The sequence below is a fragment of the Hemicordylus capensis genome, chromosome 3, assembly GCF_027244095.1.
Source record: "Hemicordylus capensis ecotype Gifberg chromosome 3, rHemCap1.1.pri, whole genome shotgun sequence".
Classification (NCBI taxonomy): Eukaryota; Metazoa; Chordata; class Lepidosauria; order Squamata; family Cordylidae; genus Hemicordylus; species Hemicordylus capensis.
The window spans coordinates 66,109,379-66,397,736 of record NC_069659.1 but is presented as its reverse complement, the minus strand read 5'-3'; the positions used below and the strand labels follow the sequence as shown (position 1 = coordinate 66,397,736).

At 43.5% G+C, this 288,358-nt stretch overlaps 2 protein-coding genes across 6 annotated transcripts; both read right to left on the bottom strand.

Annotated features, from left to right (window-relative positions):
* Nucleotides 1-72,470: 72,470 nt before the first annotated feature.
* CD101 (CD101 molecule) lies at nucleotides 72,471-103,779 on the bottom strand. Its single transcript, XM_053308912.1, has 9 exons — nucleotides 103,734-103,779; nucleotides 101,850-102,227; nucleotides 100,324-100,740; nucleotides 89,620-90,009; nucleotides 85,761-86,141; nucleotides 83,696-84,112; nucleotides 78,616-79,029; nucleotides 75,126-75,521; nucleotides 72,471-72,958 (listed from the first exon to the last, which is right to left on the bottom strand). Exons 1-9 carry the CDS (start codon nucleotides 103,777-103,779, stop codon nucleotides 72,729-72,731), a joined length of 3,069 nt encoding a protein of 1,022 aa, XP_053164887.1. The 3' UTR covers nucleotides 72,471-72,728.
* A 33,155-nt stretch (nucleotides 103,780-136,934) lies between these two features.
* On the bottom strand, nucleotides 136,935-278,498 carry PTGFRN (prostaglandin F2 receptor inhibitor). Of its 5 annotated transcripts, XM_053312432.1 has the most exons (10): nucleotides 277,953-278,496; nucleotides 224,033-224,410; nucleotides 222,317-222,736; nucleotides 219,093-219,476; nucleotides 212,230-212,655; nucleotides 174,846-175,265; nucleotides 155,471-155,578; nucleotides 140,947-141,252; nucleotides 140,103-140,273; nucleotides 136,935-138,894 (listed from the first exon to the last, which is right to left on the bottom strand). In XM_053312432.1, exons 1-9 carry the CDS (start codon nucleotides 278,002-278,004, stop codon nucleotides 140,107-140,109), a joined length of 2,661 nt encoding a protein of 886 aa, XP_053168407.1. In that variant the 5' UTR covers nucleotides 278,005-278,496; the 3' UTR covers nucleotides 136,935-138,894; nucleotides 140,103-140,106. The 5 variants fall into 5 exon arrangements, with proteins under 5 accessions (XP_053168407.1, XP_053168406.1, XP_053168410.1 ...); XM_053312431.1 differs by having other exon boundaries at nucleotides 136,935-140,273; XM_053312435.1 differs by lacking the exon at nucleotides 277,953-278,496 and adding an exon at nucleotides 227,181-227,490 and having other exon boundaries at nucleotides 136,935-140,273.
* Between the last annotated feature and the right edge of the window lie 9,860 nt (nucleotides 278,499-288,358).

Sequence of the window (288,358 nt, the reverse complement as noted above, 5' to 3'; positions counted from 1 at the left end):
CCATATGCCATAGCCTGGCCATGTGTGTGGATGCAGGTGTGTGTGTGGGGGGGGGGCGGGACTGGAATGGACCTTTAAACCCTGAACCCCTGGATCCAGTCCACTGTTGCACCATATGAGGATAAGCAGACATGGGGAATCACAGGAGAGGGGAGCAGTATTCTCTTTTTTTTTTTCATCTGTGTGCAGAACAATTTTTGTTTTGGGTGGCAGTATCAAGGCCGTGTGCGCACATGTGCATTCAGAGTGGGACTTCCTGATCAACTTGAGCGGGATCTAAAATTAACTGAGCAGACATCAAAAAATGTGTGAGCGCACGCACACATGTGCATGCCTTAGAAGGAACACTTGAGGGAACCCCCCTCTCTCCACCCACCCCAGGACAGTGGGGTGGCTGTTCTAGGGTGCTGGCAAGGGTGCGCACATGTCCACATGGGTGGAAGGGCTGGCAGGTTGCATGTTTCTGTGGCAACTTGGCCTCAGTCCCCAAGATGAGGAGCACACTCCATGGGGTACCCCCTCCCCATGGCTTCCTTCTACAGAGCATCCTGGATCTGTTTAGAACTCACATGGCCTGAGCCAGGGGTGTAACAAGGCTGGAGTGGGCCCAGAGACAAAATTTTAAAACGGGCCTCACACACACACACACACACACACACACACACACACACACACACACACTCTTACTTCACATGGGACTTGCCTCTGGGTGCCCCTTGAGGCATGGGGGCCCCCAGGCAGCCGCCTCCCTTTGCCTAATAGTAGTTACGCCCCTGGCCTGAGCCTAACACTCTCATGAGTGAGGTGTAAGTGAGAGAAGGAGATATTTTGCCATCTGGCATCAACTGTGATTTATCCCAGCAATTCTCTCCCCTCCCCTCTGATCGTCCTTCTCATGAATTGTGTGGGGGTGTCCCCGTGGCCTTTTGTCCTCATGATTGAGCAATGCGCCCCAGGTCGGGTGGCTGTATCTTTAAAGAAGGAGTTTGGCTTCCTACTACTGACCCTGGTGACTGGCCTTGATCACGAGTATGCCTGGGGAGCAAGAACTGGGCCCCCCTTCCCCAACCTTTCTGTGAAAAGAATAGAACTTGGCTGCTTGGGAATCCCTGCTGTGGGCTGCCTTTTAAACCCTTCCCAGAGCACCCCCCCCCCACCGAACAACACATTTGCATAGACAGGGGAGACACTGGGTTCAGGCACCAACCTTTAAACCCGTTCCAAGTTACCAGGTCCGGTTCAGTGTGGTGCCATATGCAGATCTCCTGGCGTGGGGATTCCCAGGAGAGGGGAGCCCCAGTCTCCAGCATCCAGAGTCCAATGTAATGCTTTGGAGGCCAAACCTCAGGTCTCAGTGGTGAACCTTGGAGATAACTGAAGGTTCAATTTGGAGTTTGTGGAGGCAAACCGGAGATCGCTTTTGGCCTGTAACCATGGTTTCACACGTTCGGGTGTACTGGAGTTCTAACCTTGGCCACGTTTAACTTTGGTTTGGCATTATGTGTAAACCCAGCCAATAAAAGAAGTCTTATCTTCCAATGGCTACCTTCCTCTGAACTCCCATGACAAAGCTTTCCCTTTGCCTGCACCTGCACAGAGTCTCAGTTTCCTCTCACTATTTAGGAGGAGTCTAGAAAAGAGTTTGTACAAACATTCGCATTGCTAATATAAGGTACTGCAGTTGCAGAACTGCTAGGATTGTCTTCCTGCAGCATGTCTGACATTAAAGAGCACAAAATCCTATGCAAAGGATTAATTTCTATTAACATTAAGCTCCTGATGGGTAACTAAGAAAAAGTCAGGACTGTGCAGATCTTGGAAGTCAGCAGCCTCCGTCCCTGCTCTCCCACTATTCTCTTGAGTGCATTACCTAATCTCTCTGAATAAGTTTCCACTGACAGTGCCTCAACGCCCTCTCTTGGTAGTTTAATTTGCATTTATGCAGTATTGCACTACATATGGGATGGAGAGGAATGCACAGTACCGCTGCCCGAGACTGAATGACTGCAGGTGAACTAGAAGGGGGAGAGGTGGGTTTGATGTGCTATGCTGTGAAGAGAAGCAGGAAAGCTTCATGGTGCAAAAACTGTAAAGCAAAACGGTGTGTGTGTGTGTGCATGCCAGACTTTGCATTTCTTCTGATAAAGCAAGGATTGCTGAAGCATTGCAGAGTCAATTATCTAAAGCTACAGAGAAAGAGAAATATCTGTATATTCAAGCATTTGCAATAAGTGTCTTTTCAATGCTTTTTTATTATATGCATCATTAGAAGCAATAATAGTAGTATTTATGTGGTACTTCTTCTGAGTGCTCAAACCACTTCACGTACATTATCCCAATAATTATGTACAAGTGTGCCACGTAGACCAGTATTATTCCTATAGTACAGGTGGGAGGATCATACCATTACACTATACCAAGTCTGACCTGCTAGTTTCCTACAGAGTATTTCTATAGTTTCTGGGATCTCTGCTGCTGCCAGTCATTCACCAAACTGCACTGCACTCATGTGTGGCTCACTGTTTTCTCTCACTGGCCCCATACAGCAGGTGCAGGGTATCCAGGCGGATTCCAGGCATAACCTGGGCATATTGTGAAAATACAATGAGAATGGTGTACTGTTTCATTCTTCAGGAACTGCTCATCTGGCCAGGTTCCAATATAATGAGTTCTGAAGACTCGAAGAAACTTGGTGGTAGCTAATGGTAAAATATAGAGGACGACGCCATAACAATTTCCTAGCAATGCATTTCAGGTTAACATGACGCTGCTTTCTTCCCATTAGACAAAAGTTAGGTAGAACTACTCACCATCTCAGCAAACACATTCATGCATGACAGTTCTATCTCATCCTTCCTTCAAGGCGCTCAGGGCAGCATATCCCCCCATTTAATCCTACCCTGTGAGGTAGACTAGGCTGCAAGAGAATGATTGGCACAAAGTCACCTAGTGCAATTCATGGCTGAGTGGGTACAGAATCTGGATCTTCTTGTTCCTAGTCTGACCCTGGGCTGGTTTGGCCAATACATCTGAGTTCACCCTGCCTGCCTGCAATTAGGAATGTATACGAGCCCATCCTGCTCTCTCACCCAGCACATTGTTCCCTCTTTCCTAATGCTGGGGAGGGTTCCGTCTGACCTCCCCCACATACAGTCTGAACACTAGCAGTTCATTGAAACACATATTCACTCTGAGCTGATTTGGGCAATACTTTGTCTGCCAGCCCTACCTCACATGATAAATAAGGGGGCACTCTGTGGGTGCCTATGACCCTTCTCCCTTTCAGTGCACCAGGATGCCTTTCCCCATCTGCATGGGGATGGGTGGGGTTCTGAACCCTCCATTTACATGTGCTACAAATACTAGTTGAAACTAGTATGTGTAGTGTATACAGAAAAGCAATTCAGTGTGTACAGAAAACCACTCCATGATTCGGGAAAGATGCACTGGCACATCTGGAAGGGGTAGCCTGTGTGTGCTCCTGTATCCTTCTTGCATGTGTTAGGACTGGCAGACAAAATATTGTCCAAACCAGGTGCTGTATTCAGAAATCTTTGCATGCATGCTGAGATGTATACAAATTGATGCATGTATACAAACTGATGCAACCAGGACTTTGTGCAAATGAGGACTCGAGATTCAAGAGGACAATGTCCTCCATCCCAGAACAAATGATTGATGCATATTAGGATCTGGACCATTACACATCCTAGAGTGAATGGGCTATAGCCACAATGCACTGTTGCCATTTACAAGTCTCCACATATTCAGGCAGTAGATAGTTAACAGGAACTACTCTACATCTCACCACAGATTGTTTATGAGATACTGTGGGATGCGATAACCAACAGTATCAGCTCCATGGCATTTTCCAGATTACACGCTGCAACGTGCTCACAACGTATCCACTAAGTGCCCCTTCATATTGCCCGTGTTCCCACATTGGCGTCGCTGCGTTGTCACCAGGGTGCCATTCATATTTCCCATGCCTTGATTCAGATTTTTACGGTGTGTTTTTGCCCTACACTGTTGTAAATGTATTTCAGGAAAGTAGCTGTATTTTTCTGTTGTAGGGAGTCTTGCCCCACATTTAATGCATTGTAGCATGTTGCAGTATGGACAGTTCTTTGCCTCCCCCCCCCCGTGCTTGCTTCCTCTGCCCCATCACCACAGGGAGAGAAATCTTGGCTTTTCCCTCCTTTTCTCCCCACAGGTCCCAAACCCCACACCTCCCACCTCTTCCGCTTGCTTCCAAAATAACTTGACCTTGTCAACACAGAAGGGAGGGGAGTGCAGCTGAGCAGATTTCTGAATCCAACCCTTTCTCATGTGCTTTTTACTGAAGAGGAAGCCCATTGAACTAAATCATTTACTTTTGTGCAATCCCACTTGCTTATTACAAGGCAACAGGCAAGGAGAGAGAGAACAGTCACTTACTAAAAGGAAGCCCATTGAACTGAATCATGATTCATTTACTTCTGTGCAGTCCCACAGTCCTGACTGGAGTAGCACTCCGCTCTGCCTCTTCCTTCCTAATTTATCTGGAGGCATTCCGGTCTTTCCCTCTTCCTGGCTCACCACAGGTTTCCCTTTTGCTCCCCCTCCCTAAGCAGTTCCATTGTTTTGTCACTCCAAAGAATCTTCTCATGCTCCCCACTCACCCCCCCCCCCGGGCCCGGTTTTTCTTGCACAAAACTGGAATGATGCAAGACAAAGTTAGATTTTTGTTTTGGAATGGCACTTCCCCCTGCTGACAGATTTGTGCAAGGCAGCCAAGAAGTTACCAAAAAATAAAATAAAATAAAATTCACATCTCCCCTTCCCCCCACAACTCCATTGGCCCAAATGGAGCAAGAGGAGGGGCAGATAAATGCATTTCAAGGAGAATATGGACAGTCCTGCCTTGAAAACACATTGCAATGGACATAAAATATGAATGGCCACCAGCCTACAATGAAGCTTTGAATAATGCTTTACTCTCAGTTTTAAACCACTGCACTATTCCGTCACACTTTGCAATGTGTTACCCACTGCAAATCTCATAATCCGGAAAACACCCAGGAGGCATGACAGACTGCACGCCATAACCCGAAGGCAGCATTGTTAGGTGACATGATATGCATGTGCTTTCCTTCTCTCACAGAGGTACTTTGTGGCTTAATTAATTAATGACTGAAGTTGCTTGTGAACCTCAGAGAAAAGGTGTTACCGAAGCCCAGAGTGTTGTTATGAAGACATTATCGATGTTGCAGACACTGCCAAGTGAAACATGAGCTGCTACATCCCTCCACGGTGGCCACCAGAGAGAACAAGAACAGTCAATGATTTTAGATGAAAGCCACAGAAGTGAGTTGAGCTCTGTAAAGTTGTCTTAAGAGCTACCACTTCCGCACAAAGGCTCTATTGAGCCTGGGGAGCAGGGCTGCTGAGCCTGCTACAAATGAGGAGGAGGAAAAGGTTTGGGGGGGGGGCATGTGAAGCCAGAGTGTGCCTCAGAGCCCCTGCACTATCAGGCCATGTGGTGCCAGCCAGCCAGATCCAAATTGGTGTGTGAGTTCCACATGCTAATTTCTTTCTGTCCTGGGGGCACTGAACAAATAGAGCATGCATCTCACAGTCCTCTGTGCCTACCTATTGTTGGCTCCATATCCCCACACTTTGCTTTCGGCCTCGTAAAATGGGCTTGCTCATATCCATCCATTGGCTGATCTGGTTTGGTGCACTCATTCAGAGCTTTCAAGACCTGCATACCACGTAGTACCTATGCATCATACTTACGTTGACTTCACTGATGCAGGGAACCCAAGGATACGGGTGTGGCCCTTCCACAAAGTGAGGTTACTAGCGGAGGGAGGCCAGCGGTGGCCCATGTCCAACCACTGCGGCGGCCCCCTCACCCCGCCCCCTAGGTCTTATGTCAGATGCAGGCAGTAAGCCACACCCCCTGCATCTGATGTTAGATGCAGGGCATGGTCTAGCAGCCCCATTCAGGAGTTAGATTGAGGCCAGTGCTGCCTTAAAGGCAGGGAGAGCCGCTCCTGGCCATGCTGCAAATGCAGCGCTGGCCATTTAACTCCCGAATGGGGCTGCACGACCCCATTCGGGAGATAAACCACACACCCCAACATTTGACGTCAAATGCGGGGGGCAAATCAGGGCCGTGAGGTGTGGCCCCTGAGGGGCCCAGGCTCTTTGAATCCTGTCGCCCAATAGTGGCTACACCCCTGGAGCTTACCTCAGGGTAATGATAAAAGATTATTAGTGTGCCAGTGAGACAGCAGTGAGGCATTTCACCTGAATGGGAAAATAGGGACATGTTGGCAGTTCTGCAATGTCCTGTCCTGTCCCCCTGCTTTAAAAACACGTGGGGAAAGAGGGGGAGGAGGATGTTTACAGAGGGGGAGAGCATTTGGTGCTGTGCCTCAGGTTCACAGCGTTCTTGAGTCACCCCTGCAAGGCCAGGTGCAGATACCTCAGTAACATACATTGGGAGGTTCATGACTGGTGTCGGGGGTGGGGGGAGGGAGAGGGGAGAAACTGGTTGTGCCTTTCTGCCCCTGGATAGCTTCACTGCACTTTCAGATATACACTAGAACTTGGACCAGGGCTGTTTAGAAGCTCATATGTAGATTAGGGTTCCCAACCCTCCATGATTGGCCTGGGGTCTTTAGTAATTGGCATCAATCTCCATGTGACCATCGAAAACAATCCTTTTAATTGCTGGTTATTCTAAAAAATAATTGGATGGGGGGGAAGTTTGTGGGGGAAATGATCTTCAGTCAGTGTTGATAATTTTAATTTGGATGTATCCCTTCAGTTCCTTTAGGATGACAGTGAAGTTCTGAAAATGACATTCCTCTTAATCAGTAGCAAATGTGATCTAGCTGCTCATTTACCCTACTGTCAGTGTGACTGACCAAGCTTGTCACTCAGTGGCAACAGAACCCTTAAGCCATTTTTCACCCCTTCCTCTTGCAGTCTGTAATGAGGAGAGGCAGTATCACATCTAAAACAGCACTTTATGGTATGAATGTTATTTAGCCAATACCATTCATTCACAGCATCAGGTTGAGTTGAGTTCAAAGCCTGGTTTGGGGACTAAGACTGCCTTAGGTGAATAGCCTTCACTGAGAGAAAGAGGCGGGATGTGTGACCCTGTTGATTCTTCTGGACCTCTCAGTGGCTTTCATGTTATTGTCCATGGTGTCCTTCCAGATCACCTTGCAATTGGAGGCACTGTTCTGGTTCTGATTCTTCCTGGAAGATGGCGCCAGGAGACTGTTATTCTCTTCCATTGTATTGGTGCTGCGGGGTTCTGTGGGGTTCAGTCTGTTTTCCATGCTAGTCAATGTCTACATGAAACCACAGGGGAAAAGTTGTCAGCATTTGGTGTCATCTGTATGACGATGACACTTAGCTTTGTTTTGCCTTTTCATCAGGTGAGGTAGTTTGAACTTGTGCCTGTGATAGACTGGATGATGGGAGTTGTAGAAGCTATTCTCATGACCAGGAGAAATCGGACTAAGGGAGCCTAGCCCAATTTCTCCTGGTTGTCTGCTGCCATGAGAGCCGCACGGCTCCTGGCAGCAAACTATCAAAAGTACCCCTCCCCTTAAATGAGGTTAGTGGAGTGCTCGCTCCACTAGTCCTATTTGGTTGGTCTTGTACTGCTGTGGTGCGGCTCTGGGCCGTGGCAACACATGAGGAGACCCCTGCTGGGAGGCCAAAACAAGCCTCCCAGCCTTGGGGGTCTCTCTAGAATGCCCCCTGTGCTCGAATGGGGCATCCTAGAACTTCTGGGGGCCAGCTGGTCCCAGATCCCTGCCACCCCTGCTGGCTCCGTGATGGAGCTGGCAGTTGTGTGGGCGGCTGATACGGACACCCAGGGACGGCCCCCTGCCCGTGTATGGGGAGAGCGGGCTAAGCCTACTCTCCTTCACTAACCCTAATGACAACGACCATCATCATTGCACTGGTTTTCAGTTTATTGCTGGCTTTATAATTCCATTTGTTCTTAATTTTCTGTATTGATTTGCTGTGTTTTTTATTTTGATGATTATTTTTATTTGGTTTTTAGTTGCAAACCACTGTGTAATCATTTGATGATCAGGTGTGTGTGTGTGTGTGTGTGTGTGTGTGTGTGTATGAAATTAAAAATAAACAACTCTCCTGGTGTAATAGTAGAGCACCTCCCCTTTCTGCACATAGGAAAATTGAGTCAGATGAAACTTCAGTGCAGCCTTCCAAGGCCATAAATGAGACCACAGAAACAGACGAAGCATCTTGTTCCATTTCCTGTGGCGACATCATTGTGCCTCACTGGCTTTACGTTAATTCTCTTTGCTTGTATTAAAGTGTTTTCCAAATAGGATCTATACAGAAGATTCTATCTGAAAAATAGTTTAATTGATAACAACAACTCTAATTGCTCCCTATAGGGCAATTTTCATTCTTTTGAATGAAAATGGGATATTAGTGATTTGGAACTGCTTGTAAGATGGATCCTGTTGGCAATATAGTAATGTTTAAACAGGGTAGTTGCTGTGTAAACAAGGCTATAACTTGCTCTGCTAGCAAGACAAAAGCTTCAGTACGTCAGTTCTAGAAGTCTTTAAAGCTGCTTCAAGAACACTTGAGATCCCAGTGGGGATCCTGTAGAGGGTGTTGGGGGTGGAGTCAGAAAGGAAAAGGGGAAGGAAAGGAGAAGGAGAAAGTGGAGTTGTTTCTGAATAAAACAGTTAAATCTACAAAAATTTACGTTGTGTTTATGATGGAAGCAGCTATAAAACATTGGGCAATGAGACTTTGAGCCAGCTAAGCATGTGAGCCTGCAAAGCTTGTGAATGTTCTTGCAGCCTTGTTTCATTGAATTACTGGGCCTACATTCCTGAACTGCTTTCTGCCTTTGCTGCTGCTAATTTTGCTCCAGCTTCCTGACCTGCACAATCCATGAAGTTACTTTCCCCTTATCAATCTTGGATTCTGTTGTTCATGCCCACTGCAGCATGGCTCAGATCGCACCTCCACCTTCTTCCTTGTCTACCCCAGGATAACCTGGTCCTCCCTGGAACAATGGAGGTCCTATTTCTGCAATTACCTCCTCACCATACAGACCCCTGATTTTATTCCAGCAAAACTTCTCTGCCTGGGCCCTGAAGGCCAGAGAATATATACTCATTTGTGCTTTCCTGCCAAGCACAAGGGCAGGAAATCATCATAAAGGGCAGGAAAACACCCCTTTCATAAGGAAGGGGAGACCATTACCAACTGTTGATGGAACTGCCTTGAAGATGATTGGTCAGTGTTGGGAATTATCTCTGGTAAGAGATACCCTTCTATTACAGCAGAGTGCACAGAGGCAAAACACAGTGGAGTCTGCCTAGGCATGCGTGTATGCTGAGAGTAAAAGAAACTTGGAGCCAGTTCATAGTTTCAAATCAATATAAGGAATCTTTATTGGTGAACTCCATTCTAGATAGTAAAGTGAAGAGATAGGATCTCTAATCTAGCTGGATGCAGAGAGATGGATTCTGCATCTCTGCACACATGGTGCAGGGAGAGAGGAGCATGGGTGTTGCAAGGGAGAAGGAAGGAAGAGGAAGAAGGCAGGCAAGCAGGCAGGAAGTCTCTAAGAGTAGCAATCTACATATCAAAGGGATAATGTCACAGCAATAGAGGAGGGATGACCAATGTCTTGACCCCTCTAGCCCTCTGACTCACTAATCTGTCCCCCTACTGTCATTGAGACATGAGACAGCACAGAGTCCTTCACTTCCAACAGTCAGTACCCCCAGTTCGGGCAAATGTGGGGAATTTAGCACAAAAGGGGAGACAGTTCCAAGCAGTTTTAATTTGTGCAAGCGTCTGAACTCAAGAAAACTGGCTTGAGAGATAGATTTTAATTAACAAAAAGGAGTTTATTGGAAGACAAATAATAAAAGCAATAAGACTAAGTTACTAGGTGGTCCAAGCATAAAAGCAATGCAAATATGTTTACAAACAGACTATTTTAAGGCACATTTAAGTTAATGTTCCTGAGCATATGCAAATTCCCAGGTGGGCTAGAGAGAGTTACTTTAAGATAGAGGGGCAAGGTTTCAGAAAAAAGGGAATGTGATACATTTAGCCCTGAAGGAGTTGGGCAAGAGGCTATATCATCTGTCCTCATGAAGGTCTGACTTGGGCAGCTGGGAGCTAGCGTCCTTCTGGGGAGGTAGGGTGGAGAGCAGGAGAGTTGAAGGAGCTAGTGGGCTTCCTCACTAAGGAATGTTCCAGTGTGAGGCCAGCTGGATAGATCAGCAGGGGGACCAATAACAGGCACAATAAGCTGAGCCCTGGCATGAGGACAGCATTGGCCAGTCAGGTTAGTGATTTCATCTTGGGTGGCCCCAATGGATAGGAGAACACCAAGGTTCTGCTGGGGTTCTTGTTGCGATGGAGTCCCAAGTAAAAGGCACGAGGAAGCACTGAAGTTGCTGGTTGGAGTCTCAGGTGTAAAGCACAAGAGAGCACTTGTTGCAATGGAATATCCAAAGGAGTCCCAAGTGTAAAGCACAAGGGAGCACACTGGTTCATGGAGTTAGGGATACTTATATCCCTTTGGGCACATTTCTGTTGCCATACTTTGCTGAATAGAAGGACCTGGATGAATCTGTTGGGAATGCATTGTTTCTGATCGTCCTTCCTGACTTGGACATGGTGTGAACTGCCAATTGTGTGCAAGGCTGATTGTAATGAAAACTAGAGTATGCAGGTGCATCAAAGGATATCCTGTGTTGGGACTGACTTTCCCAATAATTCTATCAAATGCTTTGATAGGCACAGTTTCAAAATTACACCACTGACCCATCCCTTTTGTGATGGAGTTGTGTTTGCTTCCAGAGTGCTTACTGCTTCAGAGAAGACGTATTCTGTCATTGAAAAAGAGGCTCTAGCATGTTTCTGGGCATTGAGGCACTTCAGGACTTACTTATGGGGAAGAAAATTCACTTTACGGTCAGACCATAAATCCTTATCTGCTTAATTTACTACTCGGGGATCAAGTTGAGTGACCCCAAGAATAGTCAAATGATCACCAGACTTATGGACTTTGATTTCCAGGTGGAATATATGCCATGTATTTCTAATATAACTGAAGATTGTTTATCTTGACTTGCCAACTTACCAGCAACAGTGATCAACATTGCCCACAAAGATCACCTGAGCATGAGTTTGACCAAAAGACAAATCAGAGAAAGTTTTTGGTGGCCAGGTATGGACAAACACATTTAAAAAGTGATCTAGCACTGTATGGCTGGTGCTGTATGTGACATATGACAGGCTTTTACCACCCCCTTGACTGCAGTAGAGTATCCCAATGGTTCCTGGGAAAAACCTGTTCTGGATATAATGGGGCCTTTTGATAACTGACCCAAAAAACAAAGATTTGCTATAATGATGGTGGATTCCAGGTCGCCAGAAATTTCATTTGTTGACATTACTACAAACAAAGTGATCTAGTTCATGCTTGCTGTTTTTGTGAGAGGAGGCCTTCCTAAAGAACTAGTGACTGACAATGGGAAACTGTTGTCATTTGTTGTCAGTGGCCCATTCATTTCATGCAATATTTGTACAATCATGGGATAAAACACAAGACTCTTTCCTTGTAGTATCTGTGAGTGAATGGCTTAGTGGAAAGAATGAACAGATTAGTGAGAGAAAGTTATAACTGGCTACTATGCAACAACAACCCTGGAAAGAGGCAATCCGTGAAACTCTATTTGCTTATCAAACTACTCCTCATTCTACTACAGGAAAATCACCTTTGGAACTCAGGACATTGAGTAAATTTGATGGTAACTTTGCATCCTCTCAGGAAAGTTACCATCAAATTTACTCAGTGGCAAGAACGGATAGGGCTTTACATGCCATCTCACCCTGAGGATGCAGAGATTCATGAAATCTGAGTAGATTCTGTCATATTGGATGATGGAAAGAATGGAACAGTTTGAAGATTTCAAGCATGTATATTATGAAAAAAGAGGGAAGGGAATCTGACCTCAAGAGAGGAATTTGAACTTGCCTCCAGTTTTGACCTCACAGATGAGGCTGATGAAAGTGATGGACAATCCTCTGTACCAGAAAACAAATCAGTAACAGTTCCTGTGCCAGAGACCCCAAGAATTGAGAAGTGTGCATGACATGAGACCACCTAAAAAGACTTCAAAACTTTGTCACCAAATTTTAAATCAATACAATTCTGGTTGTTATAAAGGGGAGGGATATGTTGTATTCTATCTAGCAATATTTTAAAGTTGTGCCGTCAAGTTGGTGTCAACTTCTGGTGACCCCAGAGCCATGTGGTTTTCTTTGGGAGAATACAGGGGTGGGGTAGGGGTTACCATTGTCATCTCCCTCACAGTATGAGATGATGCCTTTCAGCATCTTCCTATATTGCTGCTGCCCGATATAGGTGTTTCCCATAGTGAATTACATTTTAGTCTGGGAAACATACCAGTGGGGATTCAAACTGGCAACCTCTTTCTCCCTAGGGAAGTTACTTCCCTACTGCTTCATTAGGTGGCTAGCAATGTTTTATGATTTGTTAATTAGAAGTTTATCCCATTGGGGGTCCTATAGAGAGTGTGGGTGGTGGAGTCAGAAAGGAAAAAGAGGGAAAGGAGAAAGATAAACTAAGCTTTGTTTAACTAAGCTTTATTGTTTCTGAATAAAGCATAGTTAAACAAACATAAGATTGCTTTGTGTTTAAAAGGGAAGCAGCTATAAAGCGGCTTATGAAGGGGGTGGCAGTGATTAGTAAGGAGGAGGAAAGTGGGGAGCAGGCTAGGCTGTACATTGAATAGGCATCTCACCAGGTTCACAAAAAAGGCTTCAAAGGAATTGTTCATTGCTGGAACTTGAGAGCGATGCAGGCTTCAGATGGAGGAGAAACATGGGTGCTGAGAACAGGAGCCTGGGGCTGCAAGCTTCAAGTAGTCAAGCAGACTGAGGTCAGCTCTTCAGAGCAAAGTGAAGCACCATGGCTGGGTTGTCTGGACTTCTCACTGTGCAGCAGAAGTCACAGACAGTTCCTGTCCATGGACAGAGTTCCTGCTTGTTGCTCAGCAGCAAACTCTGGGATGGCTCTTGAGCAAGTATGCTTCTTAGGCAAGATTGCTTGGGAGTATAATGGCTGGGGAGTCTTGACTTCTCACTGCGCAGCAGAAGTCACAAACAGTCCCTTCTCCCTGGAAAGAGTTCCTGCCTCTAGCACCGTGGCTTAGGCAGCAAACCCTTGGAGTGCTCATGAGCAAGTCTTGCTTGTAGGCAAAAGATTGCTAATCTGCCATGTGCAGAGACTCCTTCTTATAGTGGTAACATCCTTTGATGTCTTTTTGAGTCTCCTGGATCACAAAAGGTGTCCATTCCTGTTATCCTCTGGATATTGTCTTTTAATTATCAAAATTAGCTCAGGATATTTGGTCAGTCCAGGGTAATCTCTCAATCTCATCTTCTGTTAGCTGTTATCTTGGGGAGAGATGTTCTATTTCACCCAAAGCAAATTTGCATTTCTGAGCTGCAAATGGGCATCTTCTCTTGTCCCCAGATTTGGGGCCTGGTCCCAGAAGGTGTTAAAAGGTGTTAGTAAAATAAGAATTAAAATCTATAGGTGTTTTCTTTGTGTGCATTTACCTAGAGTGGAATTTCTATAGACGGCAAGTGAGTATCCCCTTTGGGCAGAGCAGAGCCATCATTGACAAGGATTAACATAGACTTCTTGCAACAGGAAAGGCTAGCTCAGCCTCTGGCCTCTTCCACAGACATTATCTGATAGTGAGTTACATTTTAGCATATCGATAGCTCAGGCCTAGCCCTTGTGTTTCTGTGAGTGCCCATTTCACAATACAATGCTGGATTGCCTCCTCTTTCACAGAGCAGTTAGCAGAGGCAGTCATGAGACCTGAGTGTCAGTTCACCTTGAGTTCAGGCATTCAATTGAACTCTTAATAAAATGGAATCAGACACAGGCCTGAATCCTACACAATTCTGGGTTGGTATTCTGGGTTTAATGTTGGGGGGGGTCCCCAACAATTTTGGTCACCACCACACATGCGCAAATGCCCTCTGCGAGGCGGCCTCACAGAGGGCATTTGTGCATTCACGGCGGTGGCCAAAATGGCCACTGCTTGCCTTTACGGAGGCCCGAAAGGCCAATAAGACTACATTTACCTGGCTGTGGCGGTGATGAGAGAGGCCGGCGAGGAGAGAGGGAACCCTCATGGACACCCTCCCCCTGCAGCTACAGCAAGCCCCTGAATGGGCTACAGGTCGTTACTTTTCATTTAATTTTTTTTTTTTAAGTTTGTGAACCTACCGGACCGGACCAGGAGTGGGGTTCAATGGGGGCCGGACCAAACTGGCCCAGTTCGGTTCGAGGCTGGTCCAGCCTCGAACTGAACTGGACCAGACAGATCCATGCCCACCCCTACCTATTACTTCAGATACATAGTTCAGTAGTTTCTCAAAAATTAGATCGCTCACTGAGCCAAAGAAAACTTTTTTTTAACAATGCAGAGTAAAGTTGAACACAGCAGATAAAAACAATTACAAAAAAATGACTAAAGTTGAGTGTGGCAGTGAAATGCAAGGTGGCAAAAGAAATGCAAGGTGACAATAAGGGAGGTGAAAAGAGAGTTTGAGGAACATTTAGCTAAAAGTATCAAGGGGAATAATAAAAACTTCTTTAAATACATCAGATGCAGGAAACCTGCCAGGGGAGCTGTTGGACCATTACACAATGAGGGAGTGAAAGGGATTATTAAGGAGGATATGGAGGTTGCAGAGAAGCTCAATGAGTTCTTTGTGTCCATCTTCACGGCAGAGGATACAGAGAATATACCTGTTCTTGCACCACCCTTTTCATGAATGGAGGCTAAGGAACTGAGCCAGATAGAAGTGACAAGAGATTGTGTTCTAAACTGTCTGGAAAAACTGAGAACTATCAAATCACCAGGGCCAGATGGCATCCATCAAAGAGTCCTCAAAGAATTCAAATGTGAAATTGCCAACCTCCTTGCTAAAATATATAACTTATCCCTGCAATCAGGCTCTGTACCAGAGGACTGGAAAGAAGAAAATGTAACACCGATTTCCAAAAAGGGATCCAGGGGCGATCTGGGAAATTACAGGCAGGTTAGCTTAACATCTGTTCCAGGCAAATTGATGGAATGCATCCTCAAGGATAAAAATGTAAAGCACATAGAAGAACAGGCCCTGCTGGGGGAGAACCAGCATGACTTCTGCAAAGGTAAATCATGCCTCACAAACCTTTTGGAGTTCTTTGAGAGTGTCAACAAGTGTGTGGATCAAGGTGATCCAGTTGACATAGTATACCTGGACTGCGAAAATCTTTTGACAAAGTTCCTCATCAAAGACTCCTGAGGAAACTTAGCAGTCATGGGATAAGGGGGCAAATACATGTGTGGATTGCTAAGTGGTTGAAAGACAGGAAACAGAGGGTAGGTATAAATGGAGAGTTTACACAATGGAGGGAAGTAAGAAGTGGGGTCCCCCAGGGATCTGTACTGGGACCGGTGCTTTTAAATTTATTTATAAATGATCTAGAAGCAGTGGTAAGCAGCGAGGTGGCCAAATTTGCAGATTTCGGGTAGTGAAATCCAAACTCTTTCGGGTAGTGAAATCCCAAACAGATTGTGAGGAGCTCCAAAAGGATCTCTCCAAACTGAGTGAGTGGATGACAAAGTGGTGAATGCGGTTCAATGTTGGCAAATGTAAAGTGATGCACATTGGGATGAAGAACCCCAACTTCAAGTATATGCTGATGGGATCTGAGCTGTCGGTGACTGACCAGGAGAGGGATCTTGGGGTCATGGTGGACAGCTTGTTGAGAGTGTCGACTCAATGTGCGGCAGCTGTGAAAAAGGCCAATTCCATGCTAGCGATAATTAGGAAGGGGATTGAAAATAAAACTGCTAATATTATAATGCACTTATACAAAATAATGGTGCGGCCATACCTGGAGTACTGTGTACAATTCTGGTCACCACATCTAAAAAAGGACATTGTAGAACTGGAAAAGGTGCAGAAGAGGGCAACCAAGATGATCAAGGGTCTAGAGCACCTTTCTTATGAGGCAAGGCTACAACACCTGGGGCTTTTTAGTTTAGAAAAAAGACGACTGCAGGGAGACATGATAGAGGTCTATAAAATCATGCATGGAGTGGACAAAGTAGATAGAGATAAATTCTTCTCCCTCTCACATAACACTAGAACCAGGGGTCGTCCCATGGAATTGATTGCCAAGAAATCTAGGACCAAAAACCAGAAGTACTTTTTCACACAACGCATAATCAACTTGTGGAATTCTCTGCCACGAGATGTGGTGACAGCCAACAACCTGGATGGCTTTAAGAGGGGTTTGGATGACTTCATCGAGGATAGGTCTATCATCGGCTACTAGTTGGAGGGCTATAGGCCACCTCCAGCCTCAAAGGCAGGATGCCTCTGAGTACCAGTTGCAGGGGAGTAATAGCAGGAGAGAGGACATGCCCTCAACACCTGCCAGTGGCTCCCAGTGGCATCTGGTGGGCCACTGTGTGAAACAGGATGCTGGACTAGATGGGCCTTGGGCCTGATCGAGCAGGGCTGTTCTTATGTTCTTATGTTCAGTGAAAGAGTTAAGGACATGATATCTAGGGGGGTAACTCTGTGGTGCCCCCCCTTCCCTTGATGCCCTATGCACGTGCTTGTTTTGCCTTATGGTTAATCCAGGGCTGACCATAGCATTTTGCATTGGTGAAGCTTGCACGTTATTTTGAAGGGCAGTCCCATATGGAGCACATTACAGTAATCAAGCCTGCAGTTTACAAAAGCATGATGCTGATCCAGAGCCCTTTGAGCAAATGAAGGTGCTAAGAGGTGCTCCTGGATAGCAGGCACAACTTTACCAAGTACAGATCATCCCTAAAATTAAGAGATACTTAAAAGGGATATCAATTGACAATCATTACCTTATATAGCATTTAGGGAGACTGTGTTCCTGCTTCATACTCCTGATAGTGTAAACAGTAAAGTTACAACATGCTGCCTTCTGACATGCCCTCTGTTCATTTAACAGGTGTTTGGCAGACAGATATTCAATAAGCAGTGAAGGGAAAGGCCTTGGTTTTAGAGCCTGCACAAGAGTGTGCCAGAAAAGAAGCAGCTGTTTGAGGAAACACAAAAAGGTTCTTGGGTTACAGATATCCCATGTTCAACCCTTAAAGAACTGGCTGGAAAGAATCAGGTGTCTATAAGCATCATAATTTCTAATTTAGAAGGTAAAATGCTAATATTCTGTAACAAAGGAATTGCAAAGAAAGCTTCCGGTGTGAAGTTGCCGAATTAGTATTCATCATGTGGTTTGATTCTATCAGTTTTGGCTTAAAAAGAGTCAGTGGTTTCCTATTTCAGTTTCATAAGTTAGCTTAGCCAAGAAGACTGCTGTCACAAGAGTGTGGGCATGTGGGTGAGAGGGATTTATAAATTGTTGCTATTATTGGCTGACATCCAGACAAGTACTGCACTGGTGCAGCAGTACAGATTAGCACTGTGCCATTGCGTGTGGCGGGGGGGGGGTGGAGTGAGGGGAAGATATGATTTTAATTTATCTCCCTTTCCCTCTGAAACCCACTCTGCTGCCTGAAAATATGTCCCTGAGGGTTGCATAGCCCTCAGGGACATATTGTCGAGAGGCACAGTGGGCTTCAGAGGGAAGGGGAGATTTTTGAAAATTACCGTTCCCCCCTCACACAACAGTGCAGCATCCTTCTGGATGTCAGGCACTGCTGCCGTAGTGTAGTGCTAGTTGAAATGTCAGCCACTGTTATAAAGGATTACTGTGCTTTCCCCATACATTTAAGTTTTACATTTGAATAGTCCCAGACAGTACCCCTGGCATTCTGTAGTCTTTCGACCCCACTGTTGGCCAGTTTTTAGTTTGTTCTCATAAGTCTACATCAGGGCTGCTTAACTTCGGCTCTCCTGAAGATGTCGGCCTACAACTCCCATAATCCTTGACTACAATTTCCATAATCCTTGACTACCCATCTCATCATGGGATGCTGGAACCTGAAGTTCAAAAACAGCTGGAGGGCCAAAACTGAGCAGCGCTGATCTACATGCATGCACACACATGCACACTCCTGCCAGGCAGCTGAAGATTACTATTGATACATCTGATATAATGGGCGCTAATCCTCAAAATGCTTATGCTAGTTAGTATGTAATGTGCCACAAGACTGTTGTGTTTAATTTACAAGCAGGTTTCTAGTCCTTGTGGTAGTGAAGAAGACTGATAAAGTCCCACAAACTCTACTCAGCCCACACAACTATCATTCTTAAAAATGTCTTGGAGGGCTGTCTTAAATGATAAATGCAAATGATGTGGATCTTTGTTGAAGATGCACAGTTAATTTAGATGACCAGGAGATACAAAATAACTGCATTTCTAATAACGGGGTTATTCTATTTGTTAGTCTCATGATTGTCAAACCACTCATGAGTTAAAGGGCCCAACAGTTCAAGCTGATAGTTATGCCTTTCTTTGTGCTTCTCTCAGAAGGAGTCCATGTTCTACTTAGTCTCACAGTACCTTGGTCTCCATAGATCAGAGACTCTTCAACCTGCTTCCTAAGCAGAGCATTGACTGTACAAACAATTGACAAAGAACTGAGGATTTAAGCCCCCAGAGCAATCACTCAGTTACTTTATGCCAGCACAACAGTCAGAAAGAATTTGTTTTGAAGAAAAACTGCCAACGTGCACATTTTCCTACCAGCTACTCAAGAGGGATCTCAGGTTCAGCTTTGTCCCACTGACGTGACATGCAACAGAAACCTTGTATTATTTTCTGTTGTGTTTGAGATGGGAAATGCCTTTACCTTTTACAACATGTGCAATTTCCTCCCAGTAAATCTACCATTCCTGGGGGCAGAATGCGATATATATATATATTCACATATTGTACAAGATGGCAAGGAGGCTGAGAAGTAATTGCAACCGCAGGCTTGTTTGCAAACCATCCAACCTCAAAATGGAGATTTCCCTACACTCTGCATTCTTTCTCCGGCCATGGTTTGGGGGGATGGCAGATTCTGCTGACTTATTTAAGTGTCTCTAAATGACAGGAAATAGCCCAGTTGCTAAGAGATTGTCATAGTATTTTCTCCCTTCCACCCCATCTCTTATAAATAAATGTCTCTCATTGCCCAGAGGGTCTCTCTCCATCTCCAGATGCTGTGTGAGCAGTTCCAGACAAGCAAATGCAAGTGACTCAAAGCGCGCACACACACACACAGAGGCATATTCTTGCGGAAAGATGTGTGCATTTATAATAAAGTACACAGAGTTCTTCCACCTATGCAGTACAACAAGCCACCACCAGCAGTTGCTTATACAGACTGCACACTGGGAGGGAACTGAATCACCAATCAGAGGTGCACCTAGATAATTTTGGAGCATGGACCAGGAGACCTTTGGAAGCCCCCCTGCTGCAAGTTAAGCATCATTTTTTTTTTACACATAGGTTCTTGAGGGCACAAATCACACCACGCAGGACAGACTAAAGAGGATTTGGGGGCGCCCAGAGGGTGTGGAGGCCCTGGACTTCAGCCCCGAAGTCCAGGGGTAAGAGTGTCTTTGTCACCAGTGCTTTTCTTTTAATGTGCAACCAGACACAAATTGTGCAGTTGCCACAAATTGTGCAGTTTGCCCCTCAGTCCCAGGGGTGGGGGAGGGGAGTGCAGTTTTAAGAGAGGATCCAGCCTCTGAATCAGGGGTGTAGCTATAATTAAGCAGATAGGTTCAAAGAACCCAGGCTCCCCAGTTCTTGATGGTCCCCCAGCTCCACCCCTCCCTATTTTCTTCATTATCTTCCTCACTCCGAGGGTCCACTGGGGAGAGGGGTGAATACCTAGCTACGCCCCTGTTCTGAATACCAGCTGCAGGGGGACCAACAACAGGTCAGAGAAGTATCTGGTGAGCTACTGTGGGAAACAGGATGCTGGACTAGATAGGCTTTGGGCCTAACATAAGAACAGCCCTGCTGGATCAGGCCCAAGGCCCATCTAGTCCAGCATCCTGTTTCACACAGTGGCCCACCAGATGCCGCTGGAAGCTACAGGCAGGAGTTGAGGGCCTGATCCAACAGGGCTTATGTTCTAGTATTTGTGCAATTCTAAGCTTCAGGACATGCAAACATCAAGTTATGTTAGATGATGTAAAAAGTGACCAATCACAGTGAGACAAGTGAAGCGAGTAGTCCTCTAGAACCCAGGCTGTGTTCCTCCTTTAGGCTCTCCTCTAGATCCCTGGTCCAGGTATGCATTTCTTCTCCCCCTGCCAAAGAGGCTTCCTGTAGACTCCATTGCTACACCTCACTGCATGTCTTCATGGTTTCTGCTGCATGTCTTCACCCAGGAGAACAGCACCATTCTGCAACAGGGCTGCCAAACTCCCAGTTCAGAGGATTTTCTTCCACTTTATGTAGGCTTCTAAATGGCATGGAATGTGTTGTAGGCATAAAATTATGTGTGCACAGAAAAGGAAAATGCACTGGCGGGTGTTGCAGTGGCACATGCTGTGTGTGTGAATGCACTCACATGCCATTAAGAAGTCCTGAATTTTCCTTTTAAAAACTCTGATGTTCAGTGTCTCCAAAAATGCATAATCATTATAATTCTCACAGTGTGGCAGCTGAAAGAACTCTCTCTCTCTCTCTCTCTCTCTCTCTCTCTCTCTCTACCTCCCCTCAAATCTCACCCTAGCTTTGGGTTGTAGAATGCAGAGCCACCACCCTCTGCTGGAAAAAAGGCCAAACGGTTAGAGGGGCCTGCTCTTACTGCCCTGGAGACGAGCTCACAAACAGGCTGTAAGCCTAGGAGCATCTACAGATTTACACGTTCCTGGCAACAGGAAAGGCTGGTGGCTTGAGAAAAAGGAGATCATCTGGGAGGCTGTCACTAGATCAAAGATGTCTGATTTAGTTACTGATGCCCGCACAGAGGCTGAGGCAGTTATAAAGAAGTCACAATGAGTAATCAAATAAATGAAACAAATGGGGAGTGCTTTCCCCCTCTTTCCCATTACATGGCTGCAGAGATCCAGCTATGCTATCAAAGAGGAAGCAAAACCATATAAATGAATGGACCTTGTTTTCATATCAGGTGTATATCAAATGCTGATTACGCTGTGATTGAATGGCAAATCAATGTGTGATCAGGACGATAAGTGAGCAGATGACACATTTTCCAACACACCGCAACTCCCTCCTGTGTCCTAAATTACCAGCCGGACTATGATTTCCAGGACTAATAATATATATAATTATAATTATATTATATACCCACACACCCCGCTTTGGTGGCTTTTGTTGAAAAGCAGTATATAAATATTTATCATATATAAATATTCACCATATTCATAAAATTGGAACGTCTGGAAAAGGCAGGTGAGATACCCCCATACACAAACACACATTTGTTTTGATGTGGCATATATTTCCTTGAGAGTGGTGCTTGATGTAGAGAAAAATCAAACTTACTGCTGCCAGGTTGTCCACAGCATGACTTGGGGAACATTCAGTAAACTGCACTATAGGGCTCATGTGTTGCTTAGAATCAGGAGCTGCCAGTATGGATTCCCTGCAGGTGGCTTTCTATGTGTAGGGAATTTATAGTACAGGAGAGTAGTCCAAAGTGCAAATTCCCATCTGTAGTCCAAAGTGGTACAGTCCATTGATTGCTGCACTGCACAATTCAGTGGATTGTGTTGCTCAGCAGCACTCCTTGAAGATGCTGGCCACATGGTACTTATGAAGGACAAGTAGCCTACAGACATTTTTAAACTGATGCTTCCCAGAGCTCAGCTGTGCTGTTGCCCAATTAAATGCCAAAGAGCACTGCGGCCCATCTCTGGTCTATCTACAGCAGCACAGACAAGCTTGACAGACAAGGCAATGGAGACAGAATAAGAGAGAGGCAGTCGCTGCTCTCAGAGGTCAAGTCATTTAACTGAAACTGAACTGCTGAAAAGAACAAGAGCGTATGGCTGCTCTCTGGCTCCAGTGGTGGGAGAGTCACTTAGTAGGAAATAACTGCATGGAAATTACTTAGCAGAAAATAACAGCACGGAAATCTCTTACTCCACTGGAATTTCAAGCAACACTACCACCTGGATGCTCAGAGAAATTAAAACATACAGCAGTGAAACCAGACACTGAAGGTCCTGCCTTCTCTATATCACAGGTCTAGTGAATGTGAAAAAACACCCTGGGATTAATTCAATATCCAGTGCTGGGAATCTGGTATGTGGGCATTTAGGACTAATTCACCTGCTCTTTTATTCTGTGACTGGAGTCCCACTTCTTTAAAAAGATAAACTTTTTTATTTAGCTGGCTTGCAATGCAATCTTGTTCTCTGTCAAGAGGTGTATTTATGGGAGAGAATGATACATTTCATCATGACAATTGCTTGTACTGGCAAAATGCTGTGTATAGAAAACTCAAGCTTTTAGTCACAATACAACATCATAGACAAGACCTAGGCCCAGAGGCTGAATAGCACACATGGTGGACAGCCATATGTATTGTCAACACTGGGGCAGAGAATGTATACACAAACAACACATCTCCCTATTCCCCGCAATTGCGCCAAACCACACAAAAGCCTCCTTCTGAAGGAATAAAAGAAGTGTGGTGTGGATGAAAGAAGGAAGTAAAACTCTCCAGGAACAGAGGGAGTGTGGGGCACATACTCAGAACTGATGTAGCACACAGAACAACAGGAAAATAAAGCAATGGCTCATCCTAAGGAGCCTGGGGGGCGGAGGAAGGAGGCACAGCCACCTCTGCTTCCCAGCAGCAGCTCAGATTATAGCCAGTGGTGGGTTACTGCCAGGAGCGTAACTATAATAGGGCAAGGGGAGACAGTTGTCTGGGGGCCCACTGCCTTGCGGGGCCCCACAGAGGCAAATCACATGATTGACTCCCCCAGCCATGCACCCGCCCGGGCTTCCTTCAGTTGTATTCATCCTCCAAAATTGATGTGAGCGTTAAGACCTGGAGCTACCAGAACAGCATGTCTTTCCCTAGTACCATTAAATGACTTGCATCGTCCACAATTTACAAAATCTTTTCAAAAATAATTTAGGATGATGTTCTGTTGTGGGGGCCCATTTTAAAATCTTGTCTCTGGGCCCACTCCAACCTTGCTACACCTCTGGTTACTGCATAGGTAATATATTCAACTGCCTACGGCAGCAAATGTTGGTGAGCGGCAAATCTTTTTTGGGGGCGGGAAAGTTAAATCTTTTTTCTCCACTTTTAAAACTGCCACTGTGTGGCGGCGGCGGCGGCACAGCCGGGACAGCGGTGAGAGCTCCGCCCACCTCCCAAACCCTGACTGGTGAGGTCGGGCACTGGAGGCAGGCAGAAGAGACAGCAAAAGAGCTCTTCACTCAGGTCCGCCTTCCTTGCAAATGACACAGATGGGCAATTTTGGCCCATTTGGGGCCTCTGTGCACGTGTACTCAGAGGCCTCAAATTGGCCCGCTCTGTATCATTTGGGAAGAAGGAGGGCCTGTGTGAGGTCTCGCTGCCGTCAATGCCATCCCTGGCAGAGACGGCAGCAAAAGAGCTCCTCAAACAGGCCTACTTTTCTCCCAAATGACACAGATTGGGCCAAGGAAGACGTGCCTGAGTGAGGACCTCTTTCGCGGTCTCTGCTGCCTGCCTCCAGTGCCTAACCTGTCATGGTTTGGGAGGTGGGCTGAGGTCTTGCTGCCTTCCCCACTGTGCCACTGCCATCATACAATGGCAGTTTTAAAAGTAAGGGGGGGGAAGATTTAACTCCCCCCCCAGCCCCTTTACCCTTGCCCCTGCCTCTGGAGTAGCAAATCTTTGGCTGCCTATGGGTGGCAAAAATCTTAATCCGCCCCTGATTACACCTCTCTCTCCCAAGCTGCCTGCAGGCTGACCATTTGTCAGGTAGAGCTGCACAGTTAACTGCATAGCTCTACCTAACAAATGGCCAACCTACAGGCAATGCAAGTCTCAGGTGGAGTGGGGAGAGAGAGGAGTAACCCAAGCGGCTGGAAACCAGAGGCACCTGCGCCTCCATTGGTGCTCACTAGGATGCGCCACTTCACAAGATGCACAAAAGGACAAAGAGACTCTGCATAGGCTGGAGGACTGATACTTGACTGATACTTGACAGGTTGGAGGATATGACAGGAACTAGCTCTTTGCAAACTGCACGCTCACACCCATGGAACAGACAATCACAGCATACAGAAAGATTGCTGGTATAATCAGCGTTTCTCAGGTTTGGACTGAAATGCTATATGGCATCCGGTTCTGATTAATGTGCCTGCTTATCGTATATTAGGGATGTGCACAAACCTATTAGGAGGCCCTTTTACGGGTCTCCAAACAAGTTCGAACCCCGGGGCCTGTTCGAAGTTCAAAGGCCTCTCTGTTTGAGAGCATGTTTTATAGTTGCCTGTGACAGTATGTAGAATGAATATGCTAATAAGCTCTAACCTGTTCGAAGTTCAAAGGCCCCGGGGGTGGCACTTTAAGTGTGGTGGGGAGGGTGCACTTACCCCTCCCACTGCTTTCCCCCCGCCGGCATATTTTTTTTTTTGAAAAACCTTCGGGGTGGCAGCGTCCCTCCCTGCCACCTCGTTGCCCTCCTTGGCCATAAGTGGCCGGAAGTACCGGGCACGCATGCACACATTACTTCCGGCCACTTCCAGCTGAGGAGGGCAACGGGGAGGCAGGGAGGGACACTGCCGCCTTGAAGGTTTTTCCAAAAAAATTATGCCGGCTGGGCAAAAGCGGCAGGAGGGGTAAGTACACCCTCCCCCCCACATTAAAGCGCCACCCTCGCCGCTTCCGAACTGCCCAGCTGTGGTTCTGTGCACATCCCTATTGTCTATGGCTGATGTAGCATGTTATTCATAATCTCTTTCCCCCACCCTGCAACAACATCAGTATCAACACATAATTCTGGACTTTTAAAAATTACAATTCTGGTATCTTTTCCTGTTTTTGAAAGATGTTCACAATATTTTAGCTTTGAGCTATGTCAGCTGAATATTGATGCTGAAATGCTTAACATAGATGTAGTTTCTCTCACTGTATTAATGTTTTCTGGAATCTCCCAGGCCAGTTGTTTGAGAGCATGTTTTATAGTTGCCTGTGACAGTATGTAGAATGAATATGCTAATGAGCTCTAAACACAGAGGGGAAGATTAAAAAGAGAGAGAGACTGAGAGAGAAAAGTGGGACCAACCTGCAAAAAACAGAAAACGTATAAATGAAAATCACAGCAGGCCACCATAAACTGACTTTGTGTATATTTCCAGCTATGTGCAGAAGGCTGCTGGTTCAAATCCCTGCTGGTATGTTTCCCAGACTATGGGAGACACCTATATGGGGCAGCAGAGATATAGGAAGATGCTGAAAGGCATCATATCATACTGCGCGGGAGGAGGCAATAGTAAACCCCTCCTTTATTCTACTAAAGACAACCACAGGGCTCTGTGGGCGCCAGGAGTCGACACCGACTCGATGGCACACTTTCCCTTACCTTTACTTATGCACATAGAAAGAGAAAGAGGAGAAGAAGATGGCCAGCAGCAAGGTGGATGGACTTGATTATGACAGCAATGAGTGCACCACTGAGAGACCTTAAAGGCCAAGTTGAAGACAGATCATCCTGGAGAGAATCTATCTATATGGTCTCCAAGAGTCGACACCGACTTGACGGCACTCACTCACTCACTCAATCAATCACTTATGTTCTTGGGGGTTGCACTGAGCCAGGACTATTCAGAGGTTAGCTCTGGAGCTTGTTACAGTTCAGCTCTCAGAGTGGCTATGAGTTCAACCCTGAAGCATATGAAGTATGCAAATGAAAGAGTGCCTTGTGAACATATGCAGGGTGCTTTTTACTAGAATGTAACTGAGATCAAAGAAGACATATCCCAGGAGCCTGAGATTTGGAGAAGGGCTGTAGCACATTGGCAAAACACATGCTTTGTATGCAAAAGGTTCCAGTTTCAATCCCTAATATTTTCACTTAGGGCTGAGAAAGCCCCTCTCTGAAACTCCGGAGAGCCTTTGCTCGTCAGTGTAGATATTACAAAGCTAGAAGGAACACTGGTCTGACTCAGGCTACGGCAGCATTATCTGTTCATCCCTCACTTCCACCCTGCTAGGCCAGAGGATGATGTTTTCCACTTGGATCACCTCAAACCAGTCATCTGACTCATTTATCTCTAAGTAAGGCTAGCCACCTAATGGCTCAGTGGGAAATGACTTGGCTTGAGGTTGCCGGTTCAAATCCCCACTGGTATGAATTGATACATTACAGGTGAAACTCAGAAAATTAGAATATCATGCAAAAGTCCATTAATTTCAGTAATGCAAATTAAAAGGTGAAACTGATATAAGAGACAGACGCATTACATGCAAAGCGAGATAAGTCAAGCCTTAATTTGTTATAATTGTGATGATCATGGCGTACAGCTCATGAAAACCCCAAATCCACAATCTCAGAAAATTAGAATATTACATAGAACCAATAAGACAAGGATTGAAGAATAGAACAATATCGGACCTCTGAAAAGTATACAGTGTACTGTGCTTGATTGGCCAGCAAACTCGCCTGACCTGACCCCATAGAGAATCTATGGGGCATTGCCAAGAGAAGGATGTGAGACATGAGACCAAACAATGCAGAATTGCTGAAGGCCGCTAATGAAGCATCCTGGTCTTCCATAATACCTCATCAGTGCCACAGGCTGATAGCATCCATGCCACGCCGCATTGAGGCAGTAATTGCTGCAAAAGGGGCCCAAACCAAGTACTGAATACATATGCATGCTTATACTTTTCAGAGGTCCGATATTGTTCTATTCTTCAATCCTTGTCTTCTTGGTTCCATGTAATATTCTAATTTTCTGAGATTGTGGATTTGGGGTTTTCATGAGCTGTACGCCATGATCATCACAATTATAACAAATTAAGGCTTGGCTTATCTCGCTTTGCATGTAATGCGTCTGTCTCATATATCAGTTTCACCTTTTAATTTGCATTACTGAAATTAATGGACTTTTGCACGATATTCTAATTTTCCGAGTTTCACCTGTATAACACCATTGCTTTTATTATGAGAGTGTCTATTTTTGTAGACTTCAGTCATAGTATTGATTGGTGGATCTGTCTGGTGTTTATTAGTTTATTCCAGATCCTGGTATGCATTGTTTTTTGTTTTTTTGAACACCCATTTATGTGCAGGTGCTTTAGAGACACGATGCATTCACTTACCAGCTTGGAGAGTTAACATAGGAACATAAGAATAGCCCTGCTGGATCAGGCCCAAGGCCTATCTAGTCCAGCATTTTGTTTCACACAGTGGCCCACCAGATGCCTCTGAGAAGCCCACAGGCCCTCTCTCTTACTGTTGCTCCTATGCAACTTGTATTTAGAGGCATCTTGCCTCTGAGCCTGGAGGTGTCCCACACCTACCAGATTAGTAGCCATTGATAGATTTGTCCTCCATGAATTTGTCCAAGCCCTTTTTAAAGCACTCCAAGCAAGTAGCCATCACCACATCCCATGGCAGAGAATTCCATAGATTAATTATGCACTGTGTAAAAAAAGTACTTTCTTTTGTTGGTCCTAAATTTCCTGGCCTTCCGTTTCATGGGATGACCCCTGATTCTAGTGTGAGAGAGGGAGAAAAATTTCTCTCTGTCTATTCCCTCTACTCCATGCATAATTTATACACTTCTGCCATGTCTCCCCGTAGTCACCTCTTTTCCAAACTAAAAAGCCCCAGATGCTGTAGCCTTGCCTCATAACGAAGGTGCTCCAAGCTCTGATCATCTTGGTCGCCCTCTTCTACACCTTTTCCAGTTCTACAATGTGCTTTTTTAGATGTGGTGACCAGAATTGTACACAGTACTCCAGGTGTGGCCGCACCATAGTTTTGTATAAGGGCATTATAATATTAGCAGTTTTATTTTCAATCCCCTTCCTATTGAATCCCTAGCAGAAAATTTGCCATCTTCACAGCTTCAGGCACTGAGTTAATACTTTGAATGAGGTGTCCACCACGATCCCAAGATTTCTATCCTGGTCGTTCACTGACAGCTCAGACCCCATCAGTGTATATGTGAAGCTGGGTTGTTTTTTGTTTTTTCTTTTGCCCCAATATACATCACTTTTACATACATTTGCATACATTTAATCGCACTTGACATTTTGTAGCCCACTCACTCATTCTGGAGAGATCCTTTTGGAGCTCCTCACAATCGGTTGTGGATTTCACTACCCTAAATAGTTTGGTGTCATCTCCTAATTTGGCCACTTTACTGCTTACCCCAACTTCTAGATCATTTATGAACAAATTAAAGAGTGCTGGTCCCAGTACAGATCCCTGGGGTATACCACTTCTTACTTCACTCCATTGTGAAAACTGTCCATTTATTCCTACCCTCTGTTTCCTGTCCTTCAACCAGTTACTGATCCACACATGAACCTGTCCCCTTACTCCATGACTGCTAAGTTTACTCAAGAACCTTTGGTGGGGAACTTTGTCAAAAGCTTTTTGGAAATCCAAGTATACTATGTTGATCAGATCACCTTTATCCACATGCCTGTTGAACTCTCAAAAAACTTCAAAAGGTTAGTAAGGCAAGACTTGCTTTCGCTGAAGCCATGCTGGTTCTCCTTCAGCAAGGCTTATTCTTTTATATGTTTAACAATTTCATCCTTGAGAATGCTTTCTGGCAATTCACTCAGCACAGAAGCTAAGATTGTAGTTTCCTAGATCCCCTCGGATTCCTTTTCGAAAATCAGAAACTTTCCAGGCCTCTGGTACAGAGCCTGATTGAAGGGACAAGTTACATATTTTTGCTAGGAGATTACCAAGTTCACATTTGAGTCCGTCAGAACTCTTGAGTGGATGCCATCTGGCCCTAGCAATTTGTTAATTTTTATTTTTTAATACAGTTTAGAACATCCTCTCTAATCACCTTAAACTGGCCCAGTTCTTCCGCCTCCTAGCCTGAGAAGATCAGTTCTGGAGCAGATATGTGGTTAGTATCCTCCGCCATGAAAACAGATGCAAAGAACTCATTCAGCTTTTCTGCAATTTCCTTATCCTCCTTAATAATCCCTTTCATGCCCTTATGATCCAAGGGTCCAACTACCTCCCTGACAAGTTTTCTTCTTCTGATATATTTAAAGAAGTTTTTGTTATTCCCCATGACACTCCTAGCTATATACTTCTCAAACTCTCTTTTTACATTCCTTATTGTCTCCTTGCATTTCTTTTGTCAGAGTTTGTATTCCTTCCTGTTCTCTCCATTTGGGCAGGACTTCCATTTTCTGAAGGAAATCTTCTTCTCTTTTATTGCTTCCCTGACCTTACTTGTTAGCCATGCTGGCATCCTCCTGAATGGCACCTTGGTGGTACCTTTCCTCCTTCTTGGTATACATTCTAACTGAGCTTCTATTACTGTGGTTTTAAATATATTCCATGCTTTCTGGAGTGATTTGACCCTCCTGACTTTCCCTTTCAGATTCCTTTTTACCAGTCCCCTCATTTTTAAGACGTTTCCTCTTCTGAAGTCTGATGCATCTGTGTTGGACTTCCTTGGCAGTGCTCCACTCACATATAAGCTGGATTGGATCACACTATGGTCATGGCTCTCCAATGCTTCTGCAACTCTGACATTTAGCACTAGGTCTTGGGCACCACTCAGGATTAAGTCCATAGTCACCTTCTCTCTGGTTGATTCCACAACCATCTGTTCTAAGGCACAGTCATTTAGCATATCTAGAAATCTGTCCTGTCTGTCAGTATCCACACATGAATTTTCCCATTCTATGTGAGGGTAATTGAAGTCACCCATTATTACATCTCTCTCTCCTTGACGCCTCTTTGATTTGCTTCTCCCACTCCAAGTCACACTCAGCATTTTGATCTAGAGAGTGATAGCACGTCCCTAGTAATACATTTCCTTTCAGCCCTTGTATTGTCACCAATAATGACTCTTGGAGGACTCAGGTTCTCCTAGTTTCCCCAGCTTGTTGGATTCTATCCCCTTTTTTAATGTAAAGTGCTACTCCACCCCCCAAACAACCCCTTCCTGTCCATTCTGTAGAGTTAATTTCTAAGTCTGGGGAGGGAGCTGAATCCTGACGAATGACAACTTTCACAATTTTTTTTTTTAAGTCAGTGCATCACTATGAAGCAAAAATAGGGGTAGATATTTACCAGGGACGGATCCCTAGAAAAGAGGGATTATTAGGGAAATAGGGATGGCTAGAGTCTCTGACCCCAGCATTTAATACAACCTTTTTCAGAGAGGGGCTTTACCCCTTCCCTGCTCCCTTCACATAGGTTACATTCACATGTAATACGGAACCTTGATTCCTTTGACCCACTTTTCCATCCCCCGACCCCACTCTCCTGTCTGAATTTGGACATTCAGGAGAGCTGCCTTTCTGCAGTCAGCAAGAGTGCAGAGAGACGGGGGAGCTGGCTTTGTGGGCTTCTTTCTTGACAGGAGGACAGCCAACAAAGCCAATCAGGCTGGAGTTCAGGGAGGAGCTTCCTCCCTCCAGTTCCACGGCCAGAAGCCTGTGGTTCCAAATTTGGTTGTACCACATGCTGCTGGGAACCTCAGGTTGAGGCAGCAGAACTTTACTCAACCCAAGGGTTCAAATTGGAGTCCCAGTCTTGAACCCTGAGTTTCAACGCCACACTCGACTGCGATTCCCCGCATTCAGATGGAACATCTGCGGAACCACAGGCCTAATCAACTGCAGTTCTGTGTTACGTGTGAATATGGCCAGTGTTAACCATTTTAATAAAACAGCACATTTCAAAAACGTTTCCAAAGCAGGAAATGAGGACAGCCTAAAACAAGGCTGTCAGTATAATCAGCCAAGCAGTCAAATCTCTCCCTCTCTCCTCCCTCCCCCCCTCTCACACACACACCAGGTCACACTTTAAAGCACATTTGTGTTAGATCAACCAAGTCAGCAATGCATGCATTTCCATAGTAAACTGAAACAAACCTAAGTGCTTTGCTTAATTCACCTAGCTTCCCCCCGCCCGCCCCCGGCTTCCTATAATGCACCGAGAGCTCCGATTCCTAAGTGGTCTGCAGCTAGCAGTCATTTTTGCTCAATATTGTGCTCATTATGGGCCAATTTCAACTTATGAATTAATTTATAAGCCAGTCCATTTGTGCAGGCAGTGCTGCTAGAGGCACAGTGCTGCATCCTGCATACCCCTCATACTAATGAGGAAAACTGTATGCAGGAGCAAGGAGGTCAGCTGTCTGTTGTTGCCATGAAGAAGAGAACAGCCTCATCAAAGAGACACTGACAAAATTCCAGGATGTGGGGAGGAATGTGTAAAATGTCTAACCAAGGGCTATGGTATAATGATAATACATCAAGCGAAGGATTTCCGATTTCAGATTTCATAGGGCATATTAGTGATTTTGAGGGGAGAGTTGGATGTACATCCCGCAAGTCCACATACAATGGATTCTTCCATTTTTATGCTTTAGTTTTGCCTGTAAATTCACCTCTGTAACTTATGAGATGTAGATCTGCTTTTTTAATTTTTCTGTTTGCTGAATTGTTGTAGTTTATAAAATGTACAGTCACATACAAAGAGATAAAAAAGAATACTGAAAATATTTTTAAAATAATTTTTTTAAAAAATTGTTGAAAAACATTTTGAAAGTGTAAAAGGGTGTTATCAATGAACTCTCTTAATAATAGGATGCATCTTACATTTAAAAAATGAAGTTATATCTACACTTTGAGAGGGGTTCTCAAAGTGTGGGGTGATCCCCCTGGGGGTTGCAGTGTCAGGATAGGGGGGATTAGGAGTCAGGAAGAAACTGTTGTGAGGTACAGGCCTTACCCAATGACTCAAAGATGTGGGGATGGTAGAGGTTTATAGGAGGCAGACAGGGGCCAACCACCACCACCAAGCAGTGCACAAAACAGTTCGTCCACCATGCACAAGGCAGAGGGCAAGCACAGCAGTGGTGCTCTCTTAGCTGACAAGCTGGAACCACGACTAACATGCCTCCCCAGAAGCTGATGGGCCGGAAGTGAGAGCTCTCTCAGGAAACACGCTCTCATGAGACTGAGATGACATGAATCTAGTTTTGGCTTCCCCAGTTAGACCTAGAATTATATCATGTACTCACAAGTGGTTGTGTTACACTGGGACAGTTCGGCAGTGAATATACTACTGGCCACGAACTTCAGACAACATAATTTATCCCTAGCCAATCCTATGAAATCAGTGTTCAACAGGATGCGTATTGTGCCAGTGTCAGAGAACAGTGTGGACAGTGTGAATTGGAGCTGCTACAAATTCCATTCTCAACAGCATCGGAGTTGCCTGACAAGTCCATAGCAGCACCAGTATGGATCACACCATTGCCAGCATGCCGTGCATCATGTCAGCAAGTACTTTAATCAGGTGGGGGCGGGGTCGAGATTGTTGGAATTTTTTAAAATTCCTAATTTTCCCCAGTAGCCAGATTTTAGTTATGAGTTTATTGGGTCCTGACCAGCTGCTTGCCCACTACCCAGAAAATCTGGCCGGCACCTAGCAGCTGACTTAGAACAGATGCGGACCAGGGGAATCTGGATGACTGAATTCTTGACCTGGATGACTGAATTCTGGGTCAGGGTTTCATTCATATAAAAGCAGCTCCCTCGAGGCAATCGATTGAAAGTCAGCTTTCATCACCATAACTTTATATATTATAGGGGGTGGGGGGTGTCACGGTATCAAAAAGACTGAAATGCTGCCTTACAGGCATCACATATGTGTACAGTGTTGATACAGATATATCATGAAATAGGAGAGAGATTTGGGGAAAGAGTGTGAACAGGTTTGTGTTAAAAGGTTTTAAAAAATAAAATAAGGCAGTTTGCCATCTGGAATAGTACTGTTATGGTTTGGGAATAGGGCCCCTGCATTTTGCTGGTATCGTTTTTACTATGAGAGTTTGGCCAGTGGTAATTTAGGGTTAGTTCATACAACTATTGTAAAAATAGGCCAGCCCTAAAGTTGGGCCATTGTCATGATAAACTAGTTGTCTAAACCACTCATTGCAGAAGGAAATCCCTGCACATTTTTTCAAGCAAGTTAAGTAGTAGAGATGTGACAAATTGCCACCTGCGCTTGTGATGAATGGTTCAGATTATCAGCTCCCCACTGGCACTGATCGATCCAGGCTAACATAAACATATGATTAGCTATGCACACATCACATTTGCTAAGTGAAAACTGACTTCCGAGTAGCTGGCTTTACAGACAGATACGAGCAGTGTGGAAAGTAATCAAATAAAAAGCATTGTCTTAAGACCATTTACTGTAGAACACCCACCAGGTGGCGTTGGACTGTCATAGAATCCCCAGTGACAGCCCAATAGGATGTTTGCAGCCATCAAATTCATGTTAAGCACCACTTTAATATCTGAAAACACATTAAGAACTCCTGCTGTTTATATAGTCCCTCCACCCTTTTGCAGCTTAGGATGTTTGCAAAGAGAGCAATTTTGTGTCTTTCTGTTTTGGCTCTGACTAAACCTTCAAATTGGCTAGGAGTTTGAAATAGTGCAGTCTGCAACATGAATCTCATTTATGTTGTAGACTTTCTACATTCATCTCTCTTTGCAACCTCTCCACTCTACATTTAAAAGTGGGTGTAACTGCAGTGCACGGCCCATTTCCAATCTCAATGAAATTATCCTGGAGAGCCTAGAGAGGGGAAACATTGATAGGCGATCCCATTTAGATTGGCTTTTCAATTCCAAATATAAAAAAATAAAATACATCATAGAGATGGTATCTTTCAGTTATATACAACAAAGCTATATACTTTTGAAATTAAAGCCCTGTTCAGACATTATGGTGTTCATCCATGCAGGTGTATGTAGACATGTACATGTTTTTGTGTGAATGACTATACAGTATGTGTCACACCTAAAAATGAACCTGGGTACAGGCCCCCTCAAATGCAGGTTGCTGATAGGAAGTGTACTACTCTACAGACACGGAACATGATGTGTAAATCACTGAATATACGTACAGATCTGTATGTGTATTAGGCCTGTGCACCACACAAAATGTAGGATCAATTGCAATCAAACCCAACCCAACAGAAAAATGGTTGGAAGGGCTGAGATGCTCCCTCAAAACTGTCGGTTGGGTTGGAATTGCCCTGACATTTTACTGACATTCTGCTGGACATCACGCCTTTCCCCTGCCCATTCTCTGCCTTCCTCCTGCAATGATAGTTGTGATTCTGAGATAGTCCCTGACACAGAGGAGCAGGGAAGGTGGAGCCTATTCCACTTAGAACCAGTTTATGCAGGCTGTACTTAGCACAGTTTAGTTTTATTTTATCTGCAATAAAGAAGTGTTCTTTTCTTGTTCATCTGTCCTGGTGTGGAACCTAAATTATTTCATGGTATGAGAACTGATGAACAAGAAAGGCACAGCAGCAGTCTCTGTTTTCCACCACTCTGCAGAACACTGGGAACAGAAGGCACCAGGAGCCCCACAAGAAGGCCTGAGGCCTGCTTATAAGACTCTAACAGCCTTCGGATGTAACTCAGAGCTGTGGGTCCAATGGATGCAGGGTTTCATGTCTCCCTCCCCCAACTCTCCCATCCTCTTTTGGATGTTCAGGAGAGCTGCCTCTCTGCAGTCAGCAATATTGCAGAGAGGTGGGGGAGCTGACTGAGCAGACTTCCTTTTTGACAGAAGGAGAGTCCACATAGCCAATCAGGCCGGAGTGAGGGGGGAGTTTCCTCTCTCAACTCCGGTTCCATGGAGCTGAAAGTGTGATGCCAGCATTCAGATGTAACACTGGCACTGCAGAACCAGAGGTAAGGTTGGTGAAACTCCACCTTGACTGAAGGTTCAGAGTGGAGTTTGGGACGGGACACCATGGGTTCATTCTCGGCCTTAACTCCGGTTTCATCAATTCAGACATGTGGCTTGGGAAACTGGAGGTGAAGAGACCATTCGTTTCCTAGTACGTCCAAATTTGGTGACTGAACTGAAAGGTGAAAGAGGCCCTCTTGCAACCTCCCCCTTCTCTTCAAGTATCTGGAAATCTTTCAGAATCCTGGAGAAAATTCAGGCAGAGATTTGAACTGTATCTTGCTGCCAGAGGGGCTGCTGACAAGCCTGATAAAGAAAAATCATCTCTCTTGCTGCATGTAGTGGGGGATGAAGCACTAGAAGTTTATAATAATTTGCAGGTGATGAAAAAAATGAAATGTAGTGAAATCATTAGGAGATCTGAGGAGTATTGTATGCCAAGAAAAATAATAATGAAATATTTGAAATGCATAGATTCTTCACATGCATGCAAAAACTGGATGAAACTATAGAGCAAAATGTTACAGAAACAAAGACTCTCAGCAGGACCTGTGCTTTTGGGGACCTGACAGATTCACTCATTCAGGACATAGTTATTTGTGGTATTAGGGATAATGCAGTCCATGAAGGTAGGGATGTGTGAATTGATTCAGGTACAAAATGTACCTGAATCTAGCCAATTCAAGTGATTTGTAGACAGAACAAATCACCCTAGATTCAGACCGGGAAAATTTGGAGATTCTGACCTCTATTTTGTGGCCAAAGTGGGGTGGGTGGTAGTGCCCAATGGGTGGAAGCTACCAATCAAATTTCAAAGAAATTGGGCAAAGGGATGATTTTTAAAATTTTGTTGAAGTTGGTGCATCTTTAAGCTTCTCCCCATAGGGAATAATGGGGATTTCAGAAGGCTTATAACTCCACGTGGGGGGCATCAGGATGGCCCAGAGCAGGTTGTAGTGGGTGGTAGTGCCCAATAGGTGCAAAGAAGCTATGTCCCAGATTTCAAAGAAATTGGGCAAAGGAGTAATTTTTAATAAATGTTTTTAAGTTGACATGTCTTTGTGGCAAATTTGGGACAGAAAAGGGGTTTCAGGGGCAGAAGAGTGGGTCAGGTGGTAGTGCCCCAATGGGTGCCTGCTACCACCCAGATTTCAAATAAATTGGTGAAAGGGGTGATTTTTAATTTTTTCCCCTGAAGTTTGTGCGTCTTTAAGCTTTCCCCCCATAGGGAACAATGGGGATTTCAGCAGCCCCAAAACTCCACTTGGGGGCACCAGGGTTGTTCCCAGAGTGGGTTGTGGTGTAGTGCACATAGGGTACCAACCACACCCAAACTCACAAGCCCATCAGGCACTGGGCTTTCTTGTTTTCAATGTCTGAGGTATTCTGAGAGTAGATTCTTTGGTAGGAAATGAAAGAATCCACTCTCATTTCCTACCAGAGAATCTACTCTCAGAATGCCTCAGACAATGAAAACAGCAAAGCCCAGTGCCCCATGGGCTTGGGGTTTGTTGGCACCCTATGTGCACCACACCACAACCTGCTCTGGACCACCCTGGTGCCCCCCAAGTGGAGTTATGGGACTGCTGAAATCTGCTCAATTTCTTTGAAATCTGGGTGGTAGATTTCTTTCACCTGGCTCTGGGCCACCCTGATGCCCCCCACGTGGAGTTATAACTAAGGCTGCTGAAATCCCCATTATGCCCTATTGGAAAAAGCTTTAAAATGTGCAAACTTCACAAACCTTTTAAGAATCACCCCTTTGCCCAATTTCTTTGAAATTTGGGTCGTAGCTTCCACCCATTGGGCACTACCAACCACCCCACTCTTATGCCCCCAGAACCCCTTTTTTGCCCCAAATCAATTTGGATGATTCATGGGGGCAGATTCAGACACAAAACAAATTGGGGGTGATTCGGTTCAGGTACAAATCAAATTGAAAAAATTGATTCGTGCACATCCCTACATGAAAGCATACCCAGCTTGTCCATTAAAGCTGTACTGCTGCAGGCCCTGCTTGGAAAGGAAGGAAAAAAGATGAAGAATGGTGCTGGGATGTACTGCAGGAAGAAGTGTGGACTGCTTTGAAACAAGTTCCTACCCTAGGGAAGTCAATTAAAAAATCCTGCAAATGTCTCACAGTTTGGGCTCAGTGCGGAGCTTCTACAGAACCATGATGATCTGTGGCTACCAGTAGCTTATGCATCTAAAGAGATGAACTGAGACCAGGTATGCACAAATTGAAAAGGAATGGTTAGGAATCATGGTTGCCTGTCATATTTCACCAATTTATTTATGGGCAAACAGTATTTGTGGAAACTGACCACAAGTCACTGATTGCACTATTTGGGAAGCCACTGCATGAATGTACCTTTCACATTCAAAGAATCATGCTTAAGCTGCAAAAATATGACCTACAGGTGTCCATTTACATGCCAGGTAAATACATGTTCACAGTAGATGCACTCTCAAGGGTCCCAAACCTATCTATGCAGCCCGAGGAAACTGCACAGACTGAGGTGAAAGCCTATGTTGACATGATAGTGCAGTCTTCCTATAGTAGATAGGGAAATGTAACAAATCAAACATGAAACAGATGTTGATGGATCAATGCACTTACTGTGATAACTGCAGCAGGTGTGATCTTGACATAAGAGACTACTGGAACTGTAGACATGAGCTATCAGTAATTGACGGGGTTGCTTTCAAAGGCAGCAAAGAGGTGATTCCATGGAGTCTCTGACATCACATGCTTCGCAAGATTCATGAAGGCCATTTAGGGATTGAAAAGTGTAAAAAAAGAGCACAGGATGTCATGTTTTGGCCAAGGATCAATCAAGATATTGCCAATACTGTAGAAAACTGCTCCACCTGTATCAACCATACCAACAGCCTGAGCCCCTGAACCCACACCCCATGCCATAGAGGGCATATGAGAATGTTGGCACCAATCTGTTCACATGGGACTCAACTACATATCTGATAGTCATAGATTATTATTCCTTATATCTTGAGGGTTGCACTTTGTGCAGTACTAGCAGTGAATCAATTATTACCAGCTTGAAAGCAGTGTTTGTGATGCATGGAATTCTTCACAATGTTGTCAGTGACAATGGGTCCCAATATTTGAGTTTAGAGTTCAAACAGTTTGCTAGGTAGTGGGACTTTCATCATACTATGCCTAGTCCACATTACCCCTAGTCTAATGATCTTATGGAATGATCGATTTAAATAGTAAAAAAATTGCTGAGGGGAAAAAAAGGTTGGTAGAGGAGACCTCTATCAAGCAATTTTGGTTTGCCACAGTACACCTTTGGACAATGGCTACTCCCCAGCACAGTTGCTGATGGGCAGGAAGATACACTACACACTGCCCATAGTTGATGGGTAATGACAAAGGCAGTATAAGAGAGAGGAAGGAAGCTCTGAAACAACATCACAAACAATACTTTGGCAGGAGGTCCCAGGAGCTTCCAGGACTGAAACCAGGAGACTCTGTTTGTATGAGGACCCATAGCTCCAAGGTTTGGACTAGCAGGGCACTATTAAGCAACTCGTGCTACCACTATCGTATTTGATTCAGATGGACCAAGGAGAACTTTATTGGCATAACCAGAGAGATTTTTGAAGACTACCAAAAGATCTTCTTTGTGGTGCTGGAAATGCACCTCAAAATTGCTCTCCATTAGCTGGTTTGCCTGCAGTGACAGAACAGGCAGAACAACACCTGGAACATCCACAAGGGGCCACTGATGATGACAAAGGGAAGCAGCCACCCCAGTGATCCCAGGGGAGGTGAAGGTCCCAGCAAGACTCGTAGAAAGCTGCTAAAAGGTTTGACATAGGGCAGGGCCATGGATGGTAAAGACCCACTCCAGAGTGAAGTGCTGAAAACCTCTCCTCTGTTGAAGTATTTTAGGCAGACGGCTGTCTTGTTGTTGCTGGGTTTTTGTTGTTGTTGTTGTTGTTAAGGGGGGAAATGTAATGATTATTGTAATTCTGAGATAGTCTCTGACACAGAGGAGCAGGGAAGGTGGAGCCTATTCCAGTTAGAACCCGTTTGTGTAGACTGTATTCAGCACATTTATTCTCTCTGCAATAGTGTTCTTTTCTTGTTCAAGTGCCCATCCTTGTGTGGACATAAATTATTACACCTCCAACTTCTCTGAACCTTTCCGCATTATTTCCTCATTTCCATTCCTTGCCTAGGACCATGGGGGCTAGGGACAGGAGGCACCTTATCCTCTTTGCTCCTTTGGAGCACTGCATCCCATCATCTGGTGCTTGCTCCTTCCTGCAGCTTCTTTTTCAAAAAGGCTTCCTTCCCCAAAGGTGTTCAGATGAACCCGACAATGTGCATTGTAGTTCTTTTAATGAACTACACACCCCACAATCTACGGTGAACTCAAGCCACATCAAAAGGCAAGCCACTGTTTTATATTTACTGTTTATTTGTTTATTTCGGCCCAAGGCCAGCATATGCAAGCCACTGTGGCTTAACTTGCCTTTTGCTGTGGCTTGAGTTCAAAGGGCAGATTTTTTTCCTTGTGTGTTTTGGATTGTGGGGTCTGTAGTTCTTTTAATGGATGGAGCCGTGGCTGCAACCATTAAAAGAACTATGATTCCCACAATGCACTGCATCGGGTCCTTCTGAATGCCTTGCAGAAGAAAAAGTGTCTTTTTGAAAAAGAAGTCACAGGAAGGGGAAAGTGCCAGGCAACAGGATGCAATGATCCATAGGAGCAAAGAGGACATTATGCCTGCTGCCCCTGGCCCCCAAAGAGTCCCAGATCAGGAAGGAAAATGGGGAGAGAGTGGGGAAAGGCAGGGGAAAAGCAGGAGTAGGGTGGGAGATGAGCAGTGGGGGAGTGATGAGCAGTGGGGGAGAGATGGGCGGGGGGGGGGATAGGCATGTTGGAACTACAACAGAACTCCATGATGACAAAGGAATTTTGTTGGCGTTCCGACTGTTGGAGCTCCCTGTTGTAATTGCAGAATTAATTTTGATAGTCCCCATCATAGGGGCTATCAAGTTCAACAGTGAATACTCATTAGGGCTGTGCAGTTGGATATTTCCAATAGGCTTTTTGGGTTCAATGGCCCCTGTGTTGGGGACTATGAGATTAATCTTTCCAACACTTGCCGTTGGCTGCAGCTTGAGTTCAAAAGACACTTTTTTCCCCCTTTAAGGCATGGACGCAAGCTGGTGTGCAGTGGATTGTGGGGTGTGTAGTTTATTTTAATGAATGCAGTCATGGCAGCATCCATAAAAGAACTACAATACCCACAATGCACTTCACCGCAGGAAAAAAAAATGAGCATTTTTGAAACAGAAGTTGTGAAAAGGGGCAATTGCCAGGGTTGGCTATATTACTCCATATGAGCTAAGACAGAGCCTGCTGTCTCTGGGCCCCACAGAGTCCCAGGTAAGGAAGGGAGATGGGGAAGAATGTGGGGAAAGGCACAAGGAAGGCAGGGGGAAAGGCAGGGAAAGGGTGGGGGGCAGGCATGATGTCTGACATGTTTGTAACACGTTGGTTTTATTCCGACCTGACTCCAACACTTTTTCTGTTGGGTTGGATCAGAATCTCTGTTTTTCTGTTGGGTTGGATCTAGGGTGAGCTGAACCAGGCCCGGTCCGGCTCGAGGGAGAGCCCCTGAGCTGGCCCGGTTTGATGGTGAACTGGCTGAACCTCAAGCCAGTTCACACCTCCCTACTTGAGAAAAGAAGGCTCCAGAGATACAGGTTTTGGGATTTAAGAAAAAGCAGGGATAGGGAGAGCCCATAGGGGTGCAGCGATTATCATACAGTCTCATCCTTCCTTTAGTAGCAGTTGGACCCGCATGACTCAGGAGCAACCAAAGGACCTCTTTCCTCATGGATGGAACTAGGCAGTAGCAGAGAACCAAAAGCAGTTTGGGGGTTAGGCAGCCAGGGTAAATTCAAAAGGTGTCTGTTTTTGTACAGCCAGCTTCTCATAGCAGCGAGATGAGCTGGGTAGGTAGCATCAGCAAGGAAGGCCAATCTAGAGGCTGGAAGTGTGAATGGCACAAAGAGCAAGACACGACCTGGTATTATGGTGGATGTAAAGTCTATCGCTCATACTGTGGGTGACTCCACTGTACAGAGACCAAATGAAGCACACTTGTAGTGATCAGTCACTGACCAGTCCCTCCTTTCCCCTAAAGAGTAAACCAGAAGTGAACCCGGTCCTGACTGACATAATGCCACTCCTCAAATTTTGCCTCTGTAGGCAAATGCCTACTCCGCCTCTCCTTTAATCCACCACTGATCTTCAAACAGAAAGATCTTGAAAGTGAAGTTAACTTGCAAGCTAACTTGGGTCTGCTCAGTCATTCCCTAATATAGGGAAAGGTGCAAGGCTAATCCCCTTTCAATTCGCGTGGCAGCTCTTGAATCTGGGGGTGATCGTCCCACTGCCTGCTAAGTGACCTGTCCCCAATATGCCAACAAACAGGCAACCCACGACCCTGTGAGACTCCTGAGCATGTCAAGAGTGGAAACTACAAGCCTGTAGTTCCAAACATAAGCAGAGAGGCTTCTGGGAGCCTTCTGAATAGCAGTGCTGGCAACAGTATGCAGTGACTCCACAAGTCTTCTACCGCTTTCTTTGATCTTAGTTTGCTGAAAGTTCAATTGCATCTTTATGTAATGTAGCATTGAGTATTCACAGTGTTCCCTAATTCAGCAAGAGCTGATTTTAAACTTTTCTACCAAGAGAAAAGGCAGCCAACTACCCTCGCCCCTATTTCTCCACTCAGTGACAATTTTGGGTCCCTTTCCCAGAATTCGATCCAGACAATATCACACTTTTATACCACTGCACAGCTCCAAAGTCCTGATCACACAACAGCAGAGACAACCTTCTCCATGTCCTCCATAACTCCATCTAGTTTGTTTGGCAGACCCAGTTCCACACGCCTTGTTTGGTGACAGTCTGCCTCTCCCCCCACCCAGTGATTGATATCTCAGTCTCTGCTTCCCTTGGCTTCCTTGTTGGAATGAGGGGGAGGGGCTTCTTGTTCCCCTTTAGCAACTCTCAGCTGACAAATCTAATCAAGCTCTGGTCTGTCTGCAAGAGGCAGCCTCTCTGTGGTGTTGCTGGCAGGCTACTTGCGTGTGTGCACATTAGTGCACTCAATCGACTCGCTGGCATTAATCCGGCAGCAAGCAGACAGTGCTGGCCAGAACATAGTGGAGAGTATGCCAGAGGCACCCAGGAGGTGTTAACGATCACCTCTCACATGGAATGGACCTGAGACATATGTTGACATTTGAGGAGAGCTGATAAGGGAACATCAGTAGGAAGTTCCAGAGGCAGTTCCAACGCCCTGTTTTCTTCCTTAGGAAGAAATGGGAATATGCTTCTAGAATGCTAGCCCTGCGGGAATACAGATTCCATTCCAGTTAATGGTATGTCTGAAATTAATTTTTAAGCATTGCAGAATGCTCTATTTTTCACACTGCTATCTAACTACAGGAGGCCCTCTTTATTCACAGGGGCTCTGTCCTCACCTACACTCACAAGTATGGAAACCATGAATAAAGAAACCTTACCCCTATAGGAATCCAGGGGTTAAGTTCCTGATCCCCCCAAAAGGCCCCCCAAAAGTGATGGGTGGTGGTGGCTAAAATAAGAGGAATAAATCACTGTACCTTGCTCTCCAGGTCTCCAACGATGCCGCATTCGCCCAATGTTTACATTGTCCCATGCTCCAACCCCAACCCCCCGCCCAATTGTCCTATTTTTGTGTGTGAAAAATCATGATTTTTTTTTAAAAAGAGCCACAGAACGGCTCCATGCTGCTTCCAGACTGGAAATGACACCAGAAATGACACTGCAAATGACACCGGAAGTCACTTCCAGTGCTCCAGAAACCGCAGATAGGCAAAAATCGCCTATTTTAGTAACCACAAAGAAGAAACCAGGTCTCTAAGACCTGACTGTAGATACATGAACCACAATCGTGAATCTATGAAGGAGGGCCGCTTGTACTATAATGTAAAAGCTCAGGGTGAAGAAAAGTCAGTCAGTGATTTCTTTTGCATACACCATTGCTCAAAAAGCAGAGAGCTATGAGATGAAATATAATATCCTCCATCAGATGCCTTCCAGCTTCTATGGACATATAATGCATTTATGGAACTCTATGTACTAAACAAAAAATATTGGCAAATATCTTCTCTGCTATTATGTGATTGATTTTTCTCTGAGCACTGGAATTGCTAACAATGTTTGAAATAATTATATTGACTCTGTGCCTTTTTTCTTCTGAGCCTGGCTACTTACAAAGAATCCTTTTGAAAGAGCCTTTGAGAATCATTTCCATTCATGATGTTGTGTTCAATCATATCATAATAATGGCCCCGTTATAGAGGTCAGGACCATCACTATCGGCTGTTCTTCCCCAAGGTGAGGCTCGGATCATGGTGCTTCAGCTCAGCAGGAGAACATTGCACTGTTTCTGAGCGGTGTGTCATGTTGGAGGCTTTTCTCTCACAGAGCAAGATTCCTGCAGCTCAGCTTCATTTGTGTGAAAGAGAGAGCAAGTGAGAAGCCAGCAGGAAGAAAACAGCCTCCAGTGAATTGGAAAAGTGGCTCACAAACACGCAGCGGGCTCTCCGAGATACCAGCAAAGCTAGAAATCCCCTATTTTCTAAATCATCTGTAGGCCCAAATCGTAGGATATCACATTTTACTTATGTCATTATTATTAAAATATTTATATACATTTTCCATTAAAATAGTTCTCACTTCGATTTATTTAGCAAAACATATGAGAAAATTGTTCCCTGTCCCAACAGAGGTCAAAATCTCTCTCTCTCTCTCTCTCTCTCTCTCTCTCAATCTCTCCCTCACACACACCCACCCCAATAGCCAGTGTAGAGCAGGGGCAGATCTTATCTTTGGGTAAATTGGCAGTGCTCCCCTTAAAATTCTCAGTCAGCCACCAGCCATGTTGTTTCTGCCTCTATTAACTCCACCTCTCAATACCTGTGCTTAAGGGGTGGAGCCACCATTGGGTGAGCGGGTTCAAAGAACCCGGGCTGACACCAATCAGGGGCCGCATATGCGGCCCCAGACAAGCCCCCTGCACCTGACATCAAAAGGGTGGGAGTATTTCAGTCCCAAGCAGGGAGAGCCGCTCCTGGTCTCGCTGCCAACGCAGCGGGGCCGATTGATCTCCCTCCAAAATAGGGCTGTGCAGCCCCATTTAGGAGAGAGATCAGCCCACGCTGCATTGGCAACACAGCTGGAATGGCTCTCCCTGCCTATAATGCAGGGAGAGTCACTCCAGCCCATGCTGCCCAATGCAGGATGGGCCGACCTCCCTTCCAAACAGGGCTGTGTGGCCCCGTTTGGGAAGGAGACCACATCCCCCGCGTCTGACTTCAGATGCAGGGGGTGGGGCCAAGGGGCCATGTCGGCGGCTGCACACGGGCTGCCGACAGCCTCCCTACACTGTTGCTGTACCTCCACCCATCAGCTGCCCTGCCTAGTGCCTCCCCCCAGGTCCAGGAACCACCAGCTGCCACTAGTTGAAATCTATGGGGCACCACATACATCTGGTTAGGCTAAGCATGCCAGTCACATTTAAGAAGTTTGATTTGAGGTTTAGATCTTTTATGGGTAGCATGTCCTTGGGAGAATAGAATACTGGACACTCATTGTGTGTTTTTGATCACCTACAACTCTATAGACTGAATAACATTTCAGGGATGCAGAAGCAAGCAAAATGAAATACAAGTCCCGTCTCACACACACCCTCCAAACTGCCCCACTCTGATCAAATCTGCCAGCCAAGTGATTTGTTCAGCTCTTCGTTCACAGCTGCTGAAAACGACAGCTCCCCTCCTGGGGAAATATGAACAGCAAGCCCCCACCATTTGAATTAGGAGCACAGCAAAGGGAAGGGGTTAAAGACTCCCTGCATGCCTGCTGCAGTCTCTGTCCAGATTGGGGTCCCTATGACTAATTTATTCACAGACACACACACACACACACACACACACACACACACACACACACACTCCCAAGCCCACGAGGGTTGATCTAGACATTTATTTTAACATTTAATTTGGCCCTCTCAAAAAAAGGGTGGAGTACCCACAAGTATAGCAGCAGATTTGAAAACCAGCTGCCCACTAATGGAAGAAGCCACCTAATGGTGCAGCAGGGAAGTAACATGCCTAGAGAGCAGGAAGCTATTAGTTTGAATCCCCACTAGTGTGTTTTCCAGAATATGGGGAACTCCTATATCGGGCAGCAGCAATATAGGAAGGTGCTGAAAGGCATCATCATCTTGCATTGTGTGGGAAGAAAGCAATGGTAAACCCCTCCTGTATTCTACCAAGAAAACCACATGGCTCTGTGGTCGCCAGGAGTCGACACCGACTCAACGGCACAACCTTAACTAATGGAAGAGCCAAGGGCTCACCAGTGCCCGTTGACTCCTCTTAATAACCAGGCAAAACCAAAGCCTAGAGGGAGTCATTTCATAGCACTGTTGTTTTCCATAACTTAACAGCAAAACTATAAGCAATATTTTAGTCCTGGATCTCACTTTAAAAAGCAAGACATTTTTATAAAGTGCAACATCAGATTATGACTTCATGTATTTTTCTTGAAAGCTTTCTAATTGTGGTCCACTGCCAACCATTTTTTTAAAAAATCAGCTGATGCTGAATATATTTTACAGCAGAGCAGCACAACCATTCATACAAGTTATTCTGCCCTTGCATAATTTTATGAAGAACCTGGGAATAACAGCACAACATTATGAAAAACCGAAACTCAGAAGGAACGTGCTCACTAATATAAAATGAGAAAATGGACATATTGGAGCTGTGGCTGCATGAAAGCAGAAATAGGAGAGGAAAAAGGGTTTTCAAAGCATCCAAAAGCATCGCTGAAAATTCCCTTGGGACAAAAATGTCCTTGGTATCGATTGGCAAGAGAAACTGATGGTGTATTCAAGTACGCTCTTATGTTCTCACAGGTCAATAATCTGCATTTAACCAAGTCCCTCAGTGTGTTAGGGGCCATAACACTTGTAAGGCAGCTGTTACATGCTGAAATAATAATCAAAGAAGCAGAGAGAGCAGAGCTGATTATTGAAGGTGTTAATGTGGGAGTTGGGACTTTGGGTTATTGATCTTGTGTGCTTTGGCAGTTCACTGAAAATTCCTCCACAGTCTGCTTTTGAAATCTATAAACATCATAATTAACTAAAATGAGCCTTTCTCAACCAGAATTTTGACTCCTCTCTTGCTCACTGTATCTCTTCTTCAGCTAGAGGCAAGGCAACCAGACCTTGAACAATTCAAAAGCACAGCAGTTCTCTGTTTTTCTGTCTCCTAAATTAGCTCACAATCAACTTGCGATGCATCTAGCGGAGACTGAAAGACTGACACTTTCAAATGCTCAGCACACTCTACATTTACTTATAGGAATAATGTAGGATACCTCCAGATTCACTTGAAAAGTCACCTCATGGGACTCTCAGTAAGCATCCAGCATTCCATGGAGGATTCAGATTTTGGTATTTGTTGTGGTGATATGCCAAAATATTAATTCAGCATGTGTTGGTCACAAGCTGGGAGTCAAGTGGCTGATAGTGTGTGAATAGATTCTCAGTCCCAATGAAATGCTTGCCATCACCCCACCCTCAGCCTTGATTCGTGCTCACTTCTCTCTCTTCCCAGCTAACAGTATCATTTTAGCTTTCTGTTTGGTGTAATTTCAGCTGGGCCCTTTGAACTTCTTTCTTCTTCAATCTCTGTAGAGAAATGTTATATGTTCCAGCCAGTAGGTGGCACTAGCACTTGGTTGAAATTGGGGCGGACAAGAGGGAGAGTTCCTGTTGTTCATTCTGCCTGTTTCTGTTGCACAATAAAGAAGTATTTACCCTAATGGCTGCTGTCCTCTGAAATCCCATGACAATCTCCTTTAAAACTTTCTGCCCACTTCAGACTCATACAACAATAGAGGCTGTAATTATTAACCCATTAATGGAATGACCATGAATAGAGAGCTCTTCTTGAGCTCTGCTGTCCCAGAGATGGGCAGTATCTAAAATACAAGTATTTAAAACACATATTTTCAATACTTTTGTATTGTGTAACTAAAATACTTTCCAGAGAAGTATTTTGTATCCAAAATACATGTGCTCAGGTATTTTGTATTTTTAAAATACATTGCCAAAACCAAAATACATCTCAGCCAATCATTGCTTTGCTTTCTTGCTTCAGGAGCTGCCTTTTTATTGCAAGCAAGCAGCCCATTGGCTTCCAAGCATCCTTGTGTGTGTGCTCTGTTCATTCCTCTCTGCCCTTGAAGTTTGAGTAGTTTTACTGTGCTACTGACTGGTCAGCCAGCCAAGTTTGAAAACCAGAGGGGGGAAAGAGAGAGAGACTGTCCCTGTGAGTAAAATGGGAAATGAGGGGTGAGGATGGCATGGGAGTACATGGGGGAGGGGCAAGAGGGAGCAGCTCCCCCGCCCCCTGTATTTTGGATGAAAGAGAATTCCCTGCTTCACAGCTCACTTGCTTTAAAGTTCCTCTAGCTGCAACACTGCAACTAAAAACCTTACCTGAGTTGAAGAAGCTGAAGTTCTTCTGGTCCAGTGTCTGTGTAAATTTGCAACTTGCCTAAGGCTTAGGCAGGTTGTTTTGCTGAGTATTTTATAAATATCTCCCTGTCGGTGTCCCCTATTGTTTACTGTGGCTGACTAATGGCAGCAAATATCCATTTCTTAGCTCAAAATGCGGCAGCCAGATTGGTCTCTGGGGCAACCCAGAGAGACCATATTATGCCTGTCTTGAAACAGTTACACTGGCTGCCAATATGTTTCTGGGCAAAATACAAAGTGCTGGTTATTATCTTTAAAGCCCTAAATGGATTAGGTCCAAGTTATCCTAGAGAGCGCCTTCTTCTGCATGATCCCCACCACACATTAAGGTCATCTGAGGAGGTCCGTCTCCAGTTACCACCAGTTTGTCTGGTGGCGACTCAGAGGCGGGTCTTCTCTGTAGCTGCTTCTGGGCTATGGAATGCACTTCCGGCAGAAATCCGCAATTTGAGTTCATTTCTGTCTTTCAGGAGAGCCCTTAAACCCTGTTTGGCCTGGCCTTCCAGGGTTTTTAAACTGCTGTAAACTGTTTTAAATGGTTTTAAATGATTGTCCTGGTTTTCCAGGATTTTTAGCTGTTTGAATGTTTAATTGATTTTATTCTGTTTTTATAGTCTTGATTTTAATTGTTAACTGGTTTTAATTGTTTTTATCCTGTTGTAAACTGCCCTGAGCCATTTTGGAAGGGCAGTATATAAATCAAATAAATAAATAAATAAATTCTTTGCTCTCTGTGAAACAATCCATCAGCATACTCTCTTTCTGAAGTTTACCTTTAGAGATATTTGTGTTCAGATTATTGGAGGGCATGCAGAATGCTTAGCTGGCTTTTCAGGTTACTTGGCTGTGGTGGGTGTGGGGCACAATGAGGCAATTCTCACGATCACCGAGAGCAGGTGGGGAGGGTGCTGGGGAAAGGCTGCTTTTAACTCACCTTCCACCCATATGACCAAGCCCTGGGTCTTTGGCATACCTCCCATGCACCCAGATGAGCAGCACTCCATGGGAAAGCATGGAGTGATATGTGGCCACAATTTGTTGTTCTTGTAGCAATGTAACCTACAATGCACCATGTGCGATAATGTAACCCATCTATGTAACCCATCTATGTGTCTCCTCAGGCTGTGACACATGATACCCAGCAACTGGAAATCAAGTAGTCATGCTTGCTTAGACTGGATTAAAATCTTCTACAGTTTTAAAAGCCATCTTTCCCCTCACAACAGCCTGTAAAGTTGGAGAGAGAGAGAGAGAGAGAGAGAGCGCAAGAGAGCAAGCACCTCCCAGGAGCAGATGATTCCATGTACAGTATCCCAAATTTGTGTCCCCTCATTTTATCCTCACAACAATCCTTTGAGGTAGGCTAGGCTGAGAAATGGTGAGTGGCCAAGATCACCCAGTGATCTGAATGAATGAGGGGTTCATGACTGAGTGAGGGCTTCAACCTGCATCACCTAGCCCTCATCCAACAACCTAATTACTACACCACATTGGCTTATGGGATAACTGTAATTTTTGTAAAGAAAAAAACATTTTCCTTTGCTGGGATGATTCACAGCCCCAGAAGGTGTAACTTGAGTGATTTAATCTTTGCAAAACTAGTATTGCTTAAAGGAAATGGAAACAAGTTTGAATAAGTAACAAACATCTCAAAATTCTTTCTTTTTTTCAGGCATTGTCTTTGAATAGTATTTTAAAATGCTATTTTGATTTTTTATTGGTTGTTTACCAAGTATTTTGTATCTAAAATACTTTTTAGAAGTATTTTGCCCATCTCTGTGCTGTCCCAGGTGGTTTGCACTGATTCAGTTTGGGTGGCAAAGTAATTCTGGTCCAAATAGAGGCTCATGTAGTTTCATACATTCAAGCTACGTTAGGCATAAACGTTCAGTTTGAAGGACACATTCCCAGTAAAAAAAAAAATTAAAGCAAGCCCCACTAACCTACCTGGAGATAGGGCTGTTCTTATGTTCTTATGAGATGCCAGGGACTGAGCCTGTTATAGGTGTACAGGCAATCACAAAGGCATCATGAATATACACTGCTTCCCTCCTCCAAATAAAACATCACATAAAACAGCCCCAAAGTTAAAATTAAACTTCTGGAAGGCTGTACTTCTATCACGATCACTGATTTTTGAGGTGTTGGCATCCTTAACCAACTGGAAATTGAACTGGGACTTTCTGCATTCAAAGAATGCTCTACTACTGTGCAATGGCTCCTCTCTAATAGAAGATGGTGAGAACTGAACTTGAACCGACTGCATGCAAAGCCTATTTTTTTTACCATTACAGATTCTACTTCTTTAATCAACACCTTCCATCCCTAATTCCCCCTTTAAAAAACAATAACTTCTATATAGCAGTATGAATCATGAAATGACATATATGACACTTCTAATGGAGAACACAAAAAGCTATGCTTTTTCACCACACTATCTTGGTTGTGAGTTTCTGAAGAGAAAACCGCTGAAACAATATGTGATATTTGGAAACTCCTTCCACCACTGTGCAGCTAGGCAATAGACTACAGCTCAGCTGTTAGCGAGCTAAGAGTGTTCAGCAGCTTGTCATACGGTACTGTGGCTTAATAAATGATCACATACAGCTCAGTGGTTCCAATACCTTGTCTGCCTGAAGAGACACTAAAAGCTTTACAAAAATGTCCCCTAGTTAAAATGTGCATCTGACTGAAATGCTGCAAAGTACCTAAAGAGGAAGGACTCTTAATTTAGACCGCATGCTCAAATTTGGAGAGTATATTATTTCCAGATAAACGGAGTGAATGACTGAGGCGGCTGGCGATCAAAGAAAGGGTTTTCTCAGTTGCGCCATCCTGGCTTTGGCATCTCCTTCTTCAAAAGGCTAGTCTGACACCAAAATATAGCATGTGTTTTTGGTGTCAGGTGAAGACATGTCTATTTGTCCAGACCTTTTAGACCATTTCATGTTTTAGTCTCTCTCTCTCTCTCTCTCTCTCTCTCTCTCTCTCTCTCTCTCTCTCTCTCTCTCTCTCTATATATATATATATATATATGCTGTCGTTGTTGCAGAATAGACATTTTGGAAATATTTATGGTTTCCTTTGCAGTATTAAACAATGCACACCAGTCTGGGAGCCTTTGGGTTGAAGAGCAACCCAACCCAAATTTTTGCAATCATTAAAAATAAGGAAAGTAAAATATTCTTATGCTTTTTCTCAGTTAATGATAGGAACAATGAGGATCTTCCCCAGCCGTGCAACAATAGTCAACTGGCTCATAGGAGCTGTAGCCCATCTGGCTCTGGCTAGTTATAGTTAATGGCCCGTCTACCCATACTGTAGCTTCAGCAGCATGTGCAGGGGTTCTGCTGCTGCAGCCAAAGGGACACAGCAAATTGTGCATATGTAGTACAACTCTAAAATCACCTCATCATTCAAATTCTTAGACAAAGGTTTGTGCCAGTTCTTGATATCCTATGCAAGAAGTTAATAGCAGCCCAAGATATCTTTTGCAAGAAGCGATCTGCTATGTCTTCCAAATATGTGTCCCTGAGGGTCCCACAGCCCTCAGCAACATATTTTCAGGAGGCACAAAGAGCTGCAGAGGGAAAAGAGGATCCACACAAATCATTCCCTCCCTGTTGCACACATGAAATGTTAGTTGGTGTCCACAACCTTAGTCTGGATGTCAATCAATATGTTCACTGGATTACACTCCAACTAAAATCATACCATTTACTACTCAGGACACAAAAAACAAATAAGGAACAGTGTTGCTTTCATAGTCAGGAAGGATATAACAACCAGTGGTGCATTTAGGCAGCAGGGGCCGGGCAGCAGCATATTAAAAAAATAAAGAAAGGGGGGGGCTTGCAGGAGGGGGCACAGCAGTGGGGCCCCCTCTGAAGCCTCAGGTCCGGGCACCAAAAATATATAGGTGTGCCTCTGATAGCAATGACAGTAATTGGGTGCAATGCAGTCAGTGACCGACTAATATCAATTAGATTTCATGGGCAACCCTTTAACATGACAGTTTCTCAAGTGCCCCAACAACTGATGCAGAAGAAGAGAAAGTTAATGAGTTTTATGCTCAAGTTCAGTCTGAAATTGACAGAGCATGCAAGCAAGATGTGCTGGTGGTGGTTGGAGACTGGGATGCCAAAGTTGGAAAAGGTAAGGAGGAAAACACAGTCGGCCTATATGGCCTAAGAAACAGAAATGAAGCAGAATGACTTATTAGTTTCTACCAAGCCAATTATCTCTTCATTGCTAACACATTCTTCAAACAACCAAAGTGACACCTATATACATGGACATCACCAGATGGAGTACATAGAAATCAAATTGATTGCATTATTGGTGAAAGGATGTGGAAGAGCTCAGTTATATCAGCAAAAATGTGGCCACGGGCCAATGGTTAAACAGATCATGAACTGCTCGTGTGCAAGTTCCAAGTCAAGCTAAAGCAGAAAAACAAAGCTATCCAGCTTCCACAATATGATCTTGAGAATGTACCCACCATTTTCAAGGAGAACATCAGGAACCTCTTTGAAGTTCTGAACCTCATTGATAGGAAACCAGAGGAACTGTGGAATGATATCGAGGAAGTTGTTAAGGACAAATGTGAAGAGAGACTGCCAAAGACCAAGAAACAGAAGATAGCAAAATGGATGTCAGAAGAGATTGTGGAAATTACCCAGAAGAGGAGAGAAGCCAAAATCAAGAAAGATAAAGACTTCAGGAAGGAACTTAGTAGGGAATTTCAGAAAGTTGTTAGAAGAGACAAGGAGCAGTACTCCAATGACATCTGTAAAGATTTTGAGGATGGAAATAGAAACAGAAAAACAAGGAATGTTTTCCAAGAGATCTCTGAACTCAGAAGGAGGTTCCAACCTCAAATTGATATGTTAAGGGATGCCAAAGAACAGATAGTAACTGTTTCAGAGAAGATCAAACAGAGATGGAAGGAGTATATTGAAAGTCTGTATGGTGTCAACATCCAAGATACTCTAGAAGATATTCCCTACTTGCAAGAACTGCTAGCATGGGAAGATGAAGTTAGATCAGTACTCCGGTCATTACCAAGTTGGAAGGCTACAGGAATTGATTTAATAGCTACAGAAATATGGCAGGCAACAGAAGAAGAATCAGTTAAGGCTTTAACCAAACTAAGCCAGCAAATTTGGAGAACGACACAGTGGCCAACAGATTGGAAGAGGTCACTCTACATACCCATACCAAATAAAGGAGACTTAACAGATTGCACAAACCATCACACAATATCCATAATTTCACATGCTAGCAAATTAATGCTCAGGATCATCCAAAGCAGATTAGAGCCCAACATGGAAAGGGAAATGCCAGATGTTCAAGCTGTTTTCAGAAAAGACCAAGGAACAAGAGACATAACTGCTGATACACGCTGGATAATTGAGAAAGCTAATGAATACCAGAAAGAAGTCAATATGTGCTTTATTTACTACAGCAAAGCCTTAGATTGCATTGACCATGTCAAATTGTGGAATATTCTTAGGAAATGGGCATCCCACAACATCTCATTGTTCCCATGAGAAACCTATACACAGGGCAGGAAGCCACAGTCCAGGTGGAACATGGTGAAACAGATTTGTTCCAGATTGGCAGAGGAGTAAGACAAGGCTGTATAATTTCGCTTTACTTATTCAATTTATATGCTGAAAATATATGGAGAGAAGCTGGATTGGAAGAAGATGAGCGTGGTTTTAAAGATAAAGGAAGAAATATCAATAACCTGCGCCACGCTGGTGACACCACTCTGATAGCTGAAAATGCGGATAATCTGCAAGCTCTATTAATGAAAGTCAAGGAGCACAGTGGAAAAATGGGACTACGACTAAATCTAAATAAGACTAAACTAATGACAACGGGTACAGCAACCAGCCTCACAACTGATAATGAAGACATTGAAGGTGGTGGATAGCTTCTGCCTTTTAGAATTGACTATCAACAGAAAAGGATCCAGCAGTCAAGAAATATGCCACAGACGAGCACTTGGTAGGGTTGCAATGAAGGCTTGGAAAGGATATTTAGATGCTGTGACGTGTCTATACCTACAAAGATTAGAATCGTTCAGACAATGAATAACAATGAAGGTAAGTTATTAATTAATTATTATTATTAATTATTATTATGTGGAAAGTGTTCTTCACCAGGGCAAGCACAGATCAGAAGCCTCCCTTCACTTGTACGTTGATTCCTTTCAACCCATCATCATACCTTATTAACATATATTTATATTTTATATTTTAATGTTTTATATTTGCTGAAAGTGTGTTTTAGTTTTTCATGTAAATGTATTGTACTATTTGGTCAAAGACCGTAAATAAATAAATACAACATATATTAACCTCTAAGTGAGCAAAGAGACATCTTTTAAAGTGGTGCTTCTGTTATATTTAGCAGGAAGAGAGCAATTGGCCCTATCTAGCCCCAGCACAGAATCCCTCCAGTGGCAGTTGCTGGTATCTGCCTTATGTTCCTTTTGGATAATGGGGACACAGGAACATTTTAGGACAAAGGAACATTTTATTTATGCATTATTTATTTTTCTATGTAGACCACTTTGTGAACTTTGGTTGAAGAGTGGTATATGAATATCTGTAGTAGTTGTATTGATCAAGCTGGATAAAAATAAAATCAAACTCTCCTTCCACTTGCTTAGCTCCAAGAAGAAAGGCAGCTTGGCCATTTTTATGGCTGCTTAATGTATTACAGTTGCCCTATAAGAAGATAATCTCTGTACACCAAAGATGATGAGTTAGGAAGTATGGCCCAAGTGTTTATTTTGCTGTGAAAGCATGGACTTTATAAGTGGCTACATAATAGTGGTTATGTAACCTATATACTTGTGGCAAAATCACGAAGACCTCATTTGGTGAACGACAGCATGTAAGCTTTTTTCAGCACGCTGGGCTCTTTCACACGACCAAATGGGGGTAGTGCAGGAGAACAGGTAGGCTCCAACCATCCTGCTTCCAGGTGACGGCAGCCTGTGATTGGCTCTGCTGTGCACACCCATACACAAAACACTGCAGTGGCATTCTCCAGAGCTTTCTTTATCACTAATATTTTCCCTGTAATCCTCAGTGCTTATGACTGAAAATCAGGAACATAATCGGCTCTCCTATCCAGACTGGGCACTTCTCCTTCCTGGCCGGCAGCCGTATGAACAAGCCTAATGTATGCTCAAAAGGAAGCGGTAGCCAATCACAACACCCTGATGAATGTGCCTTTAGGACATGTGTTTGCAAATACATTGTTTAGCTACAACTACATACGTAGAATATGGTTGTATTACGTTTTTAGATGTACACTTAAATCATCTTTGATGTATAGTTTAAGAATATGATGCATGAAGTAGCCTTTAATGACAAAAAAGAGTGAAACTGGAAAGTGTGGGGAAAGACCATAGCTGGGAGGCGGAGCACCTTCTTTGAATGCAGAAGCTCCCAGGTTCAGTCTCTGGCATCTCCAGTAAAAAGATCTCCAGTAGGTGAGGTGGCCATCAGGCAACAGATTGCTGATAGTCACAGAATATCTGCTTCTGTCGGCCTTCCTCCCTATCTGGCCCTATCCATCCCCAGCACAGCATTCCTCCAGTGGCTGTTACTGGTATCTATCTTATGTTTCTTTTTAAGATTGTGAGCCCTTTGGGGACAGGGAGCCATTTTATTTATTTATTTATATCTATGTAAACTGCTTTGGGAACTTTTGTTGAAACACAGTATATTAATATTCATCGTAAATATATTCCTCCTGATGCCAACTGCCTTACCGAGCACCCCATTAGCGAGTGGTCTTCCCTACCTGATGGCAGCACTGCTCCTGCTGCCACCATACCATTCTTCCTACTTGTACTCCTTCATTTCCTGCAAGGCCAGGAAATGGAACAGAAGAGATTGTGGGGCCCTTCACACACATCCTCCCACTCGGTCCCCTGCTTTCCCCAAAGGCACAGGTAGTGGATCTTGGCTTCCCAGAGGCAACAGGTGGGCCATGGTGTGAGACAAGATGATGGACTAGAGAGGCCTTGGGCCTGATCCAGCAGGGCTGTTTTTGTGTTCTTATAGACAAGCAGTGGCGGAGGGAGGAGAAAGAGTACAAGTGGCCACTGCTGCTGTCAGAACTAGGTAAACTAAGGGGTAGAGGGGATATCGGTGTGAGAGCGGAGAATAATTGGCACTCCATGTGCTCTGGGGTAGAGAACTGGCTGTTCACCTGCCACATGCATTGTAATCAGGGGTGGATTTGAGCCAGGTCTGCTCAAGTAAGAGAGCCAGGAAAGACTTCTGGGGCCGTTGACTTTTGGAGGCCCACTGCTAATTGACTAAATAATACTGGATTAGATTGGCCAATGTTCTGACTCAGAATAAGGAGAGGAGAGCTGGTCTTGTGGTAGCAAGCATGATTTGTCCCCTTAGCTCAGCAGGGTCCACCCTGGTTGCTTATTAAATGGAGACTTGATGTGTGAGCACTGCAAGATACTCCCCTCAGGGGATGGAGCTGCTCTGGGAAGAGCAGAAGGTTTCAAGTTCCCTCCCCGCTTCTCCAAGTTAGGGCTGAGAGAGATTCCTGCCTGCAATCTTGGAGAAGCCACTGGCAGTCTGTGAAGACAATACTGAGCTAGATAGAACAATGGTCTAATTCAGTATATGGCAGCTTCCTATGTTTCTATGTTCCTAAGGCAGTTTTACGTGCACACTTAAAAAACAGTTAAAGTTCTCCTCAATAAATGAATGACATGTAGATGCAACAATGCAGCAAGAGATCAGCCTAACAGAACTTCCCAACTAACTGCACCAGTGCAGCAGGGAAATGGCAATTTTGATGCCCTCCCTTTCCCCAGGAAGCCTACTGTGCCCTATAAAAATATGTACCTGAGTGTTATGCAGCCCTTGGGGACATATTTTTGGGTGGCATAGGGGGCTTCTTGGGGAAGGGGAGAGTGTCAAAAATGGTTGCTACCCCATTGCACTGGTGCAGTTAGTTGGGAAGTTCTGTTGGGCTGCTTTCTCACTGCTCTGGTGCATCCTTGTTCTGCATGTCTGCCCGTTTCTCTTCCCTCTAACCAGGCAAGGGTTAAAAAAAGCAAAAATTGCCTTCCTTCAATGTCAAGCTGGAGAGAAAAAGAAAAGTGGATATTCTACACTCCATCTCCTAGTTTCACTATCGGGCAGTAACAGCAGCTCTGCTGCTTTCCTCGTTTAATAGTTTCTAACTAGGACTATCTACCTCACAGCATTTCATTTTATTTAAGCTGGGATTTCTTGACAATCCCTCCCAGTTCCACACAAGACAAGTTGTTCTATCTCAGTCAAACCTGCACTTTCCCACCCTATATCCTCTAGCCTCTAACATTTAACAATCCATTTAAATCTTATTCTGTAGTACTTTGGGGGGTGGGGGTAGAAAACACATTCAAGCAGAAGGAGATGTCAGGTTTCAGGCCATTTAAGGTGAGAGACCTAATTAAAATAAGAAAAGTATCTAAAAATAAAAGACCACTGACTATTTAATAAAGTCTGTTTTCTTCCAGAGATATACATTTCTCATGCAAATTCAGTACAGGCAGCTTTGTGGCTAACAAAGCCACAAATGTAGATCACATTTGACTTGTGATCTACAAGTCAAATGATGTGCAATGATACGCAAGTCAAATGCATGTTATTTTGTTGGATGTTGATTCATTCAAGTCATACTGGATGAAATTGGTCGATATTCATCGCTGGGCAGGCAGTGGAATGTTTAGCCTTTTCACTGCCAGTCATTTTCAATTCAAAATTTCCCCACCTCATTTGGGTCAGCAGAGGCCCTTGGGCACATGAGAACTGGGGGGTGCCTGCATAGGCGGGGGGTGGGTACCTTAACTGGCAGGTGGGAGGAATCCTGGATGGCCTTGGTGTCTCCGGCATCTCCTTTTCCATAGATGGGTTCCCCCCCCCCCACACGGGCTGCACTAGCTGCAATAGCCCCTTCCCCAAAGCAACAACTTAAGGGGGAGGAGAAGTAGCAGGGGTGCCTGCCTGATCCTGGAGCCATCCTTGTTGGGGACCCCCCCCCTCAACATTAAACCCAGAATACCAACCCAGAATTGTGTAGGATTCAGGCCTGTGTCTGATTCCATTTTATTAAGAGTTCAATTAAATGCCTGAACTCAAGGTGAACTGACACCCAGGTCTCATGACTGCCTCTGCTAACTGCTCTGTGAAAGAGGAGGCAATCCAGCATTGTATTGTGAAATGGGCACTCACAGAAACACAAGGGCTAGGCCTGAGCTATCAATATGCTAAAATGTAACTCACTATCAGATAATGTCTGTGGAAGAGGCCAGAGGCTGAGCTCCCCTTTCCTGTTGCAAGAAGTCTATGTTAATCCTTGTCAATGATTGCTCTGCTATGCCCAAAGGGGATACTCAGTTGCTGTCTATAGAAAGTCCACTCTAGGAAAACACCTGTAGATTTAGTCCTTTTATTAACACCTTTTAACACCTTCTGGGACCAGGCCAGAAGTCTGGGGACAAGAGAAGATGCCCATTTGCAGCTCAGAGATGCAGATTTGCTCTGGGCAAAATAGAACCACTCCCTCCCCAAGATAGCTACTTACAGAAGATGGGATTAAGATCTCCCTGGACTGCCTGAATAATTAAAAGACAATATCCAGAAGGTAAAAGCAAACTGGCACCTTTTTGGGGACCCAGGAAGGGTGAGGATATTCTGAATAGACTCTATGGAGAACAAAGGGAGAAGCAACTACAAGCTGAAAGCTCCACCGCTCTCAAGCTTCTGACCCTGGTAATATGCTGCTCCACAAGCCTTGGATCCCTCCATCCTTTCCCCTTCTTCTCCTTTCCCCCTCTTCCTTCTACTAATTCTTGATCTCCCCAACCCATGCCAGTCCTCAACCTTCCTTATCCCCCCCCCCTCTTTTTCCTTCTATATCTGAATTATATTAGGCTCTAGGAAAATTTAGTACACACACATACGTTAGTTAGGAACACTGGGTGAATGTTGTTGCTGGCTAGGGTTGAAATATTGTTAGTAACTCTGATAGATTGTTCTGTTTCCTGCTCAGTTAGCTTGATGTTGTTATTCTTTTATACTCAATAAAGCCCATTGAATCATTTAGGATTGCTTTGATCCCCTTTCTATCTTGCGTGCCCAGATCCTACATGGTCACCGCCGTATAAAAGAACTGGTCACTCTGTGACACTGATGAAACAGGCCTAATTTTGTGTTGCTCCTGAGCATATCTAGTATACAAATCAGGCTTTGTTCTCTACATCCTCACCTCTCACTCACCGCTGTTTCTCTCTCCCCAAACCTGCTTTTCTTTTCTTTTTTTAAAGTTACAATGGGAGAATGCTACCTGCATTTGTACGTGGTGTCTAGCCTGGCTCTTTCTGTTGCCAAGCCAAATACTTCCCATCTCCTGATGAAATGTAAACTTTGAGCCCAAAACCAAATCTGTAGGAGGGAATGGTCAAACGGACAAAAACCAATGCAAAATGTGTCTTTTCTGATCAATGTGTTAGGCTGTTTGAAGCTGGCAATGGCTTGCAGGGTCATCTCAGCTGCCTTCCCCACTACAGCCCTCTCTTGCTTTTGGGTTGGCAACGGGAGAGCCAGTTGGTGCTCCTCAGGAGTCATATTTGGCCATAGAGTTTCCAGTTGCTGGCCTCCATTTTAGACCTTCCTATTATAATTTCTGTACTCTGCATAATACTGTATAGAAAGACACCAGGAGAGCATGTCTTTCTCTATTTTGGTGGTGTCTATTTTAGAGACACCATCAAAGTAGAGGAGAACAATAGAGGAGAACTTCACAAAGCATGTGAAGATATCCTTAAATCTCATTGAAGTAAATGCAATTCTGAGGAAAGGTTTAACATTAACCAAGTATTTAAGTGCTTGGGTGGATAAGAGTATATATGCTTTCACTTCATTCACTGTGGGTCTACATCTGCTGTCTGACTTACTCCTTGGATCACTGACTCATTTGCTTCTTGGATCATGGTGGTGATAATTCTTCCACTTCTGTAAATGCAAATCCCTTTGAAGAATCTTCTATATAATTTGTTCTCCTAGCCAGAATGTGTGGGGATGTGTAGGGATGCATGGCAAGCCCCGCCCCTGCTGCAGCTGCGACCAATAGAAAGGCGGGGGGAGCTGCTGCTCAGCAACAGGGCAGGCAACTGAAAAAGAAAATAGTGGAGAGCAGTGACGGTGGGTTGCAAAATGGCCTGAGGAGGCGGCCTGGCCTGGCTGCTGGGAGAAGGAGGCGGCGGTGGGGGCCTGGCCTGGCTAGGGTCAAGAGGTGGTGGCAGGCCCGGCTGCAGTAATGGAGGCAGGGTGAGGAGGCAGCTGGCCCATGAGGAAGACAAGGTGGTGAGAGGTGGTGGCTGGGCTGCCAGGAAGAGGAGGTGGCGGGTGGCGGAGCCATGCCACAGAGCAGCCTGGTTGGGCAGGCGGCTGAGCTGCGCTGCTCCCAGCGGGGAGGGAAATGTGTGAGGAGCCCAGCTGGGGGAGGCAGCGGCGGCTGGGTTGCCAGGAAGAGGAGGCGACCGACAACGGAGCTGCGCTGCAGATCAGCCCAGCTGGGTGTGCGGCTGATCTGTGCTGCGCCCGGCAGGGAGGGAAAGGTGTGAGGAGCATGGCCGGGGGAGGCAGTGGCGGCGGCTGGGCCACCAGAAAGAGGAGGTGGTGGGCGGCAGAGCCACACCACTGAGAGGAGCCCGGCTGGGCGGGCGGCTGAGCCACACCGTGCCCGGTGGGGAGGGAAAGGTGAGAGAAGCCCGGCTGAGGAAGGCGCAGATGCTGTGCGCTGGGTCTGCGGGCAGAAGGTGAGACTGGGATGAGGTGGGAGGAGGGCAGGAGAGACTAGGGTAGTAGATGGGGGGAGGGCAGGGGGGACTGGGGCAGAAGGTGGGGGAGGGGATCCGCTGTCCCCAGAGAGCGCACAGATGCTCTGTGCGGGGTTGGCTAGTTAGAAAATAAAAGCATAACTGAGTGACCCTTTTGTCCATTGTGGCTGGGAATGATGGGAGTTGCAGTCCTACAGCATCTGAGGACCCAGGTTTGAGAACCTTTAGATTAAGGAGATTTGGAAAGTGCCACGTTTCAGGTACAGACATACAAAATGCAATGGAGAACACAACAGGAACAGTATTCTAATATATGTAAAACGTAAATTGAGAGAGGTTCCACTTCCCTTCCAAAAACTAGCTGATAAATCTCTCTGGAAATTTGATCAGCCAGAATGCCAGGAAACTGATAAAAACCTGACAAGGGAAGATGAAAAATGTGGTCTTATTTATCTTTGTGGCCTGGAAGACATCCAGAACAATCAAAGAACAATGCTTCCAGTATTTGACAGATGGAAACAGCAGGATATACATGTTACACTGCGCAAATGATTCTAGTGTAGCAGTGAGTAAATATGCTCCTTCCAGGGGAGTCTAACAGCATGAGTTGAAGTGTTAATTTCAAAAACATGCCACTTCCTCCAGTTCAGAAACTGCTTTTAAACATTTGGATGTCACATAGAGTATTTGTTGTTTTAGGATTTCAGGTGGAAACCTCTGCTAGAATCACACAATGCTCTGAAATAAGGCCCATAAAAGATTATTTTCATCACCTCAAACTAGGGATGCTTACCTAGAATGGAGGACACAGTCCACTCCATTAAACATACTGGAGAAATGAAGAGATCTTGCCTGATCTTTGGCTGCTTTGCATGAGTTACAAATTACATACAGTTCAGAAGTCAGCATGCTTAGTGAGGCAATGGATGCCCTACTTAGAGCACAGGAGATAATCAGGAATTTTGAACTGTATTTAAATATGGGTACACTGACATGAAACTCCTAGGCACACAGAGTGAGTTTAGATCATTTCCACACGACCACATTGCCACTCATGGCCATTGCATTCTCTGTCCATTTGAAATGACAATGGCCTGGGAAGTTTGGTGGCAGCATCGTAAAGAGAAGGCAGGTGGCATAGTACAACATGATAATCTGGATATTACAAGGGCTGGCTTGTGGTGGCAGGTATGACTTGTCCTCTTGGCTGGGCAGGGTCTACCCTGGATGTATTTGAGTGGGAGACTTGGTGTGTGAGCACTGTGGGATGTTCCCCTTGGGGGATGGGGCTGCTCTGGGAAGAGCAGAAGGTTCCAAGTTCCCTCCCTGGCAGCATCTCCAAGATAGGGCTGAGAGAGATTCCCACTTGCAACCTTGGAGAAGCTGCTGCCAGTCTGTGAAGACAATACTGAGCTAGATGGACCAAGGGTCTGACTCAGTGTATGGCAGCTTCCTATGTTCCTATGTTCCTAAAGTGTCCTGCTCATGATACAAAATGCAGGAATTGTAGAAAAATAGAGCATTATGCTGCAGTAATGTAATCAAGGCTCCAGCAGTCAAGTTTCTAGGCCTGCTGAAGAGGGTAAAGAGTACGACAACTGATCCAGCTTCAGACATCAAGAAAAGATTCCCCAATCTGTACCAGGGCCTAGGCAAACTGGAGGGCAACTATAAGATTGAACTCAGACAATGCAAAGCCCTTTGCCCTAGCAACACCACACAGAGCTTATTTTCCCTTATTACCCAGAGTAAAGAACGAACTGGAATACATGCAAGAGATGGGTGTCATTTCAAGGGCAGACATCCCAACTGACTGGTGTACAGGCATGGTGGTGGTACCAAAACTAAAGGGGAAAGTACAGATCTGTGTAGATTTTACTAGACTCAACGAAATTGTCCGCCGTGAGCAGCATGTCCTCCTTTGTGTAGTACATACCTTAGGACAACTTGGTGATGCAAAATCGTCCTCCAAACTAGATGCCCAGTCAGGATTTTGGCAGATCCTATTGGCTCCCGATACTGCTTTATTAACTTCATTTATCACACCATTTGGATGCTTTTGTTTTAACCAATTGCAATGTGGCATTTCTCCAACACCTGAGCGCTTCCAGAAATGGATGTCCCAACTCCTGGAATGCCTTGAAAAGGTCCTGTGCCAGATGGATTATATTCTCATTTTTGGATCCACACAGGCACAGCATGATCAATGTCTCTGTGCTGTCTCTTAATGATAAATGTGAGTTTCCAAAAGCATAAATCAAGTTCCTCAGCCAGATTATTGATAATGCAAGGTTCCAGCCAGATCCAGGAGAAGTCTGTGCAATTCACCAGATGTTGGAATCTCAAAACATCAGTGACATCCACAGGTTTTGTGGCATGGTTACTCACCTGCGGAAATTTCTCCTTCATGTGGCAGAGAAATCAAAACCACTGCGAGACCTCTTAAGTCCCCAACAATCATGGTATTGGGGCAAGTCACAATCTCTACCTATAACAGATAGATGCCTGCATGAGTTGAAATTTAGTCAAGGGGTAGATTATACTTTACACCAAGTCATCATCCACTGCCGAGAAGGCTGGCCAACAAAAGAGACCTCTTAAGTCCCCAACAATCATGGTATTGGGGCAAGTCACAAAGAACAGCTTTTGAAGACATTAAAAATGTCTTCAATACACCCCACTTTTGGTCCTCTATAATCCAAAGTCTATAATCCGAAGTCATCAAGGTCTCAACTGATGCCTCCTCTTACGACTGAGTGAGAATGAATTCCGGAGGGCTCATGCGGGTCTTCCATGGCTCATGGCTGGATGCTTTGAACCCATCTGCTTAATGGTGGCTCCACTCCATCTCATGTAACCTGGAAAAAGCCTCACGGCAGCAGATACCCTCTCCAGGGCTCCACTTCTTGAGATGCTGTAAGAGGACCACACCTAAGAGCAATTTAATTGATGGGTTTTTTTGCTGCCATTCTAAAATCTCTACAACAGATAGACGCCTGCATGAGTGGAAACTCAGGCAAGAGGTAGATTATACTTTACACCGAGTCATCATCCACTGCCAAGAAGGATGGCCAACAAAAGCTAATTCAGATTCAGCCTTACATCCATACTGGGCAGTCTCTGGAGACCTCACAGTAAACCAGGGCTCGTTATTGAAAGATTCCATACTGATAATTCCAGACTTCTTACAGCAAGACATCCTGCAAACTTCATGAGGGACATCAAGAAATGACAAAACGTAGAGCATGATTTGTCTGTGTGTCTGTGTGGTGGCCAGGGCTGAGTATGCAGCCCCAAAAGTGGCTTGATTGCTATGATGTCTGTGCCAGCATGTGAACCAATCCACCAGAGCTTTCTGTCCTCCCAAGTCAGCCTTGGCAAAAGGTTGGAGCTGACCTTTTTAACATTGATAACAGCTCTTATCTTGTACTTATACATTTAGAAAAGTAGTACATAGGAACATAGGAAGCTGCCATATACTGAGTCAGACCATTGATCCATCTGGTTCATTATCATCTACAGACTGGCAGCAGCTTCTCCAAGGTTGCAGGCAGGAATCTCTCTCAGCCCTATCTTGGAGATGCCAGGGAGGGAACTTGGAACCTAGATGCATTCCCCAGAGCAGCTCCATCCCTTAAGGGGAATATCTTACAATGCTCATGCATGTAGTCTCCCATTCACCAGGGCAGACCCTGCTTAGCCAAGGGGACAAGTCATGTTTGCTACCACAAGATCGGCTCTTCTCCCTTGAATCTTGAAAAATCTTGAAAAGTCTTGAAAAATTTAGTACTGCATAGTACAGCCACCCAATACTACTTCTCATTATCAGTAAAATAAAGCCCTTTCCTCCCCACTTTGGAATACCTGAGTGGCATTTCTGATTATTTAATTTAATTTAATTTAATTTAATTTAATTTATTTACTTTATTTGTTTGTTTGTTTATTTATTTATTTTTAACATATTTTTATACCGCCCAAAACTTACATCTCTGGGTGTTTACAACAAAAACAGAAAAGTTAAAACATTAGTTAAAACACATAAATGACAACAAAGAAATTAAAACATTGGTTAAAATAAATGGCAGCAAAAAGTTAAAACGTTACAACAATTTAAAACCTTAAAACAATATTTTAAAACTAAGTTAAAACTATTAAAATGGTATTATGCACCTCAATTTTCATCTGAACTTTTCCAACAGTTTGCAAAAGATTATGGATTTCAATATATCACCTCCCGCCCTCTGTTTCTTCAGAGCAATGGCAAAGCAGAAAGGGCAGTCCAGTCAATAAAACATCTATTGTCAAAGGCCCCTGACCCCTACCTTGCTTGCTGGCCTATTGATCAATGCCCTTGGCTAATGGTATCAGCCCTGTGGAGCTGTTCATGGGCTGGAATCACCTTTTCTTGAGCTTTTAATGGCATATAGGGTATGCTGCTGAACTGGATTTGACCTGTTAATTTTGTACCAAAGACTTCTATGCTACCTGTAGATGCCTTAAGAATATTAATTTTAACTTGAATTTAAGCTACTGCAGAATTGATAATAAGGTCCAATGTGGTGAATGGGTTCATCTCAACCACCCATCCAAAAGGTTTCGGCTGGGTAGATGCATCCAGGAATGAAGGATTGGCTTTCTCCAAACTGTATGATTCTGTCATTTTACTTCATAACTGTCCCTGTTTCAAGCAGCAAAATGTGTTGGCCCAGCCCTACAGGGGCGTACCTATAATAGGGTAAGGGGAGACAGTTGTCTGGGGGCCCACTGCCTTGGGGGGGGGCAGAGGCAAGTCACATGACTGACTCCCCCAGCCACGCACCCGCCCAGGCTTCCTTCATTTTCATTCATCCTCCAAAATTTATGTGAGTGTTAAGACCTGGAGCTACCAGAAAAGCATGTCTTTCTCTAGTACCATTAAATGACTTGCATCGCCCACAATTTACAAAACCTTAAAAAATAATAATTTAGGATGTTGTTCTATTGTACCACATAGGATATATAGATACAGATAGATGCTTTTTGTTACCACTATTCAGCCTCATTTAAGATTTCTTTACTTCATGAGCTGAGCTTCAGTGAGCGGGAGCGGCATTTTAAAATCTTGTCTCTGGGCCCACTCCAACCTTGCTATGCCTCTGCAGCCCTAGTAAAATATACAACAGTGAACACAGGTAAAGAAAAGGGGGGGGGGAACCCCTCTGGCTCAGACCTAATAATCTGTCCAAATATCTCAGCTGAGTCCAACTGGGAATTGTTTTTAAAAAATACATAAAATAGACATAAACAGATCCAACAAAAGCAATTATTTACAGGCACAGAGCCATAGTAAAAGCAATTAAGAGAGACAGTATTAAGAGCTGATTCCATCTTTAAAATGTTAGTGGGCCATAAATAGATGGAGGCACAAGGAAGCTGTTTGGAGCTAACCTTGTATCCCCTTATGCTATCAGTTCTCCAGTTAATTATCTGATAATCACCACTGCATTCCTCTGCAAAACAAATACCCCATGTAAATTTAAAACTGCATGTAAACAGAGTAAGAGTTAATTAACACAACAGTACACTCTACCATCTGACTATTCTGGTGACTGCTCTCACCATTAATGAGAAGAGTCTATTAGCACTTCCTCTGATTGAAACATCCTTATCTAATGCATTTGAAGCAAAGGAGGAATTATCACCACCATGATCCAAGGAGCAATTCGGTCAGTGATCAAGTAACTCAGGCAAATGTAGGTCCTCCTTGAACGAAATGAGAGTGCATTTATTCTTATCCATCCAAGCAGCTAAACACTTGGTTTGTTGTAAACCTGTACATTCATGTTTACTTCAATGAGATTTAAGAATATCCTTAAATGCTTTAATATCATACTCTCTTATGCCAAGGGAAGTCGTGTTTTCTCCCTGTGCCTTTCTATGCAGGATTCTGGAGCATAGAAAAATAGTTGGGCAGTTCACACGGTCATAATTAGAGTAGGAGAAGCCTCCTGCCCTAACTCAGAAGTTGGGCACACTCCCATTGGCTGATCATCTGTCCGTTGAAACCAAGAACCCAGACACCATCTGTGCTCATATGCTAAGCAGAACAGTGCGATAGGATGCTGCCAGTGGCAGGGGTACAACCTCCCGCTCCACTGCCAGCCCTTATTTTTGTTTAAGTAGGCGTGCACATTAACACATGCACCGTGACTACACCCCTGCATCTGATGTCAGATTCAGGGGGCATGGCCAGGTGCAAGAATGGGGCCCTTTAGCCAAGTGCCATAGCCAACACTGAGTTCCCAGTGAACGGGGCCACACGGCTCCCTTTCTGCATCTGGCCACATCCCCTGTGTCTGATGTTGATGCAGGGGGCATGGCCGATGTGAAAATGGGGCTGTTCAGCCTCACTAGTCAGGCGCTTCAGCCAGTGCTGGGTTCCCAGCCAGGCTGGGAGCACCTTACTCTGTCTCACCAGACAAAAAGAAGGCATTCCCAACCAGGCTGGATACCCAGCTGTCTGAGGCACCTCGTAAATGGGGTTGAGTGGGCCCATTTCCATGTCTGGCCATGCTCCCTGTGTCAAGGTCTGGCCCAAGGCCAGGGAAGTTCTCGGCTCGGCTGCACACTGTCGGCTGAATGACGAACGTTGAATCTCAGCAATGAGTCGGAGTTTGGAGCTGTAATTTATGGAGCAAGCCGAGAGCTCCCAGCTGGTAGGAATTCAAGGCTTGTCAGCCTTCAACAATAGCCGTTTGCTCCTCCTAACTGCTTCTAATTGTGTCCTGCGTTTAGAACACCTGTGTTATTGCGGTGTCAGCGGTGTTCCAATGTCTAGTTCACCCTCTGATTGGTTCCTCACTCTTTCTGTTGACTCAGGCTGCTGAGCCTGTTCTAAATCATCAGCTGGATTTACTTCAGCTGTCTTAGGAACGCTGACAGCTGGGCTCTGCCCTTCAGACATTCCTGACTTGGCTGGAATGCCGACAACTTCCCCTTCCTTCTCGTTGTCGGAGCTCGAGGGCATGACACCCTGCATCTTACGCTGATGCAGGAGGCCTGGCCAGATGTGGAAATGTGGCCCCATTCATGAGGCATTTCAATCAGTGCTGGGTTCCCTGTCTACCTGGCTGGAGTGCCTTTCTCTGCCTTGCAAGACAGAGAGAGGTGCTCCCAGCCAGGCTGGAAACCCAAGACTGGCTGAAGTGCCTCGTGAACAGTGACAAGTGGCCCTGGTTTTTTGTGTCTGGCCATGCCCCCTGCATCAACATCAGACCAGGGGCAGAGCCACTATTGAGTGAACGGGTTCAAAGAACCCTGGCCACCACCCCTCAGGGACCACGTCTCGCAACCCAGATACGCACCCTGTGTCTGACATCAGACACAGGGGACAGGGCTAGGGGGCCATGGCATTGAGCTGAGCCTGGGCTGCTGCTGGCCTCCCTCCATGCCTGTATCAGATGCAGGATGCATGGCTATGGGCTGTAGGGATGGCTTGAGGAAAATGGCGGCCTGGGTTTTTTGAACCCAGGCATGCAATAGTGGCTCTGTCCCTGTAGTAGGAATGTGCGAACCAGTTTGATGGTTTGGGGGTTCAATGGTTTGGGGTTGGGCATGCCAAGCCTTGCAGAGGCCATTTGCGCATGCACGGTGGCAGGCAAAATGGCCACCACAGAGGCCCGAATGGGCCAGAAAGTGCAGCTGAATGGGCCGCAGCAGTGATTACTGAGGCCAGCGGAGGGAGGGGGAACCTTTGTGGACCCTCCCCACCTGTGGCCTTTAGGAAGCCCCCGCAAAGGGGCTAGAGGTAATTTTATTTTTTAAAAAATAATAATAATTGTGACCCCCCCCAGATTGAACCGAACGGGGGGGGGGGGTTGAAGGGGGCCGGACCGAATTGGTCTGGTCAGGTTCGAGTGGAGTTCACACTCAAACCGAACTGGGCCAGCTGGTTCCATGCACTGCACACCCCTACCCTGTAGAAGCAGCTGGGTCGGAAGACTCTCTCCTTGACTCCTTCTCAGCAGCTGTACCAAATTGCTGAGTGAGGTCAGGGGTAAAGTCCTCTGACCCCACTGCTGCTTGGCACACAAACACAAACTTAAACCAAGGTTGGACTGTGCATCCAACCTTGGCTTAACTGACAGATTGGAAATGGAAGCGTGCACATGTCCTGAATTAGGGCAGGAGGCTTCGCTTACCCTAATTATGATCATGTGAACTGCCTTATAATAAGGTCTAAAGTAGGCTCAGCAACTGGAGGCCTCATGGCCAGATATGCCCCTCTGAGGGGCTCCAGCTGGTTCTACCAGTTGTAAATGAGAGGATTGTAAAGGGAATGGCAACTGAGACATAGGGACTTGCCGGCAACTTACTTTATGGAATCCTAGTGCTGGTCCTCCTTCATCCCTCTCCCTCTCCTTCATCCCTCTCCCATAGAACTAGTTGCTGAACAGGGCTCTGAACTTCCCTGATTCAGAAAGACAGGCAGAGAAAGAACTTCCTCATTGCCTTAGTAGTGAGAGTCATAGGAAAGCTCTTAAGGATATTCTTAAATCTTGTGGAAGTAAATGCAGATGTTAGTACATGTTAATTAAGTGTTTCAGTGCTTGGGTGGATAACAGCATATTCAAACTTCATTAAGCTCATTGAGCTCTCTCAACGATTCTGAGTTCACTGGAGAATTAAAATTCACAGCATTGATTGTTCCACTAGTCTGAATGCATAGAAAGTGTATTCACAGGTGGGTTGCACACTTCATTTGTAAACCAATCTACATTACATGTTGGAACTACATGTCTCAGCAAACGTGTCCCCAAACCAGCATTTACCAAGAAAAAATGAATCCAAAGGTGGAGGTGGGGCACTTATCCACTCCTATGCCTGCAGATGTAGTCCACCCGTGAGGTGAGGTGAGGTGAGGTGAGGGAGTCAACTCAAGTGGTGGATTGTTGAGGTGCCGGCGGTGTGTGTGTGTGTGTGTGAGTGGCAAGATGCCATCATGGCTTCATCTGCCTCCATCTGCTGCCTGCCACTTAACAATGGAGCAGCAATTCATGGAACAGTGACACAGGCACCACTCAAAGAGCCTCTCTGAGGTTGCTCCTATACTGTCTGCTCTGCCACAGCAGCACCTGCTGCCACCTGATTCTGTATGGACCCTTATGTATCACTGCCAGGCTAGTTATGAAAAGGGAAACGATGTGGAAGAAGCAATGCTGAAAGGACAGCCGAATACTAGATACTCCATAGAGCATCTCCAGCACTTTACTGCTCTTTCGTCATTTCTTCTTTGACTTCTTTCCTCTTTTCAGAACTAGTCTGGCAGTGGCTCATGAGGGAATAGGAGGATGCGTGCCCAGTTATGCGATGCAGGAGGCAGCAGCTGAAGGGGAAGAAGACTATCTTGGAGTGACTCTTTGCTGAGCAGAGACTATAACACCGCACAGCAAAGGACTGATCCAATGGGGGTGAGTAGCAGGAGGAAGGAAATGGAGGCATCCAGTCAGATTAATATCAGTAATATAACACCTGAGCCACTCCAATAATAAATGGGTAGAATCCCACATTTCGTTAGGAGATAGCAGCTCATGCATCACTCACATTTATTTTGCCAGGGTTTTCACAGCAGCCACTCCTGGAGCCCTGCCAGACAGCAATTTTACTTTAGAAGGGCAGGTGTGTGTTCACATATTGTCCAGATTTATGTCAAAGTCCCTGCGAGCTTTCGGGGAGCACTCCATACACAATTCAGGTTTTTCATTGTGCATTGAAAATGAATTAGCCTGATTTATGTTCGGAGTTTTTAAAAAATCACTTTTTGTGTCAGGTTTATTGACAAATTCAAAATATCCAATATGCTCTGTAACTTGCAGTATTCCATCCCTCTTATTCCCACAGTAAAGCCTGCTATCTAGGAAAGGCCGCGGTAAATAGCATCTTAATGAGCCTAGGAAGTCTATCACCTTGCTCACATAGACCAATGAACTTCCTGTCTGTATCCATGAGTGGAAATACTCCCTCTTACTGTAGACCTTCAGTAATTCTGTCTCTGAAGAACATTATCTGACTCAAGTGTGTGCCCCACTTCATTAAGCCCGTAAGCCAGTGGCTGGATGGTATCTTACTTGTATCCGTTTGCAATTTAAAACAGGCACTCACTTTAGATCAAAGCAGTAGCAGCAACAGCGGGAAGAGAAATTAGAATCTCATGGCATTTCCCTTCAATTTCATTGCCACTTCGCGTCTCACTCATTACCAAGAGAATGAAATCTCTTACAGTTCAGGCTGTCGCTGCCTTTTATCCTGTGGCCTCCGCGTGACACATTATTGCCACATTTAACACCAATTGGTCATGGCCCTTCTCTTCCAAATTGGACAGTCCTCCACACACTGGTATTAAAGCCCCATCAGAGGGACACAAAGCAGCAATGCCACCCCCTCAACCCCCCTTGGGTGCCTTTCCATTCTGCTCTTGTTATTACCAGTTCATTCCCATGTGCTTCTTACAAAACAACAGAACACTTTTCCCCTGATGGTGAATTTTCATGCTGGATTGACAGCCCTGGAGACTACAGCTCTCTCTTTCTTCTTTTTATCTGCACAAATACAGCAAAAATGCTGTGAGCAGTCTCTGCTTCTCTGTTTCGCCACTGACCTGCAGGAATCCCCTTTGATAGGAAGCAGCCTCCCTCATAAGCCATTCAGTCCAGGGTCTTCCAGATGACACAGTGCTGACAAGGAAGACGGCCCTGTTATCAGAATGATATTTGTGACTCTAACACATGGCCACCAAAAGCTGGAGGTCCATTTCTCAGATAGTAGTTATTTTAGAATTCAGTAACCAAGTTTTTGCCCTTGTATCACATGTAGATAAGTGTGTTGTGGAGGAATAGAATTGTGCTTGCTGGAACATAGGAAACTGCCATATACTGAGTCAGACCATTGATCTATCTAGCTCAGTATTGTCTTCACAGACTGGCAGCGGCTTCTCCAAGGTTGCAGGCAGGAATCTCTCTCAGCCCTATCTTGGAGAAGCCAGGGAAAGATCTTGGAACCTAGTTGCTCTTCCCAAAACAGCTCCATCACCTAAGGGGAATATCTTACAGTGCTCACACTTCTAGTCTCCCTTTCATATGCAAAGATGGTAGACCCTGCTTAGCTATGGGGACAAGTCATGCTTGCTACCACAAGACCAGCTCTCCTCTCCAAGCTCTGCCCCCAAACTTTACATGTTCTTCAGAAGGCAAGAACTAGCTCTATGTACAGTTAGATTTCCCAACTGCAAGTAGAGCTCCTATGTATACGCAATTGTACATGTGCACAGGCTGTTCTCAGTTTCTGCTGAATGCATGGAGGCTGAAGGAGGCCCCTCAGTCTATGGTTAGTGCTAAATTCTATAGTGCAGAGATTTCCAAACATATGATATTAGTATCCCTAGGGGTACTTCAAGGGCTCCCAGGGTGTACTCAGCCCTCCTGCCTCCTCATGTTCAGCTGTGCTATTTGTTCCCCATCTGAGGAACACCAGCTTGAAGCTGATACAGGCTTCAGAAAATTAGCACATCTCTTATTAATTTCAATAAGATTGTTTATTATTGTAGCGGATTAAATCCTTTGTCACAGAGCAAGCTCATGTGAGGTAAAGACGTACAGAATCATCCTTTCTGCCTGGCTAGGCTTCTCTTAAAACTATTCTGTATTGTTTGTAGATTCATAATGCTGCTGCCACCAACCCCTGTTTTATTGACAGAGCTTGAACCTCCCTGGGCTTGGGGTGGAATCCCAGGGGAAACTCTCTTTATTTTGCTATCGGATAAGTACAAAAACCTTCCAATTGTAAACTTACACAGGATGAGAAAACTGTTAGCTGCTGAGCATCTGAGGATGTGTTTGCACCAAAGAACTCACCCCTCTCACCACCCCCTTTCCTGAGTTAAAAACGAATTCAGAGAGGCTTATGAAAAGAAAAGGCTTAAAAACAGTTTTATTCAAGTACTGCAGACGGCTTCCATCTGAGGCTTTCTAAGGTATAGTTAGGAATACTTAATTGATTACAAAAATAGGTTGTCTTAGGCACATTAAAATGTTTATAGAGTCTTTTGCAACACCCTAGGTCAGATGGGCATAGGCTAGCTTGCTGATATCACATTACACTATGAATAATTTTAAAAAAGCTATTTGCAACCTATAAAACGTTGAACAGACTCATCTACTTCAATAATGGTTTATTGAAAACAGTCACTATTTTCATCACTGGCTTTTAACTGGACTGGTGTCATTCTAATTCCTTCCCCAATATATTGTTTTTTCTCCAGCTTCAGCTTCTGTTTTTTCTTGTTTTTGAAGCGCAAGAAGAGGAAGACAGCCACCAGGATAAGAAGCAGAACCAGGGGATATAGTAAAATGAAGTGGAAGAGTGATGAAGGAGTACAGATCTCGGTAGAATTGGTTAACCCTGCAACAAACAAACAAAACCAACATGTAAACATAGCAGCACAGTTGTCTCATTTCCTAATTTCTCATTCTTTCAGCTTACAGTGAAGGACGTGTCTATAGACTTGGCTTTTCCTTACCTGCCAATTTAGCAATAACTTTGCAAAGCAGATAGGACCCTTGGTTCTTTCTGATGAGATCCATCCCCTTGGCTTCCCTTATGAGGTACCAGACTCAAGGAAGATTGTGATCCCACTTAACGTTGCTCTGTCTCCTTGCTCCTCTGGGATGCCTGATGTGGTGCAGCACTGTCTGAGATCTGTACATTACTCCATTTGACTGAGATTCATATGTTATTCATGCTTGCAAATTTGGTTCTAAGTAATTCCACAGTTTATATTTTGGTGCATGTGTGTCTGTTCAAGCAAGCATGATAAATCTAACAAAATTCCTCTGATGCAGTGAGCTCTGGCACAGAAAAGCTTATTCCACAATGTGTTTGCTAGTCTTGAAAGTACCACAGAGTTCTTAGCCATTTGTGTTGCCACAGACTAACATGACTCTCCAAGGAACTACAAATTTTGACCTCAGTTAAAGTTTGGCTAATGCTGCAATACCCAGCAATTTCTACTTGTGATCCTAACATTAAACCAATGTAGATGTTATGAATCCATCCCTGGAATATTCATCATGTAAGCAGTGTAATGTGGAAGAGGCATACTCAGAGAAGAGGCAATGGTAACTTAGGACCATAGGAAGTTGCTTTATGTCGAGTTAGACCATTGGTCCATCAGTATTGTCTACACTGACTGGCAGTAGCTCTCCAAGACTTCAGGCAGGAGTCTTACCCAGGAGTCTTTTCCTACCTGGAGATGCCAGGGAGTGAACTTGGTCTTCCACTGATTGATGGCCCTAATTCCCTAAGGGGAGTATCTTACAGTGCTCACATGTAGTCACCCATCCAAATGCAAACCAAGGCAGACCCCACTTAACAAAGGGGACCATTCCTGCCTGCTACCACAAGACTTCCATAAGCAGGTGTCAGCACCTCTTGCAGCTGGATCTTCCACCAGTACGTTTCTCTCACATTATGCTTCTCATATCCGTAGGTCATTCATGTGAGTGGTTACTTCATCAAATGCAAATCAGCTCTTGTTTTTGGATGGCAAGGATGACAGCAGAAAATACCTATTTATTGCTTCTCAGCCCCTTAACACAGCACAGGCTAAAGTGTCCTTTTCTCTTTCCCCTGCGCTCTATCTATTTGCTAACTCTCCTTTGCAACAGCTGGAACCCCCCTCTTGGCTCCATAATTAAGTCTCCCTGCTTCTTCTCCCCCCTCTGTAATGCAGCAGAAGCAAGGTCATGCTGGAAAGGGAAGGTCCATGTGAAATCTGCAGTGCTGGTCCCAGAAAACATGGTTCAGCTTGTTAAAATCCTCCAAGTTCTTCTCCTCAAAAGGCTCTGAACTAAAATGCCCAATGTGGCCCTTGCCCAATAAGCAGTGTTTGCTTGTGTTTGGTAGCCCAGCGGTTCCAGTTTCTTTCCCCAAAGAAGTGTCGTCGCAGTGTGTAGACAAGGAGGAGTACTGAAGAAGGCAGGAAAGCAATGGCTTCAGTAGCTCAGCTACATGAAATGCTGGCATGTTAATGCCACACCTGTAGAGTTAGATGACTCAACTGTAACATTCGGCTGGCTATGTAGAACCCAGTATGGAAAGTGGTTTTGCTTTTTGCACAGCCAGCATCACTCAAGCCACACCTGAAACTCATGGGTACAAATGGGTGCTCCACCTGCCCCTTGATAAATAACAGTCATAGGATGACAGGGCTGTCCTTAAGGCATGGCAAGCAGGGCGACCGCCCTGGGTCCCGCTCTTTTAACCCCCATTAGAATTAACTGGAAGAGGGGCCTGTGCTGGCTGATTTGCCCCAGGCCGTGTACCCCACTAGGGCTCTCTAAGAAAGGCCCTGTAGTATGGGGGATAGGAGATGCATCCAGACTGGGACTACAGCAAGGAGGTAGCATTAAAGCCCCCTTTCCTACCATGTTCCAAATCTGCAGAGAGCAGTCTGGATTTTTAAAACAAAACAAGCATGTTTTTCCAAAGCAAGTGCTTAAACCAACGCATAGTTTGGTGGTGTTCAGGAAGAAAAGTAATGTACGTACAGGGGCCAAATGAACATTACCTGCCAAAGGAAGCACAACCAGCTGACTATATCCTGATGGCTCAGCTGCGTAATGAACTTGAGTGCTACAGTTGATTGCGTGCCACTCTTCCACCTGACAGTAGAACATCCCAGCATCGACCAGCTCCACATTTTGCAGTGTCAGACGAAAGTCTCCAACAGATGGGCAGTGGAGATGCAACCTCCGTGCCAGTTTCCCAGTGCTATATTCAATGACACCATTGTGCTTCATTTTTACCAGGGGTTCTGTATTGTTACGGAGTGACACTCTGAACCAACTGATAGAGAAGCGAGAGGTGTGTTGCATTGGGCTCTGCAAGATGCACTTCAGGGTCACATCCTCATTTTCAGTTGCAGTGATGCTGTGGTTTGCTTTTTCAATCTGTGGCTTATAGTCTGGTGGTAAACAAGAAAGAACTTTACTGGGGGAGGTGTGTCCAATCCAGTATACTTTTGTTTGCACCAATGGCCCCCCAGACCCAGGATAGGTCCAGGCTTGGGCCACACATTATGCCTGATGAATCCAATTGGTAGGTTTTGTTCAGTGGAAGTCAGGAACTTCTTAAAAACAGTTACTGACTTCGCCACACTCTCCAGACAAACTTCTTCCTGAAATTGTGCCTGCAAGCCCCTGCTTCAAAGAACAGCTGGGGTATTTTTCATGAGTTGAAGTGTTCCTGTGTAGGTCTTTTTTCTTAATATAGCCAACCAGCCATTTCTCAGGGAGTGGGATATTTACCCTAGTTTGTCATCCCGAGCAGCAGGCTGATGTACCTAACTGGCAGTAGATCTACGTGCAAGGAAACACCCCAGCCTGTTTCTCTCTTGCTGCACCCAGGAAGTCTGAGACAGGTGGTGGTGGGGAGATAAACCACCCTCACATGATATAATACTTTTTGTTGCAAAAGTTACATCACAGTTGTGAAAGTCCACTATACTTGCAAAGATATCCACACAGACTAATTCAAAGGGTCACTATACACACAACATTGGGATCTGAGGCCAGTCACCAAATGCTGCTTTGCCCCATACCCCCCGGGGTGGGGGCGGGATCCCCCTTGAAAATGGAGCCTTGCAAGCTTTGAAAATGGCATGGTGGTAGCCTCCTCTTCTTTCCTTGTGCTTCTTGCAAGGTGCACAAGGAGAGGAGATACAAAGGTCCTTGAAAAGGTGGCAAAACTACATTCATCCTGAAGAGTTTCTCTGACATCTTGTAACCCTGCAGGTGCCCCTGTTATCTGCCACTTCTCATGAAACAGCCACCCTGCACAAAATGATTTGAGGTCTAATGCTGGAGTCAATACATTCTTCCCTAGAACATTAAACAAACACTCTGGCAGACATCCAGCACAGCATGGCATCTCCATAATGCTGTGTTGCGGGGCTGCTGTGTTCCCTTCAAAGGCAGCGCAGGGGTTTACACAAGCAGCACTTCCACAGATTTCCCCATCTCAAATGCTTGTGCAATTGCCCGTTTTGTGAAACCCTGATGGTGCCTTTGAAGGGTGCAGCAGCCCCACAGCACAGCGTTACGGAGATGCAATGCTGTGCTGGATGTTGGCCTACGGTAACTAACACTGCTTTGGCAAAGGCAATAGATTTGACTGATCTAATACAGTAACTCTGATGTTCTTTTAAAACTTCTTAAAATGCCCTTTCCAGATTAGAACTAGGTATGGCTGATCTGCGGTGCTGTTCTAAGCAGGTTTTACAGCACAATGCTAAAAGACATTTTCTTGGAACTAAAATCCAAGTACATGTTCCAGGACCACAGCCTTAATTGCTCTCTGCTGTTAAGTGATTAGCAGTTTGTTCTCAAATTCACTGATTCAGTCTGATGATCAATAGCTATTGAATACTCATCTACTTGAACATCTTCCTACAGAGACATGTATCCCTAATGCTGATGGTCACTACCTATTTGAAGTAGGCTAGATACAATCAAAAAAAAGTCAGTCATCCTGTAGGCCCCCAATTGCCACTCCTCCATCAGTTCTCTTTTCCTCCCTCTTTACTTACTGCATGCCCTTCTTTGTTTTTTAAACTGTAATTGTAAATTATAAAAAGTAAAAATAAAAAACCCCGTTAATTTCAAAAATGCTCAGAAGTAATGAACAAATTGGAATTACTTATCTCTGAAGACGAGTTCATGCAAAGTGACATTTAAGGGTCAATCTACACACTACATACTAGTAATCCACAACTGGATTTCCCATTTAATAAATGAAATGCAGCCACAGTATGTGTGAGTGCGCACGTGATCTCCTTTCCTCTAAACCATTTCCCCAATCAAAGCCTTCCTCACTCCAAACTGTGATGGGTAAAAGTATGCATACCTCTTTTTTCTTTCCCCCTCCACAAAGCAAACAACAATGTGTGTACTTTTTGTATGAGCACTTTTGGGGCAGGTGGGGGAAATAAAAAGGAGAGCATGTCCTTCCCTGCTCTCTGCCACACCATGCAGCTTCCTGCTGGGGCAGCACTTGTCCCTAGGAGCCCTGCATGGTGTCAGCAGGCATATGGCATCCGTGCATGCGTGGGTGCCATTTGCGTGGTCAGCATGGTGTTTCTAACCATGCAAATGATGCTGGTGAATGCATGGGTGCCACGTGTGTGCTGACACCACACGGGGCTTCTAGGGACATGCACCACCCAGCAGGAAGTTGCATGGGACAGCAGAGAGCAGGTAAGGACCTGCTCTCCTTTTTCTTAAAGTTCCCAGTCCCCCTGCCCAAAAAGTGCTTGAACCGCGGTTCAAACCGTGATTTGTGCACATCCCTAATATGCAGCTGTCCCGAGCAGTCACGTACTGGAGGGATGGGGTTTAATTATTTTAAACAAACAGATATCCTCACCATCCCAGTCAAACTGGTCACTCTCCTCCCACCACTGCATCTCAGTTAAAAAGAAAGAAATGAAAAGCCTACTGGGAGAGCCCATCATCATGGATCTCCCACATCAGAACAAAACATGGTTATTCCTCCCTGGTATACTATACTCCATTATATACAAGGGTGCAGCTGCTTATCTGATTAATACTACAGCTGTAACTAAGATAGATAGCAACCTATATGAGAAACTTAAAGTAAAGTTGTGCCATCGAGTCAGTGCTGACTCCTGGCGCCCACAGAGTCCCGTGGTTGTCTTTGGTAGAATACAGTAGGGGTTTACCATTACTATCTCCTGAGCAGTATGAGATTATGCTTTTCAGCATCTTTCTATATTATTGCTGCCCGATATAGGTGTTCCCCATAGTCTGGGAAACATACCAGTGAGGATTCGAACCGGCAACCCCTGGCTTGCTAGTCAAGTCATTTCCTCATTGTGCCACTAGGTGGCTGCCATTATGAGAAGCTTACTACCACCTAAATGTTTCTGTTCATCATGGGTAATGTGTTTCAGATATGTTTCTATTGGAAACTTTACACTTAATTTTGTAGAATCAGTTTAGTACAGGGAATGCCAATCAGTAATATTGTAATTTGTTTACCTGAACGTTTGAAATGCACCATGGTTCTTCCTGATTCCATCTTTCCAAGTTCATACCAACCACTATCTAATGACCAGATCCACTCTTGTACTATACAGTAATATCCGCCACTGATATCCTCATTCACTGACAAAATGCGCAGCTGATACAGGTGGCTGGAGACCTTCTCACTATGGAATCTGGATTTCTGCTGAAGGGAATCAAATGCTTCCCCATATTCCAGGATGTTGCTGTAATTGCTTCTTATAATCAGCTGTGGAGCTGCAGGCACAACAGAAAGTGGGACAAAGTACCACATAACTCCTAACTGAGAATTCTCTTTGGTCAATGAGATGATTTTGCATTCAATTTCTATATCTTCATTGCCAGAGATTTCCAGAGATTTAGCATCCATGTTGACTCGCAGTTTGCTTTCTAGATCAAGAACCAAAGAGCATAATTGGTACATAATATTTTTGACACCATTAGTAAAACCTCAGTAAAATGACAATCTATCACAGCAGAGTCTGAAAAAGAGAAGCACTGAAGGATCAAAAAGGCAGTTGAGGGTCAAGAACGTTTGGCAAACATTTCTCTATTCAAAAATCATTCAAGAATTTCAAACCCAAAGTGTTATTTGAGTAACTGAAAATTTCACAAAGGAGCAGCACTATAACCTAGAGGGCGCCTGCTTTCATCTGATTGGCCACTGCGGAAAGGAGGATGCTGGAATTGATGGCTCTTTGGTTTCACCCAACGGAGCTCGTTACATTCTTAACATCTTTATTCTAAAGTGTATCATCTAGGATGTAAGGACTATCATGTTATTCTTTACACCTGTTCTCAGCTTTAGAAGGGACCCAAGAGCTTAGTGCTACATACAGATTGGAAACAAACTTCAGCAGCCATTCCAGAGGGAGAACGTCTATTGCTTCCTCATCCCTGAATCACCAGCTGCAGCATACTGCAGAGGTGGCATGTACTAGGCCTGTACAAATGTTCAGCAGCAAATACGCAGAATCAACTAATTAACACTGCTGCTACCCTCCTTGGGCACATGGGAGACAACCATTTTGTACCACTTACGTCTGCACACTGCTGTGCTTACCTAGTGCTGGTGGAGCCCCTTAAAAGATAACAGAGTCCTGCTGAGCCCCAGCAATACATGGGGCAGTGCAAGGGGAATGCTGGGAAATGGAGTTCTTTCCAGCACTTTCCCCCACAGAGCTCCATGGGGAAAGCACTGAAAAGGACTTCACTTTGCACTGCTCCCCACATGCCTTTGCAGACATCACATGGAGGAAAGCAGTGAGAACTGTCACCTCCACACTGTGCCAGGGATCTGTGTGGAATATTAGCGTTTGGATATTTGGAGCCAAATATTTGCACAGACTTAGTTTTTATCATATCCAGTGCCACCAACTTTTCCCCCTCCCCCATGCGTTATTTTTCTTCTTTTTATTTTTACATTGGATCCTGAGGAAGAGCTTTGTAAAACCTAAACGCTAGTTCACTACTTTGTGATTTTAATTTGCTTCTAACACACATATTATACTTTTTATAATACTGTTTCTGCACAGTCTTCTGCTATAAAACCAGCATGGCAGATGACATCACAGACTCCAATTGTCCCTATTAGCAGGGACAGTCCCTATTTTTTGGAATCTGTTCTTGGTAAATCTCTGGCCCTATTTTGTTCCTGCCTTTGTCTCTTGGAGATACCTTGTTCAGTTTTCTGCTAGGCTTGTCATTTAGGATTCAGTTCTCCCCAGAGAGTCCTTAGAAGTCAAATATCCAAGACAATGGAGAAAAGCATTGTGTCTCTAGAGCACATGCATGGAAACGGGTGCACACCACTAAGGCATGGCATGTTGCAGGTGGAATGCAGTCTTCAGCAATCAATGTGTCATACTACGTCAGGGGCTTGGGCGGTAATTCTTGGTAGGAGAATCAATACAAGCATATCCCTGTTTTGATCTGTAAAACATTGGACAGTATGGGCTTGGCTCATCTGCTTTGGTAATCTGGAATCAAGGGCTCTGCATGCACTTAATTACCTACTTACCATTGGTGGCATGCAGTCAGAATCGTACACCATGACTCCCAGGCTGACTGGCCACACCTTCTACACATTCATACAAATATGCCCTTATTTTCACTGGTGAAATACTGGAAGGTATGCTATATTACCTGAGACTTCCACATGGCTGGAAAAGGTATTCACTGTTGCGTTGTGGAAGAGAACATAGCTCATGATTAGAACATGTATTCTGCATGTATAATCAGGTCCCAGGTTGCTTTCCTCATATCTCAAGTTATGGATTTAAGACAGATTATCAGAATATCAAAACAGATTAGTAACTGCTTGCAACAAGAAGTATGAATTACTAAATTATAGATGAAGAAAATGCATGGCCTTCATTCATATTATACCTTGTTCAGATACATGCCTCCTAACTCAACTATAGGCCCATAAAAACTAACTTTTAGTTTAAAATGTAATGAATTTTCATTTGGCAAAACCTTTGATTTCAGTATTGTGTATGTTCCAATTGCCCACATACTCTGCAATGCAATGTGCACGTTGTGAGGATGCAGGCACACAGAAATGCACAACTGCACTCTTGTATAACTACAGAAATTGCATAAGCCACATTTACAAAAGAATACTTCCACTGGAAATAATGGGATTACTCTTGTATAAATGCGGTTTGCACGATTTTTGCAGTTGTGCAACTGCACACTTGCATTTTCCCAACATGCACATTGTGTTGTGTAGTATGTGGGGCAATGAGATTAAGAGAAAACAAAGTGGTTACAGGTGTGTGTGTTTTTTAATTCTAATCCTGACTAATGCAAAATGCTCCCTCGAACCATATTGCATCTAAACCACACATTTTTTTAAAGCATTTTTGTAGAGGGAGATAATTCAGCACAATCAACAATGTTCACTCTCTGACCTCCTCTCATTCTGAGTATCTGTGCGTCCATCTGCCTATTTACTCTTCCTCACACGTCCCGACTCTGATTTTATGTCACACACATCCACCACCTTGCCTTTTACATTCCCACTGAAGGGTTTTAAGCACTGCTGCCAAGTTGAAAATAATCAAAAAGTGTGTAAATGATGGCATTTAGCTTTCAAACATTCCAGTAAGTGGAAATGGCAAGTTTGGGGGTTTCAGAAGTTGCTCTATAAGTGATGAGCAATGGAGAGATTCTTAGATCTACTGCCACAAAAGCCACAAGTGGTTGTGAGGAAGAACGAAGATCATCACCGGCTTCTCTCAAGAAACTAGCAAGAATTGCACAGCAGGTGCCACAAGCACCAGGTGCTCTGCAAGCACATGAAGGAGACTCGGAGGGGAAAGAAGATGGCAGTGGCATCTGCTTTCAAAGCTCTGCTCTTTCTTGCTGCCATTATTCTCATTAGATCCCAGAGCAGTGTACTTGATTCCCATCAGAAGATGTCCATACAAAAGCTGCTACAGTCTTTCCAAAGCTAATCTCTCTAGAAAAACCAAAGCTGTTGCTTTTAAGTTTTCTGTCACCCAGGGTGGCCTTGCTAAAGAGAGATGACATGAAAGGAGACATCAAAATCCACTTCAATTTAATTAACTGAGCACAATCTCCAAGTTTCCATTCTTGCTTTGAACCCTGGCTGCTGACAGTGCAGTCTTTTCTCTCTGCAGCAGCAGCTGAAGTCTGCAAAAGAAATCAGCTGCTTCAAATTATATTTGCAGGCTGCCAATGTACATCTCTGCAAAAACCACCGTCTACCCACAGTGGATTCAAAACCCCCAGTATTAGTCATTTGAGAAAGACCCAGCTTTTTATCCTTTCCACAGCATTGGTCCAAGCATTGCGGGTAGGCCTCAGCTTTTAAAGAATATTACGTTATTGCTTTTTCTTAGTACATAGTAGGCAGTGCTTTCAAAGAAGCTTGAAATGGAAGTAATCAGTTTGTCTGTGCTTCTTTTGCTATTTATCATACATTGTTGCTGTGAGATTTTGTTGTTTCAGAAATTTATCTGCTCATATACCCAATTCTTCACTTGCTTATCATCAATTCACTGAGTTCGCCAACCAGGGACTTTTTGCATTAGTAGGAGTAAACACTATTTGGGAGACCAAACAACTTTTTTTGTATGTGTTGTGGTGTCCGAAGTTCTGGGGAGCAGCCGAAACATTTTTCTTGCTCAGAACATTTCTCTCTCATGAGCAGCTTCTTTCACTTCGACTCCTTCCCCTGCCAGCATCCTACTGACCATCCATCCAGTAGGGAAGCCAGAGAGGAGGTTCTGCTTCAGCGGCAGGTTGCAGAGCCACATGATGGAGGAGCATAGATAGGTGGACTTCCTTCATGTGGTGGTGGTGGTGGCAGCAGTGAGAAGTTAGCCATTAGCTAACTAAGTTTCCTCAATTAGCAGCTACCCCTACTGAGTAAAAAGGCACCATTTAAAGTGGTGAATCTCTTTTCTTTATCATGGGAAGAGCAACTAGACCTATCCAAACCCAGCACAACATTCCTTCAGTGGTGGATGCTTCAATGCTTTAAAAAGCAGCAGCACTCAGAGAAAGTCTTCCGGAGAGCTCCTCAGTGTACAAACAGATAATGTTGAGTAAGCAATCTTTCTGGTTCCCAAAAAGCCATTTTTTGTGATCCATTTTTAATTCACCTATTTTTATATCCATTTCTTCCATTTATTTTGATGGGTTTTCTACCCCATTGCAAGGACAGAGCTTGCCCAATATAATAATATATTCACAGTGGGACAAGTTAGACAGAGATGGTGGTGACTAGTTCAAAAAAAGTTTCATGACTGAGTAGGGATTAACGTCTGAGTTGCCTACCTCCTAATCATCATTCTATCCAATGCAGGTTGACATGTAGATACAGGTTTCACAAGACAGGTCAGGGCTTTGAGATGCTTGGGAAAATGGGCAGTAAACCCATCTGTCAACTTCACAAGCCAAAATAATACATACTCCTTTCATAAGTGATTCCATAGCAATCTACCAAGGAATGCAAGATCAATGCAGACACACATTTTGGCAAAAAGAAATTGTTTGACTACAGTAATGGTTGCGACACACTTACCAGGTTTAGTTACCTTTATCTCAACTGAATTAGAGGCTACTGCTGCAACATCTGGCAAAGCTGAGTCTCTGACTTGCTGGGAGTTCCTCCAGGCTTCTACCTCACACCTATACATCCCTGCATCCTGCCATGAGGCACTATGGATGAGGAGCCGAGATAAGGAAGATGATTTGGAAATCTTGATTTTCTTCTGGAGGTGCAAATGGGCCTGTCCCCATTCAATGGTTCCTTCCGCTGTGATTCTGACCACTTGCTGATAGCTGCCTACTAGATCTGAGCTGGGCCGGAATTGCCAGGTGATGGATAGAGGTGCTTTGTTGGTGATGTGGTCAGGAGACACTTTGCAGAACAGTTCAAAATCTTCCTGCAGTTTTACATTTGCAACTCTGCTGATTGTTACAGCTTTCAAATTCAGCCCTGTTAATGAAGTACAAAATTGTTTGTCACAGAGGCTTTGTCAACAGCTCTTTCAAGCTGCCACCAAACTTTCACATCTATGACGTCCTATACTCACCTTAACTCGGGAGTAATTTTATTTTACCACAGGGTAGCTGCCATCAAAGTCTATATTAATTAGCTATATTCCTCTAGGAGACCTGTGCTTACCTCTATAGCCAGCACTCCTTTTTAGCCACTGCTTATCTTGCTTATCTAGCAGTCTAGGTCCCACTGCTAGGATAGGAGCAGAGGTCATAAAATCGTAGTAGGCTTCCACAACAGTCCTAAACAGCTCAGGTACAGGGTATCTAAGAGAACACCTTCTTCATTATGAGCCCCACCACCTGTTGTGATCATCAGGGGAGGTCCATTATCTGGTGGCTACTCAGGGATGGGCCATCTCCATTGCCACCCCAATGCCGTGGAATGCATTCCCTGCTGAAATAAGAGCCTCCCCATCTGACAACTTTTAAAAAATTGTTCATCCAGGCTTTTATAAGACCCATAGAATTTAACATTGTTTTTAAATTTTAAGTTGTTTTGTTCTTGTATTGCTTTATTGTAAACTGCCCAGATATGTGAGTTTTGGGTGCTATATGTTAAAATTAAATAAATTTCTCCCTTGAATAGGTTCTTGCTGGCCTGGATTATTTCAGAGTCAAACTCACAAAGGCATTGCCTCGGGCTGTTCTATAAAGAACCTAGTGCAATTGGAGCATATTCAAGAATGCAAAAATGATGTACTAAGGAATATTTTGTATGCATTTGCACAAGGTCGGCCCATCCATTAGGCCAGCTGTCTGAGGTGGTTGCTTCAGGCAGAGTATTGGCAGGAGAGGAAGGCCGCCATTGCCACTGCTATCAATGACTGCCTTTGCTGCTATTCCTCCTCTTTGTACAGTATTTTAAATGGAAGAAGGGAATGGAGGAGAGGAGAAGATCTCCCTCAAAGGGGAGGGAGATCTCCCTCAAAGGGGCTGGTGCCAAGGCACCATGTACACCAGGTGGGGGGAAGGAGCAAAGTTCTACATGCTACTGAGTAAAGAGTGGTAGTGGTGGTAATTTTTGGTACAGGCCAACCTTTGGCTGACCCACCATGTTTGTCTTGGGCAGGATCAGTATCAGCACAAGACACCCTTGGAAAGCTGTTTGAGAGCCCAGCATACTGCTGATGCCTGCCCTTGCTCCCCAGAGAGAACTGGGTGCAGCTAGTGGTCATCACCTAAGTGGATCCCCTCCCCCTACTATGACAGCAGACACAGGTTTCTTTCATTTTTGGCAGGCTGACTAGAAGAATGGTGTTCTAGTCAGCAGCTACTGTTTGCCACATCCCCCCCCTCCGACAGTGCCCCATGTAGTATTGCAATGCCAGGTGAGAGAGGACCCACCAGAGATCACTTTGCAAGAGCCCTCTCAAACTTGGTCCAGTTTCTGTGACTGGGGTTAGCTGGTCCCCCATTACAATGGATCGATATGAAAGCACCTTCTTCCTGCCTAACAAAAGAACACAGTTCGGACAAAACCCAGAAGATAATATGTAGTGTATGGCATTCAACCATCATATATATCTATATCAGCCAGAATAGCTTGAAATGTGTGAATGGGGAAAAGAACAGGACCAACTTACCCAGTGGTTCAACTGTAGTTGAGATTTCTTGAGTGTGTTTCCAGCTCCGACCCTTGGCCCACTCTGACACTTCACAGCGGTAGAGCCCAGTATCACTTGATGCTGAAGTGTTGTATATGGCCAATATAAATGTGGAAGCGTCCACCTTTTCTACCCTGAGGTCACCGTGAGCACCACGTTCCAGGTAAGAAGTGCCTATCTTTAGCCTGCCACCTTGATCCATGCTGACTATAAGCTCAGTAAGATCTCTCGCTTTCTGAATATGCCACCAGTTTACAGATAGAGAATTATCAGTTATGCTCACATTGCAATGGAAGATCAAAGCTTCTCCTTCTATGATATGTTCTTCATTGACCCACAGAAACAATTTCAAGTGGCTTTCTGTGAACAAAAGTTGGTGGAGTAAGTTTTAAACTGTCAAATCTTAACTTAAGGGAAACACAAGAGAATATATATGGAATAGGCTTATACATTGGCACCCTCTCTATTATCTAGCAGACCCCCTCTCTTTTCCACTGGCATTCCTGATGGTTATTGGGAAAGTCATACATTTTATTCTTCCTTCCCTACCCACCCCTCTAGACAAAATCAATCTATACTGAAAGAAAGAAGAGTTGTGTACACCATCATAAGTCAAGATCTACCCATGGTGTCCTTGTAATATCTATATACTAGCTTTGTTCACATGATCCTCATCAGGATAGGAGGAGCATCCAGCAAAGGTAGGAGAGCTGGATGTGCTCCCAGTTGGCAGTTGTGTAAACCCAAACAGCCAGATAGGAGGAGGGGAGAGTGATTGTGTAGGAGGTGAGAGCTGGGTAGAATGGGCACACCCTACCTCAGCATTTTACCAAGGGTGGACAAAAAGCCATCCGACCCAGGTCCTGCCTCCCACACAATTGCTCTCCCCTCCTACCTTGTTGTTTGGGTGTACATGACTGCCAATTGGGAGCATGCCCAGCACCCTGGCTGGGTGTGCCACTTTCCCTTATTAGGATTGTGAGAACCAGCCTACTGTGCTGAAAGTTGCAAATGTGCTGAAAGTTGTGATCCTTATGGAGGAGAACTGGAGTGCCTGTGGGCAAGTGAGATGAACAGCAGATTCGGGGTGACCCATATGCATGTACAGGTGAAACTCGGAAAATTAGAATATCGTGCAAAAGTCCATTAATTTCAGTAATGCAAATTAAAAGGTGAAACTGATATATGAGACAGACGCATTACATGCAAAGCGAGATAAGTCAAGCCTTAATTTGTTATAATTGTGATGATCATGGCACACAGCTCATGAAAACCCCAAATCCACAATCTCAGGAAATTAGAATATTACATGGAACCAAGAAGACAAGGATTGAAGAACAGAACAATATCGGACCTCTGAAAAGTATAAGCATGCATATGTATTCAGTACTTGGTTTGGGCCCGTTTTGCAGCAATTACTGCCTCAATGCGGCGTGGCATGGATGCTATCAGCCTGTGGCACTGATGAGGTATTATGGAAGACCAGGATGCTTCATTAGCGGCCTTCAGCAATTCTGCATTATTTGGTCTCATGTCTCTCATCCTTCTCTTGGCAATGCCCCATAGATTCTCTATGGGGTCAGGTCAGGCGAGTTTGCTGGCCAGTCAAGCACAGTACACTGTATACTTTTCAGAGGTCCGATATTGTTCTATTCTTCAATCCTTGTCTTCTTGGTTCCATGTAATATTCTAATTTTCTGAGATTGTGGATTTGGGGTTTTCATGAGCTGTACGCCATGATCATCACAATTATAACAAATTGAGGCTTGACTTATCTCGCTTTGCATGTAATGCGTCTGTCTCATATATCAGTTTCACCTTTTAATTTGCATTACTGAAATTAATGGACTTTTGCACGATATTCTAATTTTCCGAGTTTCACCTGTATGTATGTATCTATCTATACTACCTGATGTGTGTATCTCTAGGTAGTGTACCCAATTAAAAACACAAATATAAAACAGAGTAAAAACAATTAACACAATTCCACAGTATAAAAACTATTAAAACAATTTCACAGGACAAAAAACAGTTTAAAATTAATTTCAATTAAAAGCCTGAGGAAATTAGAAGCTTGAGGGTCTTTTAAAAAGCAATCAGATGGATGTCGATGTTCAAAAAAATCTGAAGAAAAAACCTAAGTGGGCCCACCTTACCCACCCAAACTTTCCCCATTTTAGTCAATGGAACATAATTTTCATGCTTCGTGTGAAGTTACAGGCAAATGGGTGTGCAAAGTTGGTGGAATTCTGTGGTGAGGGGCCAGGAAGGATGGCTTGAGGAGAAAGAGAAGGAAATTTCTTAGCTTGAATAATGCTCCCTCAAGACAGTCACAAGGACTTCCACTTCTGAGGGGGGAAAGCTGTCTAATAGTCTCCAGAGAAGAAAATGCTGAAACTCTGTGGCTCCCTCACCAATCAAGTAGCCTTGTTCTGTCTGAAGTGGAAGAAGTTTGACAAGGTGAATCCCTTGATACTCGTACTGCCCTCCCAGGTGCTGATGGGCAAGTTTCGAGGGAATTTCCTCAACACTCTCCAGTGTTTGGAGGTTTAGACTACAAGAATTAGACTTAACAAAAGAAAGTGTCTTAGCCCACTCTGTAGCAGTTGCACAAAACTGAAGAGCCCCATTTCTTAACATGAACTCTTGAAGCATTAGGGCTGGATGAAAAGGAGTTGGGACTGAGCACCAATACTCTCCCTACCAAAAAAAAAAAAAAACAGGTAGGGGGAGGGGGTTGAATATGAAGTAAGACCAAAGTTAGAGCAAGGATTCCTTTCTTGCTTGCTAACTTTCTCCCCCACCCAACAGGTCCAGGTCCAGGCTCAGGTAACACAGGTACACCAGGGATATATAGCAACATTTTGTTGTGGGACAAATATGTGTTTCATTTATTTATAAATAAACAGGTTAGCAATAGCAATAGCAATAGCACTTACATTTATATACCGCTCTATAGCTGGAAGCTCTCTAAGCGGTTTACAATGATTTAGCATATTGCCCCCCAACATTCTGGGTACTCATTTTACCGACCTCGGAAGGATGGAAGGCTGAGTCAACCTTGAGCCCCTGGTCAGGATCAAACTTGTAACCTTCTGGTTACAGGGCAGCAGTTTTACCACTGCACCACCAGGGGCTCCTGAACATTAGATGGAGCTGAAATAGCAGAACACTCCTACAAGTCAGTAACAAGTTACAGCAGATCCCACAGAGCAAGACTTACACCCTGATCCTCCTTTCTCCCAGCATCAAACTGGTGCAGATACAAAATAGATGGTTGACGGGGGCGGTGGGGGGGACTGCTATTGGCACAGCAGCGCAGAGGAGTGGCCAGCCAATGGTGCTAGAGGCATGTTCTATGCTGCCTTGTGCCATGCAAACATCCAGCAGTGGTGGCGCGCTCAGTTGCTGAGGCCAGTGGCGAGGTGGCAAGTGGAAGAGGACCAGATGGTGCCAGGGCTGGCAAAGGAGGCAGGAGTGGGGTCTGCAAGAGCGAGACAGCATGTCAGCACTGGCCCCATCTTGGCACAGGGACAGCGAGTAGGATCAGGGTGCCTTATCCCATTCATTACAAGCAGTGGGTGCTGGCAGGGGCGTAGCTATAATTGAACGAAAGGGTTCAAAGAACACGGGCCCCAGCTCCTGAGGGCCATCCAGCTCCACCCCTCCATATTTTCTGCATTATCACCCTCACACTGGTGGGCCGCTAGAGAGAGTGCTTAACATGGGCCTCCTCTGCCCTAGCTACGCCCCTGGGTGCTGGGCGAAGGTACAGCTATCAGTGAAACCCAACATTTTCCATACCATATTTTGCAGGAAACCAATTGGCATGACTGACCTCTAAGCTTCACATGTATATCGATGCCTGGTGAAGAGCTTTGTTGTGTTCTAGTGAATGTGCCAGTGGGAGCCTTCTCAATTTCAGACACCTCACAGCTGTATGGGCCTTTGTCACTGAGTTCTACCTCATTTATTCTGAGGATGTACTTGTCATTGGTTGGTTTCATCACTTGGAGCTTTCCCATGCTGTATCTGTCCTGATTGTTATTTTGAAGGGTCAAGGCCCCGTACTGATCTATACTTGCCACTACCATACCACGGTGGAGCCAAGCCAGTTGGAACCATCTGTACTGTGTATTCTGGCTTTCAACAGTGCAACTTAGTTGCAGGACATTTCCTTCAACAAGCGATGTCTCCGCAGCAGAGATCTTAACATAGATATTTTTATCTGTAGGAGAAACAAATGAACACACATACTTAATATACAAGCTCAACTTTGCCTTTCAGCTGGTGTCTTCAATGGGACAAGTGACACCTAGGGCTACAGTAAATGTTCACTGGCAGACATTTTTGGTATGAAAAGAGGGGGTGGGGTTGCATAGGGGCCTAAATGTTCTATGAGGAAAATATATTTGTTTCCTAATTTGTACAGCCCTGAATGGGTGCTCTTTTATCACAATTTCCCCCAAATCTGTCTTCTTCCTAAGCCCTATTCACATGTTATTTTCTACACTCATGGAGTGTACAATGTATGTACCCAGGTCCAGATCTGTACACTAGTAGTTATTCACACATTATGTTGAACACAGAGAGCAGTACACTTCCTATCGGTACCATGCATTTGAGGGACCTGGACCCAGGTTCTCTTTTAAAATAAATGAAGGTACAATCATTCACAGAAAAGTGTGCACCTGTATACAGACATCTGAACTCGGGTACAAATTAATGTATCTTGTTGTACAGACATTACAAGGCCCTAGGACTGATGACATCACCACTTTAATAAATCACATTTGGTTATTGGGGCTGTAAAGACACTCACTCTGGAGTACCACCTCCTGAATGTCAAGTACCAGGAAGGGAAGTGATGTATGAATTGTTTTGAGGGGATGGGTAGAGCCATTCTGCATGTATTTTTGTCTCCTCAAAATATCAATAAGAAGGAGATACTTTTCAAAGAAGAGTGTTCACAAAATATACCTCATTCTGGTATAGCCTAACAGACCCCATTTTCAGGGCAACCAAGCCCCCAGCAAGGTGAAAGCAGGATGGTGGTTTCAGTAAGCAGGCAGAAGGAACACTCACGAGAGCTTAAATCTGAAAGCCGAACAGGGTCATGCCTGTCTCCTTTAGACTATCCTTTCAGTAGGATTCCCAAGGGCAATTATTTGAGCCTTCTAGAAAATTGCTTTGCACCAGTATCTGTCAGGTTAAATTTTTGCAGAGGTATCTTTCAACAAGGGAAAAATCCTCAAATGTTTCCAGGTGGGTTCTCAAGAATATTGTGGGAGGCTATTTTTAGTTGTTGAGTTTTATTCTATCAACTTCATCTGCAAACTAACACAATAAGTGGAAGCCCCACATAATGTATTTATTACTGGGCCGTACCAATTTCACCCCAACTATGGGAAAATTATTGATTTATATCCTGTCTTCACTCCATGGAGATCAACATATGGAGGGCATTGAGTAGGGATGTGCACAAATGGTATTTGCTCCTCTAAATTTCACTTCCCCTCCATCCAAACCAGATATCCTTCTGGGGAAAAATGTGGAAGAGCAGGGGTCAGGGTCCTTCAGATGTGAAGCTTTGGTGAGGAAAGATCTGCATGCAGAGAACTTGAAATTGGAGGCTAAGCATAGGACCCACTTCCAGGCATAAGGGAAGGCCCCTCTTGTGGTTATACTAATTAATTCTACATTCTGTACAGCCTCCAAAGCTAGACTGGAGAATATCTGGTGGTGGGGAGATTTGGGCTCTAATGTAATCCCCACCCCCCTCAAACAGGTGAAACTTAAGGTTTTTTTAGACTACACAGCAGATCTGCATTGCATGAGAAACTGGCACTATACACAAACGGAGCCCATTAATTTACTGTAAATGGGGAAATTCTAATTACGTTGTTAGGATAACCCACCCCTGCCTCTTTTCACCTCCTTATTCCCAGTTCCACTTTAAAAAAAAAGGAATGCTGTACCTGTATACTGCATCCCAAGAGTGCACCCACAAGCCCAGAACTGGCACTGGCACGCTCTCAAGCCCCTGGGCTGTTCATGCTTACAGCATTTTTCTGCAGAGACAAATGCTGTAAGGGTGTTCAGTGTGGAAGTGAGGCTTCTGAGGGTGTCAGTGCTGGGCAAGGGGAAGGGCTTGCAGGCATGCTGTTGGGACGCAGTATGCAGGCACAGTGTGCCATTTTTAAAATGTGTGAAGAGGGCTGTATCTCCATGGAGCTCAATGCTAGGGATGTGCAAACCGGTTCAAATTCGAACCAGAGTGGTTCGGAGGTTTGGATTAGAACCGAACTAGCCATCAGGTTCGAGCTGCAGGTTCGAATTCGAACCAAACCAGGGGGTGGTTCGATTCGAACCGGTTCGGACACCCAAAAATTGGTAGGATGGTATCTGGCACCCAGGGGACAAAACTGGTTCGCCTGGTTTGGTTCAAATTCGAACTGGGTTCGTACCAGGAGGGGGTGGTTCGGTTTTGGTTTTGTTTGAACTACCCCCTAGTTCAGTTCGAATTTGAACTGGTTTGAACCAGTTTGGACACCCAAAAATTGGTAGTATGGTAGCTGGCACCCAGGGGTACCTGTCACCCAAACCCCAAAGCAATTGGACACTCGTAAGATTTTTTATGAATTTTTGAAAATTATTTTTATTTTTCTCATAGGATATAATGGGACTCCAACCAGCCCATTATTCCTTATTGTGGAGCACCCAAAGGGTGCCAACAACCACGCAAACCCTGAAGCAATAGGACAGTCCTATGATTTTTAATGAATATTTGAAATGTTTTTAATTATTTTTCTCATAGAGTATAATGGGACCTGAACCAGTCCATATCCCCTATTGTGGAGCACCTAGGGGCACAAAAGCAGGGAAGGTGGTAGACAGACAGGGGTGCCTACCACCCCAAAACCCCCAAGGCAATTGGACACTCCTCTGATTATTGGTGAATTGTTAAAGTATTTTTGAATTCCTCATAGAGAATAATTAGGATTGCAGCAAATGTATAGCTTCACGTCGGGGGGAAAGGGGTGTCGTAGAGTGGAGTGTGGTGGGTGGTAGTTCCTAGGGTGGGCAAGGAAGCTATCAGAATTATTTGAAAGGAATTGGGCAAAGGGCTGATTTTTAAGTGATTTTTGAAGTTTACGCATCTTTAGGGTTTTTCTCCATAAAGAAGCATGGAGGTGTCAGCAAATGTATAGCTTCACGGCAGGGGCAAAGGGGTGGCCTAGAGCAGTGTGGGGTTGGTGGTAGTGCCAGGTAGGGGCAAGGAAGCTACCTGAATTTTTTCAAAGGATTTGGGCAGAGGGCTGATTTTTGGTGAATTGTTGAAGTTTACCCATCTTTAAGGTTTTTCCTCATAAGGTATAATGGAGCTTTCAGCAGCCCCATAAGTGCACTTGGGGGGGTGCTGGGGTGGCCCAGAGCGAGTGGTGGTGTAGTGCACATAGGGTGCCAACCACCCCCATGGGTTTCTAACCCATGGCGTACTTGGTTCTGTTGTTTCTGAGGTGTTCTGAGTGTAGATTCTGTGATAGCAAATGAGAGTGAGTGGATTCATGGTGTCTCATTGAAAATCTCATTTGCTATCATAGAATCCACACTCAGAACACCTCAGAAACAACAGAACCATTTAGAGTTATGTGACCCAAGAATGCATCTTTCCATATAGACCATTAGGCTACATGGTCTAAATACATATTCTTTTTCTTGTTCGTGAGTGTTCCTCCTCAATGAGATAGATGGTTTTCTGTTGAGCTCTGCTGTGGTAACTGGTGTTGCAGAAAGACACACAAGCAAATGCGGTGCCTCTCCCAAGGGAGCTGCAACCTGAATTAAATAGCGCAGTTCGGAAGCACTATATACAACATTATCTCAAAGGGAGAGGGGCTTTTTAACCGGAACTGTGTGGCTGAAAGTTCTACATTGTTCATATAAGGTATTCAGCAAATATTTGTGAATGGTAAATGTTTGTTCAGGATTTCTACTCTGAATTATTTATGAACCAACATTCAGTGCATTGGATAATTTATGTGCAGTAAGCAATTAGACGGGCTCTAGCTCTGATTATATGCTGCCTCTTGGTCTTTAGATGCATGTAGAGATCTATTAAGTTTCGTGGATATTGAAGAACATGACTCTCAGCTGTTTCCAAAATCACACTGGAGAATCACACTGGTGGCTAACTGAAGAAAGGCTTCCAAAATCACCCTTAAACACAGCTCTTCTCCAAGTGGATATGATTTTGTGTAAAGATTCTGTTATTACTAATAAGAACATTATATACAATTTCTCAACAAAAGAGGGAGTTCTCCCAAAGGGGTTTATATGTCGAAAGAAATGAAATAATGGTTCCCTATCCCCAAAGAGTTCACAATCTAAAACAAAAAAGGACTCAATTTGCACAAATAGCCAGCGGAAAAGACACTGTGCTGGGATGAATGGGGGCAACTGCGCTCTCCCTGCTAAATATAAGAGAACCACCACATTTAAAGAAGCTCAGTTAGTTCTTTGCTCAGTTAGCAGGGGCTCTATGGCTGCCAGGGTGAGAACAGGCTTTCGTGCCAGCTCTAGAAACCTGCCCTGGCACTGCTTTGTTAGTCCGTCCCTCTCATACTCATGGACTAATGCACAGCTGTAGTGCAGAAGGATCCCTGTGTTTCTTGACAATAACTGAACATAAGAACAGCTCTATTGGATCAGGCCCAAGGCCTGTCTAGTCCAACATCCTGTTTAGACAGTGACCCACCAGAAAGCCCCAGGCAAGAGGTGAAGGCATGCCCTCTCTCTTGCTGTTGCTCCACTGCAACTGGTATTTAGAGGCCTTTGAGGCCGGAGGTGGCCTAGAGGTCTCTGAGGCTGGAGGTGGCCTCAGACTAGTAGCCATTGCTAGACCTGTCCTCCATGAATGTGTCTAAGCCCCTTTTAAAGCCATCCAAGCTAGTGGCCATCACCACATCGCGTGGCAGAGAATTCCATAAATTAATTATGTGGTGTGTTGGAAAAGTACTTAATAAAATAAATAATTAACAACAACAACAACACCTTATGAATTAGCCACCCATAACAAATTGTTCTGGGCGGTAATAACTTACATTAAAACATGAGGTAAAAACACACAACACATTAAATCATAACAGACCAAAATAACAGGGTGGGGAGAAAATACAATGCACGATACAGGACAATTTAATAGATAGTGTTGAAATCAATTGAAATCAGATTAAAATTCTAAAATTGAAAAGGCCTGAGTGAACAAAAAAGGTCTTTACCTGGCATCTAAAAGAACAAAGTGATGAATGAAGCCAGGCAAACCTCATTAGTGAGGCTATTCCACAAACAGGGTGCAACCACTTAAAAGTCCCCCTCCCTAGTAACCACACACCTTACCTTGTTCGGCAGGGGCACTCAGAAGAGGAGCTCTGATGAAAATCTTAAGGTTAAGGTTGGGGTATATGAGGTCACAAGCCATTTCATTCATTCATTCATTCATTCAGGGTTTTAAAGGCTAAAAGTAGCACATTGAATCGGGCCTGGAAATGGACTTGGGGCCAGTCCTCTTTCTTTTGTTGATCCTAAATTTCCTGGCCTTCAGTTTCATGGGATGACCCCTGGTTCTAGGTGTAGTGACCAGTCTCCCCACCCTCTAAAGAGTTAACAGGAAGTGAACCCTAGTCTTGACTGACAGGCTGGTGAACTCCAGGGCTCAACCAATCAGTCCACCAGGTGGGTGGGACCTGAGAGCTGCAGGGGGGATTCTGAGAAGATGTAAGGAAAACTGTGCTGGGAGCATGGAGGAGATGCAGCAGGATGACTGTAGAACTTTGTAAGGCAGGATTGCAGGAGGCTTGATTCTCATCAGGAGTTAGGTGAGTTCAAGGACAGGAAGGAAGTCTGTGCTTTGGATTCAGGAATTTAGCATAGGAAGAAAGTGTTTAGTCAGACTTTGCATCAGGAATTTATATTTCTTTGTGTGTGTACTTTGCGTTTTCCCTAAATATCTGTTCTTTGCAACTGAATAACTAAGATTTTGATGTGTGCCACCCCAGAACCATGTGGGTGCTTTTGAAGTATTCTTGTAACCAACTAAGTATTTTTAAGTATATCTAAAAAGCCTCAAATGGAACTAGTCTGCAGTAATTTTAATAAAAAGTCTTTTTTTCTCTGTTCTTTACTTTTTACGAGCCTCCAAGGGTTGGTTATTAATCCAGCAGGAGAAAGGGAGACCAGAAGGGGGATTTATTTTTAATCATTCATAGGCAGCTTCTCTGAGCACATTGTAGAAATGACTCGTTGCTAATAGAAGTTATGCCTGAGCTAGTTGTCTGAGAAGGCTGCTAAAAGCTGGTTCAAACTGATTGAGCCAGTTTATTTATTTACTGACTTGAACCAGGAAAGGAAAATTGCTACACACCAATTTGGTACACTAGCATTGTTAGAGAGGGAGAAAAAATTATCTCTATCCGTTCTCTCTACTCCATGAATAATTTTATACACCTCAATCAGATCTCCCCTTACTTGCCTCTTTTCCAAACTGAAAAGCCCCAGATGCTGTAGCCTTGCCTCATAAGGAAGGTGCTACAGGATCCTGATAACTTAGTTGCCCTCTTCTGCACCTTTTCCAGTTCTACAATGTCATAGGAACATAAGAACAGCCCTGCTGGATCAGGCTTGAGGCCTATCTAGTCTAGCATTCTGTTTCACACAATGGCCCTCTCTCCTGCTGTTGTTCCCCTGCAACTGGTATTGAGAGGCATTGTGCCTCTGAGACTGGAGGTGGATCACAGCCACCAGATTAGTAGCTAATCATAGACCTGTCCTCCATGGATTTGCCTAAGACCCTTTTAAAGCAATTCAAGCTGGTGGCCTTCACTACATCCCATGGCAAAGAATTCCATTGATTGATTGATTGATTGAGTGCTGCCAAGTTGGTGTTGACTCTTAGTGACCACATAGATAGATTCTCTCCAGGATGATCTGTATTCACCTTGGCCTTTGATGTCTTTCAGTGGTACACTCATTGCTGTCGTAATTGAGTCCATCCACCTTGCTGCTGGTCATCGTCTTCTCCAGCTTTTTCATCCATAGAGTGTCACGGGAAAAACAATTGTCCAAACGATTCATACTTCCTTTTATTGGTCCTAAATCTCCCAACCTTCAGTTTCATGGGGTGACCCCTGGTTCTAGAGTTGTGAGAGAAGGAGGGGAATTTCTCTGTTCAAGCTCTCCACTCCATGCATAATTTTATACACCTCAATCATGTCTATCCTTAGTCACCTCTTTTCCAAGGTAAAGAGCCCAAGATGCTGTAGCCTAGCCTCATAAGGAAGGTGGCTCCAGGCGCCTGATAATCTTGGTTGCACTCTTTGGTACCTTTCCCCAGTTCTACAATATGCTTCTTAAGATAGGGTAACCAAAGCTGTACGCAGTACTCCAGATGTGGCCACACCATAGATTTGTATAATATTAGCATGTTTATTTTCAATCCCCTTCCTAATGATCCCTAGGATCCCTAGAATTTGCCATTTTCACAGCTGCTGCACACAGAGTCAACACTTTCAATGAATCATCCACCATGACCCCAAGATCTCTTTCCTGCTCAGTCAATGACAGCTCAGATCCCATTAATGTATATGTGAAGTTGGTGTTTTTGCCCCAGTGTGCATCACTTTACACTTGCTTACATTGAACCTGATTTGCCATTTTAATTCAGCATGTAATTTTAACATTATCTTGCTTTGCATGTTTTTGTACACCGCCCAGAGTCTTCGGAGTGGGCAGTATATTAAATGTTTCAAATAAATAAATAAATAAAATTTTGTCATCCACTCACCCAGTTTGGACAGATATTTTTGGAGCTCCTCACAATCAGTTTTGGATTTCACTACCCTAAATAGTTTAATATCATCTGCTAATTTGTCCATTTTGCTGCCTACCCCAACTTCTAAATCATTTATGAACAAGTTAAAGAGTGCTCGTCCCAATACTGATCCTTGGGGGGACCCACTTCTTACATCCCTCCATCGTGAAAACTGTCCATTTATTTCTACCCTTTGTTTCCTGTCCTTCAACCAGTTACCAGTCCACACATGAACTTATTCCATGGCTGCTAAGTTTACTCAAGAGCCTTTGGTGGGAAACTTCATCAAGAGTGTTTGGAAGTCCAAGAGTACTACATCAACAGGATCACCTTCATCCACATGCCTGTTGACACTCTCAAAGAACCTCAAAAGGTAGTGAGGCAAGACTTGCTCTTACTGAAGCCATGCTGGCTCTCCTTCAGCAAGACATGTTCTTCTATGTGTTGAACAATATTGTACTTAAGTATGCTTTCCATCAATTTACCCAGCACAGAAGTTAAGCTAACCAGCCTGTAGTTTCCCAGATCGTCCCTGGATCCCTTTTTGAAAACCAGAATTACATTAGCTACTTTCTAGTCCTCTGGTACAGAGCTTGACTGTAAGGACATTTATGTATTTTTGCTAGGAGCTCGGCAATTTCATGTTTGAATTCATTCAGAACTCTTGGCTGGATGCCATCTGGCCCTGAAGATTTGGTAATTTTTAGTTTTTCAAGACAGTTTAGAACATCCTCTCATCACATCAGATTGACCCAGTTCTTCAGGCTCCAAGCCTGAGAATATCAGTTTCAGAGCTGAATGAGCAGTGACTGAACTAAGAGTATATGTTGAGTATCCTCCACTGTGAAAACAGATGCAAAGAACTCTTTCAGCTTTTCTGCAATCTCTTTATCCTCCTTACTAATACCTTTCTCACCCTCATCATCTAAGGGTCCAAATGCCTCCCTGTCAGGCTTTCTGCTTCTGATATATTTAAAGAAGCTTTTGTTATTCCCCTTGACAGTTTTAGTTACAATCCACCTCAAACTCTCTTTTCCCATCTCTTATCGTCTCCTTGCATTTATTTTGCCAGAATTTCTGTTCCTTTCAGTTCTTTTCAGTTGGGCCTGACTTCGATTTTCTGAAGGAAATCTTCCCATTTATAGCTTCCCTGACTCTAATTATTAGCCACGCTGGCATCCTCCTGAACTTGGTGGTACCTTTCCTCCTTCTTGGTAGTTATTCCAACTGACCTTCTATTATGGGGGGTTGGAAGGGAGCTGGATCCCTCTCCTCCTACCCTCATGCATGAAAAGCTATGTGATTTGCATTATCCACAAAAGCCATCAGTGTTGAAGCAAAGTAGAAATAGACAGTGAGGGGAAGAAATTTGTGTTTCTTGGGCAGAACCAATCTACTCACTGCCACATTCCCCAGACATATTTCAACTGCAAGAGTGCAAGCAACAGTACAGCTGTAACAACTTCCCCAGTAGAAGCCAGATGCAGTTCAGTGTTACTTTTATGTCTTGTTCTTCCATAGCTTTTGGGAAGCTATTACAACAGGTTTAATACCTTTTCACAGAATGGCTGATTGTGTAGAGGGAAGTTAATTGTTAGAGATGTAGCTCCTGATGGCATCAACTCTTAGCATCAGCAGCTCTATTGGCCACTAGGGGCATTAGGGGTAGAGATAGCCCTAATAGAGGCAATCCCCTTCTGACCATGTTTTCTCTATTCTGATTCCACTTTGTAAGACTGATAGACTCAGGTTTCACTCTCTCACCTGAAAGAGAGACTTCTGTCTTCTCCCTTCCATGCTAGCCATGAGGCATGATAGATCTTAATCTATCTCTGATGGGTTTCCCAAATGAACTAACATTTGGAACTTTAACTCCATGAAGCTATTCCCATGACCACTGGAAAGTGGGCTAAGAGAGCTTAGCCCGCTTTCCAGTGGTCGTGGGAACCACCGGGCTCACAGGCGAGCCTGGTGCTTCCAAGGCGGCTAGCCTGCCTAAACCACCCTCCCCTTAAATGAGGTTAACGGAGTGAGCACTCCCTTAACCTCATTTCATTGCTTGTGTGTCACCATGGTCTGTGGCGACATATGAGTAGACCCCCCAGCCAGGTCCCCTTCTGCAGGGCATCCTGGAACTTCCAGGGGCTGCACAGCCCCCAATCCCCGCAGCCCCTGACAACTCCATGACAGAGCTGGTAGTCGTGTGAGTGGCCAATCCGGCCACCCAGCTACGAGCAGCTAAGCCCGCTCTCCTCACAAAATCCCCTCAGGCGCTTCACACGTGTCGTGTGAAGCGCCTCCATGACTTCAGATAACATTAATTAGCAGTGCTTTGTACTTCCACTGTAACTGGAGCAGATAGAGAAATTTTCCCTCCCAAGCTCTCTAACATTAATGACCTGGTGAATGAAAAGGTCCCATTCATTTATGGATAAGGATATCTTTTTTCCACTACAGCTAGGTACAATGAAGTCTTCAACTGTAAATTAATTTGCTCACATTTTAAATCCCCTAAGCTCAGAACCATATAAAATCCTCTGAGTAAAATGGAGAATCAAGAACTGTATTTACAGGGTCGTGAGAATAATGGTCAAAGAGTTCTCCATAGGAAGCAGATGTTCACCTCTTTGATAAATAAAAGCATATATAACTTCCAGGAAATGAAGATCTTACCTAGGCTTCTGACAGTCAGTGATGTTCTCTCTGTCTGCTTCCGGGCAATATCTTTCCATGTTTCATCAGGATCTTGAATCCACTCCACTGCTTCACAATACATCTCCCCCTGGTCCAAGGGTTGTATATTGACAATGGACAGTTTATATATTTTGTCCCCAATTTTGTCTACTCGGATATCTCCTAAGGAAAGCCTCTCAGTGTATAAGGATCCTGGGATCAAGACAAAATCTCTCGACAGGGAAATGATCTTCTGGGCTTGTCCATTATGATCTTCTTTAAGAAGGTACCAAGCAACAGAGAGGTGAGTGTGTTGAGCTGTTGCTGTTGACACCTCACAAATGAGTTCTAATGAGTCCCCTTGAACTCGGGTGAGAACCTGCGGCTTCATGGCAGCAGAAAGCATATCTGGGATTACTAAACAAGATGGAAAAGTCAGCACAAGAAACCACAGATGGAGGGATCAGCACTGAAATACATATGGAGCCACATATTCCTTGCACCAAGTGGCAACTAAGGAATAGCTTGAATTTATTGACTTCTTCCACATTCTAGGAGAAGGCTATTTAATGGTTTGTTGCCTCCTGGGAGAAGCTGTAGGGCTTTGGGGACCTGGCACCCCTAGTGAGGCTCCTGTTTTGTCCCCAGAGCCCCCACCATTGTCCTGGTGATGTAGAGGGTTCTTCACCAGAAGTGAAGGCAACACCTGGCTAAACTCCCAACAATGGAGTTGAGGTCCTTGCCCAGCTGCTCTGAGGCCTCACTTTCAACAGACCTACTTAGAAACTTAGGAGAAGGGGGAGGCCTGTTCAGGCACCTGCTTTGAATTGGGGTCAACCTGAGCTCTTGGCTCCTACAACCTCCCCTCCGTTTGCAGACAGTCTTTGCTGGTTCAGCTCTTTGAGCTGTTGTCTACTAGACCTGTGTAGCAGCAGGATAAAAAGGTAATGATTGATTAAATTGAGTATGGGAAGACCCAGGGGCAATCCTTCCATGAGGCAAGCTGAGGTGGTCACCACAGACAGCAGATTATTGGGGTGCCAACAAGGCAGCAAGATGCTCCTTTGCCCCCAACTTTTAAAAAAGGAAACAAAGAGAAGGAGAGTGTGCAGAAGCGGGCAGCGTCTGGCACTCTGCCTCAGCCACACAGTGGTCTTGAGCCACCACTAGAAGGGCTTTCATTCACTAGACTATCAAGAGGTCTCGATGGTAAGAGATTATACAGACTCGATGCACATATTGTAAGGGAACCGAATGCTGGTTAGTTACAGTTAATTCTCCAGCTTTTGGCTCACGTATTTCAAAACTGAGCCAGCCAGTTGTGGTAGGGCAGAGCTTACAGACACAGCAGCTAAGTAAAATGTGTGCTGCTCTGCAACTGCACTTTATTGCATCTTACTCAGGAATAAGGCTGTCAAAATACAGCTGGCAGGAGGATTCCAGTTTGCTTCAGAAGTTTCGATGTGATTTAGTAAATGACAACAAAAAAACAATGGTTAGAATGGGTAACTTGTTCTCTATCATACCTGAGAGATCCATTTTGGCACTGTAAGTCCCCAAGTATTGACTGTCTGTGCTGGGGGTGGAACATTCATACTCGCCAGCATCCTGATCCTGGAGCTCTTTGATATGCAATAGGACAGAATCCCCTTGGATCCTTTCTATGTAAATTCTCCCACTTTTGACTGGTTGGGTGTATCTAATGAAGGAGAAGGAGTTGTCATTAGTGCTAATAATTTGTATTTCCTTTTCTGGGGCAGATGGCAGATAAATGGACCACTGGAAATTCTGCTCTGATGGCCCCTGATAGCCACTGACATTACACCAGATGGTGATGTGGTAGCTTCTTGCCCGATAAAGACGTCCTTTTTGAATGGACACCATCCTTTGTCCTGCACAGAGATCTGCATACAAAGCATAAAAGCAGCAAAGTTAGTCAATCTAACTAAAAGGTAAGTTTTACAGAGCCTTGCTTTGGGGGAAAACAAAGACAGACTTGTAATTATTTTTTGTTGGAAGAAATGCAGTAAAGCAGCAGTAATGTGCAAATATTTGCAACTCCTTGATGTTCAAAAGTCATTAAGTCAGGTTCATAGATACTATACATTTTATTTCAAATCATGTTTAAGAAATAACACATACATGTTTGCTTGTCTTTTAATAGTTGGTTTTAAGTTTCCTGTATTCCGATTTTCAAATGTTAATTTTTCCTGCACTATCCAGCAAATGGAGTTTATTCAATCTGATGTCACTGTCATCATTCAGTGTAGAATTTCTAAATTGATTACTAAATCCAGTTATATGTATATCAGAAGCAGCTTAGTTACAAACCGACATGCTTGTCTTTGACTATCCTATAAAATCATGAAACGTCTGTTAAGAAGTGCTGATCATTGTAGATGTTTTCAGAATTCGTTCTATTACGTTTTCAGACAGATTGATTTTGTGAATACTAATGGATTCTGATTCAGAAAAAGCTTATGTCAATTCATAATTAAAGTAGTTACATGCAGCAATTTAACAGAAAACATTTCTTGGGCTACACATTCATGCAAGGATTGTAAAACTTTCACTGCCAAGTATGTGCATATATTAGTTCTAAGGGAGGGGCTCAAGCACATCCCTTTTTCATGAAGAAAGTCCCAGGTGCAGTCTCTGACATCAATGCATAGGGCTGTCCAAGAAAATCAGATTTCTAGCAGTGCCATACAATATAATATAGAAAATCCTGCAGGCCTTTACAATTAATTAATTTATTACTCCAAACAACTGTACAAAAATCCACTGCCAATGCACACACCAACTGCTCAAAAATCAAGCAAAGAAAAAGATCTGTTTAAAATCTAAGTAGCCAATTGATAGGATGGTTGCCATTGCTTTGCCCTTTACACTGGACAGGTAGTCCTTATTTAGTTATTTTTTAAAAAGACAAAAGCAGACACATTTATAGAAGGGAAAATATGACAAATCATCTATGCGGCATTTAAGAAGAGATACAAGAACACTAATGGAATAGGATACTCAAGTTATGGGCAAAGATGCCCTGTTCCTGATATTTATAATGGAACAAGTAGTAGTAGGTTGCATGTGCAATGCAAAAAGCCAGGGTGCTAACCATCCTAAGACTGCTAAATGGATGAGTAGAAGTGAACTGACATGATACACCACCTTTTCAAATGCTGCATGACTCACTACCAATCCGAACTTGAATTGGGGAGAACCCATGGAGAACAGGTTTATCAGTGGCTTTTAGTCATGATAATTACCTATTACCTCCATGGATGGAGGCAGTATTCATGAGGCATAGGCCATTGTTGAAGACACACTGTTGGGGTACATGGCCCTTGGTCTGGTCCATCAGGGCAGTTCTTACACTCCTATGAAGATTAAACATGTTACATGAAACTCACCAAGCAGCAGTAGAAGCACAGCTGTCAAGCACTGGATGAGCACCATTATTAATAGCAACAGACTTCCTACACTTGCAGGGAGCAAGAGCCTCTTCTCTAACAGAGCTCCAGCAACTAGACTTCTCTAAATAGCAATGGGGAAGTTGTCTGCGTCATCTCACGTTGCGGTTTTTCTGTTTCATAGAGAAGGCAGACTCAAGCAGCAACATTTCACAGACACATACAAAAGACGCCACATATTTGGAAACTCTTCCTGTCAAGTGCATGCTGTTTTCAGAACTTTACAGAAACAAAAATGGGCTTACTGGATCAGTGCAAAGCCCATCTGGTCAAGTGTTGCATTTCCAACTGTGGTTCTGGACACTATCAGGGCATGAAGGTCTTGGCCATTCCCTGTCCCCAACATTTGGCAATCAGGAATATACTGTGTGACAAAATGGTCAATAGTGCATCTGTGTGTGCACGCACGAGAGAGATTTTCTATTAAAGTGTGTTTTGGAAATAAAACCATCATACAACATCATAGTCAGTCCTAGGATAAATAGTGCCTTCCACTCCTCCTTGGGATTGCCTTCCATGGAAGGGCCTTCCGTGCCTCCCTTATAGTTAATATATCAGTGTTGCCAAATTGTGCAGCTTCTGCAGGTTTCAAAAACCTAATCGTATAACAGCTCCGCTTCTGTTCCTAGATTTCCCAGCAGTGTTCATGAAAAGGGACCAGAGTACCTGTCAATTTTCTGCCAGTGTTTTCCTAGTCCTGTTCTGGGATCCCACTGAAGACTCACAGGCTTACAACAGCTTCTTTTCCCCTCAATCCAGGTCTTCCCCTCCATCTTTTTCCCCCAGATTAGCTTTCTATAAGAGAAAAATTAGGCGGAGAAAGCTCTTTCCTGGTTCTGCCTTTCCCCCCTTCTTGCTAACTCCCTGCTTTATTCATCCCTATAGGAATGGGGCCATTACTCAGTGGTAGAGTGTTTGCTTTGCATGCAGAAGGTCCCAAGTTCTCAGTGGAAGATTGGATGAGACAGAAGGTAATGAATAGAAAAACTGTGCATCCCATTATGTTATTGTAGCTTAAATGTTCTCTAAACAGTTATAAACATTCATTATGGACTGAATATTTCAATGGATACCAAAGTTGGGCTTTTGAATGCTCACCAATGGCCCTAAAAGGGTTGCTCATTGCCAACTTTGAAAATGTGACAAGTGTACTATATGCTGAATGCTATTCTGAAAGGAAAGGAGGTGAGGAATGCATTGGCTTGTGTGCTTCCAAGCAATAACTCATTAAAAAGAGTTCCACTTTCAGACCCACCATATCTCATATGAAATGGGGAGAGTTAGAGCATTTCCCTTTGAGAATTAAAATTGTTTGGAATTCCAGCTTGAAATACCTTTGTACCTTCAAATATCTTGAACTTTTCATGCAACTTACCAAGAACTGGATGGACATTCCTTCATTATTATGGTACAATGGCTGCTATGGTACTCTGCTAGAGAACATGTCACATTGTTTTCTGTATGATCAGAGGCATAGCCTGGGGTAGGGTATCTTATGTCTTTGCAGACAACAGCATGAGAAGCATAGCTAGAAAATGTGCACAATAAATTTGTAGTTGCAGGAATTTGAATATTAGAGTTTTCAGTTTAAACCCAATTTAAAAACTGATACATGTACAGTATATGCCCTCTATGAGGTAATGTAGAGAATCTTTGGCTGAGCTGTAAGCGCTACCAGCTCGCTCAGAGGGTCTGAACAATCCAGTAGCCCAGAAGAATGAATAAAACAACACATGGAAGAGAAAGGTTGACATTGAGGAATGAGCATAATTAACCAGCTCTACTACCAAACCCATCCCCCCCACTGTAGAAGTACGAAGTTCTTTCTATCAGGATATTCCCCAGTGCCAATCCTGTCCAGCTAAAAGCAAGAAACTAGTTCCATCAGATGTCATAAAAGTCTCAGGTTTTCATCCTGAAGTGGACACAGATTTATCAAATTTATTGTGAATCATTATCATCAATATCCTGCTTTTCTGTAACAAATTACATGCAATAGTTAGACATGACACAGTGACCGATATGCTCTATTATCCAAAGTCTGGAATAGTACAAGGACTGTGGCCTTTTACTTTTAAGATTGCATTGGCTATCACCACACAGCTGATATAAATGATATTTTATCAAGTGGCCACCATCATATTAATAATGGCAAAGAATTTTAAAAGGATTTGAGTGTAAATGGCAGAAGAGACAGACCTCTTGCACTGGGTATTTCCAAGATCATTATTCCCAAGTTTGCCTGGTACAGTCCTGTTCATATGAAACTAGAAGCCAGTCGCCATTTTGAACCATGTTTACTAAACGCCCATGTACGCACGCACGCACAAACACACACAGAGGCCCTTGATGTTTGCATATTATTTGGACCCAGGACTGCTTTCATGTTGCATGGATGTACTGCAATCCTCTGGTTTCTCTCTTGGAACAGCCTGTGTTCCAAGAACCTGTCAATGAAGGATTTCTGGGAAGCCATCCATTTTGCTTCTCTTCCTCCCATACAGAATACAGCCGTTCCCCACAGATTCCTTTAACAACTCAGGGAGCATTAATGGAGAAGTAGAGAGCCTGCCCTGCAGTATCTATTACCTCATTAGAGTCCACATTCCAGAAATAGGATTTTGATTCAATTAACTTTTATGGCAATGCCTTATAAACTCTTCAAGTGGTTTCTCACTTGATAAGCTTTTGGGACTCCTTTGCGGATAGGAATGGCGGCACTGCAGTGTAGAACAAGAGAGCTTCCCACTTCATACTAACATGCAAATATATTAATCAAGACAGCCAACTCCACAGGCCAGACTGAAATCATTTCCCGCCTTTCTCTGTTTGCCAGAGGTTTGCAAGCAAGCAAGCAAACAAGTTATGGATATAGTGACACCTGAATTTTTTATTGTGGTAGCAGGGTTGGAACTGCAGTCATGGGCAGACATATTACAGTTCCTTGGGAGCTGAATGCTGCTCTCTCATTAGTTTTAATGGGCAGATACAGAATGCTGCTGCTGCTCTCTGTGGCAATTTCCTGGGCCCCTTAATTGCTTCTGGTTACTGGTCACACTAACTGGATCACACTGAATGTACTAAATGGGCATCTGAGAACAATTGCACTTCCTACCCCATCCTCTAACTAAAGAGCATAACATTGTTTGAATTAGATATCTCTGTTCTAGAAAATTTCTTTTCTATTTTAAAATATGCAAAGTGGCATTTCATAATGATTAAAACAATCACACAATAAAAGCAGCAACAGATGTAAACAAGACTAAAAGAAGGGTTACAGCAGCACTAAAACAATTATTTCTAAAATATGTATGGAAATTAAGAGGTCTTCACCTGGAGTCTAAAAGAAAACACTGTAGGCACTGTTGGAGATGCAGCTCCAGTTGCATCATCCATTTGCACCTTCTAGTGACCACTAGGGGCATTAGGAATACAGACAATACACAAAAGTCTTACTCCCCCACCATACTCTTTGTCGTCCCCCCATCCCACGCTATGGCTTCTGATTGGTAGACCTATAGAATGCCTTCGGTTTGGACATAGCGGGGAACCTGACGCAAACTCACCTTAGGTTCGGCCACTATGTCATCCAGATGATTGGAACCGCGGTTCCTGGACCCAACCGTGGTTTCAATCTCGCTGCCAAACCTCAAAATGAACCATCCATTTGTAGTGAGTTTGACTGACCCAACTGAGGATCCATTCCCTGCAGCATGACATCCACATTCTGAATTAACTCCAAACAGGAGTTAAGGGAGGAAGTTCCTCCTGCGAGCTGTCACGCTATTGACTGGTGCAATCTGTCCTTCCAGGGTCAGAGGAAGCCTGTGCAGCCAATCCCGTCCTGTTGCTGGCTCCCAGACTGGGACTGTAATAACCTGCTAACTTGGAAAAGAGGTGGTGATTCTCTTTTATTTAGCAAGGGGAGAGTAACTGGCCCTATCCACCCCCAGCACAGTACCTCCAGTGACTGTTGCTGGTGTCTATCTTATGTTTTTTTTAAGATTATGAGCTCCTTGGGGACAGGGATCCATCTTATTTATTTATTATTTCTCTGTGTAAACCGCCCTGAGCCATTTTTTGAAGGGCAGTATAGAAATTGAAAAATTAATCATCATCATCATCATCCCCCAGGGAGGCACTACCTTGGCGTGGTTGTGGGGCTTGCATGCTCTGAGGAAGGAGAGAGCTATGCCAGAGGTCCAACCATACTGGACAGGTCTCACCAGAGAAGCCAGATGAAGAGTACCTCTCCCATCAACAATATGGTGAGACGTAACTTTAATAAATCTATACCGGATTTGGTCATCGCCCGGGTCAACAAGGACGGTGGCAGGTGCTGGAGTCTGTGGACATCTGGTGGCAAGTGGGCTACAGGACTCAGGATCTTCAGATGAGCAACCAGGGCTGGAGACTGCAAAGTTACTGGAAGAAACGTCGCTTAACCGAAAAAAATATACGAAAAATGCCAACAAGGAAATAATGATCTGCTATTACAAGTCTAGTCCAACTAGAAGAGGTTATTTTAAAAGAATGTACCAAATTTGGAAAGAGAAGCATCCAGATACAGAAATAACAGAACAAAGGCTAGCAGACCAGAGAAGATTCATAATAAGAAACAAAGTATTCACAGAAGTTGAGCTGGAAGAACTGTGAAGAGCCACATAGGCTCAAGACATGGAAGAAGAATTACCACCAACTGAAGAACTTGCTCGGGTGCAGGTGGAGGAGATGTTGGAAATAGAGGATGCCACTGTTGCTGAACCCTTTCAAAATCAAAACCAGGCAACCTCCCCTTTGCCTTCACCTCAAAAACCCAAATGCCATTTAACAGGAAAGCAACAAGAACTAAAGCAAATAATAACGGAGCACATGAACCAAACAACCACCAGGGTTCGACTTCCAGCTCTCAAAACAGTTGCCAAAAAACAACTTGCTCAGGCATTAAAAGATGTCACTGCTGCACTTGCAGAAATAACAACCAATAATTTGCAAGAAACAAAACAACTAATGTACAGTGCAGCAGCAATAACAATACAAGAGCTCGGATATAAGATCAGTGGACCTGTAAAAAAAGAAAGCAGTACATCACCTAAATGGAAGAATAGATTAGAAAAAAAAATCTCCAGGCTTAGATCAGATGCTAGTAAATTGAAAGATATGAAAGACAAGAAGCTGAAGAATGAAAACACCAAACAGTATCTGATCCAAAAATGCCACCTAGATTCAAGGAAAATTAGAGAAGTCCTAGAAATAATGAAGCAGCAAATAACAGCAGTGCCAAAGAAGATTAGCAGATATGAAGCCAGAACTACACAACACAGGCAGAATCTCCAATTCCACTCGAATCAGAGACATTTCTACCAAAGCATAGAAGGAGAAACTGCAAGAAACGTAGAAACACCAAATGAAGAAGAAACAGTGCAATTCTGGGGGAAATTATGGGACAATCCAATAGAGTATAATAAAAAAGCAGGCTGAATGAAAGAGGTCAAAAAATGTAACCAACAAATGCAAGATCTAATAGCCTTCATAAACAACTATCAAAACAGTTCAATCACATTTTGCAAGGAGGTGATATTGAACAATGGCTAACAACTGGGAAAACTCATCTCATCGTGAAAGACCCAGCAAAAGGTGCAGTTCCAAGTAATTATAGACCGATCACCTGCCTGCCAACCATGTTCAAATTATTAACTAGAATAATAGCAGATCAAGTAATGCAACACTTATTAACTAACAAATATCTTCCAGTTGAACAGAAAGGAAATTGTCCGAACACCAGAGGCACAAAAGACCAGCTGCTGATTGACAAAATGATTTTAGAATAATTGCAAGAGAAGAAAAACAAATCTAAGTGTTGCATGGATTGACAACAAGAAAGCCTTCGACTCATTGCCTCACACATGGATACTAAAATGTTTAGAAACAACTGGTGTCAGCAAAAACATTCAGATATTTGTTTAAAAAGAAATGAGCATGTGGAGTACACAGTTAACAATCAATGGTGAGACACTTGGACATGTTAGCATTAGAAGAGGTATTTTCCAAGGGGACTCACTATCCCCTCTGTTGTTTGTAATCTCCATGACTCCACTTTCACAAATACTAAACAAAACAGGCCTCGGATACCAAACATCTAAAACATCAAGTCAAATCAACCATCTGCTGTACATGGACGATCTGAAGTTGTATGGAAAGTCCCAGTCAGAAATCAAATCACTGCTAAACACTGTCCGTATATTCAGTAGCGATATAGCAGTGGAGTTTGGACTAGACAAGTGTGCTGCATTAATAATGAACAGAGGAAGAATAAGAAAAACAGAAGGAATAGAACTGCCCAATGGAAGCAAGATCAAGAACCTGGAAGAGAAATACTTGGGCATTCTCCAGGCTGATAACATCGCACACACTGAAGTTAAAAGAAAAATTGGAAGTGAATACATCAGGAGAGTTAGAAAATTCCTTAAGTCCAAACTCAATGGCGGGAACACCATACAAGCCATAAACACCTGGGCAATACCTGTTATCAGATACACTGCAGGAATAATAGACTGGACCCAGGCAGAGCTAGAGACACTAAATCGTAAGACCAGGAAAATCATGACCATCAATCATGCTCTGTACCCCCGCAGTGATGTCGATAGGCTATACCTCCCTCGCAGCTCAGGTGGAAGAGGAATGCTGCAAGTCCATCAAACAGTAGAGGAGGAGAAAAGAGGCCTTGCAGAATATATCAAGGACAGTGAAGAAGATGCACTTCAAATGGTCAATAATGCGAAACTATTCAACACCAATGAAACAAAGCAGGCCTACAAGAAAGAACAAGTCAAGAACCGAGCAGAAAAATGGAAAAAGAAGCCACTGCATGGTCAATATTTGCACAATATAAGTGGAAAATCAGACATCACCAAGACCTGGCAATGGCTTAAGAATGGCAACTTGAAGAAAGAAACAGAGGGTTTTATACTGGCTGCACAAGAACAGGCACTAAGAACAAATGCAATAAGAGCAAAAGTAGAAAAATCAACAACAACCAGCAAGTGCCGCCTTTGTAAAGAAGCAGATGAAACCGTGGACCACCTAATCAGCTGTTGTAAAAAGATTGCACAGACTGACTACAAACAAAGGCATGACAAAGTAGCAGGGATGATACACTGGAACATCTGCAAAAAATACAAGCTACCTGTAGCCAAGAATTGGTGGGACCATAAAATTGAAAAAGTTGAAGAAAATGAAGATGTAAAAATATTATGGGACTTCCGACTACAAACAGACAAACATCTGCCACACAATACACCAGATATAACTGTAGTCGAGAAGAAAGAAAAACAAGTCAAAATAATCAACATAGCAATACAAGGGGATGGCAGAATAGAAGAAAAAGAAATAGAAAAAATCACCAAATACAAAGATCTACAAATTGAAATGGAAAGGCTGTGGCAGAAAAAGACCAAAATAATCCCAGTGGTCACTGGTGCCCTAGGTGCAGTTCCAAAAGACCTTGAAGAGCACCTCAACACCATAGGGGCCACAGAAATCACCATCAGGCAATTACAAAAAGCAGCTTTACTGGGAACAGCCTATATTCTGCAACGATATCTATAACAATTGACAATAAAATTCTGGCATCCCAGGTTCTTGGGAAGGACTCGATGTCTGGATAAAACAAACCAGTCAATAACACCTGTCTGACTGTGTAAACAAGAAATAATAATAATAATAAATAGATGAGGGTGTGAAAGGGATTTTTAAGGAGGATAAGGAGATTGCAGAGAAGTTGATTGAGTTCTTTGCATCTGTCTTCATGGCGGAGGATACTGACCGAATTTGAGGTGACAAGGGAAGATATTCTAAACTGTCTTGAAAAGCTAAAAATTAACAAATCGCCAGGGCCAAATGGTACCCACCCAAGAATTCTGAAGGAACTCAAATGTGAAATTGCCAATCTCCTAGCAAAAATATATAACTTATTCCTACAATCAGGATCTGTACCAGAAATTAGCCAATGTGACTCCAATTTTCAAGAAGGGATCCAGGGGGGATCTGGGAAATTAACTTAACTTCGGAGCCAGATAAATTGATTGAAAGCATACTTAAGGACAAAATTGTTAAACATATAGAAGAACAGGCCTTGTTGAAGGCAGAGGCGTATCTAGGGAAAATAGCGCCTAGGGCTAGCACTGAAATTGCGCCCCCTGTCCAAATATCTGATACCCATCTTTTCGATAACTTTACTATAATATCAGCTGAAAAATATAAGTCAAGCTCGTTAATCTTTTAAAATTTCAAAAACTATTTAGCAGTGGATGTAGCCAGACCAAAAAATGCTGGGAAACTACAAATTTCAGTATGCTGGGGCTCATGAAATACCCAAATACTATTTGGATGTGTACTTGGAAAACTAAACAGAAGTGCCTATCTAATTCTCTACTATGCATTGTAGCATCACTATTACATAAGTTTTAAAAATAAATGGAGAATTTGGCTTTTTCCAGATACTCTGAAAATAATTAAAGGATATGCAGAGTAAACTGTGTCACTGCTTGGAATATATTCTAATATTTCAGAAAGACAGTTAAAATGAGAGAAAGAGAGAAAGAAACTCCCAGTGGGTCTTAATACTAAGGCTTTCACACTGATTCAAAGACAAACTCACCATTAATAGCTATATTGTTAAGACACCACATTTAACTCACTTATCATAAGAAGCAAAGTAAGAGCAAATGAATATAATCCTAGCTCATAAGCTTCAGCTCTGTATTCCCAAGCCCTGATTCTCTGTACATAGTGCCAAACTGAATATGTGTACAGTGACTTATATTAAATTATTATTATTTTTAACCTGTAGCCCCTTCGGGGCGCTTCCTATAGGCTGCGGGAGCGGGACATCTGCAAAGGTTACCCCTCCCACCACTGGCCTCTAGGGCCTTGCAGAGACCATTTGAGCATGTGCTGTGGCCATTTTTTTAAATAATTGTGTGTGTGTTTTTAAATGGCTGCTGAAAACAAAATGGCCACCGTGCATGCTCAAATGGCCTCTGTGAGGCCTGGCAAGGCCTAGGGCACAGAGGCCATTTGAGCATGTGCAGTGGCCATTTTGTTTTTGGTGTCCATTTTTAAAAAAAATTTAATTTTAAGAATTTGCGCCCCCCTTCAAGTGGCGCCCAGGGCACATGCCCTGCCTGCCCTACCCTAGATAAGCCCCTGGTTCAAGGAGAACCAGCATGGCTTCTGCAAGGGAAAGTCTTGTCTCACTAACCTTTTGGAGTTCTTTGAGAGTATCAACAGGCATGTGGATAAAGGTGATCAGGTTGACATAGTATACTTGGACTTCCAAAAGCTTTTGATAAAGTTCCCCTGCAAAGGCTCTTGAGTAAGCTTAGCAGTCATGCAATAAGGTGACAGGTTCATGTGAGGACTGGTAACCGGTTGAAGGACAGGAAACAGAGAGTAGGAATAAATGGACAGTTTTCACAGTGGAGGTAGGTAGGAAGTGGGGTCCCCCAGGGTACTGGGATCAGCACTCTTTAACTTGTTTATAAACACTCTAGAAGTTGGGGTTGCCAGCAAAGTAGCCAAATTTGCAGATGGCACCAAACTATTTAGGGTAGTAAAATCCAAAATGGATTGTGAGGAACTCCAAAAATATATCTTCAAACTGGGGGAGTGGGCGACAAAATGGCAAATGTGGATCAATGTAAGCAAGTGTAAAGTGATGCACATTGGGGCAAAAAAACCCCAACTTCACATATACCCTGATGGGATCTCATCTGTCAGTGAATGACCAGGAGAGAGATCTTGGGGTCATGATGGACAACTCATTGAAAGTGTAGTCAGTGCATGGCAGCTGTGAAAAAAGCTAATTCCATGTTAGGAATCTTAGGAAGGGGATTGAAAAAAAAAATGCTAATATTATAATGCCCTTATACAAATCTGTGGTGCGGCCACATCTGGAGTACTGTGTACAGCTTTGGTCACTGTATCTTAAGAAGGATATTGTAGGATATTGTAGAACTAGAAAAGGTGCAGAAGAGGGCAACCAAAATGCTCAGGGGCCTGGAGAACCTTCCTTATGAGGCTAGGCTACAGCATCTGGGGCTCTTTACCTTGGAAAAGAGGCAACTAAGGGGAGACATGATCAAAGTGTATAAAATTATGCACGGGGTAGAGAGGGTAGACAGAGATAAACCTTTCTCCCTCTCTCACAACACTAGAACCAGGGGTCACCCCATGAAACTGAAGTTCGGGAAATTTAGGACCAAAAAGACGAAGTACTTCTTCACACAGAGCATAAATTAATCTATGGAACTCTTTCCCATGGGATGTGGTGATGGCCACCAGCTTGGATGGCTTTAAAAGGGGCTTAGACAGGTTCATGGTGGACAGGTCTATCAATGGCTAGTCTGGTGGCTGTGGGCCATCTCCAGCCTCAGAGGCACGATTCCTCTCAATACCAGTTGCAGGGGAGCAACAGCAGGAGAGAGGGCATGCACATACCTCTTGTCTGTGGGCTCCCCAGAGGCATCTGGTGGACTACTGTGTGAAACAGGATGCTGGACTAGATGGGCCTTGTGCCATATCCAGCAGGGCTGTTCTTATGCTAATTTTTAAAATGGAGCTAGCAATATATTTAAATTATTTGGAAATAAAATGCTGATTATATGAGTGTGACTGACTATGCACTGCTGAGAACATGTGGAAATTAGCTATCAGGCTTGGTCCTCAGTGCTGCACCTACCTGGATAACTGGTCCTTGGTGTTTTTTTTTTTCCTGTGAGGCCTTTGGCCGCACTCCCTAGTCCCCATAATGTTGCAACTAAGCCTAAGAACATGTAAATAAAAATATTCTCCCTCATTTTATTCCCACCTCAACTTCCCTTCCAGTGCTGTTTCCCTTGTGCCAAATTTAGATTGTGAACCCCTTTTGGCAGGAACCTTTCCTCTGACTCTTTGTAAAGCACCTTGCATGTAAATGATATAAGAAAAACAATAAAAATAGGTGGGTAATAGAAAAGTACCAGAGAAGGATAGGATAGTATGTATGTATGTATGTATGTATGTATGTATGTATGTATGTATGTATGAGAGAGAGAGAGAGAGAGAGAGAGAGAGAGAGAGAGAGAGAGAGAGCCCTAACTGGATTGCATATTCCCTGAAGAATCATTTTGCCGTGCCCATCCATTCTAATTTATACTGGTTTGCCCAATGAAATTGTCAAGGCCAAGGGTGGTAGGGCGGAGGGAGAAGGGCCAAAGCAGATGGCCATTGATTAAGCATTGGGATTGCTGCAGCGGCAGAGCCTGATAAGGTTAAGGATTTTTCCTCTACTTAATTTGGTTCTGAAATGTCGGGGTCACCAACCCATCTATCAGGCCATGCCAGTTTTGTGCACTTGCCTTGTTAGTTTTGGAATGTGAACTCTCATGAAAGTGGGAGGAAGGGGGGGACAGGAAATGGACAGGTAGGAAAGCCAAGTATGAGCTCTGTCAGAGAGGAGCAACAGCAAGTTTGAGCGTGTATGGAACGAATTTCAAGTCCCTATCTCTGTTCATCAGGGCTGACTTCTGGGTAAGCCTGCCCAGGATTGCAGCATTCTTCTCTTCCCCCTTCCCCATCCTCTTGTCTATCAGGCAGGGAGTGACTCTCTCAAACATCTTCAGAATTACCTCACACTTCCTTCAGCTGACTGTGTCCTGCTGCCCAACTCCCACTGTCAGAATGCTGACAGGGAAACTGCAGTTAACTTCTGCAATAAGATTTCCCATCGCCTTCAATGGAGTAGTCCACTTTAGTTACACCTTTCTAAACACACCGCCACTGAGGTAATCTTAGTGAAATGTAACCCATTTACTGCCTTCATAAAATGAGGATCCACAGTGCAAAAGGAACATGTAATAATCCAGGAATGTAGCTAGGGGAGAGGGGGCCTGTGTTCACCCCTCTCCCCAGTGGCCCCTCAGAATAATGGACATGACGTAGAAAATAGGGACAAGGAGAGTTGGGAGACCCTCAGGAGCTGGAGGGCCCAGGTTCTTTGAACCAATCTGCTCAATTATAGCTAAATCCCTGTAATAATCCTAGAGATAATCCCTCGAAGTTCCATTTGCAAATAAATCATGACACACACATAACCTTCTCATGATTGAGGCATATGAATCATGAATTTTCTTACACATATATGGACACCTCTCACAAACCCTCTCAAGAGGAAATGCAGAGGCAAAATATTCAGCAGGTCAATGAGTTGAAAAGAGAATGGTTTCCAAAGCTAGTAATCTTTAGAAAGCGCAACAATTTGTCAGATACATTTTAATCTCCCAGTTTATGGGACAGAAAAAAACTGGGGAAATGGAAAGGATGAACAAGGTGCCTATACCTTTAAATAGTTGCACAGAAGATGAAACTCTGGCAGAATGACTTCCTGCAGGAGTAAGAAAAGCTACAGCTGCTGAAATTCCTCTTCTAAGCAACTATTAAGGGGAGAGAAGTTCTGTTCTTTTTGCATCCGATCGCCCTATGAGGAAATGAGAGAAAAAATAAGAAATGTGAAGTAGTCACTAAGCAGCCCTACAAGAAGCATGGAACAAAATTACACAGACTCTCAAGTATTATTTGATGTGCCCCATATTGATTATTTGAACTCTAGTTCCAGAAGAAGCGTTCCCCCCAGTATAACTGAGTGATAAATTACATATGTTACTCTAGCGCCCTCTAGGGGTATAAGAGCTTCCTCTATATTTCTTGAGGGCAATTCCAATCAGTGTTGCAGCTGTGAGCAACCTTTAAAAATAAGTTTGAGAAGTTCTTAATATAACAATCAGACTTACTGTTTTAAAAAGTTCCCTAAATTGCTCAGTAAAAGCAACTGGCCAATTATATTGGCACAGTCGTGCCGATTAAGATGAGGAGTGTTTTTAACATCACACCATTATAAGACCTATTGCTTAAAAAGGCAAAAATATCCACCCAATCCCTCTGAAATCATGCATACATCACTGGGGGCAGGCGGGGGAGATACCACCCCTCCGAATTTGGTGCAAATCCATTGCAAAGTGACTGAGATACATCACTTTAAGTTTACAACTCCTAAAAAGAGGTTTCAAAGTTTTGGTGACATTTTTTAACCACAGATAATGTGTATATATATTTAAATATATCGATGTTTTTTAACATAGAAAATTCAGGTCCATGCTGGACTGGTGCCTTTTGCTGGTTTGAAAAACACAAGTCTAGTAATTCTTGAATAATTATTGTTCGAGATACCATAACAACCGGGAAAATAACCAAGGGACAGGTAACAAAGAGCATAACTGAGTCTGCTCACTGAGAATTCTGAAACCAAAACTGGGAGGGTTAAGTCCTGGCAATTTCTAGTAAGCCATTTCTTGGTTTTGAACATGGGTGCCAGATAAGGACAGACTATGAGCACTCTGGCACTTGTATAGTTAAACCACCATTCCTCCCACTCCTTTTCCTTTCATGGGCATTTTTATTCACACACTGCCCCACCCCTGCCAGCCCTCCCCTGAGCAGGCCGGGCTGGTTTGGGCCTCTACACATGCATGAAGGTCACTAAATGGCCTGAGAACTTGAGGGTGGTATTCTGTATAGTTAAACAACCATTCTATACATATAGATACATTCTATAGGCCCAGCTGTTGAGGCCTATTAATTTATTAATCTGGACAAGCATCAGCAGTAACTTCTATCAAATGAGGCTTAAGACACTAAAGTGACCTGCAAAAAAGTACTGATGAAAATCAGCAGTTTTTTCAGTAGAAAGGAAAAGCTATCCTACCACTGCAGAGGGAACTTCCATAGTGAAACAAAACTCTTACAAAGAAACTTTCCTTATGGCAGAATAGTGCCAATATAATTTAGATGAGGAAGAGTTTTAGCATTCTCACATTATAAACTCTGGACATTCTGTTGGTGATAAATTCTAAACTATCTGCCCAATCTGCCTGAAGGTTTAGAGATATCAACTAGATGACAATCTGGTGCAGATCTGAGTTAAAGAGACTGAGATAAACAACAAACAATATTCTTAAACTTTAGAAAACAAGTGTTGACTAGTAGGGCTGTTCATTGAGAGCTCCGATTCTGATGAATCTGCAGCATCCTGTTGATAAGACAGCTGCTCCCATCATGGCTCTCCCTGCCCAGTTCATCCCATTCCTGGTGCTGGGAGGGTCTCTTCTGCAGCCCCAGAGCCCATAGGGAAGGCAGCCAGGGTCATTAGGAAAGACATCTGGGAAGTGTTCTTCCTCCTATGTTAGTGGCTACCACTGTACCTACGTTAGCAGGGGTGAATTAATGCATAGGCAATATAGGCACTTGCCTATGGCAACAAGTTTTGAGGGGTGGCAAATTTTGGGAGTGGTGTGCAATTAAAAGGCTCTACCTTTTAAAAACCGCCACTGTGCATCAGGATGGTGGCGGCATGGAGGGGATGGCGAGAGCTTCTCCCATGGGCCTGCCTGCCTCCCAAATGACAGGTTGGGCCATTTTCGGCCCATTTAGGGGCTCTCTTCGCATGGGAAAAAATTTTAACTCCCCCTCCCCAAGCCCTTTACTTGTAAATGGGAATCCTTGCCGGATTTCCCTATACAAGTATAGCCGCCGAGCCCCTTAGCCGGGTCAGTAAATCTTTGATTGCCCACAGGCGACAAAAAACTTAATCCGCCCCTGTATGTTAGTGGCAGGGGTACATCAACTTGCAAAGGAATGCATGGAGGTTATGAGAGATTTTGCAAAGGAACTCAAGGTGGGGCAAATGGCGTAAGGAAGCACAGGTAATGGCAGCGAGGTAATGTGGGGCTTTGCAAAGCTACATGAGGCAGCAGGAGTGGGACGATGAAGGGACTTGGCATATACCTCTGAAATAGAACACAGATTCTGATGTAGAACACGTAGGTACGCACACTACCTATGGATATGAATGCTCCACCTAGCCAGCATGGATAAGTGACATGCTGCACTTCTCTTCCCCACAGTGCCTAATCAGACTTTTCTTTTTTAAAAGCCTGGAAATTCATTCACCTAGAAATTCATTAGGAACATCTCTAGCAAGAGACTGGGGAAGCTGCACCTGTAGAATGTCTTTCTGGATGCATCCCTCCCTAGCCCAATGCCCAGATGCAAGAACAAGGTGAAGTGTGGGTGCATGGTACCTCATTTCTAAAGCCAGCATAATACACCAGACTCTACAGAGTCTTTACAGCTGGCATGGAAATTAAGATGGGCACCTGAACTTGGAATTTCCATGCTTTTTAGAGCACGAATGAAAATGTAAAGCATCTCAACTCATCTTAAACCAAAGGTTTTTAGCTGACTGAATCAGTCTAACTCCCCCAAAGAGAATTTTGATGATGGAAGAACTACTCTTATTAACTATGAGAAAAGATTGCTCAACTGGGACAGATAGGTGCAAGCAGTGCCTAGAGAATTACGCATTCAAGTCTTTCATGGGATATTGAAAGGATCTGCATGAGGTGAGCATGGTACTTCACCGATTTAAAACTAGCCCCGCTAATTTCCAAGTAATGCAAAGTTCTTTGCATGGGGAACTGACAGTTCACTCTTTTAAAATCATGGCATCAATTGACAGTTACATTTCAAAAATAATCTGGAGGTTAAATTATGTTATGATATATTCAGACAAACTGCATCCAGCTTTTAAAGCCCATTCAGTGTGGGAAGAGACACGCTGCCCCAGCCTGACAACAGCCCCTGTGGATCTCTCCCTTTTGCAGGCTGCTCTCTGCTCTCTGGTGTGTTAGCTCTCTTCAGTTGTGCTGACACATCTTGCACCTGTGTAGGCTGGCCTGATTGGTGGTTGTTGGGCTTCTGGCCCTTCTTAGGGTGAGCAGTGCTGAGGAGCACAGCTGCCAGTATGTACTGCCTGCAGGCAGCCACCAAAGGGGGCCAGCCTTTGGGGGTGGGACTGAGGGCTGGGGCCAACCCATTGTTTTGGACTGCTGAAAGAAAGACTTCTGCTCACTACACTGTTGCCTAGTAATTAGTTAGGCCTGGTGAAGGTATGTGTCTTGGGATGAACAGAGATGGGGAGGTGGGGGACGATTCTGGGGCAGCTATACCAGCGGTGGTCGGGAGTCAATGAAGATATGGCAATGGTAGGCCAGCAGGCCATTACAGGGGAAGGGAAATCTGGAATTTAATTGCTGTTTCCCTTCCAGCAGGCCTACCACCTCTTTGACCTTGGGGAGCCGTGCCAACAACCCACAGAACCTCACCTTATTACTCTGTAATGCCAAGTCAGTTCAAAAGAAATCTGAGGTTGTCCATGACTTGATTATGGATGAAGAAGCTGACTTGATATGTATAACAGAGACCAGGTCAGAGAAGCTAGTGGTCCATTTTGGTCCCAAGTTCTCCCAGAGGGTTATGTCATGGTGGACCAGGTGACAGGCTGTGGGTGAGGAGGTGGCGTGGCCATAGTCTATAAGAATACCATCTCCTTTACAAGAATCCCTGTTAGGGATTTGGCCTATATTGAATGTGTGTATCTAAGTCTAGGGACCAAGGATATACTGCCCTGAGCCATTTTTGAAAGGGCGCTATATAAATTAAATAAATAAATAAATAAAATACTGGGACTTCCGCTTGTATACCGATCACCCTGCTGCCCAGTGGAGTCCCTAACTGAGCTGACGGACCTGGTTGCTGAGTTGGCATTGTAGTGGCCCAGGCTGTTGGTTGTGGGGGACTTCAGTGTTCATTTCAGGACTGGGTTGTCAGGAGCAGCTCAAGAGTTCATAGTGGCCATGACAACTATGGCCTATCCCAACTGGTCTCTGGAATGACACTTTATGCTGGTCACACACTCCATTTGGTCTTTTGCTCTGATCAAGGTGGTGTTCCATGGGTGGGGATTCCTGTAATCTCCCCATTGGCATTGACGGATCATCATCTGGTTAAAGTAAAACTTAAGGCCACAACCCACCTCTGCAGGGGTAAAGGACCTATTAGACTGGTCTTCCTGAAGAGGTTACTGGATCAAATGGGATTCTAAGGAGCCTTGGAAGGGTTTAGGGTTGGCTCTGCTAGTTATTCTGTCAATGCTCTGGTGCAAACATGGAATAATGAACTAACTAGAGCAGTAGACGTAATCACTCCCAAGCATCCTCTCCAACCGGCTTTAAGACAGACCCGTGGTATTTGGATCAATTACAGGAGCTGAAGCAGTGAAGTAGATGACTAGAGCACAAATGGAGGAAGTCTCAGCATGAGTTTGATTGCGTACAACACAGAGCACATTTGAAGACCTATCCTCTGGCAGGGCAGGCAGCAAAGAAGCGGTTCTTTTCTGCCTGCATTGCTTCCACAAATTCATATCCAGCTGAGTTGTCTAGGGTTGTGAGGGGGCTAGTATTACTCCCCCCCCTTGAATTTAAACTTGGAACCATCAGTCACTAGCTGTGACATTTCAAACTACTTTTTTTACAGATAAAATTTTTCATATCCTGGCCGAGCTGGATTCCACAGTTACTATGAGTCTACTATGGAGGTGTCCAGCAACTCCTCTTACATAGGAACATAGGAAACTGTCATATACTGAGTCAGACCATTGGTCTATCTAGCTCAGTATTGTCTTCACAGACTGGCAGTGGCTTCTCCAAGGCTGCAGGCAGGAATCTCTCTCAGCCCTATCTTGGAGAAGCCAGGGAGGGAACTTGAAACCTTCTGCTCTTCCCAGAGCGGCTTCATCCCCTGAGGGGAATATCTTGCAGTGCTCACACATCAAGTCTCCCATTCATATGCAACCAGGGCAGACCCTGTTTAGCTAAGGGGACAAGTCATGGTTGCTACCACAAGACCAGCTCTCCTCTCTTAGGGGGTTAGACTGGATCATTTTAAGTTTGTGACTCCTGAGGAGTGGACAAACTGCTTCAGACTGTGTGTCCTACAACCTGTTCTCTTGACCCTTATCCAAATTGGCTTATCTCATCTGGTAATCATATTATCAGAGAGGGTCTGGTAAATATTATAAATGCTTCTATGAGGGAGGGCAGAATGCCTCCTTGTCTTAAGGAGGCTATTATTAGACCACTTTTGAAGAAACCTGCATTGGATCCCTCAGAGTTAGCTAATTACAGACCTATTTCTAATTTTCCATGGTTGGGCAAGGTGACTGAGTGGGTGGTGGCCTGACAGCTCCAGGCAGTTTTCGATTATGCAGATTATCTAGACCCATTTCAGACTGGCTTTTTGTGTGGCTATGGAGTTGAGACTGCCTTGGTTGGCCTGATAGATGATCTCCAAGTGGCTATTGACAGAGGGAGTGTGATTCTGCTGATCCTTTTGGATCTCTCTGTGGCTTTCGATACCATCAATGATGGTATCCTTCTGGACCGCCTGAGAGAGGTGGGACTGGGTGGCACAGTTTTATAGTGGCCCCACTTCTACCTCTCTAGTAGAATCTAGATGGTGTCACTTGGAGACTGTTGTTCTGCAAAGTGAGAACTTTAGTGTGGAGTTCCACAAGGCTCCATACTGTCTCCAATGCTCCTTAACATCTACATGAAACTGCTGGGAGAGATCACCAGGAGGTTTGGTGCAGGGTGATCAATATGCAGATGACACCCAGATCTACTCTCCATATCGACCTCATCAGGAAATGGCATATATTCCCTAAATGCCTGCCTGGAGGCAGTAATGGGCTGGATGAGGGATAACAAACTGAAGTTGAATCCAAATAAGATGGAGGTACTGACTGTCGGGGGTCAGGACCCGAAAGATGGTTTAGATCTGCCTGTTCTGCATGGGGTTACACTCTCCCTAAAAGATCAGGTATGTGGCTTGGGAGTGCTCCTGTACCCAAAGCTCTCCCTGGTTTCTCAGGTTGAGGCAGTGGCCAGGAGCATTTTTATCAACTTCAGCTGATACATCACCTATCTCCATTTCTGGAGATAAATGACCTTAAAACAGTGGTACATATGCTGATAACCTCCAGGTTTGACTACTGTAATACATTCTATGTGGGGCTTCCTTTGTACGTATTCTGGAAACTACAGTTGGTACAGAATGCAGCAGCCAGATTGGTCTCTGGGATAACATGAAGGGACCACATAGCATCGATTTTAAAATAACTGCACTGACTGCCAATGTGTTTCTGGGCAAAATACAAAGTATTGGTTATTACCTTTAAAGCCCTTAACGGCTTGGGCCCAGGGTTTTTAAGAGAGTACGTCATGAACCCTATCGCTTGTTACAGTCTTCTGGGGAGATCCAGTTATGGTAGCCTCTGGCTTGTCTTTCGGTGAGTGACCTCGGACTGGGCTTTCTCTGTGGCTGCCCTGGGCCTTTGGAATATGCTCCCCACTTAAGAGATGCTTAAGAGCATCTACTTCTCAAGCCTTGCCTGTTCTCGCAGGCTTTTAATTAGAATTCATTTTACTAATTTGTTTGAATAACTGTTTTATGTGATTGTTTTTATTGTGTTTTGTGGATTTTAATCAGTGACTTTTTATATTGTTTTAAACTTGTACACTGCCTAGAGATGAGCATATCAGGCAGTATGAAAATATGATAAATAAATAAAATTAAAACAAGCCCCACTTCTTTCTTTCATATACATGTAAAACAAAGGCAGATTCCTACTTTAACTGCAACACTCTGCAGATGTTTCCAAGGCACAGGGGCTTCCCAGCAGCGGCCATTTAAAAACCCACACTGTTCCAGTTGGCACTGTATCCCAGGACGTGTGTGTGGGTGGCGGTGGGGGGGGGGAGGGACACAAGGCCATTGCCAGGAAGCAGCTGCACCTAGGAGGAAGCTCCTATAGAGATCTATGGTTCAGGTATATCCTCTGCATAGAATATATCATGGACAGTATCCAGACCAAATTAGTCATGACTAATTTAATAGCTGCACCATGCATTTGAGAGGCCGTTACTCAGGTTTGCTTTTAAAATGAACACAGGTACAGCCATTCACACAAAGACATGAATGAGTGTACAGACATAGGAACACAAGTAAAACATAATGTCTGAACAGGGTTATAATTTCTCTGGAGTGATGCTTCATCAGGGTATTGTAGGAGCTCTGGCTCCAGCTGCCAGGTGCTAAGAGCTGCTGCTACCTTTCAAACAAAAGCATGTCATTGTGCCTCATTCACATCATGTCTGTGTAGCCTCCAGTCCTTATAATGAGGAGATAGGATGGGCATTGTTAATGCTTCCTAGCCTTCCTAATCCTTGCCCACAAATGGTGTTGCTTAGTTGTGGAGCCAAGCTGCTCAGCCGTTGTTTCTTCACACAGCATGAAAATGGCTCTGCCAATATTTGCCAGTGAGCTACCTTCTGTGTATATGTAATCTATTCCAGGCATTTAGGAAAACCAAGCCAAAGCTTTCTTCAAGGCCTCGTATTCAAGTGAAGTCAGCCTCTTTCAGCTCACATAAACTGAAGCAATAGCTCAGTTCAAGAAAATTCATTATTAACCAGAGCCATCAACAATTCTGTAGAATCTAGCTTTGGCACCTGGGTATGCTGGTCTTCATTGCGCCTTCTGCAAACAATGCAGCAGAAGTCAGAGCACAAGGCACCTTTGATATCTAAGTCTGGTCATGTAGCTGAACAATAAGAACATTATAGCCCTGCTGGAACAGGCCCAAGGCCTATCTAGTCCTCTTTCCCACAGTGGCCTGCCAGATGCCTCTAAGAAGCCCACAGGCAAGAGGTGAGGGCATGCCCTCTCTCCTGCTGTTCCCCTGCAACTGGTGTTTAGAGGCATCTTGCCTCTGAGGCTGGAGGTGGCTTCTAGTCATCAGGATAATAGCCATTGGTAGACCTGACCTCCATGAATATGTCTAAGCCCCTTTTAAAGCCATCCAGGCTGGTGCATCACCACATCCCAGGGTAGAGAATTTCATGCATCCCAAACCTTCATACCTTCTGCTGTTATGCAGAGGTGGCAACTGACTATTGCACATATCAGTGCCATAGGATGTACTGTAGATTGGATCCAATCATTTGCTTAAGTAACCCTTAAAAAACCTGAAAGGTGAGAGAATATATGCTTGTATACCTTTCATGTCTTCCTTGAAACAGCCTAATTGTTTTTAGAACATCCATGGCTCCTAACCCAAACGGTCATGATAAATATTGCAAGGACAGACACATAGAACATAGGAACAGCCATGCTGGATCAGGCCCAAGACCCATCTAGTCCAGCATCCTGTTTCACACCATGGCCCACCAGATGCCACTGGAAGCCTACAGCAGGAGTTGAGGGCATGCCCTCTCTCCTACTGTTACTCACCTGCAACTGGTGCTCAGAGGCATCCTGCCTTTGAGGCTGGAGGTGGCCTATAGCCCTCCGACTAGTAGTTGTTGATAGACCTCTCCTCCATGAAGTTATCCAAACCCCTCTTAAAGTCATCCAGGTTGTTGGCTCTCACCACATCTTGTGACAGAGAATTCCACAAGTTGATTATGCGTTGTGTGAAAATGTACTTCTGTTTGCTGGTCCTAAATTTCCTGGCACAGTTTCATGGGATGACCCCTGGTTCTAGTGTTATGTGAGAGGGAGAAGAATTTCTCTCTATCCACTTTCTCCACTCCATGCATGATTTTATAGACCTCTATCATGTCTCCCCACAGTCTTTTTTCTAAACTAAATAGCATTTAGTTTAGTTTTCTAAACTAAATATTGTAGCCTTGTCTCATAAGAAAGGTGCTCTAGGCCCCTGATCATCTTGGTTGCCCTCTTCTGCACATAAATTTGAGGTATTTTGATATTATGGGAAATGGACAGCTTAAAGCTTAAGTGTCACTAGTGAAGTATGGCGAAACGCACAGCCATTTACCACCTCTTGGGTCTTCCTGGGGGGAAAAGGTGGATAACAGTTATCACTGTTTTCTTCCTTGTTTAGCTTTTTTTGGATGCATATAGAACGATAATTCATGAAGGAATGTCTCACCAGGAACCCTGCCATACTCCAGAAAGCTGACAAAGCAGGCTTGAAAAGTTGCAGGTAGATGTTCTCAGTCCTAAACAGATTTTGAGCAGTGATCTTTTCCACCAGTAGTTACATGCAGCTTCTCTCTCTTCACATAGGGAAGATCTCAGCCTGGGGAAACCTTATGTTATAACACTCATGATGTCAGATTTAGATGACCCTCTCAAATCTCTATATTGAATTTTCTTGGGTGTGCCTTGGAATGTGCGTCCCAGCGCCCCGCTTATTGGCTGGGCGATGGAGGCATCTGATTGGCTGAGGCGCACCCAGGAGGATTGGTCACCATGGTGGCGGGCCGGGCCGTGGAGGCCAGAGGCGGAGGCAGGCAGAGGCAAGGCTTAGGAGGGGGGGAAAGAAGGGGGGCAGAAGTGGCGGTGGGGAGGAAAGGCGGCTGGGCCCGGCACGGGCCAGCCGTGGTCATAAAGCGGAGACTGGGGAAGGGGGGGCAGAGGCATAACTATAGGGGGGGCAGGGGGGGCACGTGCCCCGGGCGCCATCTTTTCTGGTCACGTGGGGGGCGCCGCCATGACAAAAAAAAGTTTTTGTTTTTGTTTTAATTTTTTGTTAATACAAATGTTTCCTGCTCAGTGCAGCAGTGCTGCAGCAGTCAAGGGAGCATGTCGGTGCCCCCTCCCCCATAAGCGGTCCCTTCCGCGCCCCCCGCGCCCCCCCTTGCTTTGCTGGCGCCTGGCGGCCAGTCAGTGGCCTGGCTTGGCGGTGGCAGGCGCTTGTGAGGAAAAACCTAAGTATAATGTAGTATGTTGGGGGTGGGGGGGCACGGGGGGGCCATTTCAGTGCTTGCCCCGGGCGCCGTTTTCCCTAGTTACGCCTCTGAGGGGGGGGAAGAGGTAACCGCCGGCCCCAACGAGCGCACAGATGCTCTGTGCGGGGTAAGCTAGTCATCTTTTAAAGCCCAAGGAACCACCCTCCAGGTGGGATTCCTAAGGGAGATGCTTTAGAAAGCAGCAGAGAGGGGCAGTTAAACTGACTTTCTGTAAACTGAGTGTAAGACAGGAACAGACAGGGCTAGAGAGAAGATCTCTAGAAAGAGTGAGTCTGTTCTGGGACTGGTGGAGTTCCAGGGACAGACTGGGTAGGTTAGGATCTGTGTCTATATGTGATCCAACTATGGCTGCCTCAGTCAGATTATTATCTATCTGTTCATGTACACTGTGTAGAATGTCTGCCTTGGGTGAAGTCTGTGTCACAAATCTCACATCATACAATATATACAGTGTAGCCAAGTATGGTTATTGTTATAGAAACCATTACGAGTGTGGAGTCCTGCTTTGGCAGAGAGAACGAGCTTGATTTTGTTTTATTTAGAAGTTCATTCTGTGTCCAGTGTTTTCTTTCTGTGTCCAGTGTTTACTTTCTTCTCAGGCAGCCCTCAGCTACTTTATTAGGGGTTGTCAGGATAAAAACCCAAGCAGGAAGAGCTTGGTGGTGGCAGTGAAAGCTAGAGACAGGGAAGTAGAGATAAATACAGTCGTCCCTTGCCAACCACAAGGGTTCCATTCCTGGAAACCCTTGCAGTTGGTGAATTCGCGGTAGGCGAGACATTGAGAGTAATGGGAAACGGTGTTAGGGAAATCTCGATCGGGAAAGTATCTTAAAATGAAGGTGGGAAATAGAACAAATACTCCCTGGCCCCCAGAAATGGCCCATCACCCCCCTGGCATGCCCCCCCCAACTGCCCAAATTTTTGAAAAAAGGTACCAAACCCTGAATACTCAGGTTGGCGAGGGTGGTGACAGTTTCCCAATTGTGGATACTCAAATCTACAATTGGGAAACCCGCGATAGGCAAGAGAAGACTGTACACATTTCTCAGTAATATTGATCCACATAAGTAAAAAGTTGTTAACCTCTCTAGGTTTGGGTATAGACCCCACTCACTAGCAGTCTTCACAGGGACATTTACTGTATAGCTTCTAGTCTTTCAAGGAGATTGAAGAGCGCCCTTTAGTCAACACAGGCCTTTAGTCCAGAACTTTGGCCAATGAATAGCACCTCTGATTTCCTTTCAGCTGACTGTATCTTTTTCTTTTAAAAGTTTGACATTTTATTGTTGTTGTTTTTAATTTATTGTTCACTGTCTTGGCGGAGGGGGGTTCAAGACAAAAGGTAGTATAGAAAATACTCAAGACAAAAGGTAGTATAGAAATGTAAATAGTTTCCCCCCCAACATCAAGAAGTTCTCAGCATTGCCTTTCACTTATAGCCTAAACTTCAGAGGCGGACATGAGTAAAATTACTCAAAGTAGTCCTATTGAAACTACAAGGAAAAGTTAGGCAATGCTTAACTTGTTTTAAATTCAGTGGGACTACTCTGAGTAATTTTCATCATGTAGGCCAGAATCCTTTCCTAGTAGGAATGCCAGTTTCTCCAAAATCATGACACCCTACTTCAGATATTTCTGATCCATTAGGGCACACTATCATTAATGTATTCATACATCTCAAAACCAGAGAGGACAAAACCCATTTTGTTTTGAAAGGGAAGTTGAGACTTTCTTGACCACACCAAAAAAAAGCAATTAGTGATACAAATTGATGTGCACTATCAGCAGTTAAAAAACATGAAGGACTGTTCCTTTTTATTAATTAATTAATTAATTAATTATTATTATTATTTATTACATTTGTACACCGCCCCAAACTTTCATCTCTGGGCAGTTAACAATAGTATAAAACAAGTTAAAATATATACAAAAACTTAAAAACAATTTAACAATTTAAAAATCACCACGAATTAAAACCATAAAATTTTAAAGAACAGAAAAAGCTTGGGTGAAGTGGTGGGTTTTCAAATGCTTTCTAAAAATTTCTAAAAATGCTTTCTAAAAAATGGGGACGATCATATCTCAGTAGGGAGCGCATTCCACAGTCTCAGGGCAGCAACCGAGAAAGCCCGTCCCCATGTGGCCACCAGCCGAGCTGGCAGCAACTGGAGACGGACCTCTCCTGATGACCTCAATGGGTGGTGGGGATCATAATGAAGAAGATGTTCTCTTAGATACCCAGGGCCTAAGCCATTTAGGGCTTTATAAGTTATGACAAGCACTTTGTATTTTGCCTGGAAACCTACTGCCAGCCTCTATCAACAAAGGAGTGATGTGGTCTCTCCGAGATGACGCAGAGACTAACCTGGCCACCGCGTTCTGTACCAACGGAAGCTTCCGGATGTACAAAGGCAGCCCCACATAGAGTGCATTGCAGAAGTCAAGTCTGGAGGTTACCAACATATGTACCACTGTTTTGAGGTCGTTCATCTCAAGAAATGGACGCAGCTGGCATATCAACCGAAGATGACAGAAAGCACCCCTGGCCACCGCCTCAACCTGAGAAACCAGGGAGAGATGTGGATCCAGAAGTACTCCCAGACTGCGAACCTGTTCCTTTTGGGGAAGTGTGACTCCATCTAGAACTGGCAGATCAAAATAGTCTCTAGAGTTCTGGCCCCGCACAATAAGTATCTCCGTCTTATCAGGATTCAGTTTCAGTTTATTCTCCCTCATCCAGCCCATTACTGCTTCCAGGCAGGCATTTAGGGAAGTTATGCCATCTCCTGAAGAAGCTGACATGGAGAAGTAGATTTGGGTGTCATCAGCATACTGATAACACCCATCTCCAAATCCCCTGATGATCTCTCCCAGCGGTTTCATGTAGATGTTAAAGAGCATTGGAGAAAGTATGGAGCCTTGAGGAACACCATACTTAAGCTCAGATTTTGAAGAGCAACAGTCTCCAATCGACACCATCTGGAATCTGTCCGAGAGGTAGAACCACTGTAAAACAGTGCCCCCCACCCCCAAACGTTCCAGAAGAATACTATGGTCGATAGTAAAGAAAGCCGCCGAGAGATCCAAAAGGACCAACAGAGTCACACTTCCTCTGTCAATTGCCAATTGGAGATCATTCATTAGGCCGACCAAGGCAGTCTCCACCCCATAGCCCGCCTGAAAACCAGTTTGAAATGGGTCTAGATAATCCGTTTCCTCCAAGACCGTCTGGAGCTGAGAGGCCACCACCTTCTCAATTACCTTGCCCAGCCATGGGATGTTGGAAACAGGCCTATAGTTGCTCAACTCTGAGGGATCTAATGCAGGCTTCTTAAGAAGAGGTCTAATGATTGCCTCCTTAAGACAAGGAGGCATCCTGCCCTCCCTCAGAGAAGCATTTATGATTTCTATCAGGCCTCCCACAACAGCCTCCATGCTAGATAGAACAAGCCATGTTGGACTAGGGTCAAGAGAACAAGTGGTAGGCCTTACCGTTCCGAGCAGCTTGTCCACGTCCTCAGGAGTCACAAACTGAAACCGATCCAGTCGAATCACATAAAAGGAGTTGCTGGACACCTCCATTGCAGACATCAAATTAATTGTGGAGCCTCCATCTAAGTCGACCCAAATCCAAGAGATTTTATCTGCAAAAAACTTTTTAAACACATCACAGTGGGTAACTGAGCACTCCAAATTCTGATTCAAGGAAGGGGGTGGCACTTACTAGCACCCTCACAACCCTGAACAATTCCGCTGGACGTGAATTCGTAGATGCAATACAGGCAGAAAAGAACCACTTCTTTGCTGCACGTATCGCATGAGCATAGATCTTTAAATGTGATCTTGTAATCTGTCGGATTCTAGTGGAGTCTTTCTCCGCTTCCGCTCCAGTCACCTATCTTGCCACTTCTGCCCCCATAGAACTTCCATATACCAAGGGGCCTGTTTTGAAGTGGTTCGGAGGGGACGCTTAGGAGCAATTATGTCTACTGCCCTGATGAGCATGTTATTCCAGTTTTACACCAGGACATCAACAGGATCACCAGCAGAGCCAACATTAAATCCCTCGAAGGCTTCTTGGAATCCTAATGGATCCAATAACCTCTTCGGGCGGACCATTCTAATAGGCCCCTCGCCCCTGCAGAGATGGAAAGTAGTTGTAAGCCTAACCTTAACCAGATGGTGGTCTGTCCGTGACAATGGGGAAATCCATTGACACAGAAGTCCCCACCCACGGAACACCACCCTGATCAGAGTAAAAGACCAAATCAAGCATGTGACCTGCAATGTGCTTCGGACCGGAGACCACGGGATAGGCCCATAGTTGTCATGGCTGCTATGAATTCCTGAGCTGCCCTGGACAAATTGGTCCCAAAATGAACGTTGAAATCCCCCAGCACCAAAAGTCTGTGAGACTCCAACTCAAGTTCCACGACCAAGTCCGTGAGCTCAGTAAGGGATTCCGTCGGGCAGCGGGGCAATCGGTATAACAACAGAAATCCCACTCTATCCCTGGTCCCCAAACTTAGGTACACACATTCAATATGGTCAGATACCTCGACAGGGACCTTGGCAAGGGAGATGTTATCCTTATAGACAAGAACCACTCCACCTTCCCGCCCACGTCCCCTCACCTGCTCCTCTACAGAATACCCTGGAGGAAGAAGCTGGGACCAGACTGGGCCACCGGCCTCCCCCAACCAAGTCTTGGTGATACACACCAGGTCAGCCCCTTCATCCATAATCAAATCTTGGATAACCTCGGGTTTATTCTGGACCGACCTGGCATTGCAGAGGAGCAAGGTAAGGCTATGTGGGTTGTTGGCAATGCTCCCCAAGGTCAAAGAGCTGGCAGGACAGCCGGAATTGTAGACAGCTATTAAATTTCTGACTACCCTTCCCCTGGAACGGCCTGCTGACCTGCCAACATTACTTCTTCTATTCCCCACCACCACTGGAATAGCTGCCCCACATTCAACCAAGGCGCCCCCTGTCTCCCCATCTCTAGATGAACCCAAACACATAACTACTTTGGCCCAATCTCACCAACAGTGAAGTGAGCAAGAATCTTCTCTAGCTGTTAGTGTGTCGGCCCCAGCACTCAATCCCACCTCCAAAGGCCACCTCCAAGTGCTGCCCCCTTTGGCGGCCGCCTGCAGGCGGCCTGTGCCAGCGGCTGCGCCTCTGGCTGCAGTCCACTCCAATTAAGGCCAAGATCTCAGAAGCCCAATGGGTGTGTCTCACACCCACACCAATCAGGCAGTTTGGCCAGGTGTAGAGTATATCTGAACACAACTAGAGTGAGTTCAGCCCCTGATAGCAAACAGGCTTCAGCAAGGAGGACAAGAGCAAAGAAAAACCATTGGCCACACCCTTCCCCACCCAGAGGAGAGTGGAGTGTAGAAGCCAGAATAGAACTTCTTACCCCCATAGCCGTCTTCCTTCCAGCCACCCTTCTGACGGGGGAAGAAAGATTACTGCCTCACTTTTATCCACTGCTGGACTTGCCTAACTAGGTGTTAGCATGGTATTAGAAACTGTTGCATAACATGGTTAAATCTAGTCTGTGCTGGGATTTGCAGCTGCATTAGCATCTTATTAAGAATCATCATCTTAAAAATGTTCAACTTCCAGATGGTCAGAACTGAAGGGGAGTCACAGGTAACTTCTCACCTTCTCTCCAACCTCCTGAAGCATCATTATAGCTATTTTCTTTTGTCATTTATCATGAAGGGAGTAGAAATCAAAGCCCTAGTAGAATGCTGTTTAACAATAATTCCAGTTTTGCTATAAAAAGTATTAAGGGCTAGGGAAAGAAGCTGGCTTTTAATATTAAGCTGCTTATTTAGGTCTCTACGTTCTGGAGATACTGCATTTGAAAACTAATTAGATTGACAGAAGCTTGGATTCCATTACAGGATTTCTTTTTAGAAGCAAAAGGGTTTTTCTGGGGAGGGGGGAATTAAATGACTGTGCTAAAGGCAGAATTTAACAGCCTCTACAGCCACCAATTATTACACATCTAAAAAGCAACATATAAGAACAACTTGATTACACAAATTTCAGTTGACCAAGGCAGTCCAACATCCATTCACCATGAAAGATGAGGGAAAACTTAACAGGACTGCAGGAATATTCTGGCGTCTTCCCTAGGTTTTTGAGGCAAAGAAAAAGTTTCTTTTCATTTACTCTGATCAGCTAAGGGAGTTATGCTCCACTAACCTGGGAGTTTTCAATTTCAAAGCATGCCTATTTCTCTTATTCATGAGTTTCCAACAGAAATACTATATACAAGTTTCAGCATGAGGGACTTACACAGGGTCAATCTGCACATAACCACCTTGTGCAGGGACAGCTATTCCCCCCACTTTCCTTTTAAAGCTTGGATTGTGCTTTCTCTGACAAACCAGTCCATCATGACCACAAGTGACTGCTTGGAATATCGCCAATTCATGTGAGGGAAGGACAGTTTGCACATGAAAAAAGCATTAGGAACACAGGAAGCTGACTTACACTGAGTCCATCGGTCCATCTAGCTCAGTATTGTCTACACTGACTGGCAACAGCTCTCCAGGCCTACCTGGAGATGCCAGGGAATGAATCTGTTTCCTGCATGCAAACAGATACCCTAATGGAAATATCTTACAGCAGAAAGCTCTCACATATTGCTATTCATCCAAATGCAAACCGAAGTGAACCCTGCTTAGCAAAGGGGACAAGTTGTGCTTATTGCCGCAAGACTGGCTCTCCGCCTCCTCCTTTCCCCAACTTATGAGTGATGTCTCAAAGCTGAACAGCAACTCCCACAATATTCCAATCAGGTAATTATGGGAGGAGAGCTGGTCTTGTGGTAGCAAGCATGAATTGTCCCCTTTGCTAAGCAGGGTCCACCCTGGTTCCAATTGAATGGGAGACTACATGTGAGAAGTGTAAGAAATTCCCTTTAGGGGATGGGGTTGCTCTGAGAAGAGCACTTGCATGCTTGCATGCAGAAGGTTCCAAGTCCCCTCCCTGGCATCTCCAAGACAGGGCTGAGAGACTCCTGCCTACAACCTTAGAGAAGCTGCTGCCAGTCTGTGTAGACAATACTGAGCTAGATGTACCAATAGTCTGATTCGGTATATGGCAGCTTCCTATGTTCCTACCAGTTCAATTTAAAGAATTTAAACTAGATCTTTAATAAAGACATTATTGTCCTATCTACAAATAATATTTCTATCATGACCTTGCCTATGCTCCACTGGTGCTTGAAGCAGCATGGGGACTTTCCATCCTACCCCCACCCGATTTCCCCTTACCGGGGGGTGGCAGTGGCAGCTGCCACTGCTGGTTCTGCTCTCTGCCTTTTCAGAAGGTAGAGAGCAGGGAACACAGTGAATAATAAGAGTACAGAAGAGCAGAGCAGGAGGCTGGCTAAATAGCCCATTACTCAACCTCTCTACAGCCCATCACTTTTATTTCTCAGCATTTCTGCATTGTTCTCAGCCCTCTTCCATTTGAAGAGGCATCAAGCAGGACAAGAGAGGAGCAGTGGTGGCATGGTAGAGGCAGCCTGCCGCCACCTCCACTAATCTATGACTCGAGTTAGCTGCCTCACCACACCTCAGTTAAGGGGGCTCAGCTCTATATTTATCCTTCCCTTCCTCCAAGAAACTCAGAGAGCTCATAAACTACTCTTCTCCCTCCCCACCCTATTTTATCCTCAGAACAAATCCTATGAAAGCAATAGGCCCAAGGTTATGTTGTAAGCTCAGTGAGGATCTGAATTTGAGTCTCTGCAGTTCCCACCCAGAACTTGATCCACTATACTTCTGGGTGATAAACCTAGATAATGGCATGTTGTAATGAATGCAAGCCAGCCTATACAGGTTATCACCATCTGGGGAAAAGTGCTAGTAGGCATTGGGAGATCAAGCTAAAGTAAATATAAAAGAAAGTTTGTGCCGTCCAGTCAGTGTTGACTCCTGGCAACCACAGAGCCATATGGTTTTCTTGGTAGAATACAGGAGTGGTTTGCCATTGCCTTCTCTTGCGCAGTACGAGATGATAAATGCCTTTTAGCACCTTCATATATTGCTGCTGCCCGATATAGGAGTTTCCCATATCCTGGGATACACACCAGCAGGGATTCGAACCAACAGCCACCTGGTCTCTAGGCAGGGTGCTTCCCCGCTGTGCCATTAGGTGGTACCTGAATATTCTAACTGCACATCTGAAGGCTTCCAGAAGCACTGAAATCTGGTTATATCCTTGCAAATCCAGGCGTAGATAAAACAGCCAAGCTCTGCTGAGGATTGTCATAGATTCTCCGCACACTATGACTTGGTATAGACCAGGGACTCTCAAACTTGGGTCCTCAGGTGTTATTGGACTTCAACTCCCATAATCCCCAGCCTCAGTGCCCTTTGGTTGGGGATTATGGGAGTTGAAGTCCAATAACACCTGAGGACCCAAGTTTGAGAATCACTGGTATAGACATTCATGTATATTATTTGACTGTTCAGCACTTACTATCCCCAAGCTCAAGGTGTGAAGTGACTCTAGTGGAAAGCATTGTGTTAGAGGTTATGTTAGGAGATATGGATGTTCTGTTTGTGATGTTATACGTGCAAGTCATCCCTTTAATGTTGTAATAAATCAAATTATGAACAACCATCCCATTGCAAACCAGTTTTAAGCACCTTCTCTTCATTCCCACCAACATTATATTTAGAGTTAACCCACAAGCATTATATTTTAGATTGTTAATAGAGCCCCATTCTAAACTGAAATGTGTTTCTCGCTCTGTTGCTGCTTGGGAATTTAAATTGTAGCTTGCTTCTAAGGAACTACCCATAGACTGTTGTTTCCATTTCACAAGGCCCATTAGCTTTACAGCAGCTTTGTCTGAAAGTCTGTAGTTTGGGGGAGGGGAGAAGAAGAAAACATATGGAAGATTTCAGCTGTATAAACTTGCCTATAAGGTTTACAATTCCACTGAATTTAAAGCAAGACTTGCAATTATGGAGCGGATTGCAAATTATACCTCAGTAGGCCTCATGCATGCACAGGATGGTCAAACTTCACTCCAAACATATACATTTATATTAGAAAATGTCATGACAATTTATTACTGTTGTTGAATTCTACAATATAAACTTGCTACTGTACAATAATGCTAATGTGCTAGTAGAGTAAATAAGAGATTGTGGAGGCAGCTCTCAAACTTCTGGTAAGGCTGGGTAGTAAGCCCTCTAAAGTAAAACGTGAAGTGTGCTGTCAAATCCACTGAACCCCACTGCCCATTGAGATCATCAGGAGAGGTGCATCTGCAGTTTACTCAGAGATGGGCCTTCTCTGCTGCTGCCCCAGAGCTTTGGAATGCACTCCCTGCTGAAATAAGAACCTCCCCATCTCTGACATTTTTAAAAAAAATCTCTAAAGACCCATCTGTTCACCCAGGCTTTTAATTAAACACCATTTTAACACTGTTCTAAAATTTTAAATTATTGTAATGTTTTAACTTTTTGCTGTCATTTATTTTAACCAATGTTTTAATTTCTTTGTTGTCATCTATTTGTTTTAACTAATGTTTTAACTCTTCTGTTATTTTTTGTTGTAAACTGCCCATAGATGTAAGCTTTGGGCAGTATAAAAATATGTATGTTTGTATGTATGTAAGTTAATAAAATAAAATAAAATAAAATAAAATAAAATAAAGTCAATTTCGACTCCTGGCACCCACAGAGCCCCGTAGTTTTCTTTGGTAGAATACAGGAGGGGTTTACCATTGCCTCCTCCAGCGCAGTAAGAGATTATGCCTTTCAGCATCTTCCTATATCGCTGCTGCCTGATATAGTACCAGTGGGGATTCGAACCAGAAACTTTCTGCTTGTTAGCCTATTTTAAATCAATTATCTTGGTAATATAGCAACTTTTGACCCATGACACTGCAAAACTATCAGAAACAGTAAGAGGTAGTGGGAATCCAAGTCAGTTCACAGCTAGGGCACTACTGATCTTCCCTGAAGGTCATAGACCACCCAAAATCTTTTGGGACAAATAAGTCAAGAATATCCAGATCAATTTAGCACAGAACCATATCAACTACGTGTTCTGTGACACTTCACAGTTTAACACAACAGAAGGCAGCAATATTGGCACTCCCAAAATTTGGCACTGATTAAGACTAAAAAGTCAGGACTACAGAATTTGTACCATTAACTTCAGAAAGTCATTGGGTTGTTTAGACTAGCATCATCATTTCATTTTCCATTGTATAAGATGAGAGAAATATATGACTTTCACCAGTGGAAACTATGCAGTCCATTGACTACCGTATCTAAAGGAAGGACCACTTCTAGTTCTACATAATGACCACACAAAATCATTTATAAAAAGACAATTTATTTTCAATGTAAAAAAAGAAATTACACAGCATTGTTATAATTGTCCAACTCCTACCTTCCAAAGCCGTGCTGAACACATTTTAAAAGCTTCTGGAGCTGGGCCTAAAACCCCTCTTTAAAAAAACCAAAAATATTCCTTTCCTTCAAGAAAGTTTCTTTTAAAATGTTACCCGATTCATGTTCCAAGTATCCTGAATTCCCAACTGTAAGCTGGAAGCATAGAAAGAGACAAATCAGGATCGACAGAAGCCCTTAGAATACTTGACTGTTGATTCTATGATTGCAACTCGGACAATATTGCAGAACATCTAACTGAATCCTATGCAACGCTTTCTCCACTGAGATACCAGAGGGTGTTAACACAAACAGAAATGACAAATGCTTTCTGGAGACGCAAGTTCTATGTTTTAAGAACAGCAATAATAATATAAAATTGGCACAATTGGAAGGAGACTGCTGGAGTGTTACTACTTCAAGGACTTCAAGGTATAATTAAGTACAGGGGAGGCATCACCACCTCAAATCAAAGGGGTGCAACTATGTAACCTGTTGGCCAATTAACTGTTTAGAAGGGGAAGCTCTTCCCTCATAGTCTAGGAAGAGTGGGCAAAAATTTGAGGAAAAAGAACTCTGCTGTGAAAGGCAAGGAACCCACGAACCTAAATAACCCTGAGGTTTGTTTTTTCCATGGAGAGACAGCATCAGTGTGCAACAAGTGCTTAAGAAATGAAACTGCATTAGGCAAAATCATTCCATAAATTATTGCATTTATATCAAGTTTCTGTTTCCTCCTCTCAGAATGTGATGGAACAGAAATATACAAGGCATAAAACATGCAAGAAAGGGTGGTTTGTGCTTTAGGTGATTGTTTCCACTCCACAGGTCTTATGATGTGGACAATCCACCAAAATATTAGCTCCTGGTATGAATGATTAAGACACAGGATTTATCTAGATAATGCATGACAGCTGATATAAAATAATACAAGTGCACTGGGACACCATTTTAAATGTCAATTACAAAGCACTTTGTCAATGCTTAACCAAAAGGCAGAATGCTGTTGACAGCTAACCTAAATATTTATTACACTTTCTAGATGACCCCAACTATGGTGACTCTACATTAGACGTTTGCAAGTTTTCAGTAAGTTTCAACATCTCAGGCCAAAATCCTTTCAGGAACCTCAGTTTGGATAGCCCCAAATTAAAGCTTGCAAACCTAATTCTAAACCTAGCTTTAACGCCATTTGAAAACAAAGACATGAACCAGCACCAGAACAAATCAGGATTGGAGTAATTGAAAAGAGGAAGAGGAGGTTCATAACTAAGCAGAGACTGCATAGCTAAATGGGATGGTTCTCTAGATAGTAACTAAAAGACTGGAATCAAACAATTCAGCCCCGCGCCCCCCCGAAAAAAACACTAAAAAAAAAAAAAACCTAGGATGAAGTTCTGGTTCATGTGTTTGATACTAAAATGGATTTAGTAGAAATATAGAATTGAGTTACAAGCTGAATGGAGAATGTGAACAAACATTAGCAATTTTGAATGTTTATCAAAAGGTATGGAGAATGGACAGCATAATACGGGAGATTGAATACACTACCCAGTTTATATGATCCACATCATCTTGAATACCTTCATGCATCATGTGCATACCTCTTTTTGCAGGTCAACTGAAATCCTTCCTTCAAACTTCAAGCACAATAGAAAAGAAGGGTTAACTTGCTCTTTACTCTGAGTTGAGTCGTGCATGTACAAATGCATAATATTTTCTGTAAAATGCTTATGTTCTGATTTCTTATTGCTTAGAAATACTTGTTGTGCTGGAAGATACAGCTGCCTTATGTCACAGGGGCAAGCTCCTTGGGATGTGGAAGACAAGAAATAAGTCTCTCTATTGCAGCACCAAAGAACCCCATGATGATAGGTATCGCCAATCCTAGATAATAGGCAAAAGATACACTGCAATATTTGGCATTGTGGCAAGCACAAAAACATCCATAAAACGGGCAGACTCTCCTACCTATTTGCAATCTCCCCACATTACCCTGAGTTACAACTGCAGACCTTGACCCACTGTTCTTAATGTCAATCTACCTAGGTAGCTCTAAAAGCAAGTGTGTATGCAAGTTCCCTAATAGTAAGCTGTGGATCTAGTCCATATTCCATTCAGTGATCTAAAGGGATCTCAGTCATGGTGCACCTTATTCCAACACACTGTCAGATGGAATCAACCAGCTATTCTCATTCCGACAAAGAACTGTTTGTAGGAGAATTTTGCCTCCATTTTAGGCCTTCTGGTCCTTGAGTTAGAAGTTCTTATGCAGATCATAAGGATATTTAGCAGTCTCCATCCAGTTTTTAGATGTGAAAACTCATTACGCAAAACTCACACACACAGTGAGCAGAAGCAGAAAACCTGGTGGCAATTTCTGTTGGGACTATTCGTAACAAGCAGGACACAGAGATTCAAACACCTGTCACCAGAATAACAACAGTGGGTACTATACAAAGCACAGTGGAGTTGAGGCGGTGGGGAAGAAATCACACTGTAAAAAAAGGAGGTTTGTATTGCTGTCCATTTCTGATAATTAACCTGTAGGGCTGCTAAACCAGTATCACAACCCCCCCTATGATTTTTAAAAAATATAACCTTCAGACTATAATCCAGGTTCTGGCTTGGAATAAATTCCAGTCCCACCAATAAAAGAAAGGGTTTGTTTTTGTTTTTTGCCAATAGACATGCCCAGAGCACTGAAACATTTTCTCCCTTTTCTAGAGATGTTTCCTCTGAGTTTCCCCCATTCCATCTCCTTATTAAATAACAAAGAAAAAATGGTTTTTTAAAACCAATCTTTAGAGTGAGTCTTGCCTAAGGTCTGCTGGAAGAACACTGTGGAACAGTTTGCCTGTGAGAAAGAATTATCCCCTTAAGAAGTGCCGTTGGAAGAAGAGCTCAATGCTGAAAAATATGACACATGTGCTCTCAATGTGAAACACTGGGTAGAAAAGGAGAGGCTCTAGGTCCAGGACAAGATCAGACAATTTTGTTGTCAGGGCATTTTGGTGTGGCACACTCAAGTCCGAGAGTGCCCCCAGGCCTTCCAAAATCTCCCCAAAACGTGTGCATGCACCTCACACGCTCACATGTTTAGTCCATTTCCATAGACATCAGTCGGCGTCTCTCTCGCCTTGTTTCTTGAACTTCCTTCTTGCAACACCAACGGGAACTGCAGTAGCCAATCAGACAGGATAAGAGTCCAATGAACGTGGCAAGCCCAATGCCAATTAGCAGTGGGTATTTGAAAGCGTTCAGCACTGAGAGAGAGGGAGGAGGGGAAAAAGACTGTTAGATAATCTACAGATAAAAGCGGGGGGGGGGGGATATTTACTGAATAAAGAAAAGGGAGAATATTTCAAATTCCATTATGTCCAGGTTGGAAAACAAATTATTTTATTTGTTGGTTGAAAACATTCAACAGCAATTTCTATCCTATTATGTAAAAATCTCACCTTCATCAGAAATTTTAAAATGATGATAATCAGCATCTAAAACTGACCATTAGCAAGTTTCCACTTTGCTCTGTTATTTACACCAGTTGCCATGAAAGCAAAGCATCAACCTACTGAATATGAAAGCCAGCAGAACACAGTGGTCTGGAATGAGAATCTGCCTGGAGAACAGAAAGCACACCACTCCAGGCAGCTTATACCAACAGATTGAGCAGTATCTTACTGGAGGCTAATGATGCATCTGAAATGGTATTTCCTGCAAATCTAGAGAAATGCAAATATTTTTTGTTAGAAAACACACACTATAAGAATTTATACTGCACTCTGTCATGGAAGTGCATTCTAGCAGTTAAAACTGCATTCCATGGGATCATCATCTAGTGTTGTGAAAATGGGAAAAATTCATAATTCACACATAAAGCTGATGCTGGCAGAAGGTGACCAATAAGTATACCAGCAAAATCTGAAGCATCCTTACCATCCATTTTCACAGTCACAAGAACTGGCTTGGATCTTATCTCTGGCTCTTGCTGCCAGACACCTGCAACTGATCGCACCCAGGGGGTTACCAAGCAGTAGTGATTGCCAAAATCTTGGTCCTCACAGCCATGAACCCTAAGCCGGAACTCGAGGGAACTGATTCTCTCCAAACTAACATCACTACTTCCATTTCTTCTGGCAAGGGTCACTATTCCTTTCCGGCTGAATGAAGCTAAGAAAACAGAGTCTTTGTCCATTGTGAAAGAGCGTAGGGCAAACCAGGAGACGTTGAAGGACATATCATCTGAAATGGAAAACAAACAATTGTTAGAGGCAGTGGCCATTTTTGACAAACACACCCATACACGTAGTACTGGCATGGAGGATCTGTATTTTGAAGTCCAGGAAAAGATGTGTGTACACACTGGCAAAAAGAAGGGTCAGAAAAGTAAGTATACAAGAATCCTGGAAACAGATCTCATGTTTGCAGAATCACGCTGATGCCCAAGGGTAACTTTCTGGGCCGAAATCCCTTTAGCCATTCTGAGGCAGAAGCCCCTTTGCCTAATCTCAGTTGATCAAACACACTTGATTGCTTTCCTTCATGCTTTCGTCAGAAGCACATTCACCAATTTGAGCCCTCAGGATTGTCCAGTCCCTAGATAAACACAAGTTTACTCTTTCAATCCACCTGGGCAATTGCCCAGGCAGGAAAAGCTCATCACCTATCTAGTGCCAAGACTGGCACATTAACATATTGCTTACCCCAATTTTATCTCCTGGACTCCCCCTGAGACAGCCCGGAACTCCTGGAATTTCCAAACCACATGGTTCTGACCCTATTTAAGAAGGCTGTATTAGGTGCCTTGCACATACTCTCTCTCGTTCTCCGGTCCCAACCCAGATCCAGGATGCCACGCCCATCCAATTTTCCAGCAGGTATGTCAGGATATGCATCATCCTGTCTTCCCTATGTATCTGGGGATTTTTATTATCTCCCCCCCACCCCCCTTTCCTATCCATGGATGAGTGGTTATGTATGGATGGATAGGATTACACTGCTAGGAACAGGTTAAGATTATTTAGTATCTGCCCCTTTGGATTTTGGTAATTCTGAATTTCTGTGCAATGACAGAAACATGTAATAGATGCTTTACTCTCATAAGGGTGCCTGGCCATAAAAACACACATGCGGGCTAGAGGGCTTTTACTGTAAAGCTCGGTTAAATGTTCCATTCAAACCTCAGGGAAGAGTCCCTCAGTAACATCTCTCTTGGTCCCGGCCTTCCCCTATAGTTGGATGGTCTACCTCATGAGAGTGTAGTCAAATGGAGAACTGAAAACACATAGTGCTTCTGTCTTCTCTGGTGGACTGGCCCTCTCATGAGAAGGCCAATTCCCTGTCTGGCAAGCCAGCATGAGCCCAAGTGTGCTGGGTCTTCCTGGACTGCTTGGCCTGAATCTGCTAGTCTAAGAATACCCTTAGTTACAGCGAACCAAACCCCAGGATCCTTTGCCTGAAGGAGCTGAGGGCACTCTTGAACATGGTGGCCACCTCACTGATCACAGGATATATATATACATATCTCCACCAAGGATGTCAGTTTTAGCCCTTCCTTGAGTGCCAGATAACCAGCCCGGACGAGCTCGGTCCAGCACCCGGAGTATTCCCCCGGGATTCTTAGGCACGTTCTCAGATCTGGCTCCCCCACCTCCATGTAAACTCACACCAGAAAATCTAAACTCCACTGCTAACATCAGAGAGTCCCATGATTAGTTGGTATACATGAATTTACTTTGGTTTATTAGAGGTTAAGGTTTTTTAAAATAGCAGTTAAGTTATTTTATTAGCAAAAAGTGTTAAACTTTAGGAAATCAGTGTTTTGACATGTGAGTTGATTCGCATGTACACCTGTCATGCGGGAATGCCTACTTAACCCTTGTTCTCGATCGCTCTTAATAAAATTTTGATTTTTGCTATTTCTGTAATTGTCTCCAACATACCTGCCAGCTTCAGATCCCGGGGGGTGGGGAATCCCCCTTGTAACACAATACTAGCACAGGAGTTGTCACTGTGATCAGTGAGGTGGCTACCAGGTTCAAAAGTGCCATCAGCTCCTTGTGGAGTCTCTTAGAGAAAGAACGAGGGGGTGCAGCCTCAGGGGCAGCGTCCATCTTTTTAGACCTATACTGCAATGCCGAATGACACAATAGCAGGAGTGGAGACACTATATTGTAGCGGGTCCCCCCCCCCAAAGAGGTGGCTGTCATCAAGAGCGCTATGCATTACTGGTAATGCTAGATGGTATCCACCAGCATGCTCTCCATCACTGCTGCTGAGGCAAGCACCCATAAGGGTCTGAAGAAAGTTTATATTGGAAGTACCAGGAGCAACTTGGAGTTCTTCTTGGTGGCTGCACTGCATCCTTTATATTTTGTTCACCAGAATCTCAGCGGCTGGCCGTGGGCCCTTTAACAGTCCTAGGTCCTCAAGCAGTGTTCTAGATGATCAAACCCCGATGCAGCCCCCCACAATGTCAGGTGGTCAGGGGCGGAGCCACCATTGCACCACCATTGCGCGAACGGGTTCAAAGAACCCGGGCAGCCACCCTGCAGGGGCCGCGTGTTGCGTCCTAGCCACACACCCTATGTCTGACGCCAGATGTGGGAACTATGGTTTAGCTCAAGAATGGGGCCGCACAGCCCCATTTGCCATAAAATAAAATAAAATTGGCCAGTGCCGCACTCAAAGCGCGGCTGGCACATCTCTCCCTGCCTTCAAAAGGCAGGGGGAGATCCTCCCCGGCCATGCTGTGAACATAGCGTTGGCTGATCTTGCTCTGTGGCCCAGTTTGTTAGCTAACCTTCACCCCCTGCATCTAATGTTAGACTCTTGACTTCTGATGGGGGGCAGGACTGGGGCGGTGGGCTGAATCCAGGCCACCGCTGGCCTCCAGACACCACTGCAGGAGGTACAGAGATTCCTTTTGCCCTTCACCATACGTTGCTTCTGCTTGCCCTTCATCACACCAAGGTTACTGAACTACACAGGCTTAATTGCACTCAACAACAACGTATGGCCTCCAATTTGTGCAATCTTCTAAGCAATAGCCTCAATTCTAAGCTTGCCAGGTGCAGAAGAACAGATTAAAGATGATTAGTATAAGCAGCTCTATCTGCAGCATTGTCTTTGGGCAATACTATCCAGTTATTCTATCACAGAAAGATGAGAAAGCAAGACAACTCAAAAGGTTTGCATGAAGTGACCAAAGTACCCTTACTAGTCTTCAGTTATGGTACTATATGACCTTATGGCACCAGGACAGTTGATGTGATAACACCAATTCCCCTTTCCTGTTCTCATTCCCTGGCTTGAACTATACAGGTAGGTCTTTCCCCAACATTTTGATACTATGCATAGTCTGAACCACCATCCTAGTGTTCCCATCTTACATGGCTTGCTGCTACCCCGTTCAGCTCCCATCACTCCTACAGCATCCGCTGCTATGGTTTTTACAGTTTTACTAGCTGGGCCAGGCACAGAGCACCTACGCCTCTAGTTTGTCGCCTGTTGCTGTGGTCCCCCACCCCCTGCTGTCACCATTTTGTCACTCGCCCGTTGCCGTCTTCTCCTTCCCCTGCCCACCCATTTCCATCTTGTTCTTCCCATTGCCACCTCCTTCTTCCCCTGTCCCTGCCTCCTCCTTCTGCCTGTCACCGCCACCATTTTCTCAGCGCTGCCCCCCCCACACACACTGCCCAGCCACTGCTGCCATTATTTCCCTCCCACTCGTCCCATGGCTAGCCTATCCGGCAGCTCTCTGAACTCTTGCAAGAGCTGCCACACATGGGATTAGCCACGGGTGTGCCTTAGAGAATTAAATATATAGAAGATATTGTGATTATTTGTCTTATTCATTTTTAACTGATCGTTATCTACCCTGGAAGGACTTAATGGGTGTCCTAAAGGGTGCGATGTAATGTTTAAAAAAACAATAAAACCTCATGACCTGTATTTACACATTTACACACACTCCCTAACCCCCCAAATAATCCCCCCCATCAAAAAATCAACAGGCAAGTGGACAAAGGTGATCCAGTTGACATAGTATACGTGGACTTTCAAAAATCTCTTGACAAAGTTCCCCACCAAAAGCGCTTGCGTAAACTTAGTCATGGGATAAAGGGACAGCTTCATATGTGGATTGGTAACTGGTTGAAGGACAGGAAACAGAGGGTGGGAATAAATGGACAGTTTTCACAATGGAGGGAAGTAAGAAGTGAGGTTCCCCCAAGGATCTGTACTCTTTAACTTGTTCATAAATGATCTAGAAATTGGGATAAGCAGTGAAGTGGCCAAATTAGCAAATGACACTAAACTCTTTAGGGTAGCGAAATCCAAAACATACTGCGAGGGGCTCCAAAAAGATAGCAGGAGAGGGGGCAAGCCCTTACCCCCCACCTGTGGTCTTCTTGGAAGCATCTGGTGGGCCACCACTGAGGAAAGGGTCTTAACTATAGTTGTCTCATTTATGTGGGTGATAGAGTTCTTAGAAGTGAACTGAATCAAAACCAAGATTTCAATGCCTTCCTCTGGGCTCAGCCGAAAGTGTCAGATGAGCACAGTGCAGCATTTGTATGCCAAATGTACCCAGAATTTGTGCTGGGAAAGGTGGTACTCCTAGAAAGGTTCAAAAGTCTGTTCTTCAATATATTCAAGATAAAATGCATTTATGTTTGCAATTTAAAGAGCATTTGTTGATATTAGTTTTTAACATCTTATAACAAAAGGGGAAAAAGTGCTCCTGGGGAATAATCCTGTGTGGTCCGATACATGATATGTACATATGACACCAGTGTTCCCTCTAAGGCATGCACACGTGTGCGTGCTCACAAGTTTTTGATGTCCACTCAGTTGATTTTAGATCCTGCACAGGTTGAATCAGGAAGGGCCCACTTTGAATGCACGTGTGTGCACACTGCCTTGATACTGCTGCCCAGAGCAAAATTCATATTGCACACAGATGGAAAATATTAGAGAGAACACTTTATGACACCCATGCAAATTACACAACATTTGTTATCGACTTCTGCATAAAAAGAGTCAGCGCCAATTCCCTAAAATGGAGATATCCCAAGTATGAGCCTCCTTACAGGCACCAATGCAAAACCAACTTTCTGTGATGCTGCAAGGCTCACTCTCCAGTATGCCTCACACCCAGTTCAGACCACCTTTTACCTACATCTGTACTTCAGTTATGTGCCATTAGCAACCAATTTTACTAAAGGGATAATCTCTCAAGTGTCTTTGCATTGACTTCCACCTATAACACTGGTTGACAGGTAGTCAGAGTCCATCAGTATATCCCGCGTTCTTCTATGCAATGTGCAAGATTATGCTGAATCCATTAGCAGCTCTGCACTTTTAACCTCATTAGACTAGTAGCTGAGGATGCAGTTTAATCATTTCAACCATCTTCCAGTAAATGTCCTAGTGCACCCCATACCAAACTGTAAAGCAAGCGTGAGAGCTGTTACACATGAGGAACAGCAGATTTAACACAACTATGCCTAAAGCATCTGCTGGGCTCCAGCTGAGAGCCAAAAGGTCATCATCCCAATTTGTGAATAGACTGGATGTGTCCATGATGGGAGAGGGGCTTTAACAACAATTGCCTCATCTGTGCAGATCACAGCCTTATTAGGTTCCCAGTCAGACTAGAGTGATGTTTTTCAAAATTTGGATAGTGACCTAGACCAGAGGTGCTTCTACATGTGCAGAAATGTGCCCAAGAAACCTCAAATGAAAGTATAGACAGCTTAGTAGAGTTTTCTAGGTAGAAGGAAGCTTCAGCATAAAATTGCAGATCTTCTGGCATTCCTAGAAGTCCAAACTAAAAAGTCCCCAAAATTACAAAACCAATGTTTCATTTAAAAATAAAAATAGATGTGCCAGGCTTATTTGACTGCACAACTATGTTTTTGTTCACATGATTTGTATTTTTTTTTAAGCTCCATGCTACAGATTTCAGATCAGAGCATTACCCATAGTATCACAATTATAAGAGGCAGGAAGATATAGACTGGGAGCCATGAGGAGAGACTGGGATCAGTGCTACTCAAAGAAGTTAGCCCCACCACCACACCTGAAATCCAACCCCACCCCACCCCAAGAGCACACTATCATATTTTTAAAGTCTTTACAGCACAAATTGCCAGGCTTAGATGTTCTTTGTAACCATGAGATATTGTAATTTATCCTAAAGCCATTTATTGATTGCCCTTGTCACAGTTGTCATCCTGCCTTCTGTTGTTGTACAGCAAAAAGATACTATAGGCAAGCATTCTTCCCAAGCTGTGCGCCCTAATGGAATCATTTTTATAGGATAGCTTGCATCATCTGCATAGTCCCCTGCATCTGCTATTGCTGAAGGGAAGCCAATTAAGCTACACATGCAAGTTTGTTTTTAACTCTTGTGGACAGCCATCAGAGGAACTGTCCAAGACCTATCAATGAAATAACCAACAGATGGGAACTATCCATCTTTACCAGATGGGTGATTAGAATCTGTAACCAAAAGGGATGGAAATGTCCCAGATACCTCACACCCAATCCTTAAAGACATTCTTTACTCACATATCCATCTCATTTCTAGGCTCTGTATTCCTGACTAACTTGATCCAATTACACCAGAACACTCCAGGAGAGTTAATCACATGGCAGAAGGCTACATCTTAACCTGCTACCTTTCTTGTTCAGAGTTGATATTTTCCACTCATCACTCACCACCCCCAAAAGCTGCTTCTAGGTTTTCAGCAGAATTTATTCTTTTTAAATGCTTTCTAGCATTTCTATTTGAAGATTTCTTCCCACCACTTATGACTGTAACATTCAAACTACGAACTCTTGCTGTCAATCTGCATTTCCAATTACCAAAAAAGGATGAACCTGCAGGATAATATTTCCTAATATAGCAGAGTCAGTATATATGCTATGTAGTAAACAATATTCATTCATTCATTCATTCATTCAACTAAGGCTGCAGACCTGAGCACACTTCCCTGGGAGTAAGCCCTGCTAAATACAGTGAGACTTATACTTGAGTAAACATGCCCAGGATTGTCTTGAAAGAACTTGTATGTCGCAGGATGTAGAAAGGGTGTCGACTCGAGGAGATTACATTTGTTTCAACATCTTGAAAGAGTGGACTAAAATGGAAATCAAATGAGGATAAGAATGTAACAGCAGCTCTGCTGGATCGGGCTCAAGGCCCATCTAGTCCAGCTTCCTGTTTCACACAGATGCCTTCCAGAAGCTCACAGGCGGGGGTGAGGGCTTGCCCCCTCTCCTGTTATTGCTCTCCTGCAACTGGTATTTAGCGGCATCTTGCCTCCGAGGCTGGTGGTGGCCTATTTCCAAGCTTATCTGTTTTTCCCATTTTTGATGCCATTAAATTTGGTTAGTAAAGATTAGTAGCAATACAATCAAAGAAGAGAGGCAGCAAACAAAGTCAATTCTCTATCTAGCACAGTTTTAACCATGTGTCAGTTGAGCTAACCAATGACCTGCTGACCAGGACCATCTTATCACTCTCTCTCTCACACACACTTTTTATTCCATATGGGCTCTCCATTTTACTTACTTACATTTGTACACCGCCCCAAACTTCCATTTCTGGGAAGTTTGAGCAAAATTAAAAACCTTAACACAATTTAAAACCACAAGTCTAGTTAAAAAGCTTGGGTGAATAAATCTGTTTTTAGAGATTTTAAAAACGTTTTCAGAGACATGGAGGCTCTTATTTCAGCAGGGAGTACATTGCAGAGCCTCGGGGCGGAAACAGATCAGGCCCATCTCTGTGTAGCTGCTAAACAAGTTGGTGGCACCTGCAGACAAACTTCTCTGGATGATCTCAATGGGCAATGGGGTTCACAGTGAAGAAGATGTTCTCTTAAATACCCTGGGTCCAAGCTGTTTAGGGCTTTACAGGTCATAACCAGCACCTTGTATGCTGCTGAGAAACTTACTGGCAGCCATTGTAGTTCTTTTAATGTAGAAGTAATATGGTCTCTTTGAGATGACCTTTGAGACTTGGCTGCTGCATTCTGTACCAACTGCAGTTTCCAGACTACGTACAAAGGCAGCCCCACACAGAACACATTACGGTAGTCAAGTTACCAGCATATGTACTACAGCACTGTTCTGGAGATCATCCATCAGGCTGGGTCTAGATAGTTTTACACAGTTATAAATGGTAAAAGCCATGTTGGTGTTACTTTCACACAGCAACTATCAGTCTAATACTCTTTTAGGTCTATGTCTCACACACCAGTTGCTCCAAGAAGCCTCTGACATCCTAGCTCCAACCAACCCTATTTTCTTTTGCTTAGAGGAAGCAATTAAGAAAAGCAGCAGCAGCAGCAAAAACCTCTCTCAGAAGATATTTGGTAGAATTTGTATACCAATAGACATGAGCTTATTGGAAGCAGTGACTAAGATGTGGTACAAAATCTGCACTTTGGAGCAGCACATGCTAGTGTGTCATTCTAGATGAAGGAAAGGTGTCATGTGGAACCATAGTAAACAAGTTTAAAATTTCTATATGGAGCAAACTATGGGGATAGAAGGCTTCCTTCCCAGAGGGGAGTTAGAAATGTTCGATATGTAAAGCACATATTTATGCACGTTATGATTTGACATACAGGTCTAAGCCTTTAGCTACTGCCCCTGGTTAACCAGCCTTCCCATTCTCAGCCCTACAAACTGGCACCATGTATTTCCAGATTTGAGCAACTTTTAGCATAGCCAAATCATAACAGACCACTTTGGTTTAACAAAAATTAAATAAAGATATAAAGGATTTTCTTGGATAGGTGGATGCACTATACCAAGCTGCAAACATTTACAATGTTTGTTTTGTTACTTCCAGGATAGTTGCTAGTTGTATTTGCAGCAAATAAGACTCCTTTATTAATAAAGAACAGCCCTGCTGGATCAGGCACAAGACCCATCCAGTCCAGCATCCTGTTTCACACTGTGGCCCACCACATGCCTCTGAGAAGCCCACAGGCAAGAGGTATGTGCATGCCCTCTGTCCTGCTGTTGCGCTCCTGCAACTGGTATTTAGTTAGAGGCATCTTGCCTCTGAGGCTGGAGATGGCCTATAGCCACCAGACTAGTAGCCATTGATAGACCTGTCCTCCATGAACCTGTCTAAGCTCGTTTTAAAGCCACCCAAGCTAGTGGCCATCACCACATCCCATGGCAGAGAGTTCCAAAGCTCTGTGTGAAAAAAGTGCTTCCTTTTGTTGGTCCTAAATTTCCCAGCCTTCAGTTTCATGAGATGACCCCTGATTCTAGTGTTGTGAGAGAAGGAGAGAAATTTCTCTGTCCACTCCATGCATAATTTTATATACCTCTATCACGTCTCCCTGTAGTCCTCTTTTCAAATTCAAATGCACTATATTCAAATTCAAATGCACTATAACTCTCATAGCCCTCAAAATACAGAGCTATGGAAAAGGTTGCCTGAGAACATACCTTTTATGCCAAATTGAGTAGACTTCATATGGAAAACCTCAGAATTCAGAATAAACTAAAATTTTATATGCAAAATATTATAGCCCAGCCCCCAAGTAATAGCCTTCTATATATGAGCAAACAAGCAAGCATCAGGACCACAAGTCTAGCTCTTGCTGAAAAGGAATGGCAAAAAAGTGGATTTTCCCAGAGGCTGCAACCGAGGCTCCGTTCAGGTGTGAGCAAATCAACTGCCCCATCTGTAAACTCGTTATATCCCAAGGGAGCTGCCAAAAGTTGGTAATCACACCAGCAAGAGAGAGAACATCCTAAGAAGGGTGGGGAGATAAAATACTAGTTTAGGGACCACTTTTCTTTGATGGGTTTAAAGTAGGGCTGCAAAATTTCCACCCTCCTGAAGATGTTGGCCTACAATTCCCATAATTCCCAACCTATTGGCCACTGTGGCCGGAGAGTAATGGATCTGTAGTCCAAAAACAGCTGGAGAACAGAAGTTGTGCAGCCTTGGCTTAAAGGAAGTAGAGATGTGCAGCACGTTCCGCAGTCAGAATGTTCTGCCTTGAAATGGGCCATTCCAAGCCTTTCAAGTTTGAAACAGAAGCTTTAAAAGGGGGGGCTGTTCCCAGCTTGGAACTTTCCAAGCGCCATTTTGGGCCAGAACATTCGAGTGGATTGGAGTCATTCTACTGGAACAATCAGCTTGACTGATTGAGCATTCAGCGTTCAGTTCTAAGCTCAGAATGGAGCTCAAAATGGAACACAAAATAAGTTTCATGCACACTCCTAAAAGGAAGTAGTCACTTATAGCAGCTGTCCTACCTGGTTCACTTCTACGACCCTTACTCCAGAAGGCTGAGGCAAAGTTTCAAGAATAGCCACATTTGTTCTATAGTTCTACAATGCAACTAATACACATCCCAGAGACTTAGGATCAGGAAACACACCCTAAGTGATTTTTACAAGGCTTATATAATTGCCCATCAAATTGTAGACTTGTTCTACTTTACTTCTAGCACTAGCAGCCAAATGGAAGACTCAACAATACCCTTCATTGGATATTGGCAAAGACATAGCATAGTGTCCACAAATTAAATTCTGACCTAGGACCAACACTTGTAAGGGATGAATAAATGGATCTTAACTTTTAGGAAATAAGCCGACAGACAAAAGGGCATTTGGCTTCTCTCAGCACTGCAGAGTTTTTGAAATATTTGCTGTAAGCACTTTGAACACTCAACACAAATATTAAGGATTAAGTGGGAATGAATGCTTTGCCCTAGATGTGTCCTCAACATACTGCATAAAAAAGCACAAACACCCATCAGAATTACATTTGTATAGGTGAGCTGCGCAGCTTAACTGAAAATAGCTAAGCCCAGATTTGTGTGCTGAACACCCACAACAACCAGACTTCCAACTCAAACATCCCCTGAAATGTACTGGATGTATATTCACATACACTGATGATTAACCCCACAGAGAAACAAAACAGATTTTGGAGTATGAAAGGTACACTTTTATGTCTGGCCTCAACTCCCCTCAGACAACCCCAAGTTTATAGGATTTATTGGTTTTGTTTTGTTTTTGAAAATAATTTTTAAAAATAATTTTTTCCTTTCATTGCATAGGAGTCTCTCCCCATTCATTTAAGTAGAACAATGAAAGTGACCCTAATTGCTGTGAACTCTGAACTCAAGAGTTTACAGCAATTAAGGTCACACACAGTTCTACTTATGAATGGGGAGATACTCCTATGCATTGCAATGAAAGGAAAAAAATCTTTTTAAAATTCTGTTTTAAAAAGCCCAATAAATCCTATGAACTTGGGGCTGCCTCGGAGGAGGTGAGGCCAGACCTGCTGTGCCCCCAGACCCACGTTGGGGTGCCCTGGCAACCCCCCAAGATGGGGAATGGGACATCCTCAAATCTCCATTATTCCCTATGGGAGAAATGCAAAAATTGAAAAAATATTCAGAAAATCATTAATAATCACAGGAGTCTCCAATTGATTTGGCGTTTGGTGGGTGGTCGGCACCCCTGGGTGCCGACCACCCTCCCTAGTTTTGTGTGCCTAGGTACTCCACATAGGGAATAATGGGCTGGTTTGTGTCCCCATGATCCCCTATTTAGAACCTTTTAGAGCCAGTTCAAATTCGAACCTGTTTGAGCCAGTTTAAAGGTTCTAGAGGCTATTTTAAGTCCTATCCTCCATTTTGTGTCACTTGTTTTGCTTGATTTTCCTTTGCTGAGCTGATGCTTTCCTGATTGGCCAGATGAGTCTTACTCTCTGGTACGCTCTGGAGTGGTGCCATTCCTTGAGAACTGGCACCCTATTGGCCAGGTGGGAGGGCAAAGGTGGGGGCTCCCAAAGGAGAGAGTTTTGAATTCTCTTTAAAGCCATGCCTCTGGCCTAGCAAAATCACTGTGATTGTAGTCTTCCTTGGCTTCCTTCTGGCCTACTACTGCTTGTGGCGAGAGTCTGCCTGGCAGACCTGGCTGTATTTTTGCAAAACGCATGCCTGAAGAGAAGAGCAGAAAAAACGGTTTGTGTGTGTTACTTTAAGTTCTCCTCCTTCACCGTAGTATGTTTTTGCCTTGCCCCTCTTTCCTTGCAGTTTGCGTGATGCCGGGTTGGTTTTACTGCCTTGTGCTGTCGTCTTGATACGTCTCTTGTTGGTTTGTGTGGCTGTTGTGTAGTCTGTGCTGTTTGGTTTCCTTGGCTTTGCAGTTGTGAGGGCACAGCAGCAGCAGGTCAGTTTCTGTGGTGGTTTTTTGGTTCTTAGCTGGGTGTCTTTTTTTGTTGTGTCACTGTATGTTGGTAATGTGGCCTGCTAGGGGCACAAACCTGGGGTGAGTGGTAGGCACACATGGGTGCCCACCACCCACTGAACCCCCAAGCAATGGGAATTTTATGTTTTTGTCTTTTTTAAAAAATTGCACCCCCCATTGCTCTCATAGGGAACAATGAGGATTTGAGGTGGCCCTTCTGGCCCATTTCTCCACTTTAGGGGGTGCCTAGGCACCTCAAAGTGGGTCTGGTGGCACAGCAGGTTGTGCCAGAACTCCTCCCAGGTAGCCCTTCTGAAGAGCTTTTCATAATATTATATACAAACCAGAAAATCCACTCTGAGATAGACTGTTAAGAGAGGCCAGAACTAAAACATGCCTGGAAAAAACCCTGTAAACCCCACTGACTTGGGGCTGCCTGGGGGGAGTTCTGGCACAACCTGCTGTGCCCCAGAAACCCCTCAAAGGGGGGAATGGGGCATCCTCAAATCCCCATTATTCCCTATGGGAGAAATGCATAAACTGAAAATATCTTCAAAAATTCACAGGAGTATCCAATTGCTTTGGAGTTTGGTGGGTGGTAGGCACCCTTTGGTGCCTACCACGCACCCCAGTTTTGTGCCCCTAGGTGCTTTACATAGGGAATAATGGGCCGATTTGAGTTCCCATTATACCCTATGTAGAACCTTTTAGAACTGGTTCAAATTTGAATCAAACTGGGTTGGTGGGGGAGAGGTTGAGCAAAACCAAAATCACACCTAACGACTCTGGTTTGAAGCTGGTTCGAATTTGAAGCAAACAGACAAAGCCAGTTTTGTGCACATCCCTAATAGCTGATAGTATTTGGAATTAGATGGACCATCACAGGAAACTGATCCCGCAAAACAGCTAAACATTACTGTAAAAGTCCTGTCACCGCCAGGAGACATCTCCAGCTGTGCACAGTAAAAACGATTATCCAACAGCTTCACTCTGGTTTGACAGCTGGGCAAACAGAGACTCTAGCTCAGTTTGTTGAGAAAGGGCATGCATAACAGGCGGTAACCAAGTGTAGAATCATGGCAGCTTTTCCTAGAAGCTAGGTCCTATAGGAGCCCATTTGCTGACTCATCTTGGATCTAGAAATCCACTAATAATATTTGTGCTTTCATAGAAAGACCAGGCCTGCAGCCCCTTGGCATGAGTCACAGCATCAACCATTGCTGGAACTTGCACAAACAGCTCCTAAGAGTTTAGATTTTCATTATGTAATCCATACAGCTAACGAGGAAGTTGATATGATGACAAATACTTATATACCACTTTTCAACAAAAGCTCCCAAAGCAGTTTACATAGATAGATAGGTAGAAAATAAAATGGCTCCCCAAAGGGCTCACAATATAAAAAAGAAGCTTATTACAGTCACCAGCAGCAGCCACTGGAGGGATGCTGTGCCGGGGATGGACAGGGCCAGTTGCTCTCCCCCTGCTAAATAAAGAGAGTCACCACTTTTAAAAGGTACCTCTTTGCTCAGTTAGCAGGGGATATAGACTAGCAAATCAATGTATTTGATTTTTTGTATTTGTAGTTGTTCAATGTACTTGAACAAGGTGGCTCTTGTTACCCATGGTTTCACATGACAACGGACGGGTCTTAGAGACCCAGTTTCTTTATCCGTGGTATAAGAATAGGCTACAATTTGCCTATTCGCGGGTCTGAGTGGCTGGAAATGACTTCTGATATCATTTCCGGCTAACATTTTACAGTGCAGAGCCATTTTTGGCTCTTTTACCCCCCAACCCCAATATTTTTCATGGAAAATCAGAAGGGGGTGGGCATTGCTGGACAGCAAGATACAGAAATTTATTTCTCTTTTTTCTGCCTCCTCCCTGGTTTTTCAATCCTTTTTCTGGAACCTAACCCCTGGATTCTCATAGGATCCCTGGAATCCATAGGAATGCAGTTTCGTTACTCACGGTTTCTGTATTTACACCTATAGGTGAGAATGGAACCCCTGCGTATAACGAGGGCCACCTGACACTGTATGTTGATTAAAAGGGTGAGTCTTCAATACTCTCCAATGAATCGTGGGATCACTTTTAATTCCTACTACTATTTGAAAGCATAACACAACTTGAGTTGACAGTGTGTTACAAAAATATGAAACAAGAGAAGCAGTTACTTATATATCCCCCCCCCCAATCAGAATCATACCTGGATTGAGTGGTGTTCCTTCAATGGTGATGATGCAATCTAAGGTCACCAACTCACCCCGATAAACTGTTGGACTATCTGAATGTACGGAGACATTAAACACAGGACCTACAAAGGGGAAAAAAGCTTTTTTAATTATCCATTTTCTGCGATAGTCTTCTTATGCTTCTCACATACAGCCAATCTAGAGTAGCATGGGAAGCCCTCGATTCCAAGCCTGTATTCCATAACTTACAGCTGACCAAAAGTTTAGTTTCTCATGTTTATGGAAACAAGTCTATTTTGTGTTGGTGATAAGCAACAATCTGCTTAGAACATTTCTGAGGCTTCAAGCAAGTACAGCAGGATAACCACTGCACCAGTGGCTTCTCTCAGCCACTCATTTTAGAGTTATGCTTTACAGGTGAATTCAATTGTGTCTAGCATCCATAAGTCAATTTGTCATTACTTGCTGCAACTCTGTACAGTACAGATATAATGTGACCTAAATTTAAGATTAGGAAACCAATGAGCTCAATATTCTGAATGCTCCTACATATATATCTCAACATATTTATAGAAAGAGGCTCATGCCATATGTTTTGTTTGTGACCTTTGTCAAATGATCTCTTCGTCACAGAGCAAAATTACGAATTCATAGCAATTCCCAGTGGTGTGTGCGGTAGCAGGAGTGTTCAGCATAGATGTTCTGCCTCTTTCCATGAGAACGTAGCCCCACATTTACAACCTAAAGTCAAAATGTTCTTTTGACACAAGGCATGTGGTTTTTATCTGCCAGTTTTTTGTTGACTAGTAGTCAGTGATGGACCTCTCCCTCCATTATTTATTATCCATTTCCCCCAGATCTGCACATGGTATTTAACTACAATTTGAGCAATTAACAGATTTGTTCATTGCACTAGGGTTTCTGACCCCCATAGATGTTTGAACAAAAATAGTATTTATTTATTGTTAAATTTTTATACCTCCTTTCATTAAAATAATCTCAAGGCAGTTTACAAAACATTTAACGGTATAAAACCATAAAAACTACACAATAAGAACTAAAATTGAATATAAAAATACAAATCTAATTAAAAGTTTAAAAAACATGTACAATATAACCATAAGATACAAAACAGCAGCAAACAGAACATTCATTTAAAAGTCTGGGTAAAAACCCAAGGTTTTATTTGCTTTCTAAAAACGGTGATGGAGACTGGGAAGCGGAGGCCAACGAGGAGAGCATTCCAAAGTCTGGGGGCAATGACTGAGAAGGTCCTGTCCTGCGTACACGACAAGTGAGCCTTCCTCATTGTCAGCAAACAACAACGAGGGCCCCCTCAGATGACCTCATAGAGTGGGCAGAAACCCTTGTGAGCAGGTGGTTGCTCAGGTATCCAGAGCCCAAACTGTTTAGTGGTTTAAAGGTCAAAACAACCACCTTGGAATTGGCCCCGGAAACAGATTGGCAGCCAATGTAGCTCTTTCAAAATGAGGTTAATATGGCCCCAGTGGGCAGCTCCGGATAATATCCTAGTTCCCGAATTTACACTAGCTGCAGTTTCCCCTGCCACAGCCCCCCTCACCTCAGAGTTCTCTCCACCCTTACCCGAGCTGCTCTCCTGCTGCTCTTCCTCCATCCAGTTGCTTCCATCCCCCTCACCCCTCTTGGTCACTCCTCCATCCTCCTCTCCCCTCTTGGTGGCTTCAGCATTACTGGTGCTTATTGGCCAAGCTGCAGCCCCCTATCCGCAGAGACCTCCCCACCTTCACCCAACCCCACTCCTGCTCCTCCCCTCTGAAGCAGAAGCAGCAGCAGCAGCCTTTCCTCGCTGCCACCACTGCCATGGCTGCTCGTTCCCCTCAGGCTGCTGACAGGTCCGGGCCTGTCCCCTGCCTGCCTCCGCCAATGGCCTCGGTAACCCCAAACAGCAGCAGCAGTTGACTGGGTGCTGCCATGGCCACTCGTTCCCTTCAGGCCGCTGACATGTTCGGGCCTTCTTTTTTCTCTCATTCTCTCTCCTCTTCTAGCTCTTCCCTTCTGTCTTTCTCCCCCCCCCGCTCTCCCTGAGTTAACACTCCCCCCCTCTCTCTATATATACACAGAGAGAGAGAGAGAGAGAGACCTGCACAGAACATCTGTACAATTGTGCACTGAGCCTGTGGCATCCCCCGCAGCTCTCTCGCTCGCTCCCCCCACTGCAGCGCTCTTACTCGATCGCCTACCCCCTGCAGCGCTCTCGCTCGCTTGCTCCCCCCCCCCGCAGCTCACTCACTCTCTCCCCACGCAGCTCTCCCCATTGGGCAGGCCAGGGCCAGGCCATCCTGCCACTTCCTCCCACCTCCTCCTCCCGGCTGGTGGAGCTTTGCCCACCATCTGCCCACATCCTCGCCACCGCCATTATTTCTCCCATCCCTTACCCTTACTTCTCTCTCTTTTCCCCGTCCCTTCTCTTTCTCTCTCCTCCACTCGCTCTTCCCCACTCTTTCTCCCCCCCCCCTCATGTTTTTTCTCTCCCTCCCTCCTTGAGTTTACGGATTTTGTTCATCTTGTTTCCTCATTTAATTCACACAATGGCATCCTCCTTCTCCTGAAGGGGCTCATTCCTCCTTCACGACCTGCCTTTTTGCAGGCCCCTGCCTGCTATATATAGATTCCTCTCCTCTACAATCAAGAACATCTTCCGACCAGTAACAGTTGCATTCCAACTGACCTTAACCATCACAGGCTCCTCCTCCTTATCTGCATAGGGAATCCCCACTGCCCAATCACTGCAGTGCCACAGGCTCTTCCTCCCTATCTGCATATGGAATCCCCACTGCCCAATCACCATAGTGCTTCTGTTCTCACAGGCTCCTTCTCCCTGTCTGCATATGGAATCCCCACTGCCCAATCAGGTGCTTCTGCTTGCAAACTCTGTCAGCCAATCGCCTCCTTTCTACCACGTCTCCACGCATGGCCCGTCTTGGAGAATTAATAATATAGATAGATCCCTCTTCTCTACAATCAAGAACACCTTCCAACCAGTAATAGTTGCATTCCAACTGTCCTTAAGCATCACAGGCTCCTCCTCCCTATCTGCATATGGAATCCCCACTGCCTAATCACCACAGTGCTTCTGCTCGTGAACTCTTGCGAGAGTTGCCATGCACAGGATTAGTGACAGGTATGCCTTAGATAATTAGATATGTAGATTGGAGGATAACAGATGGCACCCAAAGTGTCCGATGGAGAAGATTACACTTTTCTAACCTACTGCACTCTCTCCAAGAAACCACCATTTAAGATAACAAAAATTATTGCAGGGGATGGATAAGAGACAAACTTAACTTATGAAGTGGAAAATAGATGGTGGAGAGTGATCTTGAGGGGAAAAATTGCTTGAAGTGTTAAGCCCCTCCCTCAAGTCACTCCTCTGATGAAACTCTGCCACAGAGGCTGCTTTCAGTTAACAAAAACAGAGAAAAGATGCATGCTGCACAGGTAACATTCTGTTCCTTTGCCTTTATGAACAGCTCTGGCCTCTTACGTTGTGCTTCTACTTCAGTGAGTGTTTGTCTTATCAGGTCAGATCAGTATTCCCAAGAGACACATTCAGACAGCACAGCAAGTTTCTATAAAGATGTTAGTTGTTTGCAAACTACATTAATTTTTTTTATTGGTCAATGCTGAATCAGCCATTGAAGTGAAGTCTCTGTACTGCAAAAGTGAAACCATATATATGATAGTGTATAAAAAACTAGGGAAAATCTGAGATGTGCTCCCCCGCCCCCACAAAAACAGCAGCTATATTTACTACAATACTGTGACCATATTCTACTTTAGTAAAAGCAATTACTTCTTCACTGAATACTACCCAACCATACTCAAAATGAACATCATGTTCTTAATTATTCCTCTAAATTACATTTTTGGTATGGTATAGTACAAAATCAATTTATCCAAGTAAATAGGGTAAAGGGATAAAAAGGATAAACAAAAAATCTCAGGATTTATTTTTTTTTAATAGTCACACAGTGACAGAGGATGCAGTGAATTTGAATAATCAAGACCACCCCATTCATAATATATAAATATAGGAGTTTTCTTCCTTGGATGTTGTTGAATTTCGCATCCATAAAGCAGATCCTCCATAAGGAGAATGTCATAATAAAAAGCTGTTCTACATGCTTTCCAGTTCAGACGAAAATAGCTGCATTAAATTAATCCTGTATCAAGTTAAGAGGGAATTACTGCATTTTCTAGTACTTTATCAGCCTATAAATGGAGAAGAGAAAAACCAAACTTATGTCCTTGATGACAGCACTTCCCTAGAGGATTCTGCCAAAAGTTAAAGTGAGACTGATCTGTTGCTCTTATTCAGTGTCATGTTCTTGGAATGTTCTGTGCACATAGCCTTAACTCACTTCTTCACCCAAGCTTTTTCAGCTTTTTAAATTTTTTAGATTTTAATCTCTGTTTTATTTTAAATTATCTAAATTGTTAAGTTTTTGTATATTTTTTAACTTGTTTTTATGTTATTGTTAACTGCCCAGAGATGAACATTTGGGGCGGTGTACAAATCTGATAGATAGATAGATAAATAAATGTTTGTGAATTGGCATCCATCCAAGAGTCCTCAAAGGTCTCAAATGTCAAACTGCCGACTCTCTTGCTAAAATATATAATCAGGCTCTGTACCGATGGACTGGAAAGTAGCCAATGTAACACCCATTTTCAAAAAGGGATCTAAGGGCGATCTGGGAAGTTATAGGCCGGTTAGCTTAACGTCCATTCCAAGCAAATTGATGGAAAGCATCCTCAAGGATAAAACTGTAAAGCACACAGAAGAGCATGCCCTGCTGGGAGATAACCAGCATGGCTTCTGTAAAGGTAAATCTTGCCTCACAAACTTTTTGGAGTTCTTTGAGAGTGTCAACAAGTGTGTGGATCAAGGTGATCCAGTTGACATTGTATACCTGGACTTCCAAAAAGCTTTCGACAAAGTTCTTCATCAAAGACTCCTGAGAAACCTAGCAGTTATAGGATAAGAGGACAAGTACATGTGTGGATTGCTAACTGGTTGAAGGACAGGAAACAGCGGGTAGGGATAAATGGAGAGTTTTCACAATGGAGGGAAGTAAGAAGTCAGGTCCCCCGGGGATCTGTACTGCGACTGGTGCATTTAAATTTATTCATAAATGATCTAAAAGTAGGGGTAAGCAGCAAAGTGGCCAGATTTGCAGAGGATACTAAACTCTTTCGGGTAGTGAAATCCAAAACGGATTGTGACGAGCGCCAAAAGGATCTATCCAAACTGTGTGAGTGGGCGACAAAATGGCAAATGCGGTTCAGTGTTGGAAAGTGTAAAGTGATGCACATTGGGACGAAAACCCCCAACTTCAAGTATACCTTGATGGGATCTGAGCTGTCGATGACTGACCAGGAGAGGAATCTTGGGGTCATGGTGGACAGCTCATTGAAAGTGTTGATTTAATGTGTGGCAGGTGTGAAAAAGGCCAATTCCATGCTAGAGATATTTAGGAAGGGGATTGATAATAAAACGGCTAATATTATAATGCCCTTATACAAACCGATGGTACAGCCACACCTGGAGTACTGCGTACAATACTGGTCACCATATCTAAAGGAGGAGATTGTAGAACTGGAAAAGGTGCAGAAGAGGGCAACCAAGACGATGAGCACCATTCTTATGAGCGGACTAGAGCACCTTTCTTATGAGGCAAGACTACAATACCTGGGGCTATTTAGCTTAGAAAAAAGACAAATATGGTCAGACTTGATAGAGGTCTATAAAATCATGCATGGTGTGGAGAAAGTAGATAGAGAACCAGGGGTCTTCCCATGAAACTGATTGCCAGGACATTTAGGACCAACTAACGGAAGTACTTTTTAACACAATGCATAATCAACTTGTGGAATTCTCTCCCACAAGATGTGGTGACAGCCAACAACCTGGATGTCTTTAAGAGGGGTTTGGATAACTTCATGGAGGAGAGGTCTATCAATGGGTACTAGTTGGAGGGCTATAGGCCACTTCCAGCCTCAAAGGCAGGAAGCCTCTGAGTACCAGTTGCAGGGGAGTAACAGCAGGAGAGAGGGCATGCCCTCAACTCTTGCCTGTAGGCTTGCAGTGGCATCTGGTGGGCCACTGTGTAAAACAGGATGCTGGACTAGATGGGCCCGATCCAGCAGGGCTGTTCTTATGTTCTTAAGATGGAAGATGGATTGAACATTAAATATATAATAACCTTTAATATCTATAGATAAGGGAGAGAAAGGAGAGAGAACACGAGCATGCGCGAGAACATAAATGAGTAACTGTAATCCAACCCATTTAACAGGCATTAGCTACTGACCTAGGGAATACACCGATATGAGAGAAAACAGGAGATTATATTAACAAAAGTTAACCCTCTAATGAATTAATAATATCTGTAGAAAATTTTGGTTGTACTCAAGTAGTTGTTAACTGTGACAGTGGGAATATTTAAAAACCCATTAAACTGCTTGTTTTGCACCAGCAGCACAAACTGGCTTACACTATCAATCAATCAATCAATCAATCAATCTAAAAACAAAAATCTAACAGGAGCAATAAAATGCTGTAAAGAAACAAGAGCCAGCAAATCAAAATTTGACCACTAACAAGAACATTGAGTCCCAAACTTCTTATGGAAGAGACAAGTCTTAGCTTGTCACCTGAAGGAGCATAACGAGAGGGCCAGAGGGGTCTCTAAGAGAGGGAATCCTGTAACCTCAGAGCCACTGCTGAAATATTACATCACAACAAGTTGTGACCAGCATTGAAAAAAATTATTTCTGCTGCTACTAATTAGGGAAAGCATGAGCAGACCTAATACATGGCTTAATCATCTGCTGTAGCTATGTACACAAAATGGATTTTACATTTTGTTTTGAGCTTGGGGGGAAATGCAGACAGCTGAAACGTTCTGTTGAAACAGTGGTCGACCCGGTTGTTTCATCGGAATAAACCTCGCAACAGTTCAAATGTTCCAGCCATAGGGAACAATGGAGCAACTCAAACACCCCATTGTTCCTGATGGGTAGCTCCTAGGGCTGCCAAAGAGAGTTGGGTGGTAGGGCATGATGGGTGTATGAAGGGCAGCACTCATCATGCCCTACCACCCAACTCTCTTTGGCATCCCTAGGAGCTACCCATCGGGAACAATGGGATGTTTCGAATTGCTCCATTGTTTCTTGGGACCAGAACAAGCTGCACTCATAGAGTGCAGGCACCCAAGTTTTGCATTGCAATTTGCAATGCATTTTGCAACCCTGGTTTGAAAAACACTGAAGAAGCACATAGCAAAAAGGGAATCTGTCTCCTGCCCCAACACAGAACATACATTTCAAACAGTCTGAAAATGGCTAAAAAAGAACCACTGACCTAGAATCCACTGCCAGCCATAGTGCCTGTGCTGCAATATCATCATTGGCACAAGTTGCTCTCACACACAATTATGACTCCTTACATTATTTCCTAGCATTGCAACACTGCCACAGCAGGACCCCTACTTAGCAGCAAGCATAGCCATACACTCAACTAGAGCAACTTCAGCCACATTCTGACTGAATACAACACTTTGCAATCCAGACTGCACAGCAGAGCAGTAAGTGAAGCAGAAGTTAGTCTCAAGGCCAGACATGGAAATCATCACTGCAATCACCAAAAAATATTACACACACAGCTGCCACTGTCCAATACTCACCATAACACTATCTCACAAACAAACCAAAGGACAACTCTAGGAAGACAGGCACCCAAGAGCTCCAGTCAATCTGAGACCCAGCAAAACCAGATAGTTTATAGCAGCAATAGCTGATTGACTGATTAAGTGCTATCAAGTCGGTGTCAACTCTTAGTGACCACATAGATTCTCTCCAAGATGATCTATCTTCAACTTGGGCTTTAAGGACTCTCAGTGGTGCATTCATTGCTGTTGTAGTCAAGTCCATCAACCTTGCTGCTGGTCATCCTCTTCTCTTTTCTTCAACTTTTCCCAGCATTATGGACTTCTCAAGGGAGCTGGGTCTTCACATAATGTGTCCAAAGTATGATAGTTGCAGCCTGGTCATTTGTGCCTTAAGTGAAAATTCTGGATTGATTTCTCCTATGATCCATTTGTTTGTTTTCCTGCCTGTCCATGGTATCCTCAAAAGTCTTCTCCAACACCAAAGTTCAAAAGCGTCAATACTTTTTTTCATCTTGCTTCTTCAAATTCCAGCTTTTGCATCTATAGAGTGTCATGGGAAAAACCACTGTCTGAACAATTCTAATCTTTGTAGGTATAGACATGTCACAGCATCTAAATATCCTTTCCAAGGCCTTCATTGCAACCCTACCAAGTCCTAGTCTGCGGCATATTTCTTGACTGTTGGATCCTTTACTGTTGATGATCGATCCTGAAAGACAGAAGCTATCGACTATTTCAATGTCTTCATTATCAATTCTGAGTCTGGTTGCTGTTCCCGTTGTCATTAGTTTAATCGTCTTTACATTTAGTCGTAGTCCCATTTGTTCACTGTGCTCCTTGACTTTCATTACTAGAACTTGCAGATCATCTGCATTCTCAGCTATCAGAGTGGTGTCATCTAGAGATGTGCACAAAACCGTGCAGTGGAGGCTCAAAGGCTGCTTTAAGAGTGGGGGAGGGTGTACTTACCCCTCCCGCCACTCAATTTAGTCAAATCTTATTGGGGCAGCAGTGTACATTCCTGTTGCCCCGTTGCCCCCATTGTCTGGAAGTATCTAGCGCATCTGCGTGCGCCAGTGTGGGCATACACCTCGCGCATGTCACGCCCACCAGACAAGACATGCGCTCGCACCAGCACGTTGGATTCTTCCGGTCAGATCTGGACAATGGGGGCAATGGGGCAGAAGGAGGTATGCTGCTGCCCTAATGGGATTTGACTAAAACAGACGCTGGCGGGGGGGGGAGCGGTGGGAGGGGTAAGTGTACCCGCCCCTGCTCTTAAAGTTGGACATCCACCACCGTCAAACCAGTCCGGAGGCCCATATAGGGCCCCATATAGGGCCTCTGAACCGATTCCGTGCATATCCCTAGTGGCATCAGCGTAGCACAGCTATTGATGTTTCTTCCTTCAACTTTAAAACCACACTCATCTTCTTCCAATCCAGATTATCTCCGTATTTGTCACATCAAAGCAGAAGCATCAAGAAGAGAGCTGTGAGAGGTGGATGTATATAAGCAAAGGCTGTTACACTGGTAGAATACAATGATTTCCCAAGTTTTTCCACAATCACACACACATGGTCTTGGGCTCATTCTTTTGGCAGGGGGTAGCCTATCTTCGCACATAACAATTTCTCTATCTGAGCTCATGGATGCTATATTCACAGTGATCTGCTGCTCTATGCATCCTTCATCCTATGCATGTCCCTTTCTGGAGAGTAGGGCATATCAGTGAAGAGAGAGAGGCTCTCATAAGGATAATGCAAATCTCAGTTCCCCAAATCCAGGAGCTTTCCCAGACAGCAGGCTTTACCTGTGGGTTTTCTGTGAGGTTTTACTGTGCGCTCAAAGTTGTCCAAAAAACCCGACGCAAAGTGGATTTTTTTTTACTCTGGGTATAAATCGGAGTACACTCTGATGTATAATGAAAAAACTTGAATTGTGTGTGAAATGCTCCCCGATAGCTAGCGGGTACTTCGGGATACATTTGGCTATGAGAACACACACCTCCATTCTGGAGGAGATGCAAACTAAAAGCCAGGTGTGAAAAACTTCCTGGGGAGAGATCTAGGCCCTTTTAGCAGTTCAGTACTTACACCAAAGAAAACCAAATGGCTCTGTGGTCGTCAGGAGTCGACATCAACTCCACGGCACAACTTTACTTTTACTTTCCATTTGGGAACAAAGAATCATGGGAAGTTAGTATATGTCCAGAGAGATTCTTCCCTCTGCAATTCTCTCAAATTGCAGAGGGAAGAATCTCTCTGGACATATACTAAGTATCATGTAGGAAAGGCATATGCAGAGATGCACTCCCTTTCTGTAACCCCATATCTGCCCCAGAGTCTCCTCCATGGAGGAACCAGCAAAAGATTTGTGTGGGCAAGTGCAAAGTGGAGAAGATGCTAATCTTGTATGGACATAACAATGGTATAACAACTTAGCTATATATGAAGAGGCCTACATTTAAACATCTTATGGTCAGCCTTGGTTGAAATGCAGTGCCCAAAAGGTGCCACAACAATGTAAAAGCAACACATTTATTTAAAATATATCCTATACACTTAAAAAACTGGGGCACGAAGATACAATTTTATCCTATAGCCAACTGCAGCCAAGTACTTTATCTAGCCATGCCAGGTTCATAAGAATGTGACTTTTCAATGCTACATTGAATAGCATATAACCCCCTGTCCCTAAGATGAGCTATGGGAAAAACTGACGTAATCTAGAAGCCTTTTCTAATCCAAAATATTACTCATATCTACCCTACCATCTGACTTGGCACCGTTAAAGACTACATTCAATAGACTCATCCTTCCCCACCCTCACCCCAAATTCCAGCCACAACCATCAGTTGTTCTTCTGTATATAATGCTTTGCTTGAACTAGCACTAATCACACAGCAGAAGATATTATGAAAAGAAAGCCTCTGAGTTTTAGCTGTGGCTTGCATTTCCAGCTACCAATAAAGCCAAACCAGAATTAATGCAGCACATTCCTATTCAGTAAAGGCAAGTTAATCCAAAGGGTGGGGAATGGGCTGTTTTGAGCCAATATCTTCGCTTCAGAGAAAGGAGGAAAAAGCTATACATGAGAGCATATAGATGCCTTGATCAGTACAGAGTATTTTTAGTTTCAATCATATTTTGAATATCAAGATCTCAGCACACAGCTCAATAGTTTCTGTACCTTGGCTCCTTTCAAACTAAGTTTAAAATTCTTCCCTATTTTCACCCTTAACTCCATTGCTCTGGGTAGAACTCAAAAAGGCTTGCCACTAGATTTATCATTCCCTCTATCTGGGTGGGTACACACAACTGGTGGAAAATAAGTTGGTGGGAACCAACTATTCCGGTGCAAGCAGCTACTTTCAATTCAAACCCCTGCTACCTGAGCAAAGAGGCATCTCTTTATAGTGGTGATTCCCTTTGTTTAGCAGGGGGAAAGCAACTGGCCCTATCCAACCCCAGCACAGCATTCCTCCAGTGGCTGTTGCTGGTGTCTACCTGATGTTTCTTTTTTAGATTGTGAGCCCTTTGGGAACAGGGAGCCATTCTATTTATTTACAGTATTATCTATGTAAACTGCTTTGGGAGCTTTGTTGAAAAGCAGCACATAAATATTCGCCATTGTCATTTCTGTGTCATCTGAACCTACCAAAGTCTAGTTCCTGAGCAGCACTTCCTTCTGCCACTCAACATGTATGCAAACTACACTTGAAATTGGGCAGCGGACAGAAGTGCTGCTCTGGAAAAGGACTTTGACAGGTTCAGACAACACAGAAATGAGTGGAAGTAGCTGCCTGGAACCAGCTTGCTGAGAACCAGTAGTTCCCGCCAACTTATTTTCATATGAAGCTGCCCTTTATAAAGTGTGCAAGAGCCTAAATTGCCCATTGAGCAGCAGGCACATGCATGGACTAGATTTAAATAATAATGTAAATCATTAACCAGGAAGACTAATTTTAAGCACTGTTTTCTACTAAAAGTGCATTCTTCTTGTTTGGTATACATTTAATACATGGTTTTCACTACTTAGAAATAGATGTAGATAGATTTTTAGAAGATAGGGAACACACTATATATTGTAAAGGAAGAAAAGCCCCCCCCCCTCAAATAATTTGCATGTACATAAAAAAACACACCAAAATGATGCTTTGGTTATTTTATTTAGTGCCACAGCCAAATGAAGCAGATAGTTGTGAAGCCACTGTGAGCTGAACCATATTTAAGCTGGTCTTGCTGTAGCAAGCATAAACTACCCCCTTTGCTAAGCAGGGTTAGCTTTGGTTTGCATTTGGATAGGCGATTACATGAGAGTGCTGTAAAATACTCCTGTTAGGGGAGGGGGCTGTAGATCAGTAGTAGAGAATCTTCTTGCATGATGAAGGTCCCAGATTCAATCCCTGGAAGCATCTCCAGGTAGGGCTGGGAAAGAGTCTGCCTGAAACCACTGCCAGTCAGTCTAGACCAGGCCTGCTCAACTTTGGCCCTCCTGCAGATGTTGGCCTACAACTCCCTTAATCTCTGGATACTGGCCACTGGGGCTGGGGATTATGGGAGTTGTAGTCCAAAAACAGCTGGGGTGTGTGTGTGCAAAGTTGAGCAGGCCTGCTGTAGACAATACTGAGCTAGATAGGCCAATAGTCTGACTGGGTATAAGGCTGCTTCCCGTACTCCTATCTCTAACTCAACCAATTAAATCAAAAGATATCTTGAGGATTATTTTGCCACACTGAGTGGGGAGGGGCAATACTTTCAAACAAACTTACTTTTCACACAGGGAACATCGGAAGTTACCTTACACAGAGTCAGACCATTGGTCCACAATTTTGTTTTACAGGACAACCCAACTTAAAAATTAATAGGAAAAGGCAGGGCTGGTAAGAGTACACAAGGGGGAGAATGGCACTATGAAACACCCATGTCTCAGGGTGTTACTGAAGTCTGTTTACTCTTGACTTCAAGCAAAACAGAATATAGAAATGAGTATCACTACACTTCTATGGCTAGACAATGAAATCAGTTTGGGGTCCCAAGTCTTTGCCTATAAGCGTGCAAATAAAAAGAGCTGGTTCTAACTGGTCTTTTACTGTCAATGCTGGACTGCAGGTAGCCAAACATCAGGCTGAAAAGCACAAGTTCCAACAGGACTGGGACCAGAGTTGAGATGCAGCACTGGAGAGAACAGCAGGTGAGTTGCTTACTGGCCAGGATTTGAGCCAAGGTTGGAAACAGGGAGTGTGGCATGGGGTGATGGGCCAGCAGACTAACAACAGATTGTGGTTACTATATGGAATAGCACCATCTTGCCATGCAATGTTGTATCCCACCCAGAACAATATTTCAGGACATGGTTGTACAGTGTTCTAACACCACTGATATTAAATATGTAACTCTTTTGTTGCTAAAGAATAAATGTGAGTTATAGCTCAAGTCTACATAGTGCTTCTAAAGTAAATATCTATCTGTAATATTTCTGAACTGTACCCTGAAGTGGTACATACCACTTTATGTTCCTGGAAAGCCAAAACCTTTTATTAAAAGGTATAAAATAAGATAGACAAGAGGGTCTAGAGCACCTTGATATCACTTTTGTTTTCTAATCTAATATTTGCTTCTGGATCTAAGGTGTTATAATCTGCTTAACAGGTTGTCTTATGGGGACACCAAGTACATTAGGTCAGGATATGCAGACATCCCTTTATCCTATGTTCTCCGCTGGTTCTGATAAATTACATCTCATGCATCTCAGGCGTCAGAGATCCATGGCACCTAGAAATTTAATCTAGATGAGGATATTCAGAAGTAGTGTTATTTAATAAAACCCATTTTTTACCCAGGCAGCCCTGTTCCTGTTCAAAGTATGTTACTTATAAAGGGGATAAAAAGAAGTCCATTTTCACTCCTGCTCTGCAATGTCCATCACTAAATCCAGTAATTCAATCAAGTGTCCATTGTCTGGCTCCTGGAGCCAAAGACAGTTTGTCAAGGCCTGCCCTGAGAGAACAGAGACTGATGTCAAGCTACTGATTACAGTCCTAAAAACCACTGAACTGCTGGATCCATGCGCTGATAAAATGGGGGCCTCTCAAAAGAAAACACAACAGATTATAGCAGCATAGTGCCAAGAGCCCAGGGATGCCCTGGATGGTCATAAGGGAGAATGGAGGAGGTGAGCTATGGCTTTTTAATATCAAGCCTCCTTTGTCAGACAGCCGGGAGCTTTGGAGCTACTTCTCCCCACCCTTCATTTGCTGGACGGACCAACTGAGCCCAGCACAGAGCTGCTGCTTAATTGGGATCCTCCCTTCCCTCAAGTGCCAATGCTCACCACCTGTAGGCACTGATTGCTTACATCAGCCCTACCCAGAGTCCTTTGTGAGAGGAAGGACTCTGGGGGCTATTTAAGGGAAGGGCTGCGGCAGGCGATGCAGCCAGCCTGCAGGTGGCCGCCGAAGCCAGCCACTAAAGGGGGCCGGCCTTTGGTGCCAACCTTCAGTGTAGGGTTGAGGGTTGAGGGTTGGGCTGCACTCCATATAATTTGACTGTATTAGGAGTTGTAGCAGTAAGTGTGCCAGCTTCGTTGCTGAGATTGGGTAATGTGTTTGGGTCTGCCTGGAGATGGGGAGACAGGGGGCGCCTTCATTGAATGTGGGGCAGCTATTCCAGTGGTGGTGGGGAATAGAAGAAGTAATGTTGGCAGGTCAGCAGGCCGTTCCAGGGGAAGGGTAGTCACAAATTTAATAGCTGTCTCCCCTTCCGGCTGTCCTGCCAGCTCTTTGACCTTGGGGAGCATTGCCAACAACCCACATGGCCTTACCTTGCTCCTCTGCAATGTCAGGTCGGTCCAAAATAAGCCAGAGCTCATCCAAGATTTGATTATGGATGAAGGGGCCGACCTGGTATGTATTACTGAGACGTGGTTGGGGGAAGCTAGTGGTCCAGTTTGGTCCCAGCTTCTCCCTCCAGGATATTTTGTAGAAGAGCAGGTGAAGGGACATGGGCGGTGAAGTGGAGTGGCTGTGATCTATAAATATGACATTTCCCTTAACAGGGTCCCTGTAAGAGCAGGCATCCTCAACGCTGGGCCCCCAGATGTTCTTGGAATTCAACTCCTATAATCCCCAGGCCCAGTGGCTTTTGGCTGGGGATTATGGGTATTGAAGTCCAAGAACATCTGGGGGCCCAACATTGAGGATCCATGTGTTAGGGTATCGGACCATATTGAATATGTGTAATTGACCCCTAACCCCTTGGTATACGGAAGATCTACGGGGGCTGAAGCGGCAAGGTAGGTGACTGGAACGCAAGTGGAGAAAGACTCGACTTGAATCCGAAAGATAACGACATAGAGCACATCTAAAGATCTATGCTCAGGCGATACGTGCAGCAAAGTAGCAATTCTTTTCTGCCCGTACTGCTTCTGTGAGTTCACATCCGGCAGAGTTGTTCAGGGTTGTGAGGGAGCTAGTATCTGCCCCCCCCTCCTTAAACCAGAATTTGGAAGCATCCGTCACCCGCTGTGATGTGTTTAATGAATCTTTCACAGACAAAATCTCTCGGATTCAGGCCGACCTAGATGGAGTCTCCACAATTAATTTGATGTCTGAACTGGAGGTGTCCAACAATTCCTCTTATACGATTCGACTAGATCAATTTCAGTGTGTGACTCTTGAGGATATGGACAAGCTGCTTGGATCGGTGAGGCCTACCACTTGTTCTCTTGACCCTTGTCCAAAATGGCTTATTCTATCTAGCAGGGAGGCTGTTGTAGGCCTGCCTGGTAGAAATCATAAATGCTTCTCTGAGGGAGGGCAGGATGCCTCCTTGTCTTAAGGAGGCAATCATTAGACCTCTTCTAAAGAAGCCTGCATTAGATCCCTCAGAGTTGAGCAATTATAGGCCTGTCTCCAACCACCCGTGGCGGGGCAGGGTAATTGAGAGGGTGGTGGCCTCTCAGCTCCAGACAGTCTTGGAGAAAACTGATTATCTAGACCCATTTCAAACTGGCTTTCGGGTGGGCTATGGGGTGGAGACTACCTTGGTCGGCCTGATGGATGATCTCCAATTGGCAATTGACAGAGGAAGTGTGACTCTGTTGGTCCTTTTGGACCTCTCGGTGGCTTTCGATACTATCGACCATAGTATCCTTCTGGAGCATCTGAGGGCGTTGGGGGTGGGAGGCACTGTTTTAAAGTGGTTCCGCTCCTACCTTTCGGAAAGGTTCCAGATGTTGTCGATTGGAGATTGTTGCTCTTCAAAATCTGAGCTTAAGTGTGGTGCCCCTCAAGGCTCCACTCTCTCGCCAATGCTTTTTAACATCTACATGAAACCGCTGGGAGAGATCATCAGGGGATTTGGAGCTGGATGTTATCAGTACGCTGATGACACCCAGATCTACTTCTCCATGTCAACTTCTTCAGGAGAAGGCATATGCTCCCTAAATGCCTGCCTGGAAGCAGTAATGGGCTATATGAGGGAGAATAAATTGAAGCTGAATCCAGATAGGACGGAGGTACTTATTGTGCGGGGTCAGAACTCCAGAGACGATTTTGATCTACTTGTTCTGGATGGGGTCACACTTCCCCAAAATGAACAGGTCCGCAGTGTGGTTTCTCAGGTTGAGGTGGTGGCCAGGGGTGCTTTCTATCAGCTCCGGCTGATACGCCAGCTGTGCCCGTTTCTGGAGATCAATGACCTCAAAACAGTGGTACATTTGTTGGTAACCTCCAGACTTGACTTCTGCAATGCGCTCTATGTGGGGCTGCCTTTGTACATCCGGAAGCTTCCGTTGGTACAGAACGCGGTGGCCAGGTTGGTCTCTGCGTCATCTCGGAGAGACCACATCACTCCTTTGTTGATAGAGGCTGCCAATAGGTTTCCGGGCAAAATACAAAGTGCTTGTCATAACTTATAAAGCCCTAATTGGCTTAGGCCCTGGGTATCTAAGAGAACATCTTCTTCATTATGATCCCCACCACCCATTGAGGTCATCAGGAGAGGTCCATCTACAGTTACCAACAACTCGTTTGGTTGTCACACAGAGACGGGCCTTCTTGGCTGCTGCCCCGAGATGGTGGAATGCACTCCCTGCTGAGTTACGATCATCCCCATCTCTGGCTATTTTTAAAAAACACTTGAAAACCCATTTTTTTACCCAAGCCTTCTCAAGTTTTTAATTAAAAAATACTGTTTAATTTTATGGTTTTTAATTATTGTATTTTTAAAACTTTTATGTGTTGATATATGTTGAATTGTTTTATCTTTTATATGTATTTTAATTGTTAGCCACCCAGAGATGTAAGTTTGGGCGTGGTATAAATAAAATAAAATAAAATAAATAAATAAATAAATAAATAAATAAATAAATAAATAAATAAATAAATAAATAAGATGAACCTAATTTCCTTGCGACAATCGTAGACTCATAATAATTCCAAGACCATGAATCTGAGCAACAACTGCAAAAACAACTATCACATCTCCATCTTCACACAGACACCCAAATCACAGGACCCACTAAAATACCAGAATATTTCAATAAATATTGAAAGCTATAGAATCTAAGGTAGATAAAAGAGAAACCTCTCTATCAACAGGGATATTATTTCTCTTTTTACATGGCATATATGTTGGGAAAGTTGTAGCAGAATGTCACAATGAGAAGAATGATAGTGCACTGTTGTCTCAAACTATTGTCAGCTTCAAGAGTTGCAAACACAAGTACTATGTAATAAAATAAACAAAAAAATAGTATTATTAGTCACATCTGTATTCTGTTCCTCTTCCAAAGAGCAGAGAATGGCTAACATGGGGGTCCCATGTCACTAAAAGATACAGACCAGTGGACTGTTTGGGGGGCAAGGTAATGTGATGTGGACTAAAAGACTATGAATAATGAGCAGAATAAGTGAAGGATATTTTCAGCTGTGCAACCAAGAAGCAGATGCTAGCAATTAGTACTTTTAGATTTTAAAATAATATTAAGTAAGGTAGCTACAGTTCTCATTTTAGGAGACTTCATACAGTAAATTGAACCTACATATTTTGATACAGGCCTGGGAATAGTTTTCCATTGAAACAGAAGGACGAAACACGTAATATAGATTTGATTTTGTGTGTTCTGATTTTTTTTTTTTGGCTATAGAAGTTAGAAGAGATTTTTGCTTTTGACTATATATTCAAAAGAGTAAATTCGCTACAGCATGTAAAAGCAAATTTTAAAAAACCCATGCAGCTCTATGAAGAGTAGAGAATCCTCCATCTCCAGCAGATAATATAACCACTGGAAGAATAATATGATTTATACATTTTCTCTTAACCATTCATGAAAACTTTTTTGAAGCATCATTGTATGTCTCCTATGGTGAAAATCAGCGCATGTGTAGCCACCAACTTGTACAGGGGGAAAAAGGAGGGGGGGAGAAGAGAGACCACCTGCAGTTCAGCTAGATTGTACAATAAAGAGCTTTTCTTGAAACATGAAACCATTCAGACAAAGTGGTGCTCCAAAACAGTTCTGGCAGGAAGCCAGACAAGCATTTGGAAGGTCTTCCTATCTAAATAAGTCTTTCCAGCTTCAATCTGAAATCAATACCAACACAGAAGTCTGTTGCAACCCCCACTAAAAGCTTTTATGTGAAAATCTTTTAAGGATTTCCTTTAACAGTAGTTCCTCCATGCCTTATTCACTTCTTACATGTATTGTCTGAACTGGGCACATATCCAAATGAATACGGCTGAAACCCTCCTGTGTTGTGTTGAAGCATTTCAGACTGTCTTACATAAAACCACAATGGGTAAAACTGACTGTACACTGTGAACATACGTCCTAAGCAGGAACTGGCCCCATACACAAAAACTGCTTCACACTGTACACAGCACCATGGTAATGCCATATACATACACCCAGCAAACAAAATGTGAAGGGGATTCAAATCATCTCAGAACAGTGAGGTACATACAGTGGATGCATACTGGAGAACTGCAACTGATTGTGGCTTATACACATTGTTCCATTTCTTTCTTCACACTTTCCATGTTTACATCAGCAAACAGTGGGGTGCCACGGCTCTGTATACGGCATTCAAACATTCCTACTTTCAGCCCCACCTGATATTACCCCTGCATGCACACACCCCTGTCTGAAGCTAGCACATCAGTCAGAACAACTGCCAGACTCCACGCATCAGAGGACTGGGAAGAGCAAAGGAAGGAACATGTTGTCATGTGTGTGTAGGCCTGCTTTCAACCACCATCCAGAGGCTGCTTTCTAAGAATCTGCTGCAAGTCAGCGTCACTTTGCATTTCGCTTCCTTCCATAGCTAATAAAGCACTACCCAGCTGCCAGCATAAATATACCATTTGCTGGGAGGGATCATCAACATTTCTTCCCAGACACAGAATGGATTGCTAGAGTTTGATTCTCACTGCTGTGTGAGCAATGGTGCTTACAACACAGTCAGATTTATTACATGGCAGGTGGGGTTCAACAAGGAAAAGAAAGGAATTAGAGCTCTTCTGCTGCAACATGTGAAACACCAGCAATATGAGAACTGGGCAATTCAAGTCAATCCAGCTATATAAAATGCCTCTTGTACTAAGCCAAACAATGGTCCCTATCACCATAGTGCTCTTCCAGTTGCTGCCATATAGAGTTTTCTACTGACCTGAAATCTGGAAGTCTATCTGGATGGGATTGGAGAGACCATTGACTGCTTCTCGCCACATGCCTCCACCCCCTGGTGACCATGCAGTCACTACACAGCGATACAGTCCAGCATCAGAAATCTGGGTCTGATACATTCTGTAGCGAAACTCATTCTCCTGGACCTTTTCCAAGACCACACCATCCACCCGGTCCTGGTCTGTCCAGTCTTCCCGTCTGACCACTGAATCTTGATTGAGGGAAATTATGCGTGTGGTTCCATTGGGATTTGATTGGTCATTCAGGAGCTTCTCAGCTGTAATGAGGACTGAGTACCGAGGAGTCTTGATGTTCTGGGAAGACACCTTGCATGTCATTTCAAAGGTGTGCCCTGCCATGAAGAATGGCTTCAGCTTCACAGCCTCTACAGTCAGCGCATAATCTGAGAAGAGCAAAGGAGGCACAGACATAAGCAACAAGCAAACGCCAGACAAAGCAACAAGCAAGGAATTCAGTGTGTCTCTGCATTTCGAGTGCAAAATTGAGGGGTGCATCAGATGCAGATACAGAGAATCACAGGACACTAGGCATACCCAAGAGATAGCTTTCAGCGACTATTAAACAGCATGTTGCAACAATGCATGAAACAGACACAGTAGGAAAAGGCAGGCATGCAGAATAATTACATACTGAGCATTTCATCTCCATGCTTGAGTGAAGCTGTAAGTGAGCTTTAATATGAAGTCAAAATTCTAGTTTCACACTGTAGACGGGCTATTCGAATGGGCATGTAAGTCACAAAGAATTAATCTTACCAATCCAATAGTACTGGATTGGTAAATTTGGGGAGGAGAACTGGCCTTGTGGTAGCAAGCATGAATTGTCCACCCTGGTTGCATTTGAATGGGAGACAGACCACGTGTGTGAGTACTATAAGGATGGGGCCACTCTGGGAAGAGCAGAAGGTCCCAAGTGCCTTCTCTGGCATCTCCAAGATAGGGCTGAAAGAGACTCCTGCTTGCAGCCTTGGAGAAGCCGCTGCCAGTCTGGGTAGACAATACTGAGCTAGAGGGACCAGTGGTCTGGTTTGGTATAAGGCAGCATCCTATGTATTTCCCAATATAGAATATCTGAGACAATACAACAGTATTTGGCCCAACCAAATAATAGTTAAAGATGGCACTCACTCATCTCCCAAATTCACCTCTCAAAAACAAAGCGTTTAAGAACATCTATAGTCCTAATATTTCGCTCAGGTCTTTGCCTTATTTTGGCACAGTTATCACATCAGTCATAAAGCAAAATATTCTTTATGCCTTTCTATTTGCAGAGCCTCTGTTGCAAATAATTTGCAGCTCTTGCAGCAGAGCATCAACTCTGTGCATGGTAGTTTGCCTCTCTTCTGCTTGAAAGAATTCTGGACCTTTACGGAGAATAGAGAAAGTCACATGCCCAGATTGCTACAGTGCCAGCAGGGTGGCCCATGCCCTGGGGCGCCTGAAACAGGGTAGCAATATGCCACCTCTTCCTGTGGCACGTGAAAACCAGCCAAAGTTCTCCCCACCCCACCATCTCTTCACATCCATGGTCCTTGCAGATCTTCCTGATCCTAGCATGCCACGTTTTCTCTCTTGCACTCTCCAGCACACATTCACTCTTCTTCCACCCGCTGCCCAGCTGTCCTGCTAACTGAGCAGAGAGAAACCTTTTTAAAGTGACGATTCTCTTTATTGAACATGGGGAGAGCAACTGGCCCTATCCATCCCCAGCCCAGCAATCCTCCAGTGGCTGTTGCTGGTTTCTGCCTTGTGTTTATTTTTTAGATTGTGAGCCTTTTGGGGACAGGGGGCCATCTTTGCCAGTTCAAATCCCCCCTGGTATGTTTCCCAGACTATGGGAAACACCTATATTGGGCAGCAGCAATATAGGGAGATGCTGAAAGGCATAATCTCATACTGCGTGGGAGGAGGCAATGGTAATTCTCTCCTGTATTCTACCAAAGACAACCACAGGGCTCTGTGGGTGCCAGGAATTGACATCGACTCGATAGCACACTTTAACTTCATGTATGTATGTAAACTGCTTTGGGAACTTTGGTTGAAAAGTGGTACATAAATATTCATTGTATTAGTATTCCTGTTCCTGTTCATTCTCATTCTCTCTCTCTCTTTGCCCTGTGCCCAGCCTGCTGTGCCCAGCCTTTTCTCTCACTCCCCACTTCCACCTCCCATGCCAACCTGTCACGCCCTTCCTTCTCTTGTCCCCCACCCCACTGAACTCTCTTTCCTTACACACACATACACGTAGCCCATCATGTCACTCTTTCCCACATACCTCACCCAGCAGCATGAGCCCAAACCACCCTCCTGCTCCTCCACTGCTCTCACCCAGGAAGGGAGCAGCAGGAGGAAATATTTTGAGAAAACACTTTGCTGACCCAGTACACTTTATTCTGCTGTCTTGGAGCAGTTCTTTGCTGAGTGGTAGTTAGCCATCACCCAGCAAAGAGCTGCAGCCACAGCAGTGGGCACGCAGCAGAGGGAAGAAGGAGGATACTGCCAGTATCCCAAAGCTCTGCTGCTTGAGGTGACTGTCAAACCTTGCCCCATGGAAGTCTGGGCCTATGGCAGGGCAATCTCTATTATCTCCCTTAAAAACAGGGAGGTTCGAGATGGCAGTGGTTGAGACTAGGGATCTAGGCGGGGTGCAAGTTGTACCCCCTGTGAATTAATGTGGAGTCTCTTGGAGATCGGCAGTAGCAGAGTAAAAAAAGGGTTAACTTTTCTCCCAGCCCTATTGGTTCTCCTGGAATCTTGTGTTCCTCCCCTGCTTGGAATTTGTATGTAACTGCAGAGCTGAGGAGCTGGCTGTTGGGCTGGTTGTCTCCCTCCAAGAAGGAAAGTAAAACGTTTTGTATAAACCAACCTTTTGCCGTTTGTTTTGTTTGTGTGTGATTTGTTCCCCTTGCTCAAGCTACCATGTTGCTCTCTCTCCCCCCTCCCCATGAACTGTGTGTGTGTTGTACATGTGAGAAAAATCCCATACCGTGTGTGTGTATGTGTGCGTGAGAGAGAGAGAGAGAGAGAGAGAGAGAGAGAGAGAGAAGCTTTTTAAAAGAACAACATTTTCAAAGTATGCCAAAACTGTTCTAGTGCAAACTTGTAAGAAAAACGCTCCCCATCCCAACAGTATATCTTCTTCTGAGGAAATCAGTCAGTGCAAAAGTATTTAAAGTTTTGAAAAGAAGGGGGGGGATGCTCTGACAAAATGGATCTGTTTTTGTTCCTGAAGATACACTGCTTATGGCTCTAATCTGGTATCTGTGTGTGGGTTTCTTTCTCTTCCTGTCCCCCGCCCTTATTAAAAATATTTATATGCTGCTTTTTTAGCAACAGAGTTCCCAACATAGTTTAAATAGCAAAATATGAAAAAAAAATTTGTTCTCTTAACATGTTTCCCCTTTTAAACATTACCATTTTATTTTATTTTGCTTTGTGCTTGTAACATGCTCCCCCACAAAAAGTCTATTTTTGTACACTTGCTTCAAAATAAGGCTTTGCAAATCAGTTCACAAGAAATTCATTTTTATATACACACACACTGTAGTATATAGACACACAGGAGTGGTTTTTCATTCATCAGGGTCACACAATGCCCACCTCAAATCTACTCTGTTGACGACACAGCTAACTACTAATCTAATTACATATTTTCATTTCTCGAGGGGGGGTGGTGTTCTTATATCCCCGCTGCAGTTAAACTATTTGTATCTAAAGTCCACCCTCAAGTGTTGTACAGAGCCCAAATAGGACCTGTTACCAACTTTACGGCGTTAGAAGCCCTGCAGTCTAAATTTCTGAGATCTATATTGTTAGTCCCCCAATGCGTGACTAATGTTGCGTTAAGACAAGAGGTGGGTATGATTAGATTGGAAACTTGTTATTGGAGGAATATCATTTGTCTTCTCTTGTGTAGGATTGGCCCCCCTTATTAAGACTGATTGTTTCAGATTCAAGTGGAAGACCCAAATTATTGACAAATTGGCTCATTATTGTTTCTCTCAGGATGAGATTATCAAAATGGGATATGACTGAGCCAGGACTGAGATCAAACAACGTATCATGGATATGGAACTGCAAGAAGAAGTTGCTTCCTTGCCTAAGAATGTCTTTTTGGGGGATCAAATGCTTAACATTAAACTAGCTAGCTATTTGAGTCTAATTACCATTCCTAAATTTAGACGTGCTTTGACGCTTGCCCGTCTAAATGCGCTTCCATCTGCTGTTATGGAGGAAAGATTTAAAGGTACCCCTTTCTCTGCTCGACTTTGCCCTTGCGGGTCTGGTCAAGTGGAGACAAGTGCGCATGCCATTTTATATTGTAATTTCTATAGGGATGCCCACTTAAGATTAGTGTCTCCTTTACTGCAACGTTTTCCCAGGCATTTGGATGACTTTTATTTGAAGTATTTACTGTCCAGTCTTGATGACGACCTAATTAGCAAAATGGCTAGGTACTGTTATATCATTTGCAACATCCGCTTATGTTTCCAATAATGTTTTGCTTTCTCTTTTCCGTGATTCTTGTTTTATGATTGTAATGGAGGGTGCTCTGCTCTCTTTGGCTATCAGCAAGATCTATCTGGAGTTCACCACATCTGCCTTAATTCTAACCTGTTAATATTGCGTTATAATCTGTGTGATTTATTATGCTGAGTTTCTTGCAAGTATGTATGTTTTACTAAGTATTGGTCTATGACCGCAATAAAGAATGATGATGATGATGACGACGACACACACTATTGTTGCATATGACTTTTTTTTTTTTTTGCTTAAATGAAATGTAGTCAACAGAAGAGATCAAATTGGATTGCATGCTGCTGTGATTGGTGTTAAAAAAAATGCTATTTGTATTTGCTTCCAAGTGTACAGGTGAAACTCGAAAAATTAGAATATCGTGCAAAAGTTCATTAATTTCAGTGATGCAAATTAAAAGGTGAAACAGATATATGAGATAGACGCATTACATGCAAAGCAAGATAAGTCAAGCCTTAATTTGTTATAATTGTGATGATCATGGTACAAGTTTTGGTACTTTTGGCAGTGTGGGCAGGTGCCAAGTCCTGCTGGAAAATGAAGTCAGCATCCCCATACAGCTCGTCTGCGGAAGGAAGCATGAAGTGCTCCAAAATCTCCTGATAGACGGCTGCGTTGACCCTGGACTTAATGAAGCACAGTGGACCAACACCAGCAGATGACATGGCTCCCCAAATCAACACAGACTGTGGAAACTTCACACTGGACTTCAAGCATCTTGCATTGTGTGCCTCTCCATTCTTCCTCCAGACTCTGGGTCCTTGGTTTCCAAATGAGATGCAAAAGTTGCTCTCATCAGAAAAGAGGACTTTGGACCACTGAGCAACAGACCAGTTTTTTTTTTTTTTCTTGAGCCCAGGTAAGACGCTTCTGACGTTGTTTGTTGTTCAGGAGCGGCTTGACAAGAGGAATACGACATTTGAAGCCCATGTCCAGGATCCGTCTGTGTGTGGTGGCTCTTGATGCACTAACTCCAGCCTCAGTCCACTCCTTGTGAAAGTCCCCAACACTTTTGAATGGCCTTTTCCTGACAATCCTCTCCAGGCTGCGGTCATCCCTGCTGCTTGTGCACCTTTTTCTTCCACACTTTCCCCTTCCACATAACTTTCTATTGATGTGCTTTGATACAGCACTTTGGGAACATCCAACTTCTTTTGCAATTACCTTTTGAGGCTTTCCCTCCTTATGGAGGGTGTCAATGATGATTTTCTGCACAACTGTCAAGTCAGCAGTCTTTCCCTTGATTGTGATTCCTAATGAACCAGACTGAGAGACCATTTAAAGGCTCAGGAACCCTTTGCAGGTGTTATGGATTGATTAGCTGATTGGAGTGGGACACCTGGAGCCTAGACTGTTGAACCTTTTCACAATATTCTAATTTTCTGGGATTGTGGATTTGGGGTTCTCATGAGCTGTACGCCATGATCATCACAATTATAACAAATTAAGGCTTGACTTATCTCGCTTTACATGTAATGCGTCTATCTCATATATCAGTTTCACCTTTTAATTTGCATTCCTGCAATTAATGAACTTTTGCATGATATTCTAATTTTTCGAGTTTCACCTGTACATGCTTAGGATAGGAGTGACAGGATTGGAGGGGAGAGAGAGAGTGTCTCAGCTAAAGTCCACAGTGAGTTTCATGACTGAATGGGGAACGCAAGTCCCCCAATCCTAGTCTTAACACTCTAATCACTACACCACACTGGTTCTCAACTGTGTGCTTACTGATTGCAGGAGAAATCTGATGCAAGAGAAAAAGATTCATTTTTATGGTGAAGCAAACTAGTGGGGAGGAGAGTGTTGGATATCTTTAAGAGAGCATGAAAGGGTTTAATTATCAAAATGTGGGGAAGTTGTGGGCCCAAGCCCTGGGTCTTTTAAGTATCTAGCAACACCTCTGTTAAGGGAGAGAGGAAGAGTGGTAGGATTGTCCATGCAAAATCTAGTATTGGCAGGTATGTTAAGAATTTCTTCTAAAAATACAAATAAAATAAATCAATCGTTCCGAGTGTATTTTAGTGTAAAAAGTAGTGAATTCAGCTAATTTAAGTGGTAGGGCAGGGGTGGGGGAGAGAAAGGGAATGAGAGGAAGAGCAGAGAGGAGAAGGAAGACAGAAGGTGGTGTGAGGTGGAAGCAAGGCTATGTGTGGCTCCCCAGAGGTGCATCAGAATCTAACTTGGCCCACCACCAGATTTGAGCTTGACACTCCCTGGCATAGTTCATTTGTGAGAGAAAATCCAAGCCCCAATATTTTTATATGGGGAGGGGGGATCTTTTATGAGGAAAAAAATCCTGTTGCACCCCGCTGTAAATTCCTGCAGGATCCGCCCCCGGTCGAGACTGAACTGTGTACTTATTTTGCCACAACCAAGGGAAGGTCCACTCAGCAGTGAGTCTTCACCATTCACTTTACCTAGATAACAGCTCAGGACAGGGCAGCTGCAATGAAACCAGAACTGTTTCTGCTGGACTTGCAACAGCAGAGAAACAGTCAGGAAGTCATTTATTACATTTGTGTCTCTTATCTTTTGGCAAATCAATCTCCATCCATTACATATAAGGTGGAGAAGTTTTGCTCTAATGCTATGTGGTTACGTCAGTTTTTTATTTCATGCGTATGTTCTTCCTGAATTTTTAGTTTATATTTATATTTATTGTTAGCAATTGCTTGTTAAGTCTTTGATTGGTACTGTATGTGACTGAAGTTTTATTATTTTCTAGCAACTGTTAACCTTTAGTAGGATTTCTTTATTCTACCTTTTAAAAATTATTTTCTAAGCTGACCATGGGTCGTAAATAAAATATCTATTTACATCAGCAGCAGAAAGGAAACAGCTAGGGCTGCTTCATTCCTGTAGCTTCTCTTCTGGCTTCACATAAGCAGGAACTCAAGGGCCTCCTCTCCACTGTGAATCTGTGTAGGCCTTGGTGGAAAGAATGCTACTACTTCTCTCAGACCCAGGAGCATCTTGGGTCCAAGCAAGAAGAGCCAGAGAAAGAGAGGCAAAGAGAAAAGTGGGTACCCACAATGCTTAATGATAATCTCCTCAGTAATAAATTACAAGGATACTTGCACTCTACATTTCTCTGTTACTAGATCTTAAGTGACCCCTTTCAAATCTTACACAAGTGTAACTTATATGATTAAATTCTACATCTAAAGTGAACAGTGATGATTCAGATAGAAAAGGTTGGATATCTAAATGGGTGGGGGAAATAGATTCAGAAAAGATTTTAAAAGTACCCCAAAGCAATGTATTGTGGAACCTTTTTGCAAATGACCAAGGACCATCCTGTAATAATTAACTTATAACTTATCTGAATAAGCAAACACAGCAATTTGAATCAACACTGAATTGTACCAAATGTCATGAGCTTTGCCTTTCTATCACTGGTCTAATGTTCTGCATTACTTTTTTAGGACACACAGCACCTACTAGAATGCTTCATCCTGGACACTTATTTGTTGATGCAGGAAGTTTTAATTCTGGACCAAGAGAAGTCTTTTTTTTCCGTTCTGAAGTTGCATAATTGTAACATGTAAGTTGCTTTGGTAGTATTTTCACTAAGAGAGTAGCACATCAAATTTAAAAATAAAAAACCAAATCAAGTAGTGTAGCTGGGGCCATTTCTCATAAAATGGCCTGAAGAAACAAGTCTCCCAATACAGGTGCATGCAACAGAACTGCAACCATTTAGGAACTTCTTGCAATATATACTTCCAAACATGTTCCGAAATGTGGATGTTAATGTATTAACACATCATCTACAGTTAGGACATGGTAAACCCATGTGAAACAGTCTCTAGATTGAAATATGTACTTTATAAGTAGATGGATCTATAACTATATTCAAGAGAATGTTTGGGCCTGAAAAGGTTTAACCCACATTTATCAAGTAGTATAGATTATATCACAGAAAGCCACCATACCAAAAATGAGTGTGTTTAAGGAAACGTGTGATCAGTTAAATGATCTGGACCAGGGTTTCTCAACGTGTGGGTCCCCAGATGTTATTGGACTTCAACTCCCATAATCCCCAGCCCCAGTGGCCTTTGGTTGGGAATTATGGGAGTTGAAGTCCAATTACATCTGGGGACCCACACGTTGAGAATCTCTGATCTGGACTGCAGATCACACTGCATTCATGAAGTAGTAAAATCTATTGCTTCCACAACCATCTTCCACTGCTCGACAGAAACAGACAATACCCTCGGCAGCTTAATTTCATCTTTAATTTCTATGATGCTGTTTTTATCCTGTTGCTGGTACTACCTGCCAATGGCTAGAAATTAAGCTAGCATATACAGTATGCAGCTTCAGCCCCTTTCCACTGGGTTTACCCTCTCAACTTACTGCCTCATTTGGTCTCAGCTTTCACAAATAGGTGGCATCTTTTAGCTGCTCAGTAGAAAAATGGTAGATCACGTACCAAGAAAGCAGGGTTCCCATTGATAGACTTGAACTACCTCGGCATTTAGAACTGTTGGTACAACAGTATGTTTTCTTCCAATAAAAAACTGGTTGCATATTAAACATGAGTTGAGTCTTTTACAAGGCAACAGGGAAATAAGAAATATTGAGCTTGCAACACACTTCACAAAATTACAACTACATACAATAATACTTTTGTCCTTTCCCAAGAGATCCACAAGGTAGTAGTTGTGATTACATTCTGTTGCATTTTGCTTTTGAGCAGCAGTTTTCACAATGAGAAAACACTGCCTAGAATATGAGGAAATTGGTTATGACAACTACATCAGAACTGCACAATGGAGATCACAGTGCAATGCTATATAAAAGCAACAGCAAAAGAGAAAGAACAGTGCGCTAACTGCAACTTGGCAGAGCATCAAACCATGCAATCTCTCATACTAAAAACATCTGAGACTGTTAATGTTGCAGAACTAATTCGCCCCCACCCCCCACTCGAAGAAAAACAAAATCACATTCTTGGCATGTACAATCTTAGAGGAGGACAGACCCTGCCCAAATACAGTGAGGGAAATAAGTATTTGATCCCCTGCTGATTTTGTCCGTTTGCCCTCTGACACAGAAATGACCAGGCTATAATTGGAATGGTAGGTTTATTGTAGCTGTGAGAGACAGAATAACAACAAACAAACCCTCAAAAGCCCAGTGCCCAAAAGTCAGCGATGGATTTGCATTGTAGTGAGGGAAATAAGTATTCGATCCCTTCACAAAAGATGTCTTAGTACTTGGTGGCAAAACCCTTGCTGGCAATCACAGAGGTCAAACGTTTCTTGTGGTTGGCCACCAGGTTTGCGCACAACCCAGGAGGGATGTTGTCCCACTCCTCTTTGCATATCCTCTCCAAGTCAGAAAGGTTTCGAGGCTGATGTTTGGCAACCCGAACCTTCAGCTCCCTCCACAGATTTTCTATGGGATTAAGGTCTGGAGACTGGCTGGGCCACTCCAGGACCTTCATGTGCTTCTTCTTGAGCCACTCCTTTGTTGCCTTGGCTGTGTGTTTTGGGTCATTGTCATGCTGGAATACCCATCCACGACCCATTCTCAATGCCCTGGCTGAGGGAAGGAGGTGCTCACCCAAGATCTGACGGTACATGGTCCCATCCATCGTCCCTTCGATGCGGTGAAGGTGTCCTGTCCCCTTAGCAGAAAAACACCCCCAAAGCATAATGCGTCCACCTCCATGTTTGACGGTGGGGATGGTGTTCTTGGGCTCATAGGCAGCATTCCTCCTCCTCCACACACGGCGCATTGAGTTGATGCCAAAGAGCTCGATTTTGTCCACAACACTTTCGCCCAGTTCTCCTCTGGATCATTCAGATGTGCATTGCCAAACTGCAGACGGGCCTGTACATGTGCTGCCTTGAGCAGGGGGACCTTGCGGGCACTGCAAGATTTCAGTCCTTCACAGCGTAGTGTGTTACCAATTGTTTTCTTGGTGACTATGGTTCCAGCTGCCCTGAGATCATTGACAAGTTCCCCCCGTGTAGTTCTGGGCTGCTTTGTCACCGTTCTCATGGTCATTGCAACTCCACGAGGTGAGATCTTGCATGGAGCCCCAGACCGAGGGAGATTGACAGTTATTTTGTGTTTCTTCCATTTGCGAGTTATCGTGCCAACTGTAATCACCTTCTCACCAAGCTGCTTGGCGATAGTCTTGTAGCCCAGTCCAGGCTTGTGCAGGTCTACAACATTGTCCCTGACATCCTTCGACAGCTCTTTGGTCTTGGGCATGGTGGTGAGTTTGGAAGCTGAGTGATTGCTTGCTTCTATGGACAGGTGTCTTTTATACAGGTACTGTAACAAGCTGGGATTAGGAGCACTCCCTTACAGAGGGTGTTCCTCATCTCAGCTCGTTACCTGCATATAGTGAAAAGACATCAGGGAGCCTGAAATCTTGCTGGTTGATAGGGGATCGAATACTTATTTCCCTCACTACAATGCAAATCCATCGCTGACTTTTGGGCACTGGGCTTTTGAGGGTTTGTTTGTTGTTATTCTGTCTCTCACAGCTACAATAAACCTACCATTCCAATTATAGCCTGGTCATTTCTGTGTCAGAGGGCAAACGGACAAAATCAGCAGGGGATCAAATACTTATTTCCCTCACTGTACATACCCAAGCTCATACAGCATGGTTCTCTCTCCCCCACCCTCACAAAGTCAGTGTGAAACAGTGCCTTTCACCCTTAGTCAGTATATGCCTGGACAAGGTTGCTTCACTTGGTCAAGTGAGATGGCCAACATGGCAGCATGCTTTTAGAATACCTTCCTTGTTGAGTCTCTAGCTCAAAGCTGGGGAAACCAGAAGGGCTGGTTCTCTTGTGTGGGGGCTGTTTTGCTTTGCTTGACCATTTTGATCACACTGAAGGTAAAGTTGTGCCATTGAGTCGAGGTCGACTCCTGGTGACCACAGAGCCATGAGGTTTTCTTAGGGGCGTAACGATAGGGGGGGCAGGGGGGGCACGTGCCCCAGGCGCCACTTGGCAGGGGGCGCCAAAAAGTGCCCCCACTAATCCCCTGCCTTTGGCAAAAAAGAATTTTTTTGTGATTTTTTTCCTCATTACGGAGATCTCCGGCGGGCGGGAGCTCCCATTGGCTGCCGGAGAACACATGCCGACCATGCTGGTTGTCTCAGTTCCTCCCTCCCTGCTTGCTGCACACACGAGGAGGAGCGGAGTAGCTTGGTTTAGTTGAGAGAGGAGCTGCTGCTGGGGACGTTCTCTGACTCTCCCTGCCTGCCGTCTGCCCACCACACTGCCCTCTGGCTGCATTTTATTCTTCTGTTCTGCTTCTGCATTAACAAAGTAAGTTTCATTGCTCAAATCTCTCTCTCCCCCGTGTGTGTTGTGTGTGAGAGAATGTCCCTACTCCCTTGCATAACGCCCTCCTTTTAGCTCTTCTGTGCTTTGCATAGCAGGCTCCCTCCCCCCGCCAAACCGAGGGTAGTTGCCTGCAAGTGGAGCCAGTGGCGCTCTCCTGGCTTGCATTGTGTGAGTTCCTGGCTTGCATTGTGTGAGTTCCTGGCTTGCATTGTGTGAGTCCCGGTGGGATTGCAAAAGGAAACTCACGCAATGTGAGCCAGGAGAGCACATTGTGGCTCCATTTGCATTGCCCGAGTTTCCTTTTGCAATCCCACCTCTGCAAAAGGAAACTCATGCAATGCAAGTGGAGCCACAAGTCGCTCTCCTGGCTTGCATGCATGAGTTTCCTTTTGCAGAGGTGGGATTGCAAAAGGAAACTAGTAGTACTAGTACACAAGAGCTTTGCAGCTCTGCTAATAATTACAACTTCTGGATCATCCCTTAGCATGTTGGGGTGGGGTGGCAAATTTAATTTGGAACTCATTAATATAATTTTTGAATAATGTTCAGTCTGTCTGGATTAATACTAGGTTTATTCTTTATAGCAGATTTTTATTAGCAACATACAGTCTACAACATTTTCAGCCTTGTTCATTTGTGCCTTGTGCATATTGTAGATATTCTGTCTCCAAAACATAAGTACAGCATCTATATTTTTGAAGGGGAGGAAATCCCATTTAATACAGTGTGAACAAATTGGTCCAAAAAGTAGCAATGGGAAGTTTTTCTTTCTGCCCCTGTAGCTTTAATAAGATAGAGTGCACAAATATCACTTGATTAACAGCTGCGATATTAATTTCCCTTTTTGGTTGCTTGACTCACAGTGAGAATCATGTCAAGGCAGTGGAGAACCAATTAAATAGATTTTAATCTTTGTTAGGGAAGATAACATGCCTTTTTCTCTCCTTGTTTAAATAATTAAAGTTTCAGTAGGTATTATTTCTGGCTTTAAAGAAATTGGTATCTTAATGTAATGGAATCCTTCTAATTACATACTTAATAGTTTTTAAAAAGTTAATCATGGTTTTTCATTCAATGTGTATTTTGTTTTACATATTAAACTTATATTTTCCTTTGGAAGATTTTTAAAAATAAGAGGAAATTGGGAAGGCTTTTTTTAAACAAAGAAAAATCTCACCCCTACTTATTCATGATCTTTTTGATTTGCCTGTGTTTTTATTTCAAGCAAGTCAGATGTATGTTGGGGGGTATTTATTTATGTGTATTTATTTCAAGCAAGTCAGATGTAATTGCAAATAACATGCAGAAGATCCCAGGTTCAATCCCTACCTCCAGGTAGGGCTGGGAGAAACTCCTGCCTGAAACCTTGGAGAGCTGCTGCCAGTCAGTGTGGGCAATAGTGAGCTAGGTGGACCAATATCTGACTCTGTAGACAGCTTCCTACGTAATCAAACCATAACTTGCCCTTACGTTCAATCCAATTGGATGCATTCACATTCACAGCTTACATCCAATAAACTGCTGAGTAAGCCCCCCAAACTAGGATCACACAGTGTGGTTTGCAATTCTGGTATATGAAGGGCCCAAACCTCAGTTTTGCTGTTCAGGTGCATAGGCAAACGGTGATTTAATTAAACCAGGAGGTTATTTATTAAGACTGTGTATGAGAGGGAAGCATAAAGAGGAGGAGATCATGGCTCAAATAATGGTGGCTGAATGTGGCCATTGAGTTTCCCAGGAATACAACCAACGTAAAGTGTGCTACAAATAGACATTATTATAGAATTAATAAACATAGAATATCTATGATAGACTAGAATATATGTCTATTATAATTCAAGTCTCTATTATAATATAAGCATAAATCTTGAATAGACTAGAATATCTATGATGGAAAAGACTAGAATACCTGTCTTGTCTTTTCCATTTTGGGACACAAAACCTATTACTATGTTTAAAAGCATTTATTTTCTGGCCATGAGGACTGCAAACTTAGGCTGTTGGTATGCAAGACATTTCTTTGAAATATATATTTCTAAAGAGCCTTGTAGCCTCATGTTACCTTTTTCCTGTCCCAGTATACTTGCACAGATGCAGCCCACAACCCACATTTGACTATGGCTCTGACACATTTCCATATTTCCGGGGGCGGCCGGGTGGGGGGAGCGCGGCGGGGGGGGCGCAATTTCAGTGCTTGCCCCGGGCACCGTTTTCCCTAGTTACGCCTCTGGGTTTTCTTTGGTAGAATACAGGAGGGGTTTACTATTGCCATCTCCTGCACAGTATGAGATGATGCCTTTCAGCATCTTCCTATATCGCTGCTGCCTGATATAGGTGTTTCCCATAGTCTGGGAAACATACCAGTGGGGATTTGAACCAGCAAGCTCTAGCTTCTTAGGCAAATTACTTCCCTGCTGCTCCATTAGGTGGCTAGTGATCAGAAAATTGGGGAAAATATGTGCGTACACACTTATGTACGTAAAGACCAGACTTTTAACTACCTTTATTGTTATTTTTTAGTTGTACACAGTCTGGAGTAAAAAACATAAAAACAGCCTTGCTGGATTAGGCCTCAGGTCTCTCCAGTCCAGGACTCTTCTCCCCCACAGTGGCCTACCTTGGGAAGTCACACAACCAGGGGAGGAAGGCATGCTCCCTTTCCTCCTGCTGCTCCTCTGCAACTGATATTTGGAGACACCCTACCTCTCAACATGGAGGCAGCTTATAAAGGCCCAGCTTTCCAGAAAGGTTATCTATAAATTATGTAGAATGCAGAAAGAACAAAGGAAGGAACAATGGAGAGAGTATGGCTAAAAGGAATGAAAGAGGGAGGCAAGGGCATCTGCAGGACATTTCCCGGGGGAGGGGCAAAGCCAGCAATCCAAATCACCCACTCTGGGAATGCCCCCCACCCTGGGAGTATGCCCCATTGAATTCAATAGGACCTGGTTGAAATCGGGGGGGGCAGGGGACTGTCCACTCTTGTCCCCCACTCTGGATGCCCATGGAGGAAGGAGACCCCAAAAAGTGCAGGTCCATCATATTTTGAGCTGCAAGAGTCCTCTTCAGGGGCAACTTGACTCAGTTTACTAAAGAGACAACTAAAGGAATCTTGTATGTTATCCAATACATTATCTTAGTCTTCCAACTTGAAAGACAGTATATTATTTTCACCCAGTGCACTATTGAGGTCACCTCATCTTTATTCCTGTGCCTTCCCTTTTCCTTCCACTGATTTTTCAAACCAAGAAACGAACTACAATGGGTGTTGAAGTTGTCTGCCTTCTTAAGCCAAACTGTTTCCAAGCAAGTTGTTATTACAAATGCATTTCTTGTCATAATATTTTGAGCATCACTCAAGTAGAAATGCATTCCCTTCCTTATTTGCTTTCCATTTGAACTGTCCTTGACTATTTTATAAGAACAGATTTAAGAAACTGGAGGCACTTCAAGCCATTAAACTCTCCAAAAGCTCCAAGCTGTTTACGCAGCTTTTACTTGCTCAATGTTGATTTTATATTTCTAATTATGCACGGGAAAGGCAAGAAGTTGAAGCATTCCATAAACTAACGTTAAGATGTGTTAGTAGTTAAATGAAAAGTATTTTATTGTACTTAGCACTAATGGTGTGGATTTACAATGATGTATAATAATGAAAAAACTATTAAGGAATAGTTCCTGGAAATCATTACCGTTATAATTAAATTCTGCAAGAAGCAACAGTAGGCAAGTTGTAAAGGTTGAATTTGCCTTTGTTTTACATCTCAAATTTACATCTCAAAAAAGAGTTAACATATATATTTTTTTAAGAGTTTAAGGTTAGGGATGTGTGAACCAGTTCAGGGGTTCAATGGTTCGAGGTCAAACCGAACCCCCACACACACCCAGGTTCTATCTAGACCAGGACTGAAACCCACCACCACCACCAGTTTGTGATTTATTTATTTTTTAAATTAAATAAAAATGCTGTACCTCTAGCCCCTTCGGGGGACTTCCTAAATTAAAAAAAGGTCACAAGCATGAAAAACAGCTTCTTCAGAGCACATTTTCAAACTGTTGCATCTTGGTCATTCCTTGGTGGCACTTGGCACCTGGTTACTCCATGCCAAATTCCAGGGAGAGTGGACAAATGGGTTGGATTTTAAAGATCAACAAGTATTCAGGGCTTCATTTAAAAAAAAACTTTTCACCTTAACTATTCAGACTCTCACACAGCTGTATAACTGGGAAAGAATGCTACTTCTTTCTAAGGTAAGCGAGGCGCTCCACTGTGCCGCTTTTGGTGGGTTCTTTGCGGACAAAATCTTCTGTATTCGGGCCAACTTGGACTCCACTATTTCTGCAGGGTCTATAAAGGAGGTGTCCAGTGATCCCTCTTGCAGTGTTAGGTTGTATCAGTTTCAATCTGTGATTCCCGAGGATGTGGACAAGCTGCTTGGGGCGGTGCGGCCTACCACTTGTTCTCTGGACCATTGCCCGACTTGGCTGCTTTGATCTAGCGGGGGGATTGTTGGAGGGACCATAGTTAATATCATAAATGCATCACTGAAGGAGGGTAGGGTGCCTCCATGTTTGAAGGAAGCAATAGTTAGACCTCTTCTTAAGAGGCCTTCCTTGGATCCCTCAGCGATGGATAGTTATAGGCCAATCTCCAATCTTCCTTGGTTGGGCAAGGTCATTGAGAGGGTGATGGCTGACCAGCTCCAGGTGGTTTTGGAGGAAACTGATTATCTAGACCCATTTCAAACTGGCTTTAGACTGGGCTATGGGGTTGAGACAGCCTTGGTTGACCTGATGGATGATCTTTACCGGGTAATCGACAGAGGGAGTGTGACTCTGTTGATTCTCTTGGATCTCTTGGCCACACTCGATACCATCGACCATGGTATTCTTCTGGGTCGCCCGGGGGAGTTGGGGATAGGAGGCACTGCTTTGCAGTGGTTCTGCTCCTATCTCTCAGGTGGATTCTAGATGGTGGAATTTGGTGACAGTTGCTCCTCAACACGGGAGCTGTTATATAGAGTCCCCCAGGGCTCCATTCCGTCACCAATGCTTTTCAATAGCTACATGAAACTGCTGGTTGAGGTCATCAGGAGTTTTGGTGCTGGGTGTTATCAGTATGCTGATGACACCCAAATCTACTTCTTTTTCTTCATCATCATCAGGAAATGTTGTTCATTCCCTAAATGCCTGCCTACAGGCAGAAATGGGCTGGATTAGGGATAACAAATTGAAGATGAATCCAAGCAAGATGGAGGTGCTCATTGTAGGGGCTCAGAATTTGAAGGATGTTAGATTTCCCTGTGCTGGATGGGGTTACACTCCCTCAGAAGGAGCAGATATGCAGCTTGGGAGTACTACTGGACCCAGGCCTCACCCTGGTATCTCAGGTGGAGGCCATGGCCAGGAGTGGTTTCTGTCAGCTTCGGCTGATTCGACAGCTGCGCCCATTCCTTGAAGAGGATGACCTCAAAACAGTGGTGACCAGCTGGTAACCTTCAGGATTGACTACTGCAATGCACTCTACGTGGGGCTGCCTTTGTACGTAGTTCAGCAACTTCAGTTAGTTCAAAATGCAGCAGCCAAATTAGTCTCTGGGGCAACTCAGAGAGACCATATTATGCCTGTTTTGAAACAGTTGCACTGGCTGCCGATATGTTTCCAGGCAAAATACAAAGTGCTGGTTGTTAACTGTAAAGCCCTAAATGGTTTAGGTCCACGTTACCTCAGAGAGCGCCTTCTTCTGGGTGATCCCCACCACACATTAAGGTCACCTGAGGAGATCGGTCTCCAGCTACCACCAGTACATCTGGTGGAGACTCAAAAGGCGGGCCTTCTCTTTAGCCACTCCTGGGCTGTGGAATGCGCTCCCTGAAGAAATCCGTAATTTGAACTCTTTATTGACCTTCAGGAGAGCCCTTAAGACTTATCTGTTTGGCCTGGAAGGATTTTTTAAATTGTTGTAAGGGGTTTTTAATGTACTGGTTTTTTTAGGGTTTTTAAATATATTTTTTAACTGATTGCTTTATGGTATTTTGGGATTTTTGTTAATGTTATTGTCTGATTTTGACTGTTTTTGTTTTGTTTGTAAACCACCCTGGGCCAAAATGAGAGTGGCGGTATAAAATGAAATAAATGAATGAATGAATGAATGAATGAATGATACCTCCCAATCTCTGACCTCCAGGTTTCTCTGAGAAATAGAAAGGAAGAAGACTACCTTTTGTACCACATCCTACAGTGTTCTCAGTTCTTTACGGGAACTTCAAACTTCATTTTGTGGCTCTTTGGAGACCAAGAACAGGATCCTAAAATCTGAAAAGCTGCTGCACTTTGTACACAAGGTCTACAAAGCAAGGCTTCAGTATTTGTCTGTCACCCAAGTCTTATTTGGACAGACTAGAAATATCACTTTCCAATACTACTGAATGTTATGATGGATTTTTTTATACTATGATGTAGGAATTAATTTGCTATAAGTCTATAGCAAACTAACCACATTCCAGGGGTTTTCAACCTTTTAAAACAAGTGTATCCCTTTTATCTGAAAGTTTCCACTCAGTACTCTATATGAGTTGCTAAGAATTATGATTTCCTGCCTCCCAGAAGTAAGCGTTGCCAGGGCTGGTAAGAAATAAAATATAAGCTAAGTGAATCTGCCCTAGAATCAGGCAAAAAGCCACATTTCTGACCTGACCCTGCCTCTCCCTCCTCCTGACCAGTGCTGATGCTCAGCCCACCCCTCCCTCAACTTGATTGACAGGGTTGGCTGCAAGGGCAATGCCAATGCGGAGCACCCACCAGCATTTCCCTCGCTGCCAAGTCTGCCTGTCAAGCTATGGGAAGGGTGTGCTGGCTGAGCCTGAGCGTATAACCAGTCAGGAATGTGGAGAGGGAGAGATGCTGCTCCCCCTGCTCCTGGAGAAGGAGTAAAATATCATGTAAGTGAGCATGTAGCATGTAAGTGATTCAGAAGTGGGAGGGGTCTGTGTGGTGTTCCCTGTAACAGAGACTCCCAAATAGGAAGCAACATAGGAAGCTGCCATATACTGAGTCAGACCATAGGTCCATCTCACTCAGTATTGTCTACACAGACTGGCAGCGGCTTCTCCAAGGTTTCCGGCAGGAATCTCTCTCAGCCCTATCTTGGAGAAGCCAGGGAGGGAACTTGAAACCTTCTGCTCTTCCCAGAGCAGCTCCATCCGCTAAGGGGAATATCTTATAGTACTCACACTTCTAGCCTCCCTTTCGTATACAACCAGGCTGGATCCTGCTTAGCTTAAGGGGACAAGTCATACTTGCTACCACAAGACCAGCTCTCTGTTTTGACTACAACTCCCATATAACCCCACTCAAAGGCTACTACAGCTGGGAAGGATGAGAGCTGTAGTGAACAACATCTGGGAATTTCTCTTACAGGGAACACTGGTTCTGTGTATCCCATGTACCCCCTATGAGGCTTCAAAGTACCCCTCCCCCGCAAGAATTCAAGTACCCCGGCTGAAAAACAGTGCCATACTCTATCAGTGCACAGTCACAGTACCAAGTGAAAGTCTGCATAGTTACCCCTGCCTCTGAATACATTTTACACAGTTCTGGGGACAAGGGAGCCAAGCTCCAAAAATTCAAAACAGAGTCAAAAGAAGGGGATGAAATGAAAAATGATTCTGCACTTAATTACTACCTTCAAAGGGCTCCCCCGTTTATTTTTAGACAAACATCCTGCTTGCTCTACTCTCTCCCAACCCAAGAGGTATGGTACAGAGGTGATTACACAGATGTTTCAGTGACTCCCCTACAATAACTTTTTGGTCTTAAAAGAAATCACGCTACCTACAATAAAACAGCTAGACAGAGGTGTGTGACCTCACATTGAGCGGGCTGGCCAGATAGGTTTGGCTTGCTGGCAAAAGTAAATGCTAACATTTTCTCTTTTAAAAAGGATTTCAAGTGTTATGTTAAATTTCATGCAAATGCAATTAAGCTGAGAAAGGTGTCAAGTCATTTAATTATGATCATGAGACTAGAAGGTGAACATCTATTATTAACTTTACATTTGTTTGCTTATTGCCCACATTCCTGAACAGTGTTCTACTATACACTGAAAACAACTAGCATTTATTTCCAAATCTTACCAACTTCACTATACTATTGTACAGAATAACTGTAACACGTCCTTTACTTGTGCACTTAGCTAGTGAATATTAGCTTTGGGTAGGACTAGTTGCATGTACTAAAATGCAGGATTGTGTGTTTTGGGCAAAGCTTCAAGCTACTCGCTTCAGAAAACTCCAAGTATTTCAAGAAATCTGCTTCAGTCTGTGCTTCAGTACTGCCAAAACCAGATACTCTGAGCCAGTGTGTTAGTACCACATGGAGGTGGCGCTAATTAAAAATAAATTTATTAGGGTGCCATCATAAAAGTGTAGTAGATCTTCCATAATTGGAGAAGCTGCATCTTGAAAACCTAGTTATTTATTGATTATTTATCATATTTTTATACCGCATGATATGTAACTCTTTAGGCAGTGTACAATTTTTAGTTTTAAAAATCACAGGTTAAAATACATAACAGTAAAAACAATATAAAACAAATTATTAAAATTCTAATTAAAAGCTTGCGAGAACAGGAGAATCTTGAGGGTCTTCCGGAAAACCAACAAAGAAGGAGATGCTCTTATTTCAGCAGGGAGCATATTCCAAAGCCCTGGGGCAGCCACTAGAAAGCCCAGTCCTGAATTGCCACCAGAAGAGCTGCTGGCAACCGTAACTGTACCTATCCAGAAGATCGTAACAGGTGGCAGGGTTCATGACAAAGGGGGCAATCTCTTAAATAGCCTGGACCCAAACCGTTAAGGGCTTTATAGGTAATAACCAACACTTTGTATTTCACTTTTTAAAGCACTTTGTTCTTTCAAGACCGGTGTTATATGGTCTCCTTGTGTTGTCTCAAAGACCAATCTGGCTGCTGCATTCTGTACCAATTGTAGTTTCCGGACTACATACAAAGGCAGCCCCGTGTACAGCTCATTACAGTAGTCAAGCCTGGAGGTTACCAGCATATGTATTACTGTTTTAAGATCATTCACCTCTAGAAATGGATGTAGCTGACGAATCAGCCAAAGCTGATAAAAAGCACTCCTGGCCACAGCCTCTACCTGAGAAACCAAGGAGAGCTGTGTGTCCAGGTGTACTCCCAAGCTATGTACCTGATCTTTCATGGGGAGTGTACTGTAACCCCATCCAGAACTGGCAACCATCTCTCAGGTCCCAACCTCCCAGAGTCAGTACTTCCATCTTATTTGGATTCAGTCTGTTTGTTATCCCTCATCCATCCCATTACCACCTCCAAGTAAGCATTTAGGGAAGATATGCCATTTCCTGATGCGGTCGACATAGAGAAGTAAATCTGGGTGTCATCAGCATATTGATAACACCCAGCACCAAACTTCCTGATGATCTCTCCCAGAGGTTTCATGTAGATGTTAAAGAGCATTGGAGACAGTATGGAGCCTTCAAACACTTACATGTTGGGAGGGATATGCCATATAAATCCCAGAGGTTGACCAGCTAATTTAGCTCTGACAGTGAATTTACTAGGGAAAGCATAATGCTTATGTCTTTAGCTTGAAACAGTAGAAGGTGGTTCAATTCCACCCTTACTTGTGTTTGTTTGAAGGTTAGTTCTCCATAGGTGTGAGGTATGGAATTGGACAACCATGCAGGCACTCTAGATTTGTTATTGCAGATTCCATTGTCATGACTCCTTGTTCTGTGGCAAAGGCTTCACAAATGAAATATTATGGCAATTACTGCAACTAGGGAGATTATTCGGGCAGTTTAAGGAATAGTGTTTCAAGCTGTATATGAATCTGGGCTGTCTGAAGTGAGGTGCAAGAAGGGATTTTCCACATATGGAGAAAGTGTTGGGAAGGAATACTCCTCCCAGAGCTCCATATGCACACTTCCTGCCACGTACCATCCCAGCCACTGCTGTGGCGGTACAGAGCTCTGCTTCTCATAAAGGACAGACCCACACACATATCCCGGAGCACTGAAAGCATGAAGTACTCTGAACAAGTGGCTGCCTCTATGTGGAACTGACACAATGGTACAGATTGTTCAGCTTCTGCAGCACTGAAGCACAGGTGGCCTACTACTACACAGCATGAAGTTTTAGGTCTTTAGCGTCACTTCTTTATTTTTATATAATTTACTTCCACAACACTGTTACCAACTTTTTGTAAACAATTTTTGTACTGCATTTCAGCAATATAAAGGCATGTGAGCATATAGTTTCATGTTCCAAAAACATCTAATGTGTATACTTCTTGGCAAATAGTCTGATGAACACCCTCACAAATGCCGCACAATACCTTCACAAATTTGTTTCCCAGAGTAGGACAAATATGAAAGATTAATACATTTTTTTCAGAATGTATGGGGCAAAAGGATCTTCTACTGCAGGGCTGCCTGTGTGTGAGCTAGACTAGGTTACTTTAAGCTTAATGTCATGCTTTTAAATAAAGCAAGACAGCAGCTCTGGGAGGAGCTATCTGGATCTGGACTTGCCGCCAGTTATGCTGATTAGAGTCAGCAGCATAGAATGCAGAATCCTGTGGCTTCCTGGCATTTGCCTAACCAGCACTGGGGAACTAGCACCATTACATCTGCACTGAATCATATTCCACTAGCAGAACTGCTACAGCAATATGAGCAATTGGCACACACAATAGCAATAGCATTTACATTTATATACCGCTCTATAGCTGGAAGCTCTCTAAGTGGTTTACAATGATTTAGCATATTGCCCCCCAACAGTCTGGGCACTCATTTTACCAACCTCGGAAGGATGGAAGGCTGAGTCAACCTTGAGCCTTTGGTCAGGATCGAACTTGCAACCTTCTGGTTACAGGGCGGCAGTTTTACCATTGCGCCACCAGGGGCTCAAAACACAAACTGTCCCACAAAAACCCTGGCCTAATTTTCACCAAGTTGCTAAACTTGTGCCCAGGCTGATCTGTTTCAGACTGCAAGTACAGACTCTGATAAATGAATGCTTCCCTGTAAGGGGGCGGGGAGCCCTTCACACACAAAGCAAACTAGTGCATCAAGGTAAAAGCTAAGCTAGAACTCCTCTCCCTTAATTCTAGTTTTCCATGTGGAGAAAAATTTTTGTAAGAAGGAACATTCAGTCAGGTGAGCATCCACCACAGTCTAAAATGGTACAACCCATCCACAGGTTTAGCTCCTGAGTGACTAGTCCTGTATGCCAGACTACTTACTACAGTATTGACTGCATGGCTGAACCATGGTGGTTAGAATGCTTTGAAGACAGACACAGTTGCTGGCCCTTCAGCCTTGGCTCAATTAAAAAAAACATGGTTCTAATTAAAAAATGAACTGTTGATCACAGATGTGAGGCAGACTCAGGTTTGTTGTGGTCAAGAAATGGTTAATAGGGTCTGCAAGCTGCTCTAATTACAAACTGCAAACAGCACAATTATTCTTGTTGACTGTGGAATGCAGGCTGGGGCCTCTCTGATATCTCCAGATAGCAGGGTGCTAGCTACGACACCTTCAAGGACACGTTTGGAAAAGGGAGTGAAATAGTTTGGCTGTATGGAGGGAGGAGGAGGGGATGGAATGCTCAATTATAGTTAGAGGAATATTGTCTAATTGTAATAATTGTAAAATGACGATTAAGTGATGCTAACCAATGAGGATTGTATCCACTGAATGTAATTAAGATGAGTATAAGAGCTGAAGCCAGAATGTAACCCGGGCTCAGCTTTTCGGAAATTATTCCACTGAGTCTATTTGCTAGCAATAAATTCTGCTTTTTCTCAACTGCTGGTGTCAATATCTCACTTTGAACCCGGAGAATTCTGCTACAGATGCAGATACTATGAGATACTATAATCTCTTTGGGATTAAAGGTTACTGGAGTATTTAAGTGGGCTTTTGACACACCACATAAAATATGTCCAGTATAATTCATGTATTTCTCCAATAAAGATTTCAAGTCAAAAGAGATTACAGGTTCTTGCATCTCCTTTTGTAGCCAGCAGCAGCAACAACAGCAACAACAAACAACCCTTAATTTTAATCAATTGGTAAGGTGGATCTAAAGAAATTGATTGGATTTGGGAAGTGTTTGTGTTTCGTGAAGTGTGAAATACCTTGTATTTCAATACCTTGTGTATCTGTCTCAGGATACATTGTTCATTTGTGATCAATCTGGAGCTCATGTCTCGCATTAACTTATTTTAAAGCTTATGTGAGTAGATTATGTATGTGTCCAGTGATTAACAAAGTTTAATATCTCGGCAACTCATTAAGTTAAGATCTAATAAACATGACGCTTTGGCACCAGTCTGTATAATTTTCTCCCTGCCATTACCTGCTCTAAACTGGAAATGAACCTAGTTTTTTGCCCTTTGTTGTATGTAAAAAATAATAAATAAATAAAAACAGCACCCAAAACACACACCAGAAATCAGCAATGAGGAAAGTTGTTTATAGTAGCTTGGCTGGTTTATTGAACTCCTTTCGAACCCAGCCTCTGATTCCTTATTCCAACTCCTCTTTGCCTCTCTAAAAACTTGCCTTTGATGATCAAGAGATATTAAATATGAATAAGATATAGCAGAAGCTTGTCAGTAAAAAGCTACTGATTCTTGTCTCTGAAAGGCAGGCCTGTTCTTAAGAAGTATTCCTTGATTTGCCACTTAGCTCTCAGTTTCCGTTTGTGATCGATCTCCTTACAAGAAATAAAACATCTATCTTCACCTTGTCAGCTGAATACAGTACTTTGTATTTAATTCAATCCACAGCACTCCAGATAGAACAGAACTGTCCTTCCAAAAAAAAGAAAAAGCAAAGTGTGTGGTAGGAAAGAGAAGGAATATTTAAGGTGGAGGGCTGGTCGGCTCTGTGGAATGGTGCCGAAGATGCATCTCTTTAAGAGACCACCACAAGTCAGTCCCCATTATATAAGCATCATACCGTTTGTTAAAAATTCTTATCAAGATAGCATTCTTACTGCCTTCAAAACTGTTTTAAAGCCAAAGTTGGAAATGTTCTTAAGATTTAAAGAACTAGATTGTTTGCACCTTTGAAGTGCTGGTAGCATAACATCAGATAAGCAACAGATTTAGTTCCCAATTCTATATGCAAATCTTTACATTATAGGGAAGATGTTTGGTCAAGATTTGTATTTTAAACAGCTCTCTGTTAACCCAATCCAACACACTAAATATCACTGTCTCATTATCTTCAAATATTCCCCAGGCAGGCACTCCCTCAAAACACAGGGAATATTGAAGGCTGAGATATGGTTGCCTATAATTTTACACAGTTTGACACATTAAGGGGTGACCCTTAAACCTTCAAATGTAAAAATGCATTCATAACCAAAGCAAAACAGATAGAATATCATGGGGTGGGGGGAAATAAAGATTTTTTTAAAAAAACCCATAAAAGTGATAGGGATTCATGTTGGCCCATTTTTTCAAGAGAAGCCACAGTCTAAGCCCAATTCAGACATTAGTCATCTGTTTGTGTGAAGGACTGTATCTTTATTCATATTAAGGTTCATATTTGAGGTTCAGGCCCCTCAAATGCATGGTACAGATAGGAAGTGTGCTGCTGTACCTGTGTTCAACATAGTAATACATTTATTGGGCTTGTATTCTGAAGAATAAAGCTGGTGGATCTTGTTACTGTAAAAGTGAATCTTGAAGAATATCCAGCGAAGGTTTCAGACTGAATCCCTGGGACGTAACAGAGTTTTCCCCTATCCCAGATAACTAAAGCAAGAAGCTAGCCAAGAAGAATGTTGAGAACTCTCAGACCCACCACAGCAATATGTGTTAGTGTAAAACATCCTATTTCATTTTATCTCTGGAACCTGGAAAGGGCCTTAGCTCAATGGCAGAGCACTGCTAGTCAGCATAGACAATACTGATGGATAAATGGTTCAATTCAGTGTACTTCATATGGACTTGGAGTCTCTCTTTTCCCTCTGTCCCACAACACCTGCTTGGTTGTTCCATCCCCATCTCAAGTTTTTTGATCCTGTACATTGTCCTTCTAATTGTCCTTCTAGCTAATTCTTTTCTCTTGCTAATCACACGTGGTTATGGTGAAGTCTTACAAGCTTCATGGCATCCCATACTAAATTAGAGCATTTCAACTTCTTCAAACAGTGAGAAAGGAATACACACATTAATTGTTAGATGACTCCTTTTACAGCTGAGGAGCAATGCAATGGTAGTATATCCCCTCTGGTTCTAACTACTTTGTCTAAACCTTGGCTGTGCAGATGGCAGCAGTTGGGGACTGAGCCCTGGTAGCCTCCTCCGAGTAAAAGGCTTCTGAGTGGTTGAATTGGTTGTCTTGTTAGCCCTAGCTCTAGACAAACTCGCATGACTTGTCCCCATAGCTAAGCAGGGTCTGCCCTGGTTGCATATAAATGGGAGACTTGATGTGTGAGCACTGCAAGATATTCCCCTCAGGGGATGAAGCTGCTCTGGGAAGAGCAGAAGGTTTCAAGCTCCCTCCCTGGCTTCTCCAAGATAGGGCTGAGAGAGATTCCTGCCTGCAACCTTGGAGAAGCCGCTGCCAGTCTGTGAAGACAATACTGAGCTAGATAGACCAATGGTCTGACTCAGTATATGGCAAGTTCCTATGTGGAAACCTGGGTTCAAAGCCCCACTCAGCCACAAAGTTTGCAAGGTGATCTTGGGTTAGTCACCATCTCTCTCTAATCTACCTTACAGAGCTGCTGTATAGATAAAGAGTGTATGTAGGGAGGCTGAGCTCTCTGAAAGAAGAGTGGGATAAAAATTAAAAATAAATATTTTTCTTAAAGAAGTATAAACAGGCATCTGCAAAGCCACTTGACTGTGGCAAATGCCCCCAGCACTACACAGATCTCCTCAAAGGCCTCATTTCCACTGCCACTTTTGAGAATATGAAACACAGCAGGAATCATTTCTGAGCAGTAGGAGAGGGCCCCCACTGCTTCTTACCACTTCAGTATTCCAGTGCAACTGATAGAAGACCCACTTCTCTTCCCAAGGTCTCTACATCAGAAAAAAATCTGAGGGAAGTGAAGGGATTGATGGCGAAATAAGGGCTGGCTAGTTAGCAAGCCTAAATTTGTGGATCCCTGAGAAGAGTGTCAACCACAGAAAGTTACACACATACACTCTCATACACGTATGTATTTACTTGAACCCCATTAACTGCAATGAAACAAAGGGCCTTCTATTATTTGCTGGATTGTGCTCTTGCAGATCAGAGACCAGATCAGCAAAGTGTAGAATGCAATGCTGCTAAACCTACAAATAACATTTCCTTCACAAGTACTTATATAGGCAGCAGCAGTCAACAGGGAGCAAATTGCCTGCAAACGCTACATGATTTATATATGGGTCAATAAGAGGTCATGGCAATCACAAACCTGGAGCCAAACAACATGTTGTGGCTAGTTAAGTGGCCAGATCAGATGCCCGAGGCCAAGACCACCTATGTTCAAGCCTGCAGACTGTCATTCCGCTGAAGATTACAATTAGGTCAAATGCTCATATGTTGCAATGTCTAGTAAAAGCATCTGCACGAAACTATGTATTTCAATTAAGCAGTTTTGTTTTAAGGTATTTTTTGTTCGTGTTCAATTTAGAGTTGCACTAACGCGGAGGCAGAGCATGAAAATCACCACATCTTATCATTCAGTAAACGGAAGTACTGCAGTATTTGAAATGCAAAAGGCATCATTAAACAAAGCTGAACTGTCAAAAGGCAGGTTCCCTAGCTTTTTGTAAGTCTGGCAACATATGGAACTTTCTAAAATATTAAGGAAAGTGTAATTACTGAAGAAGGGAGGGTAAGAGAATACCACTCATGCCACTACCGCATTCTCTTTCAGATCACGAAAATCTGATCCAAAATGAGTATAAACAGATTTCCAGAGTACAGCAAAAATCAGATGAATGTGTCTTCACAAAGGCGGGTGCGTTTTAAGTCTGATCAGCTATTACACAGCTTATGCTACAGTTGTCTCAGGAGACTCAACAGTGACAAGACTCATGTGAGTGACAAGCAATTTGACTATTGTATTTTACATACCAAAAAGCCGACAACCATTGTGAGTCCCCCTGGGCTGAGCCCTGGATTTGGTCTCCCTGGACTGAGCTTCCATCTTAGTCCAGGGGGAGGAAAACAGAAGAGAACATTTCAAAGCATTTTTGCAGACAAACTGAAGGCACTCCAACAACTGTATGCAAAATTTGTGAACTTGTTATACACAAGTTTAATGCAGGTCATGTTTCTTGATCTTTAAACCAAAAGAGACTTGGGACGTTCTGAGGGCTCACAAGCTCTCTCTTCCTCTGCCCTTTACAGTTTACTTAGCCTGCCATACTGGTTAGAATCAGGGCTCACTATAATTAGAGTGAATTAGGATTGCTAACCATGGTTTCTAGACTATCATGGTTAGCTTTAGTAAGCCTCAATTCTAACATGCAAGAAAGGGGAGAGAAGAAGAAGAAGAAAGGGGCATTCACACTCATAGGACATCCCTATTTCTAAACAATTGTTTGGAGTGCAGGAAACATATTACATTTAGCTTCTGGTTCACCAATGGACAGCTGATGCACAAAAAAGGGTTGCAAAAATTGCACAGGACATAAGATTGCAGCAGACCTCCCAATTATTGAATTATTGACATCAGTGTATACAAGATACAGACCTAGAATAGTCATTAATATGTTGGGCAGCTGCTAGGGTGATGGTATCATATCAGTGGAGAAAATCTATTATCCCTCCATTAACCTCTGTTTTAAGAATATGGCTATCCTGACCAAGGTAACTACTTTGTACAGGCAAGAGAGAGATGCAGTTGTGGTCCTCCTCAGAGCTCCCAAAACTGGCATGCTCGGGAAGCTCCATACCACAGTTGGGGTAAGCAGCGAGGTGGTCAAATTTGCAGATGACACCCATTTAGAGTAGTGAAATCCAAACAGATTGTGAGAAGCTCCAAAAGGATCTCTCCAAACTGGAGGAGTGGATGACAAAATGGCAAATGTGGTTCATCGTAAGCAAGTGTAAGTGATGCATATTGAAACGCAAGTTTTGGATGGTATAGAAATATTTTAAATAAAATAAAAATAAATAAATATTGGGGCAAAAAAACAAACAAAGCCCAACTTCACATATACACTGATGGGATCTGAGCTGTTGGTGACTGACCAGAAGAAGAACTCCGGGGTCGTGGTGGACAGCTCGCTGAAAATGTTGACTCAATGTGCGGCAGCTGTGAAAAGCGTCAATTCCATGCTAGGGATCATTAGGAAGGGGATTGAAAATAAAGCTGCTAATATTATAATGCCCTTATACAAAACTATGGTGTGGCCACACTTGGAGTACTGCATTCAATTCTTGTCACCATACCACCAGAGCCCCTGGTGGCGCAGTGGTAAAACTGCCGCCCTGTAACCAGAAGGTTACAAGTTCGATCCTGACCAGGGGCTCAAGGTTGACTCAGCCTTCCATCCTTCCGAGGTCGGTAAAATGAGTACCCAGAATGTTGGGGGCAATATGCTAAATCATTTTAAAGCGCTTAGAGAGCTCCGGCTATAGAGCGGTATATAAATGTAAGTGCTATTGCTATTGCTAAAGGAGAACATTGTAGAACTGGAAAAGGTGCAGAAGAGGGCAACCAAGATGATCAGGGGCCTGAAGTACCTTCCTTATGAGGCAAGGCTACAACACCTGGAGCTTTTTAGTTTAGAAAAAAAGACGACTGAAGGGAGACATGAAAGAGGTCTATAAAATCATGCATGGTGTGAAGAAAGTGGATAGAGACAATTTTTTCTCCCTCTCACATAACCTTAGAACCAGGGATCATCCCATGAAATTGACTGCTAAGAAGTTTAGGTCCAACAAAAAGAAGTACTTTCCCCACACAACTCATAATCAACTTTAGGGCGTGTAAGGGAGGCGAAGAAGATAACTGGGGCTTGGATTGTGTCAGCTTGTCTCCTGACCTTGGTTTGCAGATATTTCATAGCCTCCTGGCCACCCACCTCGGCATGGACAGCTTGGAGACTGGTCTGTGTAGCTGCACAGTATCCTTTCATCTTCCTGAATGCTGGCAACTATTTCCATCTGTGAGCACTAATTTTCATCTGCCCCAGCTTGGAGTCACTTGTGAGAGAGGTGACTGAGTTTTCTTTGGGGGAGCCTATAAAGACGGAGGGAGCGCCAACAGCACAACTGGCGGTGCAGCTGGTTTGCCCATTTGTTACTGAGATTTGGCTGAAGTTAATTTGTAATGTGTCTGGGTTTGTCTGGAGATGGGGAGACAGGGGGTGCCTTTGTTGACTATGGGTCAGCTATACCGGTAGTGATGGGGAAGAAGTAACGTTGGCAGGTCAGCAGGCCGTTCCAGGGGAAGGGTAGTCAGAAATTTAGTAGCTGTCTCCCCTTCCGGCTGTCCTGCCAGCTCTTTGACCTCGGGGAGCATTGCCAACAACCCACATGGCCTCACCTTGCTCCGCTGTAATACCAAGTCAGTCCAAAATAAGCCAGAGCTCATCCAAGATTTGATTATGGATGAAGGGGCCAACCTGGTATGTATTACTGAGACTTGGTTGGGGGAAGCTAGTGGTCCAGTTTGGTCCCAGCTTCTCCCTCCAGGATATTCTGTAGAGAGCAGGTGAGGGGACATGGGCAGGGAGATGGAGTGGCTGTGGTCTATAAGGATGACATTTCCCTTACCAGGGTCCCTGTTAGGGTATCAGACCATATTGAATGTGTGTACTAAAGTTTGGGGACCAAGGATAGATTGGGACTTCTGTTCATGTACCGATTGCCCCGCTGCCCAACTGATTCCCTTACTGAGCTCACGGACTTGGTTGCAGGACTTGCATTGGAGTCACACAGACCCTTGGTGCTGGGGGACTTCAATGTTCGTTTCGGGACCAATTTGTCCAGGGCACGTCAGGAGTTCATAGCAGCCATGACAACTATGGGCCTATCCCAAGTGGTCTCTGGAGCAACGCACACTGCAGGTCACACGCTTGATTTGGTCTTTTACTCTGATCAGGGTGGTGTTCCATGGGTGGTGACTCCTGTGATTTCCCCATTGTCATGGACGGACCACCATCTGGTTAAGGTTGGGATTACAACCACTTCAAACCACCTCTGCAGGGGCGAGGTGCCTATTAGAATGGTCCGCCCGAAGAGGTTATTGGATCCAGCAGGATTCCAAGAAGCCTTGGAAGGATTTAATGCTGGTTTTGCCGGTGATCCTGTTGATGACCTGGTTGAGAATTGAAACAACTTGCTCACCAGGGCAGTAGACACGATTGCTCCTAAGCGTCCCCTCCGACTCGCTTCAAAATTGGCCCCTTGGTATACGGAAGATCTACGGGGGCTGAAGGAGCAAGGTAGGTGACTGGAGAGCAAGTGGAGAAAGACTCAACTCGAATCCGACAGCTTATGACATAGAGCACACTTAAAGATCTATGCTCAGGCGATACGTGCAGCAAAGAAGCAATTCTTTTCTGCCCGTACTGCTTCTGTGAGTTCACGTCCGGCGGAGTTGTTCAGGGTTGTGAGGGAGCTAGTATCTGCCCCCCCTTCCTTGAACCAGAATTTGGAAGCATCAGTCACCCGCTGTGATGTGTTTAATGAATCTTTCACAGACAAAATCTCTCGGATTCAGGCCGACCTAGATGGAGTCTCCACAATTAATTTGATGTCTGAACTGGAGGTGTCCAACAATTCCTCTTATACGATTCGACTAGATCAATTTCAGTGTGTGACTCCTGAGGATATGGACAAGCTGCTTGGATCGGTGAGGCCTACCACTTGTTCTCTTGACCCTTGTCCAACATGGCTTGTTCTATCTAGCAGGGAGGCTGTTGTAGGCCTGCCTGGTAGAAATAATGAATGCTTCTCTGAGGGAGGGCAGGATGCTTCCTTGTCTTAAGGAGGCAATCATTAGACCTCTTCTAAAGAAGCCTGCATTAGATCCCTCAGAGTTGAGCAATTATAGGCCTGTCTCCAACTGCCTGTGGCAGGGCAAGGTAATTGAGAGGGGGGGTGGCCTCTCAGCTCCAGACGGTCTTGGAGAAAACTGATTATCTAGACCCATTTCAAACTGGCTTTCGGGTGGGCTATGGGGTGGAGACTACCTTGGTCGGCCTGATGGATGATCTCCAATTGGCAATTGACAGAGGAAGTGTGACTCTGTTGGTCCTTTTGGACCTCTCGGTGGCTTTCGATACTATCGACCATAGTATCCTTCTAGAGCATCTGAGGGCGTTGGGGGTGGGAGGCACTGTTTTAAAGTGGTTCCGCTCCTACCTCTAGGACAGATTCCAGATGGTGTCGATTGGAGATTGTTGCTCTTCAAAATCTGAGCTTAAGTATGGTGTTCCTCAAGGCTCCATACTCTCTCCAATGCTTGTTAACATCTACATGAAACCGCTGGGAGAGATCATCAGGGGATTTGGAGTTGGATGTTATCAGTACGCAGATGACATCCAGATCTACTTCTCCATGTCAACTTCTTCAGGAGAAGGCATATGCTCCCTAAATGCCTGCCTGGAAGCAGTAATGGGCTGGATGAGGGAGAATAAACTGAAGCAGAATCCAGATAAGATGGAGGTACTTCTTGTGCGGGACCAGAACTCCAGAGACTATTTTGATCTACTTGTTCTGGATGGGGTCACACTTCCCCAAAAGGAACAAGTCCGCAGTCTGGGAGTACTTCTGGATCAACGTCTCTCCTTGGTTTCTCAGGTTGAGGCGGTGGCCAGGGGTGCTTTCTATCAGCTCCGGCTGATACGCCAGCTGCGCCAGTTTCTCGAGATCAGTGACCTCAAAACAGTGGTACATATGTTGGTAACCTCCAGACTTGGCTTCTGTAATACGCTCTACGTGGGGCTGCCTTTGTACTGAGTCCAGAAACTTCAGTTGGTTCAGAATGCAGCTGCCAGGTCGCTCTCTGGGTCATCTCAGAGAGATTACATTACTCCTTTGCTGATAGAGTTACACCGGCTGCCGACAGGTTTCCGGGCAAAATATAAAGTGCTAGTTATAACTTATAAAGCCCTAAGTGGCTTAGTTCCTGGGTATTTAAGAGAGCGTTTTCTTCGCTACAAACCCCACCGCCCATTGAGGTCATCTGAGGAGGTCCATCGCCAGTTACCACCAACTCATTTTGTGGTCACACAGAGATGGGCTTCTCGGCTGCTGCCCCAAGATTGTGGAATGCGCTCCCTGTGAGTTACGATCCTCCCCATCTCCGGCTATTTTTAAAAATATTTGGAAACCCATTTTTTTTAAATCCAAGCCTTCTCAGGTTTTTAATTAAAAAGTACTGTTAATTTTATGGTTTTTAATTTACTGTATTGTTTTAACTTTTAATGTGTTATATGTTTAACTGTTTTAACTTTTATATGTATTTTAATTGTTGTTAGCCACTGAGAGACATAAGTTTGGGCGGGGTATAAATTTAATAAGTAAACAAACAAACTAACTGACTGACTAAACTAACTAACTAGTGGAATTCTCTGCCACAAGATGTGGTGACAGTCAACAACCTGGATGTCTTTAAGAGGGTTTTTGATAACTTCATGGAGGAGAGGTCTATCAACGGCTACTAGTCTGAGTGCTTATAGGCCACCCCCAGCCTCAGAGGCAAGATGCCTCTGAATACCAGTTGCAGGGGAGTAACAGCATGCCCTCTCTCCTGCTATGGGCTTCACAGTGGCATCTGATGCACCATGGTGTGAAACAGAATGGTAGATAAGATGGGCCTTGGGCCTGATCCAGCAGGGCTGTTCTTATGTTCAAACTAAATCAAATCATTTCAACCTTTTCAAAATAATGAGAAAGGAGAAAGTGAGAAATTGTTTTCTACAAAGAAACTCCTTGGTACTACTATTGAGTAACTTAGTCTGGACGTCAGACTCTGGTCTCTATTTAGATGCCTCAGCCAACTGTATCTTTGGGACTAGGTAAAACTTTGCTTCATACCATAAATCTTGATAAGAAAGCATGTTAAAATACGACTGAGTCTTCTCATCTGGCCCCAACAGCTGACTTATGACTTTACATGTATTTGCACAGCTATATGTTATTTATTTATTGTTAAATTTTTATATACTTTTCATTAAAGTAATCTCAAGGTGGTTTATAAAACATTTAAAAACCAATGTAAAACCATGAAAAAACTACAAAAAGAATTAAAATGGAATAAAACCATTAAAAACTACACAATAAGAATTCAAATTGACTATAAAAATACAAATCTAATTTAAAAGTTCAAAAACATGTACTATATAAGCATATTGGAACTGTTCACCTCAAAGCTGGTGCTTTTTAAAGCTAGTATTAAATACTAATTGTTTTAACCTTAGCTTGGTTTAGGTATGGGTGCCAAAGGTTTATATGTACACAACTAGAATTCTCTTCAGCAAGAAGCATAACAAATAATTCACCAGAAATCAAGATGTACAAATAAGTTTTTAAGCTAGTATAAAAGTTCTCTACAGCATATCATAATAAAAGCAGTACTAGATGAGGTACTGAATAGGACTGGGGAGGCAAAGAGAAATGTTGCTTGTTCATTTGCTTTATCACTTTTGTGATATTTGCAGCTTCACTTAACATGAACATGAAGTGGATATAGAATTAGTGGCTACGTGACCAGTCATACTTTGATTCTCAACTCTTGCATTCACCTAACCTGTGAATAAAGCTATTTTTGAGCTGTGGCTCAATGGTAGAGCATCCTTTGCATGAAGAGGATTCTAGGTTCAATCCCCGGTTGTCTGAAAACCTGAAGAGTCACTGCCAGCTGGAGTAGACAATATTAAGCTAGTTGGACCAATCTCAGTATAAAGCAGCGCTCTCTCCCTCTACACACACACACATACACAAATAAAATAAATAAAAGTGGCAGGTGGCAAGAGCCAGATGCCAGGAACATTAAACGTGCTTTAAGAACTGCTGAAGCCACCACTACCCACAGAGGTGCAGTGAAAAAAAGAGTTAAGAGAAAGCATTAACTCCCTCCAATGCTGCTGAAGCAGGCAAGTACAAAAAATTGTGGGTGGGTAAATTTGCTGGAGGTGGGGGTGCTTAATTACAAAGCTGCTATAATGTTTCAGGACAAGGAGGAGAAACAACAAATCTATGAACAAACAAAGGAGGTGATAAGCAGAATGGTGAATACACCACAAATATGCATGAATACAAAAAAGCACAGAATGTGGTTATGGGCACAGCATTCAGCTTCCTGAAGACCTCAGCTTTCTTTCTTTCTTTTTTAAGTTATGGTTGTATGCCTTAAAGCAATGCCTGCTACTATCTCAGAAGCCAGAGATGTTCCAATTTCAGTGGCTGAGGGAAATTGTGCAGCTTCAGTGCACCACCACCTTTCTCCCCATTACTAACAAAAGCAACATTATATAGCAAAGCAGGCTTTGCAGAATTCTTCCAAATAAGAGAAATCATCGAAATCTGCTCAATTTGCATAATTTAAATATAAGTAATAAATTTCGGCTTGTCTGGGTGCAGAATTTTAATGCTGAATACACAAAGCCCTGGCAGTAAGCCAATCATTAATTACTTCATTTGAACTCTTTATTCAGGGCATTCATATGATATCTTGGTACAGCATCTCGCACGCTTAGCGATTTCAGCTTATGGCAAACGGCTCCAACGACTATTTCACCACACACAAAATAAAAAGTAGGTCAATAGAAAAGTCATTTGTTACTACTACTGATTTTGAAAACTGTTTCGCACCATTTGTTTCCATCCTTACAACTTTTCATGGTAAATAACTTGTTTCCATTATAACTGACAGGGAATTTTGGCAGGGCGATTGCAACTTGCCCAAGGAATTTACTGGAAGAAATATGATTTGAACTCTATCCACTGAGAGGGGTGTGCAGAACCGGTTTGACTGGTTTGAGCTCAAACTGGACTGCCCCCATCTCCAAGTTCAAACTAAACTGGGTGCAGTTCGGATCAAACCAGTTTGGCCCAGTTCAGGAGGCTTGTGAAGGGGGAATCCGATAAGGATTCCCCTTTACAAGCATTGGGTAATCCCTAGAGACTGAATTAGAATTGAAAATAATGGTGGGTGGGGTGGGTGTGAGGTCACCTTACCCGCAGTGGCTCCGCTAGGACGATGCCAGCGGCTCCTCTAGGCCCCTCTGGTGCTCCCCCATCAGTGAGGGCTGGCCAGGACCTGTTTCGGGCCACTGTGCATGCGCAGAGGCCCAAACTGGGCCCCGGCCAGCCTGTGCTGATGGTGGGGAGCGCTGGTGGGGCCAAGAGGAGCCGCTGGCATCACCGCAGCAAGTAAGGTGACCTCCCGTCTGCCCCACCCATCACTCCTTTCAATTCTAATTCAGTCGCTAGGGATGTCCCCCTATGCTTGTAAAGGGGAATTGGGTAAGGATTCCCCTTTACAAACATCCGAAACAGGGCCAAATCGGTTCGACCCAGTTCATGCACATGAACTGAATTGCCCTGCCAGCATTAATGAACCATTTCACAGACCAGCCGGTTGGTTCGAATTCAAACCAACACTGGCAGTTCTGTGCACAACCCTATCCACTGATCATGCCAACTCTCAAGTCAGACTTTAGTGTAGATTTCGATAATATTACTGCTTCTGGAAAACAATTACATCCTGGAAATTCCTAAAAGGGCAACTGAAGACAGTTACGAGTTCATGAATTGGGAAATCATCTTACCCTCATAGCCCAGACTTTTAGGGCACTTCAGTCCATGTTTGTCCCTAAGACAATCAGGGGCATCACTATAATAGAGCCAGGGGAGACAGTTGTCTGGGGGCCCACTGCCTTGGGGGGGCCCCAGAGGCAAGTCACATGACTGACTCCCCCAACCACACACCCGCCCGGGCTTCCTTCAGTTGTATCATCCTCCGAAACTGATGTGAGCATTAAGACCTGGAGCTGCCAGAACAGCATCTCTTTCTCTAGTACCATTCAATGACTTGCATTGTCCACAATTTACAATTTTAAAAATCATTTAGGATGATGTTCTATTGTGGCGCATAGTTCTTTACTTCATGAGTTGAGCTTCAGTGATGGGGGGGCCATTTTAAAATCTTGTCTCTGGGCCCACTCCCACCTTGCTACGCCCCTGAAGACAATAGAGTTTTCACAACTAGTACAGGACTAATTACAGACAATGCTATTTGGAGGAAAAGGCATCTTCTTTTCTAAAGCACACTTACTAAACTGTGTGCTGTACTGCCCAACCTAGGAGTGCTAGAAGTTGCTGCCTAGACACACCTGTCTACAGAATAAACACTCCAACTACTAAGAACACTTTCCCCAACATGAATAAGTGTGTTTATACGGCAAGCTATTGAGTCACAAGTAAGTTGCATCACAAGGCTTAAAGTCAGACAGTGCAACATTCCTACCTTGCGTAGACCATAAAATGCTTACAGGCATGGAAGCCACATCCTTGATCCTTATCCAGCTGTTGTTGCGCTGTCTGCTCCATGAAGAAATTACACAGTAATAGTTTCCTTTGTCTCCTTCAGAGGTCCACTGGATCCGTAAGCGGAAAGTGTTTACAGTTGGCTTAAAGAAAATAATTTCTCCATTCTGGGCCCTCTGTTTGCTCCTATCCCCAACCACAAGTGTCCAGTCTGCATCCATGGTGGCAAGAAGTTCATCTTTTACCACTTCATCACTACGAGTGGGTAGTCTGTAGTACCAGGACACCGTGAAACGTACATTTGCTTCAGTGTTCTGTGCCTCTGTTATCTTACACTCCAGTTCTGTGGGATCCTCTGAGTACTTTGGCATTTTAGAAGCATTCAGAAATACATTGTAACTTGGCTCTGTGTAGGATTTGGAAAAGCAGAAAGGAGAACAAGAAACAAAATTACAAGCACGAAATAAATCCAGGTAAAGTTTTCATCTCTCATTTGACAACTGCAGAATTCCTGACATGGCATATGATTTGTAAAAAATTTTTTTACATTTATATCCCGCTCTTCCTCCAAGGAGCCCAGAGCAATTTACATGGGAATGTTTATCCTCACAACAACCCTGTGAGGTAGGTTAGGCTGAGAGATATGTGACTGGCCCAGAGTCACCCAGTGAGTTTCATGGCTGAATAGGGATTTGAACTCTGGTCTTCCCGGTCCTAGTCCAACACTCTAACCACTATACCACACTGGCTTGTTCTCATACGAGGACCCCAATATCTTCACAGTATTATCTGCTAGTACCGCCAGCTGATACAAAAGGAAATTTCTGCAGCCAGTTTAGTAAGTCAAGTTCTTTTGCAGTGATTTTGTAAAACACATAATATTCTGGTCACAGAACACAACATTTCGAATTGCAAAATTCACCTGTCAGGGGAATGCTGGATTTCAATTTTAAGAGTTCAGCATTATGGAAAAGTATGCTCATTGAGTGTCAGGTTTCTGCACCTAGGGTTTTCATTGCTTTAAGATTCAATTTTACATGCCATATTCAGTTATATTAGCAGAGGGAAATTGCCAGAAGAGTAGCTAATATTGGAGAGTAGTCCACATCTACTTGCTCATGATATTCAGCACTGGGAATAGCAACTGAAGATGCACTTCAAGTTACCTTCACAGACTTAAAACTCTTTCAACAATATCATAATCATGAGTATGAAAGGACACCCTCCCATACTCATGACCTGAAGAGAAAAAAAATTCTCCTCAAGTACTACCAAGGATCTTTATAATCACAGAGTTGCTGAGGTTAGAGGATGCACTGTACAGAGTTTACTGGAACAGCTAGTTTCTAAAACAGAAGCATGAATAAAGGTTTTCTGCTCTGATAGAAATAGATGAAAGCTGAAGAGAAATGGGGTTTCATCTAATCATGTCAGTATTTGGAAGGTCTATAGGGTGGATTGCTAGGCAAAGTTTTGGCTTTGACAGTAGCACTCCAGCTAGGCTGTTCACACTGACTCTCAGACAGAGGATTTAGAAGGAAGGAATAAAAGGCTTGCTGGATAAGCCTCATTCCTGCACTCTGTCAGCTGTCAAAGAACAGCCCCGCCGACAGTTCAATGACTTAATACCCTGCCAGCTCTCAAACTTCAATCAAGTAGGAGGGGGCTGGTGGTGAATTCTGGATGCAGTTTATGTACCTCTGATGATGAGAATTCCTCTCCCATTTTACCCACCCTCAGGCAACATAAGATCATCTGAAGAATACTTTTATCCTCCCCCCTTCACTCACACCCAAGTAATTACTAATTGGGAATATAAAGGAGAAGAAATTCCCACTAGCCCATGAATGTAGAGAAGCTGCCCCCTATTCAACGCAGCTTTTTAAAGAACTATCAGAGGATATTAAAACCAAAAAAAAAAGTGAAGCTGTTGAGGAAGGCAGTTGCATCTCTCTCTAAAAAGCACACCGTGTGGAAAACACAACTGCAGTAGTGAGGTGTCTTCTGCTCATCTAGAAGAAAACATTCACTCATTCTCAGTCATGTATACAGGGAACAGAAAAAATGGAATGGGGAACACCATTAGACCATTTCCTTTCTAAGTAATTCTCAGGCCTTAGCATTTAAAACCTGTACTAAGTCTGAGGCTGTGAGGCTCCTGTGAGACTGTAATCCTAAACTCACTCACCTGAGAGAGTAAATCTTATTGAACCAATGAGTGAATCTCATTGATTAACTTCTACGTAAATATGCTTATGATCCAGGGAGCCATACAATTAAGAACTCAAATTCAGTTTTGGTTTATCAGTGCTTTCTAACTTTTGGTTCAGATGCTGATTTTTAACTGGCTCAGTAAGAATTTAGATAATTTGCATGAATTTGATGGCTTTCAGCATGAAATGTATCTAGACTTCTTTACTTGAAATCTAGTTCTAGGAATACAATGATAACTTAAGAAATATTTTAACCAAATGGTTGGGGTTTTTTGGGGGTGGGGTGGGCTTTTTTTTTTTTTTTTAAAGTTGGTTGGGTTTTTAAAAAGGGTTTTATTTGGTTAAAAAAAATGGTTTATACAAACACACATACAACAAAACACCCAACAGGGGAAGGGGGGAAATCAATCACATTTTTAAATGCTCCATCTTTGGTTATATATGGTAGGCTCTTTAGTTTTTAATTTTTTATTACTCTCAAATTTTTAGCTTTTAAAGGAACTTTTAATTTAAACCTGAATACTGATTGTGGTTTTTAGCCTGACTTTTAACTGGTTTACTTAATTTGTTTAATTTTATTACTTTTATTTTACATTGTATTTATTTTATTGTTGTGAGCTGCCCCGAGCAGTAGTGTACTGGAGGGGTGGGGTATAAATATTTTTAAATAAATAAATAAATAAATAAACAAATAAATAAATAAATAAATAAATAAGCAAGCTGCCAGCCAAGTGTAAAACCGCCCAGAGATGCAAGTTTTGGGTGGTGTAGAATTATGTTAAATAAATAAATAAATAACTGCCTGATCACTAACTACTTATTCCGATCTAGCTACGACGGTGTGTGTTTAGATGTTCAGTTTTGGTTCAGGTTCAAAGCAATTAAGAAATTTTAGATTTGGGTCTCTGAACTAATTTTTTGGTTTGGGTTCAGGTTCTGTTTGACTCCCTGTTAGACTCAAGTTTATTAAATATTACAGGGATGTATTTAAACAGCTACCTTGGCTCTCACACATACGAAGCTCTGTATCAGGCCTGGCCTACTATCTGCCTAGTCTGTTGTGCCTTTACAGCATTCAGAACTATGCATGCACCAGATTTAAATTTCAGCAGAGTAGAAGAAGCAATGCTTGCTTCTACTGTTTGAAAGGCTGTCAAGAATCATCTGGCTCCTAATTGCAAAGTCAGAAGCCAGAAACTTGATTTTTTTAATTATCCTCTAAGAGATGCTGACACGTCAAGGCAAACTCTACAGAACAACATGGTTCTTTAGAAATTTGTGCTTGGGTTTCAGTTTTCTGTATCTCTCCTGCTTGGATGCTCATTTGTCAGAATATTTGCATAAAAAGCATGATCTCAGTAGCTTAAGAGTTCAGCTAGGAAAACAAAAGAGCCAAAGTTACTGAAGACACAGTGCTCCATAAAGGCATGGCAACAGACTATCAGGGAAAGGAAAAAAGGAAAACAATAATTTGATCATCCTTTCATCTAGGGAAATATGTGGTTCCCACATCTTTCCATACTATGCTATGCTGCTGTGCATCTCTGCTGACTTTGAGATCACTTGCTCATCTCTAAGCACCACCAGAGGCATGTGCCCAGATATATCTGGCAGAATTAATTTTGTGACTGAAAGCAGCATTTTAGTGGTGCCCTAGAAAAAAACAACACCAACCACCTGTCTTTCCTCAGGATACATCCCATGCTACTGAATATAAAGCTACAGCAACAGAGGAGAACAGGAAAGTGTTATCTAGATGAGCCTCAAGCCTGTTTTGCGACAAGATCAGGCTCTCATGGCAGCGACACAAGATTCTATTTCCAGATGTACTCATATGTAGAGACAAATGAGACTATCAAAATGAACATGCACATGAATTTTATCAACTGACTTTTAAACATCAAGTATTTATCCAGAGAAGAACTGCAATTTATCCCCAGTGGAATGGAATTTCATGAGAGCAGGATCAAGCACCACCATTGGTTGGCAGGGGTGGGATTTGAAAAGATAATATGGAATGTGGACCATTCCTAGCTTACATAGAGAGAAAGAGAAAGAGAGAGAAAGAGAAAGAGACACAGAGATTTCTACAGAGAAGTCTATGGTTTGGATTTGAAGCAACACAAGCACAATGGCTCTCATGCAAGCAATTTTCCCTTCTCCCTCTTCTCCACTACAGTTCCCCCAGCCTCTTGAAGAACAGCTGCTGAGGTTCAAGGAATGAGCTCTGCTCATAAGAAGAGTAGAGTTTGTCTGTGTAGAGTTTGGGGGGATTCTTTCTCCAACAGGGAATATTTCTCTTCTGCTTTCTATATTACATTAATATTTCACGAATGACCCAACAGATACTAAGAGGCAGTCTTAAGCCCAGTTCACACATGATGCTGTATAGTGTTGAGAGAAGAAGCATCAGTGAGCCTCAGGCTCACTCCCCACCCTTCCCCCTGCATATAAGAGCAGAAGAGTAAAAGCAGCAGCTTTCATTCAAACCGCAGTGCAGATCATAATTTGAATCATGGTCATCATGATCTTAGAGCAGGGCAAGGGACACACAGCCCTCTAGCTGTTAAACTACAATGCCCATGTGAAGGAATGAGGCTGGGACCTCCTGTTTTTGTGTTACAGATTTCTGTAGTGAATACAGGCAAACCTCATTATACATGGAACTGCACTATTTGCGGTTTTGTGTATCTGTGGGTGATCCCTCCCCCCTCAAAAAAACTCGACCTCTATATCCATGGATATGAAAGGGTTAAAAACAGAATATCTGCGGTTCCTAGAAGGCCAGAAGTGACCAGGAAGGCCATTTCCAGCTGCCATTTTAAGCAACAAAGCAATTTTGTGGCTCTTTTGCTAATATATATATATAGAGAGAGAGAGAGAGAGAGATATAGATATATATTTGGCAGGTTTAGGGGGACGTTTTAGGGCACATTTTAGGCCTCCATGTGCATACCAAGGGCACATGGAGACTCCGCAGAGCATGGTACAGTAAATACTTTCAGTTATTTTCACCTTTTTTGACCTTTTTTCCATTCTGGAACCCAACCCCCCATTTTCCAGAGACACAAAGCATTGTTACTTGTGGTTTCATTACATGAGGTGGGATGCGAGGAAAGGAACCCCCGTGAGTAATGAGGTTTGCCTGTATGTAATTGCTTACTCCCTAAGTTCTGTGTTAAAAAGCGCTGTGCAGGGGTCAAAAGTTCACAGCTCCTGTTTGACAATTTGGTTTTGGAAGGGTTGTACTGGTTAAATTTTGGAGGGAAACGAAGGTTTGATTGGATGAGATCAGTTTTAAAATAATGGAGGAAACCTGAGTTGTTTTGATTGGTTGGTTTAGAAAAATTGGTGGGAGGGGAATAAAAAGAGGCTTGCCTGCAGCTGAAAGTTAGTCCAAGTGAAGGAGTTCCAGTTGGAGTGGAAGCTCGAGTCTTGGAGATCCAGGAGAGAAGAGCTGAGAAGAGCTGCTGAAATTAGAGCTGAGGAATCACTGGGAGAGTTGAGCTAAAACTCTCTGGAAAACTGAATCACTCTCAAAGCAGCTGAAGAATCAGTCTGGAATTGAAGAACCAGAACTGGATAGAGAGAGCAAGACCAGAGGCTGAGAAAGCCAGGCTCGCTGCAGAAGCTGACCAGAAGTGATTATAGGAAGTCTCCTGGTAAGGACTGAGTTAGGGCACAGTATTAGGTACAGGTTAGTTTGGATGGGTTTTTCTCACATTTTATTTGTTCCTGATGCTTATTTGGCTGCTGTTTCTTTGTACTAAGATTTCCAAAAGAACTACAGTTTACAATTGGACTGTTTTAAAGTATTTTTTCTCTTTTTAAATTTAACGAACTGTAGCCTTTGTTTTCCCCACCACACTCTCAGAAGCCTTTCCAGTCTACCTAACTTTAATTGAAGCAGAGGTTTAGAAGGCTATTTCAGTAGACAAAGCGTGTGTGTGTGTGTGTGTGTGTGTGTGTGTGTGTATACTTGGTGGTAGCAGGGCTGGTTGAGACCAGGACATGACAGCCCCTCTTCCCCAGCCACTATTGTTCAACAACAGTTCGAGGGCCAATTTTGCCCACCCGATCTAGAGCTAATCACAAAAATATCACATAAGGCTTGGATAGCCAGGAGAGAACTGCAAGCTGGAATGATCTGGTAACTTTTAGAGAGATTAGCATTGTTGTAAGTTAGACCATTTGCTTCCAAAATGGACTCTCCTGCAACTGGAGGAGAGCTGGTCTTGTGGTAGCAAACATTACTTGTCCCCTTAGCTAAGCACAGTCTGCCCTGGTTGCATGTGAATGGGAGACTAAGCGTGTGAGCACTGTAAGATATTGTCCTTAGGGGATGGAGCCGCTCTGGGAAGAGCATCTAGGTTCCAAGTTCCCTCCCTGGCATCTCCAAGATAAGGCTGCAAGAGATTCCTGCCTACAAACTTGGAGAAGCTGCTGCCAGTCTGTGTAGACAATACTGAGCTAGATGGGCCAATGGTCTGACTCAGTATATGGCAGCTTCCTATGTTCCTATGACTCCAGGAAAAAAGATCATCCTCATATCCTATTACACTTCCATTATAGTCTAAAGAAAGCACAGGGAAAGCAGATAATGTTATAGCCTTACCATCAAGCTACTCACCTAATGCTAGGACTTCCACACTGACAGGAACAGAAGTTCTCTCAGCTATCTTGTGCCAGGTACCATTGTGCTGTGGCACCCAGAGAGCTGCTTGGCAGAAGTAGTAGCCAGAATCTTCAATGCCCACATCACGCACCAACAGGTGGTAAGAACTTCGGTCCACATGGCTGAGGCCAATAAGGGTGGAGTCACTAATTACAGAATCACGGTCTGCACTCAGCAAAACCTGAGCCTCTCCCATCGTACCATCAGGTGATTCACTGAAATACCACGTGACTTTGGTTTGAAAAATACCACTTCTGTCTGTTGTGAAGTTGCAGGTGAGGTCGAGGGAGTCTCTCTCCGTCACAGATACATTGGTACTGGTGATGAACACACCCAAAGCTTGGGGTGGGGTGGGGTGGGGAAAAATAAAGACCAAAAATGTTGTTATTTTCAGTTTTGTTGTATAGCAAGAAGCAATACTATCAGCTTTTGCTGCCTACCTATTTCTCTAGGCAAAGCTTACAAATATATATTGATGCGTGTCAGAAATAAAGGTGAACTGCAGACTTTCAAGTTCTTCCATTAGGTATTTGTACGCAGAGGCAGAATCACTATTGAGTGGTATGGTTCAGAGAAACCGGGTCACCAATCAAAAGAGCCGCCGGAAACCTCCTTGTGCATGACATGTGCAAAAGGGGAATGGCCGAATCAGCCTGATCACTGGAGGGGCCACCCCAGCCCTCCAGATCACATTTCCAGCCAACATTTGCTGGCTGGGTGCATTTATTTCTCCCCGCCCCTCGCTGGAGGGAGAGGAAGGGAAATAAATGCAGCCAGCCAGCAAATGTCATGTGCACATGGGTGTGGCCCAGGCTCCAGAGAGAATGTGCAAGCTCTCCTGATGTACTGCAACAATTTCAAAGTACTGCAACAAAAAGGGAGCCTGCGGCTTTTAAAATCTAGATCTAAATTCAAATGGTGAAGCATTTCCCATCACTATGTTTCCATATATCCGTTGAATTTCTGGCTATCATGGATCTGTTAAAAGCAAAGAAGTCCTGCAGAGTGGGCAGAAAATAAAGCAAAACTCTGTGGGGTGGGGTGGGGTGGGGGACCACAAGAAGGGAAACATCTTTGACTAGTCTTTGGAGTTAGAGGGCATGATTATTTCAGAGCACGGTCATGAAAAGGAAACTTTTGACTGCCTGAATGAATGCGTGAATGAATTAATGACATGTACACACACAGAGAGAGATCTCTAATTGACTTTTAACCACTCTTGCCCTGCATATGGAAGATTCTAAGCTCTCCCATCGGGAACTGAAAGCCCCTGCTAGGAAAAAGAGGGAGAAAAAAACCAACAGTATAGAGACTGTGTAGTGCCTCATCAGACTTCAAGCTTTCCGAGTTTCCATTTAACCTGCCTCTAAGGTCGCACATACACCCCTTACTCCTCCTCTGTCGGCTGTTGCTTCAGTGTATGAACACGCCCCAGCCCCACACAGCATTCTCCGTCCCCAGCTGTTGCATCGCCAGTGCAGACGAGGAAGAGGGCAGGGGCGGGAGAGGTGGCTGACAGTAGTGTGTTGTTTGTCGCGCCCCCAGATTGCATTTCCAGCCATCTTGAAAAAACAGCAGTGGCTCCTTTACAGACTCACAGATGAGCAGGTTGCGAGTCAGTGAGATTTTATAAATTGATCACCGCCAAGACCTAAATCACACCTGAATTAGTTATCCTAGTAACCTTCTCAAGTTCATTCTATGGTGATTAAAGGATTTCAAATAGTAACTGCACACACTTCCAAAAATAGATAATAGTTTTGCCAAGGGGCCCAGCTTGCTTATTCTTCCTCCCCACAAATGACAGCTGTATGTCTTTTGAAGCTTGGCATGATTTACAGAAGTACATACTTGGACATCTGAATACCCAGCACACAAAATCCATGATTATTGAAATACCATTGACAGGTGCTGAAGTATTTAAAAATACCATTTGCAATTAAGTTATGTTAGAATGTTGTTCTTTCGCCATTTATTTCTATCTTGCATTTAGCCTCAATGTGTAAGGCTGGTGCTTTTACCTTGCCTACCTCAACATCTGCCTATTATCCAGAGGGAACAAGCAGCTGTGGTACAAGTCTTTACATACTGAAACGAAGAGACTTTCATCACTTTGTGTACTCCACTAAGTAAAATGTCCCTGCTAAATGGGCAAGAGGCTACCTTTTAAAGTGGTAGCTCTCCTATATTCAGCATAGTATCCTTCCAGTGTCTGTTGCTGGAGTCTTCCTTTGTCTTTCTAGATGGTGAGCACTTTTGGGATAGGGAACCATCTCCCCACCACCAAAAACCCCCTACAAAAAACCCACCTGTCGTGAATTTCTTTATTTTTCAAAACAGTATATTGATATCAATATTATCAAAGCAGTATATAAGAAAAAATACTACCAATATCACCAAGGCCCGTGTAATTAAAAAACAAACCAACAAACCAGCAGTGCTCAAACACCAAATGCCTGTGGTAATAAAAGGATTTGTTGTCTTTTAGCCCTGAGTGACCCCCTAAAGCCTTCTGCACAAATATCCTACAAAGGACTAAAATCTAAAACAATGTATGAGATTTAAAATAAAGTACCACTATCGTGCAGCAAACACAACTATACAATAAACAAAGATAATACCAATATCTTAGATATTTTCATTGCAGGGCCTTCATTTTAACCAAAAAACCTGATATCAGATTTCATGCTACACTAAGAATACAGAAGGCAGGAACCAACATCCTGACTACCCAAGCGCATGTATAAAGATGGGCTGTGGGGACGCAACTGGGGCTCATGCGCCAGTCTGCATGACCTCTGTTGTGCAAGCAGGTGAAACAGCCTCACTCTGCTCATGTGACCTGTTTTATCTCCCCCAGAGCTCTGGAAGAGTAGGCATCTTTCTCCCACTTGTAGAGCAACTCGATAAGTTGCATGTGAGCACCAGTCCCTCTTTACACATTTATTTCGAAGCAGGATATCAGTCAGTGAACACTATTACTATGCTGTACTGTGCTGAACTACTAAAAAAAAAAAGAGCATCTTCACAACTTCCTGAAATAGTGCAGATTTCCTATTCCTATTCAGATCTCACACCAAAGATGTGATGTTTCCTTTCACGCCCACGACCCCCACCGCCAAGTTATCACTATATAAATGCAGTTGTAGGCAATAATTTCATGCAGACTGCACACTCACCTGTTGGCTGCACCACCACATTTGCGACATCTGCACTCTTCTCTTGGATCTTTTGCCATGACCCATCTGCTCCTTTAACCCACTCACTCACTCGACACCTGTAGGCACCCTCGTCTGTTGGAAGGGCTTGGGACACAGACAAGCGGTAAACATCATTGGCCATGGCATCTAAGCGCACCTCTCCAATGATATAGCGTTCATTATACTCTGGGCCAGGCTGGAACTTGCCCTCATGCGTCAAGGAGAGAATTTCTTGCCAGGCCAGGTCATTCTTAAATTCCCAAGAAACATGCAGATGGGTGTGCTCTGAAGAATTGGTGGAAGCTGAGCAGGGCAACTGAAACGGATCTCCTTCCGATAAGTTCCGAGTGGACATGGATCGGCCTTTTGACCCACTAACAGTTAAGCCATCAGCAATCACTATTTAGAGAAAAGAAAGTTATCAAGCATTTGGATTATGATGAATGATTTTTCATTTTTGACAATAAAATGGAGTCAAGTTGTAATAGTTTGTCACAAAGAGACAAAACCAAATATTTATGAATATACAGACCAAAATAAAAATGTGTTCATGTTTTCTGACATGGGTGATATTTTAACAGCATACTTACTTCCCAATCAACTGTTTCATCAAAAGGCCCTTGGAGAGGAGAGCTGGTCTTGTGGTAGCAAGCATGACTCGTCCCCTTAGCTAAGCAGGGTCTGCCCTGGTTGCATATGAATGGGAGACTAGAAGTGTGAGCACTGTAAGATATTCCCCTCAGGGAATGGAGCTGCTCTGGGAAGAGCAGAAGGTTTCAAGTTCCCTCCCTGGCATCTCTAAGATAGGGCTGAGAGAGATTTCTGCCGGAAACCTTGGAGAAGCCGCTGCCAGTCTGTGAAGACAATACTGAGCTGGATAGACCAATGGTCGGACTCCCTATATGGCAGCTTCCTATGTTCCCTGTTTTCCCAGTAAAATCTACAAGCAGAGAAAACTGCCACTTCCACTGTACTTTTTATAATTACAAATAATCACTGAGAGAAGTCTGAAATGAAGTAGGAGGTAATTGCTATCACATGGACTGAGTCACTGAGAAATTAAAAAAAGGACTTCTTGGGGTTCTTTGGAGGCACACTTGCCCATCCCTGCTTTGTCCCCCCTATACAAGCATGGCATGATGCATTAAACTATGCACGGAGTATAATGTTGTGGCACGTCTCAGAGCAGGTGTGGCAAACCGGGAGGAAGCAGTGGGATGAAAGGCAGATACACATGTCGTGCTCAGCCCAAGGCAACTCATACAAGCAAGATCTTTCATGGCTGTTACAAACTCACTTGAAAACCCCCAAGCAAAATTGTCACTTGAAATAAAGCCATACTGAACTCGGCAGGAATTCCTGAGAACTACAGTGTATAAATGAAGAAAATCTATAGACATAGAAAATAGAATGCCCAAATCTCAAAGTTTGTTAGGTAACAAATAGATAACCCATTCTCATTCTATTTCTGTCCTTCCCCAATAATGCAATGTATTTGCAGGCAATTATAAAATGCACTGTAGGTGAGTGGGGGGTGGGAGAGAATCCTGTTTTTTCTGAGTTTAAATGAAGGAGGCACGACTGCATACAACAGACAAGACTAAGTTATTTATGTTTGGACATTCCAGATAATGCTTGTAAAATTAAAGTAGGACCCAATACCAATTGTAAATACCCCTCACCCTGTAGAAATACCTTTGACTTCGACTTTAGCATTGTAATTTCCCCAAAAGACAGCATCTGTGCTAGGTGTAGTACATCGGTACATCCCTTGGTCAGTAGGACGAATGCTGTGAATCACAAGTTCTACAGCATCATTGCTGTTTCGCTTCAATGTGATCTCCTTTCGGTTAACCCGATCTTCATATTCCTGAGACATGAAAGTAGGATCCCAAGTACTCACTACATGTAAGAATTTATTGTCCTGAGTGGGGTTTGTAGAGAACTCCCAGTCAAAGTTCTGCTCACTAGGTCCATCGTATTGACTAACATTGCAAGGAATCGCCACTTTTGTGCCCTCGACTCGGATTAGGGGACCCGCAGGCACCTTCACAATACGTCCATGGCAGGAAGCTGGAAGAGAAAAACAATTTTGCATCAACATTTGCAATTATACTCAAAAGCAAGAGGTGGAGGAGTGGTGGGAAAGAAGGAACAGAACATATTTTGGAAGAAGTTTTAATCTGTTTTTTATATTTAGATTGCCTAAATTGTTTTAAGATTTTTGTGTATGTTTTAATTTGTTTTATGTTATTGTTAACCACCTAGAAACAAAAGTTTGGGGTGGTGTACGAATTTGACAAAACAAACAAGAAATGAATACTGTGTTGCAGATGATGGTATATTTATAAAAGGACAGAATGATGGTCCTGGATGTGGGAGATTCAAGATCAACTCCCTGCTCAGTTATGAAGCTTACTGGGTGGCCTTTGGGAAGTTGCTCTCCTTCACAACGTTCTTATACAGTTTGTCATTGGTGCCATCTGGGACCCCGAATACTGTCAGCAGTAATTGAGGAATTCTTGTTCTTGCCACAAACATAATTTCCTTGATCTTCCCTTTCATCTGTGCTATGTAGGACCACAAGTTAGCACAGCTAACAAAATTGAATCAAGAATTAAGAAGCCTAATTACCACTTCATCTTGCTTGCAGTTAAAAGGTATCTGGTTTCAAAAGTGAGGTAAATTGGAAATGAGAATTCTGGACAGAAGACAAGCCATGAATTTTCATACAACATTTGATGCTTGGATATTCTAGTTGCCAATTTTCAGTCTTTCATATTGAACTATAAGCCATGCAGCCAAATGCTAGTTTTCTTTGCAGTATTTTCATATATATTTTAGACTTTTCTCACTGGTTTATTAGTAATATTTTCATTGTCATTATGAATTTTGTTTTTTAATGTCAGTAGAGACTAGCAACCAACAAAATTATAGATTTGAATTAAATTAAGAAGCATTTGTTGCTTTACTCATCTCTGAACAGTAACCAAAATGATTTTTCTTGGGTTCATGTAGACACAGAGTTTTCATTCATCAGTCATACATTCAGTGCAATGCAATTACCTCCTTTTTGAAGTGCTATGAATCTAGTGCCCAAACAAGACTTAAAAACAGTATTATTTTACATGCATATCCACATACACTATGCATTGTCAGTTATGTAGACATATAAGGGCATCATCCAGGGTTTTATGCTCAGTATTTTCTTTCTGCAGCTTTTGAATCAACAACCTTCTCCCCCTTCCGATTCTCTTCATTTTAAACTCTCAAGCAAGATGAAGTCTACTAATTCAAACATATACACAGCCTCTTGCATGCATTAAGGGAATAGCCCCAGGCACATGTATGTATGAAGCACGCAGAAGAGCATGGGTTTTCATTCAAATAAATACATGTTTGGTTCTCAGGAGTACAAAGTACTTTAACCAGCCATTTCCAATCAAGAGCGCATACACAGTTACTGTTTTAACAGTGGGCTTATTCTGGAGCAAAGATATATTTTGCAGATACAAACCAGCTTTGGCGGGATCTCTCACTTCCTAAGAACACTAAAAGCAAGTATTGACTTTATTTACAGCTCAAGACTTTCCATAAAAGGAAAACTGTTTCAGCAACAGACACACTGTTCAATTTTAGCCTTCAAACAGAGTTGTTTAAACAATGTGTAATCCCACTCCATCCTAAAACTATTCCACTATATATTGTTTTAGCTTCTCGTGATGCTGCAGCAGGAGTTCACATTTTTCTTCTGTAGATAACCTGGATTCACATACATGTGAACCCTGTTATCCATGGGGGTTCTATTCTCCACTACAACCGCAGAAAATAGAACCACGAATAATGGGACATTGAGACTCGGGGGGAGGAGGTTCCTGGATATGCAGAAAATGGAAAAAAAACAACCAGCAAAAAGGGCCCCTAAAAATGGTGTGTAGGAAAGTGCCCTACACCTAGAGACTCTACAGGTCTCTAGGTGTCCAGCAATGCCCCTAAAGAGTCCCAAATGTAGCATTTACAAGTGAAAAAATGTGTGGCCGCAAAATGGGTCCTCTCCTAGTGGCTGGAATGACCTTGGAGATCATTTCTGGCACCCTGAAACTGCAGATACATGAACCCCCTTTGTTGACCCCCTTTATTCCATGTATGCCAAGGTCAGGTGTCAATTACCCAAGTGTGGATGTGCAGAACCGCAAATATCAGGTCCGCGAATGCCAAGGTTTGCCTGTATGAACTTATGAAGCTGCCTTGTATTGAATCAGACCACTGGTGCATCTAACTCTGTACTGTCTGTACTGAATGGTGGCAGCTTTCCATCATTTCAGAAATGGATCTTTCTCAGCCCTACTTGACAATGCTAGGGAGTGAACCCAAGATCTTCTGCATGAAAAGCATGTGCTGTCTCACTGAGTTACAGCTGTTCTCAGCACCATGAAGTAGTCAAGGGGATTACCACACTCATTATTACCTACAGGGAAATAGGTATAATTATAGGTATAATAGGTATCCACAGAGATAGGTATAATAATTATAATTCAAGGAGTCTGAAATATGCACCAAAATTGTTTTATTCCTCCAATCAGTGCTGAGGAAGCCAAGTACTAAGGGTGTGGAAAACCAATATATACAGAGTAAATAATACCAGTTGATATTGCAGCAAATTCCTGTACTGAGCAGGGGATTGGACTGAAGATCTCCAAGGTCCCTTTCAACTCTAAAATTCTATGATTCTGTGACTAATCAAGCATCAACATAAGAAGTCAAGAAGCAATGACTGCGTGCCTTGAGCACTACAAGCATAAATAAGTTCATAAGTTCATAAATTCTCTCAAAGCTGTCTCACCCATTACTGTATTGCAAAGCGGAACTACCTATGTTTTGCAACATTTTGTCCCCCACTCAGTGTTGGTCTATGGAGGCTGCACTGCAAAAATGGTCCACCCTGGCATTTGGGAGGCAGGCAGGCAGGCCCATGGGAGAAGCTCTCACCACCACCGCCATGCCACCACCATCCTTCCACCATCCCAATGCACAGGGCCCGTTTTTAAAAATGTAGGTTTAACTTTTCCCGGACCCAAGCCCTTTACTTGCACATGGGGCGGATCCGGGGGGCAGTTGCACCCCCTGTGAATCTGGATCCAGATAGGGAGTTCCTCGACAGCAGCAGCTTCATTAAAAAGGGGTTAACTTCACTTTCTGGTGCTATTACTGCTCTTTCCCAGCAGGGGGAGCAGCAGCAAGCAGCAGCAGCCTGATTTGTTCTCTTAGGGTCTTGTGCTCCTCCCCTACTCTGACCCACCTCTGAATGTACTGCAATTTGCCACAGGGACAATGGAGTTGTTGGCTGTTGGGCTTGTCTCCCCCCAGAAAAGTAAAACATACAAAAACCCAACTCATATCTGTTTGTTTTGTGTGTGAGCGTGTGAGTGAGAGAGAGATTAAGCAACCAACCCCTTGCTTAAGCCATTGTATTCCTCTTCCCACCCCCACCTCCCGTGTGTGTGTAACACACAGGTGAGAGAAGTAATCTCAATTTGTAGGCATTTGTTTCTTTGTGTTTGTATGAGAAAATTTTACACTTTTAAAAAATCATTTTCAGTTCTAATACAAAGTTGTAAGAAAAACCCTCTCCTTCCCAACAATATTTCTTCTTGTGGGAAATTAGCCAGTTCAAATGTATTTAAAACTTTTAAAAGAATGAGAAGAAGAAATGCTCTTAACAAAATGAATCTGTTTTGATTTCTGCCTTTTGTTCCTGAAGATACTAAACTCCTTATAGCTCTAATCTGGTCTCTGTATGTGGGTGTCTATCACTCCCCGCCACACACACACAAATATTAAATATATGTATTTGCTGCTTTCTCAACATGTTCCCCCTTATAGTCATTACTATTTTATTTTGCTTTGTGCTAGTAACAGTAGCTCATATATAAACACCATATTTTTTTTAATAAGCTTGTAATGGACTAAAATACTCCCAACTTTTTGAAAGTACCTTCACAAATTGCTAAAATGAACTTTAAGCCTCCTCCACCACTAAGAGTCTATTTTTATACACTTGCTTCAAAATAAGGCTTTCCAAATCAGATCACAGGAAACTCATTTTTAAAGAGTCTCCTGCCAATGAAATGGTTGTCTTTAAATCCTAAGAAATTAGGGTAACCATATGACATTCTGTTGTCTTGTTTGAAATCAAATTTCCTTCTGTAGTGTATCCTTCTGTAGTGTCCTTCTGAAGACAAACACTATAACGCTGTATATATACTGTAGTGTATAATACACTATAGTTTATGCTATTTGCTTAAACAAAATGCAAACTGGGCTGCTTGCTGCTGTGATAGGTGTAAAAGAGCTGTTTGAGTTTGCTTCTGAATTTACGTTAAGGATTGGAGTGCACGTGGCTAAAAGTCAATATAAATATGTATATGTTATAGACATATATATTTTATTATGTCACATATCCTGTTCTTCCTCCAAAGAGTCCAGGGTAGTGTACAGGTGAAACTCGAAAAATTAGAATATCGTGCAAAAGTTCATTAATTTCAGCAATGCAAATTAAAAGGTGAAACTGATATATGAGATAGATGCATTACATGCAAAGCGAGATAAGTCAAGCCTTAATTTGTTATAATTGTGATGATCATGGCATACAGCTCATGAGAACCCCAAATCCACAATCCCAGAAAATTAGAATATTGTGAAAAGGTTCAACAGTCTAGGCTCCAGGTGTCCCACTCCAATCAGCTAATCAATCCATAACACCTGCAAAGGGTTCCTGAGCCTTTAAATGGTCTCTCAGTCTGGTTCATTAGGAATCACAATCATGGGAAAGATTGCTGACTTGACAATTGTGCAGAAAACCATCACTGACACCCTCCATAAGGAGGGAAAGCCTCAAAAGGTAATTGCAAAAGAAGTTGGATGTTCCCAAAGCGCTGTATCAAAGCACATTAATAGAAAGTTATGTGGAAGGGGAAAGTGTGGGGAAAAAAGGTGCACAAGCAGCAGGGATGACCGCAGCCTGGAGAGGATTGTCAGGAAAAGGCCATTCAAAAGTGTTGGGGACTTTCACAAGGAGTGAACTGAGGCTGGAGTTAGTGCATCAAGAGCCACCACACACAGACGGATCCTGGACATGGGCTTCAAATGTCGTATTCCTCTTGTCAAGCCACTCCTGAACAACAAACAACGTCAGAAGCGTCTTACCTGGGCTCAAGGAAAAATAAACTGGTCTGTTGCTCAGTGGTCCAAAGTCCTCTTTTCTGATGAGAGCAACTTTTGCATCTCACTTGGAAACCAAGGACCCAGAGTCTGGAGGAAGAATGGAGAGGCACACAATGCAAGATGCTTGAAGTCCAGTGTGAAGTATCCACAGTCTGTGTTGATTTGGGGAGCCATGTCATCTGCTGGTGTTGGTCCACTGTGCTTCATTAAGTCCAGGGTCAACGCAGCCGTCTATCAGGAGATTTTGGAGCACTTCATGCTTCCTTCCGCAGACGAGCTGTATGGGGATGCTGACTTCATTTTCCAGCAGGACTTGGCACCTGCCCACACTGCCAAAAGTACCAAAACCTGGTTCAATGACCATGGGATTACTGTGCTTGATTGGCCAGCAAACTCGCCTGACCTGAACCCCATAGAGAATCTATGGGGCACTGCCAAGAGAAGGATGAGAGACATGAGACCAAACAATGAAGAAGAGCTGAAGGCCGCTATAGAAGCATCCTGGTCTTCCATAACACCTCAGCAGTGCCACAGGCTGATAGCATCCATGCCACGCCGCACTGAGGCAGTAATTGCTGCAAAAGGGGCCCAAACCAAGTACTGAATACATATGCATGCTTATACTTTTCAGAGGTCCGATATTGTTCTATTTACAATCCTTGTTTTATTGGTTTCATGTAATATTCTAATTTTCTGGGATTGTGGATTTGGGGTTCTCATGAGCTGTACGCCATGATCATCACAATTATAACAAATTAAGGCTTGACTTATCTTGCTTTGCATGTAATGCGTCTATCTCATATATCAGTTTCAGCTTTTAATTTGCATTACTGAAATTAATGAACTTTTGCACAATATTCTAATTTTTCGAGTTTCACCTGTACATAATCTTACTCCCCACTTTTATCCTCACAACAATCCTGTGAAGGAGGTTTGGTGGAGAGAGAGAGAGAGAGAGAGAGAGTCTCACCTAAAGTCCTGCAGTGGGTTTCATGACTGACCAAATCCCCCAGTCCTAGTCTTAACACTCAAATCACTACACCACACTGGTTCTAAACAGTGTGTGGGTACTGACTGCAGGAGAGAAAGGAGATTAATTCTTAGCAGTGAAGTAAACTAGTGGGGAGGAGAGTGTTGGATACCTTTAGAGAGCATGAAAGGGTTTAATTATCAAAATGTGGAGAGGTTGTGGGCCCCAGGCAGGCCCTGTCAGCCCAAGCCCTGGATCTTAGGGATGTGCAGAACCGGTCCACGGTCCGATGGTTCAGTCCAGGGGTTCATGATCGAACCGAACCACCACCACCACCCGGTTCCATCAGACCAGAACCGGACCGCCGGGTCCGGTCCAGCAGGTCCGCGAACGTGGTTTTTTAAAAATTAAAACGTAGAAGAAGTACCTGTAGCCCCTTCAGGGGGTTTGCTATAGCCGGGGGGGGGGGGAGCGCGGGTTCCCTCCCCCCCCCCGCTGGCCTTCCTCACCACCGCCACAGCCGGGTAAGCAAAGCCTTTTTGGGCCTTTCAGGCCTCCGTACAAGTGAGTGGCTGTCATTTTGGCAGCCGCCAGGCATGTGCAAATACCCTCTGCGAGGCCGTGGCCAGACAGTTCCATGCACACCCCTACTGGATCTTTTAAATACCTAGCAACACCTCTGTAAGGGAGAGAGGAAGAGGGGAGAGTGGCAGTATTATCCATGCAAAACCTGGTATCAGCAGGCATGTTATTCAGAATTTTTTCTAAAAAATAAATTAAAGATTCAATATTCAATATTCCTCTGTGTGTGTGGGTGGAAAAAGTAGTGAATTCAGCTAATTATTATTATTAATTATTATTATTATTTATTTACACAGTCAGACAGGTGTTATTGACTGGTTTGTTTTATCCAGACATCGAGTCCTTCCCAAGGACCTGGGATGGCTGAATTTTATCATCAATACTGTTGGTTATTATAGATATCGTTGCAAAATATAGGCTGTTCCCAGTAAAGCTGCTTTTTGTAATTGGCTGGTGGTGATTTCTGTGGCCCCTATGGTGTTGAGGTGCTCTTCAAGGTCTTTTGGAACTGCACCCAGGGCGCCAATTACCACTGGGATTATTTGGGTCTTCTTCTGCCACAGCCTTTCAATTTCAATTTGTAGATCTTTGTATTTGGTGATTTTTTCTATTTCTTTTTCTTCTATTCTGCTATCCCCTGGTATTGCTATGTCGATTATTTTGACTTGTTTTTCTTTCTTCTCAACTACAGTTATATCTGGTGTATTGTGTGGCAGATGTTTGTCTGTTTGTAGTCGGAAGTCCCATAATATTTTTACATCTTCATTTTCTACCACTTTTTCAATTTTATGGTCCCACCAATTCTTGGCTACAGGTAGCTTGTATTTTTTGCAGATGTTCCAGTGTATCATCCCTGCTACCTTGTCATGCCTTTGTTTGTAGTCAGTCTGTGCGATCTTCTTACAACAGCTGATCAGGTGGTCCACTGTTTCATCTGCTTCTTTATAAAGGCGGCACTTGCTGTTTGTTGTGGATTTTTCGACTTTTGTTCTTATTGCATTTGTTCTTAGTGCCTGTTCTTGTGCAGCCAGTATTAAACGGTCTATTTCTTTCTTCAAGTTGCCATTCTTAAGCCATTGCCAGGTCTTGGTGATGTCTGATTTTCCACTTATATTGTGCAAATATTGACCATGCAGTGGCTTCTTTTTCCATTTTTTTGCTCGGTTCTTGACTTGTTCTTTCTTGTAGGCCTGCTTTGTCTCATTGGTGTTGAATAGTTTCGCGTTATTGACCATTTGAAGTGCATGTTCTTCACCGTCCTTTATATATTTTGCAAGGCCTCTTTTCTCCTCCTCTACTGTTTGATGGACTTGCAGCATTCCTCTTCCACCTGAGCTGCGAGGGAGGTATAGCCTATCGACATCACTGCGGGGGTGCAGAGCATGATTGATGGTCATGATTTTCCTGGTCTTACGATTTAGTGTCTCTAGCTCTGCCTGGATCCAGTCTATTATTCCTGCAGTGTATCTGATAACAGGTATAGCCCAGGTGTTTATGGCTTGTATGGTGTTCCCGCCATTGAGTTTGGACTTTAGGATTTTTTCTAGCTCTCCTGATGTATTCACTTCCAATTTTTCTTTTAACTTCAGTGTGTGCGATGTTACCAGCCTGGAGAATGCCCAAGTATTTGTAATGTTCTTTCTCTTCCAGGTTCTTGATCTTGCTTCCATTGGGCAGTTCTATTCCTTCTGTTTTTCTTATTTTCCCTCTGTTCATTATTAATGCAGCACACTTGTCTAGTCCAAACTCCATTGCTATATCGCTACTGAATATATGGACAGTGTTTAGCAGTGATTCATTTTCTGACTGGGACTTTCCATACAACTTCAGATCATCCATGTACAGCAGATGGTTGATTTTACTTGATGTTTTCGATGTTTGGTATCCGAGGCCTGTTTTGTTTAGTATTTGCGAAAGTGGGGTCATGGCGATTACAAACAACAGAGGGGATAGTGAGTCCCCTTGGAAAATGCCTCTTCTAATGCTAACCTGTCCAAGTGTCTCACCATTGATTGTTAACTGTGTACTCCACATGCTCATTGCTTTTTTTTTTATAAATATCTGAATGTTTTTGCTGACACCAGTTGTTTCTAAACATTTTAGTGTCCATGTGTGAGGCAATGAATCGAAGGCTTTCTTGTAGTCAATCCATGCAACACTTAGATTGGTTTTTCTTCTCTTGCAGATTGACATTTTGTCAATCAGCAGCTGGTCTTTTGTGCCTCTGTTGTTGTTGTTGTTGTTGTTGTTGTTGTTGTTATTGAACCCTTCCTGAAATTGTTTTAATTTTTACCCCAATTAATTAGCATTGCACTAAAGAAGCTACCCACTCCGGTTACAGAGTAGAATGCAGAGTTTAGTTGTTGCAGCTATTTAGAGAAGACACATGGAGATTCTTGTAGAACTAAATACTAAGTAGATGTATTGGTGAACACTTTGGATAGGAAAGACCTAACCCTAATCTATAGAACTACAAAATGAACAGGGAGGGAGAGGGACAGGGGGAGAGAGAGAGAGATGTTTCCATTTGCTCTCTAAGAGGAAAGCAAGGGAATCTGACTCTCACAGGAAATGCTTGAGGAGTCCTATCACGGGTCACAGAGTAGAAATAAAGCAGGGACAGGTAAGGAGACCCTTACTCACTACCTCTGCTCCCAATGCCTAGTGCTCATTAGGATAGTTGGTGCAAAAGGTCAATGCACTGGAACTCCATGTCCAACAATTTAAATGGCAGGGCAAGGGGTGGGGACAAGGGAGAAAAGGAATGAGAGAAGTGGGGGAAGAAGAAGACAGAAAGTGGTGTGAGGTGGGCACGAGGTGGCAGAAGTTGGCGTAAAACTATATGCGGCTCCCCAGAGGTTCGGCAGAATCCATTCTGGCCCTCCACCAGATTTGAGTTTGACACCCCTGCCTTAGTGCATTTGCAAGAGAGAGAAAATCCAAGCCCCAATATTTTTATGGGGGGGGGATTCCTGTTGCACCCTCTCACTGTTCCCTCTAAGGCGTGCGCACAATCACAAGTTTTCTGATGTCCACTCAGTTAATTTTACATCCTGCTCAGGTTGAATTAGTAAGGCCTCACTCTGAATGCATCTGCGCATACAGTGCCTTGATACATCCTCCCAGAACGAAACTCATTCCGCAGAGATGAAAAAAAATTAGAGGGACCACTGCACCCCCTGTAATTTCATCCTGGATCCGCCCCTGCTGGCACACCACTCCCAAAATTTGCCGCCCCTCAAAATTTGCCACCGTAGGCAAGTGCCTATATTGCCTATGAGTTAATCCACCCCTGTTTGCATATCTAGTCCAGTAATGTCTACTCCAACCAGCAACAGCTTTTCAAGTTTTAGTTAGGAATCCCTCTCAGCTCTGCTACACCTTTCACTGGAATTGTAAAGGACTGGACCTGGGATCTTCTGAAGACCAAACACGTTTTCTACAACTAAATTTTGACTTCTCTCTGCCAATAGTTGTTTGACAATACTACACCTTCTGCCATTTTATGAAGCTTTTGTGTAAGTCATGCTTGTCCAATAACGGCCTAGGCTTCACTGAGCTGATTATCCTTGTGTTACCTCTGATAAATGTAGTGCAAATCACAGATGATAAGGATCCCATTCTGCTTGCCACCAGCAACATTAGCTAATATTAAAAACACAGGCACAGGCCATGAGAGTTTTCTGTAACAGTTCAGCTAACCGATAAAACAGATTGTTACATCATCTTCACTACAGTATTTCTTGTAATGTACTATCCTGAGGGCATATCCAGCCAGATACAGAAATACATTTTGCAAGGACGTTTATTTCTACTGTGCATCTGCATTATGCAGCAGGGTTAATGCTGTGAGAACCAGAGATAACTTCACAGTTCGCATGCCATAGCATTTTTAACCTTGGTGATGTAATAATCCAAGTACTTTGCACTGGCTTCAGTGGAAAACTAAATATGCAAACTGTCAAAGAAGGAATCTCATAAATTAAAGAGGCAGAAAGCTGCCAGAATAGAATTTTAGAATTCAAAACCAGTATTCTATTATATCATTATACCAGAGCTCAAACTCTGGGTGCCAGCTCATCATTGCGCCTAGAAATTTAACCAGAAATTCAACCTGGAGAAAAACAGCTCAGTGATTGCTTCACAAAAGTTCTGTCCTCTATGCCCAAACTGAGCGTCACCACCACCCCTCCTCCTCTCTGCTGCCCTGTATTCCCCCCACCCCCAGGAAAGCACAGTGCTAGGGAGACGACACCAAGCAATGGACAGGCCAGCCAATGAACAAGCCAGTTGCCACCGCTCAAGAAGAAGCAGCAGCTGCTCCAGGGATCACCAAGTGTGTGAAGCTAGAAGAGCCGCAGCCATGAGGGTGGTAGTGGCAGCAGAGCAGCCCCTGGGAGGCAGAGGTGAAGAAAGGAATTTCTTACTCAAGGCTTCTTAAAATATATTTATATATAAATATATAACACCTCTATTTAAAAACAGTTCTTTTGCTGAAGCTGAGACAGGGAGACGTGAACACATCCATGGACAAAAGATGCCTTTCTTCCATCTTTCCCATATTTTATTTTATTTAGCTTTTTGAGGGGAAATGCTTAAATAATGCATTTTCAAAATAAGCTATACACTTCTAGAACTTAAGTTGTTAAGAAAGTATGAGAAGACCCATTCCTCACTTCCTTCATGCGAGTGTGTTGGCACTAGTACACCAGACGAAGGTATTCTGAGGCGGAGTTATTTTAGAAAAGTCTTTATTTGGCGGCCCAGTTCTAAGTACAGTACGTCACTTTAAATGTAACAAAGAGAAGCCTATTTATCCTCCACCCCACAACTACATCCATCACCTAGTCCAGACATTTTGTCAGGAGTCCATCATCTAGTTCTTAAATTTTTGGGCTGGCTTCTAGATCCAAAGAAAAGTTGTCAAGGCCTGCATTATACCAGTATTATCCTTACACTGGAATTTATGAGCCAAAGACCACAGCCTCTCAAGAAAAAGAAAAGGCAGACTTCAATAAGGGCCACTTGGTATGATAAGTTTGGTACATGATTTCGAATCTATGTAAGATATTCTGTGTATCCCACAAATACACGATATGCACTGCATGTACACTTCATGGAAGATATCTGATGGAGATAGGTTCCTACTACACGTTTACACTGCAAGGCAGTTATGTATTATATCACAAGAAAGCTTTTACTGTGAGATCATATACACAATACTTTTAAAATAGATTTTGTAACAACGTACACTTAAAAAAAGTAAGATGAGTAAATAAGACAACCTATTAAAACAAAGTTCAACAGACACTAATAATTCTGAACCAACTTCTACATAGTAATGTGTACAAGTTTTGGAGTCATAGGAAATCCATCCTGTTTGAAGCAGTTTTTATGGATATTAGCAAAGTCCTTCCGTTTATATAGAATTTAACTAGATCCAGTCAAACCAGGGAAAGGTTTCTAAAGTAGTATTTCGTTTCACTTAGAGTAGAATTTATTGCAAAAGAGAACTACAGTTCATGTTATTTAATTATGGTGATATTGAACAGGGTCAGAACTTCAGGTCTCAAATGCAAAGCCCTGAAGAAGCCTATGTAAAAGGAACAGGGTTTTAGAGGTTTGTCTGCATACCACACCTATCAGTTAAGCCATGGAAGCCATTCAGCTGAGTAACAGCTAAGAGGAAACTGATGGGGTACCTAGGATTTTCTCATTAGCCACCATAACATTGACATTCAGATGGAAAATTCACAACTGAGTATGTTTTCAGTATAGGCGGGTGATAATCTAACCATTCCCTGTCAACATCTACCATACCAACCGGGAGGTATAAAATGTAGTGATTAGAGGAAAAACAGAAATCCCCACGTACAAGTAGTAGAAAAGCATGCAAAAAGAGTTGGCAATCAAGAACAGTCATATTAGAGGACTGAATCAATTTAGCTTTAAAAAATTCTATTTCCACAAAACTATATATCCTCCATGCTTCTTGCAGAGTAATATTAATATCCTCCATGCTTCTTGCAGAGTAATATTAATATTTACAATATTAAGCAAACAGGAAGTCATACTTTGTTCCTTAGGTAGAAGCGAATTCTGTAGACCAGAGACTGCAACATTCCAAAAGGGAGACATCAAAAGGAAGGGTTTTTGGCAAGGTTTGCATATTTATATAAGGATTTGCAGGTTCTGTTCAAACCATCAGCCATGCAAAGGTTAGTCAGTAAGGCTTTCATCTGTGTCAGATGAAGCAATGAACATTGAAACACACTGGAGGGAGCGAGTCAAAGGTTGGTCTGCCTTTAAGAAGAGGAAGGGAGAGGAAAATCCTCGTAAATATTTTCTGAACGTTGTGTGTGTGTGTGTGTGTGTGTGTGTGTGTGTGTGTGTGTGTCTGTGTATGTGTGTTTTAAAGAAAACTGAATCTGACACAAGAAGAATGAATTAAAGAATGGAAAGAATTACCCACTGTTTGTAAAATGAACCAATCCTTCAGGGTACTATCTGATTTAATAGAATTCACTCACAATATTAGCAAAACAACTACAGGTAGTCTATATAGTCTAAGTGGCAGGGATTCATACTCCACCCAAACCAAAACTGTATCAATGCACACACTCATAATCTCCAGATCAAACACTTGTTGTCCCTTTGCCCCTCCCCCTTTACTATCTGCATGTTCAAAGGGTTTTAATACACTTTAAAAGCTGTTTTGAGGATATATGTTTTTTTTTTAATGATAGACACAAGGGTCCTCCAATCAATGCTGAACAAATCCAAAGGCGACCCTGAGCTCAAACTGAGGGTGGTTATAACATGGGTCCAAAATGCAGTGAAAGAGGTTACACAGTGGCCTCCCATTAATGTTATACTGGCTATGATGGAGAGTGGTTTCAACATTCCACCATTATAAGCCCTGAACATTCTATTGCTTATAAAATCAAAACCATTTGTCCAATCTGTCTGGCCATCAGCACACATTCCCTAGGTGACAAGAAACACCTCCCCTGCAAATTTGGTGAAGATCTGTTGAAAAATGGCTTATATAGAGCATTTAGTTTTTCTCTTTTGAAACAGGGTTTATACAGTTGGTGATGTTCTTTCAGACTGAGGAAATGGTATTGAAATTATTCTGTAGCCTATTTGCAAAATTTCAGCCTTTAGACTGTATGCCAGAAAAGTGCCTTTGGGCCCATTCAATTGTTATTTCACAACTAATCCTCAAAGTTGTGTTTTAAGAGGCTGAAAAGGCATCTTTACTGCTAAAAGAGTCTGTGCAGTAGGACTTCTGAAGCTGTGGTGCCCACAACCAGTATGGCGGTCAGCTCCTTTCCTGATGAAGCTTGGGAAAATGGCCCTTCAGTTTCCTTCCTTGCCCTCTTCTTTCCTTCTCCCATTGCAGCCATACTTTTTAATACATAAGAAAAGCCCTGCTGGATCAGGCCCAAGGCCTATCTAGTCCAACATCCTGTTTCATATAGTGGCCCACCAGATGCCTCTAGAAAGCCCAACGGCAAGAGCTGAGGGCATGCCCTCTTTCCTACTTCTGCTCCCCTGCAACTGGTATATGGAGTCATCTTGCCTTTGAGGCTAGAGATGGCCTACAGCCCTTGATAGACTGGCCATGCATTTATCTAAACCCCTCTTAAAGTCATCCAGGCTGTTGGTTGTCATCACATCTTGTGGCAGAGAATTCCACTACTCCTTTGCATTTGAAAAAGCGCTGTTTAACTCCATTTGTTGGTTATTCCGCAGTCGTTGATTCTTCAAAACCATGTGCATTTCATCCCGACCTCCAGGCAAAACTGACACACTGGTCTGTGCAGCCAGGTGTAAGCGGGAGGTGGGGAAAGGAGACATGATCTGTTTAGATAGGCTGCAAAGGGCTCCTCTAGGCTGCAGTGTGTCCATGTGCTTGTGAATGAGAGAGAGAGAGAGAGAGAGAATATGAGAATGGCTTCTGTATGTGTCTGTGCATGCACACACACAAGTCAGATATGTCTTTTCAAATGCAGTAATTAAAAAGCTCCAGTTTAAGATGAGAGATGGGCTTAGCTTTTCACTTGTGCTCTAAAAAGCACGGAATTCCAAGTTAAGTTTTCCAGCTTAACTTCTGCAACACAGAAACTGTATAGACTTTGTACAGTCTCATATATCATGCTAGCTTTAGAAATGAGGCTCCATGAACCTGCACTTTGCCTGGTGTCAGCCAGGACAGGTTTACAGGACTGAAATGGCCTATTGAATCTATAGCAGATTATGTTATGACTGCAGGTAAATAGGTGGCCTTTTGGGATAGCACTGTCTCCTGTAGAGATGCATCAGGCAGAAATTCATCATGGGCATCTCTAGGAAGTGATTGGGGAAAGATACACCTGTGAATGTCTGGATGCATCCCTCACCAGCCCAAAGTCCATCTGAAGGACCAAGAAGCCTCATTTCTAAGAGACTGTATAAAGTCTTTACAGCTTCTATGGTGCGGAAGTTATGATGGGAACACGAGTGAAAATCCTTACTCTCATCTTAAACCAGAGTGATTTTGTTTCATTTTTATTATTGAATGCATAATCTCCCCGCCCCCCCACATAACTTGTTATTTCTTAGATACAGTGATCGCTACTTACTAAGAACTTAGAAATGATGTTCTTTGTTACTAAATTACAATTCTTTGTTCCATTTTGTTATAACACATTTTTTAAATAGGATAATCTCAAAAATGAAATAGGATAATTAGGCCCTCTGGACCAATTATCTAGAATAGATTGCTATCATGAACTCTTTTTTAAAGCCATACTACCTATCCTTTAGTCATCTGCAAAGATAATAAAGACAATTATGTATGCTTTGGATTATGATGGAAACATATGAAAGATATTAAACCTACAACTGCTTTCAACAGGAAAAATACTTTTAATTACTTTCCCATTTGCTGCCAACTGCTTTCCAAGGTCACCCCACTGACAGATAGTTAGTTACCAAGCATTTAATTTAGACATGCTGCCAAAACCAAATATTGAGGCTTTGTATGCACTTCAACATATCAGAATTCACAACTGTATGTACGTACAAAAGCCTGGGCCATAAACACAGGAATGGATTTGAATTACATGTTTCGGATTATGACTAGCAATAAATACTGTATCTGGATTAACACCACTGAAGACTACTCCTTCAGCAACCTGTGATCAAAAAGCCAGGAATATCCAAAAGCACACAGTTAAGGAGTGTGCTCAGCCACAGAGAAAAACACGAACTCTGCTGTGCTAATAAGCACATACAAAAGTAGCACTGAGATTCAAATTTTATTTACAGTCTTAGACCAAAACAGAAAACATATACCATCTGTGGATACAATTACAGCTATACAAATAATACATTAACATCCTAAAAACAATTCCCCTACATACATCCTGGAAGCAATATAACAAAACTTAGCTACAGAGTTAGAAACTGAGGCATCCTCATCGGAAAGTAAAAATTTAACAAGTCTCAGTATTTATTGTTACGGTCACTGACCAGAACCAGAGATCAACAAATAAGAATTTAAAAACAAGATATTCATCAGACTGGTTTGACAATCTACATATCAAAGGAAAAATAAAGCATGTCCTGGGGTTTAAGTGTAGTTTACAGTGCAATAAAATGTGGTCGATGGTTTCTACTTCCCGGGAGCCACAGCTACAACAGCATTCTTCTATGGCGATACCTTGGTATCTCCCTACTAATAACGCTGAAGGGAAGGACTTAACCTGAGCTGTTGTGAATGCCCAGCGGAATTTACTAAGGACAATGGAGGACAAATAGTTAGCAGGTGAGAGAGCCATCATGGATCTTATTCCTTTATTAAAAACTCTGGTAGAGAGGCTCAGTTATTTTGCAACTCAATATCTACCAGACATTGTTTCACTGTTCTTTTAGCATTTGCCTGGCCCAACTCTAACAGCTGTTCAGGAACTATTCCTAAAGAGGTAAGCTTATTGCTTACCGCTAAACACCAAATCGGCTAAGGAACAGCCGATAGGAACTTGGAAATTAGCCCAGTTGGCCACAAGTGTACTCTCAGCCAAAGCACGTGATTCAGTTTTTAGAAAATCAGCATCTATACGCAGGACCACATTTGTAGTGCATCATGGGGTACCAAATAAAGTTTTCAAAAACCCAGATTGATTTTTTCTAGCATATCAAAATTTGAGTATGGACCCTATCATCATCATCATCACCTTTATATCCCGCTCCTCCTCCAAGGAGCCCAGAGCGGTGTACTACATACTTAAGTTTCTCCTCACAACAACCCTGTGAAGTAGGTTAGGCTGAGAGAGAAGTGACTGGCCCAGAGTCACCCAGCTAGTATCATGGCTGAATGGGGATTTGAACTCGGGTCTCCCCGGTTCTAGTTCAGCACTCTAACCACTACACCATGCTGGCTCCAACTCCAACTGAATGCCATACAATAACTGAGGAATTACCTTGGCAGAATATAACTTTAAGGCTGTGGGGATAAAACCTGCACCTTGCATTATAAAGAATCTATTAATTGCCACCACACTGCGTTTTGCCAACTCGGCTACTATTCTCATATGCGTAGATTTCCTGGCATTTTGTTGAAACACTACCCCTAGGTATTTTATTTGAGTGACCCTGTTCTAATTTATTTATTTATTATTAAATTTTTATTAATTTTAACAATAACAACATTAACATTGACAACAAATAAACAAATATGGACTTCCCGCTCACACCTCCTCGTGAATCATCAACTATAGAATTAACCCTTGCGACCTGTTCTAATTTATGTCCGTTCAGTGTCCATATAAATTTCTTTGCTTTGTTCTTAAAACACATGATTTTTTATTTATCGTAATTAATTTTTAACTGCACCTCATTACAATGCGAGGCTAGGACATCTAAAGCTCTTTTGAGCCCAACCCTGGTTTGAGATAAAATAACTGCATCGTGGGCATACATCAGGATTGAGATCTTCTTATTGGCCAATTTGGGGACATGAGTATCAGACTTCTGCAGGCGCTTGATCAAATCATTACTGTAAAAATTGAATAAGTAAGGAGCCAATACACACCCTTGACGCACACTTTTCATGACCAGAACCGGGTTAGTAAGATTACCAGCAGAATCCAAATGCACTCTTAAGGAGGAATTCTCATGCAATTTAATGAGCAAGAGCAAAAGCCTTCGATCAATAGATGTATCAGCCAATTTGGTCCATAATAGGCTTCTAGAAACTGTATCAAAAGCCATTTTAAAATCCACGAAGGCGGCAAACAGGGATCTTTTACTGATCCTAATTTATTTGTCCACAAGATGTTGCAAGACTAAACAGTGATCTAGAACAGATCTATTGGATCTAAACCCTGCCTGCTCATCTTCAATTATACTCTCATGCTCCATCCAAGCGCAAAGCTTGGCATATAGGTGCTTAGCGTAGAGCTTACTTATAATATTTAAAAGGCGGATCAGCCTTTAGTTAGAAGGTTCTTCCCTACTGCCTTACTTGTAAATCGGAACCACAATAGCCGATCCCCAGTCATGGGGAAATTGAGCAGTTTGATCCATGTAGGTAAACAAAGAAGTCCACACAGGGGCCCACCAATCAATGTAGCACTGAGATTATTTCCAATATTAATTCATCAGTTCATCTGATAATTAGCACATTAAATTTTGTTCAGTTCTGGTCCTTAACATTTCTTTTTCCCACCTGTAAGGCCGGGGCGGGGGTGTGGGGAATTATGAAAATTGTTGGTTTTAATAGAATTGCTGAAAATGGCACATTTATCCCTACAGTATGTTAGACAGAGGATAGGGCATTTTCTTGTTCTATGGCCAAGTTGACCAGTATGCTTGCCATTGGTTTTAGGAGAGTCAGGATTTGGGGCCTGAGATGACAGTTGTGCTATGTTTCCAAGATGTCATGAGATGCTTTTTCAGATTGAAATTGATTGACATTTCAAACAATGATCTTTCGGGTGTCACACCTGGACAATTCCCCAATTTAGCCTATATTTTGCTCAGAGTACATTAGGACAGAACATTTCCAAACCACAATGTTTTCATGAGTTTTGATCAAAACACCTATGATATAATTTTTGCAGGTTTCATTTATGCACATTCAGGAATTGACCAATGGGTCGATATGTCAAAAGGGGTGACAAACTGGATTATAGGTTACCCATGATGCAGACCAATCATAATTAGCAAGAGTGGGAAGCAAGGTTGTGGGGGTGACTTCACAATCGAGCTTAAAAAGAGGGGCTATTAGTACACTGGGGATAGAGCGGAGAGATGGGGTGAGAAAAGAGGAAGGTGCAGAGGGAGGCCAAGCATGAGAAATCTAAGCAGAGAAGCAACCACACTGCATAACTGCGAAGAACAGGAAGAGGTAGTCAGAAAATATCTAACCATTAACTTTTGATTGTAACCATAGGAAACTCTGTTAGGTGTTTGTGGTATATTGATTGAACTTAAGCAGTCTCTGCTTTATTAACTGGATATTGTTAAGGTTTAGGAAAAATAAGCATTGTCACTTTTTCACTCCTTGTCTCTGTGCTTTCATGAATCGGGGGGGGGGGGGCGGCGCAAAACTGAACCAGGACATTAGCAAGAACCCGCCCTTTGAGAACTTCTAAGTTTTCATTTCTCATACATGAGAGGAGAACTCTGAAGTGTCTCATTTTTCTTACAAGTATCGTCTATGAAGAAAATCTATCCAATTACAATTATTTTTATTATTTTATTAATATTATATTAATATTATTAATTCAATTTCTATACCGCCAGCAAGGAGGAGGTTAGGCAGTCTGAAAGGAATTTCAGAATGTCAAATTTTGCAAACTATTTCAAAGACAATTGCTTAAATCTAATTACAGGGAATCTGTGTGTCCCCAACCTCACACATTTCTTCAGCCCTAGATGTTTTGTTTCCTTTTCTTTGGCAGAGCACCACAATTTGTGGTAGAGCTCACACTAAATGAAAACGGCAGACTCTTTCCAAGCAACAGCATTTGGACTGCTCTGCTCAGCACAGCAACCTGCCATCTAACTAGGGACTGCGCAGGGGAGCAGTTCTTGCTTTATTAGAAAAAAAACAAGTTGTAATCTTTATGGCTAAGATGTAATCAGCCTAGAAGCAGTGAAGTGTCTTCAGCTTGTGCTATGCTCCAAACGCTACAATACAGCACTGTCTTCCAGTACTGTTATGCTGGCTTCAGGCAGGATCTGCCAATTTTATACCACAGGAGGGCCACAGAATTATCATTGCATGGTAATGATAAAAGGGTGAACAGGAGTATCTATCCGAGTCACACATGAATTGTTTGCTCCATGGCAACTGGAGGTTTTTTGGTTGTTGTTGTTGTTGAACAGATAATACAGAGTGCTTATCAAAAGGAATTAGCCTGGGCATAATTGCTTAAAACCCATTATCTCCATCAGGCTGAAATAATGTATATTGCATCTTAGGCAAAGCCTTAGAAATGTGATCGGAGGCTAATAGTGCTAGGTTGCTCTAATCCAAATGCAACTTCTATTATGGATAAACAGGTTAGCAGAGCCCTGAACTACCCAGCGGCAACTATCCTCTATCCTCCAAAATATGTTCTGGTTATTCAGTGTAGTGCCCAATTCAGCATGTTCTGGTGTCTCTGGCTGAAATGTCACCAGTCAGGATGTCCCTAGGAGGCAGGTATTATTTTCTCAGCCTCAGCCACCATCTTTGCAATTCAGAGATAATATTGGTCTACCTTGCAGGCTCCTTGCATGGATTACTGAGAAAATGCACATGAAGCAACTTTGCTATTTTTAACTGTTTAAAAAAACAACAACACTGTAAATGTTACATATATTGCTATTATTTGCCTAAAGTTGGAAAATTACAGTGCCAATTTTTCAGAGAACCTCCATTAGTAACATAGCATTGACAAAGACAAAAACTGTTGTGAAAAGAACAAGCAAGCATGCGACTCTGACTGCTACACTGCTCCCTCACATGCAAGGGAAGGAGACTGGAATTTCCCATTTGCAGTTTGATGTTGTGATTTGTTAACCCGCTACGGTTTTTTCCACTTCCAGAGGGCTAGCCTATAATACAAAGCCACAATAGCCTTGTAATTAATTCCCCCACTCCCCAAATAACCTGCCTCAGAAGAAAGCTGTACTAGCCTACTTGGGGGGTTGCCATTGGTGGTGTGGGGTTTTGTTTTTAAACCTTTTGCTACACCTCTGTAGGCAGTGGCAGCTTCAGCACACTTGGAAACACTGAGAACATTCCTGGCATCTGGCTCCTGCTGGTTGCCATTCTTTTCCTGAACTGACCCCACACAAAGTCATTGCCTGCTTCATCCTGGCAGGGGAAAAAGATGGCGGCTGGCAGATAACAGCATCACTCATATGGGATGATGAGCCCCTGGTAGCACAGCTGACAGTTCCCAGTCTTGCCTTTGCAGTGCCATCGGACCATGTCTGTGTCACCCACAAATATGCCCCTGAGGCTATATGTTCCGAGATGTATGTTTGGGTGGCACAGAGCACTGCCTGGTGAAGGGGAGGCAGTGGCGCTGAGTTAGCTGAACTTTTCAGAACCACTGGGGCCTCTCCCATTGCATTGCTGCTTCATTAGTCAGGATGTCAGCCACTGCCTTTTGAAACAAACTGCAGTCAGAAGTGTTCATTCTCTTCCCTTTGCAAGCAGAGGAGGTGGGGAGCAAATGGAGAGGGAATATGTGGCACCAATGCATATGCTTTTTCATTCCAGACAGCAAGCTATGAGGGCCAAACATACATGCATGTTAATGGAACTTAAAAACAAACATCAAACACAGCTTCCTCCCTCCCTTTCGGAGGTTAGGTTTCTCTTAAGTCTTTGCTTTCTAGATAGAAAATAAAGTCTTACTATGCCACCATGCAGTATACTCTGGCTGCCACACTTCCATAAGCTCTGTATCCAATAGGAACATAGGAAGCTGCCACATAAGGAGTCAGGCCACTGGTCCATCCGGCTCAATATTCTCTACATAGACTGGCAGCAGCTTCTCCAAGGTTGCAGGCAGGAATCTCTCTCAGCCCTATCTGGCAGATGCCCGGGAAGGCAATACCATATCTAAATCAATACCATATGACTTAGGCTGTGCTGTGGAGATGCTAGGGCAAGGGCAGCCTTAGGCTTGCAAATTCTTTGTGCTCCATGGGTTTTGCCTCTCCTTCAACCACCCTGTGTCTTTTTTCCAGAAATCAGCAGGATCTTTAAAAAGCACAGAGAGAATGGTCTGTTCATGCAGCCGAACAGGTGTGTTGAAGAACCATCACTGTTGAATATAAATACAGATTTAAAGAGTATAGCTAGAACACCCTGACCGTGCTAGAATTTGTGTTCAAAAACTGCTGTTGGCTTATAGATGTGATTTCATAAACACAAACATTGTGAGCTTTGCACTCACCACCCTAGCCAACAGTTTGAACACCACTGAATCCTGGCTTCACAGTGTGAAGAAGCTATTAAGAAGCAGTTCCTTCTGCTTCTTAATAGCTCTTATCGAACATTCACCCCATGACATCGCTAAGGGAGCTGGAGAGGCAAAGTAATGCTGTCTCGGCACAGTGGATTTTCACAGAGTAACTTTCTGGCTTCAGATATGGTCCCTTACACTCAGTCAATTCACTTGGGGAGTATTTCAGGTCATTCACCACCAAGTGGCAAACGCATTGATCTCTAGATGTTGAGCACAAATTTGTTAGTATTAGCATGATCAGTTTTACAAACCAAGGAGGAGCTAGATGTAGTTGCAATCATTATTCCTGGTTCTTTACCACTCTCTTCACAAGGAGGAACACGTTTATTTTGACACAAGTTCCCACTCTCATTCCTGGCAAAGAAACTAATTGAAATATTGCTGTCTTTCACAGGAAGCAAACAAAATATAAACTTTCTTGCGAAATAATCAGAAAAGGCAGGCAAACAAGTCTGCCATTTTAAGCTACCAAAAACAAATACAAAAGGAGAAAGAAATGCTGGTATTACCATGAAGGGCTCTCCCCCCACCCGCACATAATACAGAGGTCATCCTGATAAAATGGGTTGTGTACTGAGCATGCTCCACAGACAGAACCAGACCTGAATTGAAGGCATGGCTAGCTTCCTGTGTAATGAAAGTGTCAAACCCCAGCTCTGGGACTGCTGCACAGAAGAAAAAAAACCAAGAAGCAACAAGCCAAAGGAGGCATAGAAAAAAGTTAGCACTCAAATGGGGGTGGGGAGACACAGAGGAAGGGGGAGGACTGCAAGGTTAGTACCCTGGAAGTTGCCTCCACCCACAAACATATGCCCCAACAGCATGAAGGGCAATGAGAAACATCCTCGGATGGGTTGGATGACCTCCATACACTTCTGAGTGAGGGCCTTCGGAGACAGTCCTGCAAGCTGGAGCAAGACAGGACTGGAACTGGGGTTTGGCACCTTCGCTAAACAGGAAGCTAGCCACACCTTCAATTCAGATCTGGTCCTGTCTGCAGAGCATGCCCAGTATACCATCCATGTTACCAGGATGACCCCCTTCATTGTGGAAGAAGTATTCGGCAAGTATGATTCAGGTAAGAACCTTCTTGCATTCTCTTGCGTAGAATTTTGAACTAATCTGGGCTAAAATTTAAAAGTCCTGTTTCAATGGTCTAAGAATCCATATTTTAACATCTGAAGCTACATCTATGAAATATAATGCTATCAAATGTTACATTCCACTTTTATTCAAAGAACTCAAGGCAGGTCACAACAAATAAACTTTAAAAGATAGATATAAGTTTATTTGGTCATTGACCAGCAAATAAACTTTAAAATCTATCAAATATAATTGCCACATAAAACCAGAACATGGCAGCAGCAGATAAAATCCAACTATTTAAAAACAAGCTGTTAACATCAATCAGGCTTGAATGTCTGGCAGAGCACAAGTCTCCAAAAATTTTCTGGAGGTCCTCAAGAACTGAACTTGAGGGTTTCTACTGAGAGAGAGTTATCCAGATGCTATGTTCTAAAACACTACAACTCTGCAAATTACAATGCTTCCATAAATGAAGAAATAAAAGCATTATTTGTGTCACAATACAACAGCAATGCAATTTCAAAGGAGCAGGGATTGCTTCCTCCTCCCATAATCCTCAAGTGTTCGATTTCTGGAACTTTATAAAAGTTTTATTTTTCAAACAACAGATGGCCAGCTGGACCCATTTACGACTCATCTCAAGTTGAGCCCACCGCGTAATTTTATACTAAGAAAACCATCAACAAATTTACATGTTAGAGTGGGACAACAGAGCTCAAATTGAAAGTTTAGCACTAAAATGAAAGGCTAATTTATTTTCACATGTCTTCCAGGAGGCTGCTATAGTGCTTGTTAAATTGCACCAAAAGTGGGAAACATTGGGGAGGGGGAGAACCTCAAGGAAAAAAGAGGGGCAATAAAATGCTAAAAGAAATGAGCAGGTTTATTTCTGCCAAGGGTGCTCATTTCATTTCTCTCTCCATTTGGCTGCTGTTCCATTTATAAAGAGCAAACAGCACACAACATAGCCATCTTTAAGCAAACAGGAAAGACTCTTAAACTAAGGATCAATGGCATTATGCCCAGCAGGCACAGATCCAGCATTTTTACTGGCCCACATGACCCCATGCAGCAGCTACAGTTAGCAGGTGCGCACCATCCCTCGGTGCTGCTGCAGATTGCTCTACAGCACTGTTGAGGGAAGGCAACTAGTGCATCCTTCAGAAAGAAGCTGTAGAGCCTGAATGCACATTTTATCCATTGAAAATGCAGAGGTAGAAGAAGATGACAACATTACATCAAACGCAACACAAATGGAATTCATTTCCCAACTCTTTTCTTCAACTTTGTACTCAGGTGCTCAAAGAAGGTGTCTTGCTCCATAAAGATTTCAGATAAGATCATGTCAGTTAAGTATATTCAGTATTTTCAAAACCCACATTTGATTTTGAAATCTTAACTTCCTTCCAAAAATTGAAGATGGACACTTTACAGCATGTTTATTTAGACTAAATGCATGTTATAGGCAAAAGAATTTGTAATATGGCTCCAAGACAGTTTTCTTAAAATAAATAAGAAATGGGAGGAGGTGTTTAAATAGAGAGGTATGTTAGTTTTGCATTTGAAAAGAAATGATTACACTTCTGTACACCAAAGGACTAACTAAACATCACACAGAAACAGGGGTCAACATTCCTGCTTCCAATGTTCCATCACCTCTGCCGAGGGTGACAAGTGGAACCCTAGCCTCTCAAACTTGCAGATGGAAATGGAGACACAGATTACCCCCTGTAGTTGTGCTGCACCATTCTGGCACTGCAGGTATCCCCAGTGGATAAAATGTGTATTTAGAACTTTACATCTTCTTTTGAAACTGCCTCTCCTCAACAATGCTTGGGGAAAACTTGCTCATTCAGCACCAAAGCAAGCCCCAGTTTTTCCGGCTGGCTTCAAAGTCATTTGGGCACCTGGGCTGCAGAGGCACTTCCAAACACCTCACCTGCCAAGAGTCTCAAGAAGCCTCTCTTCCCCTCCCTCAGGTCCACGTCTGGAGCCGGAAGTGGAGGCATGCAGGCAGGGGTCATTCCTGTAATTGCAAGGGGCATCAAAGGTCTTCCAAACTCCAGTGTGGTTACAAAGATTATGTGCATCACCCCCCAAAAATTGGAGTCATGGAAGTAGGGGGCTGTCCTTCACCTCGGATGGAGGTACAGTGCAAAGTCAAGGACAAGACAACAAAATTATCTGTTTGTGTGTGTCTACTTGAAAGTAAGCCCCATTGAGTTAAGTGGGCCTTGATTCAAAAGGAAGTGTGTACAGCAATCCTATGCACACTTACTGGGAATAAGCCTCATTGAACACAGTGCCTCTCCCTGCTGACTAAACATGCATAGGATTGTTCAGGGGAGGATACCAAACAGTGTTCCCTCTAAGGCATGCACATGTGCACGCACTCACATGTTTTTTATGTCTGCTCAATGAATTTTAGATCCCGCTCAGTTTGAATCGGAAAGGACCCATTTTGAATGCACATGTGCAAACACTGCCTTGATACTGCCACTCAGAACAAAACTCATTCCGCACACAGATGAAAATAGAGAGTATTCGTGGACCCCTGCACACAAATCCATTTAAGAAGAAAAGTAACTTTAAGAGAGAAGATGCTTAATCCTTCCTATGTCCATAGTTCTTTTGTTCCAAACAAACTCCTTTCCACCCCATGGGGCTCAAAAATGCATATTTATCCAAGTTTTGAATTCCATGGAGGGGCAGATTTAGAGCAGAGAGAGACCACATTTATGGGAAGGGTTAAACATCCTCTTTTCTCCAGTTGTTCTTTGCTCCAGACCCCTACGTTTTTGAATGCCGATCTTTATCAACTGGAGAGGGAAAACTCAGACCAATATCCATCCAGGCATTTCTAATCAGTTAAACTCAAATGCATTAGAAAATGCAAAGTTTACTTCACATACCACACAGTTTAAATATAGCCTCACACCTCTGCTGATTGCAATTCCCAGGAAGCCCGGTCCCCCCCAATCCAGAACTAACTGATAAAAGCAACTCGCCTCACACTTCCTGCAGCACTATCTAGGGAAGCGCTCCAATTAGAAATGGCAGACTGAGTTCAACTTGAAAGTCAAATCATATCCACAGAAGAGGGTGGTTTATCAGGAGCTAGAATGGGGGGAAAGCCATGGGAGATGATTTATGTCTGAAAATTAACATGGGAGCTTTTTAAAAGAGTTTATATAGAAACACCTAGGAACCGTGTGTCCAGACTATGGCTCGGTTCAGAGCTAACTGGAGGACTAAGGGAGCTGCAGGCTCATGCATTTCCCTTCCTCTTGCTTCTTCTCCTTCCCTTTCAAACAAACTGCAGTTCCACATTACATACCATTTCAGGATATGGTGGTTTGTTAAAAAGTCACAGTTAACTAACTGGAATTAGAACAAGCCAAGATATCACCCCAGAACATCATGTAGATTCATATCCTGGCTTGTTTCCACTTCATTCAATTAAACTGCAGCTCCCCATGTCTGAGGCCAATGTGGAACTGCAGTTTATTCTTAGAGTAAAAGTGAAATATTTCACACTAAATCCTGCACAAGAACCTTAGGCTTATTCACACAGTGCTAAGCCATGGTTTAGCAGTACTCCTGAACTATACCTATGAGAAGTTCAGCAAATGAGTCATTCTTTAATTTACACACATCCAAGTATTTCCCTTTTGCATAGTCTCTCTCAAGAAGTAAGGTTGCTTTCTTAGCCAATTCAGACAGACTCATGTAACTGACCCATGTAAATGCCCTCCCTGACCCCACCAGAGTTATGGTCATGTCTGTCTTCCAAGGGAGAGCCAACGAATCATATCAAAAAGCAGTCCTCTCTAACACCCAGTGCCGCAAGGCAAACTGCTTTTGCAACGTCCTTCAGTTCTAAGTTTGTGACAAGAACTGACAAAGATCTTTCTGCATCCTTCCCTCCCCCACTACAGGAATGAAAGACTGAGAGAATAAGGTTTGTGTTGCCTCCACTGAACTGTTTAGTACCACGTACCAAAGTGCAGCATCCTGTGCAACAGGAGTTAGAGGAGTGATCCCATTGGTGCTAGCTCTCTCATCCGCCCATGTTTATAAGCCCTTGAAGCCCAATCAGTAATTGCTCTGCCAGCTCGCAGAAGTTAATGGGACTTGCACCAGCCAAGTGTTTTAGCATCCACAGTGGAGAATGCTTTCTTACATTCCTGAAGTAGCCAAGATAAAAGATGCCTGCACTTGCCCCATAGCACAAGCCTACATGATGTCCTTGCCATTATATGCATGATGTCCCTGCCATTACAGAAGTCTGCCAAGCAAATGATCATGAGCAAAACTAAATGAGAGCCCACAATGCTTCTGAGCACTTGCTGCAAAGCACTATTGAGTCATATTTCTGACATATAAACTTTCTTCTGAAAACTAAACATGGATACAAAGTTTTAACAGCTCCTTTAAAACCACATCTAAGAAAAATTCAATCAGGTCTGGACTATGGAATCAAGATTTTGAAAACCTGAATTATTAAATGTCAGGCTGTGAAATTCAGACAATGAATTCTAAACATGATTTTGAATGTCTAATGCTATAGACTTGTTGTTGGTACTTCCTTGAGTGTTTTTAATTTTGTGTCTCTTCCTCCATTGTCTTTCCTTGCCCTTTCTTCCATTTTTCTCCTTCTGTGGAGGATTCGCACCACTAACACATGACATGGATCTCCCTGACAGTTACCAGTTTAACCGTTGCCACCAAGTAGACTTTTGTGCTCTAGGCTACCACAATAGCCTTCCAAACTTTTGTTGCAAAAACGAGCTTTGGTAGAGTGGTAAGGCCTATAGGCATGGGGTGGAGAAAACAGAAACTACAGTTTTCCTTTAGATGCAAACAAAATTTTTTACTTAGCAATTAGTTCAATTTAAAAGTTGCTTCACAAGTTCAGGACAAAAAAACCCCACCATCAACCAAAAGAACATAAGAAAAACAAAACTAGCTAAACTTGCACAGCGCATCTGCACGCTAGCAGTGTTCTCTCTAATTTTTTTCATCTGTGTTCAGAATGAGTTTTGCTCTGAGTGGCAGTATCGAGGTAGTATCAATGCTTGTGATACACATGAGTGCACATACATTCAGAATGGGGCCATCCTGATTCAACCTGAGCAGGATCTAAAAATAACTGAGAGGAAATAAAAAACGTATGAGTGCACGCACACATGCGCACCTTGGAGGGAACACTGCATGCTAGTACTTGATTGCTCCCCTCACCCCCTGCCACAGCGCCCCTACCTCAGAGATCTTTCCCCACTGCCCAATCACCATGGTACCACAGGCAGCTCCTCCCTATCTGCATATGGAATCCCCACTGCCTGATCAGGTGCTTCTGCTTGCAAACTCTTGCGAAAGCTGCCACACGGGATTAGCCATGGGTACACCTTATAGAATTAGATGGATAGATAGATAGATAGATAGATGTGGTCAGAAACTCATCCACTAACCTACTTCTCACTGTGCCCTAACTTAGAGTCTTTGGTGATAACTTTCCACAACTCTGGCTTTCCTTAGTTCAGCTTGAGGTCCTGTTCTTTTCCAGCTCTGAGTTATTTCAGATCTGCAGAGTTTGCACCACTCTGCCAGTGGTTCAACAGCTCTGTGCCAGCAATTCTTCAGTTCTGTAATCTCTCTCCAGTCTTTCTTCAAGTTTTCATCTTTGACTGCATGCTGAACAATTCTCTTTTCACTCTCCCAGACTCCACTTGTCTCACTCAGACTCCAACTTCAAATAACCTGACTCACTGAACAATCTTCCTATATTATACACAATTTTTTGCTCCAACAGTTTTTTTTTTAAACAACCCAATTCATGTAACTCAAAGTTCCCCCCATTTTTTAAAACTTTCCTTCCCTCCCAAACCAAATTGTCAAACTGATATTCTCAAAGTGAAACTAAGGTACAGCAGGTATGAACTCTTGACCCTGTTACACATACAGTCCTATTTACAAAAAGACAACTTTTAGGACTATCAGTACAATAATACAGGGGCTTATTTACAACAAGAATTGGTTTGGGAATATCCATTCCACTCATAATACAATTCATTTACAAAACCAAGAAGTCTAGGCCTTGTTCCTCCACATATCTATTCAGATTGCAAGCCTGTAAGTAACATCTTGTCATTGATGCTATGTTCATATACCATACAGCACCTTTTTGTTTCAAAAGCTTAACTGTAGTAATAACAAATGTTTGTCTGTTGTCAATCATCAATGCTATACGTTTACTGCAGGAAGTATTATATTCCCTGGTGCTGAAATATTATTTGCAATTTGCTTTCAACAGCCAAAAAGCACGATTGGTTTGCACAGCACTTCACTAACTATGATACATGCCCTATCAATGGCGCTTGCAGTTGCTGGTAGATCCCCCCACGCCTTGAGAATATTTTACGATGGCACTGCTTAAAAGAATGTCTCAACGGGGAGGGGAAAGCCAAGAACGCAAGCCAGATGTCTTAAGAGTATAAGTGAGAAATATAACACTTGGAAGCAAATCAGAACCTTTGGGGTTAAAGTAACACTTCAGCTTGTATACGATGCGCAGGTGCAAAAATTGTTAATCCAAGACTATAAAGAGGGGGATGGCCTGCCAGAGGAGCAGGTGGCCGCACCCCAAAGCTTTTGCTAGCAATGAAATAAAGCTTTGTTTGAAACTTGATACTGGTGTCTGGTGAAAATACCTAACCAAGTGACGGGCAAAATATAGGGAGTAAATCTCTCTTCTAAAACTGGTCATCAGATATTGTAGCTCAAGACCTTGCTAGATGAAATATCCCTGCAACAATATCCTTCTACCCTAGAGAAGAAAATCTTGATACTCTGTAATAAATGATAACAAGTAGGCATTTATTTAGCTGTGAGCAGATAGTCTGCAAAAGCCCTTATAGTCTAAGTATGCTTACTGGGAGGCACCACAGTCACAGCCTCCTGCTGAAGAACCGAACTCATCATCAAAGGCTGTTCAACCTCTACCAGGATTCTAGTAATACATCTGTTTAAACATGACATCTTCCTCATTTAGCTGAACAGCTATTAACTATGTATTTATCCCTTTTTCACTTCTTTTAGCAACCTCTGCCCTCCACAGTCTCTTTCTGCTTTGTATCATTTGTTCCTTTCAGCTTTTGATTTGCTCTCTCACACATACAAAAACATGTACGCATGCACACAGGCACGTCAATTACTTTATGACATGCACCTATCAAGCTGGTTGTGCCCTAACATTAGTCAACAGTTCAAGTAACGTAATGAACTGATATTGGAAGATCTTGCATTTAGCACTAAAGCAGCGTAACACCCTACTCTTTTCAGAAACATATTACCTCATTAGTTACTAAATAAATTGCCTTTTATAACTAACTAGTAGCGAGGCCTGTCGACTCAGTAAAGTCATTTTGCATAGATTACACTTCTAGGCAAGTTCAAGAAATTCAATATATGTAACAGAATTTTTTATATTAATGTGCCTGCAAAAGAGAAGCAAAAGTACAGTTTGAAATTTGTAGGATTTCAATTTCAAACACAATGTATACATTTCTCTAAGGCGTTCCCGTCGCTAATCCCATGCATGGCAGCTCTCGCATGATTTTAAGGATGAGGGGAGGGGGAGAGGAAGGCGAGCAGCCAGTGAGAGGAAGCGACGGCCAGGTCAGCCATCAGGGGAGACAGACGGGGGCACAGATGCTCTGCACCAGGAACAGCTAGTACATTCTATTGTATAACCTCCATATACAGGAGAACCAAATTATTTGCTGAACTGCTTTTCCTGGTTCCACAAATCTGTAGGTGTCTAATAGACACCCATTTCCAGTATCTGCAGATACTAATGCATTAAAACATATGTATTCATGGTTCCTAGATGGCCACAGGTGACCGCAGAGGTGAATTCTGGCCATTTTGTCTCAAGGAAGCATATATACCATTATATACCACCAGTCATTGTATCAAGGCAGTTTACAACACAGATATAAACAATTAAAAACAATTATAATTTTCAGCTAAAAGCCTGACCTAAAAGATATATGTTCAATGCCGCTTTAAAGACCAAAGATGTTATCAAGATCTGATAAATAGAGAGCATGTGCCAAAGCTCTGGGACAGCTATGGGGAAGGTCTGACCCCAAGTCACCACCAGACACACTGGCAGCAACTGTAGGCAGACCTCCCCAGATGACCTTGATGCGTGGTGTGGGTCATACAGAAGTAGAGGTTCTCGTAGGTAAAGTAACCCAGGTCCAAGTTGTTAAGGGCTTTAAAGTGATCACCAGCACTTTGCATTTCACCTGGAATACAGGTGAAACTCGGAAAATTAGAATATCGTGCAAAAGTCCATTAATTTCAGTAATGCAAATTAAAAGGTGAAACTGATATATGAGACAGACGCATTACATGCAAAGCGAGATAAGTCAAGCCTTAATTTGTTATAATTGTGATGATCATGGCGTACAGCTCATGAAAACCCCAAATCCACAATCCCAGAAAATTAGAATATTACATGGAACCAAGAAGACAAGGATTGTAGAATAGAACAATATCGGACCTCTGAAAAGTATACAGTGTACTGTGCTTGATTGGCCAGCAAACCCGCCTGACCTGACCCCATAGAGAATCTATGGGGCATTGCCAAGAGAAGGATGAGAGACATGAGACCAAACAATGCAGAATTGCTGAAGGCCACTAATGAAGCATCCTGGTCTTCCATAATACCTCATCAGTGCCACAGGCTGATAGCATCCATGCCACGCCGCATTGAGGCAGTAATTACTGCAAAAGGGGCCCAAACCAAGTACTGAATACATATGCATGCTTATACTTTTCAGAGGTCCGATATTGTTCTATTCTACAATCCTTCTCTTCTTGGTTCCATGTAATATTCTAATTTTCTGGGATTGTGGATTTGGGGTTTTCATGAGCTGTACGCCATGATCATCACAATTATAACAAATTAAGGCTTGACTTATCTCGCTTTGCATGTAATGCGTCTGTCTCATATATCAGTTTCACCTTTTAATTTGTTTGCATTACTGAAATTAATGGACTTTTGCACGATATTCTAATTTTCCGAGTTTCACCTGTATATCAGCAGCCAATGAAATGATTTTAAAACCGGAGCAATATGGTCTCTTCGAGTTACCCTGGAGACAAACTTGTCTCCCAAATTTTGTACTAACTGAACTTTCCAGACTACTTAAAAAGGCAGCTATACAAAGAGCACATCCAATCTAACTAGACAAGAAGAGTTATTAACACCCCCTGATTCTACATCAACAGTGGCATCCAAATTGGCCCAGATACAAGAATATTTTATTCACAAACACTTATTAAAATATCACAGCAGACCATCAAAAGATACCAAATTTAAGTTGCGGGTAGGAGGGAACCTGAGTTAATCTCCTCACAACCCTGAACAATTTTCACTGGGTGTGAACACACAGATGCAATACATGCAGGGAGGGGAGCCACTTATTTGCTGCACATATTGGCACAGCATACACCTTCAGATGGGCTTTATGTTATCTAATCGGATTAAAGACCTCTTCCATTTGAGCTCTAGCCATTGACCTTGCTGCCTCAGCTCCCGTAGCTCTTCTATATCACAGAGGTCCAAATTCAAAGTGCGATTTAGGCAACGGGTCTAATTTCCAAGTGGGATTTAGGCACAGACCTGCCTGAAACCTGTTCTTTCAAACAAGTTCACCACCTAACAGGGTGGATTTGATTTAAATCAAACTGATTTAAATCACTAGCAGGGTGGATAAAAATTAAAAAAATCCGATTTAAATCAAAAAAATTGGATTTTTTTGATTTAAATTGGATTTTTTTATTTAAATCGGATTTTTTTTATTTTTATCCACCCTGCTAGTGATTTAAATCAGTTTGATTTAAATCAAATCCACCCTGCCACCTAATAAGTTCAGTGGGCAGCCACTATGGAACATCCAGCTTGCACAATACTTGGTATCAGCAGAGCATGCAATGAACTTGTTTGCAAGAATTAAATTCCATGTCACAACATTCCAAAAAGCCACGCTATGATGCAAACACAGCTGCTTGAATAGACCCCAACTATACACTGAGCAAGATACATCAGGTCTGTTCAGCACATAGCACACCATAGGCATTTCACAACTGTTAAGCAATAGTCAAACAGAAGGAACAAGAAACAATTTGAAATCCCAGCCTCTTTTCCCATATAGCATCTACCTGTCTTACCAAATTACTCTTCTGTTAAGTGCCCATAGTCAACCACATCCGACAAGCACTTAGCAAAAGTTTCATCTATTTAAAACAATTAGTAATTCAATTTGGGGACTGAAATCTTTATAGCTTGTCAGCTTCATGCCTTCTTCTGTAATGAAATACTAAGGCACTTTACATTTCCTTGAATGCTATTGTTCATACCCATTTCATATTAGGAAGAGTGAGACGCTGATTGAAATTTGTTTACATAGAGCAAAAGTTGTGGGTGTATCATTGAGAATCTCTGTCTATTTTGCTCAAATACATTATATCTTATAAGCAGATATTTCAGATAAGTATAAGGAGAGCCCTCCTGTCCAACCACAACATTAAAATTCACTGGGAAAAGACTGCAGAAGAGATCCAACTTTCATCACACAGGAAGCTGTCTTCTACCAAGTCAGACCATTGGTCCATTTAGCTCAGTCCTGTCTTCACAGATTGGCAGGGAGTCCTCCAAGATCACAGGCAGGAGACTCACTCAGCCCTATCGGGAAGTGCTAGGGAGGGAACTTGGAACCTTCTCCATGCATGTATGCAGATGTTCTTCCCAGATGCTCGGCCCCATCCCCTTAGGAGAATATTTTACAGTGCTCACGCATGTAGTGCCCCATTCAATTCCATACTAGGGCAGAACCTGCTTAGCAAAGGGGACAAATCATGCTTGCTACCACAAGATCAGCTCTTGTGGCTGTCCTCATGCAAAAATTTCCACATAGCATGTATATTTCCGTATATCAAGTATCAAGGTAATGTGAGGCTGCCACTGGATGCCAGATGAAGCCAGGGGACAACAATGTCCACATTCTCTAGAAATGCTCCTAACCAGGGTGGATTTGATTTAAATCAAACTGATTTAAATCACGATTTAAATCACTAGCAGGGTGGATAAAAATCAAAAAAATCTGATTTAAATCAAAAAAATCCGATTTAAATCAAAAAAATTGGATTTTTTTGATTTAAATCGGATTTTTTTGATTTTTATCCACCCTGCTAGTGATTTGAATCGTGATTTAAATCGTGATTTAAATCAAATCCACCCTGCTCCTAACCACTTGGGATACCGTGCCTCCATCTTGTACAGAGCTACTACCTAGATTACAAGATTACCGTAGGGTGCATTGATGCATTAATATCTGGCAAACCTGTAGCAACCCACTTTGAGTGAACAAGATAAAACTGACTATAGATCCTAACAAAACAAAGTAGTCTAAGTTCCACAGTTCAGTGCCCCTTGACTTGCATCTGCCATCAGTTACAGACAATACAAAATGAGAATTATTCCCAATCTGTCAATTTACTATATATTTTATTATTAGCCCAGGTGTGTCATTCTTCAGTTTTGAAAGCCATTGTGCAAGTCACTGGGAGAAGCTGGCATGACTAAAACAAGGATTGTTATTTGATGTTCATGAAATTTGACTAATGCCATTATTGTGGTGTTTGACTTTCACATTATGCCCTGATCTTTTGGCATGTCTAATATTTTGCAATATAAAATCTACAGGGTTTTAACTACTTATTTTTTTAAAGAAACCCTCTATCACAATATGCTTTTATCAGTTAACTTAATCCTAAGCAATTTTCCTTGTTTAATATTTTATTTAAATCAGTCTAGAGCCCTTCCTACAAACTTAGCCAACCAAGCATTCTTCCTTTCATTAGCAACATTGTCTCATCAAGTTATTGGATTTTTAATTCTGATCTCAATCTTCTAATATCCTAAATATTTCAATCAATTTATCTATCAGCAGCAAAGTAACGTCACGTTCACTCAAGTTTTGGGATTATGGATGTTTTATGTTGTGGTTGCTGGTCAACTGTTTTATTATTTGTTGTATGATCATTGCTAAATTGTGTTGTACACTGTACAGCACTTTGATATTTTGTATGGAAGATGTATAAAAATGCAAATATAATAAAAGTTTTTTTATAATGCAAGGCCCTGGCAGTTGGTGTCTCTCTTCACAGCTTGCTAGATATTTACTTGGAGTTTCTGCTACAGTGGTACATCAGGGAAGCAGCTTGCCTAGGGAGCAAGAGGCTGTTAGTTCGAATCCCCAGTGTGCTTCCCCATACTGTGCGGGAAGTATATATTTGTAGTCACCTATACTGGGCAGCAGCAATATAGGAAGGTGCTGGAGGCAGATGCTCACTTAATTGACAACAGCAAAGGCATCATCTCATACTCTGTGGGAGGAAGACAATGGTAAACCACTCCTGTATTCTGCCAAGAAAACCACTTGGCTCTGTGGTCGCCAGGAGTCGACACCGACTCGACGGCACAATCCTTTTTTCCTTTTCTGCATTTAGTGTGACCTTAAGTGGTGCAGTGGAGAAATGCTTGACTGACAAACAGAAGGTTGCCAGTTCGAATCCCCGCTGCTCTTATATCAGGCAGCAGCGATATAGGAAGATGCTGAAAGGCATCATTTCATAATGTGCAGGAGGTGGCAATGGTAAACCCCTCCTGTATTCTACCAAAGACAACCACAGGGCTCTGTGGGTGCCAGGAGTCAAAATAAACTTGACGGCACACTTTGCCTGCATTGCAATAATCTGTTCCCACTATCCATCATTTCTCCCTACTGTCCATTGCTTTCAAGAATGTATAATTTAAAAGAATACAAGTACAACACGGCCATATTTTCAGTGTACAAATCAGTTCAAAAGACAATTTTCCCCTAAGTGAGCAGTCCCGGGCATTCTCAGCAAGCCTCTACGTAGGCAATGTTAAACCAAGTGCTTATGAATAGAGTTAATAGCAAGTTCAGCCACTGCAGTCACAGGAACTACCGCTAGCTACATCCGGATCTGTCAGCTCACATGGTACATTTATACTCACCTGGGTAGCTGGGACTGCTCACATAGAAAAGGTTGTGTGTGATCTGGCCCTTAGGAGGATTGTTCTCAAAATGCAATGAAAACCAGTCTGTAATTACATAGAAAGTTGCTTGGGGGAGTAAATCAAAGAATCATTGAAGACAGGAAGAAGAAAAAAGTGGCAAGAAAACAGAACTCCAAAAACAACAGAAAGAAATGAGGGGAGAATAAATCCTTTCTGAAGGCACAGAATTGTCAGTCATAAGAATCCCCCATTTTTAAGACTGAATTGAAGGCCTATCAAATTTGACAGGCAGGGAAAGGATGGAGACTTTCAGTCATTCTCCCATTGCCTCCACTCTCTGTCCTCTCACAGCCTCAGAGACAGCAAAGGGTGAGAACAGCCTGCCTTTCCAAGCCCAGCCATTTCAAGAACAGCTTCCAGGCAGTTAGATAGAATCAAGGAATATCTTACACTTCCAAACCTAGAAGGTCTTCTTCTTGGAACTGGGATGAGGAAAGTATCAGAAACATATTACTCACGCACACTACCCTGGAACTGCATGGGGAGCAGGAGTAAGAACACTGCTCCTCTCTGCATAGGAGCCAACAATAGAGGCTGAGCCAAGTGTGGACAGGCTTCACCCCAGGGCTTCACCCCTTTGCCCTGTAAAGCCCTGCATATAGAGAATGAATGGCAACTACTCACTTGTACAGGGAAAAGTAAAAGGCTGCATCCAAGGACAGCAGTTAGACCTGTCCTCTGCCCCTGGTGATCTCAGTGTTTGCAGTGAAAAGGCTTGGTTTTCTCCTTTCCACCATATCTGCAATTGCAGCCCATTTACTTTGTCTCATAGAACTCAATGGAAGCCAATCTGCACAGCCCTGCCCAGGAATCTGCTTCTTGGACACACTCATTTTTAAAAAAAAAAATCTGTGCTCCACTTTTCTCAGTTGATTCAAAGCAGCTTACATTAAGTATTAAAAATAGTTTTAGAATCACAATGTAAAACAGTCACAGAACAAAAAAATCATATGCCAGGGCCAAGAGAGACACTAGAACTCACTGCACAGCTGCACATCAAGAGCCAGAAAGATGCAAGAAAATCTGGCAGAAAAGCAGGTTTTCACCAGCCCATGAAATACAGGAAAAGGAGCCAACCGAGACTCAAAGGGAAGACACACACACACAAATGTTATGAAGGGTTGTAAGAGTGAGACACCATGCTGAAAAATGACTGATAGATCTTACCTACAGCCCCATCAAACAACAAGTTCTTTCTGTGTAATCCACAAGAGTTTCATTCTTGCTACTAAGGGAAAAACCCTCCAGTCTCAGTGGGTAACAGAGGACTACCACACCTTGATATTTTAAATATATAACATAATGAAATGTGATTTCAGTTTGTCTTCAGCTCATAGAAACTCAATAGTTTTTCCTAAGTAAAGAGGTCTGACTTTGAGGACATGACAGCTTTAGGACTTCACTGTGAACTCCTACAGCTTGTCCTGGTCATTTATTATGTTCCATTATGCCCATTCTCACTGCCTGAAGCATTCCCTGACCAAACAAGCAGCTCTCAATTATTTCCTCATTCCAACACAAGAAATCTAGGTACTTTCTTGGATCCTCTCACTCAATACTCTGTCATTTGAAGAAATCATCTACATTGCAGTTTACTGTAAGTCAAACCAAAGTTGCAATTGTTCACAAAACCTGTGCCTCAATTGTACCAGGCATCTACCCCTTATCTGCTGCCAAAATGTAAGCAATTCCACATTTAGGCAGTTATGTAATATCTTATGCCAAAAAGTCCATCCAAGGCTCTGTGGGCTGCTTCTCATTCTGTCCTGGGAACATCAGAACTCTGTGTGACTCTTCCATCCTATAACCTTCTTGCAAAAGATCTTTTGCTTGAGCCAAACAGAGGCCAACTTCCTCTATGGCACCAAATACATCTTTATACTATGGTTCCATGGCTTTCTGTAAAAGCCAGAGCCTCCTGAAGGTCAGGAGAGAGAGGAGGATATCTGCCAACACCTCTCCCACAGAGAAACAAACACATTCACGTCCCAACCAAAATGAAATAGTTATGTCACAAGGCTAGTGCTGCAGACTCATCTTATGCAGCTGCACAACCAAAACATACACCTCCAAAGGCACAAAGCAGGCAAACCTGCATATCAGTTCCTTTTCTGTGCTGCAAGGAATGGAAAACGGCATCTGAAAGAAAAGAACTGAGGGTACATAGGCTAATTCAGTTCACACATCACAAGAATGATAGCAAAGTATATGGTGTGGCATTTCTGTCCCCAGATAGAAGGGTGCTAAATTTCATGCAGCCGGTTAATACTTAACAGGGAAATGATATCTTGTTTAAAGCACAACCAGCAGATTCCAATGGCACTTACATGGAGTCGTTTTCAGCATATGCATTGTACACAGACAGCAAGCTAAATCCAACATTGGGTTAAATCAATAATGTAGATAGTTCCACTGGTTGTAATTAAACTCAGCACACTCTCCCTCAAATTTCTTCTTTCAATCTGATTTCCTTGGTCACTAGAGCTTTGCATTCCCCATCTACAGTCATTCCCCGCTTCCCCATATACTTTGGATCAGTTCCTTACTTGTCAGACTGCTTAATGAAAATGATCCACTGCCTTTACCGACCCTGTTCATCTTTACTGGACCTTTCAAAATCAAATAATATTTCACTAACATATAGCAATAGCAATAGCAATAGCAATTAAATTTATATACCGCTCTATAGCCGGAGATCTCTAAGCGGTTTACAATGATTTAGCATATTGCCCCCAACATTCTGGGTACTCATTTTACTGACCTCAGAAGGATGGAAGGCTGAGTCAACCTTGAGCCCCTGGTCAGGATCGAACTTGTAACCTTCTGGTTACAGGGCAGCAGTTTTACCACTGCGCCACCAGGGGCTCCTTCTCATTCTGTCCTGGGAACATCAGAACTCTGATATTATCAGAATATCTCATATTTTCCATGAGACTTTCTTCAAATAAGTAATTTAAAAGAGGTATGGCACAGTGGGGAAGCAACCTGCCTAGAGAGCAGGAGGTTGTGGATTCGGATCCCCACCGGTGTGTTTCCCAGACTATGGGAAATACCTGTATCAGGCAGCAGCGATATAGGAAGGTGCTGAAAGGCATCATCTCATACTGCGCAGGAGAAGACAATGGTAAATCCCTCCTGTAATCTACCAAGAAAACCACATGTCTCTGTAGTTGCCAGGAGTCAACACTGAGTTGATGGCACAATCTTTCCTTCCACCCACACCCGCACCCCCGCCCATGAGCTCTACAGCCAGACAGGCTCACAAAAAATCCATATCAATCTGATTAGTTCTCATTCACTAATTTTCATTCACTGTTTAAGGAACAGTCCCATCCTTCCCCACAGGCTAATTAATTAATTAAGGACCTTGTGTCCTTGGGGATATTAGCATGTAATTGTGCAAGCATTTTATTTTATTTAAATCAATAATCTACCAAATCCACAGGAGCTCAGTGTAGATAACTAAGATGAGAAGAATATCAGTAGAATCTTTCCCTCTCTCACACACACATGGGTATGGGTGGGGTGTGTGTGTGTGTGTGTGTGTGTGTGTGTGTGTGTGTGTGTGTGTGTGTGTGAGAGAGAGAGAGAGAGAGAGAGAGAGAGAGAGAGAGAGAGAGAGAGAGAGAGAGAGAGAGAGAATATTACACGGTCACAATTCTTTGAAGAGATATCTCATGGACCAAATCAGAAGGAAAGCATATCCACCATCCTATCAAAGAGAGAGGAAGGTCAGAAGGAGGCAGATAGCAAGTCACAAGCAATGAAGAGCCCTAGAAAGGCCTAGGTCCATGTGTTCTAGTAAAGCTGATAATGAATTCCATGAGGGGCAAAGGCCAAAATGCATCTTGGATTTGAGATTTTTATATAACTCTATACTGTATTGTACAGGATTGGAATTTTAGCTGATATTTTTCTAGTTATCTAATAGTTTTCATTGTCTTACATAAAACATCTTCATATTACATAGTAGTTGGAGAGCATTTTGAAAGAGAAATGGACACTCGGTGACAATATTTTAAAACCATGCCCTGTAAAGCAGTGCATATTCTAAAGGAGAAAATGTTTTATAAGAGAGTTTTTCCATTTTTTCCTTCTTTGGCCTGAGTGGAGTGGGGGGGGGGATTTTATATATCTATATCTATATCTCCAGGCTTTCACAAATCTAAGCTGAACAAACTTGTTAACACTTGGGCTCTAAGCTCTTTTCTGTAAGTAGCATCTTTCTGAATCAGTCTAAAGGTCCATTTAGTCCATTATTCATTTTATAGTACTGGCTAGCCTTATGCATCCATAATAATAAAACCCTAAGGTACCTGCGTCCGTGTCTCTGGGGGGTGTTCTGCGCATGCGCGAGGGGGGCGTGGCCTCCACGCCTCCCTAGCACCCCTCCCCTTCCCGAGGCGCGACTTGGTCTCTCCTGATCCCCCTCTGGCCATGGTGGTTGTTGGGAGCTCGCGCAGTGGCCATTGAGGAGAGACGCAACGGCAGTAGAGTCCACGCCGGCGGGCGGAGGAAGCAAAAGGTGCTCCGGCAAAACACGCCCGACCGCTCAGGGAAGAGGGGCTGCGGAGCGGGCTCCCACTGCTTCATCAGCATTGTTTTGCTGTTGCCCTGCATGGGATTATAGTGGCGACAGCAACGGCGGCCGCCGCGGCCCCATGTTTTCTCCCAGCCAGGAGGAGCACTGCGCGCCCAACAAGGAGCCCGTCAAATACGGTGAGCTCGTGGTCCTGGGGTGAGTGGCGGCGGCGGCGGCTGGGGAGGGGGGGACTCTTGAAGGGAAGCAGCAGCAGCAGCAGCAATGGCCAGGTGTTCTGCGCATGCGTGGCGCATGCGCACGCAGCAACGGTAACTACACAAACAACTGTGTGCGCGCGTAGTTACCGTATCTGCTTCGTAGGTCCGCACAGCGGACATTCCTACACAACTCTTCTAGTGCCCGTTAATGTTACGGGCTTAATGACTAGTGCATCCATAAACTCACAAACTGGGAATAAAGATGGTCTTTATTATATTTTATTTTGCCCCAATACACAATACTCAAAAAGTCTAGTCTCTGAAAGTGGAGGTACTATTAGTGGTCATGACTAGTGACAGTTGATAGGGCTCTCCTTCATGAATGTGTTTAACAATCCTTTTTAAAGCCAGAAAAACTAGTGGCCAATGCCACATCTTGAGGTTGTAGATTCCATAAGTTAAATCCCATGTCGTGTGAAGGAGTACTCCCTTTGGCAGCTCGCTCAGGACAAATTCAGCTTCAGCAAATGAAGCTGTGTAGGAAAGAGAGAGAAAAATCTCTATCCATTTTCACCCATTTTTCCTAATGAGCCTCATGCTCATAACACTGGGGAGGATAGCTGTGGGGGGAGATTGACTAAACTAAAAATAAGTTGTTATAGTAAGAACTAATCAGCCTACTTTCCTTTCACTGTCTCTACAACTGGACTAAATTTGTTTCAAACCAAAGTCCACAAGCTAGATTTCTTGCACCCCAAATGTTCATGCATCCGCCATATTGGATTGGATCACATCAGCACATACTACGCCTTTGAGGTGTCCCTATGTGTCCCTACAACTGTACCTGATTTGGTTCCTATTGGTCCAGGTGTTGCAAAGTTGATAGGGGGAGGGGGGGACACACGGACGGACACTCACACACAGAATGCCAGGTGATCTCATAAACCTACTGGAAAGTAGGCTAAAAATCCGAACAGTTTTAGCCTTGCAAGGAAGGTACTCCATTTCTACCTCTACAATCTTGCCTTCAAAACAACTAAAATTGTACACAATATTTCAAATGTGGCCATGTAACAGAGTGCAGCCACCAAGAATGCCTATCCGCACGACATTAGTATCTAAAGTTGGCCCAATGATGGTACATTTTTAAAAGGGCACTAAGGGACGGGACATACAAGATGTAGTCCCTTTTTAAGTGTATGTACAACCCAAGTTTTTGACATGGATTAAGTACTATAGAAACATTATTTTAGGAAGTTCAAGTTTTGTAACCTTCCCTAATCTCAGGAAGTATTAAACTGCTATGTTTTATTCTGCATTGACACATTTACAGGATTTCTTTTCATAGGGTGTTTGATGTTTTGTCTACTTCTGAATTCATTGTTTTGGTTTACTAATTTTTTTTTTGTCTTTGTTGGTTTTGGTTATTGTATTTTATTGTAGATTAATTTTTAATTATGTGTTTTATTATACAATGCCTTGAGTTGCAACTTTTAGGGAAAAGGGAGCATATCAAATAAATATTCACTACAAATAAACTAGCATCAGAGTACATGTGATACGTGATACTTTGTTATGCGAAAGGTGTGTGTGTGTGTGTCTACAAACACATACTCCCAGGCACCAAAAATCAGTTGCAGGAAACTGCAATCTGGAATAAACGTTTGCATGGGCTTTCCTGAAGGCCACTTGTCTCATAAAAATCACCCCCTCAAAGTTGTTCTTCATCCTAGAGTTTTAGAAAAACAAAAACACCTTGTGGGGGAAAAGCCATATGTAATTCAGATGCCCCCTACAGTTACAAACCTTTGGTATGCAGTACCTGTTTATTACTACCTTAAGTGGCACAGCAGGGGAAATGCTTGGCTAACAAGCAGACTAACAAATCCCTTCTGGTATGTTTTCCAGACTGTGGAAAACACCTATATCGGGCAGCAGCGATATGGGGAGATGCTGAAAGGCATCATCTCATACTGAGTGGGAGGAGGCAATGGTAAAGCCCTCGCACACTTTACCTTTACCTTGCTTATTAAGCTAAATAGTACTGTTTGTTCTCAAGCACCTTTAACTTGGGTGTCCTACTTGAAAACTGCATTTTTTGCTCCACCCCTGCTTTGATTATCTAAAATGTGCTTTCACAATGACAGCAGTTGTCTCACTAATTCACAATGGACAGGATTCACAGAGCTCCTTTAGATACATCCAGGAACATGGCCATGCTCAGTGGAACCTAAAAAACCAGATTCCTACACCATATCACAAGCTGCTTTTGTAAGTCCCCTCAATTATACATGCAGTTTCATATGCGGTAGGTAGCAGAAGGGCTACTGACAAACACAAAGACCTCACTGGTGAACAGAGCTTGTTGTGTTCTGTGGACTCTGATCAACAGCTAGAAGTGGGTAAGAGTTATGAAATCCATGTCACACAATACAGTTCAGCAGGTATATTAAACCACCAAGGTGGAGCGATAATCAGGCTCGAGGGAGGACTACACCTCAATCAGAGCAACTGCTTGGAGGGTGGGCTTCTCCAAATAAGGAAGAAAGCCCAGGATAATCAAATCCCTGTGGCCCAATCCAGACTGAGGTGCAGGGTTTACTGCACAACAGCCTATAGGGGAGGTGTGCATTAGAGTTCAGTTCTTCCCTGGAAGCATCTGAATGAGGTCAGATCTGCACCTACTGTGAGGAAAGGGGAGTCTAGCAGCCTTGAGCAGTAACTGGAAATAAACAGGAAAGAGAGAGGCAAGATTGTTAATTATTTATTTATCAATCATATTTTTAATACCACCTGATATGTACATTTCTAGGTGGTGTACAACATTTAAAACAGAATATAAAACAGAGCAAAAACAGCTTAAATTTCACAAAATAAAGTAAAAGCAATCTTATAAGATAAAAACAAATTAAACAGATTAACATTATTTTAAGTTAAAAGCCTGAGAAACCAGATGTGTCTTGAGCCCAGTTAGATTGTATACCCAAAAGGAGGAAAGGTACCACTAAGTCCAGGAGGATGCCAGCATGGCTAACGGGTACTGTCAAGGAAGCCATAAAAGGGAAGAAGACTTCCTTCCAAAATTGGAAGGCCTGTCCAAATGAAGAGAACAGAAAGGAATACAAACTCTGGCAAAAGAAATGCAAGGTGACAATAAGGGAGGCAAAAAGATAGTTTGAGGAACATTTAGCCAAAAGTATCAAGGGGAATAACAAAAACTTCATTAAGTACATCAGAAGCAGGAAACCTGCCAGGGAGGCAGTTGGACCACTAGACAATGAGGGAGTGAAAGGGATTATTAAAGGAGGATATGGAGGTTGCAGAGAAGCTGAATGAGTTATTTGCATCTGTCTTCATGGCAGAGGATACAGAACATATACCTGCTCCTGAACGAGGCTTTTTAGAGATGGAGGCTAGAGAGCTGAGTCAGATAGAAGTGACAAGGGATGATGTTCTAAACTGTCTGGAAAAACTGAAAGCTAACAAATCACCAGGGCCGGATGGCATCCATCCAAGAGTCCTCAAAGAACTCAAATATGAAATTGCCGACCTCCTTGCTAAAATATTTAACTTATCCCTGAAATCGGGCTCTGTACCAGAGGACTGGAGAGTTGCAAATGTAACACCGATTTTCGAAAAGGGACCCAGAGGCGATCTGGGAAATTACAGGCCAGTTAGCCTAACGTCGGTTCCACGCAAATTGATGGAAAGCACCCTCAAGGATAAAATTGTAAAGCACCTAGAAGAACAAGCCCTGCTGGGAGTGAGCCAGCATGGCTTCCGCAAAGGTAAATCTTGCCTCACCAACATTTTGGAGTTCTTTGAGAGTGTCAACGAGTGTGTGGATCAAGGTGATCCAGTTGACATAGTCTACCTGGACTTCCAAAATGCTTTTGACAAAGTTCCTCATCAAAGACTCCTGAGGAAACTTAGCTGTCATGGGATAAAGGGACAAGTACATGTGTGGATTGCCAACTGGTTGAAAGACAGGAAACAAAGCGTAGGTATAAATGGAGAGTTTTCACAATGGAGGGAAGTAAGAAGTGGGGTCCCCCAGGGAACTGTACTGGGACCGGTGCTTTTTAATTTATTCATAAATGATCTAGAAGCAGGGGTAAGCAGCGATGTGGCCAAATTTGCAGATGATACCAAACTCTTTTGGGTAGTGAAATCCCAAACGGATTGTGAGCAGCTCCAAAAGGATCTCTCCGAATTGGGGGAGTGGGCGACAAAATGGCAAATGCGGGTTCAATGTTAGCAAGTGTAAAGTGATGCACATTGGGACGAAAAACCCCAACTTCAAGTATATGCTGATGGGATCCGAGCTGTCGGTGACGGACCAGGAGAGGGATCTTGGGGTTGTGGTGGACAGCTCGTTGAAAATGTCGACTCAATGTGCGGCAGCTGTGAAAAAGGCAAATTCCATGCTAGGGATCATTAGAAAGGGGATTGAAAATAAAACGGCTAACATTATTAGTGCAGATTATTGCGGGGGACTTCAATCATACAGACTTGAAGGCGGTATTCCCAAATTTTCACCAGCACATTAAGTGTGCAACAAGGGGGGGGGGAAATATGCTTGACAAGGTGTATACGAACATTAAACGGGCATATGAGGTTAAGCCCCTGGCACACCTCGGCAGGTCAGATCATGTGTCCCTGCTTTTGACATCAGCATATACACCCCTCAGGAAGCAAGCACTGATATCAACACGTACTATTACAGTGTGGCCTGTTGCAGTTGCAGGACTGTTTTCAGGAGACCGATTGGAATGTGTTTGACCATCTAGATCTGGAGATTCATACATCAACGGTTTTGGATTATATTAAATTTTGTACAGCCAACGTCACCAGGGAAAAGCATGTAAAGATATATCCAAACAGGAAGCCCTGGATGAAGGGGGAAGTTCGGGGGCTGTTGAAGGCCAGGAATTCTGCTTTCAGAACTGGAGATTGGGTATTGTATGGTATAGAAAGGGCGAATCTGAAGAGGGGTATTAAGAAGGCAAAAGCTGTGTATAGGGGGAAAATTGAGAACCACATGAGCAGTCATGACAACAGACAAGTGTGGCAGGGGGTTCAGCAACTTATTGGCTACAGATCTAGTGGTCCACCAACTGTAGAGAGCAGTGCCTCCCTGGTGGGGGAGCTGAATACCTTTTTTGCCTGGTTTGAGGTGACACTGGCAGTGGTTCCAGCAGTGCTGCCAGAGTCACCGCCCTTACTCCCCGAGGGAAATGTTGTTAGGGTGGAAGAGGGGGAAGTGAGACGGATACTGAAGGAAATAAATACGAGGAAGGCTACGGGCCCTGACAGAGTGGTTGGTAGGGCGTTGAGAGACTGCTCGGAACAACTGGCTGGAATCTTTATGAAGATTTTTAATCGATCTCTGGCCCAAGCTACTGTTCCACCTTGCCTGAAATCCTCTACTTTTATACCTCTACCAAAAAAATCAAATATAGATAGTTTGAATGACTTCCGTCCGGTGGCGCTTACACCCATTATAATGAAATGTTTTGAGAAATTGGTGCGAAATTGTATTATGGCTTGTCTGCCAGTTGGACTTGACTCCGGTCAATCTGCATATAAGAAGAAGAGATCCACGGAGGATGCTGTGGCTATGGCCCTACACACTGTCCTGACCCACCTGGAGAGACAGGGGAGCTATGCAATACTGCTTTTTGTAGACTTTAGTTCTGCATTTAATACTATTCTTCCACATAGATTGGTGCCCAAATTATTAGATCTGGGGCTTCCACCATGCTTATGCAGGTGGATATTAGACTTTTTATTAGATCATTCTCAACGGGTTAGGATGGGTTCTCATGTTTTGGCGGACCTCAGTATAAATACGGGGACGCCGCAGGGGTGCGTGTTGAGCCCACTTTTGTACACGCTTTACACATATGACTGTGTTCCCAACTACCCCAGCAATAAGATCATTAAGTTTGCAGACGACACAACTGTGATTGGTCTGATTACTGCTGGAGAAGGGGAGTCAGCCTACAGGAAGGAAGTGGAGTGGCTGACAGAGTGGTGTGGGGAGAATAACTTATTCCTCAATTTTAAAAAAACAAAGGAGATCATTGTGGATTTTAGGAAATGTAAATCGGATATTCAGCCACTCATTACTGAAGGGATTTGTGTGGAACGGGTTTCGGTGTTCAGATTTCTGGGAATGGAGTTGAGAGATGATCTGACATGGGGAGCAAACACCAAAGATCTGGTGAAGAGAGCACAGCAGAGGCTATACTTCTTGAGAATTCTCAGGAGGAATAATCTTTCAAATAATCTACTGTTGATGTTCTACCGCTGTACCATAGAGAGTGTGTTAACCTATGGAATCTGTGTGTGGTTTGGGAGTTGCACAGTTAGGGAAAGAGCATTGCTGTCCAAGGTTGTTAAGACTGCAGAGAGAATAATTGGGTGTACTCTTCCCACTTTAGATCAAATTTATGCCACCAGGAGTTTTAACAAAGCAGTAGAGATAGTGCAGGATCCCACGCACCCTGGAAATGATCTCTTTCAGCTTCTGCCTTCGAGAAGGAGGTATGGGGTCATAAAGGCCAGGACCAGCCGCTTGAGAAATAGCTTCTAACCAAAAGCGGTTTTAGCTCTGAATGCAGCAAAATACAGTTTCTGATGGGGTTTTTGTTTTTCAGTTCTCAGAGTTCTTTAGTGTTTCTTTTAGAGTTTTTTTTAGAGTAATGGGTATATGGGGGGTGTATATTGGGATATATTCAGCTATTCTTTGTTAGGTCCTGTAGAGGTTGTTGTAGATTCTTTCAATCTCGTTGTTATGTACAGGACAAGGACAATAAAGATTTATCGTATCGTATTATAATGCCCTTATACAAAACTATGGTGCGACCACACTTGGAGTACTGCGTACAATTCTGGTCACCACATCTTAAAAAGGACATTGTTGAACTGGAGAAGGTACAGAAGAGGGCAACCAAGATGATCAGGGGCCTAGAGCACCTTTCTTATGAGGCAAGACTACAACACATGGGGCTTTTTTAGTTTAGAAAAAAGACGACTGCGGGGAGACATGATAGAGGTCTATAAAATCATGCATGGTGTGGAGAAAGTGGAGAGAGAGAGATTCTTTTCCCTCTCACACAACACTAGAACCAGGGGTCACTCCATGAAATTGATTGCCAGGAGGTCTAGGACCAACAAACGGAAGTACTTTTTCACACAATGCGTGATCCACTTGTGGAACTCTCTGCCACAGGACATGGTGACAGCCAACAACCTGGATGGCTTTAAGAGGGGTTTGGATGACTTCATGGAGGAGAGGTCTATCAATGGCTACTAGTCGGAGGGCTGTGGGCCACCTCCAGCATCAAGGGCAGGGTGCCTCTGAATACCAGTTGCAGGGGAGAAATGGCAGGAGAGAGGGCACGCCCTCAACTCCTGTCTGTGGCTTCCAGCAGCATCTGGTGGGCCACTGTGCAGAACAGGATGCTGGACTAGATGGGCCTTCGGCCTGATCCAGCAGGGCTGTTCTTATGTTCTTATGAGGGTCTTCCTAAAAGCAAACAGAGGAGGTGGTGCTCTTATTTCAACAGGGAACATATTACAAAGCCCCAGAGAAGCCACAGAGAATGCCCAGTCCCAAGTCACTACCAAACGAGTCAGCAGTAACTATAACCGGACCTCTCCAGAAGATCTTAATAGGTGACAGGGTTCACGTGCTCTCTTAAATACCCTGAACCCAAGCTGTTGAGGGCTTTATAGATAATAACCATCACACCTTCTATTTCACTCAGAAACATAAAGACAGCCAGTGCAGTTCTTTTAAAATCAGTGTTACATGGTCCCTTCATGTTGTCTCAGAGACCAATCTGGCTGCTGCATTCTGTACCAATGGTGTTTACAGACTACATAAAAAGGCAGCCCCATCTAGAGTGCATTACAGTAGTCAAGCCTGGAGGTTACCAGCATATGCACCGCTGTTTTAAGGCCATTGACCTCCAGAAATGGATGTAGCCGATGTATCAGCCGAAGCTGATGAAAAGCGCTCCTGGCCAAGGCCTCAACCTGAGAAACCAGAGCGAGTTTTGCAACTAGGAGCACTCTCAAGATGCGTACCTAATCTTGCAGGGGGAGTGTAACTCCATCTAGCACAGTCAGACTTAAACCATCTCTCAGGTTCTGACCTTACACAGTCAGTACCTCCATTTAATTTGGAAAAGTTTGGTTAGATGTGTCAGGGAATTTATTTTTGTTTAAGTGCTTGGATATGACTGCATAATTCTTGTAGTTCCTGGGGAAGGGTTTTGCTTGAATGGAAGCAGGGATTGTTGATGCCTCTAGTTTTCCTTATCATCCAATTATTAATGAATCCTTCTTCTTCTTGTTATAGAGTGTCACTCCTTATTGGGTCCTGCCCTAGTCACACACTCCTGAAGGCCTAGGACTAGCTCAAGCCTTTCTTGTAGGGAGGGATTTTACACTTTACTCTCCCAGAATATTCCCTTGGAAGGGTGAATCTGCTCATATAAAAAAAGTGGATGGTGGCAGCCCACCTGGGACCCCTCACAGCTAGAGGAGGGGTTTATTCCCCCACCCACTTTGAACGTTACACACAGTGATACTTTTTCCACCATATGTACACTCTTGTTTTTGTGAGAACACATGGCCCAGTTCACCACTACATACACTACAGGGGGTGCAGCGTGTTTATCTGCTTCACCCAGTAGAGGGCATTACTTTCCAGTGCAGCCCTGAGATATTTTTTGAGTACCCTTTCAGATGAATGATAGTCAAACAGTTGCCATGAGGTGCGGCAGAAAACCAGGTAAGAGAGCTACAGGTCTGAAATATGGATTTCACCACTCACATCAATTGCCAATAATAATGAGGAAAGAGTACAGAAAGTATCTTTGCCACCTGCCTGCATGGAATTGCTCTGTACAGCTTTAACATACTTCTGAAACTGAGGAACTAAGCAGAAGAATAAAGAGTGCAAACTAAAACTGCATCAGCCTAGGATCAGGACCACAACTGCAACTCTCACTTTTTGTGGCGAGTTTGGCAAACCTCACACGTAAAAAGTATCTGATGGCAAAGTAAAAAAATACATTCTTTTATGAATCACAGAGACGGGAGCGGGAGAGGCATATCCAATTGCTAGCAGTTGAAAAAGAACAGGTAATGAATGCAGTGCTGGTTTACTTTCCTCTCATGCACTGAGACATCAGGACTGTCTCATATTCTTCCTCTACACATCTGTTTCTATTATTGATCAGCCATACAGCATATCGGATGGGCAGAGTCCTTTACACACACTCTCGTTTTGTCTTTTTGCCGTAACTGAATTGCAAAGAATACTATTTCATGAAGTTCACAATTATAAGGAGACAAGCAACTAATTACTAGAAGCCTTTAATTGCAGGGCTTGAATTAAACCTTGATTCAAATTACAAACTGTTGTAGCATCAAAGAAATCAAACAGCTGGAAATGCAAGCCATGGCAAACAACAATGGGCATGAAATGAAGCTCTCTGAAAGATCCCTAATGCTAGCTAGAAACTGGAGAGATTAAACAGAAAAGGGATGCAAGGACCTCTGAAGCATGGAAGACAAATATTGATTACCTGGGGATGTTGCAAGTTGATTGGGGAACATTCTTATTGAGTTATAACATGAGTCACCAGCTTCCCTCAAGCCCTTTCCCACCAAAAGAAGGCAGCAGCTTTTTAAATTAAACTGAACTACTCATCTTAATTAGGATGGGAAGGTCTGACATATGTTCAGGTTACAGATTAAATACACTCAACTCCAACAAAAAGAACTTGCAAGGTGGCTTTCCATATGGATTTGCAAAGTCTATCCTGTGGTGAGTGTTTGATTTCATTTCCTTATATGCTTATGAGATCTAGTCAATGTATAACCAGAGAATTATCTCTGAAGCAACAGAACCTTTGGTCACATATCACATAACATCCTGAACCATATCTATGCACATGGCACAAGTTAGTGATGCATTTTCTTAAACTTCAACCTTTTCACCCACCTCCCTACACACACAAGTCCTATTAATGCTAAAAACTTTAGGCCCTTTCAAGGTGACAATCCAAAACACACTTACTAGTGAGCAAGTCTCAAATCCCCAATCTTCTGAGCAAAAATACTTAGAATCACACTGCACATTATTTTACATCTGCATTTGTCAACATTCAAGGAACAGACTCCCTTGATGTTCTAACTTTCCACCTAGAGGAAAACTGTGACACAAGCAATTTTTAAACAGGCAACCCCCACCCCCCATAAGCGTTTTGGACAGCACCAAATCCACACCTGAAAGTTAGAATTAGCACAGATTCAAATTCTGCGTTATCCATTTGTTTAAAACCAGATCTGCTCGTGTGTATAAAAGAAGGAGGGGAGGTCCCAATTTTTAGAGCGGGATGGGAATGCAGATCTAGGGAACTGAAGACACACACACACACACCCATGCAACAGCTGCTTATCTCCACATACCCTGTTCCCACTACCTCCAGGCTTCCATACCACACGTAGTGCAAGCCTCAGGCTATGGAAATAAGAAATGGTCCTTTTATGCTAAATGAATATTAACACCACTAAATATTGTAAGTCACAGAATTATTTATTTTATCTGAGAGTACAGGAGCATAAGATGTAGTATACCCAGATAACATTAAATCCTGTAGTAGCTTGCATATGAAAATATGTACTGCTGCGGAATTGATGAAGATCAGAATACTCTAGGAATGCTTTTAGATAATTGTGATAGTACTTAGGAGAAAATCCTTTCATTATATGCCCCAAGGCATAAATTTCCATTACTCTCAGCTTAAGCTAATAAAATTATTCCAAATACTGTAACGTTAAAAACTGAAACCTTATAACATTCTACAGTTTAATTACAGAAGCTCTGACATCTCTATCATATCCTATGAAGCAATTGTAGTTCCTTAAAAAAAACAAAAACCTACATATTACATTCTCTAGGGTTACTTGTGCTCTCTGTTGCACACACCTTATTTTTAAAGTGTGTTGTTACACAGTGCCCTGATTCAGGCACTAAAGTGGGCAAAACCCAAGTATGGAACACACCTTCTCGTGTCTAGCACCGGAACCCACACCAGGACAAGTGTTCAGAGACTACGAACTTTTAGCAATTATAGAAGTGCCATGCATTAATTAGCATGCTATATACAGAACTCTACCAAAGTTAAATTTAGTGCCAGAGCACCTCTGCACACCAACACACCATCAAGATACATGCCAAGCTAAATTCACTCAGTTATGCCAGCTTTTTAACACTACAAAGCTAGCTTGTCAGATCCCAGCAGACGCATGAACTTGCATTAGTCTAATGTCATAGGGAGGAAAAGGCTAACAAATTAAAACAACTGTGGAAGATATTGCTAGAACAGCTTCCAAAAACAAAGAATTAAGCTTCCTGGCAGGAATGAGAAGGTTTAATCAAAGCATAACACAACAATACTGAACAAAAGAAGTTGCTATTTTCAAAGCATACCAGAGCTTCAGACAGGAAAGTTCACAATAATTTAATAAACTCCACACCTTAATGGGCACTTACAAAATCCAACCCTCCTATACCTCAAAAGGCAACTTCATTCAAAAGACAACTCATTGACAATGAATAAGGCTGGAGAGAAAGCTCAGAGACCTCCTGACACAGATCAGTTACCTCAATGATGACTCGATCCATCTTTGTACTGCTCTTTATCTCATGTTCCAACCTTCCAGCACACACTTAACATGGAGATTCAAAGCTGAATGTTACAGATACATTAGTAAGGTGGTGGTCGGTCACCCATTCACATCTGATGAAAGAGTCAGATCTCCTGTCTACAGTAAGAGCAGAAGTCATTTGCCCAAGACACACACCTGGGTCTTAATGTGTGCCAGGGCTCCAGCCTGAACTGTGCATTAAATAGCGACAACAAAGAAAAGGCCCTCTAAGCATGTGCAGACTGCTTTCACTATGCCACCAAGTAACAGCACCCTCTTCTGACACGTTCAGGAGTCAGGCTTCCAGGCGAAACGCCAAGGTTCTCAGGCAACCTTGATCCCCACCCCCGTAGAAGAAAAGCAGTGCACATCTCCCAAAGGTTACACACACACGAACAGCGATAGTTTTATTCTTATGCGTGGAGGCACCGAGGGTCGCTCAGGATCCCGATCGCTGTAGCTGCAGCAGCAGCAGCACCTCACACTCTCCGATGGCTCATGGCTCCCCCCACCCCATCCCATCCCACACCTCCCCGCTCTCACCCCCACTTCGCGCTACCCCCCCACCCGCAAAGGACTCACCAAACAGTAATAGGAGGAGGAGAAGGGGCGCCTTCTCCCCTCGGTGCCCCATGCCGCCGTCTCCGGGAGGCGGGGGCGGGATGGATCTGCGCGCCCAAGGCCAGCCGGAGCCCCCGGGTCAGTCAGCGCCTCGGCCAAGTGGAGCCTCCAACAGGAGGAGGGGCAAGCCCAGCCCCAGGAAGACCAGCAGCGGCAGCCCTCGCTCGCTTGTCCTGGGAGCCGGAGGGAGGGAGCCGCCCGCCTCTCCGTCGTCGCCAGCGCCGTTGTCGTCCCCCTCCTCAGCCCGGCCGCGCAGCCAACCACAGAGACAAACTTTCCCTGCCCCCGCCCCGCTCGGCTCCCCCTCCCACAGGTGCCGTGGGGAGGCCAGCCCGGCCCCTACCTCCTTAAAGGGGAGGGGCCGCCTTGGCACTGCTCGGCTACCGGCGACGGACGGCGGCAGTGAGCTGCTGCTTGTCCTCCGACAGTTCTGCCGAGGAGGGAGTCCCCGCGGTGCGCCACCTTCTCCTGGCCGAGGAGAGCCATCAACCAGTTAATACAACGCACCCGGCCGGGCCGCCTCCCCCGCCGGTACCTTGCTAGTCACGCCCCACAGCCCGGCCCGGGTGCGCGCAGCAAGCGAGCAGAGCTCGTCGCCCTGCCTCTCTTTCTCTCAGCGCGAGGTCGGATCGCAAAGGGGCCAAAGTGCCTCCAAGTAGAGAGTGGAAACCTCAGCCCAGGAGGGCACTGGGGGAATGGAAGCCCCCATGCAGATCTAGGAGGGGATGAATTCGAGAGGAAATGAGGGGAACCAGCTCACAGAAGGGGAAGCTCGGGCAAAGAAAGCGCGGGAAGAGGTTCCAGTGAAAAAGATTCTTGTAGCCCGACCACACACATACACACGCACGATCCAACACGTTGGGAAAGAGGGAGAGGAAGGATCCTCCCGTCAGCAATGGGAGGAGCCGTCGTTCAGAGAGAAAGGGTTTCTAAGTGGTAGAAGCCCCAGACTCTGGGTTTTGCTTTGTTTTCCCAGTTCTTAGCCTCCAGTCCTAGGCATACATTCTTACTTATATATTTACTTGGAAGTCAGTCCCACTGGGTTTCTCAGTAAATCTGGTTCAAGAGCAGGATATAAACTGGGGGGGGGGGTGCCTTTGCGTGTGTGACTGCCCCTCTTTCCCTGCTGAGTAATCATGCATGCATTTGGGATTATAGGACACAGTGGATTAGTGATCAGAGAAGGACGCGCAAACGGAGGTATTTCTCACTTTAGAAACTGAGCAATAGAGGGTTCTCTTGCTACTACCATTATCCTGAATTGCCTGATACAGCGAGAGAAGAAAAGGAATGGATCCGTACTTCTTATGGATTAAAATTTCTTCCACCACTTCATTAACTGCCCAATAAGCTAGCAAAATACAGCAAGGTTTCTGATAACCAGAAAGGAAGCAAGAGTGAGGGAAATCTCTGATTATCACAATGAGGGCCCTTCTAGTGGCACTGGCAGCTGAAAACGAAAAGCAGGAAACATTTTTTTGTTTAGGGAGGGGAAAACCCACTCTTGTTTCACAGATGTTATAAAGCAATATTTCAGATTCTATAGGGGATCCCCGCCGACTGTCGCAAACATGCCTGCTATAGGTATGTATTATATTTGTACACCGCCCCAGATTTCCAACTCTGGGTGGTTTACAACAATTCCAGTGGTGTCGACCATAGTATCTTTCTTGGCCGTCTTGCCAGGTCGTGGCTAGAGCGGGGTGTGTGTGTGTGTGTGTATGGCACCACTTTGTGGTGGTTTCTGGCATACCTGAAGAGTGGGCTTTAAAGGCTGATGTCCCGTTGACATTGGTAGGCGTAGTCCTTTTATGAGGCAGTTGCCTCAGGTGGCGAATTACTGGGGTGCCAGCAGGTCAGCAAGATGCCCCCTACTGCCGTCATTGGGTCAGCCACTTGGGACCAAACTGACACATGCAAGTCTTGCAAGGAGCAGGGGGAGAAGAGAAGGCTCTCCTCTCCTCACACTTATTTATTTATTTATTCATTCATTTATTCTATAATAAATCGTCCAAAAATCGCTCAGGGAGGTTTACACAGAGAAATAACAAATAAATAAGATGGATCCCTGTCCCCAAAAGGCTCACAATCTAAAAAGAAACATAAGATAGACACCAGCTACAGTCCCTGGAGGTACTGTGCTAGAGGTGGGTAGGGCCAGTAACTCTCCTCCTGCTAAATAAAGAGAATCACCATGTTAAAAGGTGCCTCTTTGCCAAGTTAGCAGGGGCTGCAACTTGGTTCTTGCTTCTTGCAAGGGGTTCCTACATATGAAAGGGAGACTAGAAGTGTGAGCACTGTAAGAGATTCCCCTCAGGGAATGGAGCCGCTCTGGGAAGAGCAGAAGGTTTCAAGTTCCCTCCCTGGCTTCTCCAAGATAGGACAAGATTTTTTTTAGGACAAGATTTTTTTATTGAACCAACAAACTACCAAAACATACAGTACAGTACAAACATACAGTACATACCCCTGGTGGCGCAGTGGTAAAACTGCTGCCCTGTAACCAGAAGGTTACAAGTTCGATCCTGACCAGGGGCTCAAGGTTGACTCAGCCTTCCATCCTTCCGAGGTCGGTAAAATGAGTACCCAGAATGTTGGGGGCAATATGCTACATCATTGTAAACCGCTTAGAGAGCTTCGGCTATAGAGCGGTATATAAATGTAAGTGCTATTGCTATTGCTAAGTGCTACATTGCCAAAGCACAATTATATACAAAGTGGTTGTTTGTACATGATATATCTACAAAGATTTACACACAAGAATTTGGAAACACACAAGTTGCGAAGTATATGCAGGTAGTACTGTAACTCGGGGGTGGGGGATTACAAGGCACATCAGGTAATGGGGGGGGGGGGGTTACGTCCAACGTTCATTTCCACAATTTGTCCCATTGCTGTTTAGAAGAGATACTCTTGTCTTTTTGCACATAACCATACAAACTTTTCCAGAAGAGATTTACTGTCTCATCTGCGTGAACCTCTTGGTCGTGTCTTCCCTCCCTATCCCTATGCACGAGCATTGCATAAATGACATACAAGTTTACTAACCTGATTACGAGAAGGGGAACGTTCCAATTCCCTAGTATGAGGGCACCCGTTCCATCCCGTTTCCTTGAAGGTTTCTTTCTGGGACCTCGAAAGGAGGTTCTATCGTTCAAACCCGAGGTTAGTTCTTCCCAAGTCTGTTTTTCCAAATCAGGCCACTCTAACAGCTTGCTTACTCCCTGCCACACTCTTTTGGTTACCACACACTCTTTTAAGAAATGTGAGTGGGTTTCCCTGAATGTTTTGCCTAGCTCACTAGCTTTCTGTTTGCAGGTGATTTTAGGGCATTCTTGCTGGTCCTCTGGGAGCCATGGCTTAGCCGCATTAAGTGGTAGTACTTGATGGTATAAGCGCCACCTTGTTTCCAATAAATGGAAAGGGACTTTTTTCTCTTTAAAGAGAGCGATAGGGTGATCGGGTTGCAACAAGTACTGTGAAGTGCGGTGTTTGTAGCGTTTACGTTCTAAATCAGGTTTTAAGAAACCCACTTCTAGAATCTCTCCATAAATTGTTTTCCTTAGCTGCTTAATTGAGGAGGATCCTTTAAATAGATCCGGTTCAACCTTCCATTTTTTAAGTGTGAATAACAAATCTCTCAAGTAGTCTGGGTGTTCTCTTTTTAATACTTGTGTGATATTGCCATTGAAAGATCCTTTCCCCCACCATGCTATGCCCCATGCTGACTTGCGCCAACGCAGAGCGAAAAGCGAGACTCAGGTTTTTTGCAGGAGGTTGGACATATCATGGACATTCACGAAAATCCAGTTTCCAAAATTTTAGGACATGAATTCAGTTACAAAATAGGGTTGCAGGGCAGGTAGGGCTAGGCCTCCCCGCTCAACCTCCTTAAATGCTACCGCACGGGCCAAAGGGAAGGACGCTGTGTGCCATACTAGACGGAAGATCTGGCTTTCAACTCTCCGAAGGAGATTGAGCGGGGGAGGATAGACTGCCGCACCGGGGGTATCAGGTAAGTCTGGATGTAAACCGCTTTCTGGTACATGGCAAGGCTCCATTTTTTCCACATGGTGATTTTAAGCATTACTTTTTCTTCCCAATCTGTCCACTTTTCCCCCCAGGCTTTTCCCTTAATCCCATATTCAATCCCCAAAATGTTTACTGTATCTACCCACTTCAGTTTGGACTCTGGGGCCCCTTCGCTTTTACATTCAGAGATGGGTAGGCACGAGAGTTGCTGGCTTCCAGGGTCCATTTTAACAAATACGCTTTTGTCAGCATTTAATTCTCCAAGATAGGGCTGAGAGAGATTCCTGCCTGCAACCTTGGAGAAGCCGCTGCCAGTCTGTGAAGACAATACTGAGCTAGATAGACCAATGTTCTGACTCAGTATATGGCAGCTTCCTGTGTTCCTGTGTTCCTGTGAACATAGGAAGCTGCCATATACTGAGTCAGACCATTGGTCCATCTAGCCCACCATTGCCACTTCACAGACTGGCAGCAGCTTCTCCAAGGTTGCAGGCAGGAATTTCTCTCAGCCATATCTTGGAGAATCCATAGAGGGAACTTGAAACCTTCTGCTCTTCCCAGAGCGGCTCTATCCCCTGGGGGGAATATCTTACAGTGTTCACACATCAAGTCTCCCATTCATATGCAACCAGAGTTGACCCTGTTTAGCTAAGGGGACAAGTCATGTTTGCTACCACAAGACCAGCTCTCCTCTGATGCTCTCTATGTTCCACTAGGAACATGGGGCAAGGCTGCATTTGGTGCTTTGCCTCAGGAACTATGGCTGGTACACCAGCTGCCACCTTACTTGGAGAAGTCACACCTGACCTTAGTCACTCATGCATTGGTAACATCCAGATTGGCCTACTGCAATGTGCTGTACATGTAGCTGCCCTTGAAGACTGTTCGGAAGCTGGTCCAGAATGCTGCCGCAAGGATGCTCATTGGCGCAAGTCGCTTCATGAGTATCACACCCATCCTACGGTTACCAGTCCACTTCTGGACTTGATTCAAGGTGCTGGTCTTAACCTTTAAAGCTCTACATGGCTAGGGGCCAGGGTACCTGGCAGACCGCACTCATCCATATGAACCTGCCAGGGCCCTCCATTCTTTGTTTCAGGCCCTGCTCATGGCCCCGCCACTAACAGAGATCCAGTTGGCGGGGACTAGAGACAGCTGTTTCCGTTGTGGCCCCTTGGCTTTGGAACGCTCTCCCTGAAGAGCATCGCCATGCTCCCTCCCTCAGTGTTTTTAAAAGACAACTAAAACCACATCTTTTTAAAGTGGCTTTTTAATGCCCCTTCTGTGGTGATATATGGTAGGTTCAAATCCCTGCTGGTATGTATCTCAGACTAAGAGAAACACCTATATCGGGCAGCAGCAATATAGGAAGATGCTGAAAGGCATCATCTCATACTATGTGGGAGGAAGCAATGGTAAACCCCTCCTGTATTCTACCAAAAGACAACCACAGGGCTCTGTGGGTGCCAGGAGTCGAAATTGACTTGATGGCACACTTTACCTTTACCTTTTTAATTTTTAGTTTTTATAATTCCCACTTTTTAGCTTTTAAAATTTTTAATTTGAAATTTAATACTGAATGTGGTTTTTATTTTTAACCTGACTTGTAACTTGTTTACTTAATATTGGTTAACTTTATTGCTTTTATTGTATATTGTATCTATTTTATTGTTCTGAGCTGCCCCAAGCAGTAGTGTACTGGAGAAGTGAGGTATAAATATTTTTAATAATAATAAAATAATAATTACCTTGGGTTGCCCTGGTCATCAGCCCTAAGAGTGTGCTGCAAGATTCCACTTTCTGCCATACTATGTAATATTTATATAAAACTATAAGTTGAGGCCATCCAGAGATTTGTTACATGGTGCCAATCAAAGGCATAGTAAGGCTGGAGTGGGCCCTGGGACAAGAAGTGAAGATTGGCTCTCGGCCCCCATCCCATTCCCCCCAACCTTCTCCCTCCCACCTGTGTCTTTGCTGTGGAAATAAGGACATGGTGAAAAACAAAACATCCTTTGCACACCCTTTCTCTCACTCCAATGTAAATAATATTATACATTCTCCATGCACAAGAATGAAGAGCCAGTGGAGACCCTCTCTCTCAGGAGCCGAGGGACATTAGTCTCACCTTGTTCAATCATAGCTAAGCCCCTGGTGCCATCAGTAAGCCGATGACATCTTGCTCTATTTCTCTTTTTCATCAAGTCTTGGAATAGCAGTCTGTGTTTTCATCAAGTCTCTGGAGTAGCAGTTTGGATACAGTGGTTGATTGGATGAGGTTGAGTAAACTGAAACTTAATCCAGGCAAGAAGAGAGTGCTAATTTGGCCGTTGGGGGGGGGGGATCAGTAGGTCTAGGAATCAGTGTATGGCCTGTACTGAATGAACTGCACTGCTCCTTAAAACTCAGATTCTCAGCTTGGGAGTTCTCCTGAATCTAGCACTTCTCCTGGATGATAAGAGCACCTTTTATTAGGGATATGCACGGAACCGGTTCAGAGGCCCTTTATGGGCTTTTATGGGCCTCTGAACCTGTTTGAAGAACCGGTGGTTCCTCCAGTTCGACGGCAGGGGGTGTCTAGCTTTAAGTGTGGGGGAGGGTGCACTTACCCCTCCCGCAGCTTTTCCCCCACCGGCATCCGTTTTTTAAAAAGCCTGCCCATCGGGGCGGTAGCATACCTCGCTACTGCCCCATTGCCCCCTTTTCCAGATATGACCAGAAGTCTCTGATGCGCCTGCGTGTGCCAGCACAGGTGCACACACGTCACGTACAGGCTGCGTCGAAGACTTCTGGACATATCCAGAAAATGGGGGAAACAGGGCGGCAGGGAGGTACACTGCCACCCCGATGGGCTTTTTTAAAAAATGGATGCCGTTGGGGGACCCACTAAAGTGCACCCTCCCCCACTCTTAAAGCAGCACCCCTGCCACCTTTGAGCCTCCGCCATGGTTCCGTGCAGAGCCCTACCTTTTATCAGGATAGAATGGTATATGCTGCTCCATTCCCAGGAGAGGAAAGATCTGACCAACATAACTAGTACTGGTAAGTTGAGGACTAGACTGTAATACACTGTACAGGGGGCCACGTTTGAAAAGTGTTTGGAAACAATAACTGTTTTAGAATGTAACAGGACGAATGTTAACTGGGACATGGCAAACAGAGCCTATTACTTCCATTTTAGATAAACTACACTGGCTTCTATTCATTTATTGTGTTTATATACTGCCCCTTATGAAACCTCTGGGCAGTTTACAAATAAAGCCCAACAACCTTGTTCGTATCTGGGCCCAGTTCAAAATGAGAACTTTTGCTGCGAAAGGGTATATCAATAATCATAGTTGTAGCTGCTTTTGACTTTTGAAGGCCCAAAATGCTCTAAAGCCAGGATATCTTAAGCACTGCTTTAACTCATACAAACCTCTTTGAAATAATCTTATCCATAGCATATTTCCCAACGATCTAATACACAGGAACTGACTTCATGAGACAGAGCCTTTTTAGAAATGGCACCTAAATTGTGGAACTCTCATATCACATTGGCCTATTTCTGCTTTTTCAAAAAGTCAAGTTTTGGGAGGGCTTTTTTAAAAAACCATACTTTGTGAAGTTACCCAATTCCATCCCATCACTCACTAAAGAAACACTTATTTAAAATTTCTCCATATGAGGTGTACTTCTACTTAACATGTCGTATAGACTAATTTGCAGTATTCCTGAGGACAGTTTAGCTGAGTCAGAATTAAATACATCCCTTGTGGGGTGAATCAGGAACTTTTTCTTGAGCCCCACAGCATCCCAGGTCCCGCACCCATGCTCCTATCTAGACTTGGTGCCCTCGCCGCTGATGGTAGGCAACCATCAAATATAAATATTCTCTCTCTCTCTCTCTCTCTCTCTCTCTGGTATATATGGTATATAAATATAAATAGAATGAATATATTAAATAATGGATGCAGGGCCTCCACTAGGTGGCTCCCAGCTTTTGCCAGTCCAGTGCAACTCGGGCCATGCCACTTGTGGCCCAATTGCCAGGAGGCAGTGGCAGCGGCAGCAACTCCGGAAGCAGCAAGAAGGGAGGCGACATTCCCTGGAGCTGCTGGAGCCTCCCAAGCCCAGACACAGGAATGGCCTGGAATGAAAGCTGCTGGACTCTGGAGGTGCTACAGGGGAGGTGAAGGTGATAGACTGGCCCCACCCCTGATGCTGGAATCCTCATGAGGGGCATAGGTAGCATCAGGGGGCCCCATGCACATCCTCATTTGTCCTGGGCCCATTGTCATTATGGAACAGCTCTGGCCACAATAATAATATATTGGCAGAGTAGTCACAGATGAAACAAGAGAGGGTAGAAATAAGGGGCTGGCAAAGGAGACACATCAGAGGAAATCAGGCCCCTCCAAATGGTCCACTGCTCCCCTTGATTTTTTTATTCTTAGTTCTCACATCCTTCCATCTGGTTTACACTTCCAGCAATTAAAACAGCTGCCTGGCTCATCCTTAGGAAAGGAACATCATTGATGGGTTAGAATCCACGGCTAATTGTGGGATGTGTGGGAAGGGGGTCTATATAGATATGCAAACTCAGATCTGAAGAAAACCTCACTTCCTGTCAGTTCATAGGCAGACTGGATGGGGAGAGGATCTGACTGGGAGAAAAAGAAATTTCTGTTCAACTCAAGGCAGAGACTTGATGAATAGAGTTGTTTAAGCAATGTATAGACATAACATTTCCAAAGCACTGAAGGTGGCAAAACAGTAAACTTTGCATATTTAATTATTTCCTTCTATCCTGAGGTGTTCTCTGGACAAACAAGTTTTGCAGGTTTTCAGCTTGCCTCATACACTTACTAGGAAGTCCCATATAATATTGATATAATTTGTCCTACATTATGAAATTTGATATGGAGTATCTCTTTGGAGAAGTGAACAAGCTAGCTAGAAGCCACTTAATGTTGCAGCGGGGAAATGACTTGACTAGCAAGCCAGAGGTTGTCGGTTCAATTGCCCGCTGGTATGTTGGCGGTATGGCGATATAGGAAGATGCCGAAAGGCATCATTTCATTCTGCATGGGAGATGGCAATGGTAAACCACTCCTGTATTCTACCAAAGTCAACCACAGGGCTCTGTGGTCACCAGGAGTCGACACCAACTCAACAGCACACTTTACCTTTACAAGCTAGCTATACTTCAGAGTGATTGGATGAAAAGTGGACAAATTACAATCATCTACAAATTATTCCAGAAGAGCCTTTATTTGTTGGTAAATAATATACCTTAAATATATCTTTTTAGAAGTTGAAATTATTTCAAAAATGCAGGTACTGCATTGGGGTGTGCTTTTCATTGGTCTGGTGAAAATTCATTGTATAGTTCTGAACTTAAGAAGCTTTAAAAATCCCATTTTACTCAATGGAGAGAGAAGAGGACAGCCATGTTTGCGTAGTGCAGGAGGTCTCAAATTTGGGTATCCAGTTCATGTTGGACTACAACTCTCATTATCCCCAGCCACAATGGTCAAAGGGCCTTGTGGATGGGAATGATGGGAGTTGTAATCCAACAATATATGGGAACTCAAGTTTGAGTTCTCAGGCCCTAGTATAGTGCATTCGCTTTCAGTGAATGAGTTGTGTAGCTCATTTGAATTTAGTGAAACTAGAACTGAGGATGGGGCGGGGGGAACTCACAACTGTGTGCAACTCTTGTCAAGCAACTTAAAATGATGCCACTGTGGCCTGAAGAGGTGACAGCAGGCAGTGGCATATGTCGCAGGGGGCTTGTAAACACATGGAATCGTACACCTTAGACAAAGTGCAGTTTCTACATATGCAGCAAATCATTACAAAGCCTGCAGCTGTTGGATGGCAGATCAAACATTTACTGTGGTAGAGAACTGTGCGATTTGACATGCCTCTGGCAGAAATCCATTAGTGATACATGTAACAAGTGAGTTGGAAAACCATGCCTGTTGAATTTCTGCCTGGCTATTTTTTTTTTACTACTATTCCAGATAGATTATTTGTTCATTGAATATTAATACACTAGGTCTAATCCAAATAATCCTCCTTCATGCCCCCAGGCAGACCAGTGAGAAAGGGTTTGGGGTGAAAGATGAAATATACGAGACAATCGCATGTGTTTGCTGGTTGGCATTTCCTTGCTTTATGGTGCATGAGTAAATTTGTAAGAGCTCCAACTCTTCTCTTAAACTTAATGTTGTTGCTGCTGCTACTGTTGCTGCTGTTATTCCAGTATATAGTATGGTGGCTATAGGCCACCTCGAGCCTCAGAGGCAAGATGCCTCTAAATACCCATTGCAGGGGAGCAACAACAGGAG

Bases quoted from the DNA above. Each gene is read 5' to 3' on its own strand.
- PTGFRN (XM_053312431.1), bottom strand. From the start codon at position 278,004: ATGGGGCACCGAGGGGAGAAGGCGCCCCTTCTCCTCCTCCTATTACTG. The intron at 224,411-277,952 runs GTGAGTCCTTTG...TTTCTCTTCCAG, and splicing joins CCTCCTCCTATTACTGTTTG to CTTCCTGCCATGGACGTATT. The intron at 141,253-155,470 runs GTATGATTCTGA...TTTCCATTTCAG, and splicing joins AGGAACACCACTCAATCCAG to ATGATATGTCCTTCAACGTC.
- CD101 (XM_053308912.1), bottom strand. From the start codon at position 103,779: ATGGTGCTCATCCAGTGCTTGACAGCTGTGCTTCTACTGCTGCTTG. The intron at 102,228-103,733 runs GTGAGTTTCATG...CTTTGTATGCAG, and splicing joins TGTGCTTCTACTGCTGCTTG to ATCTCTGTGCAGGACAAAGG. The intron at 84,113-85,760 runs GTAAGTTGGTCC...CTTCATTAACAG, and splicing joins AACTACAGTTGAACCACTGG to GGCTGAATTTGAAAGCTGTA.